We start from the raw sequence: 288,358 nt of genomic DNA, 5'->3' as shown, positions 1-288,358 counted from the left end.
TAATTGGATTGTTACAGTAAATGTATTATTAGGTGTATGTGGTGATAGGGTGGAAAAAAGTGTGAAGGTATTATGGTATTTAAATGAATTTTTTTTAGGAGTTCGGAGTTACATTGTGGATGGTGTTTGGATGGTGAAATTATTGGTGAAATTTGACTTGGAGTTGTTTATAATAGGTATTGAACTGTGTGTATTTGTTAGTAATGTAGTAGGTGAAATGTACACGATTGTAAAATATTACGTATAATGGTAAGAAAGGGGTTTAGAATGAAATGGGGTTGTTGGTATAGGGTGGATGTGTCTGTTTATTGGATTCAATGGTGGTATTTTTATGGTTAGAGAGAGGAGGTGAATGAGGTGGTGTTGATGGCACATGGTGGTAGATGTTTGTAGAGTGAACGTAATGGTGAAGTGTACGCCTTCGTAGCGTTATAAGCTGCCGTCCTCGGGGGCCCGGGTTCGATTCCCGGTACTGCCAGAAATTTAAAAGTGGCAGGAGGGCTGGTATGTGGTTGAAATGGTACATGCAGCTCACCTCCAACGGGGGTGTGCCTGAAAAAAGCTGCACCGCCTCGGGATGAGGACACGAATTTACCGTCCGACTCGGCTGAATGGTCAGCGTATTGGCCTTCGGTTCAGAGGGTCCCGGGTTCGATTCCCGACCGGGTCGGGGATTTTAACCTTCATTGGTTAATTCCAATGGCCCGGGGGATGGGTGTTTGTGCTGTCCCCAACATCCCTGCAACTCACACACCACACATAACACTATCCTCCACCACAATAACACGCAGTTACCTACCAATGGCAGATGCCCCCCACCCTCATCGGAGGGTCTGCCTTACAAGGGTTGCACTCGGCTAGAAATAGCCACACGAAATTATTATTATTATTATTATTATTATTATTATTATTATTATTATTATTATTATTATTATTATAATGGTGAAGTGTGTCTCGGAGGTATGTTTATAGTTAAGTTGGTATATGGTGATAAATATCTGTATAGTAAATTTAATCTTTAGTGTGGGGGTTGATTTAGCGTAGTGTTGTTTCGCAGATTATTTAGTTGAAGAGTTGGAATCGTTGGATTGCTATCTTATTGCGCAACTGAGTATGAAGTTGGAGCTCTAAGTAGTACATTGCATGTGTGGTAAAATAGATAGGACAGCTCAGCAGATTGAGTAAGTGTAGTGAAGACATTAAGTAATTTAAATGGTAGAGGACTGCCCTGTGTAAACAGAAAAGTCAGCGCACTCAACGGAAAAAGGTGATCTTGCCAGGGTTCGCTAGGATTGGCATTGTATTGCCAGACTGGCTTACTCGGGCAAGCAAATCTGGGACATGGTTTATGTTGCGTAACCCTAGCAGGTGCGTAACTTTTCCAAGTTAACAGGTTAGCACGAACCTTCAATCAGCGGTTTGCTCTGCTGGGAGGAGCTATTTCAATTGTCCTATTAGTCCATAATTCCCATAGTCTCGTGAACTTCTCCGCGAGTCCTGTCAATCACTGTACGTCTGGTCAGCACCAGATTCATGCACACGGTGGGCATCGCCTGGTGGTCCAATCCTGTTTCTGCGAGCAGCCTTGCGGTCTCAGGTCTTGCCGGGCGGTGGTCGCTGCTGAAAAGACCACTATTCTTATCATTGCCTGTTCAGTAGATCAGCTTCAGTTGCTTATTTCATTTTAGTTTGCCTTATTTCAGTTTAATTTTTTCATTTTAATTTGGTCTTTATCAACTGCGCATTTCATTTTAGTTTGCCTTATTTCATTTTATTTTGCCATTTTAATTTTGTCTTTTTTCATTTGTTCCACTAATTGTTGTACTAACCTGGCTATCGGTTCCCCGGGAGGGAATTGTCCGTGGGCCATTTGTCAGCAGGTGCCGAGTATTTTATGAGAATTTATTTTGTGTGCGTGTGTGTATGTTGGTATCTATATGAGCTTGTCTAGGTTAGGCATTATTATTTTTCTCCATTAACGGGTCAATAATGGTAGAAAATACTGTAGATCTGGAGGAAAATAAATAAAACTTCGTATTCAGTGATTTTAAAATCATATACATATCTAAACTTTCCCCTGAATGAGTATAGTGTAAATATGAAGGTTGGCTGAGATTTATCCAGCCGTTTCGCCGTGATGTTGGAATAAACAGGCAAACAACAGAGACAAAAGCTAAAAACCACTGATATGGTCTTGAGTTTTCCTAAAATGGATAAATATCTGAAAAATTGGCAAACAAAAGAACTTACAGACAGCTAACCTCCTACAACTTTATTTAAATAGATTAAGTGCCTATTCGGGCAAGTTCTGCTGTAGAATTATTGTAATTTCTAGTGAGTAAGTGAGTAAGACCAAAGCTGTATTATTCCGAGGTACTCGACCCAAATCGTCGATTTTACATCGGCTATCGTGATTGTTGTCTTATACAAGTATTTCATACTTAATTTAGGAAGCTGATGGGTTACGATATACTCTAAGGTTCAGCGTATTCACCCCTATCCAGGTTTCAACTGGTGCAGTATGCTGTACGGAAAATGTCAGAGTAACATAGACTTCCAGTGAGTTTCCACATTTACAACAAGGGCCTAACGACCAATTATTATAAAACCATTATTATGAATAAACAACTACAAGGACGACAACACCAATCATTGTTTCCTTTGAATGGGAAAAGCTGTTCATTAGGAGAATAGTTAACTTCCCTCCCTCCACCATCAATCGATTGCTGTCGTGTAGAAATAACACGGTCCCCGTGGTAACACGAAGTAAGGCACAGTACTTGCAATCGATAATCAAGTCTGACTGACCATTTGACACGTTTTCTTCAATAATGTGGGTGAAGTTACCGTATGCTCTGGCCCCTCCGTGATACTGACCCGCTACACACTGTTATTCAGGCGATTCGCTGAACGTTACAGTGTTGCAGGAAGTCTATATGTCTTAATTCAAGGAAGTCTGTAGTTTAAAAAGACGGATATTTCATTTTCATTATTCGCTGCGAATAAGAGGATAAAGAAGGTTTACCAGATAGAAATTAATTTCTCATATGATGCCAGGGGAATTACTTCTCACTCTTTACACAAAGTGCCATCAAGTAATTGAGACGTCTACAAGAGAACAGACATTTATATTAACTTCGGGGCGAAGAAATGTTGTTGTCAAAATGAAGGAAGTATTTTAAGTTACCAGGCCTGCAGGAAACATGCTAGCTTTCAAACAATAGGGAAAGTAAAATATTGTATCACCGTGAGTATAGAAGTCTGGTAGTTCTGTATCTTTTCATAAGTGTAATTTACTGATAAGGACGAAGGAAAAAGTAAATTCCCTCAGTTCATAAGTGGTTTTGAAACGTCGATTGCCGAAAAAGTGGCTTTGCGTTTTAGGGTCGCGTAGCTATCAGCTTGCATTCGGGAGGGATAGTGGGTTCGAACCCCACTGTCAGCAGTTCTGAAGATGGTTTTCTGTGGTTTCTCATTTTCACACCAGGAAAATGCTGGGGCTGTATCTTAATAAAGGCCACGGTCGCTTCCTGCCTATTCCTAGCCCTTTCCTATCCCATCGTCACCTTAAGGCCTATCTGTGCCGGTGCGACGTAAAGGATGTTATAAAAAAGATAAAAAATAAACGTCGATTGAGCTAGCAGCTATGGTTTCCAGGATTTGATTAGAAGCCTATGAGCAGATCCACTCTATTAATCGGCGGTCTATACGGCGTATCAAAATGCTATGTTCCCATTATCCTGTATCTTTACAGTTTGCTTTACATCGCACCGACACCGTCTTATGGCGACGATAGGATACGAAAGGGTGTGATGTGACCGATAGCTCGATAGCTGTAAGTGCGGCCAATATCCAGTATTCGGGAGATAGTGGGTTCGAACCCCACTGTAGGCAGCCCTGAAGATTGTTTTCCGTAGTTTTCCATTTTCACACCAGGCAAATGCTGGGGCTGTATCTTAATTAAAGCCACGGCCGCTTCCTTCCCAGTCCTAGCCCTTTTATGTCCCATCCTCGCCATAAGAACTATCTGTGTCGGTGCGACCTAAAGCCAATAGCAAAAAAATACCTGATGTGAAAATGGGAAACCGCATAAAACCATCTTCAGGGCTGTTGACGGTTGGATTCTAACCCACTATCACCCGGACGCAAACTCGCAGTTGCACGCCCTAACCACACGGTCAACTTGCCCGATACCCCATTATCTGTAACCTCGGCACAGTGGACCACACGGTGGCCCAAATTTATATATCCGATTTTTTAAATGGCCGAATATTTTTAGTATAATTTTAATGGAACAGAACGTATTTGAAGGACTGCTGCTGACAACAAGCATAGAGATGCTTCAAGGAACGTGGAAGTCTATTGAGCGAATCACGACCACCGACACACCACCCTTTACCGACCGGCTCTTTAATATTTACTTTCTGGTTGGATGGGATTATTATTCAATTTCTAATACAGTTGTAATTATTTTATAGGTTAGTTAAAAATATTTTCCAGTCACTCCAGATTGTATTACTTTACCTTGGTTCAGTGTAAGAGAAGGCTTCACAGTCTTAATTACGCCAAGCAAAACAAAGCAAATGAATGAATGAATGAATGAATGAATGAATGAATGAATGAATGAATGAATAAATATAGAGCGAGTAACTCCGCGGTTTGGGTCACGTAGTTGTCAGCTTGCATTCAGGAGATAGAGTGGGTTTGACCCCCAGTGTCGGAAGCCCTGGAAATGGTTTCCCATTGTCATCCTAGGTAAATGTTGGACTGTACGTTAAAGCCACGGCCGCTGCCTTATCAGTCCTATCCCTTTACCAGCATTGTGTGTTTGCGATGTATTTGCGCGGTGTTAAACCAGTTGTAAAGAAACCTCGCGATTTTTAACAGATTATTCCACAAAGGTTTGGCGTTAGGAAGGCCATCTGGACGTGTAACTAGGCCAAATCCACACGAACTGCCGACCCTTAGAAGTTAGAATACGGCTAGGCGGAAGACGTTCTCTTTTAATATTATTTAATATGATATTTGTTGTAGTAGCAATTCTCATCATAATTGATGAGGCATGTACACTGACTTGAAGGCAGATATATATCCGTATACCAGTGAGCGACACGTTGATCTGGAAAAGAGATAAATAAAACTATCTTATTTCCTTAGCCCAGAAGGGAAGAGAATTCCGGGAATCCATCATCTAGATGTAGTTTGAGGAAGGAAACATGCAAGTGTGCTGAATTACTGCACTGAGGGATGAGTGTTGGACTGTTCCTACATGCAACGATAAGGTGCTGTGCTCCCTCCTGCAAGTCTTGATGATAATAATTATTACCTCTGGCTGAGAGACGCTATTGAGATTATGTGCTTAACATAAAATATCCAGGTTATCAGTACGGCATTGTCTCAAAGCGCTTACAAGTATATCTTGTTGGTAGACTTATTGACCTGTTAAAGAGCACGCACACAATGGAATTTCCACTGCCAGACACGTGTGGAATTAGGAGAGAGGGGGTCAGCCCATAAAGAGCTTAACGTGGCTGCGAGGGTTGACAACCACCCAGGGATTAAATAATAAATTTTACATTTTTTCCACTTCTGCCAACGTCGATATTTTCATATTTCCTGTCCGACCTCCCTTGGTTGACCGCTGTTCTCTCCTGTCCCCAATGATGCTAGTTTGCAAGTGACTTATCCTTTTTCATTCTGATACCAAATTTCTTCGGATTATTGGACCTCTTCCGATAAGTTCTCCGAGAGAATGAGTATCCAGATGCAGGCCGGCATTGTCTTAAAACAATCCTAACTTATATCTGGTCAAATAAGCCACCGATATTTTTTGTTTGATTTCATTTCGTGTTTCGCGTTCGATGTCTTTCCTATCGCTTTAGCGTCTGACAGGTCGAAGTGGCGGAATTTGCTGACACGGATATGACAAAATTGAGCGTTCTCAAATTCCAAATGACTACACCAGGATTCAGTTTTAGAGCCTGAAACATAGGCGAGGACCACGTGATCAATCAATCAATCAATCAATCAATCAATCAATCAATCAATCAATCAATCAATCAATCAATCAATCAATCAATCAATCAATCAATCAATCAATCAATCAATCAATCAATCAATCAATCAATCAATCAATCAATCAATCAATCAATCAATCAATCAATCAATCAATCAATCAATCAATCAATCAATCAATCAATCAATCAACGAGTTGGCTACGTAGTTCGATCTGTGCAGCTGTTCGCTTCATACCTCACAATCGGTAGTCCTAAAGATTGTCTTCCATGGTTTCACATTTTCACGTCAGGCAATGTTGGCCTGTACCGTAATTAAGATCACGACCAGTTCCTTCTCAGTCCTAGACCTTTTCTACCCATTTGTTGCCATAAACCTATCTCAGTTGCTGTGCCCTTGGAACACTAGTGGAAACGTCAATGAATGAATAAATCAATCGACTGGCAAGGTGGAGCACTACTCGTCGTGCAACATTATTGAAATGCGTCAGTCTTGATTATTCGCGTCATTAAGAGATCGAGTGTAACGGCCAGTCAAGAACCACGAACGATGTCATTCACCAAGTTTCGTTGAAACGAAGAAATTTACATATACATTTTTATTCTCTTCAAGTCAAAATGGAAAACAAACAGGATAGTGCTAATCGGAGAGGAAAAACAATGTCCGAGCCTTTGAAGAATGACTCTATCGGCAAGGAGACAGAGAAGGGCTACCAAGGGCGTGAAAATAAAAGCTTTCCTAGGCTCACCATATTAAATGTGTGCATATAGAATTAGATATCAGTTCAGAAGTTCCAGTGACTATTAAAACCCAAAATTATCCAGCAATACAGCTATAATTTTAAGGAAGTGAGATTTTGTTTTGAATAGCTTCTTCGTTTTCAGTCCGTCAACAAAAATGCGTACTGTATATTCACATGAGTAATTAAGCAATAGTAACTCCAAAACAATGTGTATTGTTTTTTCTATTGCTTTCACTCCCCACCCCGAAGGGGTGATGTGGGCCACCCAAAGGGCAACATCCTCTCTCTGGCCAGGAGAGCGGGCTTGCAAAGGAGAAGAGAAAGATAGGTGAGGTGGATGGAAGGGTTTTTCTAATACATTAGAAGTAAGTTTTACTCTGTTTTGTGGATTTGGCAGGCCAGAACATGCCAATATGTCTGCTGTAACAGTGGACGAAATGATACACCAACTGGGACTTAGAGAAGCAAGTATGCACAGAATAATGAAACAACTGTCGGCATCATTGGAGTAAACGTGTATCAGGTACCATTTCATTGAGCATTGTCTACATCTCAGTTTGCTTTTGACCGGTGGACTCCCAAAAAAGATACAGTTATGGCCTCAGGAATGAATTCTGCTCATTGTCAGAGATGGACTTTCGTCTCTCTTAAAAAAAGTAACCTGATGTTACTCCAACATTTTGATCTCACCAGAATAGAATAATCATTTTCTAACACAATCAATGCCAAAGTTTCCAAAGGTATCTTTCCAAAACTCAGATAATCTTTGTTTGTACGCTGCCTTTGAAAATTCGTGATTCTTACTTCGCAGCCGCAAAGAGGATCGACAATAGAAGAACTATCTGAATTCTACCAGAATGGGGAAAATCAAGAGTACTGATAAATTTAAGCATCTCGGCGAATGGATTTAACCCAACTAATCAGAAAGAGCATCATTATCCATGAGAGTACAGAGGTTGGAACTGGTCTATCTACTAACAAAGAACACTTATAACAAAAATGCCTATGAAGCAATATGAAAGTTAATCACTACACTTCAGTGATATGACCAGAAGCTCTGTGTATCATGGAGTGTCTTTCATTGACTCGAATAGGTCTGATGGAGAAAATGGAAGTCAGAGAGAGGAGAATTCTCAGGAACGTCTTAGGTCCGGTAAAGGATGATGATGAAATGAAATGTCGTATGGCTTTTAGTGCCGGGATATCCTAGGACGGGTTCGGCTCGCCAGATGCAGGTCTTTCTATTTGACTCCCGTAGGCGACCTGCGCGTCGTGATGAGGATGAAATGATGATGAAGACAACATATACGCCCAGCCCCCGTGCCATTGGAATTAACCAAATAAGGTTAAAATCCCCGACCCGGCCGGGAATCGAACCCGGGACCCTCTGAACCGAAGGACAGTACGCTGACCGTTCAGCTGACGAGTCGGACAAGGATGATGATGAATTGCGTAGACGGCACAATTCCGAGCTGTACGAACTTACAGTGGGGTTCTCTGATTGTGCTAGGAAAAGGAGAGCAGCCTTCTATGGCCATATAGTAAGACTGCCTTCCAAAAGACTGCCCAATCGACTGTTCATCTTCCGGCAGAACAAGAAGATTCGTACCACTTGGCTGACAGAAACTGAGAAGGACGAGAACTGGGAATATCAGACGTTCAGGATGGACAGTCTGTACTACGTACCCTGAAGGAAGTCCATGGATTTCAGAAAAAAACAGGAAGAAAGGTACCCCTTGGCAGATGAAAGAAAGGAGTTACACGTGCAGAAAATGTGCCAATACTAGGCAAAGATCAAAGCCCAACAGTTGAACAAGCGTAGTCCAAAGTAGGCCTATGCGAACCAAGAAGAAGAAGAAGAACCATCTGAGTGTACCACTCTTATTCACAGTTTGAAGACAAAACAATTCCGGCTAAATAAAGAATGGACGAATTCTAGACATCATTCCTTTAACAACGTTTTGGTGATGTATCAACTTATCGATCCTACTTCATGTACATTCCATTGATTATCCACCAAGGAATGGACAGTATTAATACTAAAGCTCAGCTTTAGAGTCAACCTGTCTACTTTCGTTGTCTTGATCGTCCATGAATTCTTTATCACACGTTCCTAGAAACTGGTGTAGTTAGAAATCCACCTGGGCTACTTACTGTATAAACAACTTAAATTTAGTTAGCGTTAGGTAAAGGAAAAATCCCGTAAATGGATTGTAAACTCTGGAGTTATTTTAAAATCATGATATGCGTACAGAATGAAATGTCAAATCCTGTAACATCAAAGCCGCCTGTGAAGCAGTTAACTGCTTCCAAGCTGTAAACATAACAGAAAAGTTATAGTCGATGTACAAATATTTTTCTGCTGCTTGTATGACTTCAAAATTATGTCCTATTACAGAAATGAAAGAAACGACGTTGATGTTTTGAGCATCAGATATTTGGTTGGGGATACAGCTATGGAGGAGGACCAGCACTTCGCTCAGGCGGCCTCACCTGCTGTGCTGAACAGGAGCCTTGTGGGGGAATGGGAAGATTGGAAGGGATAGACAAGGAGAAGGAAAGGAAGCGGCCGTGGCCTTAAGTCAGGTACCATCCCGGCATTTACCTGGGGAAGAAGTGGGAAACCACGGAAAACAACTTCGAGGACGGCTGAGTTGCGAATCGAAACCCCCCACTCTACTCAGTTGAATTCCCGAGGCTGAGTGGACCCCATTCCAGTCCTCGTACCACGTTTCCAAATTTTTCGCACAGCCGGGAATCGAACCCGCGCCTGCGGAGGTGACAGCTAATCACAGTAACCACTACACCACAAACGCAGACTATAATAAACATTTTCTTATGAAGCGTGCTAATGTAATATTTTCTGTGTGTCAAGTTCGCTATATCTAATAAACCATCGCATCAGATGATTTAATATCTTCGTGTTTTGATTCATGTCAGGTTTATGACTCTATAAGAACTCCAAATATTCGAAATCTTTTCAAATATTGTCTGTTATATAGAAAAGAAAAGAATTGTAAATTGGAGTAGTAAAATTTACGAAGGGTTAGTGTTCTAGGATTAACCACATACCAGCCCTCTTGCCATTCTTAAGTCTATAGCAGTACCAGGAATAGAACCCAGGGCTACAACGATGGCAGCTGATACATTACGGAGGTGGACATTCAGGCACCTAACACGTAAGATCCACTTCCAGCCCGGCTATGTCGTTCTTGAAGAGACCTTGAGTGAACTTCACCCCGTAGCCTCTCCTATTCAACTGTCAGCTGTCTCATTAATATCGCACTTTAATTCTGCCGCCTCTCGTTGTGCGGAGGACCTTGTTCAGTACAAAACCTCTCTTGTTGTAGAAACTCACGGCTCTCAAACTGAAATAAACAATGGAATCTTGGCCTGTTTCTTGGATAGTCACTGATTAAGGGTCAATAACATATTCTTGTCACTTCCCCGAAATCAAACTGGAACACTCCGACTATCCGTGCCCAGTTCACGAAAAGGTGGAGCATGTGTCTGTAAACTGCCACCATAAAAATAACTAAGTCCGCCTCTGTGGTGCAGTGGTTAGTATGATTAGCTGCCACTCCTGGAGGCCAGTGTACAATACGCGGCCCTGCCACGCAGTTTGTATGGAACTGGGTCCGCTCAGCCTTGGGAAGTCAACTGAGAAGAGGAGGGTTTGACTCCCGCGTCAGCCACCCTCGAAGGGGTTTTCCGTGGTTTCCCACTTCTCCTCCAGGTAAATGTCGGGATGGTGCCTAACTTAAGTCCACGGTTGTTTCCTTCTCCTCCTTGATTATCCCTTCCAATCTGTCTAACACCCCGAAGGCCTCTGTTCAGCATAGCAGGTGAGTCCGCCAGGGCGAGGTATTGGCCTTCCTCCCCAGTTTTACCCCCAACCCAAAGTCTCACGCTCAACGACACTGCCCTTGAGGTGGTAGAGGCGGGATCCCTCACCGATCCGGGGGAAAAGCCAAACCTGGACGGTAAACGGACAAAGAAAGAAGAGAGAAAAGAGTACGGTAACTAATCTTAGCGTCAAGCTCGTCTTTCAGAAACGAATACAAAAAGTATTTAATTTCAGCTTAGGGAATTACAGTTAGTTACTGGAAGTGTTCAGATTGTACCGAGCTCGATAGCTGCAGTCGCTTAAGTGCGGCCAGTATCCATTAATCGGGAGATAGTGGGTTCGAACCCCACCGTCGGTAGCCCTGAAGGTTTACCGTGGTTTCCAATTTTCACACCAGGCAAATGCTGGGGCTGTACCTTAATTAAGGCCACGGCCGCTTCCTTCCATTCCTAGGCCTTACCTATCCCATCGGCGCCGTAAGACATATCTGTGTCGGTGCGACGTAAAGCAAATAGCAGATGTTCAGATTGTTATAAAATAATAATGTTATTCGAAGACGTTAACGAAAACCCCTGCGGAGCAAAATTCCTACAACCTGGGCGTTTCATAAGCTCCATATATGAAGCTTATTTCCAAAATGTATCAAATCCAAAATATTCAAAATTGAGGTGTTGATGGAAACCATAAGTTGTTAGGAAGCTCTATAACTTGAAAGGAAAAGAATACGCGGCCCTGCCACCCAGTTTGTATGGAACTGGGTCCACTCAGCCTTGGGAAGTCAACTGAGAAGAGGAGGGTTTGTCTCCCGCGTCAGCCACCCTCGAAGGGATTTTCCGTGGTTTCCCACATCTCCTCCAGGTAAATGCCGGGATGGTGCCTAACTTAAGTCCACGGTTGTTTGAAATCGCATTTGATGCCAAAAGTACCAAATCATACGAGGTCAATTGGCCAAAACTTTCCGTATCCGTACAGCCAATGAGGAGCCATTTCCGGAGCACGGGACCAGTAGTAACAGAACACTTTATTTAATTTACATTGTTGTGCTTGATGATGTCATTTAATATTATTTAACTAATCTGTGCCTTCACTGGAACTAACTTATTTTGGTCATTGTAATTTAAATACTGTCAATGCTCTGATGACTGCAGTGGAATTCATGACTCCCACTTTGAGTTTGTGCTAAAAAATACCAAATCCATCCTCTTTCCTTAAATATTTCCTAAACTGAAAAGGTTTCAACAGAAATATTTTCTTAATAACCATTTTACTATATCTGAACATAATAAAAGAGTTAAAATGAATTTTCACTTGAAATTTTACACTATGAACTTTTCCGCCAGAAAATTCTGAACCTGTTTTCCGTCATTTGACCGGAACATAAACGGAATGAATGAAGCCCCCATCTAGTGGCGAGGATAGGAATTGTGCCGGTCGCCAAAGCCTGTCGCACTCCTCTGGGGCAATGATTAATGACTGAAAGGTGAAGTGAAATTATATTGGAGAATGTTGCTGGAATGAAAGATGACAGGGAAAACCGAAGTACCCGGAGAAAACCTGTCCCGCCTCCGCTTTGTCCAGCACAAATATCACATGGAGTAATCAGGATTTCGTCTCTCCGGTAAAATTTTACTTTTGGACTTGGTACATTTCTAATATTAATAATAATGATAATATTTTTACGTTCCACTAACTACTTTTATGGTTTTCGGAGACACCGAAGTGTAGCAATTTTGTCTCGCAGGAGTTCTTTAACGCGCCACTAAATCTACCGACATGAGGCTGACGTACTTGAGTACCTTAAAATACCACCGGACTGAAGTAGTAAATGGCCTATTTAAAGCTATGAACAAGAAAGTTAAAGATTAAAGGCTTGTCAAACCAATGAAAACTAATTTACTTAATATGAAACACGTAAAATCCTGAATGAAGATGTCTTCGTATGCAGGTTGCTAAAGTAGTTCATTGCTAAGGATGAAACAGAAAGTTTCAAATGTGAAATAATCTTTTTAGGTTATCTGTGTCAACAATGTGTTGCATACACTCATACATTATTGAGCCGAAGCTCAGCAGGCGTGTGAGGGGCGGAGAGGAGGTGGTAGTCGATCGAAGTGACCAGCGCAAGGCCACACTGACCTCCTTGCTGGACTCTCTTGTTCGTCCTTAGCCAAGGAAGCCTCGTTATCTACAAAACAGTTTGGTGTAAAACATATTATAACTGCTTCACTCGTAGATAATTGGAATACGTTACCAAACCACATGGTGCAACAGTGCCGAAGGGCCATGGCATATCAAGCGACCGCTGCTCAGCCCGAAGGCCTGCAGATTATGGAGTGTCGTGTGGTCAGCACGACGAATCAACTCGGCCGTTACCCTTGGCTTCCAGACCAGGGCCGCCATTTCACCTTCAGATAAATCATCATTAACGCAGGCTGAGTGGACCTTGAACCAGCACTCAGATCCAGGAAAAGTTCCTACCTGTCCTGGAAACGAACGCGGTGCTTCCAGGTGAGAGGCAGTCACGCTATACATTACCCACAGCAGTCTTAGAGTCGTTACCGAAAAAATGTATATTCTTTAAGAAAAGGCTTCATTATCCTGATAATTTTGTATACATTTCTGTGATAGTGTTTTACTTACAGCGCTAACGGACACCTCTGAGTAGCGGACATCTCTAAATAACGGACATATTTAAATTCCGCGGCAGAAATACATGAGGTTTAGTGTCAATATTATTTGTGAGTAATGGACACAATAACAGACGCGGACAACTGAAAACTATCTCCCCAACGCAATTATTCTTAAAACGAGGCCTCAAAACGGAGGTTGGCGTTCCTGACCTTAACCATACAGCATAAAAAGCTCTTTCTTATGTACGTCTGTGCCATCTTCGAATGTCTTTTAGCCGTGAATTTCCCCGGCTACCAATGGGCCTTTTCCGTTGTATATTTCCTTCAATAATGAGCTGTAATAATGGGCACATTTTGCCTCTTATAATATTTTCTAGGTATTGCGTTTTACTTTGTTTTCTAATAAGCAGCAGTTCTTTGTTTCTTTTTCATTCGTTGAAGGACCTTGACATTTGAAATATTCAATATCCAAAGTCCTGTTTTCACATAAACATAGGAGAATATTTAACAATGGATCAAGGGATCGTGCGACGCAATAAGTTAAATTAAGTTAGCCACGAATCCGTCATATACCGGCACATAAAAGCACTCCTGCGGTACAAAATTCCGGTACCGTGGCGTGGTAGAAAACCGTAAAAACTGTTAGTTGGACGTAAAACCAATAATAATAATAATAATAATAATAATAATAATAATAATAATAATAATAATAATAATAATAATAATAATAATAATAATAATAATAATAATATTACAGGTACCATCCACCAAAAAGAACCAACAAGGAAGTCTATAACAACATCGAGAACATTATGGACACGATCCGTAAAAGACTGGGACGGTTTAGGGTGACCTCAAACGAATAGACGGAAACAGGTTAACCAAACAGATATATCACTTGTTTGATTTAAAACCTAATACCACGATGCCTTGATTTAAAAACACGAAAGAAGAACTTCAGGTGCTACAGATCAAACCGGAAGACACCTTTGATAGTGGTCTTTACCGAAAAAAAGGTCCGGCTGCATGGCTGAGTGGTTAGCGTGCTGGCCTTTGGTCTCAGGTGTCCCGGGTTCGATTCCCGGTCGGTTCGGGAATTTTAACCATAATTGGTTAATTTCAGTAGCACTTGGGCTGGGTGTATGTGTCGTCCTCATCATCATTTTATTCTCATCACGACGCGCAGGTCGCCTACGGGAGTCAAATCAAAAGACCTGCATCTGGCGAGCCGAACTTTGTCCTCGGACACTCCCGGCACTAAAAGCCAAACGCTATTCTTTTTTTACCCAAAAAAGGATAGAGACAATTGGACTAAACTGGGACGAAGAACGGGAAAGAAGACACGGTATCCCTTGGACAGCGAAACGCAAGCAGGCCCACTCAGAAAGAATGAGGGAAATTTGGGCTCAGAAGAAAGCCAGCTTCACTGCCAAATGTAATAAGACTTAACGTGATACTCGATGGCCCCAGCGAATAAATAATAATAATAATAATAATAATAATAATAATAATAATAATAATAATAATAATTTCAACTCTACGTCAACAGAAGAAACATATCTAATTCATTTAGCTCAATGCGCTAAAGAGAAATTATTTTTATTTTCACTGTAATTCACACAAATTTGTTCTGTTTAGTCTTATATTGATGTATTTAAGGCCACTGTTCATTCCATATGAAATTATCTAAATATTTAGAATTACATACTCTTGTGTACGATTATCCTGATAGTGTTCTAGTTAAAAGAAAAGAAAAACTTCGCAACTTGTACATTTTCTTTGCTATGCGGAAAAGCATACAACCATCGATATGGTTAGGGCCTTAAAAGATGAAAGAACGAATTCAGATTATTTTCTCGTTACCCTCTTTGTAGCCTTTTACCATCCACAGGAGAAATTAATAGTTCCAGTAAATCGAAAGAAAAATGAGTGTATGCATAAAGAATGGCAAGATTCATGAATTGTGACAAAAAGGAGGACATTCTAGACCTCATAAATGTAGTATTATTATTACTATTATTATTATTATTATTATTATTATTATTATTATTATTATGATTCCGGCCCCGTGGTGAAGGGATAGCGTGCCTGCCTCTTACGCGGAGGCCCCGGGTTCGATTCCCGGCCAGGTCAGGGATTTTTACCTGGATCTGAGGGCTGATTCGAGGTCCACTCAGCCTACGTGATTAGAATTGAGGAGCTATCTGACGGTAAGATGGCGGCACCGGTCTAGAAAGCCAAGAATAACGGCCGAGAGGATTCGTCGTGCTGACCACACGACACCTCGTAATCTGCAGGTCTTCGGGCTGAGCAGCGGTCGCTTGGTAGGCCAAGGCCCTTCAAGGGCTGTAGTGCCATGGGGTTTGGGTTTGGTTTGGGTTTATTATTATTATTATTATTATTATTATTATTATTATTATTATTATTATTATTATTATTATTATTATTATTATGGGGTTTACAGAGGTGTAAGAAGGTGTGGGCATGAATGGGTGGACAGAGAAAAGATAAAATTTTAATTTAAAATTCTAAAATTTGAAATTTTATTTCTTTCCTAGGTTTTTATGGTTTCTTTTCAAATCTTAAACTTTGTTAAACAATAACAAATAATACAACAAAGATGAGCTCGAGAAAAAATATTAGAAAAGACTGGAACAATCAGACAAGAACGATTTAACAAAATGGGTTTGAAGCTCTCAAGTTACAAATTTTACAAGAGCACTACTGCTCCCTTCAATAAATCCTCAAGGAGGCTGAGCTCCAAGATGTACTACATTCGCACGGAGCGTCTTTGCTTCACATACTTAAGTAGGAGACTATTCTCCAAAATTTACAAGTTTCAAGCCTTTCCAAGGCACAAACTAACTTTTACAAAAGCAGTATTCACTGTCTTAGCCGCTCAACTGTCTGATTTATATTTAACAAGGAACTGAATAACCGTAGTTTAACAGGGGTAATAAGTACCCATTCTACATGGCCTTACTGAAAGAAATGGTTAAAGGTACTGGCCGAAAATCAAAATGTTAGGAGGCGAACTCTTGCTCTCCTTTGAAATTCAGTAGGACATCGTTAAAACCCTATGTCGGCTTATGGTCAGAAGTTACAGGCCAACCCTATATTATGGAGGTTAATAGATGAAGAGAAAGTTTTAAATTACAAAATTAAGAGATAGACTTTAAAGTTTACAAAATCTTAGTCACCTCAATACCAAGTTTAGGAGAATAAATGAGGACACACACTCTTTATTCCTTAATCTAGAGTAAGGTCTTTAGACTTGTTGAAACGTTACATGTAAATATTACATTCAAATAGGATTTTGAAACCTTCCCCTCGAGTTAGCTTTCTGACACTATTACACAATTAAATGATGTCTGCTATTACCTTGAGCTGGTGGACCTCCTCTACGAACACACTCTACTTCTGGACTGGACCGATTAAAAGACAACATGGTCCAAAAGGTCCCACTTTTATAGCGGAGAGGAAGATTCCAGAAATCTCTGGGTCGAAGACCTGGACACACCCACAATTTTGATTGGTTGATTAAATAATTGTCAAACATCCCTTACTAAGTCGGCGGGAAGAGATAGAAGTCTTGATAATCTTAGAACACCAAAAACAATCTACAAACAATTCAGTTTAACCAACTAATGACTACAAAATTTATCTTGAAAATTAAATGTCCATCCTCTCACCAGAGGGAGCACCTAGGTTGATAGTAGAGACATCTGTCGATAAACGTTCAAACTTCTTCCGAAAAGTTTCACTGATCATATTGTAGATGGCCTTCTAAAAGGCGCTTAGTTTGTATGTACGGAGTTGGTATACCTCCGGTACAATTATTATTATTATTATTATTATTATTATTATTATTATTATTATTAGCCGGCCCTATGGTGTAGTGGTAACATTCCTGTCCCTTACTCCAAGGCCTTAGGTTCGTTTTCCAACCACTTCAAGGACTTTGATTCTGGACTGAGGAGTGGAACGATGTTTTGATACGAAATTTTCTCAAGCTCATAATTACAGGAAGAACGCGCACAGTGAGAGGATGAAACTAGTGACACAGAGGAAGTCTAGTTGCCATGGTTACGATAGTGTCAAGGAGTTTATGACTCTAATTTTAGATAGACCTAAAACATATCCATGTTTTAATGATCATTGTGGCTGTGTCCTCCACTGTCCTCACCTCACACTCTCATGGCCATTCCTCGTACAAATAGTCGCAGACAGGTTAAACGAAGTTCTAATAGGTTTTATGTCTCAGCTGACCACGTGACCACCATTTGGCTGTCATGTAGCACTAGAGAGACCATGTCTCTTCCTGTGACAGGAGATCAATGGCCACCGGTTAGGCACAATCTACTTATCAAAAATTTCAGACAGTGAAATTGGAAATGTTAATAATTCATCTCTAATGGATACGACAGCCACTGGCCATTGAGCAGTATCTGGAACCGACAACTATACGTTACGTAACAGATTAATGGTCAAGTGCACAAACCCTGTTTTGCGTGAGATTCTTCCTAAACATTGTTTAAATGAAGCTGCGGGGTATTATTCATGATTATTATAGAAATCGCTGATTATTATCGGTTAAGGGTAAATAATCGAGTTCGGGTGGTTACCAGACTTCAACAGTGATTAGCAGTAAACCTAAAATGGCTGCCATATTTGCAGATGAGTTTGAAGATGAACTGCTGTATCTGGAAAATTTCGACAGAATGGAAATGAGCGTAAAGGTTTAATAATGGAGAGAAGCGATCCTTTTGAAGTCCGACTCGTTGGCTGAATGGTCAGCGTACTGGCATTCGATTCAGAGGGTCCCGGCTTCGATTACCAGCCGGGTCGTGGATTTTAATCGCTTCTGATTAATTCTTCTGGCCCAGGGACTGGGTGTTTGTGATTGTTCCTACACTTTCTTCTACATATTCAGACAACACACTACACTAACAATGATTACAGAAACACGCAATATAGTGATTACATACCTCCGTATAGGTTTGGCGTCAGGAAGAGCATCCGGCCGTAAACCACTGCCAAATACACATGTGCGACGCAGTTTGCACCCACGACCCCACAGGTGTGGGGAAAAGCGGTAGGAAAATGAGAATAAGAAGAAGAAGGAAAAGGAAAAGAAGACGAAGACGCGATCCTTTTGAAGTGATGGAAAATTTGTGGAAAGGTTGCGTTTATATAAACAAACAGTTTAATTTCTTTTGAAAACGATGTAAAATAACCTACAACTTCCAAAGCAGATAAATCATCCTGTTTTTGCTATCAATCTGCGATTTTGTTCCATATTTATCCTTTCTATTTTATGGTAACTCAATGTGTGTTTTTATATTCAATGACGTCTTTGTGTCTGTTAACTAATCCTGCTACGATATCTGTTTCACAATCGTTCCCCATTTAAGGGCGGCTGCCCGGCCGGAATTACCGTGTGTTTTGACAGAGGCATTTAAATCACAATAGATGCAGCAACAAAAAATTTAACCTTTCAGAGTAAACAACGTATAAGTCAAACTGTCTATAAAGAAAGAAAGGCTGAAGAATAGAGAAGTAAGATATATAGTGTCGAGGCCAATCGGTATGCATGCCAGGTATTCAGACCAAAGGCTGGTTTGATCCTCCACAGCTCCGTCAACAGCTGTCATAGGTAGCCTAGGCGTCAATGAAGAGGCATACGAGGGAAATGAGCAGTGAGGTAGTTTCCCGTTGCTTTCCTCACCGAGCCAGAAGTTGCTATTACATATGAGTCTGCCAAGCCCACTGAAATTCATGCACCAACCGACCCTATGAGCGATATTTTCACACCATTCATACCAGGGACTGGCTGCATAAGGAATGGTATTACTAGCATCGCTCATACCTCGGTCATCTTCATATTGTCAAAGCCAAGGATGAGACAGAGACAGGTCAATGAAAGTAACAAATTTATTCTAGCCCATACCAGACGACTGTAAACACTACATATCACCAGCAAAGGCAGGGCTAATCGATATATATATATATATATATATATATATAAAGTAGCTTGTCCTGACTGACTGACTGACTGACTGACTGACTGACTGATTCATCATCGCCGAGCCAAAACTACTGGACATAAAGAAATGAAATTTTGGGGATATATTCATATTATAATGTAGGTGCTCGCTAAGAGAGGATTTTTGGATATTCCGTCCCTAAGGGGGTGAAAAGGGGGGTGAAATTTTAAAATGAGTGTGTCTATATCTCAAAACTTTAAAAGTTTACAGATGTGAAAATTGGTATTTAGAATCTTCTTTAAAAATAAGGAAACACGTATTTTTTTGTTTTCAGACAATCCCAATAGGAGGGGTGAAAAAGGGTGAAAAACGGGTTGAATACCTTTACTCAGGATACCGCTACTTATATCTCAGAAACTGAAGATATCACAGACCTCAATTTTGGTACTTTCGATCGCTGTCAAAAATAAAGAAACACATATTTTTTTGTTTTTGGAAAATCCAAGTAATGCGAGGGTGAAGGGGGGGTGAATTTTTAAAATGACTGCATCTATATCTCAAAAGTTTTAAAGTTTAGAGATGAAAAAATTGGTATTTAGAATCTTCATTAAAAATAAAGGAACACGTATTTTTTTGTTTTCGGAAAATCCCAATAGGAGGGTTAAAAAGGGGTGAAAAATGGGTTGAATGCCTTTAAAGAGATTACTTATATCTCAGAAACTGAAGATATTACAGACCTTAAAATTGGTACTTTTGATCGCTTTCAAAAATAAAGTAACACATATTTTTTTGTTTTTGGAAAATCCAATTAATGCGAGGGTGAAAAGGGGGGTGAATTTTTAGAATGAGTGCATCTATATCTCAAAAGTTTTAAAGTTTAGAGATGTAAAAATTGGTATTTAGAATCTTCATTATAAATCAAGGAACAGGTAGTTTTTTGTTTTCGGAAAATCCCAATAGGACGGGTGAAAAGGGAGTGACAATTGGGTTGAATGCCTTTAAAGAGAATACATATATCTTAGAAACTGGATATATTACAGACCTGAAAATTGGTATTTGGGATGTACTTTAAAAATAAAGAAACAGGTATTTTTTCGTTTTGGGAATATCCAAATAATGGGGGGTGAAAAGGGGGATGAATTTTTGTTAAATGAGTGTATCTATATCTCAAAACTTTTAAAGTTTATAGATGTAAAATTTGGTATTTAGAATCTCCTTTAAAAATAAAGAAACACGTATTTTTTGTTTTCGGAAAATCCAAATAGGAAAGGTGGAAAAGGGTGAAAAAGAGGTTGAATGCCTTTAATGAGGCTACTTATATTTCAGAACCAGAAGATATTACAGACCTGAAAATTGGTATTTGGGATCTACTTTAAAAATAAAGAAACAGGTATTTTTTCGTTTTTGGAAAATCCAAGTAATGCGGGGTGAAAAGGGGGGTGAATTTTTAAAATAAGTGTGTCTACATCTTAAAACTTTAAACGTTTACGGATGTAAAAATTGGTGTTTAGAATCTCCCTTAAAAATAAAGGAACACGTATTTCTTTGTTTTCTCTAAATCCCAATAGGAGGGGTGTAAAAGGGTGAATAATGGGTTGAATGCCTTTAATGAGGATACATATATCTCAGAAACTGAAGATATTACAGAACTGAAAATTTGTAAATGGGATCTCCTTTAAAAATAAAGAAACACGTATATTTTTGCTTTTGGAAAATTCAATTAATGGCGGTTAAACAGGAGTGGCAAATTGGGATGAATTTTTTGAAAGACTATATCTACAGAATATCTCAGAAGCGTAAAATGTTACAGACGTAATAAGTGGGTATTTGGAATCTCCTGTAAGTGAAAAGAAACATAGGTGATTTGTCTTTGGAAACTCCACTTAAGGGGAACTAAAAAGGGGTGAAATTTTAAAATGAGAATTTCTACAGTATATCTTAAAAAACTTAACATGTTACAGAAGTGAAAAATGGCAATTTTTTAATTCTATTAAAAATAAAGAAACGTGTATTTTTAGTTTTCGGAAATACCACTTGGGAAGTGGGGGGGGGGTAAAAGTGACTGAAAATGGTGTTGAATTCTTTTAATTAGGCTACTGATATCTCAAAAATGAAGATTTTACACACGTGAAATTTGATTTTTGGAATCTGCTTTAAACGTAAACAAACACGTATTCTCGGAAAATCCAATGAAGGGGGTTTGGGGGGTTAAAGGATTGAAAAAATTAATTGACTTAATTGTATGAGAATACATACATCTAATAAAAACTAAAGTTGTTACAGACGTGAAAATTGGTATTTTGATCTCTTTTAAAAACAAAGAAAAGCGCGTTTTGGGGGTGGGGAATAATCTTGGGGGGGGGGAGTGTAAAGGAGCTGAATTCCTTTCATGAGGACACATAAATCAAAAACTAAAGTGGTTAAGGTGGTGATAATTGGTATTTAGAAGATCCTTTACTATTAAAGGAACAAGTATTTTTTGCCTTAATATCACTTTGTGAGGGGGGGGGGGGAGTGTGAAAGGAAGTTAAAGAAGTGAATTATTTTTAAGGGGATACTTATATCTCAAAACTGAAGGTAATAAACGTGAACATTGGTATTTGGAATCTCCTTTAAACATAAAGAAACACACCTTCTTTTAATATTTTGGGGGGTGGGGTTAAATAAACTTAACGGCGGTGGGGTGTAAAAGGCGGTGAGACCAATTGATTTTACTGTTCATAATGTACTTATAAGGAGCCTCCGTTGCTCAGGCGGCAGAGCGCCGGCCTCTTACAGCTGGGTTCCGTGTTTCAAATCCCGGTCACTCCATGTGACATTCGTGCTGGACAAAATGGTGGCGGGACAGGTTTTTCTCTGGATACTCCGGCTTTCCCTGTCATCATTAATTCCAGCAACACTGTCCAATATTTCATTTCATTTTTCACTCATCGATCATTGCCCCAGAGGGGGGCTTCGGCAGCCGGCACAATTCATATTGTCGCCGCTAGATGGGGCTTTATTCATTCCATCCCTGATCCTGTCGAATGATAGGAAACAGGCTGTTGACTTTCGATGTACTTATTCTGATCATAAACCGATCATTTTTAATCTTTCCTGGGTTCTTTTTCAACAGCCATCTTTTCCTTCGGAGAACGTTCTTAGATTAGAGTAGATTCTCCTGGCATATAAATAAAAATTTAAACACATTTGAAATAAACGATAGGAATGATATTGACCGTCAAATTGTTCACCTCTATAATAAGGTCACTAATACACGGAGGTATGTCATTCGTATCGCCAGAAATCCCGCACACTTGCCTACGCGCGACAATGGTGCTGGCCACATTGTCAATAATGACAATGGCAGTTGATGTAATTTACCGCCAAGTAGCGGTCTTGCATATTGCTGTGGGGTTCAGAACATATAATAATACTGACAATAATAATAATAATAATAATAATAATAATAATAATAATAATAATAATAATAATAATAATAATAATAATAATATCAAAAAAGGCTTTCACGGCCGCAGATCTTATAATCACAGCAATAGAACCAGCTTTTGGGTGGTTAGGCCGTGTGCATTATGCAGAGTTTCGTCCAGACGTGCCATTTGGACTCATCAGCTGGAATAATAATAATAATAATAATAATAATAATAATAATAATAATAATAATAATAATAATAATAATAATAATAATAATAATAATGTTCTGGACCGTCGTCACATGTGCGGACCACGCTGGAAACGGGTCCTGGACGGCTAATGAGTAAGAATGCAGTCCGGCCGCGGGTTCAGTAGGCTACCGCCAAGGCACCCAAGACGACACCACGACAGATCCCCTGAAGGATTTGATTCATATTTAAAATGTTTATAGGAAAAGATGGCAAAGATTTAGGGACCCAACTAACTGGGTGAAATACCTGGACCTAGCCCGGGAAGTACGAAATCGTTTGCTGGAAAGAAAGATTGAAAAATGGGAGGAAACTTGCCGTAATCTATTAGAAAACGAGTCAGATCGCGAATTTTGGCGGATTCTCGCAGAAAACTGGTCAGATCGCGAATTTCGGCGGATTATATATCTAAAACAATAAGCATTCAATTATAAATTTCAGTATAATACCGTAGCGAAGCACGGGTATCTTGCTAGTATATATATAAGAATAGGAGACAAGGAGAGAAACACGATGAAAATCGCTGTTTGTTCTGTGGAGAGGCAATGGAAGAGGCTCATTTGTTGAACGTAGGGAGACTAACTCACTTTGTTAAATATCTGGCGAGTGAATATAAAACAAAAATGAAAAGAGAGAACGAATTCTATACAATTGTAAAATTATTAAATCAAGAGTGGATTGCCCCGAGAAGTAGAGCAATATTTCCTGAATTTTAACAAATATGTCTTGTTGATGATGACGATGTTGCTTGTTGTTTAAAGGGTGCCTTACGTCTAAGATCATCGGCGTCAAACATGTCTTATTCTTCTATTCTGACGCTTGTGCCACACCTGTGGGATCGCATATGCGAATTGTGCTGCACATGTGGATTTGGCTCTGTTTTACGGCTGGATGCCCTTCCCGACGCCAACAATGTGTTGAGGGATGTGATCACTATTGAGTGTTTCTGTGGTGGTTGGTAGTGTGAAAGGGGAGTGTTGGAAACAAACACCATATCCCCGAGCCAGAGGAATGAATCAAACGCGATTAAAATCCCCGATCCGGCCGTGAATCGAACCCGGGACCCTCTGAAGCGAAGGACTCAACGCTGACCATTCATCCATACATTAACAAGTATGTGGTAAAGGAAAATAAGCCTAACGAGGATAATGAAGGGTAGGATACATGTTTGCCCTAGAATACTGCAAAAAGAAAGAAAAAGAAACTGTGTGATAATGTGTAAACTTTATATAGACACTATTATTTTTAAGTATATTACAGGGTGATTTATACCGCTTGGTTTTCAAAACGACTTCATTTCTGTCTGGTAGCATTTAGAAAAATACGACTACGTTCCAAATGTGAATAAACGGTGAGTGATTTACTTACCATCACTGCAGATGTTGGAAATGCCCTTCTTCCTATAGACACAGCCGAACCCATCGCTCCATGCTTCTGGTAGTTCGCTGCAACATTTCCGAGTCTATTCCATTGATTTCAGTCCTGTTGCTGGTCTTCAAATCTTGAATTGATCGTGGTTGATTTCGATATACGTTACTTTGTCCTTGAGATAATATCACAGGAAACATCTGGTGATCTTGGCGGCCACAAATTCTCAGAAATTAGTCTGTCCTCAAAGTAGCCGCTGATCAGAGGGAGAGACTCAGTGAACGTGTGTCAAGTTCCAATTCGACTCTGAGCTAACTCAGAGTTATTTTATCACTATAGCGAGTATGGTGTCTCCTTTAGGAGGACAGTTCATACCATACTCTCTCGTGAACGCATTGCTAGGCTAAGATGGATTGTAAATAAAGGGTACAGATCTCTGCACATGGTTATGAGGGTGTTTAGGGGTTGTAGTAAAGATGTAAAGGAGAGGGCATATATGTCTCTGGTAAGACCCCAAGTAGAGTACTGTTCCAGTATATGGACCCTCACCAGGATTTCTTGATTCAAGAACTGGAAAAAATCCAAAGAAAGGCAGCTCGATTTGTTCTGGGGGATTTCCGACAAAAGAGTAGCGTTAAAAAAATGTTGCAAAGTTTGGGCTGGGAAGACTTGGGAGAAAGGAGACGAGCTGCTCGATTAAGTGGTATGATCCGAGCTGTCAGTGGAGAGATGGCGTGGTAGGAAATCAGTAGACGAATAAGTTTGAGTGGTGTCTTTAAAAGTAGGAAAGATCACAATATGAAGATAAAGTAGGAATTCAAGAGGACAAACTGGGGCAAATATTCGTTAACAAGAGGGGGAGTTAGGGATTGGAATAACTTACCAAGGGAGATGTTCAATAAATTTCCAATTTCTTTTAAATCATTTAAGAAAAATCTAGGAAAACAACAGAAAGGGAATCTGCCACCTTGGCGACTGCCCTAAATGCAGATCAGTATTGACTGATTGATTAATTGAAGATGGACTTCTTAATTCAAACATATTTCTCAAAAACAAGAACGGCAATGTGTACTGCATTTAGAACGTAGGCCTATGTACGTTAAAACAAACAAGCAAGCAAGAAGAAAAAAAATGAGGAAACAATTAACGCTTAACACAGAATAACTTGAGTATTGTTGACAAATATTGGAAATTGTATCTCCGACAGCTTCTTTGCATTTAGAAAGCAATCTAATCTTCCTATCTGCTATCAGACGGAAATGTAGACAAGTTTCAAAAAATCATTAGAATGGTTTATTTTAGAATTATTTTAGAATTTTAGACGTTGCTTGTTAATTGTTTTTAAAAAAAGAAACTGTTGTTAATTTTTCCAAAAAACTTCAAACAACATATCTCTGCAACCAAGTAAGTTAGAACCACAGATGTTTTGCTGTTCTGAAACTAAAACAGTAGTCTAGTGCCTGACATAGAGAATATTATGATTGATTTCGCTATTGTTTATTTGCATTTGTGTAAATATTGTAGTGATGGGCAGTCTGAGACGAGGTCTCGAGATTTCTCGGGATTTGTCGAGACTAGCGCAGGCACTATTTCTCGCGAGAAATTTCGACAGATCTCGAGAGCGTTGTCCTCGCATTGTGCGGCGAGCAGCGTGTCGTAGGCCTATAGGCTGAATGTTGTTTGTGTCGAGTATGCGAATAGCCAACCACGGGACTTCTCAATTTCGTAAATACGTGTCAACAAGAGACTAGGGCGTTGATTCCTACGGAGATCTATTTTGACACAGTATAACACAATTATAATGGATACGCATTATGGCATTGTATGCTCTGGTAGGTACACGAATGAGTCGTTTACGTACAGCACCTGACGGCTACTGTAGGTACACGTAACTGGATACTAGAGGCGTGCATTATTCGAACTCGAGACGAGGCAAGATACGCCTTGCTGCGTATGCAACTACCATTACGTATGAGTAGTACCACTATGTTAGGTACTTAATAGGTTTGTGATTAGTAGCAACCGTTTGTGAATCAGGATGGGTTTTACAGTGGCCGTGATTAGTACCATTATGTGAGAAACACCGTGGGTCTGGGCGTTGCCTGTGATTAGTATTACTATATGAGCGACGCCGTGGGTCTGCGTTGTCTATGATTAGTACCCACTATGTGAGGAACCCCACGGGATGGTACGAGTCCCTGTGATTAGTACACCTATGTGAGGAATACCATAGGTTTGCGTTGCCTGTAAGTGTCACCACAATGTGAGAAACACCATAGGTCTGTGTTACATGTGCGCATTACATTACCTGTGAGTAGTACCATAATGTGTTGAATACCGCGAGTCTACGCTACTTTTGATTAGTACCGCAACGTGAAAAATGCCATCGTTCTGCTTTACTAGCGATAAGTACCATTATGAAGGGCCGTTGACCTGGATTTTGAGCCCCTTTAGACAAAAAGCATCATCTCTTCAGGATTGTGCTTTAGAAACAGTGCTTTGGTAAGTAATACTATTGTTTTACGCTAGTTTCTGGGAAGGCGGGGCATTGCGGGTCGGATCCACTGATTGTTTTAAATTCATATTCATCTATTCATTCTTAGTCATCTTGTTTTGAATTCTGGTCAGTGAATGATTTTGGACTTTTAAATTGTCATTACATTTCGTCACATTTCGTACCATTAGGGGGCCGATGACCTAGATGTTAGGCCCCTTTAAGCAACGAGCGTCATTATCATCATCTAATGAATCGCAATAAATTAATGCTATCACCCCAGTTTCATATGATCAGGAACTAGGCGATGGGACTGTTCTATTCTGCTCTTTTCTACAAGTTTAGCGACTCTGGCTCAATCTTTTGGTAGAAACTGATACCATTATCATCACTATACTGGTTCAATTTCCCTACATATTATGTAGTCTTGTTATTATTAATTAGAAATTTTTCGTTATAGATTTCGAAAAGAGACAGGATGTTGGTGAAGCCGAATGAAGTCCAGTAGATTTAGATAAAGTTAATTTGTTTGAAGTTGGTTAGAGGCTATGGATCCACTTAGACACTGTTAGAAATGTGGGGTGATTATCCTGCTCAACTCGTATTCAAAGAGAAAATTTATTTTTCATGTGAATCAAAGCGTCTACATTTAAATTGCACACACAAAGAGAGAAAATATTCACTTACAAATGTACTACTAGATTTCCATCCAGTTGCCACAAGACACTGTAAACTAAAATCTTTCTGTTGTGAACACATTTATATTTTTAAAACATGGTAAATGATTTTCCCTTCTTATTTCTTCACATAAAAGTTTTAGTGATTAATGGCCGTGGAGTCAACTTGTGATCTTCACGTGAAATCTATATAAATAAAGTTGTAGGGTGTCCGCTGTCTGTAATTTCTTTTGTTTTGACAATTTTTCAGATATTTATCCGATTTAGGTCAACTCAAGACCGAATCGGTGGTTTTTACTTTTCGTGTCTGTTTGTTTGTCTGTTCCACCATCACATCGAAACGGCTGGAGAGATCTCACCCAAATTTCATATTTAGAGTATACTCATCCCAGGGGAGGTTTCGATATGCATATCATTTTCTTTGAAAAGACGGGGGTTTTATAGGGAAACCACAACGGTTTTCCTCCATTTTCTCTTATACTATTGATTTTCTGTAAACTCTGTGGACCATACGTGAAAAGTCTCTTCATTATAAACAACTTTCGTTATGTTCATAATTTACCTTACTCTTCAAATGACAGAGAAATTTACTATTTTCTGCCGATACCATGCTCTGCATTGAGTGACCGACAGACCGACAACGAATATATGGGTTACCATGGCTACGTCTCTGACTGCTTGCCAGCAGGGAAGTAACGTATTGCCATTTTCCTCACCATTCCTTTAAATTCGTGGTTGTTCCTTGGGTAGAAAGCAAGAGAGTCGTCAGTCGGCCATTCTCCGGGATATTGGCGGAATATCATTGGAGGTTATAACCGTCCTCGAATAGGTAAAGTAATAACAAAAATATTCATCTTCTTATCTGATTACCTAAGAATCCCTGCGCCTAAATTTCTCTCCGATTACCGCTTTCTAATATCCATAACTCACACCGGCATAATTTATTGAGGAGCATTTGATTTTCCAATACATTCACTTGGTATTTACATTTTTGTCGTCATCCTGATGTCCTCAGTTATAATCCATTTTCTAATTAATTTCAGCTTACTAAACTGTATTATTTTCTTCCTTAATTACCTCGTATGTATGCGAGTGCTAATCCCGAAAGCTGGACACTCTTTTCTTTGAGGAAATATTCTAAGCTATGCAAATGTAAAACTTTTGGCCCAGGAAAATTCCGAAATATGGATGCAATTTTAACGACGGTGCAGACCTTCGTTTCGGGGTAATTGGTGGCTAATCAGTAAGTCGTATCACAAGTCAGAAAGCAAATGGCGTTTCATTTTGGAGAGATCTGCAACTTTTGTCCTATGACTTTTCGTCGTATTTCTATCCCTAATACGTTAAATAGAGCTGGATTTCTCGATTTCAAGTTGATTTTGTACTTTTACACGTACATGTTATCATTTGGCACACTTATAGAGAAGGTAGAATCATGACATTCGGCACGCACATTGACATGACCAGTGGCCATGTGATAGCCAAATTTTATGACTCTAGCTGTCACATGAGTATCAAAAATATAAAGTAGTATGTGAAAACTGTACAAAATTTCACCCCATTCAATGACTAACTCAATCTAACCCATAAATATAGGAGATAGCAGAAGATGTCATAGGACTAACCATGTAGAGCACTGAAAGAGGCGTCTGATGGTGAAGTCCGCTTGTAGATACGTCGTACAGTTTCAAAGCAGTAACTATCAAAATAAAGGTATGCACTTCTAGAGTGTGTCTGTACACTGACTATTTTGGCGAAATTTCCGTACAGTTATCCGTTTAAGGTGTAATGCTGAGCATTTGCATATATTCAGTTTTGGTGTCTGTCTGCTTGTTTGTTTGTCTGTTTGTCTATAACTTGGAAACTACTAGATATATTTCCACCAAACTTGATATTTAGAATCCACCTGTCCTTGGGTAGGTTTTAGGGCAAATATTGTATCTAAATCCCTGAATTGACTGGGTGATTATACGAAACCGAAGCCGTGATTTTGCACTCCCACAAAATATACACAACCAAACTTAATGTAAATTTACCTGCCTTAATGGAAATTAATTTCTAAGCCTTTTTCCTCACGTGCATCATTTCAATACGTGGATTAATAAGGGAGATATCCTTAACGGACCGTTTTCCGGTACAAGTCCCACCGGACTTCACTCAAGAGCGGGTGCGTGTAAAGCGTATTTTTACAACTTGAAAACTACTGAAGATATTTAAGTCAAACTTTACATTAACATCCACCTGTCCAACGGTAGGTGTTAATGGTCAATAACATTTCATGTTCCCGGAATGGCCTGGCGGTTTATAGGGAACCGAAATGGTGATTTTACTCTTACACGATATATACAGTACAAGACCAACCTGACTGGAAACCGACCAAACTGGATGGAAATCCATTTCTAAAACTTTTTTTCATGTGCATTTTTTCGACAGGAGGATTAATAAGGGAGATTTTATAAAAGGTCCGTTTTTCAGGTTAAGTCCAGCGGATATAGCCCAAAAGGTGCTTTTAGCCTGTAACGGACGGAAAACTTCCACGATTAAATTTTTCCCTTTTTATCCCCGAAGATTATCGAAATATGGAGGCAATTTTAATGATGGTGCAGACCTTCAGGAAGTATTATCACATAACGGATGGCACAATCCCCGTTCAAGTTGGAGTGATCTACAACCTTGGTCTTACGACTTTTCGTCGTATCTCTATCCCTTTTACGTTTGATTTTTCTCTATTTCTCGATGGTAAATTTGGACTTTTCACATACATAATTCATACTTTCCATCACTTATAGGAAAGATAGAATCATCAAACTCTACACGAAAATTGGTCCACCCAGTAGCCATATCTGAGCCAAATGCTATGTATGTAGCTGTCACTTGGTTATCCGAAAAGCAATGCAATGTGAGATAATCTTACACAAATTTTACCCTATTCCACGTTTCTAGCTCAATCTGACCCATGAATAGATGGGATATCATAAGACCAGCAATTTAGGCCGCTAAATCCGGCGTCTTATGGTACAATCCTTTCTCGATATGATGTACCGTTTAGCAGCAGTTAATCTGTAAATGAAGGTCTGCAATATTGTAAACAAGCACATACTTTCGTATGTCGATCTATATATATTCACTGATGTCGATTTTGTAGCGATCGAGAAAGGGTGTGTCTGCTATTGTAATCGGTACTCCCCACACCGACTTTGACTGGCAGTAGGAATGAGGTCCTTCTCCAATTCCTGTGTAACTGGCATTAATAAGGCTGGCCTACCATTGTAATGAATAATTCACTTTTCGATTTGACTTGCAGAAGGCAAGGGAGCATGCAGTTTTGTTCAAAACTCCCCTTACCCGATTGTGTTTGGCTGTACGCAAGCGTTCCCGCAATTATAAACAAACGTACCCATCCAAAATGTGACTGGCATTAGGCATAGTGGCCTGCTATTTTGATGGAAATTCACCAACTTGGTGTGACTGGCAGTAAGCTGGCTGGCAGTTGGAAAAGGGGCCTGTCATTATAATGATAACTGCACAACTCCATTTTGACTTGTTGTAGGGAAGTTTCCTGCCATTATAATAAAAACTCCTCAACTGTAATATGTCTGGAAGTAGGAAAGGTGGTCTGCCATTATAACGAAAACTCCCCAAATCAATTGTAACTGCGTAGTAAGCAATGGGGCCTGCAATTATAATGTAAACTTCCCAAACTCGATTGCGAATTGCAGTAGGCAAGTAAGCCTGCCGTTATCATCACAAATCTGTGACAAACAATTTGCACTGGAAACAACGTATGGGGACCTCTCCATATTGTTTCTCGGATAACGCTAAGTGACATGCAATTTTAAAACAATCTTATTTACTGCATGTACAGTATTTACTTCAATATTCGTATACAATGCAGAATACCGTAGCGAAGCACGGGTACATTTGCTAGTACCCAATATTTTGAAAGGATATTTTGAAAATTCCGCCGAAACCAACGGAAATTTTTGTAAAAACGTGACCTTGTGCATGAACATGTTTTAAATCCTATGGAAATTTTGGCAAAATTCAACAAAATCCAATCATCTTTTTTGAACTTTTGTTTTCAAATCATCACAAGGTACCTGAACATTTTTTAAATCCTATTAGAAATTTTGGAATTTGAATAGAAATCAAATATAATTTTGAAATTTTTAATCATCATCATCTGTTTACCCTCCAGGTTCGGTTTTTCCCTCGGACTTAGCGAGGGATCCCACCTCTACCGCCCCAAGGGCAGTGTCCTGGAGCTTCAGACTCTTGGTCAGGGGATACAACTGGGGAGTATGACCAGTACTTCGCCCAGGCGGCCTCACCTGCTATGCTGAACAGGGGCCTTGTGGAGGGATGGGAAGATTGGATGGGACAGGCAAGGAAGAGGGAAGGAAGCGGCCGTGGCCTTAAGTTAGGTACCATCCCGGCATTCGCCTGGAGGAGAAGTGGGAAACCACGGAAAACCACTTCCAGGATGGCTGAGGTGGGAATCGAACCCACCTCTACTCAGTTGACCTCCCGAGGCTGAGTGGACCCCGTTCCAGCCCTCGTACCACTTTTCAAATTTCGTGGCAGAGCCGGGAATCGAACCCGGGCCTCCGGGGGTGGCAGCTAATCACACTAACCACTACACCACAGAGGCGGACTGAAATTTTTAATGATTTTTAAAATTTATATTTAAATCACATCACGAGATGGGAGAAAAATTCTTGAAATCTATCGAGATTTTATGAAAAATTCCGAGTAAATCAATAATATATTTTGAATTTTTGTAAAAGAAACAAATATATTTTTGTATAAACGTGACGTGGTGCGCGAAATATCGAATTTGGGAAAAATGAGCAAAGTTCAATAATAATGTTTTGATCTTTTATGGTATATACGTCAAAATCGTTGATATTTTTTAATAATCACAACGTGCGTGATTTTTTTGAAATCCTATTAAAAATTCGGAATTTACGTAAAAATAAAAAATTACGGTACGTTTTGAAACATTTTTATAAGTTTTGAAAAATTTCGTCAAGAAGTTTTATAAAACTTGGGCCACGAAATAATGTTAAAGGAAAAGCATGCACCTGCACTTTTCGATACCAGATCAAATATTACTATACTCTTACTTTACTGAGTTATGAATGAGTAAGATAATTATTAAGTTAATGACTAAACCATGAAAAAGTAAACCTTGCATAATGTTGTGAAACTTGGGTGCATTGTGCCTTGGAGATCATTTACGTCACTACAATAAATATTTTGAGGAAAGTTTGGAGTAAACCGACCGATACGCATTCGAACAACACTAGAAGGGATATATGTAGCTACTCAATTGCGCTAATGACCCCGCCACCCAAGAAGGGAGAGAGGATATAGAATCTGACAATCAGTAGCGTCCGACTGAAGGTTAGATAACTAAATAAAAGTGTAAAGTTAATTTCCATGAGAACAAACAGTTAACAATTTAAAAGTCAGCGGGGTGAGTCCAGCCCACTCACTCAGACAAGTTCAAATAAACTATTGGAAACAACCAACAGCACGTGTCAGAGCCTCCTTTTTTCAGATCTCAGGGATAAATAAACAAAACTATGTGAATAGTTTCTCCGCATCACAGCAATGGCGAGCAATTTTCTCTCGTGCAGAAAAATACACCAGAGTAGTGAGTAAACGTGCTGCTTATTTTGTACATAACTTTAATTTATTTGCTTTCCAATTTATCGGCTTACGGTAGTATGAAATACACTCACCACCGATTTGATGACGATAATGCCATGATAAAATGAAATTGCATATGGCTTTTAGTGCCGGGAGTGTCCGAGGACATGTTCGGCTCGCCAGAAGCAGGCGATCTGCGCGTCGTGATGAGGATGAAATGATAATGAAGACGACACAAACACCCAGTCCGCGTGTCAGCGAAATTAACCAATTATGGTTAAAATTCCCGACCCCGCCGGGAATAGAACCCGCGACTCCTGTGACCAAAGGCCAGCACGCTAACCATTCAGCCATGGAGACGGACGATGCCATGCTAATTTTATACAACATGCGTACATGTTTATTATAGAATGTTATAATGTTATGCCTTTCAGCGATCAGTCTGCAAGCTTCTGTGAATTTACTAAAGGCCTCCAAAATCCTGGTTTTATAATCAGCTCTGTGGCCTCGTTCAGTTCTGTACCTCTTATCATTAAATCATTACAAACTCGAATCTAACTATCGTCGTCTTCGTCTCCCTCTAAATCTCTTACCTTCATAACAGAGTCCATTATTCTCCTAGGTAACCTATCCTCCTCCATTCGTCTCGCAAGACCGCACCACCGAAGCCGGTTTATGCGTACCGCTTCATCCATACAGTTTATTCCTAACTTAGCCTTTATCTCCTCATTTCGAGCACCCTCCTGTCATTGTTCCCACCTGATTGTACGAGCAATCATTCTCGCTACTTTCATGTCTGCCACTTCTAAGATACCCTGATTCCACCCAGCTTTCACTCCCATAAAACAAAGTTAGTCTGGAAACAGACCGGTGAAAAGACAGTTTCGTCCGGGAGATGACTTCCTTCTTAGAGAATACTGTTGTTCGAAACTGCGAGCTCACTGCACTAGCTTTACTGCACCTTGATTTAATCTCACTTACTCTACTATACTACCTGGGAGAACACACTTCTTAAATACTTGAAATGATCTACCTGTTCCAGTTTTGTATTCAGAACCTGACATTCGGTTTTCTTAGATTACTTCCCTATTAACATCATGTTAGTCTTGGAAAGGATAATTTTCACAACAAACCCATTTTGTAGATGATTTAAATTTATTTGCTTTCCAATTTATGGTTTGCTGTTACAATGAAATATACTCGCAACTGATTTGATGATGATGATGATGATGGTGGTGATGATGTTGCTATAAAATTAACTGGACATTTCTGACTATCAGTGCGTGATAAATCTACAGATTGGCAATGGTTTGGTGGTCAGTTTAAATAATGTGAGCAAAGCACCTGTTAGAAATAAAACACACACTTCATAACTTTCATTGTTCACAAATTGAAGAAAAAATTGGAATAAGAGACATTTCCACCTCTGTTGTGCACTGGTTAGTGTGATTAGCTGCCACATCTGGAGGCCCGGATTCGATTCTCGGCTCTGCCACGAAATTTAAAAACTGGTACGAGGACTTGAACGGGGTCCACTGAGACTCGGAATGTCAACTGAGTAGAAGGGGATTCGATTCCCTCCTCAGTCATCCTCGAAGCGGTTTTCCGTGGTTTCGCACTTCAAGCAAATGCCGGGATGGTACCTAATTTAAGGCCACGGTCGCTTCTTGCCCTCTTCCTTGTCTTCCTATTCCTACAAGGCTCCTGTTCAGCATAGAAGGTGAAGCCGCCTGGGCGAGGTATTGGTCCTCCTTCCCAGTTTTATCCCCCGACCGAACGTATCACGCACCAGGACACTGCCCTTGAGGCAATAGAGGTGGGATTCCCCGCTGAGTCCGAGGGAAAAACCAACCGTAGACGGTAAACGGTTTGAGAAAGGAAGAAGGAAAGGAAGGAAAAGAAAATAAGGTACATACTGTTGAAGAGTGTGAGGGGTGAATTAAATTACATAATCGTTGAATGGGAAAGAAGTGAGCGAATTCAGAAAAAAAAAATCTCCGCAACGTAGAAAAGATGAAATTCATGCTTAGAAAATGAGAGAACATATTGACAATTACGTGTCTTTCCTTATCGTGAGGGGGTCTTCACTAGATTACAGGAGTGTCGAGATTCTATCAAGTATTTTTCTCGAAGAAATGAGCTTGCGTTCTTATAACAATATCTACATAGTTATATGTACAAAATCCTTAATTGTCTCACTCACAATGATATTGAGAACACGAGAAGGTTTCAGCAGCTCAAATTGGTACCACTTATGTCTTCTTTGCAAGACAAATACAATGAACCCCTCACGACCATGAATTTTATACTTTTTGAAGAAAAAATACCTTTCTATCAGCGAAGTCGTTGTTACGTATTCACTATGATGACGTAGGTACACAGCTGTATCTATCGGCATCCGCAGATGCATAGATGTCACAGTACAACTCTGAGCTACAACTACACTCAATATGGTTTGTAAGAAAATACCAAAATACCTGTTTAGATTCCATTCGAATGCCGTATCAAATCTGGAAATTGTAACTTTTATTCATAAGATATATTAATTACCTTCGGTAATGTTACCGCGTGTAAGGGACTTCGCTGTGCCAGTCAGACAGTAAAAACTCGTTTAAAAACACAGCGCCGTTTGTACCCACTGTATATAGAAGGCAGTGTTCTGGCACACGGTAATAACGTGACAAAGATATAGTATAGACAGATGACGAACAATGGTTGCCATAGTTACCACGGTGTCGGATTTCTGCCCGCGCTAATTCAAGATAGAACTCCAGTCCTAAAACATTGTGGCATTGTGCCTGACCAAACCTCTATCTAAAATATTTCAGCTTAAAACTTTGGGCGGTCAGAGACGTTGAATAGAAAAAATCTAGAACAAAAGCACTAACAATTTCTTTCAACATGAATTGTCATCTAAGGTTGAATATTGTGCGATAAACTTCTTACAGTTCTCGCTCTTTATGATATAGTGCTGCAGGTCAGTATTTCTCCTACAAAAGATTCACATAGCGGCTTTTGCAGGCGCAATGGCGAAGATTATCCATAAAAATCCACAGGCTTTCTACAGATATTCGACCGGGTCAGGAATGGACTGAATGAAGCCCCCATCTAGCGGCGAGGGTAGGAATTGTGCCGCTACGAAAGCCTGTTGAACTCCTCTGCGACAATGATTAATGACTGACAGATGAAATGAAATGATATTGGAGAATGTTTCTGGAATGAAAGATGACGGGAAAAACCTGTCCCGCCTCCGGTTTGACCAGCACAAATCTCACATGTAGAGATCGGGAGTTGAACAGCGGAACCCAGAGGTGAGAGACTGGCGCGCTGCCGCCTGAGCCACAGAGGCTCTGCGTAATGATGATATCCAGGTTAAAACAATTCTTTTTATTCACATCGACAGGTCACTGAATTTACTTTCACAAATCACATTCAACACAGAACAGTGGCTGCAATGGAGATTCGCAATCTCAAATCCCTTTCACTTTTTTGTTTACAAGTTGCTTTAACGTCGCACCGACACAGATAGGTCTTATGGCGACTATGGGGCAGTAAAGGACTAAGAGTGGAAAGGAAGCGACCGTGACCTTCACTAAGATACAGCCCCAGCATTTTCCTGGCGTGAAAATGGGAAACCACGGAAAAGCTTCCTCAGGGCTGCCGACAGTGGGGTTTAAACCCACTATCTCCCGAATACTGGATACTGGCCGCATTTAAGCGACTGAAGCTATCGAGCTCGGTAATCCCTTTCACTATGAACAGCAATGTCATTATTCAAGGTGAAAGTCGCAGCAGTAGCATCATTGCTGTACCTTTCACACAAAAATCTGAAAACTTTACACAGGACTAAAGTCAGTTACATAAAAAGCACCCTGAATCTCAGTTTCACATACCGGGTGAGTTGGCCGTGCGGTGAGGAGCGCGCAGCTGTGAGTTCGCATCCGGGAGATAGTGGGTTCGAACCCCACTGTCGGCAGCCCTGAAGATGGTTTTGCGTGGTTTCCCATTTTCACACCAGGCAAATGTTGGGGCTGTACTTTAATTAAGGCCACGGCCGCTTCCTCCCCATTCCTAGGCCTTTGCTATCCCATCGTCGCCATAAGACCCACCTATGTCGGTCCAACGTAAAGCAAATAGAAAAAAAAACCCCACAAAGTTTTCACCAATTCGACTTGTATACCAGCTTGCAGGAACATGTTCCTTCCTAGAAGATATGATGGCAACTTATAATCTGACACCAACCCCAGCTACCAGACGTTCCTGGACGAACGACTCCAGAAAACAATGAAATAGACGCAGAATTCGTTAAGACTCCCGCCAAAAACAATGATGAATGAGCCAATTTTGAGCTACGTCACCTCTGCACCAGAGGGGTCGTGGCATTCATCACCGTATTTGTAATAAGAAATGTTTTCACCAATTATCCAGTGACTGAGTTCGTGAAATCTGTGGTTCACAATGTTCACCATACCCCCTGTACCGCTGCACACAAAGAACACTACCTTTTTCTCATTGTGCACAATATGAAACCTTGTACTGACGGTACACATTATCTATATTAAGAGTTTACTACGGACAGCTTTGGCAAATCCGTCCGTCTGTTCTACTGTAGAGATTTTTGTTTCATTCTCTCCGAAATTACCTGCCGGTGAATCACGTAACATTGATAGGTCTCTAAGTTCAGCCAACTTCGAGTAATAAAATCAAATCATTAAATGATCACTCCAATAATTGCAGGCGAAGGCTTACACTAACCCGCAATACATTCCGTACTTAGCAGGTTGCTAAGCGACTAACACTTTCATTAATATTCTGTATATATGATTTTCATCCTTAGTAATGTTACTGCATGCAGCCATGTTTGATTACTACCTGTCAAGCCAGAGAGTACACACTTCCTCTGATCACGGAATAATACTATTATTTCCTAGATACTGTTTGATTATCTAACCTTTCCCAGCTTCCAAATATATTCAACAGATGGCAGAGCGTTCCTATTAACTTACATGTTGCTAAGAAGAAAACGTCCACGTACAAACAGGCCCTATCATGTCATAGACATTATCTGGGAACACCTATTAAAGGATAACCTAGCTACACGAGAAGGAGAAAAGGCCATGAATCTTAAAAATGTTCTCTGCCTTGCAAAAAAACTCTTCTTCGAGACTAATCTATGAGCTCACAAGACAACCACTCTATATAGAAGAACTGCCTTCTACGACGCAATACGAAGCTTTCCATCAAGAACTGCAGGATCGTCCACTACTTCAGCTTCTCCAATTCGCAGACGACACTGCTGTCCTTGCTCTGCTTGCATAAGTCCAAGCCACCACCTGGTGCGACCGACGGTTCCTGTATCTTAACCCCACCAAAAGACAATCCATCCGCTCCGACCACGCCGAGGCAACCTTCCGGCCACCCGCAACCCTTACCACCTCAATCTCAATGTCCACAAGGCCCCTATCTGTCCTCAACGCACTCTCAAATAGCTAGGCATCACTATAGACCAGCACCTGACTTTCCGCCCCCAACCTCCTCAATACCGAAACCAAAGCCTCCCGCAGATCCCAGCTGCTTCGCCGCTGCAGCACCAGCTGGGGTCTCAACTCCAAATTACTACCCCTAACGTATAAAACCTTCATCCGATCTGCTGTCACCTACGGCCACCCTACCTGTGCAGCTGTTGCTCACTCCCGACCAAACTTTTACCGTCCTCTCTTGTCCATGGAACGCCACCTTGTTCGAATAGCCCTCCGTCTCCCTCCCATCTATCACACCAAGGACCTGTATGGAATCTTTCCCTTTCCCAAACTAGACACCTATATTTCCCTCCTTTTCCAGAGATTTTTAGACAAAGCCCTAAGTCCGAACAACCCGCTCACATCCCAACTCCTTACACTTCCCCTCAAAACCCCCCGACATACCCTTTCTCCTCTTCATTTCCATCGTAGCCTCAGTCAACCCACAGACCGGCCACCCCAATAATGTGGACTGTGACTGGGCAACCAATTCAACTCACTCACAACCTACTGTAGAGCCTAGTTGACTTTTACATTCAACTAGGCCAATTTAATATACTAGAAAATCAGACATGCGGGCCGCCCTCTCAGTCAATATGCACTCTTCTAATTATATCTTCGTGTTTCATTTATCCATTATTGTACTACATACATCATCCATTTGTAAGAATTATAACTCATATCACCATATATGAGATGTGTTTCCTACCTGTTCACATCCTTTACCACCTCCTTCTTCCCGCACATCTCCCCAACCCGCCCGTATCTCTTAGCCAGAGAGAGGGTATAACCCTCTATGCGGCCCGCCCCACCCCTTCAGGGTGGAAAATGAAAGCTTTGATAGGTAGATAGATAGAAATGCAGGATAAAAAGCGAATATGTGGATGATTTTTAACAAACAGACCACATGATGTCGTCAGAATGGATGAATTCTGACTACGAACTGTGACATACCATAACGCACTTATTATTAAATGTTCATAAAACCGTTGAAAATGGCAGCCAAAACAATATGACTAGGACAAGCTTATCAAGACGAGCAGTACGGGACCTCTAGTTATATATTAATCTACATTAGCCTATATTATATCATTTTTCTAAAATCATCTGTACACATTGTGTTTAATATTACAACAGTGGGGACGGTGGGGTAAAATAGGGCTATCACCGAAGAGAGATTGACCGTGGCCTTAATTAAGGTACAGTCCCAGTATTTGTCTGGTGAGAAAATAGGAAACCTCGGAAACCCATATGCAGGGCTGCCTACAGTGGGGTTCGAACCGACAGTTGCGTGACAAAGTCCGCCCGGCCACTTGTTTGGTCAAACTGCTGGTGTACATTAACCGTTGATATTATGATCATACCAAACCGACATCGAGTCTTACGTTGAATTTCAACTACGGGGACGTACATTTTCGTTCCAGAAATCCCGTGTACATTGGCCGCAGTCGAATAGATGTCGGTGTCAATCAGCATACGGAGATCAGAGCCGGGCTGAGTGGCTCAGCCTACTGACCCCAGCTTGGCAGATTCGATCCCGGCTCAGTCTGGTGGTAATTGAAGGTGCTCAAATACGTCAGCCTTGTGTCAGTAGGTTTACTGGAACGTGAAAGAACTCTGGAGTGACAAAAATCCGGTACCTCGGCGTCTCCGAAACCCGTCAAAATTAATTAGCGGAACGTAAAATCCAACAATATTATTACTATTGTACACATATGTCCGACTCCTTGCCTGAATGATCAGCGTTGAGGTCTTCGGTTCAGAGCGTCCCGGATTCGATTCCCGGCCGGGTCGTGGATATCAACCCCGTCAGATTAATTCTTCTTGTCCGTGGACTGGGTGTTTGTGTTTATACCAACACTTCTCTCTTCAAATTCAGACAAAACACTACACTACAAACCAACAGTGAAACACGCAATATTGATAACATCCCTCCATGCGGAGTTGGCGTGAGGAAGGGCATCCGACCGTAAAACAGGATCAAATCCACATGTGCGACACAGTTCGCTTTCACGACTCCATAAGGTGTGGGAAAAGCGGTAGAAGAAAAATAATTCCTGACCATTCTCCAACTAATTCGCGTGGGTACTATATCTATCTATCTATCTATCTATCTATCTATCTCTCTATTTAGCCAAGTTTTACTGTTGGATGCCCTTGCTGACAGTCCTATGTGGAGGGGAGTTTTCGCTACTGCTTACTTTTGTGGTGGTTTAATAATTTGACCTGTGTTGTGACACACATAAACCCACAGTCCCCAAGCTACAGGAATTAACCTCACACGGCTAATATCTCTGACCCGACCGTGAGTGAGCTGAACCCGGGATCCGCTGAGCAGAAGGTACCATTCACCATTCAGCCAAGAAAGCGGACTGTTATTATCTCCAGATCTCCTGTAAGCTCGTATACAATAACTACTTGCTTCATGGGTTTTCCCTAAATTTATTGGAGTCGCCAACTGATCTTAATTTCACTCAGTTTTACAGCTGGATGCCCTTCGCGACGCCAACCCAGTGTGGAGGGATGGATTCTCTATTGAGAGTCTCTGTGGTAATTGCATGTAGATGAGGATGAACACGAAAACTCCGTCCCGGAACACGATGAATTAACCACACCCAGTTAAAATAATCGGCCATGTCAGGGTCCTCGGAGCCGAAGACCATTCAACCAAAGATACTGGCAAAATAACAATATCATGAGCAAAATTCAGCGTTGTATTTTCCTCTCCTTGACATATAATTTCTTTCCGATGTTCCTGTCTTATCTCGTAGTAGTGGTGATTATTGTTTGAAGAGGAAGAACAACTAGGCAACCATCCTCTATTAACTCTAATCAGAGGGGAAAATGGAAGGGATCCAACACTTAGATAAATGAAGGTATCGGCCAAAGAAAGTCAAAGGCCATGAAGGGCGTGAAAATGAAAAGACTCCCTAGGACTCGGAAACGTAATACCGTCGGGGTCGGAAAAGAACCAGAGTTTACTAAGGGAGGTCGAATAGGATAGATGAAAGTGAGGAGCCTGGCACAAGTAAGTGGGAGCAGTGTCAGACTCAGCTAAGAGAACCATGGTCGCCAATCAACGCTGCGAAGTTTTTTTTTTTGCTAGTTGCTTTACGTCGCACCGACACAGATGTCTTATGGCGACGATGGGATAGAAAAGGGCTAGGTAAGGAAGGAAGCAGCCGTGGCCTTAATTAAGGTGTGAAAATGGGAAACCACGGTAAACCATCTTCAGGGCTGCCGACAGAGGGGTTCGAACCCACTATCTCCCGGATGCAAGCGCACAGCTGCGTGCCCCTAACCGCACGGCCAACTCGTCCGGTACGCTCCGAAGTTGAGAGCCAATGGTCCCCTCTTTAGTCTACTCATTTGGGAGGCAGGGGATACCGTACATGTTATTCTACTTCTCCCATTCATAGGGAATGTCTTTTCTCCTTTACCACCTGGTCTGTGTACTGAGAAATGTTTGGTGCTCTTATTCTAGGCCCTTCCTATTCACCCTCTCTGACCGTGTCTTGTGTCTCTACCCTTATTTACCTAGTGTTCTCCTAATGGAAAAAGGAATCAGGAGCCACTTAAACTAAACTTGTAGTCTTATTACTATGCGAGCTGACGTTTCCGTACAGACTCTTTATTGCTACTAATAATGAATGCCGCAATTGGCTTTCTAGAACGCGATATTGCAATTTGTCATTCTGTAACAGTAAAGAAGCAGGGCTTCCTGTTTAGCATTATTTGTCATATGTGACCCATTACAGGTCTATGACGTCCTTGAGGTGATAGAAAAACTGCACGTAAGCTAATGTAGCACAGTGAGTCCTTTACTACAAACTGTTAGACATTAGAGAACAAGATGAATAAACTATCACATTTCAATACTTTTAAATTTCAAGGGGAAAATAAATTTTACAATGATCATTTGTTTAGTGGACACATAATTAGTGAACTTGTTCCAATACTCGAATGTAATGGGCTGAGTGAATTCAAAGGAGAAGAATTGTTTATCATAAGAAGTATAACATCGGCACCATTCATTCTTAGTGGAGAAAACAGTATTTCGTAATTCGGAGGGTGTACGAGAAATGGTAAATGGGTCAGGACAATGAGGATAAACAAACTTAAAAAATACTTTTCCCTTTGAGATAATCAAATGCTCATAAATATGTCTCTCGGTCATGGTCATCCATCAACGGCTGCTAATTTCAGATGGCAACCAGCCATAAGACATAGTCTGCACGGTTGCTAGGTAACATTGTCAGACCATCCATCCATACCCTACATCACTGCCTGCACGGTTGCTAGGCAACATTGTCTGGCTATCTATCCATATCTTACATCACTGCCTGCACGGTTGCTAGGCAACATTGTCTGGCTATCTATCCATATCTTACATCACAGCCTGTGCGGTTGCTAGGCAACATTGTCTGGCTATCTATCCATACCTTACATCACAGCCTGCACGGTTGCAAGGCAACATTATCTGGCTATCCATCCATACTTTACACCATAGCCTGCACGGTTGCAAGGCAACATTATCTGGCTATCCATCCATACTTTACACCATAGCCTGCACGGTTGCTAGGTAACATTGTCTGGCCATCCTTCCATACTTGACATCATAGCCTTGCACGGTTGCTAGGTAACATTCACTGGCCATCCTTCCATACTTGACATCATAGCCTTGCACGGTTGCTAGGCAACATTGTCTGGCCATCCTTCCATACTTTACACAATAGCCTGCACGGTTGCTAGGTAACATTCACTGGCCATCCTTCCATACATGACACCATAGCCCTCACGGTTGCTAGGCAATATTGTCTGGCTATCCATCCATACTTGACACCTTAGCCTGCACGGTTGCTAGGTAATATTCACTGGCCATCCTTCCATACTTGACACCATAGCCCTCACGGTTGCTAGGCAATATTGTCTGGCTATCCATCCATACTTGACACCATAGCCTGCACGGTTGCTTGGTAACATTGTCTGGCTATCCATCCATACTTTACACCATAGCCTGCACCGTTGCTAGGTAACGTTGCCTGGCCATCCTTCCATACATGACACCATAGCCATCACAGTTGCTAGGTAACGTTGCCTGGCTATCCATCCATACTTTACACCATAGCCTGCACCGTTGCTAGGTAACGTTGCCTGGCCATTCTTCCATACATGACATCATAGCCATCACGGTTGCTAGGTAACGTTGCCTGGCAATCTTTCCATACATGACACCATAGCCATCACGGTTGCTAGGTAACGTTGCCTGGCTATCCATCCATACTTTACACCATAGCCTGCACCGTTGCTAGGTAACGTTGCCTGGCCATTCTTCCATACATGACATCATAGCCATCACGGTTGCTAGGTAACGTTGCCTGGCCATTCTTCCATACATGACACCATAGCCATCACGGTTGCTAGGTAACGTTGCCTGACAATCTTTCCATACATGACACCATAGCCATCACGGTTGCTAGGTAACGTTGCCTGGCAATCTTTCCATACATGACACCATAGCCATCACGGTTGCTAGGTATCGTTGCCTGGCAATCTTTCCATACATGACACCATAGCCATCACGGTTGCTAGGTAACGTTGCCTGGCAATCTTTCCATACATGACACCATAGTCTGCACGGTTGCTATGGTCACACTTCCGTCAATTATTTTGTTACGTCACGTTACACAAATTTGCCGGTAACCCCCAGCCATAACACATTTATGTCAAAATTGACATTTGGTCTTATTCGCCCATACATACAGTACAAAATACATCTTCATTATACAGTGGACTGTTATGTCTTTCACCGTTCAGTGTGCAATCCTCTATTCGTATTTTTCCTACAATGTTAATGAAGTATTTCTTTATTCAGTAGAATCTTTATCAGAACCACTTTTAACCGAAATTCTGTTTAACCAAAACGGCAACAAATATATATTTCCCGTCAAAACGAATTAAAAAAGTTATTTTTTCTTATGACAAAGGAGGCGAGTAACGGAATGCGTGGACTTAGACAATGACTGCCTCCTTACCTTATTTGTTGCCAACTCAGTTTGTTTTGGCTCCTTCATTAGTGCACTAGTAACTGTCCGTGCAGTAGTGATTGCACCTCTTTTGCGACGTGTTTTGTTGTGAATGTCAAAATAAAGCGGAAACGGTTCGTGATAACGATTGAAGAAAAAGTAGCAGCAGTTTAAGGGAAGTAATATTTTGAGTACTGTGGCAGCCGATTTTGGTGTTGGCATTTCCACTGTTTCTGACTAGATCAAAATGAAAAATAAGTTTGAAGAGTATGCTTCAAAAATGCCGAACAAGAAAACAGCGAAAGCCTGTCAAAATGATAAAGTAAATGAGGCTATGCTTTTATTAAAAGACTTTGTCATCTGTTTCGCATTTTCACATCAGGGTAATGCCGGGGATGCAGATTATTGACGTGGAATTAGAAAAGCAATTCATTGTATGACACTGAGGATGCCAAACATTAGCGGAAAATAATGATTATACCTCGGATTTTTAGGTGATAATAGGTTAGAATGTAAAGTAATTTGGTTTGTAGGAAGTGTGATGCAACCCGTTATACCACAATGTAGGAAGAGTAGTAGTATGGATTCAAGGAGTTCTATAGGCTGTACCCCTAATATCTATACAAATCTCATAGCATTACCATTGTACAGTGTAGGGTATACTTGTTACTGGCTTAAGTAAGTTTGCATTCTAACCAACCATTACCTAATAATCCGGACTCTAAAATAATACTTTGAGGTAGGATAGCCTGCAAGAGCTATCGTCATTTAAGAATGTTAGCAGGAGTTACGCTAGTTCAAGCCGTTTCAACTGAATTCTGAAAATGTACAATAGTGTCGTGGGTATTTTTAGTTAGAAATGTAACAAAATAGAGTACTGATGATGGAATACTTATTATATGTGTGCCTTGTTTTTTATGACTAATAGTATTTAATATTAAATCTATTAATATATTTAAAGACACAAAAAACAGAAAGTTGAAATTAAGTTGCGGGGTTAAGGGACGATCCAAAGAAAGAACCTCCTAAACCGTGGAACATTTCGGAGGAAGAATGGCTGAAAAGGATTGTGAGGTTGAAAATCCTTTGGCTACAATGTGTAAACAAAAAGATGTAAGTCTAAGAAAGAAAGGCCGGTAGTTTTTATAACCTTAGTACATAGCTGACTGTATCGATGTCAACAAATAAATAAATAATAATAATATGTTATATTTAAGAGGCTTATCTCCTCTGTGAGTGCAATCAAAAGATGTAACCCCTGCATGATTGTAAGAAGCTACTGAGTGGGGAACAACTCAGTACTTTTTCTCTCTTCTCCTAAGCGAAAAACCATATCCATGATTATATGTGTCTTTCGTATAGCGGAGAAAATCCACGAGCGCGTATTTTTGAACTACCATTTCTGAGGTACCGGCCTAACTAGACTTCTGGTTTAAATAAAGAATACTTATCTCTTCCTTCTGAACTTAGCTGTACTGTAGTCAGCTCTGAGGATGACTAAGGGGAGTCTACGAAATCGATAGAGTGCGGTCAGTTGCGGTCATGGGTCAGTCACCCCGTCCCAAACACGCTCACACTCATGCCGCGGTCTCATTATTATTATTATTATTGTTATTATTATTATTATTATTATTATTAGTAGTAGTAGTAGTAGTATACCTAGGATTTTTCGGTGTTAAGGATGTTATTTTACGTACCTAAAATAGGCTCTCCATTATTATAAAAGTAGCTTCTACAAATATATTTTAGTAGCTTCAATTTTACGTATTTGAATACGCATCATTTAATTTTTCTAAATTGATAATAACTATTTAGGCGAAATATAAAATAAATTTCATTGAAAAAAAGGAAATGGCGTATGGCGTTTAGTGCCGGGAGTGTCCGAGGACAAGTTCGGCTTGCCAGGTGCAGATCTTGTGAATTGACTTCCGTAGGTGACTTGCGTGTCCTGATGAGGATCAAATGATGATGAAGACGACACATACACCCAGCCCCGTGCCAGCGGAATTTAACCAATTATGGTTAAAATTCCTGGCCTTGCAGGGAATCGAACCCGGGACACCTGTAACCAAAGGCCAGCTCGCCAACCATTTAGCTACAGCGCCGGACACAAATTTCACTCACTTCTTTGCTTTAGGCTCACATAATATAATTTAACCATCCGATATAAAATGCGGAAACTCCTGTAACCTCTGTTTAATTAAAGACGACACGGAAGGCGACACTTTCAGCTTAATACACAAACTGAACAAACGGAGACGCTGAAATATTTTCACAGAATGAAATGAAGAGTTTTTTTTCCAGCAGGTCAATGGATACTCTCTTTCGTTTCCTGACACACAGACCACGGGCTTGTTTACTACGGGATGATATTAAAGAGTTCCGGGGAGTGTGGTTTACAGTTTCCCGATTTTAAAATTTTCTTTGTAAAGTATTTCAATAATATATTGGCCAAGATACTGAAAACGAGTCACCAAATAATTCATTTTCCTGGAAGAAATTAAAAACATTTATAATCTGTTTAGGAGTAAAAACAGGGATTATAGGGATATAGGCAAATAAAGGTTTTAACGTCAATGTAGGCATTCTTAGATACTATAAGATCACCGTTTCTAAACTTGTAAATAGACGAAACGTGTAAATACAACTTAACTTTTAGTTATCTCTTTAGGAACAATATAGATTCAGATGTTTTCGGGTTTGTTTGCCGGCTGGGTCGAGGATTTTAATCACGTTCGATTAATTTTAACTCGAGGACTGGGTGTTTCCAACACTTTCTTCTTCATATTCAGACAAAACAATACACAACCTACTACCACTGAAACATGCAATAGTGATTACATCCCGCCATATAGGGTCAGGAATGTCATCCGGCCGAAAAATAGGGCCAAATCCACATGCGCGACACAATTCGCACCAGCGACCTCACAGATGTGGTAAAAGTGGTAGAATAATAATAATAATAATAATAATAGCAATAGTAATAATAATAATAATAATAATAATAATAATAATAATAATAATAATAATAATAATAATAATTGTACCAGGCGGTACATCTCCGCGCCGCTAATTCAAACTTTGCGCCAGTTGAAACTCCTCTATTGGAGGAAGCCTGAACTCTAATAACCATGTTAATTCTAAAGGTTATCAGAAGATGTCGCTATCTGTAAATTTTGAAGAGTTCTGAACTGTGTCTTTTTCGATTTATTTTTGTTTTCTCTGTAGTGAGAAGTGTGAACATTCTCTTCTAGATGGCACTACTGAAGAAACACAACGGTGCACCCTAGTGCAAAGTGAAAGACCTTTTTTTTTTTTTTTTTTTTTTGAAGAATTTTAGTATGCATAAGTTTGTTCTTTGTTAAATTTCTTTCAGTCATTGTTTAGGTTGGCTGTATAACCCTTCTCTTTCCGCCAGTTTTGAATTCGACCAATGAGTAATTTTTGTAATTAATTTTCCACCAATCCTAGATGTCTTCTTCAGTTTTGACTTGTAATCTTTGGGTCGTCCAATAAAATGCTTGTGGGCGGGTTTTATCATTCATGAAAGGTCTCGAATGTTCCGCGAGGGTATATAAACTGCTGATTTTCGGGTCCCTGCGCCACTTCAGTAACTTCTATCATTGTGTAAATTATGTAGCAGGGGGCGGGAAGCGCCTCTTTCGTCGGGCAGCGGTTCATCAATAAGGTAATGGCCTTTTAATAACTCCTTTTCTTGCTAGCTCAGCAGTTTAACTCTCGGGGCAGGTTCGATACCTTTTATCATGTAACTTTCCTCTAAAATGTAATAGACTCTTGGTACAAATTCTATCTCTTTAAACTACAAACTGGGATAGAGAGTGCCTAAACCTCTCGAGCTCCCTTTCATATTGTTTTTGAGGTGACTACGTTTTCGCAACCATTTTTCTTCGTTTCGTAATGTAATAAGTTTTCCTATCGTGTCACCTCTTTAGTATGGGTTTAGCACTTGCATATGCGGCCTAGTGCCAAATAGGTTTTAAATAAAGAGTGTATTAGACGTGCAAGTTTCGCCTCCTCTCAAGTTGGTATTTTGGGGCCATGTTATTGTCCTGTTTCTTTAATGAATTGGCCTCAGTAGGTTGGGTAATTTTACCCCCGTTCTTGTGTGCTTGGAGGTCAGCTTGAAGGTGGAGTTTGGTGTGGCCTTTGATAGGCTTGAACTTTAAGAGCGGGTTGCTCTTTCTTAACATTTTGATTTCTGTGTGCCTCGAGCAGGCTTTACTGAGTAATAGGGAGCTAGAGCTCCTGGGCATGATTGGGGTTTTCTGCCCCTTTGTCAAACCTGGTATCTGGCTAAAGTTGGGCTAATTGCTCAAGAATTATGTGTCTGGCTCTCGGAGCCCAAAACCTGTAACACTGTAATTGTACATTCTCGATTTGTGGCTAGGCTACTGTGTACCTGTTGTTGTTGTTTGAGTCATCAGTCCATAGACTGGTTTGATGCACCTCTCCATGCCACCCTATCCTGTGCTAACCTTTTCATTTCTACGTAACTATTGCATCCTACATCTGCTCTAATCTGTTTGTCATATTCATACCTTGGTCTACCCCTACCGTTCTTGCCACCTACACTTCCTTCAAAAACCAACTGAACAAGTCCTGGGTGTCTTAAGATGTGTCCTATCATTCTATCTCTTCTTCTCGTCAAATTTAGCCAAATCGATCTCCTCTCACCAATTCGATTCAGTATCTCTTCATTCGTGATTCGATCTATCCATCTCACCTTCAGCATTCTTCTATAACACCACATTTCAAAAGCTTCTATTCTCTTTCTTTCTGAGCTAGTTATCGTCCATGTTTCACTTCCATACGATGCCACGCTCCACACAAAAGTCTTCAAAAACATCTTTCTAATTCCGATATCAATGTTTGAAGTGAGCAAATTTCTTTTCTTAAGAAAGCTCTTCCTTGCTTGTGCTAGTCTGCATTTTATGTCCTCCTTACTTCTGCCATCGTTGGTTATTTTACTACCCAAGTAACAATATTCATCTACTTCCTTTAAGACTTCGTTTCCTAATCTAATATTTCCTATATCACCTGCCTTCGTTCGACTGCACTCCATTACTTTTGTTTTGGACTTATTTATTTTCATCTTGTACTCCTTACCTAAGACTTCATCCATACCATTCAGCAACTTCTCGAGATCTTCTGCAGTCTCAGATAAAATAACAATATCATCGGCAAATCTCAAGGTTTTGATTTCCTCTCCTTGGACTGTGATTCCCTTTCCAAATTTCTCTTTGATTTCCTTTACTGCCTGTTCTATGTAAACATTGAAAAGGAGAGGGGACAAACTGCAGCCTTGCCTCACTCCTTTCTGGATTGCTGCTTCTTTTTCAAAGCCCTCGATTCTTATCACTGCAGACTGATTTTTATACAGGTTGTAGATAATTCTTCGTTCTCGGTATCTGATCCCTATCATCTTCAGAATCATAAATAGCCTGGTCCAATCAACATTATCGAATGCCTTTTCTAGATCTACGAATGCCATGTACGTGGGCTTGTCCTTCTTGATTCGATCCTCTAAGATCAGACGTAAAGTCAGGATTGCTTCACGTGTTCCTACATTTCTTCTGAAGCCAAATTGATCTCCCCCAACTCAGCTTCAACTTGTTTTTCAATTCTTCTGTAAATAATACGTGTTAAAATTTTGCAGGCATGAGATACTAAACTAATAGTGCGGTAGTTTTCACACCTGTCAGCACCGGCTTTCTTGGGAATAAGTATAACAACATTCTGCCGAAAATCGGATGGGACTTCTCCTGTCTCATACATCTTGCACACTAAATGAAATAACCTTACCATGCTGGTTTCTCCTAAGGCAGTCAGTAATTAAGAGGGAATATGATCAATTCCAGGTGCCTTGTTCCTATTTAGGTCACTCACAGCTCTGTCAAACTCTGACCTCAAAATTGGGTCTCCCATTTCATCAGTATCAACAGCCTCTTCATGTTCCAGAACGAAATTATCTACACCGTTACCTTGATACAACTGTTGGATATGCTCCTGCCATCTTTCTGCTTTGTCTTCTTTCCCTAGAAGTGGCTTTCCATCTGAGCTCTTAATATTCATGCACCTAGATTTCCTTTCTCCAAAGGTTTCCTTGATTTTCCTGTATGCAGCATCTACCTTTCCCAGGACCATACAGCCTTCGACATCCTTGCACTTCTCCTTCAGCCATTCTTCCTTAGCTACCTTGCACTTTCTATCCACTTGATTCTTTAATCGCCTGTATTCTTTTCTGCCCTCTTCATTTCTAGCATTCTTGTATTTTCGTCGTTCATCAATCAGGTCTAGTATCTCCTGAGTTATCCACTGATTCTTAGTTGATCTTTTCTTCCTTCCTAACATTTCTTCAGCAGCCCTACTGACTTCATTTTTCATGACTCTCCACTCTTCCTCTACTGTGTTTCTTTCGGCCTTTTCATTTAGTCCTTGTGCAACATGTTCCTTGAAACGATCCATCACACTCTTTTCTTTCAACTTGTCTAGATCCCATCTTTTTGCATTCTTTCCTTTCTTCAATTTCTTCAACTTCAGATGGCATTTCATGACCAACAAGTTGTGGTCAGAGTCCACGTCTGCTCCTGGGAAAGTTTTGCAATCCAACACCTGGTTTCTGAATCTCTGCCTAATCATAATGAAGTCTATTTGATACCTTCCAGTGTCTCCAGGTCTCGTCCACGTATACAGCCGTCGTTTGTGGTGTTTGAACCAAGTATTGGCGAGGACTAAATTATGGTCGGTGCAGAATTCAACCAGCCGACTTCCTCTTTCGTTCCTTTGTCCCAATCCAAATTCTCCTACTGTGCTACCTTCTCTTCCTTGGCCTACCACTGCGTTCCAGTCTCCCATCACAATTAGATTCTCGTCACCTTTGACATATTGTATTAAATCTTCTATCTCCTCATATATTCTTTCAATTTCTTCATCATCCGCTGAACTAGTAGGTATATAGACCTGCACTATTGTGGTGGGCATTGGTTTGGTGTCTATCTTGGCGACAATAATTCTTTCACTATGCTGGTCGTAGTAGCTTATCCGCTGCCCTATTTTCTTATTCATTATTAAACCAACTCCTGCATTTCCCCTGTTTGATTTCGTGTTGATAATTCGGTAGTCGCCTGACCAAAAATCCTGTTCTTCCTGCCAACGTACTTCACTTATACCAACTACATCTAACTTTAGCCTATCCATCTCCCTTTTCAGATTCTCTAACCTACCACAACGATTCAAACTCCTAACATTCCACGCTCCGACTCGCAGAATGTCAGTATCCATCTTCCTGATGATCGCCCCGTCTCGTGTAGTCCCCTCCCGGAGATCCGAATGGGGGACTAGTTTACCTCCGGAATATTTTACCCGGGAGGAAGCCATCATCAGTACATCTTTCATACAGAGAGAGCTGCATGTCCTCGGGAGGTGGATACGGCTGTAGTTTCCCGTTGCTTTCAGCCGTGTAGCAGTATCAACACAGCTAAGCCATGTTGAGTATTATTACAAGGCCGTATCAGTCAATCATCTAAACTGCCGCCCTTGCAACAACCGAAAGGCTGCTACCCCCCTTTCGATGAACCATTCGTTAGTCTGGTCTCTCAACAGATACCCATCCGATATGGTTGCACCTGCGGCTCGGCTATCTGCATCATTGGGACACGCAAGCCTCCCCACCGCGGCAAGGTCACATGGTTCGCAGAGGAGGGTGTACCTGTTATATTTGTTATTTTTTGATCTTAAAAAGAAAATATAACCTTGTTAAATTTTAAATTAACTTTAATTTCGTAAGTTGAGACCTGTTCATCCCAGCACCTTCTTTCACCTCTGCTAATCCACCAAACCACGGTAATAATAATAATAATAATAATAATAATAATAATAATAATAATAATAATAATAATAATAATAATATATTCCAGGCTGGTGAAGTGTGAGACGCTACGGTAACGGATGGGATTTTTATGGTGGGTACTTGTACAGTCAATATTACCAAACTCATTTTTGAATACTTATACCACCGAGTGAGTTGACTGCACGATTCGTGAGAGGATGTGCTCGAACCCAACGGTTCTTGAAGATTGTTTTCCATGGTTACCCATTTTCACACGAAGCAAATTCTGGGGCTGTATCTTAACTAAGCCCACGGTCGCTTCCTTCCCCCTGCTAGCACTTTCCATCCCATTGTCGCCATAAGATCTATCTGTGCCAGTGTGCCGTAAAGAAAAGAAAGGAAAATAATTAATTTTGCTGTACCGGCATATAACACAACTCTTAGCCTTACTCTTTTAGTGGGAGCTGGCGTAGGGTAGTCTGTCCTACACATTTCCATGGTCTATTTTGTATTTAAGCACGTTTCCTCAAACCATACATTCTCAGATTTACCATGCGGAGAATGTAAACAGGAGAGTTGGCTACCAGGTTTCGAGATCGTGCCTCATAGATACAAATCCACGTGAATGGCAGCTTGAAACTTGGTGAAAGTGTGTCTCCCCAACCATAACCAATAGACAGCACCGAGATTTCAGTTAAAAAGTTAGTGTTCAGATCATTATAGAATGAATGGGTGCAAGCCATCTTTAGTGCTCCTTCACTCTCAAATAATATAGGAATATAACTGTGGTCTGTTTATCGACACATATTACATATTCCCAAAGTGATAGGTCGCTATGACTGGAACTCTCACTTAGCCATTAAACCATGATAATTACGTAGTGATTATTAGAATATTGATTTTGATGGTAAACTGGATTGAACGCGTTTGACTGATTTTGATTGGTCGTCCTCAGCAACTTACCTTCAGACTGGAGAGGAATTTATTTACAGTCAAGAACAATAGTAATACCGGTATCACCTTCGTCTACGTAATGAACATTCTGTGTATTTATCTGAAACAGCTACAACAGTCATCAGTACTTATAGTAAACCATTTAGCCACAAATTGAAGACCTTGCCGCAGTAAGAATGTAACCAACAATTTTTTTTGAAAAGTAAGGTTTCGGTGGTAATAAAGTGTGTCATCACACTGCGGTGTCATCAAATGTCTTACGTTTGAACTTCAAGCTGGTTTACAGCCAGCAGAACTTTGTCCTCCGTGGTGTGAGGATGGAGCATCAGTCATGATAGTGGACAGTGCTTGTGTTGGTTCATTTAAATAAAGGCCATAGACGAAACCATATCTACATTTTGAAATATATTCTTGACTTTATAGGGTTATTGTTTTATTTCTTCTTCCCGATGAAGGTTGCTAAGGACCACGTGCCAGTTTCAATTCAGTTCTTCATACTTTGCCAACGGCCGTAGCCGTGTTGAAACACCGGATCACGTGAGATCTCAGAAGTTAAGCAATATTGGGCATGGTCAGCAGTTGGATGGGTTGCCACGCGCTGTTGGTGGGGTTAAGGGAATGGAGGAGCGGAAAGGAACTGGCCACCCCACCGCACGTAAACTCCGGCTCAGGAACACCTCTGCGGAGATTCGGACCTGCCTTCGGGCAGAATAACCCTTACCTTACCTTACCTTCATACTTTGTTGTTTTCCGTTCATTCCAATATTAATTATTTTCATCCTTTCACTATGTTGTTTCTTTCTGTCCCCGAACCACTTCGCACCAGGCTTCTTGTCCAACCTTCGTTGGAATCCTTCCATAGTTTCTTCTTTTCTTATATTGTTTCTTTCTAAATCTTTCTTTACTTCTTGAATCCAGCTAGTTGTTACCTTTTTGTCCCAAAGGTACTTGAAAATCCTTTTTGTTAATCTGGAATCACCCATTCTGTAAATATGTCCAAAAATTGCGATCTCCTTTTTCTTATGGTTTCTGTTATGTTCTCTATGTTCCCGTATATTCCATAATTTGATATTAATTTCCATACTTCTACTGTTTTCACAGAGTCTAAGATTTTTTTCTCAAGATACTCCTTTCTAGTACCTCAAGTGTATCTAATCTATAGTTTACTACCAGGCATTCACTTTCATATAGGCATTCCGGTTTCACCACTGTAGTGTAGTGCCTTATTTTAAGATATTTAGATAAACACTTTTTGTTATAAAAATTATTTGTGATGCCATATACAGTACTCTTTGCATTTTGTTCACCCTTTCTTCTACTGCAGATTTGTCTAAACCATTTTCTTGAATTATTTCTCCCAGATATTTGAATTTCGTTACTCTTTCCACTGGACCAATATCTGTTGCCTAACATTTTGGAACGTTCGTGATGTTTGTAATAAATTTTGTTATGTTTATTATTACACTAATATTATTTGCTATTATTCTTGTTCCAAGTGCATGTACAGGATTTCTCTTTTGTTATATACAAACGTAAGGCATACTTGAAGAATATTTTCAACTGTATCACTTCCAATTCATACATTATCTTTAAGACCTTAAGTTATAACAATAACACATTGTTTTTAATAGATGATCTCAAGTACATTTGTATATGCAATTAGTTCAAGTAGTGCATGCAATGAAATCTACCAAACTAATGATATTCCTCTCTCCTGAAAAATAACTGATTTGTTGCTTACCTGCACCCTTATTCCGGGGATGTGTTCAATTTACGATGCCATATTTCGTGCTGTTTTAAGGCTCACTGTTAGTGAAACTCAATTAAACATAATTGCTTTGGGGATAAAGAAGTATTTTCCAAAGAATAAATTGTTCCAAATTGATTTGAACTCAAAATCTACTTCTAACATCCATCTTTTTTCAGGCAGGACGGCTATGAGACTGCTGGTGGTGTTCACTCTTGCCCTCACCGGGGCTCGAGCCAACTTCCCTCTATTCGACCTCTCCACCCTAATGCGCATCCTGCTGGTGCCTGCTGATGCTAAGGTCGGCTCTGCTCTCTACCGCTTCAAGGCCTCGGATTCCGACTTCGACTTCCCTCTGCATTTCGACGTGGCGAGTAAGTATCCTTCACCTATACTTATCTTTGAGTTAGTGCTCTTGTCCATGATAATCTCAAAAAGTACTGGAAGGATTTTGATGAAACTCTCACCGAATTCTTGCTTATGGTTTGATCCCGGATGTCTAAGACATATAATTTTTTCTTTATATTATTTCCATGGAAAGTACAACTTAAGCATGATTTTATTTACGGTGACTAAAATTAGGCAAATTTCACGGGTCATATGAAGTCATATTTTGGTTTTTAACGTTTCTGCCATTTTCCTGTAGTTTTTCATGTTGTGGCCATATTTCCTCGTGAATTTCAGCATGTTTATCATATTTTATCTTGTTTATTCTATTTTAACGGCCGTAGCCGTGTTGAAACACCGGATCCCGTGAGATCTCCGAAGTTAAGCAACATTGGGCGTGGTCAGGAGTTGGATGGGTTGCCACGCGCTGTTGGTGGAGGGTAAGGGAATGGAGGAGCGGAAAGGAACTGGCCATCCTACCGCACGTAAACTCCGGCTCAGGAGCACCTCTGCGGAGGTTCGGACCTGCCTTCGGGCAGAATAACCCTTACCTTACCATTCTATTTTTTCGAATACCTGCTTGCAGTCGTCTAAAAGACGGGTTTTTCACATCTCCTAACTGTTGTCTGTAATTTCTTACAATTATGTTTCTTAGAAATAAATGTGTGTGTGAATTAGGAGGGTAATCTTTAAACAAAGAGACAGATGCATAGCAAGAGACAGAAAAGTGAGCCTCAATTTTGAACTCTAATGATATGACTTACTTCAAATATGCCCCAATAACATCCTGCGATGTTGAGCCGTCTTTTTCCCGTTACAACTCAATGTTACGTGAAAATAGTAGAGTTCCGACTTGAAAACTTTAAAATGCACCTATGTAATTTGCTATTGTAATTATTTCAGATCGCCCATCAAAAATGTGCCATTTATTTCATTCTGTGCAGAGTCGAGAGATACCTCTGGACTGAGGTATTAAATAAATTCAAAAACTCGTATAATAATAACTGCGAGCTTGCATCCGGGAGATCGTGGGTTCGAGCCCCACTGTCGGCAGCCCTGAAGATGGTTTTCCGTGGTTTCCCATTTTCACACCAGGCAAATGCTGGGGCTGTACCTTAATGAAGGCCACGGCCGCTTCCTTCCAACTCCTAGGCCTTTCCTCTCCCATCGTCGCCATAAGACCTATTTGTGTCGGTGCGACGTAAAGCAAATAGCAATATATATATTATTACTTATTCTCATGAAAATTAAATTAGTTAAATATACATTGTTGCTGTTTAAGTTATCAGCCCACAGACTGGTTTGATGCAGCACTCCATGCCACCCTATCCTCTGCTAAACTTTTCATTTCTACATAACTACTACATCCTACATTTGCTTGCTATATTCCTACTTTGGTCTAGTCCTACCGTTCTTACCGCCTATACTTTGTAATTGCCTCAAAAGCCAACTGAGCAAGTGCTGGGTGTCGTAACATGTGTCCTATCATTCTGTCTCTTCTTCTCGTCAAATTTCGCCTCTAACCAATTAGATTAATTATCTCCTCATGTCATCTTCAGCATTCTTCTATAGGTATATCGTCCATGTTTCACTCCCGTACAATGCCACACTCCAGGTGAAAGTCTTCAAAAACATCTTTCTAATTCATATATCAATGTTCGAAGTAGCTGCCTCTGTGGATCCGTGGTAGAGTGTCGGCCTCCGGATCCCAAGATAGCGGGTTCAAACCCGGCAGAGGTAGTCGGATTTTTGAAGGGCGGAAAGAATTCCATTCGACACTCCATGTCGTACGATGTCGGCATGTAAAAGATCTCTGGTGATACATTTGGTATTTACCCGACAAAATTAATTAAATCTCAGCCATAGACGCCCAAGAGAGATCCGGTTTACTCTGTCTGCCATCTAACGGACCTAGAGTAAAATGGAACGTCGAAATTGACGAGCAGACAGCCAGATGGCGTCAAATCGAAATGTCTGCACACGGTAGCTGAGGCCATACGATTATTATTATTATTATTATTATTATTATTATTATTATTATTATTATTATTAATGTCCGAAGTGAGCAGATATATTTCTCTTCATTTCCTAATCTAGTATTTTCCTGCATCGCCTGTTGTTCGACCGCTCTCCATTACTTTTGTTTTGGTCTTATTTCTATTTTCATCTAGTATTCCTTCTCCAAGAGTCTGTCCGTATCATTCAGCAATTTCTCCAGATCTTCTGAAAACCCATATCTTAGTTTTGATTTCCTCTCCTTGGATTGTGATTCCCTTTCAAAATTCCTAGTCTTACTCTATGTACATTATGGTATAATAATCCTGGACCAGTTTGAGTAGCTCGGAGGGTAGACGTCCGGGTGTCAGAGCTAAAGTTGATGAGATCAGTCTAGACTCGGACTGGTGCTCAAATATAGTACCTTCATGTTGGTATATTTACCGCCACGTCAAGTAACTGCTACAGGATAACATTTCGGCTGCTCGGCGTCTCCGAAAACTATAGGAAGGTAAGATGGTTGCACCCAAAGCCAGTAACAATATCAATAATCGTGAAATGGATTTCGCCAGCCACGCGGTGCAGGGGGTAGTGAGCCTATCTCTTGGTCAAGCGCCGGGGGTGCCATTCCTGGCTATGACATAGATTTTTACTTCAATCTGAGGAGTGGTTCAAGGTTCACTTACCCTACGTGAGAACAATTGAGGAGCTAACTAGCGGCTCCAACATAGAAAAACAAAAAAGATTGCCGAGAGGATTCGTTACGCTTACCACACATTACTTCGTGCTGTGCAGGTCTTAGGGATGAGCAAACTTTGCAGACAATTTATGAAGTCCACGTCCATTCCTGGCGTATAGTGTGTTTGAAGTGGCTCGGAAATAGCTCTGAACTGAGGTGTTTACTAGAAGCAGTACTGAGAAGAGTGGTAGAAAGTACTTTCTTCATCTTATCCCATATATGAAGCCTATCGGGCTCATTTTTGATCTGAGTTTAAGTCTGGATGCCCTTCCAGACACCACATGATATTTCTATCGGGATTCGAACCTCAGCCGTCCTGATATAAATCCAACAGCCCCCCAGAGAAATATGATAGAGCTTTTTTTTTTACACTTTGTTTTACGTCGCACCGACACAGATAGGTCTTATGGCGACGATGGGATAGGAAAGGGCTAGGAGTGGGAAGGAATCGGTCGTGGCATTAAGGTACAGCCCCAGCATTTGCCTGGTGTGAAAATGGGAAACTACGGAAAACTATCCTCAGGTCTACCTACAGTGGGGCTTGAACCCGCAGCTCACAGTTGCGCGCCCCTAACCGCACGGCCAACTCGCTCGGTGTGATAGAACACTTCATGTATTCAGGGAGAGGGGTAGCCTAAACAAAGTAACCATCGATTGTCGCAGGTTCACAACAACATACGATATTGATGTCCCACGTGACCTGATTATATTCTCGTCGCCAGCAACACGGAACGCCCCAATTTGTGAGCAATAAGGGCCAAGTTCAACCAAGTTGACAAAGTGTTCTAAACTCTAACAACACAGTAGTCAGTAGCTCGATAGATATGTACGTCTTGGAAAAGTTAGGACCGCATTCTCTTTCTAAAAAGCAACCAGTGTCCATCTCTGTGGTGTAATGGTTAGTGTGATAAGATACCACCCCCGCCCCCGGAGGCCCGAGTTTGATCCCCGGCTCTGCCACGAAATTTAAAAAAGTGGTAAGTGGACTGGAACGTGGTCCAGTCAGCCTCTGGAAGTCAATTGAGTAGAGGCGGGTTCGATTCCAACCTCAGCTCTCCTCGAAGTAATTTTCCGTGATTTTCCACTTCTCAACGGCCGTAGCCGTGTTGAAACATCGGATCCCGTGAGATCTCCGAAGTTAAGCAACATTGGGCGTGGTCAGGAATTGGATGGGTTGCCACGCGCTGTTGGTGGGGGGGGGGTAAGGGAATGGAGGAGCGGAAAGGAACTGGCCACCCTACCGCATGTAAACTCCGGCTCAGGAACACCTCGATGGAGGTTCGGACCTGCCTTCGGGCAGAACAACCCTTACCTTACCTTCCACTTCCCCTCCGGGCAAATGCTGGGATGCACCTAACTTAAGGCCACGGCCGCTTCCGTCCCTTCTCCTCGTCTAACCCTTCCAATCTCCCCATATCCCACGAGGCCCCTGTTCAGATGAGGCCGCCTGAGCGATATACAGGTCCTCCTTCCCAGTTGTATCCCCAACCAAACGCCCTTGAGGCGGTGAGTGCGGGGGAGAAACCAAGCCTTGAGGGTAAACAAATTAAGAAAGGAAACAACCAGTCCCAATGAACTGCTCTATTACTGTACTAGAAATAGGGAATACTTAGCCGAGGTTGTAGAGACGTACTTGCTGCACCAATAACGGCATAGGTTCGATTCCCGCCTCTGCCACGAAATTTGAAAATTGGTATGAGGGCTGGAACGGGGTCCACTCAGCCTCGGGAGGTCAAATAAGTACAGGGGGTTCGATTACCACCTCAGCCATCCTCGAAGTGGTTTTCCGTGGTTTCCCACTTCTCCTCCAGGCACATGCCGCGATGGTACTTAACTTAAGGTCACGGCGGCTTCCTTCCCTCTTCCTTGTCTATCCCTTCCAATCTTCCCGTCCCCCCACAAGGCCCCTGTTCAGAATAGCAGGTGAGACCGCCTGGGTAAGGTACTGGTCCTCCTTCCCAGTTGTATCCAGACTCAGTCTCACACTCCAGTACACTGCCCTTGAGGCGATAGAAGTGGGATCCTCACTGAATCCGAGGGAGAAACCAACCCTGGAGGGTAAGCAGATTGAGAAAGAAAGAAAGAAAGAAAGAAAGAAAGAAAGAAAGAAAGAAAAGTTTAAAGGATACATACAGGCTGGTCGGAAACAACGCGAACCGGGTACATGAGCTTTAAAGGGTTGGTCATACTGATAAATAATTTGAAATAATAATTCGATGTCTCGCGCCTTGTCATTTTATCAGCAGCTGAAGTTAGCCAATCAGATCGTTTAGCGGGCGAATTTAAATAGGCTTTACGAGGCGATGGTACCAAATGTTCACATGGTATAAGAAAGGCTTAGCCGGTCCGGTGGTGTAGGGGTAGCATGCCTGCCTCTTACCCGGAAGCCCTGGGGTCGATTCCGGACCAGGCAGGGGATTTTACTTAGATCTGAGGACTGGTTCGAGGTCCACTCACTCTATGTGATTACAATTGAGGAGCTATCTGACGGTGAGATAGCGGCCCCGGTCTCGAGTGCCAAGAATAACGGCCGAGAGGATTCGTCGTGCTGACCACATGACACCTCGTAATCTGCAGTGCAGCGGTCGCTTGGTAGGCCAAGGTTCTTCAAGGGCCTGTTGCGCCAAGGGCTTTGGGATAAGACAGGCATGAGAACACCAGTCGAAGGAAGACAACTTTGCCAAGAGAGAGATTTGAACACGGAGCTCCAAGATGACAGGATCGCGCTACGGTGACACTGGCTGAAACTCACGGTGTGTTTGTGTTGGATGCTGGTTTCGCGGCATGACTCTGAAGCCCCTATTATGACCACGTGCAAATTTAGCAAGTCCATTTGCAGCTGCCCACAAAGCGACCTAAGAGGAGAAACAGGACGTGGCAGAGATGAAGATGTTGAGGTGATATGTACTGTTAGGTGGATGGACCGGGTAAAAGTTCAGAAATCAGAGGATGTGTAAAGGTGGTAGAGGTAAAAAAAATACAAGAAAGACAGCTGCAGTGGCGTGGTAACATTTTAAGACAATCAAGGTTATATTGGGAGGAATGTGTTTGAATGGATATGGACGGGGATAGGGGGAGAGGAAGTCCAAAGAGACAGTGGACTAAGTAAGAGGAGAGATACGACGAAACAGATTGAAGGAAGTTAATATTTGGGAATAGTAACGGGAAAAGTTGGATGAAATGAATGTTTTATTGTTAGCGTTGATGCTTTCACGACCCGTACTTGTTGACATGATGTAGGTTTATGCCGTTTCAAGAAAACGAGGTGAAAATTCTTTACGTTTCGCAGAGAACTTTGCTCTGCGTCTTCAGAAGAAAATCTCGACTGTTCCCGAGGAAGTCTTCTACACTAATAACAATAGTGAAAATAGAGTTAATTTTTATACCAGCTCATGTATGTGATGGAAAGGAAACATTTTATGATGACAGGTGATTTATGCATGTTCAACTAGTCACAAGGGAACAGTCGAGATTTTCTTCTGAAGACGCAGAGCAATGTTCTCTGCGATACGTAAAGAATTTTCACCTCATTTTCTTGACATGGCATAAGTCCGAATGTATTGTTTATTTAGTTATTTGTTTACTTATTTATGATTCATCATTAGGGCCACTTAGGATCGCGGGATCTCAACTGTTTGTCTTCTTGCGGGCCCGCCAGGTTTCTATCCTTTCGGACTGTGCTTTCTTCCATGCATTAGAAGGGACATGTTTCAGTCGAGTAGGGACTTCTTCTTGGTGAACCTGTCTTTGTGTCTGAGTTGTGCTCCCAGATGAATGTCTGTTTCTGAGATTTTACACTTTAAAAGATCCTTATTGATCTCCACCAACCAAGGAAGGATCGTTTTGAGACTTCTGAAATAGGATAACAAACGTTTACAGATTTATTCAGCTGGAAATTTGAAGAGATGAGCGTAGAATGTTAACCTTCTTTTCCGGATTACGCTTGATATCTTTTCGGTGTGGGTATATACAGTACTTCTAAGTTGTCCCGAAGCCTGTAAACATCATCTTTGTGGTTAGGACCAAAATTTTTTCGGATAATCCCCCTTTCGTTAATTATTATTAAAATTATTATTTTGTCTTGCAGGTGGACCAAACAGCGATGTGATCCGTCTGGAGGACTTACCCTGCAGGCGAAACGAGAGCCACTGTGAAGCTAACGTGATCCTAGCTAAACCGCTGCAGAAAGGGCGAGTGTACGAGCTGAAGGTGTTCGTAAGGGACACTAGAGGAGACACCACCACCATCAACTGCACCATCAAGACCACCAACGCCTCCACCCCTATGGACACCATCTTCCCGCACATGCCTTCTCTCATCATGGTCCCAGAGGTAAGCACTACATCACCTAACGTGTTAAAAGGTTCTTTCCAGACCAGCTCATGTATGTGATGGAAAGAAATCATTTTATCATCGAGAGTGACTTATGCGTCTCCAACTTGTGAGGATGGTTTCAGAAAAATATTTCTTTTAATGCTGAAAAAATATTTCTCAGCAAAGTAGGGGTCCCCATACTACGAAAAACGTAAAAGTAAGATTTCCTCAATTGCGCCGAAAGTTGAAAGGCTAAAGGTCCCATAAAGGTTTTAAATTGTGAGTCTTGGACAGCTATATAAACCTATCAAAAACGAATTTCGAAAATCACTTCCGGCCTAAATGCAGTTCAGGAAAAAACATTCTAAAATCGATTGTTTCTTTACTCGTTTTCCTTTTTATTCAAATCCTAGCAAAATTAATTAATCTGCAAAATTCTTTCTGTAATGTGTCCCTTGGTTCAATACCCTGAGGCTCTTTTTGATTTTTTGAAAAATGTCCACACCGATTGTAGTTATAAGGACTTAAGTGAAACAATGCATTCAAGGTCATCCATAATCTCGGTCAATTTGGATATTTGTTTTCAACCATTCGCAACTTCATTCCGACTTGGGCTGAGCTACGACTTAATTGGCATCCGGAGTGTGATACCTCTTCTCAGCGAACCCGAAAAGTGTGGATTCGACACTCATATCCGTCGTTTTCGATTCCTTTTACTATTCGCCATCTTTACTAGCAGTGCTGGGGGTGTTGTACCCACACAGTAATTTTGTCAGATAGTAAGTCATATGTGCACCAAGTTTCGTTGAAAGCTATGCTGGAACTTACACACATTCATTTGTAATCTCGGTTATTTTCGACAATTTCTGTTTTCACCCCTTCTCACCCCTCCGCCGATGGGGCTGAACTTGGACTTAAGTGAGATTTGAACTGCCACTTTTCATTTCAGTGACTCCGAAAACTATGGGTTCGACACTAATATCGGCCGTTTTCTGTTATTCTTTTTTACATTTCACCCCCTTCGCTTCGTGTGCTAAGGGTGTCTTACCCCACAGTATTTTTTGCCGAGTGTAAGTCATATGTGTACCAAGTTTGGTTGAAAGCTATGATGGAGCATACTCATGTACATCCGTAATCTGGGTCATTTTGGACATTGTTTTTCACCTCTTCTCACTCCCCACCCCGATAGGGGTTGAACTTGGACTTAAGCGACATTCGGAGCGTCGCTATTCATCTCAACGACCCCACAAAAGTATGGATTCGACATTATTTCTGATTATTTTCATATGCCACCCAGTCCCCAACCCCACTCCTGTATCACATACACATTGTCACGGCTAAATGAACATTCCCGTTCCAGGACGCGGAGCGAGGGACTGTTTTGGACTACGTGATCGCCACCAACCACCCGAAGCTGAACCGCCACGCCATGCTCCAGCTCACGGTGAGTACCACTTTACTTCAAGGTTACTAACACCATCACTACAAGGACAAGACATTAAGTAAAATACCTTACTTCTGAGAAGAAAAAAAGGGGTTTGAAAGATTTCATTCTTCCTTTAGCAATATCTGCTCTTAGACAAATAGGGCCGATTGCAGAAATGGTGTTTAGACGTCGTCTACGGTTAAACAATGCCTAAGTATGGCTGCCGCATTGCAGAGACGTTATTTATCACTTAGACACTGTCTAAAACCGATGTTGAACCGGTCATATTTAAACACTGCCGAGAGCACTGTTTAACCTCGAATGAGAGGAGTGAATAACAATCAGAGGTTATGCCCCATGAAACATGTAATTTGTATTATCATGTTGAGACGATTCCGGGAAGAAAGCTTAGTCCGACGGCCTCTCTCTGGGTCGCCCGCTGCTAAATCGCAGCAATTCATTTGACATGTACGGGGAGATAGATCTTAAAATAAGGTTTCGCTTTTCGAGAGACTTGTTTCTTGAGACTGACAAAGTGACAGTCCGGTAACTGTCAACTTGAATACACTTCATAGCAGCCGATATATTTTACATTGAGTAATTTCCATGGAATTATAGGTCACTTCCACTATCAGAACAACTTGTCCCAATCGTCAGAGGGCTGTCACATACATCAATTAGGAGGGATTCACTTATATTTACTGCCAAGTAAACACACATAATAGTGAAAACTAAAAAGTAGGTTGTATGGGTACAAGTTTTCGGCAACTATCAGATAGGAAAAAGCAAGTGGTGGTAATGGTGGTGATTACAGTTTCAAGAGGAGGACAGGGAAAGAAGAGCCGTGTCCATAATAACAGCCCTAGTATTTGCCTGGTGTAAAAATAGGGAAACTACGGTAAACAATCTTCAGAGCTGCCGATGATGCGTTTCGAACCTACGATCTCCAGAATTCAAGCTTCAACACACTCGGTTACACATTACCATTGCTTCATCTTCCCTTCGTCGAAGCTACCGCATTTATGAGTAAATTACCACTCACTGTAACAACGCCATAATCAAAGCCACACTTCCCCGTACGGTGGCGTGTCGCTTTAGTGTCGATAATATTATGAGATTTAATTTCCACTGAAAGTGATACTCTTATCTGTGGGCAAGTCATGTTCATGATTAGCCATATTTGACTGATGTGTAGGAAGGCAAACAGGTGACTGGCGTTCGGCGCGCGCAACGACGAATTTCATTGGTTGCGACAGGCAAAGAGTTGCATGAAAGATACTTCTATCTCCATTTTCAAACCAATATTGAAACTTTAAGCGATGTCTAGTTAAACATCGGCTGAACATTGTTTATGTGATGGAAGATCGTGCTCAATTTAGATGTTGTTTAGGTAGACGTTGTCTAAGACTTAAAACTAGTCATCGTTTCTGCAATCGACCCATAATGTTCGGCTGAATGATGAGTATACTGGCCTTCAGTTCACAAGTTTCATGTTCGATTCTCGCCCGGGTTGAAGATTTTAACTTCAGTTAATGCCCCTAACTCGGGGACTGAATTGTGTGTGTGTGTCACCTTCAGCATTGGAATTCATCATAGTTAGAGCCCCATCTTGACAGACGCACAGGTCGCGTATAAGACATCAACTCCAAAGAACTGCACCAGGCCTCTCGTAAGGTCATACATTATTATTATTATTATTATAATTATTATTATTATTATTATTATTATTATTGTTGTTGTTGTTGTTGTTGTTACGGAGCTACCCGTGGACCAGCAGAGGTGAAAGAAGGTGCCGGGGTGAATGGGTCTAACTACTAAGTCAAGAAAGAAATTAAACTGAAGTGGAAGGTTATATTTTCAAAAAGCAACAAGTTAACAAATTCAGGTGCCTTTGCTGGCAGGACCTAGTGTTTGCAGTGCACTATGTCTTCTGGTATGGGCTAGAGCAATTTTGTTACTTTCATTGATCTGTCTCAGCTTTATCGTTGGCTTTGACAATATGAAAGTGACTGAGGTATGAGTGATGCTAGTAATACCATTCCTTCTGCAGCCAGTCCCTGCTATGAATGGTGTGAAAATATTGCTCATAGGGTCAGTTGGTGCTTGCATTTCAGTGGGCTTGGCAGACTGATATGTAATAGCAACTTCTGACTCGGTGAGGGAAGCAACGGGAAACTACCTCACTCCTCATCTTCAGTGATGCCTAGGCCATCTATGACAGCTTATGGCGGAACTGTTGAGGATCCAACCAGCCTTCGGGCTGACGACTAAACATACAAACATACATACACTTAGTGAGATAACAATGACATATCAGGTACCATGACAAAGTTTAGACAAAACAAGAAAATCCAAAATTTAGTGACTGTTTAGTAATCAGGGCTTCCAGCCCATCGCTTCACAATTCTTGAGCACTCGGCTCAAATTTACAAAAGGGCACAATTTTACAAGGGCAGAAAAAACCTAGTACAATGGAGCACTAGCTCCGTAATTTACAATATCATGCCTCCTAGAGGCACTTTTACAACACTTGAAAAAGAGCTAATGTGCTCTCCGTTTTCCAAGCCTATTCAAGGCGATATCAGAAAATTACAATCACTTGCCATCAAGGCACAACTTACAAATTTGAAACAGGAGTATCTAGTACCCAACCTATTGGGCCGTAGCGAAAAAGAACAGGTTAAGAAAATGGCCCGAAACACAAATTGAATGGAGGCGTGTACTTGCACTCCTAAATATGCATTCTAAAATCCTAAGGGGCACTAGGCCGATGAAATAGGGGCTATTCCCAAACTATGGAGGTGACTCGTATCCGAAAGAAAATTTAAGACATTAAGGAAAGTTACAAAACGTAGTCACCTCAAACCAATATGAAAGGGAGCTCGAGAGGGTACATTACTCTCTATCCCCGATTTACAGTTAAAGTTTTATGAAGTTATAACAAAAGCCGGCAGAAGTTACATTTACAGGAAAGTAGGTTACGTAGTTAAGGTTTCGGACCTCTCCCTCGGGTTAAACTGCAGAGCTAGCAAGAAATAAAGATGTTAATTGGCCATTACCTTGCTGAATAACTGCTGCCTGATGAAAGAGGCGCTTCACGCCTCCCGCTTGACACACACACTAAGTTAGATGACGATTAAATGGCCAAGAGACGTGAAAATCCGCAGTTCATAAACCCTCGGGGAAAGTTCGAGATCATTCATGAATAAACCAGCCACACCCTCTCAATTTAATTGGTCAATTCAAAGTTACACTACAGGATCGAACAGGAAGCCTGTGATAGGTGGAAAATTAATTACAGAAATTCGTGATTGGCTAAATTCAAAACTTGCGGAAGGAAAAGATCAATATTGCCAACCCAAAATTGAATGAACATAATTTAGTAAAAAAAAAAAAAAAAAAAAAAAAAAACACTTATGAATACAAAACTTCTTCAAATCAAAGTTCTTCCACTTCGCACCAGGGTGCATGATCATAGTTTTTTAGCAGTGACCTCTGTTGAAGAAAGTCCCAACTTCTTGATAAATGGTAAACAAAACACGTAGAGTTTCATACAGTACATGGAACTTCAAACTAAACAAAATTTCATTAGATTTCTGTAGTGACATCTTCTGAGTAACGGTTTAAGTAGGTGTAGTTTCCAGTTCAAGATTTCTCCAGAAGAGGAGGTCTTTGTGGCGAAAGATTTAAATGTGCGGCGTAGAGGTGTACCTCCCGGTACAATTATTATTATTATTATTATTATTATTATTATTATTATTATTATTATTATTATTATTATTATTATTATTATTATTTTGCGCGAAGGGGTCACTTCGGACCACGCAGAATAAACATTTGTTGAGCTTTTGTCCTTACCCAGCAGTTATTCATTTTAATCGATTGTTGTGATTTCTGTTCCTCCGACCAGTACGTAGTGTTGGTTTCTTCTCGTCTTCCTCAAATGCCCATGTGTGAACAATTTTCCTGATAGCATTTCTATCCTACAGACTTGGTGATCGTAATTCAGTGAGGTCTTTCTCTACTTGCTTATACTATTTTGATCTCGTACGTTTGATTTTGTGTGTTTGATTAGTAAGTCTGTTGTTATTCATTCTTTCCAAATGGCTTAAAAATTGAATCCATCGCAGTTTCATTGTATCGGTAAGTTTCGATATTTTGAAATATGTTTTCGAGTTGGTTTTGGGGTAATGTATTCCATTTTTAATTCTTGGCCTCAAGATTTTTTTCATGATTTTCCTTTCTTTAATATTTTCTTTCTTAATTATTTATTTCTTCTTCTTTCGTTATGGCAGACTAGTATAGTATAGTATAGTATAGTATAGTATAGTATAGTGTAGTAATTCGTTGAACATTACAGGCTTTTCGCCGAGATACATGTTAACGATGCGAACAATTATAATCAGAACTAAAAACACACCGACTAAAACTACTAAGCGGCCCCTTACATGGGCGGATGACCAGTCCACATGTAATGACCAACCCTACAACCCTATAATCTTACAACTAACTTGGTGGCCCTCCACACGGCCGGGATACCAGTCTCCATGCAAGGCACTACCCCTAAACTAAATCTACTAAGCTGCCACTGACATCGGCGGATGACCAGTCCACATGTTGGGGCACCCCTACATCTAAATTAACCCTATAATCCTAAAATTAACTTGCTGACCCCAACCAGTCCACGTGCAAGGCGCCACTCCTACAACTACTGTCCGGCCGTGTCAATCTCCCCCCCCCTCCCCCCTGGTGAGAAAAGGAACCGCCCTCCCAGGGATGACAGGTTATGGCCGACTATCTACCACGTTAATTCGAATTCAGTTCTCCTTCATCCTTTCACTCTGCAATCTCCTCCTTTCTTCTGTCCATGGCGCTTGGGTACGGGATCTAACTTTTCCTTGGTGGCCTTGATCATCGATCTGTAAGCATCCCTGCTGCTGATTTCCGTTCCTTGTATAATGCTTTTATTTATTTATTGATATCGATACAGCTAACTATGGACTACTCTTACACAAACGACCTGCCACTATTTCTTAGGCTTACACCTTTTTGTTTACATAGTAACCAAAGGTTTTGCAACCTTGCGCTCCATTTCAGCCGATCTTCCATCGAGATGTTTCACGGTTTAGCAGGTTCTTTCTCTGGATCACCCCTCAACCCCGCCACATTCATCGTAAACATAGTCCTCTCCATGGTCTTATATCTTTTAACCGCATGTCTTTGTGCACCCCTTTCAGTCAGCGGGAATGAGATTTCCATTTGTCCTGTAAAGTGAGCAATTTATGCGCCAATCTCTGCGGATTCATTCTCTTCAGGTGACCAAAAAGGTTAACCTTCCTTTCTTCATAACGATGGTGATCTTTCCGATTCTCGCACACAGTTCCTTGTTTGACCTCAGATGAAAGACTAAACCCTCGGACTCTTTCTTACCAATTTCTCAATTAATTATTATTATTGATGGCTTTGAAAACCAAACCATCATACGGTTAGCACGAGGAGCTAATTCAGCAGATTGTTTGAGAAACCACGTTAGTCTACTATTAGTAGCCTTGAGGAAATTACTACTTTTCAGCTCACGATTTTTCATCTTTTGTTCTTAGTGACTTAGTTATATTTCTAAACATTTTTCAAAAATCGTACTGGAAGTGTACGCCTCTTTGGTGTAATGGTTAGTGTGATTACCTCCCACCCCCGGAGGCCCAGGTTCGATTCCCGGCTCTGCCACGAAATTTGAAAAGTGGTACAAGGGCTGGAACGGGGTCCACTCAGCCTCGGGAGGTCAACTGAGTAGAGGGGGTTCGATTCCCTTCTCAGCCATCCTCGAAGTGGTTTTCCGAAGTTTCCCACTTCTTCTCTAGGAAAATGCCGGGATGGTACCTAAGTTAAGGCCACGGCCGCATCCTTCCATTTCCTTGTCTATCCCTCCCAATCTTCAGCATACCAGGTGAGGCCGCTTGGGCGAGTTACTGGTCTTCCTTCCCAGTTGTATCCCCTGACCAATAGTCTCACGTTCCAGGACACTGCCCTTGAGGTGGGCTCCCTCGCTGTGTCCGAGAGAACAACCAACCCTGGAGGGTAAATGGATTAAGAAAGAAAGAAAGAAAGAAAGAAATAAAGGTACTGGAAGTTCCTGGACACGTGTTGTTCTCCAATTTAAAAATTATTATTTCTAAAAATGCATAAGTATTTTTTTTAAATTTATATCTAATTCTTAAAAATAATATACACTGACTGACAGAGCAAATGCAACACCAAGAAGGAGTGGTTCGAAAGGGATGAAAGTTGGGGAAAAAACAGAGACGGCACGGACGAATAATTGATGTTTATTTCAAACCGATATGCAGGTTACACAATGCGCACGGCATCGACTCAGTAGGATGTAGGACCACCGCGAGCGGCGATGCACGCAGAAACACGTCGAGGTACAGAGTCAATAAGAGTGCGGATGGTGTCCTGAGGGATGGTTCTCCATTTTCGGTCAACCATTTGCCACAGTTGGTCGTCCGTACGAGGCTGGGGCAGAGTTTGCAAACGGCGTCCAATGAGATCCCACACGTGTTCGATTGGTGAGAGATCCGGAGAGTACGCTGGCCACGGAAGCATCTGTACACCTCGTAGAGCCTGTTGGGAGATGCGAGCAGTGTGTGGGCGGGCATTATCCTGCTGAAACAGAGCATTGGGCAGCCCCTGAAGGTACGGGAGTGCCACCGGCCGCAGCACATGCTGCACGTAGCGGTGGACATTTAACGTGCCTTGAATACGCACTAGAGGTGACGTGGAATCATACGCAATAGAGCCCCAAACCTTGATGCCGCGTTGTCTAGCGGTAGGGCGCTCCACAGTTACTGCCGGATTTGACCTTTCTCCACGCCGACGCCACACTCGTCTGCGGTGACTATCACTGACAGAACAGAAGCGTGACTCATCGGAGAACACGACGTTCTGCCATTCCCTCATCCAAGTCGCTCTAGCCCGGCACCATGCCAGGCGTGCACGTCTATGCTGTGGAGTCAATGGTAGTCTTCTGAGCGGACGCCGGGAGTGCAGGCCTCCTTCAACCAATCGACGGGAAATTGTTCTGGTCGATATTGGAACAGCCAGGGTGTCTTGCACATGCTGAAGAATGGCGGTTGACGTGGCGTGCGGGGCTGCCACTGCTTGGCGGCGGATGCGCCGATCCTCGCGTGCTGACGTCACTCGGGCTGCGCCTGGACCCCTCGCACGTGCCACATGTCCCTGCGCCAACCATCTTCGCCACAGGCGCTGCACCGTGAACACATCCCTATGGGTATCGGCTGCGATTTGACGAAGCGACCAACCTGCCCTTCTCAGCCCGATCACCATACCCCTCGTAATATCGTCTGTCTGCTGGAAATGCCTCCGTTGACGGCGGCCTGGCATTCTTAGCTATACACGTGTCCTGTGGCACACGACAACACGTTCTACAATGACTGTCGGCTGAGAAATCACGGTACGAAGTGGGCCATTCGCCAAAGCCGTGTCCCATTTACCGTTCGCTACGTGCGCAGCACAGCGGCGCATTTCACATCATGAGCATACCTCAGTGACATCAGTCTACCCTGCAATTGGCATAAAGTTCTGACCACTCCTTCTTGGTGTTGCATTTGCTCTGTCAGTCAGTGTAGAAGTACTGTACAGTGTCACGAATAAATGCGGGAGTTAGGTTATGTTTAAATCTCTACATAACAAAATTAAGGTAAAAATTCTGAGTAAATTATAATAATTTTTTATCTTAACGAAGTATCTTATTAAAATTTCATCATAGGTGCAACATCTCTGTTAATTGTCGATCAGGAGAATCTTATGTTGTTCTTTGTTCCAGGGTTCGTCCATTTTCACGTTCGGTAATTTGGTGCTGGCGTCACCTACCACAGTGAATGTCTCCATCATCCTGAGTGGCTCGTTGGACTTCGAGACGCAGATTACCTACCAGCTCACAGTTTATGCCACGGTAGGTTTCACACGAGGAGAATATTGATCAGGCATGTCAAGGCCATGAGGTGACTGACAGCTCTGCGTGCATGAGAAACAGCTGCTACGAGCGCTACGTTATCAGATAGCGCAAGCCTGGCGGGGTCACCTTCATAACTACGGGACTCCGTGCAATACATGTATATATTCTTTCATATAAGGACGTACATAGTTAAACGTGCTCAACAAAGCGTTCGCTTTGTAATCACTATGTACTACGAAAATTACTTAAATGGTTATCATAAAATATGAAGTACAAAATAAAAGGCATTTTTTGAGGGGGAAGGCTGTAATATGCTCTTCTGGTTCACCTCTGTATTGTAGTGATTAGTGTGATTAGCTGCTATCCCCGGAGGCCCGGGTTCCAGTCCCGGCTCTGCCACGAGATTTGAAAAGTGGTGCGAGGGCTGGAACTGGTCCACTCAGCCTCGGGAAGTCAACTGAGTAGAGGAGGGTTCGATTCCCACCTCAACCATCCTCGAAGTAGTTTGCCTTGCTTTCCCCACTTCTTCTCCATGCAAATGCCGGGATGGTACCTAACTTACGGCCACGATCGCTTCCTTCCCTCTTCCTTATCTATCCGTTCCAATCTTACCATACCCACCTCAAGGCCCCTATTCAGCATAACAGGTGAGACTGCCTGGGCGAGGTACTGGACCTCTTCCCCAGTTGTATTCGCCCGACCCAAATTCTCACGTTCCAGGACACTGCCTTTGAGGTGGTAGAGGTGGGGATCCCTCGCTGAGTCCGAGGTAAAAGCCAGCCCTGGAGGGTAAATGGATTAATAAAGAAAGAAAATATGCTCTTCTATGAACATGCTCAGTTCTTCTTCTTCTTCTTCTTCTTCTTCTTCTTCTTCTAGTTCTTCTTCTCTAGCCTATTTCAATCCACTGCTGGATATAGGCCTCTTCCATATGCCTCCATCGTCTTCGGTCTAGAGTCACTTGGAACTAGCGTGTTCCAGCCAACAGCTTTATGTCATCGAACCACGTTCGGGGCGGCTGAATCACAGCTCACCAACACGTCTGGCAAGCGCGGTGTTTTATTGCCGAACGCCTTCCATATACTCCTATGACCTCATGCTCAATTATGAAGCAGAATTATGCCGAATACTTTGCAGTTTCTGTATGGCTTCTGTAGTAAAACGTCACGTCATACAAACACACTCTGTTAAACCTTATGCCATAATCTATGTAGCTGTATCCTTCAATCGCTACTTGTCGACCAAAACAGGTAACAGGAGCCTGTCACCGATAGGCGTGAACAGCCCTGAGCCAGCAACGTGAGGAAGTACAAACCGACTGAGGTGAAGAGTTTGTGACCGCTTCCACAGGTATTTTAGCTCGGGCACTGCGCTTACGGCGGGAAAGGTTCGTCACCCATGAAATGAAATGAAATGGCGTATGGGTTTTAGTGCCGGGAGTGTCCGAGGACATGTTCGGCTCGCCAGGTGCAGGTCTTTCGATTTGACACCCGTAGGCAACCTGCGCGTCGTAATGAGGATGAAATGATGATGAAGACGACACATACACCCAGCCCCCATGCCAGCGAAATTAACCAATGATGGTTAAAATTCCCGACCCTGCCGGGAATCGAACCCGGGATCCCTGTGACCAAAGGCCAGCACGCTAACCATTTAGCCATAGAGCTGGACGTCACCCATGATATAAATGATGAAGTTATAAAGGGTAATTGTGGAAAGAACACATGGAATGAAGTTCCCTGCAATACTCTTGGATGGTGTGATCGTTAAAAGGGGGTTGGACTGTCAGCAAATACTTGGTATTTTATGTCCTTTTCTACTGAAATGCAAGTTCTTTGAACATTTTTCACAAACTACTGCTTAGACCCTTGTACTGTATACATTTTTTCAGTTAGGCTAACACAGACTTCACTGTCTGGATGTTTTTCTCTGCCATATAAAATTCATTGATTTTCCTTCGTACAGCGCACATATAAACATAATTTAATCCAATGCACGGGCGCTTTTTTCTTTGTTCTTGCGAGGTGTACTGTATGATGCCAATGTTGCTGCCTGGACCTGTAGCATTTGTTATTTCACGAAGCTATTTCCGAGTGGATTACACTCACCGTAACAATGCTATAATCAAAGCTTCACTTCCCCGTACAGTGGCGTGTTGCTTTAGTGTCGGTTATATTATGAGATTAATTTCCACAGAAAGCGATATTCTTATCTGTAGGCAAGTCATGCTCATGCATAGCCATATTTGAGTAATATGTACAGGAAGACAAACAGCTGACTGGAGTTCGGCGCGCGCACCGACGAATTTCATTGGTTGCTACAAGCAAAGAGTTGCATGAAAGATACTTCTATCTCCATTTTCAAACCAATATTGAAACTTTAAACGATGTCTAGTTAAACACCGACTGAACCTTGTTTATGCATTGGAAGAACATGCTCGATTTAGACGTTGTTTAGGTATACGTTGTCTAAGGCTTAAAACTAGTCGTCGCTTCTGCTATCGGCCCCAGGTAACATTGTCTGACCATCCATACCTTACATCACTGCCTGTGCCGTTGCTAGGTAACATTGCCTGGTCATCCATCCATACCTTACATCACTGCCTGCACCGTTGCTAAGCTACATTGTCCGGCCATCCAAACTTTACATCACTGCCTGTGCCGTTGCTAGGTAACATTGCCTGGTCATCCATCCATACCTTACATCATTGCCTGCACCGTTGATAGGTAACACTGTCTGGTTATCCATCCAAACCTTACATCAGAGCCTTCACGGTTGCTAAGTAACGTTGTCTGACCATCCATCCATACCTTACATAAATGCCTGCTCGGTCGCTACGTAACATTATCTGACCATCCATCCATACCTTACATCACAGCCTGCACGGTTACTATGGTTACACTTCCGTGACTCATTTTGTCGCGTTACGTTACGCAAATTATTGGATGACCCCCCAGCCATAAGACATATTTATGTAAAAAATGTGATCCGGCCATGAAGTCAAATTCTGTAATGGTTTTCAATGGTAATAATTAATAATCTCGTGTGGCTATTTCTAGCCGAGTGCAGCCCTTGTAAGGCAGACCCTCCGATCAGGGTGGGCGGCATCTGCCATGTGTAGGTAACTGCGTGTTATTGTGGTGGAGGATAGTGTTGTGTGTGGTGTGTGAGTTGCAGGAATGTTGGGGACAGCACAAACACTCAGCCCCCGGGCCACTGGAATTAACCAATTAAGGTTAAAATCCCCGACCCGGCCGGGAATCGAAACCGGGACCCTCTGAACCGAAGGTCAGTACGCTGACCATTCAGCCAACGAGTCGGACTTTTCAATGGTGCAAAGAAAGCTGTTGACTGTTCTGACCGCATGTGGGCATACTACATTCCGCCAAGGAAAATATTATTCTGGCACAAGAAGGTGCTCTAGAGGTTCTCCTTGGAACCTATAAATTATCTACTACACTATACAGTAGTGCATGCCTCTGCGGCTCGGGCGGCAGCGCGTCGGCCTCTCACCACTGGGTTCCATGGTTCAAATCCCGGTCAGTCCATGTGAGATTTGTACAAAGTGGAGGCGGGACAGGTTTTCCTCCGGGTGCTCCGGTTTTCCCTGTCAACTTTCATTCCAGAAACACTGTCCAATATGATTTCATTTCATCTGTCAGTCATTAATCATTTCCCCAGAGGAGTGCGACAGGCTTCGACGAAAACAGGATGCAGGTTTTCATACAATAGTGCAGGAGAATGGTAAACCACGGAAAGCACTTCTCAGAACAATCGATGTTGAGGAACAGCCCTTCCGCCTACAGAGTGTAGAGCTTCAAATCTATTAATTTTTACAATCTACCTTAAATAAGGTACTGTACATCCCCAACATTTGCCTGACGTGAAAACAGAAAACTACGGAAAACCATTTTCAGTGTTGCTGGCAGTGGTATTCGAATGCACTATGTCCGTAATGCAAGCTCACTCCCGCGCGCTCTTAACCGCACGGCCAAGTTCCTTGGTTCAAAGTTGTTAAGTAGAAGCCTACGCTGCTCAGCGTGCGTCTTGTATTTGCGACTTGTGTTCTAAAATTGTATCTCGTAATACGCCTACTCGGAGCTGAAGACATATTGTAACTTTGTTGAGAGCAGAAGTCACACCAGTCAGACTGGCCAAGGTTTGCTTACATGGAAAGAAAATAGAACATCTGTCCAAGTTTCATTAACAAGCTAGTATCTTATAAACAGTGGTGGAAGGTAACAAACCAACTAACTGAAAACAGCATGTCTTTGTGTTTGAAGGTAGAATAATATAAACGCTTCTGGTGATTTTCTCGTCATAGCTGCAGCTATATAACGTGAGATTGTTAACGATTAGCTTGTTTTTTTGTTTTTTTTTGCTAGGGGCTTTACGTCGCGCCGACACAGATAGGTCTTATGGCGACGATGGGATAGGAAGGGCCTAGGAGTTGGAAGGAAGCGGCCGTGGCCTTAATTAAGGTACAGCCCCAGCATTTGCCTGGTGTGAAAATGGGAAACCACGGAAAACCATTTTCAGGGCTGCCGATAGTGGGATTCGAACCTACTATCTCCCGGATGCAAGCTCACAGCCGCGCGCCTCTACGCGCACGGCCAACTCGCCCGGTGATTAGCTTGTTAAGACCTGGCCTCGTGGTCTAGGGATACCCCTTGAATGTGTCAGTTTATTTTGAAAGAGTGGACGATTTGTGCCCTTCAGTATTTTATGTAGACTCTTCTGACATCACAAGGAACATACCTTGCAAGATATCTCATTTTATTAACGGGGGCTTCAGGTAACTTGTGGTGATTCTACAGTTCTAATTTACGGGACCTCATCAATCTGTATGACGTGTACGGTGTACCAAAGCGTGTTGACGTATTCAACAGCAGAGGTCAAATTGACTGTATCGCTATTGACCTATCGAAGGCTATTGATAGAGTAGATCATGGGACACTCCTGACGAAAATAAGGGCTATTGAACTAGACAAAATAATGGTTGATTGGGTGACAAAATTTCTAGAAAACAGAACTCAGAGAATTAGGGTTGATGAAGCATTACCTGATCCTGTAGCATTTAATAGGGGAGAGCGGGAATCCCGTAGGGCACTATTATTGGACATTTTTTCTTATATATAAAATGATATGACTAAAGAACTGGAATGACAGATAAGGCTATTTGTAGACGATGTTATACTGTATGGAATAGACGATAGTGGGGGACTACCTGGCGAGCTGGCCGTGCGGTTAGGAGTGCGCAGCTGTGAGCTGGCATCCGGAAGATAGTGGGTTCTAACCTCACTGTCGGCAGCCCTGAGGATAGTTTTCCGTGTTTTCCCATTTTCACACCAGGCAAATGCCTTAATTAAGACCACTACCGTTTCCTTCCCACTCCTAGGCCTTTCCTATCCCATCATCGCCACAAGACCTATCTGTGTCTGTGCGACGTAAAACAAATTGTAAAGAAAAAAGATTGTGAGGGACTACAAAAATATCTATCTATCTATCTATCTATCTATCTATCTATCTATCTATCTATCTATCTATCTATCTATCTATCTATCTATCTATCTATCCTGATCTGCATTTAGGGCAGTCGCCCAGGTGGCAGATTCCCTATATGTTGTTTTCCTAACCTTCCATGAATGATTTCAAAGACATTGGAAATTTATTGAACATTTCCCTCCGTAAATTATTCCAATACCTAACTTCTCTTCCTATAAACGAAGATTTGCCCTAATTTGTCCTCTTGAATTCCAACTTTATCTTCATATTGTGATGTTTCCTGCTTTTAAAGACATCACTCAAACTTATTCGTCAACTAATGTCATTCCACGCCATCTCTCCACTGACAGCTGGGAACATACCACTTAGTCGAGCAGCTCGTCTTCTTTCTCCCAAGTCTTCCCAGCCCGAAACCTTGCAAATCCAAAGGAAAGCAGCTCGATTTGTTCTGGGTTATTTACGACAAAAGAATAGTGTTACGAAAATATTGCAAACTTTGAGGTTGAAAAATTTGTAGGTAAGGAGACGAGCTGCTCTACTAAGCGGTATGTTACGAGCTGTCAAGGGGAGAGATGGTGTGGAATCACATTAGTAGGTGAATAAGCTTGAGAAGAGCTTTTATAAGTAGAAAAGATAATAATATGAAGGCAAATTTGGAATTGAAGAGGAAGAATTTGGGCAAATATTAATTTATAGGACGGGGAGTAACAGATTCGAACAATTTATCCTGGGAAATGTTCCATAAAATTTCAAGTAGTTTTAAGACAATTAAGAAAAGCCTAGGTTCATAACTGATAGGGAATCTACCACCTGGGTGACTGCCCTAAATGAAGATCATTGGTGACTAATTGTGAAGCATATCTTAGACTGTTTTCTTTTTTCATAATGAAAATCCACAGCCTGTTTCCAGTCATTCGACCGGGTCAGGAATGGAATGAATGAAGCCTCCATCTAGCGGCGAGGATAGGATTTGTGCCGGCTGCAGAAGCCTGTCGCAGTCCTGTGGGGGCAAACTATTATTTCATAACCCTTTGCCTTATGTACTGTGCAGCTCAGCACGAGGACTCCCCGTTATTATGTGACAGAGCGGAGTTTTGTGTTCCTTGTTGTGTTTCAGGACGCGTACGCCGAGCCGGAGAACGATACACGTAACCTGATGAGCTTCTCTGTAGCTGTGGTGGTCACCGACGTTCAGGACATGCCACCGGTATTCACTACCTTCCCTCCTGTCACTAGGATGAGCAGTTCATTGCAGACGGTGAGTTCCTCTTATATTAATCAAGTTTCCACGTAAAACTCTACGTCCTTACACATTTGTTTGTCTCGTTGCTTATTTTCTCTATTACTTACGTTCTTTGTTCTTCTGTATTTGCTTTTCGTTGTCTGTTTGTAATTCTCTATTAGTTAGTATTAGGTGATCAAGAGATGCTGCACTTTGAACCATGAGACTACCTTGATTAGCACCATCACGCGAGGAACGCCATAAATCGACTTTTCTTGCGATTAGTACCACTGTGTGAAGAATACCATGGGTCTGTGGATGGATCACTATGGGTTTACAGTACCCCTGTTGTAACCGTCCAGACTTCCCCAGCCCTACTAATTTAATATAATATCATGTTACGCGATATCATTTGATATCAAGTTTATCCGCCATCGGCAATTATTTGTAATAACATATTTATTCAACGTCAATCATTTGTAATCAAGGCTTTTTGGAAGCATATTGTATATATGATAACATTGTTTTATTATTTAAATTATTATATTATGTAGGATAAGAATTCATTATGTTGTAAATACGGTCAATGTTGAGACATAGTTGTTTTCATTTCATCTCATGTTTGTGTATACGGAGGGTTATTCTTGAAGCTTGGGATTTTGTGTTAGTCATGGGTTTATTTTATGACCAAGGCTAGTAAACAGCGACCCGTGCGCGAGGCTTGCAAGCTAGTCAGCAATATTATCGCCACGCCTTCTGGACTTGTCGAGATGAAGAGAAGGGGAGTTGATGCTTCGATCTATCGAATCAGATACTTCGTTGTATATGAGTTTTGAGATTGAACTGTTACCAAGAGTGGGGGTGAGCCCGGATATATAGTGATTCTCACCACGAGAACGACTCCTAACTAAGTACAACTTCTGCTGTGAAGCGAACATCCTAACGAGATACTCCATCACTAGTACTTCTACTGTGAACATCTACTTTGAACGACGTGATTTGATTTTGAAACGGTGTGTGGTCGCTCCGCGACATAGTTACTTTTGTACAATGTGTTGTCGCTGCGGTAATGTTATTGGATCTACGAGAAACGAAACAAGCTTATGGCTTATGTGATATTCAGTAAATATTGTGGACGAAGAACTATGTTTAGTTCAAGTCTACGGAATTTGGTACAAGTCTGTACCGTATAAATAGTATAGCTCAGTTGGATTGAGATTTCTACTAATATGGAAAAATTCATATCTCTGAATTTTCTCCTCTTACGATCAAAGCTGATCAGTTTTTACAAGTATAGGGCCAATGTCTAATTTAAATACTAGGCATGTAGGGAGTGTTAGTCCAGATAGCCCGTACCATGTCAGAGAAGGAAGGAAAGATGTCCATGCAGCAGAGTCTACATCGAGAAGAAGAGAACGAGTAACCACGGAAACCAGATGACGTCAACGAAAGCTGTAATTGGTGAGCTTCAATTAGATAAAGCAAGCAATAGTAAATTCAGTAAATTCAAAATCCCTCCACGCTTTAAGGAAACTTTTCCGATTCATCTCATTTTTTTGTATAATAAATTCATTTGTATTTAATATTGCGTTAATTTTCTTTCTTAAGCGATACTTAATGGTTAATTATTTAAAATCCTACCCCTGTGATTTAAGTATAAGTCTCTATGCTAGTAAATATAAATTTTGGTTTACAGTTTTATTAATAAAACTGTAACCATGGCGCCCAAACATTATATAGAGAAATGGGGAACCATGTAATGTTAATTGTTTCTATTTGAGTGGCAATTTGCGGGCAAGCCACAAATAGTTTATTTAATATTCATGTGTCCCATAGATAATAACTTTCATCTCCTCAAGTGTTATGACGAGGTGGAACAGTTACACTGTATAGTAGCCACCACTATGACGGATGTTCCCCTCTATCTAGGCTCGGTTGGAACACCTCAAGGAGAGAAAAGAGGCTCTCCTCTCTGGGGTGTTTCATCATCTGGTTGTGGGTCTGCGTTTCGAGGAACACCACGGGTCTGGGCGTTGACTGCAATTAATCTCACCCTATGAGCGACACCGTGGGTCTACGTTATATGTGATTAATACCGCTACATGGGAAATGCTATGGTTCTACTTTCCTAGCGGTAATTACCATTTTGAGAGGTCATTGACCTGGAGTTTGGACCCCTTTAGACAACAAGTATCATCGATGCAGGATTGTACTTTGGAAGCAGTCCCTTGGTCAGTATACACCATTGTTTTAAGTTAGTTTCTGGGACGGTAGGGCATTGCGGGTCGGATTCACTAATTGTTTTAAGTTGATAATCATTGTTAATCGTCCTCTTTTTTGAATTCTAGTCAGTGAAATTTTTTGGAATTATTTTTAACTTTGAATATTGTGAGTTACATCTACTGATTATTTTACGTTCATATTCATCCAGTCAGCCTTCATCATGAAGTTCTGAATTCTGGCCAGTGGACGAATTTTGGAATTTTAAGTTGTCATTACATTGCGTCTCATTTCGTACCATTAGGGGCCAATTCTGTGGATCAGTGGTAGAGTGTCGGACTCCAGATCCCAGGATAGCGGGTTCAAACCCGGCAGAGGTAGTGGGATTTTTGAAGGGCGGAAAAAAATCCATTCGGCACTCCATGTCGTACGATGTCGGCATGTAAAAGATCTCTGGTGTACATTTGGTGTTTACTAGACAAAATTAGTTAAATCTCAACGACAGACGCCCGAAAGAGTTTTGGTTTACTCAGTCTGCCATCTAGTGGGCCTAGAGTGAAACAGAACGTCGAAATTGACGAGCAGACAGCCAGATGGCGTCAAATTGAAATGTCTGCACACGGTAGCTGAGGCCATAGATGATGATGATGATGATTATTATTATTATTATTATTATTGTTGTTGTTGTTGTTTTATTGTTAGGGGCCAACGGCCTAGATGTAAGGCCCCTTTAAACAAGCGTTATCATCATCATCATCATCATCATCATCATCATCATCATCATCATCATGTCATGTTGTGGTAGCAAGTGGAAACACAGGTTAACTCAATATGTGCTCGTGCTCCGACCCAAATACATTCAGAATTACGAAGGACCATGTGTGTTTATAGTTTTTGATGATAAATTAAATGGTATTAAAATATTAACAACGTGGTGAAAACTAAGTACAAAATAACAAATAAATACATTAACTAGCAAATACCGTAAATATTTAAAAATAAAGACATTTCAGTGTCTGTGCACCTGACACCAAAGTATGCTTTTTTTTTTGCTTTACGTCGCACCGACACAGATAGGTCTTATGGCGACGATGGGACAGGGAAGTGCTAGGAGTGGGAAGGAAGCGGCCGTGGCCTTAATTAAGGTACAGCCCCAGCATTTGCCTGGTGTGAAAATGGGAAACCACGGAAAACCATTTTCAGGGCTGCCGACAGTGGGGTTCGAACCTACTATCTCCCGAATACTGGATACTGGACACACTTAAGCGACTGCAGACATGACGGGAAATTAAAAGGTGCATGTTACTGTAGCCACGGCCGATACAGAAATACCGTTTTTTTCAAATTCTGAGCAATATACAGACTAAACTCTTACTTTATATATACGCTATAGACCATGTTTGGTGAATGCTTCACTCGTGAAAACTAGGTGTCGCAAGACATCATACTACAAACCATCACAGAAACACGCAATAGTGAGTACATTCCTCCACATAAGATTGACGTCCATTAGTACCAATTCAAGATTATTGAGATAATGGCAGAAGAAGAAGAATAATAAAAAGAAGAAAATGATAAGCAAACACTTGATGTCATACACCGCACAGTTTTAATTGTGTGTTTTCATGTGACTGAATTCCTTCCTTACCGTTGTTCTACAATCACGCATGGATGATTCATTCTTAAGAAAATTCTCGATAACCGTACTTTATTCTTGTTCGTGGGATGTTAAATGTCAGGGACATTCTTAAGGTCAGAGCTCATTTCCATATCCTTCAACTGAGGGCGTTGATTGATAGCAAGTTGCAGTGGTAATTTTAGTGACCGCTATGATGAAAAGGATGGAAGACTTTGGTGAGAACAAAGGGTAATTGAGAAACTTATATATTCCAGGGAGACGTTGTGGTTGAAGTGCACGCCGAAGATGGCGACAAGGGATTTCCCCGCCCCATCCGCTACGGGCTGGTCTCGGAGAACAACCCCTTCGCTACGTATTTCAGCATCAACGAGATTACAGGTAAGGAGAAACTGAAACCTAATACAGAACTATCAATAACCGTAGAGGGGCAAAACGAGCCTGCATGGCAAAATAAAAATTCGGCTCTCCTCAAATAAAACGTAAAACCTATAATTAATTATACATTCAATTTCAGCAGGGAGAAGTAATGCAATATGTTGTCAAGTTATACAAAGGGGCTATTCATTATTGACAATCTCAACTTCCCCATATCGTCACACATGACGTGACACAGGCGCTGAGTTCGTGCCGGCGGGTCCTGGACTTATACCACTTTAATTGGTTTCGTTTTTCACTTACTACAGAACTCTACTCTGTAGGCGATACGAAAGTGTCGGTTATAATAATTTTACTCGGTCAGAACACCAAAATATATACGAACAAAATTAAATTAAAAATCTACAGTTCTTGCCCTTCAGGCAAGCAACTCAATGCTAAAAACATCCTAGGGATACTATGAATTTTAGATAGATATAATAAAGTATGAGAATATATTATTTATTTATTCCTAAAAATGATTATTATCTCTGCAATGTGTTCTTTGGTTCGGTAGGCTTTTTTTATTTTAAAAAAATGTCCACACCGAATGTAGTTATAAGCGCTTGTTATCCGGTTGATGAGATTAACAGTTTGTCTTTTTCTACCACTACGAGCGCTAATGTGAGTCAATGCAGAGTTTCACTTAAGCGCTTATAACTACATTCAGTGTGGACATTTTTAAAAAATAAAGAAAAGCCTACCGAACCAAAGAACACATTACAGAGATAATAATGTAAATAAGTTAAATTTGGCTAGAATTTGAGTCAAAAAGAAAACGAGTAAAGAAACTCGCGATTTTAGGCTGTTTTTCCGGAACTGCATTTAGGCCGGAAGTGATTTTCGAAATTTGATTATTTTTTTTCATAGAGCTATTCAAGACTCACAATTTGAAACCTTTCCGGGCACTTGAGCCCTTCAGATTTCGCCACAATTGAGGAAATTGCTTAATTTTAGGTTTTTTTGTAGTATGGGAACACCTACTTTATCTGCTTAGGAATGTTTTCAACATTAAAACTGTTCAAGTAAAGTTCGAAAAATATCAAACCGCACAAGTGATACGCGTTGTCTATTATTATTATTATTATTATTATTATTATTATTATTATTATTATTATTATTATTATTATTATTATTAATTTTGTGCAGAGAGATCTCGTTTGAAAATGAGTTAACTAGTTTATTATTGGCATTACACGTTGTTGTCGAATAAATGTGTGACAAAAGTTAAATGTTCAGCAAAATTTGTGCATAATACGATCTCTGGTGCACAACATACCATGTAAGTATCATTTTCTAACTAAAATATGATATTTTCGTATCAATTGTCATTGCTCTAAATTATGATATTTTAGAATAATTTGGTGCAGGTCTTCTGTGAGGAGGTATCGCGGTGTTTTCCTGACCATTTCAGTGCAGTGACATTGGCTAGATATATTAAACATTTGTTAGCAAAGTAGTGGTCCCCAAACTAACCAAAACGTAAAATTAAACTCTATCCTTAACTGTACCGAAAGTTGAAGGCCTAAAGTGCCCGGAAAGGTTTCAAACTGTGAGTCTTGGATAGCTCTATCAAACTAAAAAATCAAATTTAGAAAATCACTTCCTGCCTAAATACAGTACCGGAAAAAACAGGCTAAAATCTTTCTTTAATGTGTTCCTTGGTTGAAAACACTCAGCTTTTTTAATTTTTGAAATATGTCCACACTGAATATAGTTATCAGGGCATAAGCGAAACTCTGCATTGACTCACATTAGCGCTGGTAGTGGTGCTGAGGTGAAACTCTACATTGACTCACATTAGCGCTAGTAGTGGTGCTTAAGTGAAACAATGCATTGACTCACATTAGCGCTAGTAGTGGTGCTGAGGTGAAACAATGCATTGACTCACATTAGCGCTGGTAGTGGTGCTTAAGTGAAACAATGCATTGACTCACATTAGCGCTAGTAGTGGTGCTGAGGTGAAACAATGCATTGACTCACATTAGCGCTGGTAGTGGTGCTGAGGTGAAACAATGCATTGACTCACATTAGCGCTGGTAGTGGTGCTTAAGTGAAACAATGCATTGACTCACATTAGCGCTCGTAGTGGTGCTTAAGTGAAACAATGCATTGACTCACATTAGCGCTAGTAGTGGTGCTTAAGTGAAACAATGCATTGACTCACATTAGCGCTGGTAGTGGTGCTGAGGTGAAACAATGCATTGACTCACATTAGCGCTGGTAGTGGTGCTGAGGTGAAACAATGCATTGACTCACATTAGCGCTAGTAGTGGTGCTGAGGTGAAACAATACATTGACTCACATTAGCGCTAGTAGTGGTGCTTAAGTGAAACAATGCATTGACTCACATTAGCGCTAGTAGTGGTGCTTAAGTGAAACAATGCATTGACTCACATTAGCGCTAGTAGTGGTGCTTAAGTGAAACAATACATTGACTCACATTAGCGCTAGTAGTGGTGCTTAAGTGAAACAATGCATTGACTCACATTAGCGCTAGTAGTGGTGCTTAAGTGAAACAATACATTGACTCACATTAGCGCTAGTAGTGGTGCTTAAGTGAAACAATGCATTGACTCACATTAGCGCTAGTAGTGGTGCTGAGGTGAAACAATGCATTGACTCACATTAGCGCTAGTAGTGGTGCTTAAGTGAAACAATGCATTAACTCACATTAGCGCTAGTAGTGGTGCTGAGGTGAAACAATGCATTGACTCACATTAGCGCTGGTAGTGGTGCTGAGGTGAAACAATGCATTGACTCACATTAGCGCTCATAGTGGTGCTGAGGTGAAACAATGCATTGACTCACATTAGCGCTAGTAGTGGTGCTAAGGTGAAACAATACATTGACTCACATTAGCGCTGGTAGTCATGCTTAAGTGAAACAATACATTGACTCACATTAGCGCTAGTAGTGGTGCTTAAGTGAAACAATGCATTGACTCACATTAGCGCTGGTAGTGGTGCTGAGGTGAAACAATGCATTGACTCACATTAGCGCTAGTAGTGGTGCTGAGGTGAAACAATACATTGACTCACATTAGCGCTGGTAGTGGTGCTGTGGTCAAACAATACATTGACTCACATTAGCGCTCGTAGTGGTGCTGAGGTGAAACAATGCATTGACTCACATTAGCGCCGGTAGTGGTGCTGTGGTCAAACAATACATTGACTCACATTAGCGCTCGTAGTGGTGCTGAGGTGAAACAATGCATTGACTCGCATTAGCGCTCGTAGTGGTGCTGAGGTGAAACAATGCATTGACTCACATTAGCGCTCGTAGTGGTAGAAAAAGACAAACTGGTAATATAATCATTCGGATAACGATGATTAAGAAAAGGATTTTTAGGAATAAATAAATAATATATTCTCATACTTATATTTTATTTACCTAAAATTCGTAGCTCATATCCCTCCGTATTCAAAACTAAATATTTAAGGAAATTAAATTTGTAGCAAATTCGAAATTATTGAAATAGGTAAAAATTGGTTTAAATTAAGATGGCAGTGGTTGCACTGGTGTGTAGTATGTATAAGGATACTTAGATCGCGGCCCTCTTGACTGTTGTTTTTCCTCTTTATGCGCAAGAACCTCGCGGATCCGCAAAACATTCTGCTGCCACCTCTACACATCAAATTAGGCCTATGGAAACTGTTCGTGAAAGCCTTACTCAATGATGGAAAATGTATGTATCTTTGCGAGAAGTTTCTTCATTTATCAGTCGCAAAGTTGAACCAAGGTGTGTTTGTTGGACCTTATATCCGAAAAATTATGTTCGATTCCAAACAAGAATGAAAGTCAATGAGATAGAGGCTTGGATATCATTCAAGCAGGTTGTTACCAAGTTCATGGGGAATAAAAATGACCCACGTTATATTTCCACTCTAGCCAACACGCTGGATTAATTTTTTGAATAGTTACCTTGATTTTTTCCCGGACAAATTGGGGTATGTGAGTGAGGAACAGGGTGAGTGTTTCCATCAAGATATCAAAGTGATGAAAAGAAGGTACTAGGGCCGCTGGAATACCAATATGGTGGGAGACTACTGCCGGTCACTTCACTGAGAAGTTCAGCAAGCGACTCACAGGAGAATAAACTATACCAGAAGCTTCAAGTAGAACCGGGAAGGAAGTATAAGTCGATGTAATAGAGATATTACCATGTTTAGACTTAAATAAAATCTTTGGTTTAATCCGTATAGTATGTTCCATTATTTTCTAGTTTATAATGAAGTAACATTATGACGAAATCGTGGGTGATAGAAAACAATTCAGGTCAAATCTGGAATCAGTATCGTAAAAACAAAATCATAAGATTCACTTATTAATGTTTAAAATGTTTTTAAAAAGTGTTCAATTTATTTCAGTGTGATGGGAAGTATGGGGAAAACCTAATGAAATCCTCCGAAAAAGAAAATAATTGTTCCATCAGTGAAACATTCAGGTGATCACGTTCTTGTTTCGGGTTGCATGTCTAGTGCTGGGGTAGCAAATTTGCTATTCATTGGAAGCAAAGTGGATAAAGAGAATCATATTGATATATTAAAAATCTGAAAGAGTTTGCTGAAAAACCTGACCTAGGAAATGACTGTGTCTTTCAACATGACAATGACTCTAATCATACCACTGTAATAGGGAAAGAATGGCTGCTTTACAATGTTCTCTAGCAATTTTATTCACCTCCCCAGTCTTCCGACATTAACCATTCTCGACATCTTTGGAAGACCTCCATGGGAGGATTAATACTTAATTAAGAGGAAGCATGATTTAAAACTTGCCATAAGAAGAGAATGGAATAACATTTCTTCAGATGTCACCAGAAACCTACTAGAATCGATTCGTCGGCGTTTGGAAGCAGTGATAGCTGCAAAAGGTGAGACACAAACTACTGAACCTACAGTGGGACCACGATATCTCGAATCACCTCGGGAGCTAAATTTTATTTCGAGTTATCGAAATTTCGAGATATAGGGAATACCGTTTTTTGCTAGTTGCTTTACATCGCACCGACACAGATAGGTTTTATGGCAACGATGGGATAGGAAAGGCCTAGGAGTTGGAAGGAAGCGGCCGTGGCCTTAAGGTACAGCCCCAGCATTTGACTGGTTTGAAAATGGGAAACACCATCTTCGGGCCTGCCGACAGTGGGATTCGAACCTACTATCTCCCGGATGCAAGCTCACAGCCACGCGCCCCTAACCGCACGGTCAACTCGCCCGGTAATATCGTTTTTGAGCATGTATAGCACATAACTGAGTCATATGTATCTACGGGCTTACACTGAATACATTATTTTTAACAGTATTTAAAATTATACAAACAAACTCTATTTTACGACATCACTTTAATTATAACTCTTTATTATCGTAACCTTTTTGGAAGACGGGATACAGTGCATACGGTAGTGGAACAAGAAACATACCTTCGGTTAATACCTCTGGAAAAAATTCGTTAGTCTCTTCTGTTTGTTACGGTTAACCTTTCCTCTCTTCGCGATGAAACTTCTCGTTAATACCATGCTCCAGAGATTCGTAAATGGAGCTCTTCATCCGCAACTTCGAGGGCTGCTTTTGTACGTGACCGGTAACCAATTCACATCCGAGAAACAGCGAGGCTTCGCCGACTTCCCGATATTTAGAAGTTTTAGTTTTTCGGTTCCCGGCATATTAGCTCCCAGCATCACTGTAACTTTTACCTTACTTGTTATTTGTTCCTCACAAACCTCAAATGCCGTATTGCACGGTTTATGTTCCGCAAAACTCGAGTTAGTTTTTTTTTTGCTTGAAGGGAGGAAATATTTGCTTCGATAAATCGAGAAATTCGTATAACCGTATTGCGAGTAATAAAGAAATAAATACACGTGAAGTATAGGACAAACGGCCGGGAAATTTAAGTTACTTCAAGATACTGAAAATTCAAGAAATGGAGGTTCGAGATATCGTGATTCGACTGTAATATGTGTGTGCGTATGTTCACATTTGTTGCTGAAAATTTGTTTCGTTTCAGAAGTGAACGATGCAAAGGGCACTAGGAAAGTTGTTCACTGTGAGTGAACGCTTTAGACCTTTTCAAAATAATTTCCACCACACTCAGTACACTTCTCCATACGTCGAAACCAGTCACTGAACCAACTCTGCCACTTTTCTTCGGTTACATTTTCACACTCTTGATCCCATCCCGCCAGATGCTCCTCGTCGGATGCAAAACGCTGCCCTTTCAGCTTCATTTTCACTTCTGGGAAGAGTGCGAAGTCACATAGGGCAAGATCAGGACTGTATGGAGGGTGATCCAGCACAGTCAACCCTGATCTGGCAAGAAAACCATTGTTATATTAGCACGATGTGCTGGAGCATTGTCGTGATGCAAGAGCCAAGTGTTGAGCCAAGTGTTGAGCCGTGACCTTGGACGGAACTGCTTGAGAGCCTGGGTGACCTGAGGCAGACAAGTCTCCCTTTACCACTTCGCAGTAACTGTCCTTTGTGTTTCTAGCACAACCCGAGTCAGGATGCCCCGTTTAGTGACGAATACTGCAATCATCCTTTCCTTCAATGATCTTGACTTTCGCACAGTCACAGGAGTACCCTCATCTTCAAACAGCCACACCTTGTTCTGGGATTTTGTTGTGACATCGTAATAATAAAGCCAAGTTTCGTCACCTGTAACGATGCTACTGATGTTACGGTGAAGTCCCATTTTCAAACTATTTTAGCATTATCCAGCACCATTTCACTCGATGTGCCCTTTGTTCCTCTGAAAGTGAATGGGGGCACCCAAAGGGAACAAACCTTTCTAACATGGAGATGGTCGTGTAGAATTGAATGAATGAATATGTCAACCGCCTCTCCTCTTGCTGCAACATTTTCCTCACAACTTCAATTCTTTCCTCACTCACTGATCCAGACGGTCGCCCAGAACGAGGATCGTCTTCAACCCCAAAATTTCCCTTCTGGAACTCTTTGTACCAGCGGAAAATTGTTGTCCGATGTGGACAGTCTTTTCCCAGCACAGGAGTCATTTCCTGCAGGCACTGGTCAACAGTTAATCCACGAGCAAAACTGTAGCGGATAATTGCGCGATATTCACCTTTAGACAACACTGATATCTTAACTTGCTTTCAATACCACTGCTTGGTAACAACTGGTGTGAAAGTCGCGCCTTGCTGTCTTCTAGACCGGTTTTCATCCCTCTTTTCATCCCTCACGATAACACGGGTGTCCAGCCAACCGTTTTTTCGTATTGCAAAACTTTCCTAGTGCTTTTTGTACATCAATGATTTTTCGTTCTAAGTGACATATGTGTTGCGGGTCAGTATTTCTCCCCTGAACATTACCACATTGTTATATTTCGAGGCGCAACGACGAAATTGCCTTGAATTCTACATTTACTTAATAATACATTATTGCATCTACCAGTTTATCGTTTTATTTTGTAAGTGAAGGTAAGTGAAACGTCTTGTTTTATTTACATTTACATGGAATTGTGAGGTGTATGTAGACTTCAGTTTCGGACTGTACACTGTATTCGACCTTGTTCTAGTACATCCTTTGCAGGCAACTTATACATATATTGGGACTGACATGAGATCAATTTGCCAGCAGATGTTAGTTATGTTGGGGCACGTCACATTTTTTTTGCGAGCACCTCCTCCAGTTCGCGTGCTGCTCGGCTGATCTCAAGAGCTGATAAGGCAAGACGCGGCCTCGACCACCGGAAGTGCGACTGGGGCTGATAACATGGGCTCGCTCAATACTTGCACGGTACTGCCCACCACAAGGCCACTTGCTAATTCTAGAACTCTCGGTTCTAATTGCCACTGTCCAGCTCGTCTTTTGTCACCTTCATCCACTCCATGAGACCGGCGGGTCCACCCCCATTGGACCATCTGTTCTGTGTACTAGTTCACTCTGTTTTATCTTAATTTTCCAGGTACTTCAGAACACGAAAAACAATGAAAAAACTCTCCGGTTATCTCTTAAAATGCTATAAATCGACGTCGCGAACGATCGAGCTCATGGGGAGGACAATGATGTTGGTGAAATTAGGTTTGGGGAAGTGGAAAGGATGGTAAACTCCATTGACATAAAGCAGCAGGAATAAGTGAAATTATATCTGAAATGGTCAAATATAGTGTAAAGGTAGGGGTGAAAAGACTTCACTAAATAATATTTGTATGGAATGTTAGTAAGGTACCTTCTGATTAGAAGAAAGCAGTAATTGCAAGGGTACATAGAGGATTGTAACAACTATCGAGGTATTTCATCGATCAGTACACCAGGAAATGTGTTCACTGGCATCAGTGCGATCAGTGATTGAGACAAAGCTGGATGAAAACCAGTGCGGTTTCAGACCACAGAGGGCCTGTAAGGAACAGATTTTCAGTATGTGCCAGGTAATTGAAAAACTACGAGACGAATAGACAATTATGTTTATGTTTCGTAGATCTGGAGAAGGCATATGTCAGTGTACCGAGGGAAAATATATTAGCCGTACTGGGGGACTAAAAGTAGATTTTTAACATCAATCAAACGCATTTTTGTTAACAATTGGCCTGCGGTGAGAACTGATCGTAGAATGAGTTCTTCGTTAAAGGTACTTACAGGTTTTTCACTTTTTTGTTCTTAGCTTACATGAGTCGTCTGCTAAAAGGTATTAAGTGACAGGGAGGGAGTCAGTTAGGTGAAAATATAGTAAGCAGTCTGGCCCATGCCAATGACTTGGTCTTAAAGACAGACTGTCCCTAAAGCCAATAGTCTAATATCTTAGAACTTGAAAATAGGTGCAATGAGTATGATAATGAAAATTAGCCTATCATTGTCAATAGGTAAGAAATCTAAGACAACTGAACGTCAGGGTGGGAATACAAAGTTGGAACAGGTTAATCATTTCAAGTAATTAGCATGTATATTCTCCCATTGTGGTAGTAAAGTAAGCGAGATTGAATCAAGGAGCAGCAGAGCTAATGCAGTGAGTTCGCAGGTGCGATCAGAAGTACTCTGTAAGAGAGAAGTCAGCTCCAGTAAAAACTACACTGGTCTGTTTTTAGATCAACTTTACTGCACGAGCTATATGTATCAGGCAACTGTTACATCCTCCACTCGCCCTGACACGTCTCAGAGAATAATCGGCAACTCTAGTCGTCTCTTTCGACAGGCAGGGGTTACCAGGGGTGTTATTGTACCTCCTTCACCCACAGGGGTTAGGGGCACTTTCATGCAAACTTGCTGCTTGTTATCCATTCTTTGGGCAGAGGAACCTAATTGGTTATTTCAAGTTAAGAGTATTTGCTCGATCAGAATCTAGCAACATGCGTGACGAATGCATGTTGAATGTGGCTAGCCTCCTTCTATGGGGTAGCAGCCACAAGTAGCGAGCACCATGAAGTGTGCGCGCTAGCTGTACTGACCACTGTGAACAGGTCATTGACCTGCTGGTCATGCACCCCTCGGTCGATAGCCATAAACCGGCGTTATCAGATCTGCAGCAAACATGTTGCTATTACCGCAAAGACTCGCCTCATAGTTGGCGTCCTCATAATTATGTCGTACGACACATTAAGTCTGCCGCCTCAAAGGACGATTTACCTTGGAAATGCTTCCATTAATGTTATGACTCTCTGTAAAAACCCTCCACACTGTACCAATAGTTTAGTCTACTGGTATCGATTCTCCTCAGTCCATATCAAGAAGTCAAACATGTAACGAATGGTTGTAGCCATGTGAGCAATTCAACTGAATGAGCTGGAGCTGAAAAATATTAAGTCAATTTTCACTACATTTCAGGGTAGAGAAAAATGTAATTACTCGAATAGAACTTAACAAGCACACTATATCAATTGTCAAGCAACTTCTGGGGTTATATTTTTACTAATGAATGGCCAATTTTAATTTAATAAAAGATGTTTAAAATTAATTTTGGGAAATTGACTTAATGCCATTCAGATCCGTGGTCAGTTTAATCTGGCGAAATAGCCGTGAGGTTAGGGGCACGCGGCTGTGAGTTTGCATTCGTGAGATAGTGGGTCCGAATCCCACTGTCGGCAGGTAGTATGGATTAGTTGAAATCTATAACTTTCATACTATATCTGGACTGATTATGCTCTTTCCCTCTCTTAATGTGTTATTTAAAAATGTATATTAATAATGTAATTAAATTTGAAATATCAGTATTTACCAGCTGGAAGCAGAGTTAGTACAAATTACAGTAGTTAATTTTTATCTAGTACTGCAAACATTGGTTAAATTTATTTAATATTCGTATTATTGGTAATTTTACATTTTTAGTTATTTTAATGAAGTTAATATATTTCGAATCATTATTTTGTAGGTAGTTCCTTCATTGGTATTCAATTTCTTTAAGATTTTTGTGATAAGTTGTTGTTCTTTGTATTTAAGTTTTAATAGGATTTTTGGTATTTTAAGTAATACTATTTATGTAGTTAAGCGTAAGAGAGGGCCGGAAGCGCAGCCTTGCAACGGACAAAGGTTTCTATCTATCAACATATCTATCTAGAAGGAAAAATCAATAATGGGTGTGGAAGCTAGAATTGTAAATAAATGCCTATTTGGACTACAGTAATTGACAAGAAGGGTGGATGAGGTCGATATAGGTATAATAATACCGTACAGTTTAAATACAGTTTAAATACGGAACTTCACGAAAGTTTTCACGGAAAAAGCATTCTTAAATACTGTAGAAACCTTACCTTCCACCGACTCACTATTGATATTTAACGTGTTCTCATTGTCCCTCCTGTTGCCATTCATCTCCACTAGATGGCATCGCAGGTGCAATTCTATTAAATGTCTGAGGCATTCTGCGACGTATAGCTACATAATGTTGTTAAAAATTCTCTCAGATGTCACTGGGACTAATAGACAGCCTCATAGTGACTGGATATAATAGACGCCTCACCCACGAGGAGCCTCATTAATACAGCAGGTTGCTAGGACACGTTACTTCAATGACAGAATTATCAATATGCATCCGCTTTGTCACTCAGCTCTGTTGTTGGTAAACTGTGTCATGTTTCTTTTATGTCATTTCCTTCCGTCCTCAATCCTTTACATTTCCTTCAGTTTAAATAGTTTAAACTGTTGTTTCCCCTAGACTGCGTGTTAGCCACTACAGAAGAGTTCAACGATCTGTTAACAAGACAGTTTTGTCCCAACAATCACGTATGCGGAATTCAACGCGACGGCGAGTTGATCCATATATCGATGTTAACGGAGGATATTTGGAACATTTCCTCTGGTATTCTGGTACTTTCTGTTCCTGTGTGCTTCCTATGAATAATGTACTATGTAGAGTTGTAGAAAATGAGTTCATACGTGGAAATAAAGCGTTTCTTGGCCCATGTCCATGTACAGTCGGACCTCGATATCTCGAACCCCCATTACTCGAATTTTCAGTATCTCGAAGTAACTTACATTTCCAGGCCGTTTTTCATTTTTTTTTTGCTATTTGCTTTAAGTCGCACCGACACAGATATGTCTTACGGCGACGATGGGATAGGAAAGGCCTAGAAATTGGAAGGAAGCGGCCGTGGCCTTAATTAAGGTACAGCCCCGGCATTTGCCTGGTGTGAAAATCGGAAACCACGGAAAACCATCTTCGGGGCTACCGACAGTGGGGCTCGAACCCAGTATCTCCCGATTACTGGATACTGGCCGCACTTAAGCGACTGCAGCTATCGAGCTCGGTGCCGTTTTTCCTATTCTTCGCGTATATTTATTTCTCTTTTTACGCGAAATATAATAACTTATTATGCTGTAGATAATATTATATAAGATAATATAATGCTGGAGGGTGTACAATTGGAAACAGTAAACCAGTATCAATACCTTCGATGCATAATATAAAGTGACAACAGAATACAGTTTGAATTAAATAACTATATTCATAAATCCAGTCAATTCTATCAGCAAGTTCGATATCTGCTCCGGGATGAACAAGTGCCACTAAGATCAAAACAAACTCTGTTTCGAACATACTTTGTCCCTATATTGACTTATCGGTTGGAAACATGCACAACTGCCAAAAAAATATGACAGAATACTTCAGGCTTCAGAAATGAAATTTCTAAGAAGCATGATTCAAAAGACTAGGGAAGACAAAATAAGAAATGAGAAGATTAGAGAACAAACTGGAATAAATCAGTTTCTGAAGGAGACCAAAACTAGGGCACGTTTGCGATGCTTTGGTCACTTCAAACGTATGACAGAAAGAAGAATTGCAAAACAATGTTTGCATACTGAGATTACAGGAAAGAAGACCTAGGAGGAGATGGACTAAGTGAAAGGAGATATCACATCCAAAGGAATCAACTGGGATGAAGTCTTGAAGGAGCAGTGGTACATGAATAGACTAAAATGGAGAGCGCTCGTAAACCACACCCGGGAAACTGGAGTGGAAATTTGATGATGATGATGATGATGATAATGATGATTTATTTGAAATTCAGTTTCAAGAATTTCTCGATTTCTCGAACTGTTAACAAGTAAAGGAGTTACAGTGATGCTGGGAGCTAACATGACGGGAACCGAAAAACTAAAACTTTTAGTGATGGGAAAATCGGCGAAGCCTCGCTGTTTCTCGGGTCTGAATTAATTACCGGTCACGTACAAAAGCAACCCCCGAAGTCGCGGATGACAAGCTCCATTTAAGAATCTCGGCTGCGTGGTATTGACGAGAAGTTTCAACGTGAAGGGAGGAAAGGATAACGGTAACAAAGAGAAGAGATTAAGAGATTTCTTTTCAAAGGCATTAACGGAAATATGTTTCTTGTTTCACTACTGTATGAACTGTATCCTGTATTCTAAAAAGTTACTGTGATAAGGGTTATAATTAAAGTGATGCCGTAAAAGAGAGTTTGTTTGTATATTTTAAAATACTGTTAATAATAATGTATTCACTATTAGCCCGCAGATACATATGATTCAATTATGTGCTATAAATGCTCTAAAATGGTATTCTATATATCTCGAAATTTCGATAAATCGAAATAAAATTTACCTCTCGAGGTGATTCGAGATATCGAGGTTCCACCGTAATATATTTTCTTGTTCTACGTTTGAAAAGGGTGCCCTGAATGATTTGGATTTAAGTTATTGTTACACTCTGTATACTAAGTAAAACTTCCATAGTAATGAAAGTTATAAGATAGTTTTCATATTAAAAACACTGAAAAACTAATGGCCACAGATATTTAAAGCTTCGATGCGAATGTAAAAAGTGCATTTCATTAATCCTGTCTGATAATAAGAAAACTCCATCCATGGCGAGAGCTGACGTGGAAGGTAATAACACTGAATATTGACTGCACAGAATACTTGTTTGAATGTTTCGTGCTTATACAATCATTGAAGTCTCCTGTTTGTCTCTCTGTTTTTTCCTTCAGGGGCAGTTAGTTTTACGAGGACTCTAAAAGAGCTGGTGCATATCACTCGATCCTATCAGCCCATCTTGCTGACGATCGTGGCAGATGAAGTGCGAGCCAGTTTACAGGAACCTCCCAGTATGTCTACTACTGTTCAAGTGGCGCTCATGTTGGACTCTCTGGGGAACAGCCCTCCATACTTCGAGAGTACGAAGTGAGTTGATTACTCTAGATCTATTCTGCTAAAGTGTATAATTGATGAGTTCTGGTAAAAAATAATGTATAAGGCAAGACAGATTAGTGTATTGCCTAAATGTGTACTGATCTAGAAATTTATTCCTGTGGGATGGAAGCGAATTCTAGGAGGGAACGAATTACATTAATTGAGGAAGGCGAGAGAAGTATATTCCATTAACATCCGGAAAAACGTTTCATTGAGAGAATCAGTGTTTTCTTCCGATTAGAGGGCAAGAGATTATACTAATGAAAAGAGATGAAATTGTGTTCTATTGAGAAGGGTGTGTACGTAGGGTATTCAGTCCGATGGTTGATTGGATCATCAATAGCTTCATTATCAGCTATCATAGATGTCTTCGCAGTCACTGAAGAGGCTTGCTAGGAAAGTGACGAGTGCGGTAGTTTTTCATTGTTTTCCTCTTCGTGTCAGAAATTTTTATTACATATTGGTCTGTCAAGTGCATCGAAATGCAGGCACCAGCTGACCCTATGAGTGACATTTCCACGTCATTAATAACAGGGACTGGCTGTAAATTATAATGTAACAATATTCGCTCACCTGTATTCCGCCAGCAATTCACCCAGCTTGGAATGGCATTACTAACATAGCTCACACTTCATTCTCTTTCATATTATAAAATCCAAGTATGAGACTGAGACAAGGTAATGAAAGTACCTGACAAGTTTGTTCTGTCCCATGACAGACGATATAGTTCACTATATACACTTGGTCTCGCCAGCATTAAATACTCCACCGATGGAAGATAAAACGTATATTACAATGGAGGAAAAAACTGTATTGCATTCAGAAGAATGAGAATCATATTCTATTGTAAAAGTTACAAAATGTCATAATGTATGTTACTGAAGTAAGGTCGAATGCGAACAATCCATCTGGCTGTATTTTTGTGCCATTATTTAACAACAAAGTGGTCTTTAAATTTTCTCGTGAAATAAGGATTAATGGCACAAATTACTGGACGTGTATCTGTTTATGTTTGACGTAGAACTACCTCCAAAATTGTGAACGAAATAGGCGACCTATTAGCTACGGTTTCCCCTTGTATGTAGAGAGCGAAGTATATTTTATTGAGATCTGTATTCACCAACGAGAGTAAGAGCTTTTATCTTCGTTTAAAGTTAAGGAAACCAAGATAACAGTTAAATTTGTATTTACTAACAACATTATCTCGGAGATAGGTTGGCCGGTCAAATACAAAATCTAAGATAATAGCCTTTCAAGAAGGCAGGTCATAGAAGACTAGAAGAGAAAGTCACGGCGACGAGGAATATAATCAAGATTATGCAATAAAACGCCCTGGCTGGAGAAAAAGAACGCACTACATACTTTGAAGAATACGATGATGTTGATTTTCAAACACATTTGACTGTAGCTTATCTAAAGCTACGACATTGTCCGTCTTGTCCAAGATCGAACATAACATCGAAATAGGTAGATCTAAGATAAATTCTCTATTTTAGCTTATACCTTACATCAGGGCCTCTCAAACGCCCAAAATCTCACGCGTGCAAATTGGGATGCAGAGGTTTTGTGCGCAGTGCATCGATTCCACTCGGTTCGGCTCGGACCACCGCTTCGTCTCTGGGCTACTCGGATAAGTTCGGCTCAACTCAGCTCGGATTTGGAGCGCTACGGAGCAAATGAGGAAGAGGGAGACAGGCGGAGCGAGCGAGACAGGCGTAGGGAAAGAGAGAGACAGCGCTATTGCTACAAATCGAGGAGTGGGGGGTCTGCACTCTGGTCAACCAAGCGAAGTCGTCTTTTGCACCGTGCACAGTGCATGCACCAGGCGCATGCACCCTGAGAGGCCTTGCCTTACATGGTACATGATTGGGTGTGACATTTTAATGAAGAACTAAGGAACATTGCGTTATTTTTGAATGAAATATACAATGTGTACGATATACAGTAATTTGTTTCGTTATTCTACATGATCTTATTACTTTTTCCCATAAAAATCAATAACAATCCCTTGTCTTGGAGCGTCATATTAGGCTTCTTTCTTCATCTCTGGTCAATAGCGGACATAATTTATGATAAATTGTTTGCAAATGCTTCAATGTAATTAAAAGCCTGTTTATATTTCGATCATGACTAGCATGTAGTCGTTTGTTTTTCATACGCCAGTATGAAAAATTTTAAATTCAAATTCAGATTGAAACGAAAACTTAGTTTTGGTAAACCGAGATAATAAAGTGAGCTTTATCCGAGATAATGTTATTATGCAAGTTTTAGAAATATAAGATAACAGAAAAAGCTGACATTGGTGAATGTGGGGAAGACTGGACAAACAAAACAAACACGAGGTCACAACAGCCCCGAATGGCCTTGGCCTACCAGGCAGCTACTGTTCAGCTCAAAGGCCTGTAGAATACGAGAGGGTCGAATCGCTCGCTCAGCTCGGCTTTCTAGACCGGAGCCGCTGTCTCGCCGTCAGACAGCTCTTATCACGTAGGCTGATTGGATTTTGAACCAGGCCTCATATTACCTGGTCGGTAATCGAACGCGCGGTCTCCGAGTAAGGCTCAGAGATGTCACCCCTACACCACAGGGCCGGGTCATTGAGAAAGAAGTTATTTAAGTAGATGGGGAATGGAAAGAATTTTACTGAGGGGGAAGCAAGTACCATTCCACTAGAAATGTATAATATTCCAGGAACTGACGAGAAGCATACGTGAAAGTAACAAGAACTAATTCTAGTCGGGTCGTCGTGAACTACACATTTAATTTGTATTCACATTATACACAAAACCAATATCAGTGTCTTATGCTCCTCCTCTCTGCTGACAGGTTGGTGGCCCACATTGATGAAAATAGCCCTCAAGGTACAGCCGTCTCCTTCCCGGATCCTTACGTCACCCAAATAAAGGATGACGACATGGTGAGTAGGACCTCGAGTTGTGAAGTATCATTAGAAAGTTAGATTTTGCAGATTTATAGACATTCCCTCGTTGAATAAATAACCACAGATCTGCATTTAGGGCAGTCGCCCAGGTAACAGTTTTTACACCTGCTGTTTACGTAGTCTTTTTTAAAGTAATTACAATGAATTAACATAAAGAAATAAAGAAATAAAGAAATAAATGAACTGGATTAAAGTCACTATATATATATTTATTAATAATAAAGCCAAGCTTTCAGCCAAATTGCATTGGCCTTCATCAGGGCATGTGAAGTTTTGCCTCCGACAGTGAGCAAAGAAATTATCTGAAGGAACATGGAAGTCATGCCCGTACTATCAACTGTCGGAGGCAAAACTTCACATGCCCTGATGAAGGCCAATGCAATTTGGCTGAAAGCTTGGCTTTATTATTAATAAATATATATATAGTGGCTTTAATCCAGTTCATTTATTTCTTTATTTCTTTATGTTAATACAATGAGCCACGAAAACTTACGTTCATTAATTGCAATTAATTTGGAAATTTTTAGAACATCTACTTTGTTAATTATTCCAGTCCCTATCTCTTCTTCCCATAAAAGAATATTTACCCCAGTTTGTCCTCTTGAAGAAATCCAACTTTGCCTTTATATTGTGATCTTTCCTTTAAATGATTTTTCGCGAATTGCATTACTTTTATTATTGGATTTACGTTCCGCTAATTACTTTCACTTTTTTCTGAGATGCCAGTACCACCGGGCAGAGCCGGGGCACTAGGGACCCCTTGTATATCGAGATGGAGAGAGATATGCACAAAGAATAAATCGCCCTCTTCTCAAGTGCTACCACTCGAGCAGTGCACTTTGAACTCTGCACGGACACAACAACATGTCGCTTCAGCGATTCGCTTGAAGACGTGGCCTACCGCACAAGATATTATACCGACAACGCTAAAACATTGCACGAAACAAACTTAGAACTCGTGGAACTTTGGAAGGTTCTAACCAATACCAAAGAGTATAAACTATTCCATTGGCTAAACGACAGTTTTGCTATGAGATCTTCACAGATATTTGGTATACGACCTGTCACAACCCTGGTAGTTTTGCAGCAATCCTTACACAACTGTAAATCTGCCAAGATGATACTTTATACTTCTTTTCTTTCTAACATATTACTGCATTAAATTATTGCCCCGGTCGGTCGGTCGTTCGGTCGGTTAGCAGATTACCTATCTGTTGTTTTCCTAGCATTTTCTTAAATTATTGCTAAGAAATTGGAAATTTATTGAACATTTCTCTTGGTACGTTATCCCAATCCGTAACTCCTCTCCCTATAAACGAATATTTGCCCCAGTTTGTCCATTTGAATTCCAACTTTATCTATATATTGTGATCTTTACTACTTTTAAAGGCACCACTCAATCTTATTCGTCTACTGATGTCATTCCACTGACAGTTCGGAACATACCACTTAGTCGATCAGCTCATCTCCTTTCTCCTAAGTCTTCCCAGCCCAAACTTTGCAACAATTTTGTAACGCTACTCTTTTGTCGGAAATCACAGTAAAGAAAGTACAGAAAGAAATGTAGTCTTTTCAGAAATACAATATTCTGTGTTTGTAAAACTGATTAATCATTTGTTAACATTTTAAAATCTCATTATTAAATATTTTGTCATAATTAGGCAGGACTAAAATAAATCATGTGTTGGGTAGGGATGATATCGTAAAATGGTAGCAGATGATTTCTTGAAGCTGATGTTAGTAACAGATGGTTAAACAATTCTTTATGAAATTAAATGAATGAAATTGGAAAGGCATGGGGAGTTGCACAGCGCCTAATTATTATTATCGTGATATATTCTGTATGACCTCTTAAGGACACTTTTGAATACCAACATCACCTAAGTTTGGTACGTACGCGCATTGAAATTCTTCCTCCAGTCAGTTTTATTTGCATTATTTACCGATCTGAAGTTATGTCAAAGCGCCATGTCTGTTCCAGGGCCAATTAGGCGTGTTCTCCATCTCTCTGACTGACAACGGGACTTTCGAGGTGTCACCGTCAGTAGGTGAGAAGACTGTAGACTTCTTGCTGCAAGTGCGCAACCCCGCCATGTTGGACTACGAGACTCAACGTATGCTGGAGTTTAACGTGAGTTCTGTACCCTCTTACATCGAATGTAAACATATGTTGTCAGCTTAAATATGGTTCTGAACCTGTTGTAAAGTGACTTGCCTCGGATTACATATTCTGAGCGAAGTGGTCCTCAAGTCTCGTATAGACTGCTCATCCGGGAGAGAATCTCATGTTCTGAACAGCGTTCTGTACTTACCTCAGTTTCAGATCTCATTGTGGGCAGTTTCTAGTTATTAACTAGTCCCACCTATTTACCATTAAACGTCTTCGTTCTAGAGATGGTGATGGATACTGTTGAGGCAAATCTCTGGTTGTCCATCCTGACTACATGACCGCAGAAGATCAGTCTTTATCATAACTGTTGTAATGCTCTTTAATTCTTGGTGGAGTTCCTTGTTGTGTCTCATTCTGCATTCACCTTCCTCTTGGATGAGGCCAATGATATTCTTCAAGATGTTTCGATCCTTCGGTTCGAGTTTCCTGAGTTGTCCCTTTCTGAACATGTTCCTGCATTTTGACACTGATGGTCCCACTACAGTGTTCTAGTATCTGAGTTTGAACTTAATGGAGAGGGATTTAGATATCTACTTTTTCTTACGTAGATTCTAGACTCTTTTCAGATTTCATGCACCTGCTGTTCCTGGCCAGGTTTTTGTCGATGTTATGAACTCTGTTTCGCTGATGGCAATAATAATTAACCCTTCCTTAGCTCCTGTGCGGATGAAGGAGGATAGTTGGTGTGTAGATCCTAACACGCTAGGTACGATGAATGTGAAGTCACATGCCAAGGCCGGGCAGTTGATTGTTAGCTTGACCCTTTAATAACAATTTATTCCCATCCCAGAGTCGTCTGTTAGTGTGTTTGTTCATTCACATATGACCTTCTCCAGAAGACAGTTGAAGAAGCCTGGGCATGTGCCATATAACACCTGTTCTAATCTCGAAGATCTTCGATAGTTCCACTCTAAATTCTACTTTGGATATTGTGCTGGTTACAGACGTTTTCGTAAGGTTCAGGATCTTGTTGTCTTGTCGCATTTCAGCGAGTTTCTGGAAAACGGACTGCGTGTCTGCTGAGTCATAGGCTTTCTTGTAGATCTCTCCATAGCTGTTAAGGTCTGACTTGTCCCCTCTTCTTGTGTAGCGGGCAGTTGATAAATTTGTAGCTTTCTTATCACTCAGATGTCGGATATAATCTCTTGAATTCTTTGAATTGATGTTTTCACAGTTCTGCGATGATGCGATCTTCACCCATCACTCTGTTAGATTTAGGTTCTGAAATGATTTTCCGCATCACATCGTCATTTGACGCAGGGAGTCCCGGTTAATAGCGTTCTTTGGCTCGAAGTGTACTTTCTCCTAGTTTTCCTTTGGGTGAAGGCGATAGTTAAAATACTCTGCTATGGCTGTGGTGCAATCCTTGTTCTTCACTTACAATTTCCAGTCTGGTCTCCGGAGGTGAAGTGCCCGGTCTGAGTAGGCGTTATCTGGGATTTGAAAGTTTTGGCAGAGATCTCTGGTGTAGTACCGCTAGAAGTCTCTCTCTGCTTGATAGATGCTGTACTTGTTGTGCTTCCTGCTGGGGTTTCTGATAGTTCTGTGGTTTTTCTTGGTTAAGGAGAATTTGTGCTTAACCGTATTGTTATTATAATTCCATTTGTACGATGCTTGCCTTCTCTCTTCAGTTAAACTTGTCATATGCTGCTGGTTCCTTCTGGTTGTCGGTATGGCTACTGTCACTGTACTACCAGTGCCCCCTGTAATTGTATTCATTTTTGTCCTTGTTAGCTGTGGTCCTGAAGAAGTAGTTATTGTCCCTCAGCTTGGCCGGGTTCATTCTCATAGCTCTAGACCTGTTGCAGTTCTTGCAACAGGTTCTTCAGCCTTCACTCTTTCCCACTTTGAGCATGAAAGTCCTCCATTTGGATAGTTATGTTGTGTTTTGAGATCCTCTCTATTCTCTCTTTCAGTTCTCTCCAGAAAATGTCTACGCTTTCAATATTGGAAAATGCATGAAAATCAACGACTGTGTACCTCTTGTTGAGAGTTTGATGGATATGTTGAGTATAGTGCTGCTATCAGGATGTTTTCTAGTAGGGCATGTTCCAATTACCCTGTCTTTAGGAGACAGTTGGGGTTGGTGGTGGCCAAATAATGAATGTTTTTTCCTTTTAAATGAAGATGCAGCCTCGCAAGAATACAATGACCTTCTTGAGCCGTCATAAGTGAGGTCGGCTGATTACCACCTTAGGTAGTTATTTTTCTGCAGTCATTAGTTCCATGTTACTGTCTGACTCTTTGGATGAATAGTCGGCGTCGATTCCCTCAATTCAGAGGGTCGCGGGTTCGATTCCCGGCCGGGTCGGGGACTTTAAACCCAGAAATACGAAGCTCTTTTCAAACCGCAAGCAATCAGCGACGGGATGTTTTGTGACCACCAGAATAAATTTATTTTGTGTGATTTATATTACTCTTTTATCAACATATCATATATCTTGAACCTCAAAGAGACCAGGTGAGTTGGCCATGCGGTCCCTTGGAATGGCATGCCTTGGTGCAAAGGTGGGAATGCCCTCTTCCACCGTTAGTTTTCTAGGCTTCCGCTGTCTGATTTAATTTACAACCAAATAGCTCTTGCAGTGGCCAAAATTACTGACTCCCGCAGTGCTTCAGTAATTTGAACATGCTCTTCAATGCAGAGTTTGATAAGTTGAACAGCCAATTGTCGTAAATACAGTCTTCGCTTATTGAGCTTTTATTTTCTCCAGTCCGTGAAATTCAGCAAAAATTGTGTGAAACCATTGAATGTCGCAATGTCTAAAATACTGTAAAAAGCTGATTGTGGCCAACTTCAAGTGCCGCTTTTAGAGCAATATTTCCGCACCATCTTATCCACGGTGTCCACTCCGAACTTTGTCTCATTGTAATACACATGAACTGCCAAAGAAGGGGGTCTTCTGTGCCCAACAAAAGAAACTTGTTAAAATATTTTACTAGAATTAAAAGTTTTAAAAAGTAGGTATGTGGTTATGTAACCGGATTTAAAAGAGATAATAGATTTCCGTATAGTAAATGTGGAATTAATGCCATGATTAAACAGTAAACAATTGAAGTGGTGGGCAGAAAATAATTCCCATTGGTATTGCTAAGGTTAATCTCGTCTGATTAATTATTCTGGCTCGGGGACTGGATATTTGTGTTTGTCCCAACACTTTCCTCTTCTATTCAGACACCACACTAGGCTATCAACCACCACAGGAAAACGCAATAGTGATTACATCCCTCCTTATAGGGTTGGCTTCAGTAAGGGCATCCTGCCGTAAAACAGGATGAAATTCACATGTGCAACACAGATGTGGGAAAAGCGGTAGAAGAATAAGTTAGCTCCCTGTTGCCGGTGTTGCTAGAACTGGCTTGCTCAGGTTAACATGGGCACCTCTTGTAGGTTACCTGCTGGACTTGGAATGAAAAAGTCTGGCTGAATTCAATTTCTGCATCCAATAGTTCCTGCTGCAGATTACTGGCAACGATTCATTTCACGCTCATTTTCCAGAGCCGCAAAAGCTCCTCCCAGGTTATTTATTATTTGTTTGTCAGTTCAATGTAGGAACTTCGGTTACTTGGAATTTATTTGACACTTCCAAGCAAATGGTTGATCTTTGTTGAAAGATTTACCAGGCCCTAAACTAATTTACTGAAAATTGGCTCTGACATTTCGTAGAATGAAAGAAACGCCTATTAAAAAGGGAATGAACGTATAACGGTGGTAGTGATCACTGATTTACGGGGAAGAACAACCAGATTAAGGAGTACCGGTATAATTTAGGAAACAGAGTCCGATATGATTTAGAAAACTTCGTCATTGTGTTTGTCAGATCCTCGAAGCCTTACTCTTGTCGATAGCTCCGTGATGATGATGATAATAATAATAAATAATAATAATAATAATAATAATAATAATAATAATAATAATAATAATAATAATAATAATAATAATAATAATCGTTTGCCCTCAGCTACAGTGTGCAAGCAATTTAATTTGTCACCAGCTGGCTGCTTGCTCGTCAATTTCGACATTCCGCTTTACTCTAGGCCTACTAGATGGCAGAGTGAATCGAATCTCTCTTGGGCGTCTATGGCTGAGATTTTACGAATTTTGTCGGGCGAACAGCAAATGTGTGTTACCAGGGATCTTTTACATGCCGACAATGTACGATATGGAGTTTCAAATGGACTATCTTCCGCCATTCGAAAATCCGACTATCTCTGCTGGGTTTGTATCCGCTCTCTTGGTATCTGGAGGTCGATACTCTACCATTGATCCATAGATGCAGCTTACGTGAGAATTAGGAGAGATAGTAATGAAGTGTCAAGTCGGTTCTTTTTCAACTTATATTTCGGACGTTCTCATCCTCGCTACGTGATGAGAAAGTTACACTGCAGTGATGAAAAGAAAACTTTCAATCATCAATACGCAACAAATACCATCATAACATTGCCCGGTCATCAAATGACTTCCGTAGTGGTATACTTGACAATGTTTACGCTAGATGACGTAAGATTTACAGATGTGGTACAATTTAAGCACTGGTAAAAATTACTCAACAGCAAAGGAAGTGAGGATATGGCAAAGTTGGTCTTGAAATGCTTTGGAGAGTTGTCCGATGGTATCTTTACTGAGTGCATGATGACACGTCCGATTGCTGGACTTCTACCTTTGGAGACGGGTAAAGTGTATTTGACTGCTGTTGATGATGAACTAACTCTTGGTGCGCGCATTGTGGTAGCCTGTCGAACTACAGCAGGCATTTTCGATATTGTTCAGCACTCATTGCTAAGACGACCGTAGATCTGTATTCAGGCAGGAGGTCACTTTGAACATTTTGTATGATACGCGAAGAAAGTGGTCGAGTTGGTGTTACAGACATGTTCCGTGTAAAGGCTAGTACACACCAAGCGACAAAGTTGCGGAACACGTGTATCGCGACAAGTGTCCGTGTTTGGGACTGTCGCGATACAAAAGTTGCATGCCGCAGGTCTCCCATTCGAAATGGGTACATGATACAAATGTTGCGCAACATGATGTAGTTTGGACATGTCGCGAGACAAAGTCCTGGGACACGCCGTTGCCAGTGTGCAGATAGCCGCCACGTGTTGGTGTTGTGTTTCGTGTTCTGTTGTTTTGCGATGGAAACTACTCTAAAAATCATTGAGGATTTACACACCCTCCCTTGTCTTTGGGTTGTTATGTCTTCTTTTCTTCTTCATGTGCCATGTCCTCGCAGAACGTTGGCGATCAGTAGCATGATCTGTTGTTTGTTCATAGCTGTTCTGAACAGAGTAAGCTTCGTCACCCCAAACCACTGGCTCAAGTTGCCGAGCCATGATGTCCTACTTCTCCCCGGACCACGTTTTCCATTAATTTTCCCTTGGAGTATTACTTGCAGAAGGTGGTATTTAGAGTTCCGCATCATATGACCAAAGTATTCTAGTTTCCCTCTCTTGATGGTAGTGAGAATTTCTGGTTCTTTGTTCAAAACGTCTATATTGGTCATTTTAGCTGTCCAAGGTATCTTCAGCATCCTTCGGTACGTCCACATTTCAAATGCTTGCAATCTCTTGCACATGGTCTCAGTTAGTGTCCATGCCTCAACGCCGTATAAAAGAATGCTGAAAACAAAGCACCGGAGTAGTCGTGTCCGTAGTGAAATGGAAAGGTCACGGCTTGTCAAAAGTTTCCTAAGTCTCTGAAAAGAAGTTCTGGCCTGCTCAATTCTGCATCGGATCTCGTGAGTAACGACCCAGTCATCATTGATGTGACATTCCAGGTATTTAAATGTTGCCACTCTCGCGATCTGTTCCTTCGCTGTTGTGAGATTACCTCGAATGCCATCTTCTTTCCTACTTATAACCATCCACTTGGTCTTCTTTATATTAAGCTTCAAGCCCATTGCGCTGCTGGCTTCAGTGACAGCATTAAGTAGTTCCTGTAGATCCTGGAGATTGGTTGCAAGTAGCACAGTGTCATCGGCGTACCTGATGTTATGTCTACCGAGTATAAAAGGAGAGACAAAAGGAGGGAAGCAATGGAGTCTCTGGCTAAAAGTTCACTATGTCCATTCACGAGATGGGGAAAAATATTCACAACATTAAAAGCACATAAAGCAATTTCATTTCGCCATTTCGCGCCGATTCCTTTAGTGCAACTGGCTCTATAAATGTGAACGCGGAACATTGTATCGCAACAGTCTAGGGACAGTGTCTCGCAACTGTCCCCATACAATGTCCCGCGACTTTGTCGCTAGGTGTGTACTAGCCTTAACAGTGCTTGAGTGTTGGCAGTGTCGAATTTCATAAACCCTACTGAACGGTCGGATAATTCGGCAAGTGCAGGCTTATTTCCAAAGTGACGCAACTTCACCTTTCTCGGATTTCACTACACTACTACAACAGTCACTACTGATCTCCATTTAGGACAGTCATCCAGGTTGCAGATTCCCTATCTACTGTTTTCCTAGCCTTTTCTTAAATGATTGCAAGGAAATTGGAAAGTGATTGAACATCTCCCTTGGTAAGTTATTCCAATCCCTAACTACCCTTCCTATACACGAATATTTCCTCCAATTTTTCCTCTTGAATTCCACCTTTATCTTTCCTACTTTTAAAGACAACACTCAAACTTATTCGTCTACTGATGTAATTCCACGCCATCTCTCTACTGACAGCTCAAAACATACCACTTAGATGAGCAGCTCGTTTTCTTTCTCCCATGTCTTCCCATCCAAAATTTTGCAACATTTTTTAACGATATTCTTTTGTCAGAAATCACCCAGAACAAATCGAGCTGCTTTTCTTTTGATTTTTTCCAGTTCTCGAATCAAGTAATCCTGGTGAGGGTCCCATATACTGAAACCATACTCTATTTGGGGTCTTACCAGAGACCGATATGCCCTCTCCTTTACATCCTTACTACAACCCCTAAACACCGTCATAACCATGTGCAGAGATCTGTACCCTTTATTAACAATCATACTTATGTCATTACCCCAATGAAGATCTTTCCTTATATTAACACCTAGGTACTTACAATGATCCCCAGAAGGAACTTCCACCCCATTAATGCATTAATTAAAACTGTGAGGACTCTTCCTATTTGTGAAATTCACAACCTGACTTTTAACCCCGTTTACCATGATACCATTGCCCACCGTCCATCTCACAACATTATCGAGGTCATTTTTCCGTTACTCACACAAGCTGAACGTGCAGATATATTTCCAAAATATTACTTTATTACGTGGAAATGTATTTACTTCCAAAGTGAAGTATATCGTTGTTAAAATTGCATCTAAAAGTTGTTCTTATTTCCTAAGTGCCACAATAGCCCGGCGCGCTCATATCACGTGACCGTATATCGGTTGTGACGGGACTCAGTTCTTTCGCCTGTGGTTTTGCTCTGCGCAAACGCAGCCTGTTGAAAAGAGGTAGGAAATGGTCGTTTTTTTAAAGTGGATCAAGAACCATTGGGCAATGTACTGAAAGAAGACAGAGGCAAGGATGTTACGAGATGATTTCTTCTACGTCAAATGCTGAATATTGAAACCTACAATGAAAAATATGTGTACTTCAATTCGATTAATACAATGATTGTTCTTTAATTTTATTTTGTGATTTTAACTTGTGAAATGTATGGACCAACAGGTCCTTCCAGATATCTCCCTCGCCTCCCCCCCCCCCCACCAAATTTGCGGGTTCAAAAATACGAGATATATAACTCGAGACAATCAACTCTATGTTTGTTTCCAGAAATATATATGCGATTTTTCTTTGTTAATCCGTTCAATGTCCAGGGTTGCTTTTTCATTCTGACTCAGTGAGGGATTCAATCTCTACCGCCTCAATGGCAGTGTCCTGGAGCGTGAGACATTGGGTCGGAGATACAACTGGGAGGACGACCAATATCTCGCCCAGGCGGCCTCATCTGCTAAGCTGAACAGGGGCCTTGGTGGGGGATGGGAAGATTGGAAGGGATAGACAAGGAAGAGGAAAGCGGTCGTGGCCTTAAGTTAGGTACCATCTCAGTATTAGCTTGGAGAAGAAGTGGGAAATCACGGAAACCAACTTCGAGGGTGGCTGAGATGTAAATCAAATTCCCTCTGCTCAATTGACCTCCCGGGCCTGGGTGGACCCTTTTCTAGCCCTCGCACTACTTTTCAGATTTTTTGGCAGAGTCGGGAATCGAACCCGGGCCTCCGCGGTTGGCACATAATCACAGCAACCACTACGCCACACAGGCGAACATGTTAGGTTTTGCTTGATTAAATTTATGTATTTGTATTGTAAGCACTTTTATTTTCTATTCGTAGGCTATTAGTCTATATGTATTTTGAATTTCTTAAATTGTGAATAAATACAGCACTTGTGAAATATTTGGTTAAATTTATCTTTAAGCACTAGATATGAAAGTTTGAGCGCCTACTAAGTAAACTAGCCTACACCGTTCTGCATAATTCACATTTCTAAGTATTGTTGAATTCCAAAGTGACGTAAACACAACCCCTCCCTCCTATTTTTATACCTTTCTTTGCACTAGGATTTTAATTGCCATGGAAAGCAGATTTTGCTTGAAGTGATGTGGTTACATAGAAAAAATTAAGTCTCTATCTTATTAGGAAATCAATTTATTAAAAGCTGGTGTGCCCTGAAAATTTGAGTTTCTGGAAGATGCGTTACTTCGGAAATAATGATTGTTGATGATTGATGTTTATTGTTTAAAGGGGCTTAACATCGAGGTCATCGGTCCACTTTGGAAATAAGCTCTTGAATGATGGGTTTTTTGGACCCATGCTGTCATATGTTTTCTTCTCTCTGTAAAAGAAATCGATTCTCAAAGTTTTGTTCCAGACTGTAATAAGTCGAAAGTAACGATGAGATGTTTACAGGTGGTAGCCCATGAACTCAGTCCTGAAGGAGGTCTCTCCAGCACCGCCCAGGTCCAGGTCTACATCGACGACGTGAACGATAACCCTCCTGTGTTCGAGCAGTCGCTCTATGAGGCTGTCCTCCCCGAGAACGTGACGGCCGGTGTGGTGGTGGTCAGGGTTCAAGCCCACGACGTGGACACGGGCAAGTTCGGCGCCATCCACTACACCAGGATCCTGGGACCCCTCAACAACTCACTACTGCTAGACCCCATCTCCGGCACAGTGACCGTCGCTACCAACAGCCACCACTTTGACCGCGAACAAGCTCCAGGTGAGATGAACCTCGCCTGTATTGTTACTGTTGTTCGAATTACCACACATCTGCAAATAACTTTTTATTTTATTTTTACAATTTGCTTTACGTCGCATCGACACAGATAGGTATTATGGCCACGATGGAAGGAAAGGGCTAGAAGTGGCGTTAAGTTAGGTACCATCACGGCATTTGCCTGGAGGAGAAGTGGGAAACCACGGAAAACCACTTCGAGAATGGCTGAGGTGGGAATATAACCCCCTTCCTCCACTCAGTTGACCTCCCGAAGCTGAGTGGGCCCCATTCCAGTCCTCGTAACCCATTTGAAATTTCGTGGCAGAGCCGGGAATCGAACCCGGGCTCCGGTGATGGCAGCTAATCACACTAACGACCACACCACCATCTTAATAAACACATTGGCTAATAAAACACATAGAGGGAAAGGAGGAGGTGGTGGTGGTGGTGGTGGTAGTGGAAAAAATGGAACGAGACCGACACTTCGAAAAATAAAGGTAACGGCCAAACAAATACAAGGGCCACGAAGGGCGTGAAAATGAAAGGCTCCTTAGTATCGCAACCTTATACTGTCGGGGTCAGAAAAGAAAGAGTTGACCAAGGGAGGTCGGATAAGAGAGGTGAAAGACAGAAACCTGGTATAAGTACATAAGTGGAATCAATGCCAGGACTCATCTAAGGGCCTCTGATTGTCAACTCACGCTCCCACGTTTAGAGCCCCTGGTGTTAGACAGTGAGGCATGGACGACCAGAAATAAGCAGATTTCCTGAATTACAGCATGTGAAATGACGAACAGCAGGTTATACAAAATGGGATCGTAAAAGAAATGAATGTGTGCTTAAGGAATTTAATATGAAAGCAATAATCAATTAGGCCTAGGTTTGTGACTACCAATAAAACTAAAAACGTCGCATTCAAAGAATGGGATTTTGAAGACTAGCAAAGAAGATCGTATGGGAAATATCTATGCAGAAGTATAACCCGCGATCACTCGCGCCGTTAGAAAAATCAAAAAATGGTATATTTCTAGCATTGTAGATCTCGGAGAATTAGAGTAGTCGAAGCTTTATCTGACCCTGTAATAATTAAGAGGGGAATTCCTCAAGGCAGTATTATTGGACCTTCATGTTTTCTTATGAGTAAAGGAGTAGAATCAGAGGTAAGGCTTTCTGCGGAGGATGTTATTCTATATAAAGTAATAAATGAGTTAGGCCTACAAGATTGCGAGCAACTGCAACGTGACCGCGATAATGTTGCGAGATGGACATCAGGCAATGGTATGTTGATAACCGGGGTTAAGTCAGGTTGTGAGTTTCACAAATAGGAAAAGTCCTCTCAGTTTTAATTACTGTGTTGATGGGATGAAAGTTCCTTTTGGGGATCATTGTAAGTATCTGGGTGTTAATATAAGGAAGGATCTTAATTGCGTAATCACGTAAATGAGATTGTAAATAAAGGGTACAGATCTCTGAACATGGTTGTGAGGGTGTTTAGAGGTTGTAATAAAGATGTAAAGGAGAGTGCATGTAAGTCTCTGGTAATACCCCAATTAGAGTATGGTTCCAGTGTATGGGACCCTCACCAGGATTACTTGATTCAAGAACTGAAAAAAATCCAAAGATAAGCAGCTCGATTTGTTCTGGATGATTTCCAACAAAAGAGTAGTGTTACAAAAATATTGCAAAGTTTGGGCTGGGAAGAACTGGGAGAAGGAAGACGAGCTGCTCGACTAAGTGGTATGTTCCGAGCTGCCAGCGGAGAAATGGCGTAGAATGACATTAGTAGACGAATAAGTTTGAGTGGCGTCTTTAAAAGTAGGAATGATCACAATATGAAGGTAAAGTTGGAATTCAAGAGGACAAATTGGGGAAAATATTAATTTATAGGAAGGGGAGTTAGGGATTGGAATAACTTACCAAGGGAGATGTTCAATAAACTTCCGATGTCATTGAAATCGTTTAAGAAAAGCCTGGGAAAACAACAGATAGGGAATCTGCCACCTGGGCAACTGCCCTAATTGCAGATCAGGATTGATTGATTGATTGATTGATTGATTGATTGATTGATTGATTGATTTATTAAAATACCTCATTTAGTGAAAACCCAGCTGTTCAGGCTCCGGTCCAGTTTCTTGTTAGTGTCGCAGGTTATTTCAAACAACACATTATCACGATAGTCAAATATAAATAGTATCTTAGGGCGAATTAGTGGTACTTTAAGTCGAACAGACAATACATTAGAGAACCGTTTCATTGGATAAAACAATTTATGTACTTTATTACATGTGCTTATCACCTGTTGAGTCCAATTTAGGCTCTCAGCCATAATAATTCTTACGTTAGTCACTGAAGTACAGTAGGGTATAATTTTATTTAATTATTGGGGAGATATCCTGATGCTTGAGGAAATATAGATTTTAAATGGTACCGATAATAATAACTTGAGTATTATTTGGGTTTATTAATAAACTGTTTTTATTTGCATAATCACAGCTTTAACTTCATTCGAGCTGACATTTCTAAAAGAGAATTGCTCATTTATTTTAGTAATTGCAATATCGATATCACTCGGTTTTGAATGATAATAAATCTGTACATCATCTTCGTACACTTGCAATTTGCAGAATTTAAGAGCTTTTGATATATAATTAATTTGGATGATAAATAACAATGGTCCCAGGACCGACCCCTGAGGGACACCAAGAGTCTTCTTTGCAATCCTGAAGTCACATTTACAACTGTCACACGTTGCTGGCGATTTTCAAGGCGAGAGGAAAAAAACCGAAGTGACACACTATTGAAATTTAACTCTCGAAGTTTCTGCAGTAGTAACTGAGTGTTGACAGTGTCGAAGGCACTACTGAGATCTAATAATATCAGTACAGTCACGTCCCATTGGTCCATTGTACGTCTGATAACATCTGTCACTCCTAGTTAAGCTGTCGCAGTGCTATGTCCTTTCCTGAAGCCAGATTGAAAAGGGTTGAGGAGGGAATGCTTGGTAAGGCATTCAGTAACTTGTGTATGAACTAGACGTTCAAGCACCTTGGATAAGGGTTGCAGGATAAACACTGGACGATAATCTGAAGGAGAATGTAATTTGGAGTTCTTCGGTATGGGTGAATTAGTGCATCTTTGCAAACATCCGGGAACACTCCGTTTGTCGTGCAGTAGTTAAATATATGGGTTAGTCTTGGCAGAACAGCTTCTAATATATAGGCTACTTAATCAGCGATATAGGAATATCATCATTACCTGTGGCATTAGATGTAATTAAGTATATCACAGCTTTAACTTCATTCGAGCTGACATTTCTAAAAGAGAATTGCTCATACACAGACTGCTGTTGAAACAAGGTTAGTGAATGTTTAGAGAAGTAGGTAGAGGCTATTCTTGGCCGTGCGAAATTATCATTTAAAACCTCCATTGATATGCTTGGCACATGTTGCTCTACGGCTTTACCTATACATAACGTATGCAATTTACTCCATTCTTGTCGCGGGCTGTTATTGTTTATCAGTTCCTGAAAGTATTTATATTTAGAATTCCTAATTAATTGCTTGGTTCTGTTTCTCAGAATCTTGTGCCACTCAAAATCATCTGCGCTATGCGTCTGTCTGTATTGTCTGTACAGTTTGTCACGACTGGCCATAACATATCTTTTCTCGGCCGTTATCCACGTGGAAGAATGGCGGGTGATTCTTACCTGTTTCTTAGGTGTGTGTTTGTCAAATATTTCCAGTACAAATGAATTGAATTTGTTTACTTTAGAGTTAATGTTCTGAGAATAACGTATACTATCCCAAGGCAAATTGTATGCATTGTGGCGCAGTTTATTCCGGTCCATATGTCGTTAGTCTTATATTGCAATGTAGCGTGGTTTGTACTTGTGTATTCGTGTAGAATAACACATGTACAATAGGTCATGTGAAGAGATGCCAGGAGCAGGGATATAACCGTGCTTAATTACTTTATAAGGTTGATTTTTCACAAGAAGATCAATTAAGGTATGACTTGTGCGGCCAGAGTAATGAACGTGATTAGCAGCGTTGAGGGATAAAATTTTCATATTTGTAGCGAGAGGAAATACATTCAGTGGATTGTTCGCGTCACTAGTCTGCTTTAAAAGTTCAGTGTTGAAGTCACCCATGATTTTAATGTCATCGTATGACAAGATAAGATTTTCCTAATGCCTCCTCAAAATCATCAGTCTGTCTTATTTTAGACGGCTTGTATACAATCGCTATTAATATCGTTTTATGGCAGTCTAATTCTACAAACATAAATTCCGGTCGCAGTGTAATTCTTGGGTCAGAAGTGGAAATTATCTGATATTTTAGGTCATTTTTGTAATAAAGCAGAAGCCCACCACCTATTTTGTCAATGCGGTCATGGCGTAATATTGAGAATCCGTCAAGGTTAGCTGCCGATGACAGCAGGTATTTACGCATGCAGCTTTCACTGATTCCAATAATATGTACACTGTTCACTTCAAAAATAGGCTGCACCTCTTCGAGTTGAGCTAATAATGACTGGCAATTTAGGTTGGCAACATCGTAACGACCGCTGATGGCTACTGAGCTGCTCTTGCAACACAAGTCCTATTGAAGGTGGTAAGGACGAATGTGATGGGAAGGGCGAGGGCTGTGGAGAGGAATGCAAGTCAATGGTATTACCGCTGTACTGGTCAGGAAACATGTCGTACTGTGCAGTAGGAGAACAAATTAAGTAAAATGTAAAATGAGCGCACCCGAGCAACCTGGTGGGTAGATCCACTAACTTTCACAAGCACACAGTTACACACACAGATATAAACTAACACACACAATTTCTTTCTCTATTCGCGTGCTCAACCTACACCCTGCAATGATTTTTAACTATTCCATCGTGCATATTTGAGTTTTGCTTCCATTTCCTCTTAAAATACAAATGCGTCCATCATGAGTCCAGCATTTCTGCAGTCCCCATTAATCCCTTGCCTGATTAAGGATGTTTTCATCACACTTGTGAGGGACTCAGTTAGCATGAGCCCACTACCCTTCAAAGCTTGTTTTGCGTGCCACAGTCGATCACGATCATGGCACCGAAGGAACTTGGTAATGATCGGTCGATTTCCTTGTGAGACCACTTCAGCAGACGTTCGATTTCGGCAACCCAGCTGTGGCAGCGATCCACATCAAGAATTGAAAGTTCTACTGAGAGTTTATTCTTTAGTTTCTCTAGCATTTTAATGTAGACGTCCTCGGACGGCTGTTCCGGGACATCGTGCAATAATAGGCAGTTCCGGCGACTGTACTGTTCGGCCTCGTCCAATACGTCGCCTTGTTTCTGGAGCCGATCTTCCAGAGACTTCAACTCCCCTTTAAGCATGGAGATATCTTCGCTGGCCTGTTTCTTGAATGCCTGGAACTCTCCACCAAGCGCTTGGAGCACGTTCGGTGGGTTGGCGGCACTGACTGCTGAGTCTAGGCGAGCTTGAAAGTCTTTCATGCAATATTCGAAAGCCGGTATCTTCTTCGCTACTTCCTTCACAGACATAGCGGTTACCTTTCAAAGAAAAGGGCACTTAAATATATAACTTCGTTGACACGGATTCTCTCCTTCAGCTAGTTAACTTGCAATTTAAACAGGGTGCAGCAAGAGCAACTTTACTCTATCGTCTCACTTGCCGCCGTGACACTAGTTCCCTGAATAATCTCCTAAAGTTTGTCGGCGGAGTTCGGCTTCATCTCCACGCATTTGTTCATCTCACTTCAACAAAAATAATTTCGATCAGAGTATGTTAGATAAAATCTACCACGGGAGCGATGGCGTGACAAAAATACACGTGAGTGATCGCGGGGCCAATAATTAGAGAGTAGGTCCTTCTTACCAGTGCTGACCTTGTTCTATTCCAAAGTCACCATAAAACCTGTCTCTTTCGGTGCGACTCAAAGCAAATAAACGATAATTGAGTATTAATATTTTCAATATATTTCCTTCCAGAGTACCGGTTCTATGTGGAGGCACGAGACATGGATGGAGATCCCGTCGGGATCAGCTCCACGGTCCCTTTGGTCATCAAACTGCTAGATGTGAACGACAATACTCCAGAGTTCGACAAGCAGACTTACGAGTTTATTCTGGCCCCTGATATGAGTAACTTCACCACCAGGGCGTTCATTAAGGTACTGTGTTTCCTATCTACTGTATAACCTGCTCCCTCTTCATAGAACATGTAGGCCACCCCCTGCTCCCTCTAACTTCCGTCAAGCCGCGCACTCAATCACTTGAGCAAATTCGACAAGGTGACCCTAAAGCGTTCGCCTTAAATGTGTCCGCAGGGGCAAGTTCTAGAATATATTACAATCTAGAGCGCTGATTGGCTCAATTTCCATTTAATAACCTGAGTTCTGATTGGTTAGAGAACTTATTTACAGGCATGTGATAGGCAGATTACATTAAGGAAGGAACCAGGTGAAGTGTTGACAACTTCGGCACATTAAAAAACGGTTTACCTACTGTACCGGGCGGTACACCTCTACACCGTTTATTTAAAAGTTGCGCCAGTTGAAACTCCTCTTCTGGAGGAAGGTTGAACTTTATCTACTCTATTAATTCTCTACTTTCTCAGAAGATGTCACCACGTGGAAAATTTTGAGTTTTTGAACTGTGTCACTTTTGATGTGTTTTTGTTTCGCTTGAAGTAAGAAGTGTGAACTTTCTCTTCTAGAGGACACTACTGAAGATCAACAATAGCGCACCCTAGTGCGGAGTCAAAGAACTATTTTGTTGGAGAAATTTTTATTTCAAAAGTTTGTTTCTTGTTAAATTTCTTTCTGTTATTGTTTAAGTTGGCTGTATACCCCTCTTTTTCCCCTTGTTTTAGATTTATCCAATCCCGAATTTCTTTTAGTAATTTCTGACCAATCTGGTGTATCTTCCCCCAACTTGTATCTGTTGCGGGGTCCTATCCAATAAAAACATTGTGGGCGGGTGTTTTCATTCCCCTAACGCCTAGAAACTTCCGCGAGAGTATATAAACTGCTGATTTTAGGGTCTCCGGGCCACTTCTGTTCCATCTTTCAGTGTATTAAGTACATTGCAGGAGGCGGGAAGCGCCTCTTTCCTCGGCGGCGGTCAACAATAAGGTAATGGCCGATTAATAAATTCTTTCTTTTCTTGCTCAGCAGTTTAACTTTCGGGGCGGGTTCTAAGCGTTCAACCATGTAACCTTTTCCTAAAATGTAAAAACAACTGGTATCTATTCTATTTTAAAACGACATATCGGGATAGAGAGTGCTTAACCCTCTCGAGCTCCCACTCACATCGTCTTGAGGTGAACTTATTCTCTCAACCAATTCTTCCGTAATGTAATGTAAATTGCTATTACGTCACCTCTGTAGTATGGGATTAGCCCTTGCATCAGTGGCCTAAGAGCCAAAGTAGGTCTTAAAAACCAAGTGTATTAGGAGTGCAAGTTCGCCTCCTCTCAAATTGTTTTAGAGGTCATTTAATTAACCTGCTTTTCATTTAATAGACCTCAGTAGATTGGGTATTTTACCCCTGTGTTTATGTCCGTTGAGGACAACTTGAAGGTGGAGTTTGGTGTGGCCTAGGAGAGGCTTAAATTAAAGAGCGTGTGGCTCTTTTGGAAACGGAGTGTTGTATGCCTCGAGGAGGTTTTACTGTGTAATTTGGAGCAAGGGCTCCAGGGTTTGATTGGGGTCTTCTGCCCCTTTGTTAAAATTTGTATATCGGAAAGTTGGGCTAGTTGCTCAAAAATTGTGAACTCAGGGCTCGAAGCCCAAACTCTGTAATCCCTGTAATTGTACATTTCAAATTGTGTTTCGGCTACTAAGTACCTGTTCTTTGTTATTACTTAATATTGAAAAGGAAATATAACCTTGTTAACTTTTACATTAACTTTGATTCCGTAGTTTGAGACCCATTCACGCCCGCACCTTCTTACCCCTCTACCTACCACCAAAACACGGTAACACCTACTATAAGAGATTAAATTTCTTTAGTGATTAACTGGGTCTTAGCCCACCAGAGATGGCTAGAAAATAGACCGGGCAAGTTAGCCGTGCGGATAGGGCCCGCAGATGTGAGCTTGCATCCGACAGATGGTGGGTTCGAACCCCACTGTCGGCAGCCCTGAAGATGGTTTTCCGTTGTTTCCCCATTTTCACACCAGGCAAATTCTGGGTCTCTTCCTTAATTAAGGCCACGGCCAATTCCTTCCCACTCCTAGGCCTATCTATCCCATCGTCGCCATAAGACCTAACTGTGTCGGTGCGACGTAAAGCAGATAGTATAAAGAAAAGCTAGAAAATAGATGCCAGAGCCATCTAACCATCGGATAAGAAAGTTTTAGAAAGTCTTAAAAGTTCTTAATCAGTGTCAGAGATGGCCATAGTGGAGAAAGCTCCCAGTTTTAAATACCTGGGAAGGGTGTACCCTTGGTACAAGAACAACAATAATAGCAATCAAAAATAATAATTTCAGACACTACCGCACAGTCATTGAACCGGAGGCCCTCTATGGAGCGGGGTGCCTTGCAATGAACAAAAAAGGCCTTATTGAGAAACTTGAGATTAAATAAAGAACGAAACATTTTGAGGAAAATCTTGGGCCCCATCAAAGACAAAGGTGAATATAGAAAACTGCACAACCACGAGCTTTATTACCACGTAGAAAAGATAACCGTTACTATGCGGAAGAGAAGGATTGCTTTCTAAGGTCACGTGACAAGAATTAGCCCACAGAGGCGGACAGTAGTATTCTTTATGAACAAATTATTTTTGTTCATGATATAATTATTTGCTATACGGTATTACTAAACAAGCAATAATATACCTACCTAGAAAAAATAATCATTTCTCATGCATACTAAATAGTAGGACAGTGGGGATTCTAAATACGTAGAGACGTCATTTTTTGCTGCGTCAGAACCGAGGTCATTGACCCCTACTAGTGTGCCTAGACCGGTTCCGACTCCGAGGTCATTGACCCCTAGTATAGTAGTAGGGCAATGGCGATTTGCGGATTTGACATTAGAGAGCAAGCCTAACCTCACATCCGCCATTTTGTATGGACTATTCTTACTTTTGCGGCAAGGTGCCTTCTCCGACGCCAGTTGCACAAGATGGCGGCTATACACAGCTCCTTATGAGACGGCCTAGGGGCGCTTGCGCAAGATCACGGCTATACACGCCTTCTTATGGAGAGAGATGCCGGCGTTGAGGGCTTGCGCAAGATGGCGACTGCTCTTATGAGACGGCTTAAGGGCGCTCGCGCAAGATGGCGACTGCTCTTATGAGACGGCTTAAGGACGCTCGCGCAAGATGGCGGTTATACACAGCTTCTTATGGAGAAAGTTGCCGGCCATGGGCACTTGCGCAAGGTAGCGGCTATACACGGCCTCTTATGGTGAAACATGCCGGCCATGCACGCTTGCGCAAGATGGCGGCTAACCGTATGAGACGGCCTAGGGGCGCTTGTGCAAGACGGCGGCTATACATTGCTTCTTATAAAGAAAGATGCCGGCTATGGGCGATTGTACAAGATGGCGGCCATACATGGACTCCTATAGAGGAAGATGACGGCTATGGGCGATTGGGCAAGATGGCAGCTATACATAGGCCCTTATAGAAAAAGATGCCGACCATGGGTGATTGCACAAGATGGCGGTTATACATAGGTTCTTATGGAGATAGGCGACGGCCATGGACGATTCCGTAAGATGGCGGCTATACATAGGCTCTTATGGAGAAATATGCCGGCCATCGGCGATTGCAGAAGATGGGCTATACATGGGCTCTTACGGAGAAAGATGACGGCCGTGCGCGCTTGTGCAATATGGCGGCTGTACACAAGCTTATATGGAGAAAGCTAGCTTAGAGGCTACTGCGCTGGATGACGGCTGCTCTTATAAGACGGCTTAAGGGCGCTTGCGCAAGATGGCGGCTATACATAGGCTCTTATGGAGAAAACTGGCTGAGGGAGATTACTGCGTAGGATGGTGGCTATACACAGGTTCTTATGAAGAATGCTAGCTTAGAGGCTACTGCACAAGTTGGCGGCCATATATAGGCGGTTATGACTTCATCCTCCTCCTCCTCCTCTGTCAAGGCATAGTTTTATATCTCTATCGAACAAGTTTAAACATGCATTACTATAACGACGCGATCTTATGCTTAAGGCACGTGCTATTATTCTGTTTGTAACCTGCAGCGATGACGTCATCATGGTTATGCATGTTTAGTCTTGTTCGTTATCAAGGTTACTCACTCAAGCTTTTATAAATAAAATGAGTAGGTGTAAGGAGGCAAATGAATGTAATAAGTACGACATTGTGAATGCAATGAAATATTTATTTACAAAATTAAAACAATGTACTACAACAGGTTTCGTTTTGCTGCTGACAAGGTTGCTATGATCCTTAACAGCTTTCTCCGAAGAGGTAGCATGCTTCCGAAATTGTAATGCCTCCTGCAAAATTCAAATTAAACAAAAATTTTCGTGTTTATAAAATATATTATACTAGGTATGTTATGCTTTACAAAGAAGATAATGCAGTTCTTACCTTGTTGTTATTCATGTGGTTTGTTCCTTTTCTGAATCATTGTCATCGTGTACTGAAATGAATGGAAAAAGTTCATCAATACACTGTGTACAGTGTTCAATCCTCGGATTTGGTCCATCCCAATCATCATCACGATTTTCGCCTCGATGCTTTTAATGACGTTGACAGGTTATGCATAAAACTACATCGATTGTTATCTTACTGTGTAGAGGAAGGATGTGCCAGAAAACATTTACGTAAGGGGCAGCGTACGTAGATAAAAATCTTGGCAGTAAATATTGAATGAGATATTTTGGCATCTCATATAAGGTTCTATGTTGATAGAACATCTTTATAGCCTCACTTACTCGTGTGAGATAAATAAGATTTTGCGTATCAGCATGCGAACAGCATGTACATTTACAGTTTTGGTTGTTATTAAACGTATACTCTCTCTGTTCCATAGCGTACGATATCGAAGCACACACTAATGTTGATGATAAAGGGTTATCCTTATTCATAGTCTTGTAACAATATTCGTTAGCGGATGGTAACATCACTCATATGAATAATAAGACAATAGGATGTTGTGTTAGCAGGAATGTTTTCGGATGTCTCAAATTCTAAACGAATGTCAACAGGAGATTCTTTATAGATCCTTCGTGATAAGAGCAGTCTATAACTACAATCGGTGCTTTACTTTTAAATTCTTGAGGCGTAAATAGCGGACGATCTTCTTTCTGATAATACGATGATTGGAATTTACAAAACATGTCATAGTGCATCCCAAATTTATTTTTCTCAAAATTAATGTCCATGTTTTCGTAGGGATACGAAATTCCGTTGAGATATAGTCTAACATTTGTTAATTTACAGTGATCAAACTGTGAGCTATTTCTTTTGATTGAATTTACGATGGATTTGAAATCACGAGTTTCTACTGTATTCATAATGTCTAGCATTTCCTCCATTTTGTTGTAGTAGCGTATAACCTAAATCTTGTCCGACTCGTTGGCTGAACGGTCGGCGTACTGGCCTTCGGTTCAGAAGGTCCCGGGTGTGATTCCAGGCCGATTCGGGGATTTTAAGCTTTTGCATTGATTATAATACGTGTAAAGTCTTCTGCGAAGCCAAGAATACTTTTCAATGATAACATACGTGTGAAAGTTCCGTCCTCATTAATCATCCAGTTGTTAGTAGCTTTTGGACACCATCCTGCCATCCGCAAAGGATTACTTTCTTCATCACAAAAAAGAAGGGTAGAGTTTCATTGCACTTGTAATACCAGCATTCTTTGTTCTATCTGTTTCGACATTCTTTACTTCATATCGCGCTTCAGAAAAGAGAAAAGCTAGAGCATGGTTGTTTAGTTGCGATGTGTTTGGTCCACTTCCATCTGACTTATCTAGTCGTCCTTCAATGTAGAGGTAACTTTCGTGTGGTAGGGTGTATACATCTTGCTGATTAATAATAAAGCGAATTTCATCATCGTTATTTAATCCAAACATAAAAGGTTGATAAGAATGAAGCTCAGTTCGTACTGCACCTTCACGAGTTTCTACTGTATTCATAATGTCTAGCATTTCCTCCATTTTGTTGTAGTAGCGTATAACCTAAATCTTGGAGTATCTGCTTATGTTTATCTGTTAACTCGATGAGTCTTCGCGAACATGAACTATGTCTTCGGAATGTACACCATGTTTTATAGATGTTTTTAATACTGGTATAAGATGAAGTTTGTAAACTACGTACGTGTGCGGATGTAAATTAATAAGATAATTATGTTTATTTACAAGCCTAAGAGTGATGTTACTAATGTGTTTTACAGACACAGGATGATAAAGAACTACTGCTGGTTTCTCACGAATAGTATATCCACGTTCCTTAGTAATAATAAAGTCGTGCAGAACGTGCGAAGTTTGTTGATTACAATTCAAGTCTGTAATAATATTGCATGTAATGTTCACATGATAATCATCGAAGATTGTTATAGGTGGATCATACTCGCGCAACGTACGTTCGGTAGGAACTCCCTTGGTGAAAATCCAAGCAATGGACTAATCGAATCAGGTTGTGATTTGAAGTCAATCTTAAATAATGATTCAATAACAAATGTATGTGTAATGTCGCTTACAGTAATTGAGAACTTACAAATATGATTACTAACACTCGCTTCTCTAAACTGACCAATTAACGCACATTCAATGTAGTCATGAATATCGTCTACTGAATAACTGCCTGAGGGTAGCGTTATCACATACTCATCGTAACAGAACTTGTTTACACCACCACGCACGTTCTAGATTTTATTGTAGCTTTCAAACGATTCTAGTCTAAGACTATGTAGCTGATATCCAAGTTCGATCGATGGATTAAAATAGACGGTTGTTTTACGTCCTTCTCCACGTACAGCGAACGTTCTTTCACTGTTATTCATCACGTGCACACTAATGCTCTTTCTCTACTGTCTGGTTTGATATAAGAACATAAGACGTAATCGTCCGCACATGCGTGTTTTTAATTTCTGCACACGGTTTTTATTGTAAACAATGCCTACACTGCTTCCAAAATAACGTATGAGCTCAAATGAAGGAAGTAAGTCTCCATAGCTATCAAAATACCATACTTTAGATTTACTTTTTAAATAGGCAACGTTATGAGTTCCAGGGTCGCGATTATTGTCTAAGTTAATTACAGCACCTTCACGTTCACGCGGGCATGTTGGTAGTTGATCGCGCATATACACACCTAGAAAATAATGAATTCCTAGTTGTTTAGCCAACGTAAAAACTTCTTCGTACGTTAGGGCTCGATGTGGCAATTCATTCAGTAGACGTTTTTTTGAGATATGTAGATTCCAAGCCCTTTTTTGTATGGCGCTAGCTTCATGTATACGCTTTTGCCACGTAATTCAATTGCCTCCATCGTCTTGTTATGATGTTCACTCTCTTTTAACTGTTGTTTTGCTTCTTCTACAGCCTTAACAGTTCTTGCTACAGCACTAGCACCACCCAGCAATGACCCTAAAGCTGCTAGTCCAGCAAAGAGCGCAGGAAGATATCGTCCTCGTTTTGGTACATGAATAATTCGTGCACGTTTACTAAACATTGCCCTGCACTTTGGAGAAATTCTTGCTCTTACTGCGCGTAGTGCCTTAGTAATAGCTACACGCGGATCGTATTCCCCTCGAATAGCTTTTTGTGCAGCCTTTATAACATCTTTCCATCCAGGTTTTTGCTTTTTTCTTCTTCATATCGTTTGGATATCGTTGTTTCACCTTTCTGTACACGACTTTACTCGTCAAGAGCAAATTATAAACTAACCGTTACCTCTTGTTTCGTTTAACATATAGTACTATTGCCTACTTTATTATTCAGTTATCATTAAGATAATAAAGCAGCAAGACACTACCTGTTAGTGACATTGTGCCACATCTCTTACCTAGTTCTAGTACAACTACAGAAAAACGTCATGGAACGTTGTTGCCTTTTACTGTTCGATGGATTATATCAGGACCATCGGGATGTCGCTGGCAAGCAGACTTAGTAGAAATGATTCTATATGCCTCTAGCAATAAGGAGTATAAGTATCTACTTACTGTTATCGATGTGTACACGAAGTTTGCTTTTGCACAACCTGTGCGTTCTAAAACAGCAGCTCAAGTCAAAGACGCATTTAACATATTATTGAAGAATCGAAACGCTGCCCAAGGCTCCTTCAAACCGATCCAGGTAAAGAGTTTTACAACAAGGATTTTTCTTCTTACCTCAAGTTACTTGGCATTCATCACTACTCTACGTTCAGCAATCTCAAGGCAAGTGTTGTAGAAAACTTTAATCGTACACTCAAAACAATGATATGGCGAGAATTTAGAGCACAAGGTTCATATAGTTGGGTTGATCTGCTACCTAGACTTGTCTACCTACAACGATACACCTCATCGCACTATCGGGACAAAACCACGTCTTGTTACAAGGAATACACCACACCTAGATGCTATTCATCTTGTAATTAAAACAGTTGATCCGCGCCGCCATCGCTTTAAAGAAGGTGATTTTGTTCGCATCCGCAAACACAAGTCTATCTTTGCAAAAGGATACACCCCCAACTGGAGCACTGAATTTTTTTTAAAATATGGAGTGATGTATGTATGTATGTATGTATGTATGTATGTATGTATGTATGTATGTATGTATGTATGTATGTATGTTTAGTCCTCAGCCCGAAGGCTGGTTGGATCCTCAACAGCTCCGCCATCAGCTGTCATAGATGGCCTAGGCATCACTGAAGAGGCGTACTAGGGAAATGAGGAGTGAGGTAGTTTCCCGTTGCTTACCTCACTGAGCCAGAAGTTGCTATTACATATCATTCTGCTAAGCCCACTGAAATGCATGCACCAACCGACCCTATGAGCAATATTTTCACACCATTCATAGCAGGGACTGGCTGCAGAAGGAATGGCATTACTAGCATCACTCATACCTCAGTCACTTTCATTTTGTCAAAGCCAAGGATAAAGCTGAGACAGATCAATGAAAGTAACAAGATTGCTCTAGCCCATACCAGAAGACATAGGCAAAGGCTTAAGCTTACTAAATCAGTTACGTATTTAATCGCGATCTCAGAGTTTTCTTTAAACACAAATTTGCTGCCGTTTTCTTTAAAGCCTTGTTCACCAACTATTGGTGTTTCAGCTCCCTCGATGCGGTTACCGACATAAATAGTAATTAACATGCTGTAAGAGAGATAAAATTAAAACCGAGTGAGTGGCTGTAAGGCTTGGATTACGTAGCTGTCGGCCTGCATTAGGGAGATCATTTGCAGCTCTGAAGATGGTTTTCCGTGGTTTTCCAGTTTCACACCAGGCAAACGGTGGGATGGTGCCTTTAATATTGTTACTTATTTTTACGTCCCACTAACTACTTTTACGGTTTTCTGAGACGACTAGGTGCTGAAATTTAGTCCCGCAGAAGTTCTTTCAGTTGCCAGTAAATCTACCGACACGAGGCTGACATATTTGAAAATGAAAATCCACAGCCTGTTTCCAGTCATTCGACCGGGTCAGGAATGGAAGGCATGAAGCCCCATTTAGCGTCGAGGAAAGAATTGTGCCGGCTGCTGAAGGCTACTGCACTCCTCTGTGGCAATAATTAATGATAGATGAAATGAAATTATATTGGAGAGTGTTCCTGGAATAAATGATGACAGGGAAAACCAGTGTACCTGGCGGAAATCCCATCCCGCCTCCACTTTCTCCAGCACGAATCACATATGGAGTGCCCGGGATTTGAACCACGGAATCCAGCAGTGAGAGGCCGGCGCGCTACCGCCTGAGCCACGGAGAATCTGACGTATTTGGGCATCTTTAAATACCACCGGACTGAGTCAGGATTGAACCTGCCAAGTTGTTGGTAAGATTACTAAAACAATATTATTTAATTAATTAATTAATTAATTAAACTAACCACGTACTACGAGTATTTAACATTTTCATTACATTCCATAAATGAAATGGGACGGGAAGAGACGGTCTGTTAATCGGTGGTTGGAAGATATCCGTTCTGTTTTCTGTTGTCAATCACAACAATCTGAGTAGAATAACTTGCTAATCACTGACAAACATGTGTATCTAGTGAAGGATTCTATTTCGAATAGAAAATGTATCTCTCTTTCACTGCTTTTTATCTCCTCAACGACCTGGCTTTTTCAATGAAGATGTCCAAGAAGAATTACATTCACTCTTCACAAAGACGAACTGATTGCTATTGATCGTCCCTCAGCGGTACATCTTTTTATGTCAATGACAAGCCACTTAAACAACAATGAATTATAGCCAAGTTAAGACGTCTTGTACATTCTATGGACACATTTGTAGGAGAGGAAGGTAAAAATTTTCACTATTCGTTACTTATTTTTTATTTTCGTTTATTGTTTCTTTTTTCAGGTATTTCGTAAGATAACCGGAGAAAAATAGTCACCCTAGTACACACACCTGAAATGGCGCAGCGAACGAGCCCGTGCTTGTCGTATCCTAAGTATAGGCAAAGATAAATTCTCACTTATATTCTAAGACCCTTGATTATACATATATATATACAATCACACTTCTGACACCATGTACTGACACCATTAACTACTGAATCCTCTCTTTTAATTTCAGATCTTTCAGTCTTTCAAGTCTTTATATTATACAAGAATGTATATGTTCACTGGTTGAATACTTAACTACGGGATGGAGCCGATCTCCGTACAGCTGAGGTCTTCTCTCTATTTTTCTTCTTTCTTCTGCGCTGGGGTCTCTGGAACCCGTTACTTTGACGCCGAGGTGAAACTTCCCCAAATAAGAATAATAGCTGGTTTATATTGATTAAATTCCAACACCTAATTGACTACTGGCGTGGGAAACACTGTGATCGTTCACTAACGAATCACACTTCGTCTGAGAGCCTAATATTACCCGAAATTGCTAACACACTTGCGGTTCTACTCAAAATCTACCAGCACTATGAAAAGTTCTCCCTGGCGGTCTAAATATCTGTTCGCGGAGCGACAGGGCCTTCGGCCAACACAGTCAAAAGCTGAGAGTCAAAAAGCGTTGTTGTTTACGAGATATCAGTTTATATATTTTCTCCCATTCATTCGAGAACAATCTTCTGCCCAACGCACCACCACCACTAGTCGCTCGTACATGACACAGTACCACTGCTCTTTGATTGGTTCCTTAATATGGAACCTCTCTGTCGCGTTGTAATTACACACGACGTTCTGAAACATTTTGGAAGCCTTCCGTATGTCCCTTACACGTGGCATCCACAAGAAATACGCAGTTCGCTTGCACAAGTATCTTTCGTAATATTGAGTCACCACTCCTGCCTACAAGTTTCAAATGTTCTGATTCTTTCTTTGAAATATTCTTTCTGTCATTCCCATTATTATTTTTATTATTATGAATTATACAGACTCTCCTGTAATTTCCCTTCATATTTACATGTGTTCATATACCTGTTACTCCTCATATCATAGGCTTTATACCCTGGAGGTCGCGGATTCGAATCCGTTCAAGTCCGTTCGTTCACTCTGTTATACGCGAGAGGCGCGTCGCGAACCCCGTTCACGACATGCTCAACGGCTCGCGCACTGCCTCTAAGTGAGCATAAGGCAGTGAGCCATTGATGTTTCCAGCGGACAATGTACATCAACACAGGTAGATGTAACAATGTGACAGCGTGGCAAAAAAGGGTCAATCGTGTTTGGCCGTGCTCATGGCGTGAAGTTGCTGGATTTGTTAGTGTTTTGCAACGGAATGTTCAAACTGTCTACAAGCAGTGGTCACGTGGTCACGAAACACGACGTCAGAATTGTGATCAGATAAAGATCCTAAGTGAGAGGGACCGGAGACGCGTTTCACGGCTTGTGAATCAATATCACTTCCAAACCGGACATGAATTGCTGCAGTCAGTGAATGAAGCTTCATCCCAACCTGTTAGCGAGAGAACGTGCGACGGAAACGGCATGCATTGAACATTTGGAGTCGGTCCTCTCGCAAGAGGCCATTGCTCACACAGGGAAATAAAGCTGCGTGTCTTCAATGGGCTAGAATTCGTTTAACGTGGACAGTAGCTGACTGGCGGAACGTAATATGGTCTGACGAGTCGCCTTTTTTTTGCCTGTATTCCAAAAATTCACGTCGTCGAGTGGGCCGAAGGCCAAATGAAGCACTTCATCTCAGATATGTCCAAGGTCACGTTCAAGCGTAGGTGGGTCTGTGATAATTGCGGGGGTGTTTTTCGTATCATGGATTCAGCCCCCTCATTGATGTGACCACTAAAATGAACTAGCATGTTTATTTTAAAATTCTGGATGATCAGGTGTTGCCTTTCAATCAACATCTGCATGATGAGTATGTTATTGATACCCCGATTTTCAAGATGACAACAACAAAGTTCATTGTGCAGGACGAATATGTGACTGATTTTATGAAAAACCTTACCCTATTACATATCGATTGGCCTCCAAAATCACCTGACTTGAACCTCATTGAAAATCTGTGGGACATGTTGGAACAGCGGGTAAAACGCCGACATAAGCAATTTGGTGGAACTGCGCGGTCACATCTTCAGCGAGTGACTTAAACTGGATAGACCTACCTGCACAACCTTGTGGACTCACTTCCTAACCGAAGTCCAAAGGCGGAGTTACACGGTACTAAATAACGCTTGTAACGATTTCCCCAGAGACTGATTAATTCGTTGTCCGGAGAGATTGCATTTGTTTACTTAAAGTTAGATTTGGCAGACTGAAGTAACTAACACTCATAAAATTCGTAACTTAGTCACTAACTGGAACAGAGTGGTTAGGTACCTGCGCAGCCAAACGTTCCGCCAGGAATTAACTTACTGTTCATTCCTGTTGTAGTTTGAACGAACACCAGAGCTATGAATAAGCAGAAGTTCGTTTCTAAATTTATCAACTGCCTGAGAACATATTATTATTATTATTATTATTTTGCGGGGATGCCCGTGGAACAGAAAGAGGTTAAAGAAGGTGTAGGGATGAATGGGTCTATCTACAATATCAAAATTAATTTAAAACTTGAACTGAGGTTATATTTCTTCAAAAAACAACTACTTAACAAATTTTCACCTAATGAACATAACAACATGTCAGGTATAAAAGCAATCTTGAAAACAGACTAAGAAAATCCAAGATTAGTGAATTTTACAGATTCTGGGCTTCAAACCTCTAGTTTTACAATTCCTCAGATACCGGATCCAGTTTACAACTCTAATTCAAAACAAGGATTCATTTAGTCAAGAGCAGAAATCCCCTCATTCAAGAGCACTTGCTCCCATAATACAATATCTAGCCTTCCAGAGGCACTCGTTACTCTTACAAAACTTTGAAAAATAGCTAACAGGCTCTCAGTTTCTTACGGCTCACTCAAGGCAACATGACATCGAAATTTACATTCTCTGGCCCCTCAAGGCACAATTAAGAATTTGAATTGGTTTTTACACAGGGGTATCTAGTACCCAACATACAGGGCCTTTCCGAAAAAGAACAGGTTAAATAAACGGCCTGAACACAAAGTGAATGGAGGCGTACACTGCGATCCCAGATAATGAAAAATTAAAACCTACAGGGCTCTTGGCCGATGAAACAGGGGCTAATCCCCAGCTACTTGAGGTGGCGCGCATGGATATAACTGTAACACATTACAGAAGAAAAAGGTTGCAAAATTACAGACACCTCAAACCAAGATGAAGGCGAGCTCGAGAGGGTAGCTCACTCTCTATCCCCGATTTACAATTCAAGATTTTATGAAGTTTTTACATTAGCTGAAAGTAGGTTACATAGTTAAAGATTCGGACCTTTCCCTCAGATAAAGTAGCGGAGACAGCAAGAAAGATGGAATTTTATGTGGCCATTACCTTATAGATGTTCTGGCTGCCGACACACACGTTTAGAAAGACGACGATCAATTGGCCAGGAAACACGAAAAGCCGCAACTTATATATCCTCAGGGAAGATTCAAGAGAATTCAAGACTAAACCGGCCACACGCTCTCAATTTAATTGGTTAATCTCAAAAGAAACACTCAGTATCGAACAAGAAGCCTGTGATAGGTTGAAAATTAATTACATAAATTCCTGATTTTCTAGATTCAAAACAGGCGGAAAGGAAAAGGAGTGTTGCCAACCCCAAAATAAATGAATATAGAGTCAGTTATGGACAACCTTGAAATACAAAACTTATTTAAGTTATAAGTTCTTTCACCTTGCACCTGAGTGCATGATCAGACTTTTTTGGTAGCGTCATCTGTGGAAAAATGTCCAAACAAAACAAGGAGAAATTCAATCAGTTCAGGAAACTACACGGTAACAAAATTACTTAATATTTCAGTAGTGACATCTTCTGATTAAAGTTCCAAGTTCATGTTGTATCAGTTTCCACTTTTGATTGATAGAGGAGTTTATTAAGGCGCTAATTTTGAATGAGCGGAGTAGAGGTGTACCTCCCGGTCCAATTATTATTATTATTATTATTATTATTATTATTATTATTATTATTATTATTATTATTATTATTATTATTATTATTATATACTTCTTCATTTTAGACTTTAAGCGTTAAGTCTGCAAGCCTCTGTGAATTTGCTAAACCCCTATACAATCCTCTATTCACCAGGCAAATTCTGGGGCTGTAACTTATCAAAGGCCACAGCCGATTCCTTCCCACTCCTAGCCCTTTCCTATCTCATCGTCGCCATAACACCTATCTGTGTCGGTGCGACGTAAAGCAGATTGTTAATCTTCTATTTGTAACTTTCTCTTTGGTCTCGTTTAGTGGCCTACCTCTGATCTTTAAATCATTAGAAACTGAGTCTAACCATCATCGTCTTGGTGTTCCTCTACTTCTCTTACCCTCTATAACAGAATCTATTATTCTCCTACCTCCTCCATTCACCTCACATGACTCCACCACCGAGGCCGGTTAATGTGTAGCACTTCATCCGTTGAGTCCATCCCTAACTTAGTCTTTATCTCCACGTTCTCAGTACCCTCCTGCTATTGTTCGCATCTGTTTGTACCAGCTATCATCCTCGCTAATTTCGCGTTGGTTATTTCTAGTTTATAAAGTAGATGTCCGGATTCCACACAGATTTCAGTCCCATACAGGGAATTTGGTCTGAAAACAGACCGATGTAAAGATAGTTTTGTGCGGGACTTCTTTCTTACATAATACTGTTAACTGTGAACTCACTGCATTAGCTTTGTTGCACCTTGATTCAATCTCACTTGCTATCCTAAATACTAGAAATTATCTACCTGCGCCAGCTTTGTATCACCAATCTGACATTTAGTTCTCTTAGATTTTTTACCTACTGACAGTATTTCAGTCTTTGAAAGGCTAATTTTCATATAAAACTCATTGTACCTATTTTCAAGTTCCAAGATATTAGATCGCAGGTTTTCGGCACAGTCTGCCATTATGAACAAGTCTTTGGCATAGGCCAAACTGCTTATTACATTTCCACCTAACTGAATCACTTCCTGCCACTAAATACCTTTCAGTAGATGATCCATGTAAACTATGAATGACAAAGGTGAAAAATTACAGCCTTGTCTAACCCCTGTAAGTACCTTCAACCAAGAAATTATTCTACCATCAATTCTCACCGCAGCTGAATTGTCAACACAAATGCCTCCGATTGCTTTTGACAATCTGCTCTTTATTCCATAGTCAACCAGTACGGCGGACATATTTTCCCTCGCCAATCTGTCATATCGTAAAGCGCTGTAGGAATGTATGTTTGCATGATGTACTTACGCACTTCTACAGTATAAGGTATTTGAGTTTCATTTTCCTTTACACATTAGCAACACCCAACGAAAATTGTACCGAAGCACTGCGTATCCATATTGCACCCATAAGGCGATTCGCCTTATGGGTGCAATATATACCTGGGAGGCGTGACCAGTCTTAAGGAAAATAACGGACAGAAAGAGCATTGCGAGATACGAGGTTTTGATGTAACAACGACGATGTACGAAACATAGACATAATTGTCTCTTCCCCAACATTTTTCAATTACCTGGTGCATACTGAAATTCTGATCCTGACAGCCACTCTGTGGTCTGAAACCATACTGGTTTTCATCCAACTTACTATCAAGCACAAGTTGCTTGACTAAGTGGTATGTTCCGAGCTGTCAGCGGAGAGATGGCGTGGAATGACATTAGTAGACGAATAAGTTTGAGTGGCGTTTACAAAAGTAGGAAAGATCACAATGTATGAAGATAAAGTTGGAATTCAAGAGGACAAACTGGGGCAAATATTCATTTATAGGAAGGGGAGTTAGGGATTGGAATAACTTACCAAGGGAGACGTTCAATAAATTTCCAATTTCTTTGAAATCATTTAGGAAAAGGCTAGGAAAGCAACAGATAGGGAATCTGCCACCTGGGCGACTACCCTAAATGCAGATCAGTATTGATTGATTGATTGATTGATTGATTAACAATGATGATGATGATGATGATGATGATGGCGACGACGATTATTATTATTATTATTATTATTATTATTATTATTATTATTATTATTATTATCATCATCGTTAATATTATTACATCCTCAAGACATATAAAATGTACTGTACCCTATCCAATAATGATGATTGATGTGGCCATGTACTATGAACCCTGTTTCAGGCTATGGATAAAGACGCGGAGGCACCAAACAATGTGGTCCAGTACGAATTCACCAACGGTCAACTTGCCAACAAGTTCAACTTGAACAAGGATACAGGTAAGTTGTTTTTATCTGGCCCTCAGTAGCAATTCACGCATTTCATTTGTAGTAACTTATTATTATTATTATTATTATTATTATTATTATTATTATTATTATTATCATCTATGTATTAAGAGTTTACTAAAACAGATTTATCAAATCCGTCCGTCCGTTCTACTGGACCGATTAACTTCATTTTTATTTTATTCTCTCCGAAATTACCTGCCGGTGAATCATGAGACATTGATATTTGTCTACCGGGCGAGTTGGCCGTGCGCGTAGAGGCGCGCGGCTGTGAGCTTGCATCCGGGAGATGGTAGGTTCGAATCCCACCATCGGCAGCCCTGAAAATGGTTTTCCGTGGTTTCCCATTTTCACACCAGGCAAATACCGGGGCTGTACCTTAATTAAGGCCACGGCCGCTTCCTTCCAACTCCCAAGCCTTTCCTATCCCATCGTCGCCATAAGACCTATCTGTGTCGGTGCGACGTAAAGCCCCTAGCAAGAAGATATTTGTCTAAGTTCAGCCAACTTTGAGTAATCTTAAAATAAATTCATTAAATGACCACTCCAATAATTGCAGGCGAAGGCTTACCCTAACCCGCATTACATTCTGTACTTAGGAGGTTACTAAGCGACTAACATTTCTTTTAATATTCTGATATATGTGATTTTCATTCTTACTAACGTCATTACACGCAGCCATGTTTGATTACTGTCTGTCAAGCCAGAGTGTAAACACTTCCTCTGATCACGGAAGAATACTATTCTCTGCTAGATACTCTTTGATTCTCTGACCTTTTCCAGCTTCCAAATATATTCAACAGATGGAGGAGCGTTCCTAATAACTTACATGCTGCTAAGAGAAAAAAGTCTACGTACGAACAGACCCCATCATGGCATACGCCTTAGACATAAACTGGGAACACCTATCAAAGGATAGCTTAGCTACGTTAGGAAGAGTGGAGACCATGTATCTTAAAAAAGTTCTCTGTCTGGCAAAAACGCGCCTTCGAGACTAACATATAAGCTCACAAGACAACCGTTCTGTATAGAAGAACTATCACTGAAAGTACCATTGCCTTCTACGACACAATACCAAGCTTTACATCAAGAATTGCAGGATAAAGAAGCGAATGTATGGATAGATTTTTTTTTTTACCAAACAGACGGCACGATGACGTATGAATGGATTAATTCTGACTACGAACGGCGGCATACCATAACGCGCTTCTTATTGAATATTCATAACACCATTGAATAGGGCAGGCAAAATAATATGACTACGACAGGCAAGGAAGACGAGTTATCTGACCTATTTATAACTAATGTTGCGGAGGAGCATAGGTCCTCTAATTATTATTATTATTATTATCATCATCATCATCATCATCATCATCATCATCATCATCATCATCATCATTGTTGTTACCGAGTTTTTGCGGTAGTTAGAGGTGAAAGAAGGTGCGGGTGTGAACGGGTCTCAAGCTAAAAAATTAGAGTGCATGTAAAATTAACAAGGTTATATTTTCTTTTCAAAATAAAGAAATAACAAGCATGGCAGGTACAGAGTAGCAAGGCAACAAAATGTAGTTACAATATTTACCGGATTTGGGCTTCGCGCCCCGACTTCACAATTCTTGGGCAATCAGCCCAACCTTACTCCAAAATAAGTTTTAACAGAGGGGCAGAAAACCCCATTCATGCTCAGGAGCACTTGCTCCAAATTACACAGAAAAGCCTCCTCGAGGCATACAACACTCAATTTTCAAGAAAGAGCCACTCGCTCTCAAACTTTAAGCCTCTCAAAGGCCACACCAAACTCCACCTTCAAGTTGTCCTCTCAGGACATAGACACAGGGGTAAACTACCCAACCTACTGAGGTCTATTAAGTGAGAAAAAGATTAATTACATGACCTCTAAAATAACAATTTGAGAGGAGGCGAACTTGCGCTCCTAATACACTTGTATTAAAACCTACTTGGCACTAGGCCATTAATGCAGGGGCTAATCCCATACTAAAGAGGTGACTTAGGAAGGAAACGATTTACATTACGTTAAAGAAGAATAGGTTGAGAAAAAATAAGTTCACCTCAAAACAATATGAGTGGGAACTCGAGAGGGTTAAGCACTCTCTATCCCGATATGCAGTTTAAAGATAGAATAGATACCAAGGGTCTTTACATTTTAAGGAAGGTTACATTATGGAAAAACTTCGGACCCGCCCCGAGAGTTAAACTGCTGAGCTAGCAAAGAAAGAAGTTATTAATCGGCCATTACCTTGTTGTTGACCGCTGCCGAAGAAAGAGGCGCTTCCCGCCCCCTGCTATGTACTTTACACACAGAAAGATGGAACAGAAGTGGCGCAGAGACCCAAAAATCAGCAGTTTATATACTCTCGCGGAAAGTTCGAGGCGTTTTAGGGAAGAGAACACCCGCCCACAATCACTTTATTGGTTAGGGAAAAGCAGCATATTCAAGTTGGGGGAAGATTTATCAGATTGGTCAGAAATTAATTAAACAAATTCGGGATTGGCTAAATACAAAACAAGGGGAAAGAGAGGGGTATACGGCCAACTTAAACAATAACAGAAAAAAATTTAACAAGAAACAAACTTTTGAAATAAAAATTTCTCCAAAAAACAGTTCTTTCACATCGCACTAGGGTGCACCATTGTAGTTTTCAGTAGTGTCCTCTAGAAGAGAAAGTTCACACTTCTTACTACCGGTAAAACAAAAATACATCAAAAGTGGCACAGTTCAAAAACTCCAATCTTTCCAAGTAGTGACATCTTCTGAGAAACTTGAAAATTAATACCGTCAATAAAGTTCAGACTTCCTCCAGCAGAGGAGTTTCAACTGGCGCACATTTTAAATTAGCGGCGTGGAGGTGTACCGCCCGGTACAATTATTATTATTATTATTATTATTATTATTATTATTATTAATATACTTCTCTCGATAGCTGAGACCATCAATGGGAATTCAAATCACGCTTGAACCGTGGCAATGCGGCAATCCTTTCCTAACCGCATCTATGACGAGAGCAGCATTTACTGTAGAAGTAAGCAGTCTGGCGTCGGTAAAGATGGGCAATGTTATCAGTCAGTTCCTGTTCCAGAGTCCTGTTGGCGTTGTATGGTACACAAACGAGAATATAGATAAGTGCGTTGTTAGAATTAAGAAGACTACATGCGAGGAAGAAACGACGAATACACCACGAAATGAAGCAGAAACATCAATATAGTGCGTTTCTGAAAGTGAAGGCCAGTAGAGGAGCTGTGATAGTTCTAAATAGGAACCAATCAGAGGCCGCGGAGCGAGTCACGTGACTGCTGACTCAGCAGTGCGGGAAATTTGGATTCGACGCGCGAAATTTGAATTTCACATGCTTTTATTTGTAAACAAAACCACGTGCTCATGTTTGCAAACAAATCCACGTGCTTTTTTGACAGCTGTCAGCTGCCATCTTTAAACATGACAGCATCGCCAACTTCAGTGCTGCCATCTTTACGGCACTAATCCTCATTGCTGCTACATTATACACGTGTTAGCGGGCAATTTGAAAGTCCACGTGCATTCTTGACAGCTGTCAAGGTGACAGCTGCTATTTTTAAACATTATACTATCGGTAACTTTCGTGCTGGCATCTTGAAGGGGCTAAAACTTCGTGGCTGCTACCTTATGCACGCGGCCGTCCGAAATTTGAAATTCCATTTTTTTCTTAGCAGCTGTTAAGGTGACAGCTGCTATCTTTAAACAGCAGACTATCGCTAACTTCAGTGCTAGCATCTTGACGGGGCTAACTCTTTATGGCTACTACCTTATGCATGTGCTAGCAGGCAATTTCGAATTCTACGTGGCGCGAGATTTTTAAACATGCTATTCTTAGTGTTGCTATCTTGACAGATCTAACCTTACTGCTGCTACTGTATGCTGCAATGTTAACAATGTTACATAAAACAGGTGTTCAGAACATTGATTGTTGTGTTCAGAACACTAAATAACTAAAACATGTTTACTGTTTAGCAGGGGATACTTTGACGTAAGAAGATGGATTTTATGGGAATTGAACAGAGAAAAAAAATATCGCCTACTGCAATGGTAACAAGACTAGAATTCTGAATAGCTTGCGCAAGATAGCGGCTATACATAGGCTGTTATGACCACCTCTTCCTCCTCCTCCTCTTCCCGCTCTGTCCAGGCATAGCTTTATGTTTCCATCGATCAAGTTTAAACATGCATTACTATAACGATACGATCTTATGCTTAAGGCTAGAGTGAGCACGTGATATTATTCTGTTTATAACCTGCAGCGATGACGTCATCGTAGTTCATCGTAGTTGAATAACAAACATAGTGTGCCCTTTCTGTTGTTCGCAAGTAAGAATCAATGCTACTAATTTACCGCCGGATGCCCTTCCTGACGGCAACGCTAAAATGTAATTACTAGAAACTAGGTCTATCAAGTAACAGAGAACAGAAACAAACAAAAGAATCAAACTCTCTGTTTTACGGCCGGGTACCCTTCCTAACGCCAACGCTAAGATGTAATTGCTAGGTCTATCAAGTAACAGGACATTAAGTCACCGGGATTTGAACCGCAGTATCCAGCATTTTATTTCAAATTAAATGAATGTCTTACTTGTCTATGTCTGAACCAGGTCATGAGTATTTTGCTGCGTTGTCAACTGACTTCCGTTAACGTTTGCAAGCAATAGCAGAATCTCAAAGTACTGTTCAAAAGTCTCGTAAACATAGCAGCGGTAAGAATGGCCATGTTAAAAAATCTCGCGGCACGTTGAATTTCAAATTGCCCGCCACTACATGCATAAGGTAGCAGCCATAAAGATTTAGCCCCGTCAAGATGCCAGCACGAATGTTAGCAATAGTCTGTTGTTTAAAGATGGCAGCTGTCACCTTGACAGCTTTCAAAAAAGCACGTGGACTTTCAAATTGCCCGCTAACACGTATATAAGGTAGCAGCTATGAGGTTTAGTGCCGTAAAGATTGCAGCACTGAGGTTGGCGATGCTATCTTGTTTAAAGAAGGCAGCTGGCAGCTGTTAAAAAGCATGTGGCTTTGTTTACAAACAAGAGCACGTGGCTTTGTTTACAAACAAAAGCACGTGGAATTCAAATTTCACGCGTCGAATTCAAATTTCCCGCGCTGCAGAGTCAGCAGTCACGAGACCCACTCCGCGGCCTCTAATTGGCTCGTATTTATAACTATCACAGCTCCTCTACTAAGGCCAGTGATACAAATAAGGATGTACTTTCAAATCAACCACTGTTCAAAAATTTAAACGACGAGCCACCCTCAGTTTCAGGTTTCGTGGTTTAAGGACTTCAAGTGCTTAAGTGTTGAACAAACTTAAATGGAATAGTATGTCTCTACAGAAAACGGCAGTGTCATTTAAATCCAGACACACTATTTGTAAAGAAAATGGAAAAATCCTTCAGTATTGAGAGCTTCAAGAGTTGGGAGGAGCAAGGTTTCGTTCTCACAAAATGTATTATTCTAATAAGCAAGAAGTGTTCTAAAAATGTTTAGTCCTATTCGATTTTTAGATAGAACAGGCTTGGCTGTCAAAGGCCACCTGTCAGATAGTGCTTATTAAAACTGCGATCGGAGGATGATCCTACTCTGCATGACTGTCTGACCAAGCGAAGGGTAACGTTTATTTTTCGGACAATTCAGAATTAGGGGCTTGGTATGATTGTAAATGAAACTGTAAAGTGTATGTTTGGTCACAAGATATGTATCGGATTTACTTTAATAAATTAACAAAGCATTGACATATCGTGAACTACAATTGCGTGGATAAATTATCATTTAAATCACTTCCTTTGATACCATCCCTTCCCGCGAAACGTTTTACGTGGCATAGACGCCCATGGAAGTCCCATAGATGTATGCAAACACTATGAGCACTATCCGCACTATAAATGTACAGCTTGTTCTGTACCCTGAAGTCCTGCTCGACAAGGACGTTTTAAGTTGACGACCAAAGGCGGCACTAGCACATCTAGGTGGTACTGCATTTCGGTGTTCATATAAGCATTTGTCAACCAGGGTAATAAAAATATTCAACACTGTGCAGGACCATTCATTGATATTTAAGGAGCTGCCAGGCTTGAGGTTTGTCTCAGGTAAATAAAGAATGTGTTGTCCGTTAATACTATATTCTAACCAGATACTAGTGTTGTATGTCCGTCGCTCCCTTCTCGATCCGCCAGCCAGCTACACGCGTGCCAGTGTGTTATTCTTCGAGCCTCGACGCGCAGCTCTCAGTGCGCGTGCCTGGAACGTCGTGTGTGCTATAAAAAGGAGCTCCTAGTCTGTCCAGACGCCCACTGACCCTGGTGTCCAGCTCCAGAATACACCCTACGTCGAGCACGGAGTCTACACCTCTTGAAAATGTGCTTCGGCCAGGTGGACTGAATTTCTGGCAGTAAGAGGTCTCACCTCGGGTCACCGCTCCTCTTGTCTATTCCGCTGTCCATGTCCAGTCTTACCATTATATGCCACTATCATTCCCTAGCTAATGCAAGCTCCCATTATCAACTTAGTTTTGCTAAGTAGGAACTCTTCAGTCATTGAACTTACGTTAATGAACTCAGACACTTCAACAAGGAAGGACTCTCTGAGATATTTACGTCAGTGCTTCTGATAGTTTTCGACTATCAAGAACTTTTCATGTCACAAGGACTATCTTTCCGAAATAGTAGTGAACGTGAATACTCCAACGTGTATATAGTGTACAAAGACAGACTCTTTTTCCAAATTCATGGTTCAATTGCTTCGAGATAACTTTCAGTTTTGTTAGTATAAATATTGTAATTTTACATGTGAAGTAAATAAAGAAGTTGTGTTTTTGTAAACCCAACCTTGTTTACAACAACTAGCATATATATTTTAAGTGTGTTATAACAGATTGTAAAACATCCTCTGTATTGGCTATAAAACTACCCTTGTCTTCATGTAGGATAACTGATGTTGACGATACTTCACTCTTGGCTGGCAGTTTGGTAAGATCAAAAATAGTTTGAAATTAGGAGTGTTCTAACTCCTGTGAAGTAGATTACCTACATCACTATCAGGTACTTTGTTGTGCTTACCCCCACAGGAGAGCTGACATTGAAAGAGCCCTTGACGTCCAGCAAGTCCCCACCTCGCTACAAACGAGATTCAGCCACCGCCCAGTACGAAGCTGTTCCCGCCAAACATAGCAACCAACTGAATGTAGATAAGGTCATCGAGCTTGTCGTCAGAGCATACGACTTGGGTGAGTGAATAGAAACCAAAATCAAAAGAATGCCATAATTTAAGAACCATAGCAAAATTAGTTCGACATCGAAATTCATTATTAGTTGTATATGAAAAAAAATATATATATTCCAACTTTGTTCTAGCGACATCTGTTCCAAAGACATCTCGAATGTAGTGTCACGTGTATCTTCTTCATAATGAAAGTTGATTTCAGCGTTGATCAATACGATAAATGTACATCTAATCTCGTTTATAAAGTCGTTTTAAACCTCACGTTAGATTAGGTTTTTCGCTATGATGGAATTTTGTTAATTGAGGAAATAAATATCTCCGAAGATCAAGATGGTATCGATGACGGAAATAATAATTTACTGTTTCTTTAATTTTACTATTTGTTTAGGTCGCACCGACACGGACAGTTCTTATGGCGACGATGGGATAGAAAAGGGATAGGAGTAGAAAGTAAGCGGCCGTGGCCTTAATTAAGGTACAGTCCCAGCATTTGCATGGTGCAAAAAAGGGAAACCACACAGAATACCATCTTCAGTGGTGTTAGAACCCACTATTCCCGAATGCAAACCCCCAGCTGCGTGCCCCTAACCGCACGGCCAACACGCTCGGTTAATTTACAGTTATCTGAACTGCTATGACCGTCGGAGTTCCTAGTCATTAGTCCGCAAGGTGGCTGGATCCTTAAAGAGCACCACTTAAAGTTATTTAATTTTTTTTTTTTGCTAGGGGCTTTACGTCGCTAAAGTTATTTAAAAAAAGGGGCAACAAAAGCCTATGACGGTGCTATTATGAGGCGTACTAGATAAAATTTGATTTGGTTTGTCATTGCTTACCTCAATGGACCAAACATCCAGACAGGCCATCCTTACTCACCTCCACAGATACCTCACAGAAAAGTTACCCCTCACGCAGATTACAGTTGCAATTCAGTTGCGAGTTACGTGGACGGGATTGGCGTGTACATAGGTATAATGTGACATCGTCAATCATATTGTACTTTACTAACATGTGCACTATTTTACCAAATATCACGATTGTAGTTTACTTTTTACGTACATGCTGTGGGTCGTAGCTGTAAAAATATTACTCGTGTCACATGAGTAGTTTCCGACAGCTTGGAGTGAATTTGCAGTCTTAAAAAACACCGGAAGGCAGGAACTGTCTTCAAATACAACCCAAGACGCATAACCAATAACTAATAAGCTAACAATCTACAATGTTCATTGATTTATTTAATCGTATGGCGATCATAACTACAAATTTATAAGTCCAGGTCCAAGTGTTTTCAGCCACTTTACAGCACTTTCTGAAAGATGAAACAGGTCGCTGGGGCTTCCGGAGTAGGCATGAAGAGGGCTGCGCAGGATGACATGGCCCATGGTCTGCTCCTCTTCACTGCATTCACACATTGGAGAATCCATCCAACCCAACTTATGGCGTAAGAAATTGCAGCGTCCATGCCCAGTTCTCAGTCTGTTGAGGCGACACCATAGATTTCTTGGGAGTTCGAATCCCTTCATTTTCTGGGTTCGATTTAGGTCATGGGCATTTGTTCCAAATGTTGAAATTGACTACTCCTCCAAGATTTTCTGCTCGACTTTGCAAAGTCCATGTCTTTCACTGTTGCTTCCCACTTTTCTCTCCTATTCTTCTCTAATGACCGTAGAAGCTACTACATGTTCATTTATTGCACATGATCATTTCTTCCACCTAGAGTGATGGCAAAAATTGATTTCCCACTACTTCACTGTGGTCTTCACAGAAAGGTGTCCTTAAGTGAGACATTCGGCATTCCAGAAAAAAAATTGACCAAAAAGTGGAAATTAAGGAATTCATCCCCATGTTGCACTTGAACAGCGTATCTTTGGTGAACTTTGCGGTTTCTTGAAGTGCAGTCGCTTAAGTGCGGCCAGTATCCAGCATTCGAGAGATAGTGGGTACGAACCCCACTGTCAGCAGCCGTGAAGATGTTTTTCCGTGGTTTCCGATTTTAACACTATGCAAACGCTGAGGCTGTATCTTAATTAAGGCCACGGCCGCTTCCTTCCCACTCCTAGGCCTTCCTTATCCCATCGTCGCCATAAGACCTACGAGGGCGAATCAAAAAATAAGTTACACTTCCAAGTTATGGTCATTTATGAAACCACCTACACGTAGACAACACGGCTATGAAAATACACAATGCAAGTTCACTTCTCCACATAGTCCCCAATAGAGTGTACACATTTCTCGGAACTGTCAACCAACTCTTCGATTCCGGATACGTAGAAATCACCTCCAGCCCCATATAACCATCTGGAGACAACTGCTTTCACTTCCTCACCCTTTTTCAGCTTACCGAACACATGATAATCGCATAGTAAATTGCACGATAACGCAACACCTCACATGGTCCGCCACACGTCCGAACTGCTGCATTGATTCAAGTGGAAGTGGCAACATCCTCCATATTCTCCAGACTTAGCACCATGCGATTATCATGTGTTCAGTAAGCTGAAAAATTATCTCCATGGACGACGATTCCAAAACAATGAGAAGGTGGAAGCAGCTGCCTCCAGGTGGTTATAGAACTTGAAATATGAATTTCATTTTTTAGTTCAAACAACAGTGGAAATCCTAATCTTGTTCGAGAGTGACCCGTCAACCAAGATTATAGTACAATATAATTATGAATATGTTACAGGTGTTCCTCACCGGTCGTCGTTCGCCTCAGTGCGAGTGTATCCTCCTGGAACTCGTTCCCGCACCATGTGGTTTATCGTCCCTGGCACTAACCTAGACATGGCCAAGACCACGGAGATGCTGGTCGCCATCACCGGTGGTCAAGTCAAAATAACCAGCGTGACTCCATACGGGGACAATGACGCGGCCCCGTCCAAGAAAGAGCGGGAGAATTTGGAGCCCATGGCACGGGAGACTGCTGCTGACAAGTAAGTAACGGATAGCGCATTCTATCGAGACACTATCCTGCAACATCACCTTATGGGCTAAGAACGGAGAGAAGTCCATCTGGAATAGAAAAAGTTCTGTAACCTCTGAGGAAAATATTTTCAAAAAGGTATCAAATCCAAAAAAACTGAGAGGATGATGGAAAACGTTTTTTTTACAGCTAGCTTTACGTCGCACCGACACAGATAGGTCTTATGGCGATAATAGGACAGGAAAGGCCTAGGAGTAGGAAGGAGGTGACTGTGGCCTGAATTAAGGTACAGCCCCAGCATTTGCCTGGTGTGAAAATGGGAAACCACGGAAAACCATTTTAGGGCTGCCGACAGTGGGGTTCGAACCCAATATCTCCCGGGTGCAGGCTCACAGATGGGAAAACGTTCTTTGGCAGGGAAGTTACATAACATGATAGAAAAATAAATCGTCATAACTGCCCATATCCATGTGAAACAGGGATTGAAAATAATGTTTGATGCCAATAAGTACAGGGCGGAGATCTAGCATGAACCAAACAGGCGTACAGGGGAAGGTACTTGCTTCCTCGCCTGTCCGCACTCATTCTGGCTCGACCTTGAAGATGTGCTACGCCTGTATTATTAAAAGAAGCGTAATCCTTTCTCCTTTCCTTCACTCGCGGCTCACTTGTTCCTTCGTCCAGGCCTCTGTGTTCTGTTGTAGGCGTACGTAACTCAGAATTGAGAGGTTTGGCAACTCCGAACAACACGAGCTGGCCAGCAGGCTTATCACCACGGCAACCGAAGTGGGCCCGCCCTCGTTTCCATGGCAACCATACCCCCTACTCCCTTCTCCCCCACCCAAACAGGTAGTAAACGGACCTCCGTCGAAAAACTGTCAGAACGCATCTTTCAGTAGCATAACTATAGAGAGGGATAAGATGGGAGAGGAATCACTCAACTTGTTAACATGACTGGTACACATTCAGCATGTGGTTTCCACACAAGAGGTCCGTCAACACTCCCCTACTCACTGTGTCCCTGAGTTACTGCGCATCTCTTTGTTTGGTTCTTGCTACATCTCCCGGCCAGTACGAAATCCCAGGAATTGAATTGGCCATAATATAAGGGGCAATCAAATGAAAAATTACATCCTCCGCAACACAAATTTCTCGTGAAAGTTGGCAACACTATTGTTACGTATCGATACTGCCATCGATGTGGTCGGAGAACTGCATAATGACAACGCACAAGTGCGCGCAGTTTTAGGATTATGTCTTTGTTGGTGCGCGGACTGGTTTATTGTATTCGTGCAGTTGTAGAAATGGAGGCAAGCAAAGAAGAGCAGAGAAGTGTGGTTTGTTTTCTGGTGTCTGAGAGTGCCGAACTACGCGGAATTCATCGTCACATGTCTGCTGTGTATGGCGAACACTGCATGTCCATGACGGTTGGCACAGGATATTCCGAGAAGGGCGCACATTACTGCAGATGATGCGGGCCCAGGACAGGTCCATAGAGCCATTACTCCCGATGTGATAGGGCGGACTGATGGCCTTATCCGGGAAAACCGACGAATCACTGAGAAAGAAAGACATTCGTGGGCGTCGGTTTCATTCGGACAAGAAGTGCAAGAGTGGGTGCGGTTGAGGATCCGTTAGCGACCTACCTTTTTTCTGCAAAACTGGAATTGAACGTCTCGTCTCCCAGTGGGATAAGTGTATTAACGATTTTGGTGATTACTTTTGAATAAAACCATTCCATGATCGCCTTGTAGAGGGTATTAGGTTTTCATTTGATTTCCCCTTATATAACGTATCCATGCAGCCAATGAGGAGCCCGTGGCCAGCTGCAACAGAACACTTCGTTTAATTTACTGTATTGTGTTCGATGATTTATTTGAACTAATCTGTACCTTCACTGTAAGTAACTTAATTTTGTTCATTGTATTTTTATATACAGTTAGCTTCCTATGATTGCAGTAAAATGTATGACCTTTAGATGAAAGTAATTAAGAGTCTCAGTACAAAAAGTACAAAATCCATCTTTTTTTTCTTTTACATGAATACTCCTTAAGTTGCAAAATTATTAATTGAAATACTTCGTAAAATAATTTATCCTATCTGAATTTAATAGAAGTGTTTCTGATGAAATTTTATACTCGGAGCGCTTCCCCACCTTCCTGTGAAAAGTCTCCTTTCTTTCTTCTTCTTTCTTTCTTTCTTTCTTTCTTTCTTTCTTTCTTTCTTTCTTAATCCGTTTAACCTCCAGAGTTGGCTTTCCCCTACGACCCACCTAGGCATCTCACCTCTACCGCCTCTAGGACAGTGTCCTGGACTGCGAGACTTTGGGTCGGGGATACAACTGCGGAGAAGGACCAGTGCTCCACCCATGTGCCCGCACCTGCTATGCTCAACAGGGGCCTTGTGGGGGGATGGAAAGATTTAAAGGGACGAAGGAGGAAGGAACGGAGTGTCCGTGGCATTTGCATGGAGGAGAAGTGGGGAAACCACGGAAAACCACTTCGAGGATGGCTGAGGTGGGAATCGAGCCCCCACCCACCCACCCACCCACCCTCTCTACTCAGAAGACATCTGGAGGCTGAGTGGACCCTGTTCCAGCCCTCGTACCACTTTTCAAATTTCGTGGCAAAGCAGGGAATCGAATCTGACCATTCGGGGGTAACAGCTAATCACATTAACCACTACATCACAGAGGCGGACCGTGACATGACTAATAGGTGAAATTAAAGAAATATCATGTGGTCATCCTAAATGAAAAAAAAAAAACGCTTTTATTTTGTTGCATATTTTGCTTAGAGGCTGAGTTTTCTAATGTTTGAATTATTACTGTGTTTCGTATAGTGTGTGCCGTCCTTCCACCTCTCCTTCGGGGCTCGTTCTCAGCCCTGAAAACACTTGGAAAGGCCTGAGTTAAACTGCTGTGTACTACCGACGTATTTCAGTGCTAATGCTGGATGGCAGCTGCACGGGGAACGTGGTGGCCGTGTAGTATCGTCACTGGCAGTCCGAAGTTCGAATCTGGCCAATCTTATTCTTGTGCCGCTTTTCCCACACCTGTTTGGTCGTGGGAGTGAACTATGTCGCATTTGCGAGTTTCGCCCTGTTTTACGGCTGGATGCAATTCCTGACGCTAACCCTATATGGAGGGATGTAATCACTACAGCGTGTTTCTGTGATGGTTTGTAGTGCAGTATGTTATCTGAATATGAATAGGAAGGTATTGGGACAAACACAAACATCCAGTCACCGAGCCAGAAGAATTAATTTAAAGCGATTAATATCCCCTACCCGGCCTGGAATCGAACCCGCGGCGCTCTAAACTGAAGGCCTCAGGTTCGAATCCTGGTCAATGCAGTTGAGATTTTGAAAGGAAATATCAGGTCTGTGTGATTCCGACTCCACGTTAAACTAGAGGTAAAGCTTGGACGTAAAGATGTATTTATTTGCTGAACGTAACAAGCTCCCGCCCAAATACATTTTCCCATTCAAACCAAATAATAAATTAAAATAAAATAAAATTATGAATCTATGTGGACACTCGCATGGACGGAAAACCGTGCCTAATGTGAGCTCCACCCCTTAAACTCTAAATATCTTAACATACGAGGGATGTACCCCAGCTCGAACGGCTAAAACTGACTGGAAGTGCGCGTAACATATGAAGATATGTCTGTTCTACTACCCATCAAGGGCATTCATCTGTAAAACCCCACATGAGTGTAAAATCAATCTTTGGAAGTTACGGCGTACAAAGAGTGCAGAAGCACAATTTGCAGCAGAAACTACCGTGCACAGGCACTTCGGACCATTACAGTAACAAGAAACAGTTGCGGTTCAGTATCATCTGGCAAAAGATTGAACACGTGCTTGCAACAAGAACTCTTAACACATGCAGTACCGTGTTGACATAGTCATCCTTCCCACAATAGAAGATACTGTGTTGTCCTTTATTCGACGTCGAAGTGTAAATGTGGACTTTCAATGAAGTGATTAAAACACAGCGAAATGGAACAGTATGCACACTTAACGAGGGGAACATGTAGACATACTACATTATTTACAATGTTCCCACATTGCAATAGTCCAAACTCAAATGCTTCGGTAATCACATTATCAAACGAAGCAAAAGAAACATCCACATCATAACCTACTCTTTGCCATGCGTATGTTAACATAGGTCTGTATCTCGGTGCAGATAGTTTGTTGTAGATGACGGAGTGAAGACGGATGATGAAGTATCGATCATGTAACGTGGTCTGCATGGTATCTATTTGCAAACGTACAAAATCAACAAGACGTCTGACATAGAGCTTGTATTACCTAAAAAAATATACATCCTGAGGTTGACAGTATTTGGTTCTCAATATCTTTAATGTGATATCTTTATTTGGAAAACATTCTTCAATGACGCTGTAGTCCTTGTGTCCTAACCAGGAATCGCAAAGTAATAGACCTCTCTCACCAACACGTTCAGCGAGGACGGAATTAAAGAAGCTCTTCATATGTGCTTTAATCGTCTTTCCACTTTTACTCGCTTCAGCATGGATGTTCCATGGACACATTGCTGTCAGTTTCTTTGCAACCTGCGGACCAAATGTTCCATCCTTTTCCTGCAGACAAATGTAAAGCTTTTTCGCTAATTTGCCATTCATGGACACAGTTACATCAATTGTGTAACTATGCGTAGAATTATGTACAGACTGTACCAGACCAACTGTTGATTGTTCTCCTCTGTTTGAAAGTGTTGCAGAAGACGTTATTTCATAAAAAAAATTGGCTCTGATCACTATTCCACACGCATTTCTTCATTATATTCCCGTCTTGTATAAACATGTTCACGTCTGCCACAAATGTTTCTGCTGTTTGTATAATTACATGCTCTTCTTCAATCTCTTTGCGAGCCATGTCTGGATGAAATGTTATATTCGTCTTTGAAGGCCCTGACAAAATGCAACGAAGCTTTAAAATTGTAGAGAGAAACTGCTCTAGCGGCCTCCAGAGCCCACGCTTGAATGTGCATGTGCCAGTAGTGGACCACTGATCCATTATCTCCAGCTCTGTCAAATTGTGCTTTTACAGACTCTTTTAAAACCCTTCAATTTTAACACGTTCACTACCGGCTCCTCAGTGGGTGTTTTAAACCTCCAGCCCAGCCTTTATAAATCCCTTCAGCTCTATAGCGCACTTACATTAAATGTTCTATCGGCAGCCCTGAAGATGGTTTTCCGTGGTTTCCCATTTTCACACCAGGCAAATGCTGGGGCTGTACCTTAATCAAGGCCACGGCCGCCTCCTTCCAACTCCTAGGCCTTTCCTATCCCATCGTCGCCATAAGACCTATCTGTGTCGGTGCGACGTAAAGCCCCTAGCAAAAAAAAACCATTAAATGTTACTATAAGAAAACTATCGTAAATACAATATTGAAATTTTCAACATACCTTTAGGATGATAACTAGCAGTTCTTCCCTCATAATGACTGCTGTCGCTAAAGTGCAAGAACCACAAAATGTTTTCGAACCGGGTTCGTGCCATTGTTTTCGAAAAAATCGGCGACACGAAAATAGTGTCCTCTGTCCAGTACATTTTCAAATCTGGTTTTTGAATTATTCCCGTTACAAACATTAGTCCTAAAAACTTTTCATCTCATTTACGTCGACCGGTTTCCACGTCTGAAATATAGAACGTTTAGTGAAAGGACGCGGCGCTGCACTAATAACTTGTTCCGCGTAAAGGAAATCGTCATTTACAAATAAATGACGAAAGACATAATTTCGTTGCTATCTTCGATCTCAACATTTAATCCTACCCGGCCACTGAAATTGATTGGAGGTGGGCAATAAAACGGATGCGTATCGGTTATTTGAATGTGCTGAATTTCACTTTACCGGGCGAGTTGGCCGTGCGCGTAGAGGCGCGCGGCTGTGAGCTTGCATCCGGGAGATCGTGGGTTCGAGCCCCACTGTCGGCAGCCCTGAAGATGGTTTTCCGTGGTTTCCCATTTTCACACCAGGCAAATGCTGGGGCTGTACCTTAATTAAGGCCACGGCCGCTTCCTTCCAACTCCTAGGCCTTTCCCATCCCATCGTCGCCACAAGACCTATCTGTGTCGGTGCGACGTAAAGCAACAAGCAAAAAAAAAAAAAAAAAAAAATCACTTTGCCTATAGTCTGGTATGTCATCATTGGAATTGCTATCGCTATCACTGAAATCAGGGGATGAGTTCATCACCGAAATCATCGTTCAGTAGTATGTCTTCAATTTCCTCACTTCGAATACTGTCTTTGTAACTCGTCATCTTGTCGCGCCACAAAAACTCACTTCACTACAAACCCTCACGAGAATATCACGACTGGCTTGGGTCGGTGTTTACTCAAAGAAGAAAAGAAGGAAAGCATTGGAATGTATCCTCTGGTCAGGTAGTCAGGGCGAGGGACTGGTCATTTATATGCCATCTATAGTTTTCACCACGAACTACGATTTCATGCGAATTTTGCGCTAAATTCAAACGACGTTTACATCGCGCGGCCTTAAACGCCTTAACTCGGATACGGTCCCGCACATAGGTAGCTTTTAAACGCCGTAAGGCGTCTACGGGAGTGAATGTGTTAATGTTTTGTTTCCCTTGAACAGACCTGAGTCTTGCCTCTTGCGCGTCACATAATCTAAAATTACCTTGCAGTTTGATTTCGACCTAATGCAGCTTCATTAGTTTCTGATAAGAATTGTAACCGCGATTATAATAATCCTCATACATGTTGTCCAATGTTCGGTCATCAATACTCCGTATCACACTTGTTCGTACACGTTTTGGGAGTGAAGGAGCGAAATCACTTTCACGTGTAGTTCCTTCCGTTGCTGGATTGTCGGTACGGTTGGAACCCTCATACTCGTGTGCTGTTACTTCTACGCCGTCCGCCTCACAGTCACCATTACTCTCCAGTGTAGTTCTGTTACAGATCCATTGTATTTCTGCGTTATGATATCATATAACATGCATGCAAATGGCCCATCCTCCACTCAACTTGCAGTACATCTTCACTATCCAGTGTGTAGCGTCGGCGTTCCTTTTCGCTCAGCAACTTCACACCATTCACAGGGTTGATTGGCTTCCAGCTACTCATGTCGGACGTTTGTGTGTGCATTATACTACGACACACTGCAACTGACTAACAGCCATTGCGTGTACAGCTCCAATGCAACGCGGCCTGTGCGCTGATTGTCAGATGGCGCTGGTGACCGAACACGTATTTTTACAGATTAATGGCCTTGATAGCTATTGACATAGGTACAACTGTATACTTTAAGCCCACTTTCTGTCGGTTTTAGCTGTTCGAGCCGGGGTACTTTCCTCGTTAGTCTTGTGACCCCTCGCACAGGTGGTAACCAATCCACATGAGAGTCGCCATACCTACAGCTACTGACCGGGCGTGCTGTTCCACCCTGGTGAGGAAAAAAAAAAAGGAACCACCGTCCGGCTCCCCATACAGTTGACAAAGTTAGGTCCTCACCATTCCGTTTGGCGGCAGGTCACACGGGTGCTGGCGCCCAGCCTCACATGTATCCTGCCTCTCTCTCACTCTCTTTTCTCAACCTCTATCTATTAACATTTTAAACTAGAGGTACCGTAGCTATGCTCACGATATCAACTATAAAAGTCAGATGATGCAGGAAATATTAGATTGTAAAATGAAGTCTTAAAGAAATTGGATGAATATTGTTACTTGGGTTGCACAATAACTAACGGTGGCACAAGTAATGAGGACATAAAAAGCAGACTACCACAAGCAAGGAGGGTATTTCATAACAAAAGACATTTGCTCACTTCGAACACTGACATAAGAATTAGAAAGATGTTTTTGAAGACATTTGTCTAGAGCAGGGATGAAAAACCTTTTCCGACTAGTGTGTCAATTAAGGTCTTGTTTATTACTTTCTACTGTCTAGTGTGCAATCGGTTGTTTTCCTTTGAAATCATCATGGCATCCCTCATTTACTACATTTAGATTTTATTAGATATAAATCCATTAGACTGAATATTTCATGAATTTCTTACATATAAACCGGCTCAACTGAATGTTTCAAGAATGTCTTACATATAAATCCATTAGACTGAATGTTTCATGAATTTCTTACATATAAATCCATTGGACTGAATGTTTCATGAATTTCTTACATGTAAATCCATTAGACTGAATGTTTTATGAATTTCTTACATATAAATCGGCTCAACTGAATGTTTCATGATTTTATTACATATAAATCCATTGGACTGAATGTTTCATGAATTTCTTACATATAAATCCATTAGACTGAATGTTTCATGAATTTCTTACATATAAATCCATTAGACTGAATGTTTCATGAATTTCTTACATATAAATCCATTAGACTGAATGTTTCATGAATTTCTTACATGTAAATCCATTAGATTGAATGTTTTATGAATTTCTTACATATAAATCGGCTCAACTGAATGTTTCATGATTTTATTACATATAAATCCATTGGACTGAATGTTTCATGAATTTCTTACATATAAATCCGTTCAACTGAATGTTTCATGAATTTCTTACATATAAATCCGTTCAACTGAATGTTTCATGAATTTCTTACATATAAATCCGTTTAACTGAATGTTTCGTGATTTTATTACGTATAAATACCTTCGACTGAATGTTTCGTGATTTTATTACGTATAAATACCTTCGACTGAATGTTTCATTATTGTATTCTGCAAACATCACTGAAAATTACATTTTAAGAACAGGTAATTTTTAAGAATAAGGCATGGTTTTGCTTTAACCTACTACATTTAAAAAAAAGTATGGCCGTAGCATTAACTGGACATACTTCTTTAAAAAGGTGTAATGTTCAAGTATGCTCTGTTGCTAGATTTTCGGCCTACTTATTACATGTTCCAAGACATTAAAATATGTTAGTATATTGTCTGACGTGCAACAAAAAGCGACACGCGAGTCGCAGGTTTGCCATCCCTGTATTACAGTAACTTCCACACTTGTAACATACCAGGTGTAGAATATGCATAAGTCTTTTCCGGTTTCACTAAGAGTACGCAGCGTATGAATTTGACACATACGTCAGTTTGTTCGTCTGATATTAACCTACCAACATACACAAGTTGAGTCCGCCGAACACTAGCGTCTGTGTTGTATCGTTCAGTGATCATGTCGACGTTTGTGCCTGAAAGGGAACATTTTGCGACACGTATTTCTTTTCTTATTTAAGCAAAAGAAAAAGTCTATGGAAAGTCATCGATTAGAACATATGAGACATGGTTTCGACCATTTAAACGTGGTGATTCCAATGTGAAAAACAGTGCGCGCTCTGGTAGACGACAACAGTGCAAAGACTCTTGAAGCCCGGCGAATGCACAATACTATCGCCAACAAATGATGAATTTAAATCACGCATTGATCGAAAGACGGCCGGAATAGGCAAGAAGACATGGCAAAGTGATTTTGTTACACGACAATGCGCCATCTCACACAGAAAAACCAGTGAAAAACAACTTGAAATTGCTTGAATGGGACATCCTTCCGCACCCGCCGTACTGCCCCGACCTGGCTCCAATCTGACCTCTTCGCATCAATGGGGCAGCAGCACTTCAGCAATTTCGAGGAAGTCAGAAAATGGCTCGCCGAATGGTTTGTGGCAAAAGCAAGCAGTTTTTCTGGCATGGTATTCATAACTTACCTGAAAGATGGGCGCAGTAAGTTGAAACCGATGGCCAATATTTTGAATAACCAAAAACTGAATTTCCCCAGAAAATTACGTGTATGCTTTAGCACAAAAATCGGAAAAAATCTTATGCATACACCTGGTAGCTCAGGAAGAAAGAATAGAAATTTTTGAAATGTGGTGTTACAGAAGAATGCCGAAGGTGAGATGGATAGACCGAATCGCGTATAAAGAGATACTGAATCGAATTGGTGAGAGAGAACGATTTGGTGGAATTTGAAGTGAAGAGGGGAGGGCACATCTTAAGACGCACAGAATTTGTTCAGTTAGTTCTTGAGCGAAGTGTAGGAGGTAAAAACGACACGTATAGACGAAGGTATATGAGTAGGGCCAACTGGTTAGAGCAGATGTAGGATTTAGTAATATAGAAATGCAAAGGTTCCCACACTGTAAGCTTGATTGCTCTGTATAGCGAATACTGTACTGTTTGCTGAAATACCTTCAAATGTTCTATCATAGATGCTTTATCTGTACAGGACTATGATAGAGGCTGAGGTCTCTTATGATGAAAACTCCGTGGTGGACCTGACTGTACTCCAGAACAACTTGAAGAACGGGACAATAATCGTTGCCGCAGCTCCGGTGGTAAGTGTCTCATGTCCTTTTCTTCCTAGGCTCTAGCATAGGGTGACCAGATACATATAGATAAAAAATAAGACAAAACTATTTGAAAACGGGGAAAATGCCAGAAAAAAATGAGGACACAAAAATTCTCCATTGAGAGTGTGAATTCAGACATGTATTCTAATATATCCTAATTTTTACATACATGTATCCATTTCCATATTAACCAGTAAATTCGTACAAAATTTAACCAACGAAACTAATTTACACGCCTTGCTGGTACTTTTCTGAAGATACAATTGCCTAGGACTTTTGGATCGTCTAACATATACTTATAAAAAATATTCACATGTAAATTCCTTGAAATACTTTGCCCATTTCTGACCACAAGGTAACTTGTTATATTCAGGGCAATTCAGAAATTGATTGAAATTGCAGAAATGGTCAAAAGATTTCATATCGTCAGTTTAAAATGATTTACACATCTTATAAATACAAAGAAAGTTGCAACATTGCAATATCCCATACCACTTTTCAGCGCCATCCATTTAAGACAGACCACGGGCAATTGTTTAAAGTATTCGTGACATGATTGATACAAAAACATAGCTTCCTCCACATAAACACTAACTTCTTTTATCAAAACCTTTTTTTTCCTAGCATTTTGTAATTCTCTTTAACTTTGAGGCAAATGAACTTCCCCTGCAATCTGCAATTTTTCATGTTTCGTACAGGTCGACTAAGGCCACGATATTCAACTGTTGCGTTTTGGGTGGGTTTTGATGTTTGCCCTGTAATCGCGCATCCTCTGGCTGAGTTGTTCTTTCCTCTCCTTTGTCCAGAGGTACCTGTCTTCTTTCTTCGTGGTTTGTTCTGGAACTTCTTTTGTTTAAGCATCCTTCTGAAAGATGTCCGGTCTTTTAAGTCTTTCACCGAGCTCGATAGCTGCAGTCGCTTAAGTGCGGCCAGTATCCAGTTCGGGAGATAGTGGGTTGGAATCCCGCTGTCGGCAGCCCTTAAGATGGTTTCCCGTGGTTTCCCATTTTCACACCAGGCAAATGCTGGGGCTGTACCTTAATTAAGGCCACGGACGCTTCCTTCACACTCCTAGCCCCTTCCTATCCCATCGTCGCCATATGACCCATCTGTGTCGGTGCGACGTAAAGCAACTTCCTCCCAGTTGCTGCACATCTTTGTTTATTTCCATCAACCATGGTGACATGCTTCCTCTTTTGCCAGTAAACGAGAAGCTGTTTGGTCAGTCTGGAATGATGCATCCTGTAGACATTTCTATAAAATGCTAGGCGTCTCTTCCTGGCCACGTCCTTGATTTTCTTCTTAATGTGCTTACCCTCCAGGGTTGGTTTTTCCCTCGGACTCAGCAAGGGATCCCACCTCTACCCCCTCAAGGGCAGTGTCCTGGAGCTTGAGACTCTGGGTCGGGGATTAAACTATAGAAGACGACCAGTACCTCGCCCGGGCGGCCTCACCTGCTATGCTGAACAGGGGCCTTGTGAAGGGATGGGAAGATTGGAAAGGATAGACAAGGAAGAGGGAAGGAAGCGGGCGTGGCCGTAAGTTATGTACCATCCCGGCATTTGCCTGGAGGAGAAGTGAGAAACCACGGAAAACCACTTCGAGGATGGTTGAGGTGGGAATCGAACACCCCCTCTACTCAGTTGTCCTCCCGAAGCTGAGTAGGCCCCGTTCCAGCCCTCGTATCACTTTTCAAATTTCGTGGCAGAGCCGGGAATCGAACCCGGGTCTCCAGGGATGGCAGCTAATCACACTAACCACTACACCACAGAGGCGGACGTCCTTGCTTTTGTCACAGTATTTTTAGAACTCGTGGTTGGATCGCTTTTTGTATTCGTTACCTTCCTTGACTGTTCCTAATATCTTCCTAAGTATTTTTCTCTCCTCGATTTCGAGCTTGTCCGCGAGTCTCCTTCTGCTGAATATTAGACATTCTGAAGCATATAAGGCTTCAGGGCAGATGACTGTCTGGTAGTGCTTCATTTTAGTGTTTCGAGAGAGACATTTTTTATTGTAGGTGTTCTTGGTTAGTTGGTATGCCAGTTCTAGTGTATTGACTCGGGTTGATTATGCAATTATTGTTCTTTTTTCTATCTTTTTTCCCACACCTGTGGGGTCACGGGTGCGAATTGCGTCGCACATGTGGATTTGGCTCTGTTTACGGCCGGATGCCCTTCCTGACACCAACCCTATATGGAAGGATGTAAACACTATTGCGTGTTTCTGTGGTGGTTGGTGGTATGGTGTGTTGTATGAATATGAAGAGGAGGGTGTTGGTACAGACAAAAACACCCAGACCCCGTGCCAGAAGAATGAATCTAAAGCGATTAAAATCCCCGACCCGGCCAGGAATCGAACACGGGACCCCCTGGACTGAAGGACAGCACGCTGACCATTCAGCCAGCGAGTCGGACTGATAATGCAATAATTATTAATATTAAAAAGTTATTAATTTTCTTCCTTTCCTATTTGCATGATATGTGCGTGAAATACGATCATCAATTAATTTAAATGCCATAAGTAGGCCTCGTTCGCCTCTGTGGTGTAGTGGTTAGTGTGATTAGCTGCCACTCCCGGAGGCCTGGGTTCGATTTGCGGCTCTGCCACGAAATTTGAAAAGTGGTACGAGGGCTGGAACGCATTCCACTCAGCCTCGGGAGGACAACTGAGTAAAGGGAGGTTCGATTCCCTCCTCAGCCATCCTCGAAGTGTTTTTCCGTGGTTTCTCATTTCTCCTCCAGGCAAATGCCGGGATGGTACCTAACTTAAGGCCACGGCCACTTCCTTCCCTCTTCCTTGTCTATCCCTTCCAATCTTCCCATCCCTTCACAAGGCCCTGTTCAGCATAGCAGGTGAGGCCGCCTGGGCGAGGTACTGGTCATGCTCCCCAGTTGTATCCCCGACCCAAAGTCTCAAGCTCCAGGACACTGCCCATGAGGCGGTAGAGGTGGGATCCCTCGCTGAGTGCGAGAGAAAAACCAACCCTGGAGGGTAAGCAGATTAAGAAAGATTAAGAAGTAGGCTTCAGCTAATCTATTTTCAAAAACTTAACGAGTATCATAGGTGACTTACATGCAGTTTAGAAATAATGCCATGTACTCTAAATCCATAACCACATTTCTACACGATATCAATGATGCCGATGCGTAATGAAGCACATTGTAAAACGAAGTAGTAAAATAGATTACCCCAAAATAGGCCTAAGCATATTCACTAAAAAAGGAGGATATTTCGGATTTTTCAAAATCGATCCGGAGCCCGGACAAAGGTCTAAATAATGAGGTCATATCCGGGCAAATGATGTGTGGTCACCCTACGACAGCCACATTTATAATTTGAAGCATAATTTTACAGATTTGTTTCGTTAATGACTCACAGACCTGAACATATTTTGCCGTGCTCATACTATTGCTAGCCCTCTACAAGCACCTCGGCCGGTATTTCCCGGAAGTGGACGAGTGATTCAGATCGAACTAGAACGTTCCTATTTTGACTGCATTCCAAATAAACTAGAACGTCGCCAGGTATATAAAAGCAAGCTCGCCGCGAACAAGAGCAGTTTTAGAACTGTTTAGTTTTGTTGTCGGGGGATATTTGTTGAGTAGTTCAGTGTGTGGAGTAGTCCCGTGAGTTTCGGTCTTGTCTAGAGTCGAGCCAAGTGAATTGCAGGCGTGCAGCATGGTAGTCAACGTACGTTTATTCGAACCTGACTGCATCGAGCTGCTGTGTGAAGTGATTGGTGCTTGCAGAACCAAGTAAAAGTTGAAACCTGCCAATCAAGATTACGGAAGGATCGCTGTGAGGACATGAGAATTTTTAAATAGCCACTAATTCATCACATATTGTCATTCATTGTCACTTATAATTGTTTGTTTCCACTAACTAGGTCATTCTCGATTAAATATGGTAAATAAAAGAATTAGCGTTTTATTCGTAACAAAAGTTGTGTCAAAAAGGGGTATGATTAGCACAGTGGCTTAGCAGCTGTTTTCCCACCCGGATGACTGCGGTTCGTATCCCGGTCGGTTCTGGGTTGAGATTTTTATCTCAAGAATCACGTGGCGTCGGGATGAACACCCGTCATTAAGCCCCCTGGCCCAATCCAAAATGAGCCTGGGTGGTTCCAGTGACCCCAGAAATAACTGGGATAAGATGAAGAAAGTTTTTAAAGTGGTGTCAGAAGACAGAATAGGTAGGTAAATAAATAGTGAAAGAGGTTTGAAGAGCATTTCAATCTTTCATTGTAAATATTGTTACGATTGAAACAGCTTCTGTTTATTTCATTATGACCCAATACATGCACACACACACACACACACACACACACACACACATAAGTACATAATTGTGAATGAGACCTCGATGAATAAGGCGCAAAATATATTTATAAGTCTAAAACATTAGATTTGGAAATGAATAAAATCTCCAATGACAATCAACACAAACAAATTATACAGAAAACGTTGCAAATAGTCACGCTGTGGCTTCGGGTACTAAAGAAATATTAACATGGATAATAATATAATCTTCCTATTTATGACAGCACATCGTTAGATAAGCTGAACCGAGTTGGCCATAAGCCTCGATGAGTATCGTCTGTCTGTCTGTTAGGTCATCAGCCCAGAGGGTTGGATCCTCAAATAGCACCACCAAAAGTTATGCGGTTATAAGGAAACCGCAAAAACCAATGGCAGCACCAAAATGAGGCGTACTAGGCAAGACGAGGAGTGAGGTAGTTTGCCATTGCTTTCCTCACTGGGTCAGAAAGTGCTATTGCAGCACGACTGACCCTATGAGCAACACCTTTCATAACACTCAGATGCACTAGACGTGCTCTGAATGTCATTACTCAGCACCACCCATACCCCAGCAGCTTCCATATTGTCACAGCCATGGATGAGACTGGGACTTCGGTGGAAGCTACACTTTACTCTGGCCTGTGCTAAGAGATGGATACAAAAGTACTGTATCCATCAAGAAATGGCAGCAGGCAGTGAGTATCGTCTAGTTACATGAAATTGCAAATAGAAAGATTCTCACTAAATGGGTAAGCTAAGTTACTCCCAAAAATCGGGACACAAGAAATTACACAAACAGGCCTATTACTAGTTTGTTAATGGCCCTACATTCCCATAAAATGACACAAATGACACACATTCTAACATGGGGTCCGACCCATGACCACTTGGGATGAGAAACAGAACCTTTCGTTCCTGAATAGTCTGGAGGTTAATATCTCTTATCAATCACAACATAATGACATCACTATTACTACTACTACTACTACTACTACTACTACTACTACTAAACGTTTTCATTCCTCCCCTGAAGGGGGAGGCGGGCCTCTTAGACGGTGCCGCCGTCGCTCAGGCCGGGAGATTTGTTACGGTGAAGGAGATATGCGGAGAAGGTGAGGGGGTTGGTGGCCGTGGCCTTAGTGCAGGAGAATGGAAAACTAGGGAAAACCATACTAGGACAGCCGACGGTTGGGGCCAGCCGTGAGGTCCCGCTCTGTCCCGTCTCCCGAATGCAGAAGCGTAGAGCCACGGTAGAGCCGTGGCCACTTAAGGGACGAAACCCAAGGGCAGAAACCCACTCTGGATCTACCGACCGAATGACATCACACAAAAACAAGACATAAGAGCAATAAAAACACTACACACATAAAGCACAATACCTGTAAAAGAAATGAATACAACGCGAGCTCTCATGTGTCGCCTTGACACAAGTAAACCTCATTACATGCACACAAACTATATAGCTCTAGATAACAAGTTACCCTCATATCCAACCAACCCTAGGACTGGCAACTGTCGAACATTCGGCACTTTGGTCCCTGCTGTAGTGGTACTGTCGAATATTCCACATGTTCGTAATTCTTCTCGTAGTTTCCTCATTTCTTCAACAGATGTCATAACAGTATACTTCTTGTCGTTCTCGATGTCCACAGCAGCCGCGAATTCAGTCTCATTCATATTTACAACCACTTTGGGCGCAATTTCACAGAAATAAATGAGTGCAGTTGTCCGACCATCTGTTTGAGCGCCTTTCTGTAGTGTTTGTAAACAAACCTTCCGCTATGCTATTCTATTTCATTTTATTTCGTAGTTTTTTTTTTTTTTTTTTAATATTTGCTTTACGTCGCACCGACACAGATAGGTCTTATGGCGACGATGGGATAGGCCTAGGAGTTGGAAGGAAGCGGCCGTGGCCTTAGTTAAGGTACAGCCCAGCATTTGCCTCGTGTGAAAATGGGAAACCACGGAAAACCATTTTCAGGGCTGCCGATAATGGGATTCGAACCTACTATCTCCCGGATGCAAACTCACAGCCGCGCGCCTCTATGCGCACGGCCAACTCGCCCGGTTTTCGTAGTTTTGATCATAATAATAATATTGGCATTTGCTTTACGTCCCACTAACTACTTTTACGGTGTTCGGAGACGCCGTATTGCCGGAATTTAGTCCCACAGGAGTTATTTTACGTGCCAGTAAATCTACCGACACGAGGTTGACGTCTTTGAGCACCTTCAAATACCACTGGACTGAGCCAGGATCGAACCTGCCAGATTGAGGTCGGAAGGCCAGCGCCTCAACCGTCTGAGTCAATCAGCCCGGCTCGTAGTTTTCCGTGCGAGTTATTTACTTCTGTATATATTATTATTTGATTGATTATATACACTTTTAGTACAGTGCATGCTTAAATATGGCATCTTCACTTCATTACGGGTTAATTAGTGATGGAGAATGGCGAAATTTGTTGGAGGATGAGAGTGACGGATCTGACTTTGAGATTATTGAGAATGAACCGACAGATTCAGAGTCAGATTTGAAATGTTTGTCAGCTATTTCTTCGCATCAGTACCAGAAAGTGAAAGTGATGACGAAACTCCCATAAAGCAACCTATCATAACAACGTGTTCTAAGATCACGTCTCCAAATGATTGCATGCCAATACATTGCACCCGTCCACCTCCCGAGTCCCAGACTAGCATTTATCTCAGGGGTGTCGGTTCATTATTTTAAGTCCACGAATATATAAATATAGAGGCATAATAGAACACGGGAATGAACGGGGCAATTAAAATTAAAATGGGGAAAGCTCGATTGTAAACTTGAATTTAAGGACTCCATGATAGGACTAGGAAGTTGCAGTTAACTTTATAAAGGGTATCATCTAACTACAATAAAAAGATTATGAGAATGGTTTCCTTTGAAATAATTGCCAGAAGGAGCAGTTTATTACGCCATCCGACGTACGAAACTTTGATACATTTGGCAATGATATTTAAATTTCCACACATATTACATAAACAAATCACTTGCTATACCGCAAGTGGTATCAATATGTTGCTGGGTTGCTTCTGAAAGAAATTACAATTGGAGTATAATTTATGGATCGATTCCATTTGAATCGAACCGTTGTTCAAGGATATAGCTTCCTTCTATCGGGAGCCCGAGCATAACCCATGTTACGGTTGGCTTCTCGATTTAACTAAGATGACGTACCCCGGCTATATACATTTTTCCGAGACCGGTACTCGGACTGGGTAATGTTTCTCGTGAATTACGAAAAATGGATTACACGGACAGTTCCTATCTTACGATGTCCAGCTGATGCCATACCACTGAATTAGCGTTTATATTTTATTTACACATGATCTGAGATGTTACAAAGTAGCCTCAGTAGACTACTGCCACAGATGAGATAACGAGAAGCGGTGGGAAATACCGTGCCGATGACCTCCCCTCGCATCACAAGCGAAGTAAACAAACACACTAAGTATTACCGTCACCTGTCCCGTGCGGAAACCGTACAATAACGAGGTAACAAATGACTATAATATTTATGATTCTTATTATTCAAACATACGAGTAGAGGGATGTTGTCACCAATTAATTAATTCACTATCGTCAGAATATTCATTCATCCCCGAAATTATCATCCTTGAAATTATTATTATTATTATTATTATTATTATTATTATTATTATTATTATTATTATTATTATTATTCTCAACGGTTCCTGGCACTGTCACGTTTGATTAATATCATCATTATTATGCGGGACGCAAACACAAAATGGTTATTACTGTTATTATTGTTAGTATATCCCTCTTGTGGTTATTATTATTATTATTAATAATGAATAGGTGAGTCAAGATATTATCATTATTATTAATGTCACTCAAGATTTATTATTATTACTGAACCGGTCACTTCCGCCAAAAATGCATTAGGATATCGGTCGCGATTACCATTATTCAATGATCAACCAAAAGACGTCATTACTATTATTATTAATCTGACCGCGATGATTTATCATCGTCCTAACGTTGTTATTATTATTATCGGTTGCATATTATCATTTAGATTCCCGTTTAACATCTTTATCAACGCTCATTTAATCAAGGCGGTCCAATCCTTTATCTGCAATATTTATTATTATCATCACGCCATCATGATTGTCATCACTCGTCATTACAATGATTACAATATACGATCATTTATGTGGAATCTGAACTCTCATTATCCTTAGATCCGTAGTATCTCGACGAATAGCCGTGCAGTCTATTTATTTCGTACATGCTATCACGGATTCGAATTCTACCCGCTACGTAACTCAGTATTTCTCTGTGACACTGCCCGTACATTTTACACTCATTTCAATATCCTAAGTGTCTCTCGTACGGAATTTATATCCCTTTCTATCTCAATATTCCTTGATTCATTTATTTCTCACAGAATTATCAACTGACTTATTTATTCCACTTCTGACGTCGTACGACCTTTTATTATCTGACTGCAGGTTCTTTAACATTTTTCTATCTCATTTTGATCTACGCCTTAATTCATTCTCCACAAAGAATCGTAACATCTTGAAATTATATTTACCAAAATTTGACAATCATGGTTTCGTAATATTAGTCCTACGTGTTCCGACTACTGAATTGCAAATTTAAGACACGACATTTATACGTAAAAAATATTGGACCGTAATTTAAACCACACGTTCATTAACATGTACGGATTATTAGCACCGATCTACATTTCAATATTATTAATTTATCAAGTTAAATTACCACACACTTTAATTCCGAATTAAAAACGACCTCCCGTCATTAAATGATTCCCGACAAACTCAACACCTGATCACTTAAATTTTATTATTACGCACTGCTCACTAAAATTTCTAATATCTCACGAATCATTATTATTATTATTAATATCGCTTCTCACAAATTTAACAACTTCACTTTGAAAATATGAACACACTAATCAACAACAAAACACAACTGGTATGACAAGGCTGGACTTTCCTTCAATGTCATTACATAACTCGTTAAAATGACAAACAGAAAAGCACATATCGGGTCTATTAGACTATGATAACAAAATCAAATGTTAAAAAAAATATTCATGACTACAAAGAAAATATGAATGCATGCATGACTTAACGTACTACCCTATATCTACAAAATTTACATCTACAACAAACTGAATACATAAAAAGACCCGATTATTTACATTGTTATTATTTAATACCGTCCGTGCTACAAATTTAGGATGGGGTCGTTAAGCGACTCATCTTGTTACAGAAGGTAACCAAGTCTAATCAAATTATTCCCATTTTTCCAATCACGCTAACATTTCCCAAATATTATCTACATTTTAGTACTCATCTTAGTTATTGGTAATCCATTGCAGCTTGGCAGATGAGAGGCTCCTTTCGGCCCCTATCCGCCGTATTACTCCTCCATTCTTGATGGCGTAGTTCCACAAATGATTTCCTGGCACATTACCATTTTTACACTAATACCTTAATTATCACAATACTTCACCATTGACAATGTTAACACTGAAAACTTTACTTTTATAAAACAAATTAATACCCCAGACCCAAAAATTTAATATTTTACACTGTTTTAAGCTTCGTCCAATTACCGCACACATGGACATGGACACGTACGATGGTGTGTCGAATTTTACGCCCGTCGCGATTTATGTCGTCCGACGCGATACGCCTGTTTCATACGGCCCTCTTGAAATGTTCACGATAGCGGTGCGATATTCCAAAGTACAGGCTATTATTCCCTCAAAGTACTGTTCGTCACACAGTATGTTATTTACGAACTTATTGCGGTGCATTTTATATTACTCACTCTTACAATGCAATTAATTGCCTTCACTATGATATTTATAACTGGCAAACACTGTCCTAAGTTAACTACTTTCAGTTCATGTTGCTTGAGCGCGATCACATTTTATAAGTACTGGCGGATGCTCGCGCCATTAAATGTTGAGTTACTGTACGCCCGACGGATTTGAAGTCAGCTGCGAACGACGGTTCAGCTCCAGAGATTCATTTCAAGTGTGTTGGCGAGTATCCCTTGCGCCCGTATATATGGATGAAGCTTTCCCTCGCGGATTCATTGACGTCATACCCATGAGGGAGGGGGTGGATTTTTAATATCGGCACTTGCACTCCGAACGGACGTTAAAATTTATATCAAATTAATCCACTCCTCTAGCTTATTTGCTGGATTAAATATGAACTCCTGACGATCATAGATTTAGGAGATACGGGTGGATTTAGCTCCTCACATTTCGCGCCTTTGGGAAGCGTCCCTTACAACGTGGTTTTCGTCCAGCCAATGACATTCAAGCTGTCTGGTTTCCAAGAAATCCAGCCTTCAATTTATTTAATTCACCAATAATTAGCGATTATTTTTCTATACGTGACATCTAATAAGTTCATTACATCGATCCGTGTACTCACAATAATTTATTACTGATTACTTTTGAAGTTACGAGAATATCTCATCCATCATCCCTTAAGATGGTATCCGTGAGTCTCCATCAAAATTTTCGTGATTGGCCTGCAAGTGGTCACGTGATTTAAGTTTCCACCTGTGATAACCTAGGCTAGCGAATGTCCTCGCAACCACTGTACTTTTCCATTCAACCTTTCCTGGAATTCATGACGTCGCGGAAGTTTCCGTCCGCCAAAAATATCCCAGCGCACTACTCATGTTGCAAGCTTCCTTTGTGTCAAACTACCCCCTTCTCTTTCTGACCAAGACTTATTTGTGGACTTGTATTTTTCTGGTCGCCAACTAATAGGCTCCCCTGCTGTGAAGCAGCTAAATGTTGTTGTGTCGAGCTAATCCGTCAGGCTCCAGTCTGTCGTGTTCCTTAGCTCATATTTCAACACTACACAGATGAAATACTGTATTTTCAACTACACTTCTGTATTTCAATAAATGTACTATTTCCCTTCATAAATTAAATCATGATTGACTTTGGGCCTAAGTCACTCGGGTTCAACATATTACCTAATATTTTTAAGAGCTTATATCTCAGAGCGATGAAACTTTTGCTAGTGCATTACAGATACGTTATTGACAGTCTGTTTGTGACAAGTTTCAGTTTTGTGTACATATGGTCAAAAAGTATTTTGAATTTATGAATTACCCTTTTGAAGACACTGTACAATTTTAGTATAAAGACGAAAATACACAGTGTATTAGTTTTCTGTAGATATACAGGGTGAAGCGAAATTTGCGCAGTCGGGCGTCGCAGCGCGACTGCTCACATGCCAGCAATAAAAAAATATCTCTCACAAAAGTTCGTCCTGCGAGTATATCCGGCAGAAAAAGAAAGTTGAAGATGGCAATCTGGCAACACTGTAACCACATGTAGGGTAACTACCTCTGTCAGCACATATTATTCCTGCTGTACAGTTAGTGCAGTGGATAGAGTTTTGGGTTAGCATGCAGGAGGTCGAGGGGTCAATCCTGGGTTGAAGCGTATGTTTTTTTATTTCGTAAATGTAGTCCAGGTCCGCCTCTGTGGTGTAGTGGTTAGCGTGATTAGCTGCCACTCCCGGAGGCCAGGGTTCGATTCCCGGCTCTGCCACGAAATTTGAAACGTGGTACGAGGGCTGGAACGGGGTCCACTCAGCCTCGGGAGGTCAACTAAGTAGAGGTGGGTTCGATTCCCAGCTCAGCAATCCTGGAAGTAGTTTTCCGTGGTTTCCCACTTCTCCTCCAGGCGAATGCCGGGATGGTACCTAACTTAAGGCCACGGCCGCTTCCTTCCCTCTTCCTTGCCTATCCCTCCCAATCTTCCCATCCCTCCACAAGGCCCCTGTTCAGCATAGCTGGTGAGGCCGCCTGGGCGAGGTGCTGGTCATACTCCCCAGTTGTATCCCCGACCAAGAGTCTGAAGCTCCAGGACACTGCCCTTGAGGCGGTAGAGGTGGGATCCCTCGCTCAGTCCGAGGGAAAAACCGAACCTGGAGGGTAAACAGATGATGATGATGATGAACTGTAGTCCAGGTGGTATGGTATCTGGCATCTTAATCGTCAACAGCGATTGCAGCGGGTCCTCTAGAAACCATTTACACTTACATACTATGATTCTAGAAATGGACGAACAATCGTTTTCATTGGTCAGCTTTGAAAGAGGCCCTTTCCACTTCGTGGGCGAGAATTTATTCGCACCACTTTATATACTAGATGCGAAACCTGTTTTATTTGTACCCTCCTCCAATGGTTTCATAGATTAGCAGCAACTATTATTCTTGCCTTGTTCAGATCCATTATATTTCGTTAGGGCCTTACGTTACCAGTAGACCTAGCAAAGTATTTGTTACGTTCAGCGTTACAAAAAATTGTAATTGTAGGATACATGTGACCTAAGGTACGGTGTCTTACTGTATTACAGTACGTAATGTCCTATGGAAATTAGCAAATTAAAAAATGCGCCTCAAACCAGGATCGAACCCTCGACCTCCTGCAAGCTAATCTAAAACTATATCCACTGCACAGCACGGATAGTACTTGCTGACAGAGGTACTTACCGTACATGTGGTTACAGTGTTGCCAGATTGCCACTCTTCAACGTCCTTTTTCTGTCTGATATACTCGCAGGACGAACTTTTGTGAGAGACTTTTTTTTTTTATTGCTGGCATGTGAGCGAGTCGCACTGCCACGCCCGAGTGCGCGAATTTCGCTTCACCATGTATAAAACTTCGCACTTTTTTCATATCTTGCGGATATTTTGTATTTTGTTTAGACAAGTAAAACCACAGGATTTTACATTGCCAGTTCTAGGGCTAAATTAGCCAACTCTAACACACATATAAAAGCATTCACTCAGCTCCAAACATATTTACAGGAAATAAAGCAACTTGCCTCACGGGCTTAATATACTTCTACTACATTACAAAATACCCTAGTACGAATCTTCTGCTCTCAAGTCATGCACAAATTAGTTCAACTTATCTGGTTACTCCGTCTACCTTAGCGCCCCATCTAGGCCTATATACAGCTTAGCATGGCATCCTGCTACGGGATTCCATGGTTGAACACTGCTGATTAATTCCGTCCTTGTCCATCGACAGCTATAATCCTTATATTCACTTTTCCAAGTCCAGTCACCTCATACAGCAGCTGTGTGTAGACCATTCGATTTGAACACGTTGGTACTGGCTACACGACATACGATGACTATTCCTTGGTTCGACTCCGCAGACCGTCCAGTAATTCACACAGTCGCATGTGGTGAACAAGTAAACAGCAACATCTTAACAGTATTTAACAGAAGGACGATACTCACAACAGCGAGCATTAACACAGGTCCAATTACCCACACACTCACGATAACGGCTTCGGTCGTTGACTCATGGTGGTCCTCCGTCTACAGAAGTACACACAAACACAGTACTCTCAGGTAGTACACCGGTACACCGTCTTCCGTTCCGCACGCCCTCTTCAGTGCAGGCACTCTCTCGACGCTCCAATACAACAAGAACAGCTCCTCGTTCAAACCTCGGTGGGACACTAGCGACAGCTAACACCTCTGTCGCCATCAGCACAGCTACACACTGTGTCTCACACTGACTCCATCACGGAGTCCAACACTGACCCCGAATCCAACACTGACTCAGAGTCCAGCAACAAGTGACTTTCAGCGGCTAGTCTCTCTTTTTATAGCTCGGATGATGTGCACCAGAATATTCGCGATGTGGCCAGAGAAGGAATATTCTCGTTGCATCTCCAAGAAACTCACAGGTAAGCCGTTGTGTTCGGCTATGAATCGCGGTTCTGCACTATCCCGCATGAACATCGTGAGCGAGTATTTTGGTGACCTGAGGAAGGTCCATTCTTTTGGAGAGGAACATCGGTTTTACTCGTAGCGTCATTGTTTTGTATTATTGGCGATCTTGACTTGATCTCTTCTTTCCTGTATGAAAGAAAGCCAAGTATCGAGTTCCGATATTGTAGACCTTCACATCTAGTTTTCTTTTGACTGTGACATTAGGGCATCCCGTCCTTTCAGTACGCTAATGTGTAAAGGAAAATGAACCTTAAATACATTATACTGTAGGAGTTGCTTATAGGAGACCATCCTCTGTGCAAGATGTCGGGCACAAAGGGCACGGAAGCATGTGGTTCGTGGTTTGTTTTTGTCCACATTCACAACTTGTATCACTTATACTGAATCCCCATTCCTTCAAATTATCCCTGGACCTTCCCACTCATGATCGTAGCCTCTTAAACACCCAGCCAGCTTTCATTATGTCGAGGTGGTAACTGCTCAGCTGCTGGCATCCATCCGCGGAGGTGAGGGGTACTCTTCCTCCACAGCTCCAGCCTTGCCTTCTCTGGTGGGACAGTAAGCACCTCAGATGTCCTACAAGAGAGTCCGAGTGCATTAGACATGTGTAATATGGTCTCACATTTTATGTTTTGTATACTTCAAACTAACTTGTACATTAACTGTTGTATGTTTTAGGCTCGAGAATAATACTGTAGTAGTGCATAAATACGTCATGCAAACCAACATTCCTACAGCTTGGTGCGGTAAGGTTCAATTTCCTCTACGGATAACCATAGACAAATGAACAGAAAGGACCTTGTTCTGATTGATTACATATCCATATGTGGATGGGAGGAGTGACTGGGGAGGTATGACTGAAATTTCTGCAGTTTTCAAGGTAATGTAATGGAATTTGTCACATACAAGGCCCTTAATACTAAGCCGTTTACTAAATTTCATTCGTTTAAGTCGTTTGATTTTGAAGTTATTCTTTTTATACAATTTCTTGACGCGCAATAAAAGCCGCTCCTCGTGACACAATTTTGTGAAAAATGAAACCAAATTTAGTAAAAATATATCTTATGAATGTACAAATAAAGGTTGCTATACATGTTAAAATTCTATAAAGATCATTGCAGTCAAGAGATTCTTTAATTCTTAAGAACTTGAATTTTATCAGTTTGAAGGGCTTGGGCCTAATACAATTTGAAACATAAGCCTGTTGTTAACACTGGATATAAAAAATCAATAGCAAGTGTTATTCCCGACATGTAACACAGCTTGCAGATAAATTTTGTGCAGGTTATGAGGAAGACTCCGTCACGAGAAGCATTTTGTACACAGCAACAACTGCGTAAGTGTGAAACTGAGGAAACAACACTTAGAAAAAGAGACAACCATGTAATCACCTCAGAACTGTCCTGTTATGGCTGTTATTAGCATTATCGTTGTCATACTGCACACTAATTAATTATTTTTCTGGTGTAGCAAGGACTGAGCTATATTATTATGAATAAAGAATGATATTTTTCGCCAAAATCCTTCAAATTTCAGTCATACCTGCATTAGGAGATTCGGGGTTTTGCTGCAAGAGCAACGATAGGTTTCATCGGTATTAGAGGAATGTATTTTAGGCTCGTACTTAACTGTTGCAGGAGAAACGTCGGGCTGACAGCATGGCGCTCTTCTGGATCCTCATCGTCTTGGCCATCCTCATTGTCATCGCTATAATTATTCTCATCTTGTGCTGTATCTGCCCTGGATGGCCGCTGTACATCAGCCCCAGGTCAGTGTACGTTTGAAATATTGACTTAATTGAGCACTGCATTACCACTACAGAACCTAAGCTAAAGACGGTAAACTCAGTCCCTGAGCTTGACCGGTAAGCAAGTGAGCTCTCTAACGAGACAGGGTCTCACAGTTTTCAACGATAATCGTAATAAATCTTTCAGTATAGAATGAAATGAATCGAAAATAACATGTTCAAATTAGAGATGGGCAAAGTAACACTGCTGACTGTTTCGAAGCAATCGATACGGTACAGCGAAGGAGTGAGTCGGCACACGGCGCACTTCCTTCTCGGACTGTGTTTGGCGATGGCATGGTAAAACATGAACCACGTTTCATAGCTAAGTTCATTTCAGTGAATATACTGTTCGATGTTCTGATAACGATAAAATATGAGATTCTTGTACAGAATACAGTATGATAAATAGATGTTATACAGTATAATATTATCGGTATATAGTAATAAACTTCGTTTGCTTCTTCACTAAGCACTTACAATGTTACTAAAAGGGATCAGTTTTATAATTAAAAGCACACTAAATAATTTTAAAATGATAATAAGAGTTCAAAATACGTTTTTTATGTGCAGTAATAAACTTAACCCAATCCAGTTACAAAAGTATAGTAAAATAGTAGTCTAGTAAATGAACTACGTTGAATAATTATAAAATGAGTAATGAAATCTAAGGTCAGTTCGGTTCGAAATCGAAATTTTACGTACATTAACAAACAACCTAAACTAGTAACGAAAGCTATATTTCTAGAAAATAGAACTCAGAGAATTAGAGTAGGCGAAGCTTTATCTGACTCTGTAATAATTAAGAGGGGAATTCCTGAAGGCAGTATTATTGGACCTTTATGTTTTCTTATATATATCAATGATATGTGTAAAGAGGTAGAATCAGAGATAAGACTGTTTGCAGATAATGTTATTCTGTACACAGTAATAAATAAGTTACAAGATTGTGAGCAACTGCAAAATGACCTCGATAGTGTTGTGAGATGGACAGTAGGCAATAGTATGATGATAAACGGGGATAAAAGTCAGGTTGTGAGTTTCACAAATAGGAAAAGTCCTCTCAGTTTTAATTACTGCGTTGATGGGGTGAAAGTTCCTTTTGGGGATCATTGTAAGTACCTAGGTATTAATATACGAAAATACCTTCATTGGGGTAATCACATAAATATGATTGTTAATAAAGGGTACAGATCTCTGCACATGGTTATGAGGGTATTTAGGAGTTGTAGTAAGAATGTAAAGGAGAGGGCGTATAAGTCTCTGGTAAGACCCCAACTAGAGTATAGTTCCAGTGTATGGGACCCTCACCAGGATTACTTGATTCAAGAACTAGAAAAAATCCAAAGAAAAGCAGCTCGATTTGTTCTGGGTGATTTCCGAGAAAAGAGTAGCGTTACAAAAATGCTGCAATGTTTAGGCTGGGAAGACTTGGGAGAAAGGAGACGAGCTGCTCGATTAAGTGGTATGTTCCGAGCTGTCAGTGGAGAGATGGCGTGGTAGGATATCAGTAGACGAATAAGTTTGAGTAGTGTCTTTAAAAGTAGGAAAGATCACAATATGAAGATAAAGTAGGAATTGAAGAGGACAAATTAGGACAAATATTCGTTTATAAGAAGGGGAGTTAGGGATTGGAATAACTTACCAAGGGAGATATTCAATAATTTTCCAATTTCTTTACGATCATTTTAAAGCTAGGAAAACAACAGATAGGGAATCTGCCACCTGGGCGACTGCCCTAAATGCAGATCAGTAGTGATTGATTGAAAGCATAGTAAGATAGTTAACAATTTAGTGAAGTAATTTAAATGATTATAAAGTGGGTAATTAAATCTAAGAACAGACCAAATTCGGTATTAAACGTACAGTGTAACAGACTTGACCTAATCCAGTTTAAAATTTATTTCAAATTGAAATTTAAAAACATGATTTTCGAAACTTTTGCATTTGACAAACGGGGGCGTCTGAATCCGTTTACACTCCAGGGTTGGTTTCTCCCTCGGACTCAGCGAGGGATCCCACCTCTACCACCTCAAGAGCAGCTTCCTGGAGCGTGAGACTTTGGATCGGGGATACAACTGGGAAGGAGGACCAGTACATCGCCCAGGTGGTCTCCCTGCTATGCTGAACAGGGACCTTGTGGGCGGGGGGATGGGAAGATTGGACGGGATGGACAAGGACGAGCCTTAAGTTAGGTACCACCCCGGCATTTGCCTGGAGGAGAAGTAGGAAACCACGGTAAACCACTTCGAGGAAGGCTGAGGTGTGAATAGAAACCCCTCTACTCAGTTGATCTCCCGAGGCCGAGTGGACCCCGGCAGAGGCCTGAATCGAACCCGGGCGTCCAGGGGCTGGGGGGGGGGGGAGGCAGCTAATCACGCTAACCACTACACCGCAGAGGCGGACTACTTTGAAAATAATGTATTTTTCCTGTGTAAAACAAAGACCTTACATTGCAGAGTACAATGTTCTTTCAGTAATTTGACTCGCGGTTCGGAATATGAAGCACCGGGCGAGTTGGCCGTGCGGTTAGGGGCGCGTGGCTGTGAGTTTGCGTATGGGAGATAGTGGATTCGAACCCCACTGTCGGCAGTCCTAAACATAGTTTTCCGTGGTTTCCCATTTTCAGACCACGCAAATGCTGGGGCTGTACCTTAATTAAGGACACGGCCGCTTTCTTCCCATTCCTAGGCCTTTCCTATTCCATCGTCGCCATAAGACCTATCTGTATCAGTGCGACGGAAAGCCAATTTTGTAAAACAGGAGGTTTTAATTGTAATGATTAATTCCCCTGGCCTGGGGACTGGGTGTTTGTGTCGTCCTTAACGTTCCTGTCCTCAAATTCAACACATTACACTTCTACCATTACATAATACATGCATTTTCCTCACATATGGTTCCAGTAGGGGCAAAAGATCTACAGAGGTCGACGCACTGAACAAATAGCATTTTAAAAAACACATGAATAATTAGTGAAAACAGGTCTTTACCTGTAAAATATTTATCTAACAATAAGCCTATATTAAAAATTTCAGATCTCTGCGTGTCGTAGATTTGCCTGGGCATCGCACACATACACACAGACAAACATTTCCGGATATTACGTACTGAATGTGGCTCTTCGTATCTGGGTCCAAAAAAATGACTTTCTACTTGTATTACCTATATTATTTACGTTGCCTAGCGACAGTGAATCTATACATTTAATCTTGGTGACAGCACGTTGGATTGTCTTATCCAACACACGTTTTCCGACGGTTTTTAGTTCATAACTCACCACCAAAAGCGAAAATGAAAAATCGGCTTCGAGGTGCATTCGGACCCCCTTCTATCTACCTATGTTAAACATTTCAGATCTCTGCGTGCCTTAGATTTGGCTGAGCAGACACATGCACAGACAGACGAACACTTCCTTTTATTATTGTTACGGAGTTATCCGTGGTAGGTAGAGGTGAAAGAAGGTCCTGGGATGAATAGGTCTCAATCTACGAAATTAAAGTTAATTTAAAATTTAACAAGGTTATATTTTCTTTTCAAGATCAAGAAATAACAAATATAACAACCAAAACGAGAATGTACAATTACAGTGTTACAGGATTTGGGCTCCGAGAGCCAGACACACAATTCTTGAGCAGTAAGCCCAACTTTATCCGTATACAAAATTCAACCAAGGGGCAGAAGACCCCAATCATGCTCAAGAGCACTTGCTCCCAATTACATAGCAAAAGCCTCCTCGAGGCACACAGAAACAATTTTCTTTGGAAGAGCAACCCGCTCTCAAAGTTCCAGCCTATCAAAGGCCTCACCAAACTCCACCTTCAAGTTGTCCTCTAAGGACATAACCACAGGGGTAAAAATACCCAACCTACTGAGGCCGATTTAGTAAATAAACAGGAAAATTACAAGGCCCCAAAATACAAACTTGAGTGGAGGCGAAACTGGCACTCCGAATATACTTTATTAAAACCTAATTTGGCCCTAGGTCACTTACGCAAGGGCTAATCCCATTCTACGGAGGTGACACGATAGAAAACTTTATGACATTACGAGTAGAAGGGAAACTGTTAAGAAAACGTAGTCACCTCAAAACAAAATACATGGGAGCTCGAGAGGGTTAGGCACTCTCTATCCCAATTTGTAAATTAAAAAGACAGAATTTATACCAAGAGTCTTTTACATTTTAGAGGAAGGTTACATGGCAAAAGGTATCGAACCTGCCCCGAGAGTTAAACTGCTGAGCTAGCAAGAAAATAAGTTATTAAAAGGCCATTACCTTATTGAAGAACTGCTGCCCGAAGAAAGAGGCGCTACCCGCCCCCTGCTACATAATTTACACACTGATAGATGTTACTGAAGTGGGGCAGAGACCCGAAAATCGGCAGTTTATATACCCTCGCGGAACATTCGAGACCTTTCATGAATGAGAACACCCGCCCACAAGCCTTTTATTGGACGACCGAAAGATTACATGTCAGAATTGAAGAAGAAAATCCGGATTGGTGGAAAATTAATTACAGAAATTTATGATTGGCCAATTTCAAAACTGGTAGAAAGAAAGGGTTAACGTTGCCAACTTAAACACAAGCTGAAAGAAATTTAATAAAGAACAAACTTATAAATACTAAATTTCTCCAAAAACACAGTTCTTTCACTTCGCACTAGGGTGCATAATTGTAGTCCTTCAGTAGTGCCATCTAGAAGAGAATGTTCACACTTCTTACTACAGGCAAAACAAAAGTACATCGAAAACGACACAGTTCAGAACACTTCAAATTTTACAAGTAGGGACATCTTCTGAGAAACTTGAGAATTAACACTGTAGTTAAAGTTCAGGCTTCCTCCAGTAGAGGAGTTTCAACTGACGCAATGTTTGAATTAGCGGAGCGGAGGTGTACCGCCCGGTACAATTATTATTACGTAGATTACCTACTTCAGCTTAATTAGACACATTATTTTATGGTTTAATGCACAAAACGCATTAGTTCCATGTTATGTCAATCCCCGGTTTCACCAACTCTGGGTTACATTTTACTTAACAAGTGTTAACGAACAATTGTTATTAATTTGACACTGGGGTCAAACGTCCCTAGTGTCACGAACACAGATCTCGATAGCTGCAGTCGCTTAAGTGCGGCCAGTATCCAGTATTCGGGAGATAGGTTCGAACCTTACTGTCGGCAGCCCTGATTTTCCGTGGTTTCCCATTTTCACACCAGGCAAATGCTGGGGCTGTACCTTAATTAAGGCCATGGCCAATTCCTTCCCACTCTTAACCCTTCCCTGTTCCATCGTCGCCATAAAACCTATCTGTGTCGGTGCGACGTAAAGCAACTAGCAAAAAAAGGTGTCTCGAACACATTTCCTACATTTGCTACAAAACAACAGCCAAATTAACACGGTTCCATGTGATTTCTGAACGCGTTTGTCAGGGAGCGTCTTTTGTTTCTTTACATACAAAGCTCAAAGCGGCATATTGGAATAATATTTTGTCAAACATGACTGGCATTATTATAGGTTATGGTTAACGGAGACTACTAAGACGTAAACATGTGCAGTAAGAGGCAAGAAAAGCGGTAATAAAATGAACAAGACGCATACATTATTGTATATTATTAACCTGAAAGTATGAGAATGTGCTTGAAAAATAAAAGAACGGACGTTTATATCACAACATCCAATTATGTATTTGTCGTATCAGAAATACTAATCTATATAAATAAAGTTGTAGGTGGTCCTCTGCCTGTAATTTCGTTTGTTTTGCTAATTTTTCAGATAATTATCCGTTTTAGGTCAACTCAAGACCGTGTCAGTGGTTTTCATTTTTCGTGTCTGTTTGTCTGTCTGTTCCACTCTTACAATGAAATGGCTGGATAGATTTCGACCTAACTTCATATTTAGAATATGCTCATCCTGGTGAAAGTTTTGATATGCATAGGATTTTAAAATATCTGAATAGACGGGGGTTAATAGGAAAATCAGAAGAGTGTTCTTCAATGTTTTCTTATACTATTGATCTTCTGTAAAATCCATGAGCTATATGCGAAACGTCATCTCATTATAAACAACTTTGTTATGTACATAATTTCGCTTACTCTTCAAATGGCGGAGAAAATTACTATCATCTGCGGGTCTCATGCTCTGTATTGAGTGACCGACAGACCGACAACGAACCTACGGGTTACCATGGCAATGTCCCTGACTTCTTGCCAGCACGGAAATAACGTAGCCTATTGTCATTTTCCTCATCATTCCTGTAAACTTGTGGTTGTTCTTTGGGTAGAAAGCAAAAGATACGTCAATTGGCCATTCTGCGGAATACCGTTGGAGGTTACAATCGTCCTCGAATAGCACTAAAAAGCGTTGTTAATATTTGAACAGTACCGCGGAGTATAGCCCATTATTTCGTACCGTAAGGTGTTCTCAGGTATTTGCTATAATTTTTAGTGTATTTCTATTCTACTTTTGTTTTCTGCTTTAATTTATTGCCTCTGCCTTGCCTCTTCTGGCTTAAGTAATAACACCATAAGCCATCTTCTTCTCTGTTTACCTAAGAATACCTGTACCTAAATTTCTCCTCTGTTACCGCCTTCTTATACCCGTAACGCATACCATCAGAATTTATTGAGGGGTATTTTGTCAAATACATCTATTTTGTATTTAAATATTTGCCAGATTCTGTTATTTTCAATTATAATCCTATTTTCTATTAATTTCAACTTCCTTAACTGTATTAGTTTCACCCTTAATTACTCCGTATGTAGGCGAATGCTAATCCCGAAACTTGGACACTCTATTCTTTGAGGAAAACTTCCAAGCTGTTCAAATGTATGACTTTTGTTCTCGGAAAATATCGAAATATGGATGCATTTTAAGGACGGTGCAGAACTTCGTTGGTGGCTAAACGGTAAGTCGTATTACCAAACAGATAACACAATTGCCGTTCAATTCGGAGAGATCTATAACATTGGTCCTATGACTTATTGTCCCGTCTGCATTTTTGATACGGTAGATAGCGCTGCATTTCTCGATTATAATCAAATCTCTCTAGCTCGATTGTGACTGGCATTAGGAAAAGTGGCCTGTCTTTATAATGATAACTGTCCATCTCTACTGTGAATAGCAGTTGCCAAGTGAGTTTGCCGTTATAGTAGAATCTCCCGAACTCGATTATGATTGGCAGTAGGAAATGTGGCCTGCCTTTATCAACAAAACTTCCCCAATGCTTACCTTACATCGGAAACAACGTATGGTGTCCTCCCTGTTTTGTTTCTCGGATAGCGCTAAGAGACACGCAATTTAATGAAATGTTACTCACTGCCTTTACAGTAATTTATGGAGAAGTCCGTATACAATGTAGAACACCGTAGCGAAGCAGGAGTTTTTTTGCTAGTTTGAAATATAGGACATATAATACAATATTTCCACATCAATTGACTAAAATTTTAATTTTATCTCATTGAAAATACACTGAGTGGCCAAATTTCATCGGAGGACATTGAATGTGATGTAAATAACGAGTTGCTCCTCCGCAAGCCCTCCAAACGGCACAAATAAGGCGAGGCACTGACTCTACGAGGTGTTGGAATCGTTCATGAGGGATCTGGACCAATGCATATTGCACTGCTACCCGCGATTGGTCTTATGTTGTTGATGCAGGGTTCATGGAGCGTACACCAGCATGGACAGCGTCCCATGAAATCCTCGGTTGGATTAAGATCGGGGGATCTGGAGGGCCAATCCATAGCCGTAAATTCACTGGACTACTCCTCCAACCGTCTGCGTGTCACCAAAGAGCGGTGATATGGTACATTGTCCTGTTGAAACACGGCATCTTCATCAGGGTACTCTTGGTCCAGAAAGCGATGCAGAGGGTCTGAAAGAGTGTCCACATAACGTGCGACTGTCAGCGCTCTCTGCCACCGGACAATGGGGCCTAATTGCGACCATGAGAACGTCGCCCAACCTTCCGCTTGGGAACAACCTTGTAGAGACATAGGATCCATAGCTTCATGGAGGATACGCCACACTCTCCGGTGCCCATCAGCTCGATACTACTGGAACCGGAAATCATCGGACCATACCACACGCCGCCACTATTTCATAATCCATTGCCGATGTTCACGGGCCCTTCAGCGTCGTTGAGCTCTGTGTCGAGGTGTCAGCAAAAGGACTCGAGCTGGTCGTCGGCTAGTGAAGCCTAGAGTCCTGGTAGAAAAGGGATCCTGACTCCCAACATTAAACTGGACAGTGACCTGACTCACAGTATCCCGTCGAGTCCCCAATATGGTTCTGCGGAGGCAAAGTGATATCCGTTAGTTAAACACCTATGGTCTTCCCGTGTGGCGGTTTCCTCAGGTGGTAACATTCTTTCTGCGATACCAAGGATCCACCCTCGATACCGCTGACCTCGGAAACCCGAATTCGCGTGTAATCTTTGCAATGCTATGACCCATGTGCCGTGCGCCGATGATCATCGCACGTTCAAAGTTGGTTATCTCGCGACGAGTTGCCATCTTCAAGACACTGGTGTCTGTGACAGACTGCTCAGCTACGTCGCAGCTAGCCACAACACGTAGGGGTCATACACGGCACATTTTCTAATAAGACACGCCTTCCCGTGACGCTCCGGCCACTCATTGTATATGTCAATAATATCAGTCCTAACAATGAGAAGAATTTTCTTATGGGCAGAATCGGTTGTCCAGAATTGTTCGGTCTCATCCCTTCTCATGTTCCACGTGTAGGCTCACGTCAGCACAGATCGAGAACTGTGAATTACACGATACTAAAAGTGTTTCTATTTTAACCCTTTATAAGGCAGTACTCAATAAAACACTTTCCTTTCTAACTAACTTTATTTACAGGCTCTATAAGTGCTAAATAATACACATTGGCAGAAAAAAACAATCCAGTGCTCAGGAGGTCAGTAATAAGATGGGAACATACTTCCCACCGCCTGCTGTCTGCCATTCAGAAGTGGGAACATATTTCCCACCTACGGATACAATTTGAGTTCAGTTAGTTCACTTTTAATTTAGTAAAAATATTTCGGACACCTATGTGGGCTAGGGGAAGCATATTCCCACATACAGTGTGAAAGAAATTTATATCTCAGAACTCTTCAGTTGGTAAAAGGAAGTAAATAATCTCATACCAAATGAGAAAAATGCACAATAAACAAAGAAAATTCATGTAAATAGTATATAGACTTATAAAATGTTGATTTTTACCCTATTTTCACTTCATAAATCTTGTTCACATGAGGCGTTGCGCTGGCACAATATCGCTTTTCAGATGTTTTCCAAAGAAGCTAAAGATTCCAAGGAGATCAGAATAGTTTCACAGATATTCCCAAGAGTGCAGCACACATCAATACATGGGAAATAAACTCCCAGCGCCCAGAAATGGCAAAAAACCGAGGTGGGAAAATAATTCCCACCGCCTTATAAAGGGTTAAGGTTTAATCTGCGGTACGGTGAATTTATTCTCAAGCCTTGGCACATTCAGTGAGAATAGAAAGACGTATGTTTGTAAATTATATGAAATGATTTCTTCTTTTTGGGTATTTGGAACTTCATTTACTCAGGGGCTTTCAGCTTGAGAGCCTGGTTTGGTGAACATAGTTCCCCTAGCCGGATCTTGTGCCGGGGTCCTCGCCTATCTTTCCTATTCAACCTCCCATGGCTGACAATTGTTATTTTGCCACCCCGACATATTAAGTCACGAGGCCCAGGAAGCCTTTCATGTCTTCACTCTTCGTGTCCCATCACTTTTTCTTTGCCGATACTTTCATTTTTTAAGGGGTCGGACTTCTACGTTTCTTTTGCCGGACTGAGTGGCTCAGACGGTAGAGGCACTGGCTTTCTGACCCCAACTTGGCAGGTTCGATCATGGCTCAGTCCGGTGGAAGTGGCGGTTCGTGCATGAAGGGCTTTTGGACACCGCCCCACCGCCTTTTCAAAAACATTGAACGTTATTTCAGTCTGTAATTGAATACATGAAGAGACGGGCAAATGTAGCGAAGTCGAATTTGGTGGTGTGCTATTCAATTATACAATATTATCTTTATTACTTCGGCTGTAAACATTTCGCTTTTCTATTTTCAAGGACATGGCAAAGGCATGATGTTTTCTCTTTCGTCGTGAGGCGCTCGGACTGTGGCAGCAGAGCCGTGAGTAGGTCCCCGAGATTTAGTAAGTTTGCGGGGTGCGAGAGGATCCTGGAAGTACAAGATGGACTTGACAGGGGAAGGAAGAGTGCAGGCGGGTGTATGGTCTGTCCGGCAGAGCCCTCAGTAGGTCCCAAGAGTCAGCAAGAGTGCGGGGTGCAGGAGGAGCCAGGAAGGACAAGATGGACTTGACAAGGGAAGGAAGAGGGCAGGCGGGTGTGAGCGCTGAACAGCGGAGTCCTCACCAACAATGCCAACCACTTTACAATGTACCTAGCCTTTACCCCCCCCCCCCACATCTCACATTAATTGTTGTTAGAGATTAATTCCAAAATAATGTATTACAGTATACTGACTATTTAAACAATTCAGTTCTATAAAATAAGCTACGATAATGATTCAAAATGTAACCGTAATGTGACGGCGCTATTTGCATGATGGTCAAATTGTTAAATATGTTTTCATCCTTTGAAATTTGAGCAAGGAGAGAAAAATTCGGATGCACTATTTGTTTCCATGAATGCCGTTATTATCACTTGTGATTGTGATCTGTGAAACAGTGCAGTGCCATAACAGTCGGGATTGCACTAGCTGTTAACCTGTTAATGTGTATGCATAAATGCCATTTTAGTGTAGATAGTTCATTCATTCATTAATGTGGTTAGTGCAAGCAGATTTCTATTCAACCAGTGTCATCGGATTATTATTAATACCGGTAATAATTTAAAAGTATAGTGGTGCTGGTCAATAAAATCTGTACTGATTGAGAAGGGGGAAGAGAAGGTGGCATACAGCAATAAAATGGCATGAACCGCTACTGTCCGGTGGTATTTTAATCGGATACGTCAGCCTCATGACGGTAGATATACAGGCTTATCTTTTTTTTTTTTTTTTTTGCTATTTACTTCGCGTCGCACTGATACAGACATATCTTATGGCGACGATGTGGGCAGGAAGCGGCCATGGACTAAATTAGGTACAGTCCCAGCATTTGCATGGTGTAAACATGGGAAACCACGGAAAGCCACCTTCAGGGCTGCCGAGAGTGGGGTTCGAACCTACTATCTCCCGAATACTCGATACTGGCCGCAATTAAGTGATTGCATCTATCGCTATCGAGCTCGGTACAGATACTTAAAACAAATCCCACGGGACTAAATTCCGACACTTGAGTGTCTCCGCAAACCATAAAAGTAGTTAGTGAGAAGTAAACACCAATACATTATTATAATAATCTTTCCTCCCCTTCTGGTTAGTGTTAAGAGAGGCATACCGTTATGGCCTGCAAGGCCTGTAATGTAATGTAATAAATAAATAAATAAATAAATAAATAAATAAATAAATAAATAAATAAATAAATAAATAAATAAATAAATAAAATCGTAACGATAGTGTGTCTGCGAATTTAATATTTTGGCAACATTATCGTACAGTTATCCGTTTCGGGTCCAATAGTGACAACATGCAAATTTTTTTGCTCTGCTGTCCGCGAGTTTTACCTGTTTGTCTCTCCAAGTTCCTATAATTCAATACTATTGGATATATGTCTAATATTTAGAAACCACCTGTGCTTGATAGGTTTCAGGGACAATATTATACTATTTTGAACAGACCGCGTCACTTAGGCAGGTCGAAACAGTGATTTTACACTCCCCCCAAATAAATACGTGAACAACCTTAATGGAAATACAATAAAACTTTCTTCTCACGTGCACTTTCGATTGGAGAATTAGTAAAGCAGATATCATTAACGGACGGTTTTGCAGTCCAAGTGCCAGAGGACGTAGTCCAAAAGCGGGTGAACTATTGTAATCTACTCGTTCAGAATTCTGTCATCAGGTGCATGTAACGTCGAGCTATCGCATTTAGCGTTTATAGTAAGATAACTCCCAATTAAATTCGTTAAATTAGATCTGTCAATGTGTTATCTCAGTTATTCTATGCCGTATACCTGTTTATCTTAGGACGGATAAAAAAATTTGGACTTTTGCCGTGGAGCGCTTGGTGCATGTCTCTTCAATTGATTCAGACGTTCGCGAGACTCGGTCGCAGATTGAACCTCGAAAGAAAGGGAGCCCGGAAAACACTCTCCTGAAGAACAGTCCTTGACGATGTTCCGAGTGCGACTGTCACCTCGAGGATATTACCAAGTACAGCGAGGGCTTCCTTATTAACAAACGCAGGAAGCTTTCGTAGAAGTGACGGCCCCTACCCGCCGTCACCCGTGGCGGCCAGCCAAAGAGTTGGTGCGCTTTGCCGCCCCCGGAATCCTTTCGGACGCGCACCTTATATTTTACCTCGTGTATATACTAACATCTCCGAAGATCCAGTCGTTGCCGAGACTCGGTCGCAGATTGAACCTCGAAAGAGAGGGAACCCGGAAAACCCTCTCTTGAAGAACAGTCCTTGACGTTGTCCCGACTGCGACTGTCACCCCGAGGATATTACTAAGTACAACGAGGGCTTCCTGCTACCTTAACCTTATTAACTAACGCAGGAAGCTTTCGTAGAAGTGACGGCCCCTCACCGCCGTCACCCGTGGCGGCCAGCCAAAGAGTTGGTGCGCTTTGCCGCCCCCGGAATCCTTTCGGACGCGCACCTTATATTTTACCTCGTGTATATACTAACATCTCCGAAGATCCAGTCGTTGTGGAGACTCGGTCGCAGATTGAACCTCGAAAGAGAGGGAACCCGGAAAACCCTCTCCTGAAGAACAGTCCTTGACGATGTTCCGAGTGCGACTGTCACCCCGAGGATATTACCAAGTACAGCGAGGGCTTCCTGCTGCCTTAACCTTATTAACTAACGCAGGAAGCTTTCGTAGAAGTGACGGCCCCTCCCCGCCGTCACCCGTGGCGGCCAGCCAAAGAGTTGGTGCGCTTTGCCGCCCCCGGAATCCTTTCGGACGCGCACCTTATATTTTACCTCGTGTATATACTAACATCTCCGAAGATCCAGTCGTTGCCGAGACTCGGTCGCAGATTGAACCTCGAAAGAGAGGGAACCCGGAAAACCCTCTCTTGAAGAACAGTCCTTGACGTTGTCCCGACTGCGACTGTCACCCCGAGGATATTACTAAGTATAACGAGGGCTTCCTGCTGCCTTAACCTTATTAACTAACGCAGGAAGCTTTCGTAGAAGTGACGGCCCCTCCCCGCCGTCACCCGTGGCGGCCAGCCAAAGAGTTGGTGCGCTTTACCGCCCCCGGAATCCTTTCGGACGCGCACCTTATATTTTACCTCGTGTATATACTAACATCTCCGAAGATCCATTCGTTGCCGAGACTCGGTCGCAGATTGAACCTCGAAAGAGAGGGAACCCGGAAAAACCCTCTCTTGAAGAACAGTCCTTGACGTTGCCCCGACTGCGACTGTCACCCCGAGGATATTACCAAGTACAGCGAGGGCTTCCTGCTACCTTAACCTTATTAACTAACGCAGGAAGCTTTCGTAGAAGTGACGGCCCCTCCCCGCCGTCACCCGTGGCGGCCAGCCAAAGAGTTGGTGCGCTTTGCCGCCCCCGGAATCCTTTCGGACGCGCACCTTATATTTTACCTCGTGTATATACTAACATCTCCGAAGATCCAGTCGTTGCCGAGACTCGGTCGCAGATTGAACCTCGAAAGAGAGGGAACCCGGAATACCCTCTCTTGAAGAACAGTCCTTGACGTTGTCCCGACTGCGACTGTCACCCCGAGGATATTACCAAGTACAGCGAGGGCTTCCTGCTGCCTTGACCTTATTAACTAACGCAGGAAGCTTTCGTAGAAGTGACGGCCCCTCCCCGCCGTCACCCGTGGCGGCCAGCCAAAGAGTTGGTGCGCTTTGCCGCCCCCGGAATCCTTTCGGACGCGCACCTTATATTTTACCTCGTGTATATACTAACATCTCCGAAGATCCAGTCGTTGCCGAGACTCGGTCGCAGATTGAACCTCGAAAGAGAGGGAACTCGGAAAACCCTCTCCTGAAGAACAGTCCTTAACGATGTTCCGAGTGCGACTGTCACCCCGAGGATATTACCAAGTACAACGAGGGCTTCCTGCTGCCTCAACCTTATTAACTAACGCAGGAAGCTTTCGTAGAAGTGACGGCCCCTCCCCGCCGTCACACGTGGCGGCCAGCCAAGGAGTTGGTGCGCTTTGCCGCCCCCGGAATCCTTTCGGACGCGCACCTTATATTTTACCTCGTGTATATACTAACATCTCCGAAGATCCAGTCGTTGCCGAGACTCGGTCGCAGATTGAACCTCGAAAGAGAGGGAACCCGGAAAACCCTCTCTTGAAGAACAGTCCTTGACGTTGTCCCGACTGCGACTGTCACCCCGAGGATATTACTAAGTACAACGAGGGCTTCCTGCTGCCTTAACCTTATTAACTAACGCAGGAAGCTTTCGTAGAAGTGACGGCCCCTCCCCGCCGTCACCCGTGGCGGCCAGCCAAAAGAGTTGGTGCGCTTTGCCGCCCCCGGAATCCTTTCGGACGCGCACCTTATATTTTACCTCGTGTATATACGAACATCTCCGAAGATCCAGTCGTTGCCGAGACTCGGTCGCAGATTGAACCTCGAAAGAGAGGGAACCCGGAAAACCCTCTCTTGAAGAACAGTCCTTGACGTTGTCCCGACTGCGACTGTCACCCCGAGGATATTACTAAGTACAACGAGGGCTTCCTGCTGCCTTAACCTTATTAACTAACGCAGGAAGCTTTCGTAGAAGTGACGGCCCCTCCCCGCCGTCACCCGTGGCGGCCAGCCAAAGAGTTGGTGCGCTTTGCCGCCCCCGGAATCCTTTCGGACGCGCACCTTATATTTTACCTCGTGTATATACTAACATCTCCGAAGATCCAGTCGTTGCGGAGACTCGGTCGCAGATTGAACCTCGAAAGAGAGGGAACCCGGAAAACCCTCTCTTGAAGAACAGTCCTTGACGTTGTCCCGACTGCGACTGTCACCCCGAGGATATTACCAAGTACAGCGAGGGCTTCCTGCTACCTTAACCTTATTAACTAACGCAGGAAGCTTTCGTAGAAGTGACGGCCCCTCCCCGCCGTCACCCGTGGCGGCCAGCCAAAGAGTTGGTGCGCATTGCCGCCCCTGGAATCCTTTCGGACGCGCACCTTATATTTTACCTCGTGTATATACTAACATCTCCGAAGATCCAGTCGTTGCGGAGACTCGGTCGCAGATTGAACCTCGAAAGAGAGGGAACCCGGAAAACCCTCTCCTGAAGAACAGTCCTTGACGATATTCCGAGTGCGACTGTCACCCCGAGGATATTACCAAGTACAACGAGGGCTTCCTGCTGCCTTAACCTTATTAACTAACGCAGGAAGCTTTCGTAGAAGTGACGGCCCCTCCCCGCCGTCACCCGTGGCGGCCAGCCAAAGAGTTGGTGCGCTTTGCCGCCCCCGGAATCCTTTCGGACGCGCACCTTATATTTTACCTCGTGTATATACTAACATCTCCGAAGATCCAGTCGTTGCCGAGACTCGGTCGCAGATTGAACCTCGAAAGAGAGGGAACCCGGAAAACCCTCTCCTGAAGAACAGTCCTTGACGATATTCCGAGTGCGACTGTCACCCCGAGGATATTACCAAGTACAACGAGGGCTTCCTGCTGCCTTAACCTTATTAACTAACGCAGGAAGCTTTCGTAGAAGTGACGGCCCCTCCCCGCCGTCACCCGTGGCGGCCAGCCAAAGAGTTGGTGCGCTTTGCCGCCCCCGGAATCCTTTCGGACGCGCACCTTATATTTTACCTCGTGTATATACTAACATCTCCGAAGATCCAGTCGTTGCGGAGACTCGGTCGCAGATTGAACCTCGAAAGAGAGGGAACTCGGAAAACCCCCTCTTGAAAAACAGTCCTTGACGTTGTCCCGAGTGCGACTGTCACCCCGAGGATATTACCAAGTACAGCGAGTGCTTCCTGCTGCCTTAACCTTATCAACTAACGCAGGAAGCTTTCGTAGAAGTGACGGCCCCTCACCGCCGTCACCCGTGGCGGCCTGCCAAAGAGTTGGTGCGCTTTGCCGCCCCCGGAATCCTTTCGGACGCGCACCTTATATTTTACCTCGTGTATATACTAACATCTCCGAAGATCCAGTCGTTCCCGAGACTCGGTCGCAGATTGAACGTCGAAAGAGAGGGAACCCGGAAAACCCTCTCCTGAAGAACAGTCCTTGACGATGTTCCGAGTGCGACTGTCACCCCGAGGATATTACCAAGTACAACGAGGGCTTCCTGCTGCCTTAACCTTATTAACTAACGCAGGAAGCTTTCGTAGAAGTGACGGCCCCTCCCCGCCGTCACCCGTGGCGGCCAGCCAAAGAGTTGGTGCGCTTTGCCGCCCCCGGAATCCTTTCGGACGCGCACCTTATATTTTACCTCGTGTATATACTAACATCTCCGAAGATCCAGTCGTTGCCGAGACTCGGTCGCAGATTGAACCTCGAAAGAGAGGGAACCCGGAAAAACCCTCTCTTGAAGAACAGTCCTTGACGTTGTCCCGACTGCGACTGTCACCCCGAGGATATTACCAAGTAAAACGAGGGCTTCCTGCTGCCTTACCCTTATTAACTAACGCAGGAAGCTTTCGTAGAAGTGACGGCCCCTCCCCGCCGTCACCCGTGGCGGCCAGCCAAAGAGTTGGTGCGCTTTGCCGCCCCCGGAATCCTTTCGGACGCGCACCTTATATTTTACCTCGTGTATATACTAACATCTCCGAAGATCCAGTCGTTGCCGAGACTCGGTCGCAGATTGAACCTCGAAAGAGAGGGAACCCGGAAAACCTTCTCTTGAAGAACAGTCCTTCACGTCCCGACTGCGACTGTCACCCCGAGGATATTACTAAGTACAGCGAGGACTTCCTGCTGCCTTAACCTTATTAACTAACGCAGGAAGCTTTCGTAGAAGTGACGGCCCCTCCCCGCCGTCACCCGTGGCGGCCAGCCAAAGAGTTGGTGCGCTTTGCCGCCCCCGGAATCCTTTCGGACGCGCACCTTATATTTTACCTCGTGTATATACTAACATCTCCGAAGATCCAGTCGTTGCGGAGACTCGGTCGCAGATTGAACCTCGAAAGAGAGGGAACCCGGAAAACCCTCTCTTGAAGAACAGTCCTTGACGTTGTCCCGTCTGCGTCTGTCACCCCGAGGATATTACCAAGTACAACGAGGGCTTCCTGCTGCCTTAACCTTATTAACTAACGCAGGAAGCTTTCGTAGAAGTGACGGCCCCTCCCCGCCGTCACCCGTGGCGGCCAGCCAAAGAGTTGGTGCGCTTTGCCGCCCCCGGAATCCTTTCGGACGCGCACCTTATATTTTACCTCGTGTATATACTAACATCTCCGAAGATTCAGTCGTTCCCGAGACTCGGTCGCAGATTGAACCTCGAAAGAGAGGGAACCCGGAGGACCCTCTCCTGAAGATCAGTCCTTGACATTGTCCCGAGTTTGACCATCACCCCGAGGATGTAACCAAGTACAACGAGTGCTTCCTGCTGCCTTATGAACTATTGCCCAAATGTGGTCAATGGGAATGATGAAAGTGAGGAGCCTGACACAAGTTAGTGGAAGCAATGCCAGACTCAGCTAGGGGAACCGTGGTCGCCAACCCACGCTCTCAAGGTGAGAGCCCCTGGACCGCTTTGAGTAAGGAGCTTTATTAACACACTGTGCACAAGAAAATAAAATTAAACAAAGGCTAGGGGGATCCACGTTTTGCGTTCCTTATCGCAGGCAAATCTTGTAATGGATGGCCGTTGTTGTGTACCGATGGCGAAGTTCCACACTCCGGTAGTCATGGCTGCTGCTACGTAGAAAACTATCTGTATTTCATTCGTTTTTCTCGTATTTTCCTCTGCGAGTGTCCGACGTGCTGAAGGTTGTGTGACTACATCGTCTCTTCAATGAATGACGCTTTCGGTCTTGAGTTAAGTTGTTCCGCTTGGCCCAAATTCCCAGTCGGTCTCTCTCTGGTCTCCCTTTTAGTAACGTTTTACGACAGACAGGGGATATCATGTATTTACTCTAATTCCCGCAACCACAGTTGATCTTATATTAACCGAATGCGGACTGCACTGTAAATGGCACTTTCAACAATGAATCTGTCTTCTCTTAATGTTGACAATGGGACACCGAATGCATTGTGACTTTAGCGCGTATTTCTTTCTAAATGCTTTTGTTTCCAACCGGCCTTATATTAGGCTACTCTGAGGATGAAATCGTAAGATCCAACGACTGAAATTTTCTATTAGGGATTATCGACTTGCGCAGTAAAGTTCTCTCCATTAGCATTCCATCCCTGATATATGTATTATTCAAGAATATATTACTGCAGCTGAGTCACTATGACATCATGTTCAATGAACCATGGTTACAATATGTCGCAAGTACTACAAGACGTTTCGTTTCCCCACACAATAATAAACTCAGTGGCGGTAATAGGTTCGTACGTTTCCTTAGAAACAGTTCCATCGTGTCAGGCTTGGTGAAAAACAGAAAATGAACCGTAATTATTTTCACTTATTCAGAGTCTTGCGTTCTTAATGTACAGGCCGTATTGTAGCTTTCACAACATACATTTGTCCCATATAATAAAAATACTCCCCAATAGCAACAGGATGTATTCTCATCTTGTAATCGCAAGCAATCGTACAGAATGTAACCACAGCGGGTCTGAAAAACCCGTTTGTTTATATCATTGCACACCTTTAATACTTTTAGAAGTGGAATACAGATTCATCCATATAAATTAGGTTGGTAACTCTCTGTGCTCTACAATGAATACTTCCAATCTTTCAGGTGCAATGGGTATTGTTGAGTTTGTAACATATTTGAAATTAAATGTAATATGATGGGGTTGGCAGTAGAGAGAGATGTCTGGGTTGGAGAGTGTGTGTGGGTGTTGAAAAAAAATGTGAATGGCTGACATAGAGAAGTGCTTGTTTTTTTCTTCTGAATAAAAAGTAAAATATATGACTTCGGCGGGGTGTTTTCTGATTTTTAATTGGTGAACCTAACATTTATTGGCGACCGTGACAGGACATCATTAATAAAGGAAGACCCCGTGAAAATAAAAAAGATGGAAAACCTCACGAAAGCAAGGACCGTAAAGCGGCGGTTATTTACACGAGTATACAACGAGGTTATGTCGTCGTTACAAGACGGTGAACCAGACACAGAAGAAATTCAGGTACAACTAGAAATCCTTCAAGAAAGGTATGATACTATCGCTAATTTAGATGGATTGGTATTTCAACAGATGATAGATGATAATTGTGAGGTTGATCAAATAGCAGATGAGGAAGAATCAGCTGATGAATATAGACGTAAATTCTTGAGCTGTAGGGCTAAAGCAACAAGATTTTTGAATACCACTGTGCCGGCTTCCTCTACCCAAAGTGTAGTAAATGAAAATATAGCTGAAAGAAAGAAATACAGACTTCCAAAAATAGAATTGAAGAAGTTTTCTGGGGAAATAATTGACTGGTTATATTTTTGGAGTCAGTTCCGTAAAATACACGAAGATGAGGACATGGGGGAGGAAGATAAATTCCAGTATCTCATTCAAGCTATGATAGAAGGTTCTAGAGCGTACGAGTTAGTCACAAGTTTCCCTCCGACTGCCGACAATTATCATAAAGCGATAGACAGTCTTCAAGCTCGATTTGGTAGGGAGGACTTACAGGTAGAAGTTTACGTTCGTGAACTACTGAAGCTAGTTTTAACCAATGCAGTAAATTCTACAGAAAAACCAACACTTAGTAGCTTATATGATAAATTAGAATCACATCTCAGGTCTCTGGAAAGTTTAGGAGTTACTACAGAAAAGTGTACTGCAATGCTATACCCCTTAATTGAATCATCCTTGCCAGAAGACTTACTAAGGGCCTGGCAAAGGAATACTTCTTTCAGATGTGATTCTGTCTCCAAAGATCGTTTGAAACAGCTCATGGCTTTTCTCCAAAGTGAAGTTGTTAGTGAGGAAAGAATTTCATTAGCAATGAAAGGGTTCAACATTAATACATCCCAAGGGCTCAAGATTAAGGGAGGCAAAAAACCAAGGGAAGCTGCTGAACCAAATATCCCCACTGCTTCTGCCTTGTTATCTACTGATATTTCTAAAAGACAGGAGTGTGTATTTTGTCTTAAACTTCATTCAAGTTCAGAATGCATTAAAGCTCAACAAATGACTGTGGAGGAAAGAAGGAAAATCTTGAGTAACAAGCACTGTTGTTTTAATTGTTTAAAGAGAGGTCATCAAAGTAAAGCTTGTAAATCCATTATTAGATGTATTGTTTGTGGTGGGAAGCATGTGGTACTAATGTGTTATAAACTTGGTAACAAAGACAAAGAAAGCGTTTCAAAAAATAATTTTGAGGGAGAAAGAAAGTCGATTAGTGAGGATGCCACTCATGTAGATAAGTCTATGGCTAACGTCTCTTGTTCTCCTGAGGTATATTTACAAACTCTGGCGGTTGTTGTTATGGGTAAGAGTAAACAAAAAACAGTGCGAGCGATCATTGATACCGGGTCTACTAAATCTTACATTGTGCGTGGCTTAGCTGAACAAATGGGGTACCAGTCAGTCGGAAAGGAAACTCTAATACACTCTTTGTTTGGGGGAGTACGTTCCCAAGAGGTAAAGCATGATTGTTACAACATAAGTTTAAGAAGATTAGAGGGAAACTATTCCAAGGAACTGCAAGTTTTGAGCCAAGAAATAATTTGTGAAGATGTTCCATATGTTAGAAATGGTGCTTGGAGTAATGAGATAAAGGATCTGAAGATTTGTTTAACAGACGTACAAGACCGAGGACCCATACAGATTCTACTGGGGGCAGATGTCGCAGGTGAATTGCTTACTGGAAAGACACATCAACTAAAGTGTGGTCTAGTTCTAGTAGAGACTGTTCTAGGGTGGACACTAATGGGAAAAATTATAAGTAATAAACCTAGAAGGGATGCAGCGTCACTGTTGGTGACATCATTGTTTTCAAAACAAACAAAAATTTGTGATCTCTGGGACTTAGAAATTCTTGGAATTACTGATCCTGCAGAAAAGGAATCTACCGTCGAGAAGAATGAACGAGTTAGGAAGAATTTCCTTGAGACTGTGAGGCTGAATGAAGACAACAGATATGAAGTGTGTCTACCTTGGAGCGAGCAACATCCACCTCTTCCGGACAATAGCGAAATAGCTCAGCGCAGATTGGAGACAGTCACAATGAAACTACAAACTGAGCAACATTATGGAGGATACGATGGTGTCTTACGAGATTGGATGGGGCAAGGAATTATTGCAATGGTATCCGAAGAAGAGCTGGCGAATGGCGGACACTATTTACCACATCGACCTGTCTTGAAAGAGAACAGCACCACCAAGATAAGACCTGTATTTGACGCCTCTGCGAAACAGAGGAACGCTCCTTCTCTAAATGATTGTATTGAAAAGGGACCTAACCTTATAGAGTTGATTCCTAGTTCATTACTCAAGTTCAGAGAAAATGATATTGGAGTCATCGCAGACATAGAAAAGGCATTTCTCCAAATAAGCGTCCATCCTAGAGACCGTGACTTTCTAAGATTTTTTTGGTGGGATAAGGAAAGTACAGAAAAGATGAAAGTGTTTCGTCATAATAGAGTTGTTTTCGGTCTTGCATGTTCTCCTTTCTTGCTGTCGGCAACAATAGAATTCCATTTGAACAAGATGAAGAGAGAAGCAGTTGATAACAATCCCTACTTGGTTCCGACAATAGAAAGACTGAAAGAATGTTTCTACGTAGATAATTGTACTACAAGTGTTAACAATGAAGCTGAGCTCAATTCATTCATGAAAGAGGCAAAAATAATTATGGAGAAGGCATCTTTCAACCTGCGAGGGTGGGAGTATTCTCACGACAAAACAACTGAAAACCTATCACAAGTGTTGGGACTCGTTTGGAATAAAGAAAACGATACTATGGAGTTGAATCTGGCACATGTCATTGATATCATACCTGATGTAATAACAAAGAGGACAATACTAAGAGCTGCTCATAGATTATTTGATCCTATTGGTTTTTCATGTCCTGTATCTCTCTGCCCTAAATTAATTCTGCAGGAACTTTGGGCTTCTGAGCTGGACTGGGACACTGAGGTAAATGAATCGACAAAGAAAAGGTTTCTGAAATGGTTGGCAGAACTACCTCTCCTGGCTGAGATTAAGATTCACAGATGTCTGATTGGAAGGCTGCAATCGGTTGAAGATATCTCTATACATATATTCTGCGATGCTAGTCAAACCGCATATGCAGCAGTTATATTCTTGCGAGTACAGAGGATTGATAACGTGGATCTACGGCTTGTACAAGCAAAGGCACGAGTGGCACCCAAGAAGAAGATCACCATACCACGTCTGGAATTATTAGCAGCTACCATAGGTGTTAGACTTGCCACATCAGTGTTACCATCATTAAGGTCAAAGGAAATTATTGTTCATTATTGGAGTGACTCATCGACAGTGTTATCCTGGATAAAATTAGACGAACCTTGGGGAACATTCGTATGGAATAGAGTTCAAGAAATCCGAAGATTATCCAGAACTGAACAGTGGCGACATGTTCCTGGAACCATGAATCCAGCTGACCTGGCATCAAGAGGATGTGATCCAAAGCATTTACTGGAACAGAGATGGTGGGAGGGTCCGAAATGGCTGAAACAATCCCCTACTCAATGGCCCTGCTCCGAAGTTACAAGAAACGATGAAGAAGTGTTCGAAGAAAAAAGAAGAAAAGTCAACACTATGACCGCAATAGAAAATAAGTCAAATACGCAAGAGTGGCACCTCGACTATTTCTCGAGTTTTCGGAAAACAGTTCGCATGATGGGGTGGATCTTGAGATTTCTGCACAATTGTCGACAACAAAAATTAACTAGGATATACGCAGAACTATCAGTTGAGGAGACGACCAGAGCGGAGAAAATTGTGATGAAGTTCATACAAAAGGAGTGTTTTGTAGATGTAAAGGACGAGAGATTTAGCACACTCTGTGTTTTCACTGATGACGAGGGAGTGATGAGACTGAAAACAAAGATAATAGCACGTCGGGATGATTACGCTTTCCGCTGTCCTATTATCCTTCCTGCAAAACATGCTTTAGTTCGTGCTCTCATTAGGGAAAAACACAAAGAGTTATGTCATGCTGGTACACAGATTCTGCTCAGCGGGCTCCGACAGAAATACTGGATCCTCGGTGGAAGAAGAACTGTGAAGAGTGCAATTGCATCATGTGTTGTCTGCCGAAGATACCATGGAAAACATCTTGAAGCGGAACAGGCTCATCTACCCGTTGACAGAGTGAGAGAGGCTTCGGTTTTTGAGATATCAGGGGTAGACTTTGCAGGACCTTTGATTTTGAGAGGAGGAGAGAAAGCCTGGGTCTGTTTGTTCACGTGTGCTGTTTTTCGTGCGGTCCATCTGGAGCTTGTGACATCTTTGGCTACCTCAACATTCCTAGAAGCCTTTCGACGCTTTGTATCCAGACGTGGAAGGCCAGCGATAGTCTACAGTGATAATGGGACGAATTTTCATGGCGTCTGTAATGCCTTGGAGACGATTCAGTGGGATAAAATTATTGAATATAGTTCTGCAAATGAAATTGAATGGAAATTTAATCCTCCCGCTGCACCATGGTGGGGAGGTTGGTGGGAGAGATTGATTGGTGTTCTCAAACAAATGCTCAGGAAAGTTCTGGGAAATTCGTGCTTGTCGTACCAAGAAATGATGACAGTCTTGTGTGACATCGAAGCTGTGATGAATTCTCGGCCGCTTACCTACCTGTCCAATGATGGAAGTGACCTGATGGCAATAACCCCTGCAATGTTTCTGCAAGAGGTCAAGGAGGTTGGAATGCCCGATATCGACATGATAGAAAATGTAAGATTCGACAAAAGATACAGATATAGACAGAAAATAAAAGAAACTTTAAGGTTGAGGTTTAGGAATGAGTATCTTGGACAACTAATTCAGAAGAACCACCATACAAAAAGTCAGTACAAACCCTTCGTGGATGAAGTAGTACTAGTAGACAATGACAACCCCAAGAGACTGAATTGGCCGTTGGCAAGAGTGATGGAAGTTATCCCTGGCAAAGGTGGTGTTGTGAGACTTGTTCGTCTGAAGACTGAAAGAGGGGTACTCGTGAGACCGGTGCAGAAGGTATACCCACTCGAAGTGACATCTGCAGAAGACCATGTCTTCAGACAATTTAAGCTGTGTGAAAAGAAAGAAAGTGACCGAAGGACAATTAAATCATCGACCGATAGCTCCAAACTGAAAACTAGTAGTGGGAGACTGGTGATTAAACCCAAAAGATTTGAGGATTGAGTGATATTTTTTCACAAGTGTTCATTTATTCTATGTGATATTTATCTCAAGTGTTTTTATTTATTTTGAGTTCCAAAAGAGACAAGAAAAGGGGAGAGGTGATCTTGCTGTTTTGTATTGTGTATAGTAAATTCAGTTTTGTATTGTTATGTGGATAAATGATGTGTTGAGTTGTTCCCACAACTCAAGGTGGGAGGATGTTGAGTTTGTAACATATTTGAAATTAAATGTAATATGATGGGGTTGGCAGTAGAGAGAGATGTCTGGGTTGGAGAGTGTGTGTGGGTGTTGAAAAAAAATGTGAATGGCTGACATAGAGAAGTGCTTGTTTTTTTCTTCTGAATAAAAAGTAAAATATATGACTTCGGCGGGGTGTTTTCTGATTTTTAATTGGTGAACCTAACAGGTATTCTGATAACACAAACAAATACAGAGCAAGGTCCCAGAAACCTCAGCGTGATATTCACGGTTGAATTTTCCTTGTGCGTGAGTAATTTCCTCCTGCAAGATCTACCAACCTTGATGGAAATTAGTTTCTAAAACGTTTTGGTCATGTATACCTTTTCGATAGGTGGATTAATAAGGGAGCTATAATTAATGAAATGTTTTACAGTCTAAGTTCTAATGGTCACAGCCCGAAAGCGTTTGCACGTAGAGCAGATTGCTTATCTATATAAAAAATTCATAATGACCGAATGTCTGTACATTGATTATCTTGACGAAATTTTCTTGTAGTTGAACGTTTCAGGTGTAATAGGCCTAATGACCATCACATATTTTTAGCTCTGGTGTCTGTTTAGCTGTTTGTCTGTTTGAGTTCTTAAAATTGAAAACTACTGGATATATTTCAACAAATCTTCATATTTAGAATCCACTAGGACAAGTTCTCCACCAGCCGCATTGTGCATTTCAGCTAGAACATCTACGTTGAATCACAGAAGATAGTGGTTTCTGAAACCTGCAGTATTTTGGGGAAAGTGATGAACAGTGAGTGATTTGAAGGATACATAAGGGAAGAAAATCAAAGGAAGCATGTTATTTCACTACTCTTAGATATTAATCCCACCTAATGTTACTGGCGGAAAGCAACGGGAAACTACCACACACCTCATTTCCCTAGTACGCCTCTTCAGTGATGCCTAGGCCATTTATGACAGCTGATGGCAGAGCTGTTGAGGCTCCAACAAGCCTTAGGTCTGAAGACTGAACACACATAATATAACTGAACACCGAGGAAATATGACAATAATAATCATCATGATCTACATACAAAAAATCGTAACGCTCGCGTCTCTGTACAATCATTAAATAAGCAAAATTTCCTGACAATGATTTGTTTCATACGTGATGACGATGATCTAAATATCTTTTCCCCTTTGGTGTCAGCCTGTCTGTCTGGTTACCTATCCGTTTGTGTTCCTAAAACTGGAAAACTGCTGGACATATTTAAACCAAACTACGTATTTGGAATCTACTCATTCAGGATAGTGTTATGAGGTACATATGACGTCAAGATATCACTTGGAGTTAGGGTTTATAGGAAGATTATTCCCTAATATCTTCGTTAAATTCGGCCTATCCAAAGGTTGTAGGCTATATATCAAACGTTTAAGAATATGTTATTTCCGATATTTTACGCCGTGTAAGTATTTATCTTAAGAGGAATAATGACGGATAGGCTTACGAAGAATTGAATCTTTGGTCCAAGTTTCGTGGAACACTTGGTGCAAGTCACTTCAAGGTGGATTAATGGGAAGAGTTAAAGAGCAACTCTACTCTTTTCAATAGAGTAAATAATAAGGGAGGTATGTGTTGTATGTCCGGCGCTCCCTTCTCGCTCCGCCAGCCAGCTACACGCGCGCCAAGTGTCATTCTTCTAGCCTCGACGCGCAGCCCTCAGTGCGCGTGCCTGAACAGTCGTGTGTGTACTATAAAGAGGAACCCCAGCCTGTCCAGATGCCCACTTGCCCCGGTGTCCAGCTCCAGAATACACCCTACGTCGAGCACGGAGGCTACTCCTCTTGAAAATGTGCTTCGACCAGGTGGACTGAATTTCTGGCAGTACGAGGTCTCACCTCTGGTCACCGCTCCTCTTCCGCTGCCCATATCCAGTCATACTATTACATACCGTTATATTTCCCTAATTAATGCAAGCTCCCTTGGTTTCGCCAAGTAAGAATTCTTCCAACATTGAACTTGCCTTTATGAACTCAACAAGGAAGGACTTTCCAAAACATTTATGTCAGTACTTCGGATAGTTTTCGACTATCGACTTTTCTTATCACAAGGACTATCTTTTCGAGATAGAAGTGGATGTAAATACTGTAAACTTGTATATAGTGTACAAAAGATAGACTCTTTCTCAAGATTCCTAATTCATTTGCTTCAAGTTAAATTTCATTTTATTTGTGTAAATAGTGTATTTTGCATTTGAAGCGAATAATAAAGTTGTGTTTTGTAAATCTCAACCTTGGTTACAACAGTATCATCAACGATGGGTTTCATAGGACTTCAGTCACAGCGCCACTCCACTGTAACGGAGAAGCAGAGATTTCTTCGCACAATTTCGGACCGGGAACTGTACTGTAGAATAAATATATTAAAATCGTCCTCACTCTGTCTCGCCTTTATCATACTTCACGTTACCGCCTCGTGCTTTCGGAGAAAAAGTTCAGTTTAACATGCCGTATTGAACGTGTGTATAGAGGCATGTAAATTTGCATAAATTCATTAAAGAAATATGTAATCCATTTCAAATTCCCGTGCGAAGAACGGGTTCAAATGCTAGTCTTATAAATAAAATTCTAAGAGGTCTGTTTTCTGTAATGTCATTTATTTCGCCAAATTTTTATATAATTTTCCGTTTCAGGTTAATTGAAGATCGTACCAGTAGTTTTTAGCTTCCGTGTCTGTCTGTCTGTCTGTTTGTTTGTTCCACTATCACGGATAAACGGCTGAATAGATCTTGACTAAACATCATGCTTAGAGTTTACTTATCCAGGATCAGTCGATATAAATATCACTTAAAAATCACTGAATAGACTGTGGTTTATAGGAAGGATATTTTTTTTATTAATTTACACTATTAAATATATATCTCGACGTATTTACTGCACGACAGATAATAACGCAGATGGTTTTGGAAAATTGGATTTTTAGTCCCGTGAAACATGTCGTGCATGTCACTTCAAGGTGGACAAAGGGAAAAACTAAAGAGCCATCTTACTCTTTTCGATAGGACAAATATTAAGGGAGGTATCACAATGTCAGACCGCCACGCCAGTAGTCAGAGATACAATATGCAACCTGAGAACTATGGAGAATTTCACACAATCTGGGACTAAGAAATGTACCTTACAATAAATTCGAAAATTGTCCTCATTCTCCCTCCACCTTGTTCAGTTTCATCATTTTTCACATTACTCTCGCGCGCTTTCGTATGAAAATATCATCTTAACCTGGCGCATTAAATTTGTGAATAGAGCCATGTTACTTCGCATAAATTCCCGTGGCTGCCTCCATTTCCGTAAACGCGATGAATTTGTTTCCTTGGATGACCTGTTCGACCCGGGCATTGTTGGCTGGTGTTGACACTGTCACATTCTTTCCAGAATGGGTTCCTTTGTCCACCGATGTGTGCCCTGATTTCCAACCTTCTACCCAGTTGTAAACTATTTCCCGTGACGGCGCATTTTCTCCACAGACAGCCACCAAGCGCTGATGAATTTCTGCAGTGGTCACACCTTCATTCCATAGGAACCAAGTCGTATAGCGCTGTCCGTGACGGTCGCTTTCCATGTTTTCTGCTCCTACACTGACAGAGTTGTTATGAAATGGCTATGACGAGTGCATTCGATGGCCCCTGTACGCGTGCTGCTACCAAACGGTGGAACAAGACACTAGTTACACGTCACCACCTTCAAAAGTGAAATGCGAACCATACCCGGACGTACAAAAAATAAAGTGAAAAACAATATAGTACGCCCCTCGTACAAACTGTACAACCAAAAGACAAATATATAACAACAACAGTCATAACATAATAGGAAAAAATATAAAGGTGTCAATATGAAAGATTTGGACTCTATAAATGACTTCCTGTCGAGCACGTTGCTTGGAATAGTAGATGCTGCGTTGTCAGAAGAACAAACTTATAAGGTTGCTGACCAATAGTTTGCCACTTTCAGGGATTAAGGTGTTGGTTGCCTGGGGTCTTCCATAGTACATGAAGTTGGATACAGTTTGCATTGCAGAAGATGAGACGTTGTCTGGGGAGAACCGCAATCTCATAATGGCAGGTCTAGGTGAAAACCCCTCTTCAACTCTTATGAGTGCAATCTAAGGCTGCACAACACCGAAAAACATGTGACATGTCTTGAATGATTTTCGGGCATTCTTTTACTGCGGGGAAGATAATGCAATGCCTTGCCAATACTTCAGTGGTAGCGGATAAACTTACCCTTTGCACAATTATACACACTCCTGTACCTTGTTCATTATGGCTTTGCTAATTAGGCATTTGTGTAGAAAACTTTCTTCTAGCAACTCTAAAAAGTTTTTCTTTTCTTAGTATGTGTCGTCCTTTTCATTCTTCGGTTTATAGATAGTCTTTATACAGCAGGAAAACTTCAAACATATGTCTTCTAGATATTACTATTTTCAAAGTTTGACAGCTTTTCAGAGGTTTAACACAGTGCTGGTGCCACGTTAATTTAACAGAAGTATTAACAATTTGTCAGTGTTAACAATTATTGACCGACCTCGATAGCTGCAGTCGCTTAAGTGCGGCCAGTATCCAGTATTCGGGAGATAGCGGGTTCGAACCCCACTGTCGGCAGCCCGGAAGGTGGTTTTCCGTGGTTTCCCATTTTCACACCAGGCAAATGCTGGGGCTGTACCTTAATTAAGGCCACGGCCGCTTCCTTCCCAGTCCTAGCCCTTTCCTGTCAAATCGTCGCCATAAGACCTATCTGTGTCGGTGCGACGTAAAGCCATTAGAAAAAAAACAATTCTTGATGAGACCGTGATTTTCTTAAATTGTATGTTAAGTCTACTTAACAGCAGTGTTAAAACTTATCATTCATTGAAGAAATTGGGCTTAAGTATAACATAAATGGCCTCGTCTTGGTTTCCTACATTGAATGCAACAGACAGATGACGAGGATTGCTGTATTTCAGTAGTGATATGTTGATTTATCTGTTCACTGAATTACTCTTTCCGGCGTGAGGTGGAATTTTCTATCATAATCATTTGTGAACAAAATGTTTCTTCTCCTTCACGCGGCCAGGAAGCGCGCCCGCGTACATTCCGAGGAGAATGTGCAGCTGGTGTACAAGGAGCAAGGAGCAGGAGAAGCTACAGAAAGCAAGGCTGTCCAAGGTGAGTAGTACACACCACGTACTTGCACTGCTTCTTAAAACTCTCTTCAATTTTCCGTAATTTCTTTACTTCTCTTTAATTTCCTTTCATTTATTTTTTAGCGCAAAGTGCACATAGTAGAGAAACATGGAACATGCAGTACTGCAGGGAAGTATCTTCTCATGCAAAATTGATGTTATGTTCTGTGGCTTGTCATATTCTAAGATTTTTGTCGTCAACATCAGTCAGTTTAGCGCCGGTATTATAATGAGGGTTTAAACTGAAGATTGAGTTAAACTGTAACTTGAGTTTAAACCGAAGTTGAGTCTTATAATGGCCGGCCTAAGTTAAACTGAGGTGAAGAAGGAAATATACGATCTGGGTAGCAGCGACTTGCAAGAAAAGATGACTATCGATAGTGTTTTGTTTACTTCTTGTAGGTAAAATAGCAGATAAAAGCAATAAACGTTGTCGTAATTTTACTTGTAAGGAAATAGAATTGCTTGTGCAATTAGTACAGAAGTATTCATATAGTCCCTGTAACAGTGGTCTTATGAATTCCTCCGAAATCTCCCATTTTAATAAACATACTACTGGAGGCACAAAACCGCCATGCTGGCTGAGGGGTTCTACAGCATGATTTCTGAAATTGAAGGAAGTTACTTTATTTTCTAATATTTACACTTTTGACATTCAAACAGTACAAAAAGTCATTTTTACATACTTACTTTTTCGTTGCATTTGCTGAAATAGGGTTATGACAGTCTGTTTTGTAAGCCTAAACCTATTGAAAAACTATTTTTCACTCCATATATGAAAGTGACGTTCCCTTGCTCGGAAAACTCGTAGTGCCCGTGGTCGTTCAATAATTTGAACCACTTAATTGTCATCGCTTAGTATTTTTTCAAACACCTCAAAATTATCTTCGAGATCCATTCGTTCTGCCATGTCGTAAGGTTATGTATTCTTTAACTTCAGTTTAAACGGTAGATGACTGGCAATACAATTAATCTCTAGTTAAACTTAAGATTAAGTTTTATAATACACGACTAACAGATAAACCTAAGTTTAAACTGAACCAACAGTTTAAACCTTTATTATAATACCGGCCCTTAAATCAGCCAGTTCCCTAAAGTTTCATAATCATGTCTTCCCTAGCATCATCTTCCCAAGTTCTTCTACGCCTTCCTCTTCCCCTTCCTTCTAATGGCATCCATTCTAACATTTCCTTAGACCAACATTCTTCATTCATACTTTGCCCATGACCAACCCACCTTAAGGTCACCTGGACGTAGGTCCTTACTGTAGTTTCATATCTAACAAGGGACGATTCAGTGATATCTCATCGTAGTCTGTCTGAAATTTCGTTGACAGAATGCATATCGTGTAGGAACTTCCCGCACCAAAACTCAGCTACAAGTTTTAAGTGGAAGATCCCTCAACTGAGACTGGAAATACCACGTGACACCGTGCTTTGGCAGCAGCAATGGACATCCATATCAGTTTGGTGACTGTAGACGGTGCGGCGGAGGAAACTGTTAGCAGTCAGTTTGAACTCTGCTGGGTGCTCTCAGTTGATTCTTCAGGAAAGAGAGGACAAAGAGCTGACGAACACGGTGATCCATGCAGCACATAAGAGCTGCTCAGACGGGCTGATACAAATGTATATTTCTTACCCCGCATTTATCTACATATTGTGATGGCGATTTCAGAAACTTCCAGTTGAAACTCGAAGTTAAAATTTTGTAGATGACCATTTCCTATCAATGTAGATTATCTCTTCGAAATTTCAGGTAAGTTTCGATATGATCTCACCAAAGTTTTCCTTATAAACTAGGGAAAAGTACTTGTATAATCAGTGATGGGGAAAGTAAAAGGAGAAAGTAATTACAGTTACCTCAGAAATAAATATATATATTTTGTTCGTTATGGCCTACTAGGGACCACGGAGCTTGTCTTAACTCTTAGCTAAGGTCTTGTGCTTTTTCTTCGCCCAGTACGCTTTCGTTTGCTGGCTGTGTGCCTGCTTCCTTCCAACCGTCCACTTAGGTCTGGTGGTCCCGGTACTAGTTTTGCTTGTGAGGGACAGTGGGAAGACTCCCTGTAGGATGGCCAGTCTGTACTGAGATTGGTTCTCTGTGGTCTCTAATATTACATTTTATTTTATTTTTAATTTTATTTTATTTTTATTTTTTATCTTTTTTATTTTTTATTTTTTATTTTTATTTTTGTTACCGTGTTTTGGTGGTAGTTATGCATGAAAGAAGGTGCGGGGTGGTGAACGGGTCTCAAGCTACTAAAGTGAAATTAATATTAAAATTTAACAAGGTTATATTTTCTTTTCAAAATTAGGTAACAACAAATAGAACAGGTATTTAGTAGCCGGAACACGATTGAGAAATACATTTACATAGGTACCCCATTTGGGGCTTCAAAAGTCAGAAACATAATTCTTGAGCAATGAGCCCAACCTTACAATGAACACCATACAACAAAGGGGCCGAAAACCCCCAAACATGCCAGAACCATCTGCTTCCAATTACATCCAAAAGCCTCCTTGAGGCAGAAACACAATTTTCAAAAAAGGGCAACTTCCCCCTAAAATACAAGCCTATCATAGGCCACTCCGAACTCCACCTTTAAGCCGTCCTCAAAGGACATATACACAGGGACAAAATACCCAACCTACTGAGGTCTGTTAAATGACAAGAAGATTAATACATGACCTCTAAAATATAATTTGAGAGGAGGCGAACTTGCACTCCTATTACACTTTGCTTAAGACCTACTTGGCCTTAGGCCGTTAGTGCAAGGGCTAATCCCATACTACAGAGGTGACTTAAGAAAATAACTATTTACATTACATTACGGAAGAATTGGTTGAGAAAATAAGTTCACCTCAAGACAATGTGAGTGGGAGCTCGAGAGGGTTAGCACTCTCTATCCCAATATGTCGTTTTACAAGAGAATAGATGAAAAGAGAAGTTACATTTTAGGAAAAGGTTACATGGTTGAACGCTTAGAACCCGCCCCGAAAGTTAAACTGCTGAGCTAGCAAAGAAAGAAGTTATTAATCGGCCATTACCTTGTTGTTGACCGCTGCCGAAGAAAGAGGCGCTTCCCGTCCCCTGCTATGTACTTAACACACTGAAAGATGGAACACAAGTGGCCCGGAGACCCGAAAATCAGCAGTTTATATCCTCTCGCGGAAGTTTCTAGGCGTTAGGGGAATGAAAACACCCTCCCACAAACACTTTATTGGGTAGGACCCCGCAACAGATTCAAATTGGGGGAAGATACATCTGATTGGATAGAAATTAATTGAAGAAATTCGGGATTGGATACATTCATAACAAGGGGAAGAAAGGGGTAAATATTGCCAACTTAAACAATGATAGAAAGAAATTTAACAAAGAACAAACTCTTGAAATTAAATTTTCTCCAAAAAAATAGTTCTTTGACTCCGCACTAGGTTGCACTATTGTAGATCTTCAGTAGTGTCCTCTAGAAGAGAAAGTTCACACTTCTTACTTCAAGCGAAACAAAAACACATCAAAAATGACACAGTTCAAAGACTCAAAATTTTCCACGTGGTGACATCTTCTGAGACGGTAGAAAATTAATACTGTCAATAAAGTTCAGACTTCCTCCAGCAGAGGAGTTTCAACAGGCGCACATTTTAAATTAGCGGAGTGGAGGTGTACCGCCCGGTACAATTTTTATTTTTTATTTTTAAGTTTAATTTTTTATTTCTAATTTTTTGTTTTTATTTATTATTTTTTATTGTTTTTCAATTTTTGCAATTTTTTCAATTTATAATTTTAATTCGTATTTTTATTTTATTATTGTTTTTACGTCCCACTAACTACTTTTGACAGTTTTCGGAGACGCCGGGATGCCGGAATTTTGTCCCGCAGGAGTTCTTTTACGTGCCAGTAAAGCCACCGGCATGAGGCTGACGTATTTGAGTATCTTCAAATACCACCAGACTGAGCCAAGATCGAACCTACCAGCTTGGGGTCATATGGCCAGCGCCTTGACCGTCTGAGCCACTCAGCCCGGCTGTAATACTTGATTCAATTACAATTACAAATTACTTCTTCAACAAGTAATGAATAAAATTGCAATTACTTCACTGATCGCCAGTTTTAAGGAAATCACTGACGTTTTCCTCGCATGGGCTGGAATAATACCAAAGTTTGCAGAGCGTGTCAGAGCGTTGATACAATACAAATATACATAAACTAAACATACACGTTACATTACATAAAATACACAGAACGTTACAGATATAATTCGTGCAGTCACACTGAGTCCATCCAATAATCAGCGATAGCAGTTCCTTCTTTGGTCGCTTGAACGCGGTGTTGAAGTGTTCATTGGATAGGCAATATTTAACAGTTCTACATGTGTGAGGTATAGTTGGGCCGATCAGAGTTGAAGTCTGACGTTCAGCGCCACCGGCGAGAAAAAGTTGACTAACGCTGCTCGAAAATGGTCTGTTGCTGTCTCAACGATAACAGAGATGCCACATTTAAGGAAGCTATCGCCACGTGGGTTGACTTGCTCTCAGTCACTTTTGTGATATTATTCGGAGTCGTACTGTGTTAGCTGTGTTAGTTGTTGCTGCTTTATGTAATAATCTAAGAGTTTGTTTCCTGAATATTATCTTCGTTGTTAGTTTATTTTTAAAGTTAATCAGTGGCGAGTTGTACAGTTCCATTCTCTGTTTAACATGATTTTTTTTTTCTGCTAGTGGCTTTACGTCGCGCTGACACAGACATGTCTTATGGCGACGATGGGATAGGAAAAGGCCTAGGAGTTGGAAGGAAGCGGCCGTGGTCTTAATTAAGGTACAGCCCCCAGCATTTGCCTGGTGTGAAAATGGGAAACCACGGAAAACCATCTTCAGGGCTGCCGACAGTGGGGTTCGAACCTACTATCTCCCGATTACTGGATACTGGCCGCACTTAAGCGACTGCAGCTATCGAGCTAGGTGTGTTTAACATGTGCATTTGTTGAAGTTATTGTCAGTTTAGTGGATATGAAATCTCGTGTCTGTCTGTTAGGTCATCAGCCCAGAGGCTCGTTGGATCCTCAAATAGCACCACGAAAGGCTATGCAGTTATAGGGAAACCGCAAAAACCAATGGCAGAGCCCAAATGAGGCGTACTAGGCAAGATGAGGAGTGAGGTAGTTTGCCATTGCTTTCCTCAATGGGCCACCCGGTGCTACTGCAACACGACTGATCCTATGAGCAACACCTTTGATAACACTCAGACACTAGTTGTGCTCCAAATGCCATTACTCACCGAGCTCGATAGCTGCAGTCGCTTAACTGAGGCCAGTATCCAGTAATCGGGAGATAGTGGGTTCGAGTCCCACTGTCGGCAGCCCTGAAGATTGTTTTCTGTGGTTTTCCCATTTTCACACCAGGCAAATGCCGGGGCTGTACCTTAATTAAGGCCACGACCGATTCCTTCCACTTCCTAGGCTTTTCCTATCCCATCGTCGCTGTAAGACATATCTGTGTCGGTGCGACGTAAAGCAAATAGCAATGTCATTACTCAGCACCACCCATACCCCAACAGCATCCATATTGTCACAGCCATGGATGAGACTGGGACTTCGGTGGAAGCTACACTTTGCTCAGGCCTGTGCCAGCAGACGGATACAAAAAAACTGCGTTCATCAAGAAATGGCAACAGGCGGATGAAATCTCATATTTATCGGCAATGGCGTGTTCTGTCTTAAATGCCGGAATTATTAGCACGAGCTGGGTAATGGGTCACAGTTTATTGAATTGCATTAATCCAATATAGTGGATTAAGCACTCAGCCTCTATGAAAGAGTGATATGCTTCAGATGGAGTTAACTATGAGAACGCACCGTAATTCTTAGTTACTGCTTTCGCCGATCAAATGTCAGACTTCAACTATCGTGGGCCTACCTGCAGATTGCTTTTCCCCACAAACACAAAGTACTGTGTGTTTTCCTATATAAGAACTTACAGTAACATTCCTCAAACGATTATGTAACCCAGCTGAGCTAAAGCTCGGGAGGTACTATCCACTCAAAAGGTGCCCGTTGAGGCTAGCCCAGTGCGGCCGGGCTCGCCTGACATAAATGCGGGCGGCTTATGTAGCATGCATTCATCACAGTGAAGCGAGAAAGCGAACACACTACGAAGGTCTCCTACACTACTTAGCGAAATGTTGATTCGGGTACAGTATTTAAAAAAAACACCCTATAATCGCGAGAAAACCGACATTTACAACACATTCCGGTTTGAATTATACTGCGCTTGATATAAACAGTGAATTTTATTTTCTTATATTTATACATTTAAAAAAAACTGACACGTTTACAAAGATGCAGGGTTTAAGCGTACAGGCTACGATTTACAATCCTTAGGATGAGAATGACAGTATTTCCATTTTAAAAAGTTGAAACCTTGATTTTGCACAACGTTATAGTATTATGTGACTTTCCTTGTTCACTGAATTTCTGAAAATAATACTGTATTTAAAACTGATCAGGCGTCCGATAACAATAGCTAGCCTCTAAATGGCGGGGGAGTTTCATCACGAGTGAGGACATAGATATTTACTAGCCAAGATGAATGTACAAGAACAATTTAAATGCGTCTGCCAAATAGATACACAGTATACCTTCAAATAAATAATCTAACTAATGTTATTCCCGCTAAGCATAATTGCATTGTTGATCAGTTTATCAGATAATTTAAACCCAAACAACCACAAGCTACAGCCTATCCACCTTAACTCCGTATTATATTAGAAATATTTCTAAAGCACTCCTTAAAATGTATTAAAAATTGTAATCCATTGCGCACAGAACAAAAATATTTGAGGTTGTTGGCCTAGTTCTTTATTGTATCCGGTCAAAATACATAAACTTATTTCCTACAAAGTAAATTTAAAATGACGTGCATTTCTGCCCTCTTTTTTTGATCAGTTCAAATTCTGGCATCGCCGCAGCGATCGAGACAGACTGGGGGAACTTCACTCAATCTGTGATGTAATCATGTCGCTGTATCTGAATAGCACACGCCCTTCTCCCCACCCGCTTACAGTGCTGTGTGCCCACGGGAAGAAAAGCCTAGTGGGAGCACCTCTGGTCTGCACGTTCCTCATAAACCACTTCTAGCAATGCTTCTTCATAGACCATTCCCACGAACCTACTACGCTGGCGTAGCAGGGGGAGAGGTGATACTCCCACGTGGCGCGTCCCAGGTGGCGGATAGGGGGGTCCTAACCGGCTTGCTGGCGGACTTGAAGGAAATAAAACTGCTCTCGCGGACAAAACACACAACCCCCTGTGGGTAGGGGACGCAGACGAAGATTACACCCACGCTATCCCCTGCCTGTCGTAAGAGACGACTAAAAGTGGCGACCAAGGGATGATCGAATTAGAACCATGAGACTATTTGTAATTAGTACCACCACGCGGGGAACACCATGGGTCACTTTTACTTGCGCATAGTACCACTACGTTAGGTACACAATAGGTTTGTGATTAGTAGCAACAGTGTGTGCTTTCGGCGTTTACAGTACCTGTGATTAGTACTACTCTGTGAGTGACACCGTGGGTCTGCCTTGCCTATGATTAGCACCCACTATGTGAGGAACACCACGGGATAGTACGAGTCCCTGTGATTGGTAAACGGTATGAGGAACAACATAGGTTTGCGTTTTCTGTAAATGGCACCGCAAAGTGAGAAACACCATAGGTCTGTGTTATATGTGCGCAGTACATTACTTGGGAGTAGTACCATAATGTGTGGAATGCTGCGAGTCTACGCTACTTTTGATTTGTACCGCAACATGCCAAATACCATGGTTCTATTTTCCTGGCGATAAGTACCATTATGAGGGACAGATGACTTGAATTTTGGACCCCTTTAGACTACAAGCATCATCGATTTAGTACTGTGCTTTAGAAGCAGTCCCTTGGTTGTAAAACTATTGTTTCACGCTAGTTTCTGTGCATGTGAGGCACTGTGGGTCGGATCCACTGATTGTTTTAAATTCATATCCATCCATTCATTCTTCGTCCTCACGTTTTGAATTTTGGTCAGTGGAGGATTTTGGACTTTTAAATTGTCATTACATTTCGTACCATTAGTGGCCTATGACCTAGATGTTAGGCCCCTTTAAACAACAAGCATCATCACCATCATCGCCATAGATCATTCATTCACTATTCGCTAGATTTTTACCGTTTAGTGTTGCCTTCAGCTTGCCAATTTAGCATAAGCTTGAAAATTTTGTCGCCTAACTCACGTACACGAATCATTTTACCCTTCTTTCTACAGTAACTTCCAACACCTCCATGTTTCCTCTGATTTTAGTGTCTCTTACTTTACCCAGTCTTGACTTTCTAGCCCAAGGGTTTACAATTTGTAAGTGCTCGAGGGCCACATTGGACACCTTAGGCATGATCGCGGGCCGCACATTAATAATAGGCCAATTTTCGTAAAACTCCACAAACAGAACGGCGATACCAGTGTGAAATAATATGCATAGTTCAATTGAAATGAAAGTAATTTTAATTGCTTAAAACGCTATGTTACAATTGCAAAAAGAGTGAAATTTAAAGTAAGCACTATTATACCCAGGACAATCGAATTCAGAAGAACACCAAACAATGTTATTTCCTTTCAATTGTTTGAAAATCAACAAAATGTAAAAAAAGTCCTAGACAAACTGAAATTGATAAAGCAACAAATTAATTTAAAAACCACCTAATCGATTCTTTACTTTCTTTGCCTTGGGCAAAATTTAAAATACATTATCACACACAGAACATGTTTCGACCACTTAGTGTGTATAAAGATAGCTTAGATAAAAACATTTGGACAGTAAGCACATTAAACCTTACTACTATTGCTCTAGGTGCTCTAAAAGAAGGGAAGGGGGGTTTTGGGGGGAGGTTCGGGGGTAAGATAATATGTGTGGATGATACTTAAATTACAATTCGCGTCTACAATTGTGTTTAAAAAACTTATTAAGTAATATACATATTTAAAATATTTAAAAGCGTCTGTGGTGATACACTTTTCGTAATAACACTAGGTGGCATGAATAAAAAAGTCAATGTTTGTAACAGTCTTCAGGCATTTGTGAGAAGGATACTTAAATTAAAATTCGCGTCTACATGATGTTAAAAACTTATTTACTAATAAACATATTTGAAAAATATCTTCAAGCGTCTATGGTGAGGCACTTTTTAAAAACATTTGATCTTGAATAAAAAGTCTATGTACAGTATATTTCAGTCTTCGGGTTTTGTTGTTTGTATTTTGTGTTGAGTATCTTCCTTAAATGTTACTCTTTAGGTTATGGTAAAAGGTCGTTTTGACTGTTTGACTTGCTAATATTGCTCTTTAGATTGTGGTAAAAGGATTTGTTGATTGTTAAATTGCAAAGGTCCTTTGGTAGGTCCTCTGTTATATAAAATGGCGGTCTTCTGATTAGGGCAGCTTGCCCCTCGATCTTATCTGGAGAGATGTTTATCCCACGCTACCTTGGGGAACTGTCTCTGTGCACGACGTAGTGTAGTACAGTAGCGACCAAATGTTTTTAAAAAGTGCCTCACCATAGACGCTTGAAGATATTTTTCAAATATGTTTATTAGTAAATAAGTTTTGTAACATCATGTAGACACGAATTTTAATTTAAGTATCATCCACACATATTACCTTACACCCCAACCTCCCCCATCCCTTCTTTTAGAGCACCTAGAGCAATAGTTTTTACGATCACATGGGACATAGTTTTAAGGTTTAATGTGCTTACTGTCCAAATGTTTTCATCTAAGCTATCTTTATACAACTGAAGATGACCACTAAGTGGTCGAAACATGTTCTGTGTGTGCTAATGTATGTTTAATTTTGCCCAAGGCAAAAAAAATCTACAGTTTCGATTAGGTGGTTTTTAAATTAATTTGTTGATTGTACTTATCGATACGTGTCATGAAGTGGACGGCTTGCAATTGATAAAGCAGTCAAAACAAACTTAAATAAGGACAATTTAATGTGAAGAGAACAATGATACACAGTCGCAAGAGTCTAAAATTCCAGCAGCGTACTTTCCGGAGTACTTTCCTGAAAATTTCGAGTATGCAGCATTGTTTACCATCCAGTACTACCAATGAGAGAACGAAGAATTGAAACCGCTTCTTACACCAGTGGCAATTAAAGTATTTCTTGGTATTCGCTGCATGCTACTCTGCATAAAATGTCCACAGTGAGATAGGCATGGAGTTCAAGAATTGGTATGGATCCCATAGCCATTTGTATAATGGCACATTTGTGATGGCACATTTTGCCCCGAAGTTTGGATTGTGATTTTTTAAATAAAAAATAACCTATTCATACCAAGTGAATACTCAAAAATAGGAAATGGTATTAAAGAATTAATTATTTCTGACTTAGGTACGTAAAGGGTATGCAAATTAATACATTTTTGAACGAGCTATGATAAATATCATGTAAATTTTCTTCACATTTCTCAAAATATTTTTAAAACCCTCGCGGGCTGCCATTCGGAGACCTCTGGTCTAGCTGCTTTTCTTTAGAAATCCATCTGTGTCTGTTAGATCATCAGCCCTGAGGCTGGTTGGATCCTCAAATAGCACCACCAAAGGTTATGTGGTTATAACGAAACCGCAAAAACCAATGGCAGCACCAAAATGAGGCGTACTAGGCAAGACGAGGAGTGAGGTAGTTTGCCATTGCTTTCCTCACTGGGCCAGAAAGTGATATTGCAGCACGACTGACCCTATGAGCATCCCCTTTCATAACACTCAGATGCACTAGTCAGCACCACCCATACTCCAGCAGCTTCCATATTGTCACAGCCATGGATGAGACTGGGACTTCGGTGGAAGCTACACTTTACTCTGGCCTGTGCCAAGAGATGGATACAAAAGTACTGTATCCATCAAGAAATGGCAGCAGGCAAAAATCCATCTGTATAGTTAATACAAATCTTGATTGTTATGGACACTCTGGACGCTATGCATTAAGAATCAACACATTTTAAAAACGAAATTCTGTGTGTGCTTTCTCCTCAGCTCAACGGAGATACTTCATACCCGCTTTAAAATAAACTGTATTTTATGTTTCAGCGGAATGGGGGAGTCGAAGCCGGGGGATGCGTGAAGCTTGGAGTGCAGACCACAAGCAACGCTATTGGCGCTTCAACCGGAGGAACCAACCGGCTAAGGAAGAGGGCGCCGCGTTTTCTGCAGGGCTAGCTCCAGCCGCGGCCGAACACCATCACTCCTTTAGAAGTCTTCCTGGAGGACCCAGCGTGATCTACAGCCGAGAGCTGCAGGCCTTGAACCAGAAGCCAGTCCATGGCACACCCGAACATACCTTGAGGGCAAGCGAGCACAGGCGTGACGTCTTCCTGGAGGATGTGGAGGGAGGACAGCTGGTGGATCCTCGCGAGACACGTGTGCACCACGCTTCCCGCACCATTGCGCACGAGGAAGATGTGGACTCGATAAGACGTCACGAAGCTGAACGGGGATCTGATGTCGTGATCGGTCGCCGTGGAAACCCACCTGCTGAGTACCGTCTTATTCTGGAGAGAGCCACTCCTGGTTACGAGCAAGAGGAAGAAGATCAAGGAGCCACAATGCGTCGGGAACAGTTCTACATCCGAGAAGGTAACGCTGAGATTCTTCGTCTTGTCACCAGAGGGCGATCAGACGAAGAACAGCAGACGGCAGATTCCAGCACCCAACAACAACAGAACAGACCGATGACGTTCATGCCAGGGCCACATCAACGGGGTAAGGAGATCATAATGCAACGTTTTATGGAAGATCAGAGACACACGAACTCCCTTGAAAGTACTCAGACTCAACAAGATACACTGATAAGGCAAGCAGCACAAGATCTCGATATGAGTCAACAACTGCAACAACAGCAGCAGCAACAACAACAGCAACAGGATATGTTGCTCTCTCGTATACTGCAAGAGGAAGAAGCTCGCATAATGCTGTCTAGGTTGCAGCAAGAACAGCAGCAGCGAGATGAGCACCAGCAGCAACATCAGTTAGAGACCCAATCGTTACCAGGACAGATGTGTATGGCCACACAGACTGACGTGGACAACAGCACGCAGACAGAACCACTGCACCTCCTCAGACCGCCCCGTCGGCAAGTCAAAAGCGACAACGACGAATCCTTCACGGATGACGAGTTAGCAACCTCTGCATCCACGTACCGTCTACGGCTGATCAGGGACGTCTCGACACCGCCTAAGGGAGAAAGATGGCTGCGACGTAACTTGAACAGGAGGAAACGTCACCATGGCGAGCAGCGACTGAAAAGAGTTGAATCGAAACGTCATAAAATAAAGACCCCGATAATTGAGGAGACAGAGAGCGCTTTGGAGGCGGCCGTCAAAGAACCAGTGTCTGTGCCCACCAACTATATGGAAAACAAGTCTAGTATGCTACGACGTCGGAAAGTCAAAAGTAATTTGGTGAAAACTGCGTCAGGAGACATGGAGGTGAGCAAAGCTGAAGAGAAGAGAAAAGTCACGCAAAGTGAGGAAGACGACGAAGAAACCCCGTCAGATTCCCTAGACGAGCAGTCTCCTCAAAGGAAGGAAAGGAAGAGAAGAAGGAAGAAAAAGGAGGTATCAGAGGAAGAAGCCAGCGAAAACGAGAAAAGTCATCGCAAGAAGCAATACGACGCTCAAACACATCTGGCATCCCCTCTGGAGGAACAAATAGAAAGTCGTCGAAAACAAACGTCGAAGAAGAAAGTCGAGGAGACTGAGATTCATACGAGGAGTAGGACTTCGTCACGTAGCAAGAGAGATTCTTCCGGCGAAGACACTGATCAACATGATTATAGACATTCATCTAGGCGTGACCGGTGGGAGACGGATGGAAAGGAAAGGTCTTCTTCTACGAGACAAAGAGCAGATGAAGATAAAGATGACGACGATAATCACAGAAGTCATTCCAGAAGAAGAAAAAATTCGGTTGACGACCATAGAAGGGAGAGGAGACTTCATTCGCGCCATGGGAGGGAATCCACTGACGAATCAGAAGATGATGTGAAGGACCAGAGAATTCCATCCAGGCGGAAACAATTAGAAGAAGATGGATATGAAGATCAATCGCCGAAAAAGACGTCGTCATCTCGTCGTAGAATTGAGTTTGACGCTGATGTACGATATTATTTCCAAAGAGATTCAAGCTCAGTACAAAGCAGTCCTGAGCGCAGAACAAGTCCAAAGAAGACCAGACAGCAGAGACCACGAAGTCGATCCCTATCTGCTGAACGAAGACACCGAAGAACACTAGAGACTAAACAACCGAAGTTGACTTCCCAAGGACGTGGACAAGAAGAACAAGCAGTACCTGGCCTAAAGACAAGACCACCTAAATTGAGTAAAAGTAGCTCTAAAAGTTCTACTGAGAAAAGCGCAAGTGAGCAGGAAAAGAAAACGTCCACTGTGCAGAAGAAAGCACAGCCAGCCACGGCTGGGAAGAAACCTGACACAAAGAAGAAAGTAGTGGGTTCAGGACGATCCAAGTCGGTAATGGAGAAAGGCACCCCACCTGAGGTACCTCCTTCAAGGAGGGCTAGTGTAAGTAGCTCAGCAGGTAAACCCGTCTCGAGGTATATGGAGTGGTACAAGACCAAGAGAGAGGAGAGAGAACGCAAGAAGCGTGAAGAGGAAGAAGAGAGGAGGAAATTGGAAACTGGCAAGGGAAGGAGTAAGGGCAAAGTGCGGGGAAAGACACCACCAGCTGCAGTGAGTTCCCCAGAGGAGAAGACACCTCAAGAGGAGAAGAAAGAGGAGATGAAAGAGCCAGTGGTAGTGTCCGAGGCGAAAGTGGAGGAACAGCAGGTGCTCAAAGTGGCAGCACTGGAAGACGATCAGGACTCTGGCATCGCCATGTCTTCTCTTCTGGGCGCCAAGCGTCGCAAGCATCACCAGCTGCTCGAGAAGAAGAGCGTGTTCACGATCGCGTACGATGACGTGCAGACCAAACAAATACGGCCCGACAGTAGTTCACCGCCTTACTGAGGCTCACGATTTGCTTCACCATGACGACTGTAAGTGAGAGCAATGATGGGAGTGGAATTCTCAAGAGAAGGGAGTCGAAGTGTCATTGCAACCTAACCTATCAGTTGCTATCCCTTTAGTGAATCGATAGATTCTTCCCAATCCTGTTTTAAAAGGAATGAAGTGATGAGGCAGTGGCGGACAAGTAATCTTTGTTTTGACATAAATATATCTTAAGACTGGGGGTCATCTGGAAATGTGTGTCCTGAAATTAGCGATACAAAATCAGCCAGTCATCGATGATCTGCATTTGTTTACCTATACCAATACATTACTTCACGTCCTATTAATTAATAATTGCCCCAATTTTGTCATCTTGAATTTCAACTTCATCTTCATGTTGTGATCTTTTCTACTTCAAAAATCTCTACTCAAACTTATTCGTCTACTAACGTCATTCCACGCTATCTCTCCATTTACAGCTCGGAACATGCCGCTTAGTCGAGTCGCTCGTCTCCTTACTCTCAAAGTCTTCCCAGCCCAAAATTTGCAACATTTTCGTAATACTACTCCTTTGTCGGAAATCAGAACAAATCGTGCTGCTTTCCTTTTTAGGTTTTTCGGTTCTCTAATTGAGATGACACGATGCTACCTAGCAACCGTGCGGACTGTGATGTGAAGTATTGATAGATGGCCAGGGCTCTTTCATCAAAGAGGCCTCATATCATCACACTATAGGAACTAAATTCGCGGCAGTTTCGTAGGCCGTGGGTAGTTTTCCCCTCTTCAGTATACTGAATCCTACACTTGTCAACTCCATATCCCATATACATGTCTCTCGAAAACGATTTGTCAGATGCAAGTAAGTGAATATTTATCAATTTGAATTTCATTTACTGAAAGACTTATTTATGATCATTTTATTTTCCCGACACCATGTTTTACTAGCGGTTTACCGTCGCGCTAACTCAGATTGATTTCCCGTGACGATGGATAGTAATGGGAAGGAAGTAGCTGTGGCCTTAAGGTACAGTTCCAGTATTTGCCTGGTTTAAAAATGGGGAAACCACAGAAAATTATCGTCAGGGCTGCCAATGGTAGCGTTGAAAACCCCCGTCTATCGAATGCAAGCTTACAACTTCCCGATTCTTTTATCAATTCTAACAGTTCCTTAGACTTGGAAAATCATATTTCTCCTCCTTTCAGCGGTATTCTGCATTCGTCGGCGCTCATTACAACATGCAACGAAATACAGACAGGTGCTCCGTGCGCTACGTGATGCTCACTTCACGGAATGGGTCTGGCTTAGCGTTGTTTTTATATTGCATGCCACGAAGCGTTGAAGGGTAATTAAAATAACATTAATTGATATTTATTTTTAAAAAAAGCATTTCCGTGAGGGTGTTTGGAGGGGTGGAAGATAAAGGCTTCCACTATCCACTATCGGCACCTGGTGGGGTAGAGTTGTTAGTTCAATACCCGACCGCCTATACCACAAAGAAATAACCTGGTACTCACTTATATTGCAGACTGAATGAACCTCAAAGGCATGTGCTTCTGCGGAAGTGGAAACCTAATTTCTTAAATATCTGACTTCCTGACGGGGAATCTAACCCACGTCATTCCGGATAAACCGAGATCGCCTTTGCCACCTCGGCCAGGCAGACACTAAAAATCGCTCACACCGGCATTCGAACCTTACCTCTTTTGGTAAGCATGAATTTTATAGCCTACAGTTGACCCACTGCGCTACGACGGAGCGTATTTTGAGAACGGAAGATGAGAAAAATATTTAACAGCTGAAGAATAGTTATTTCACAGGGAATTTGTTATCTTACGCCTTACAAAAAAAGATTTGAGTTATTAATGAGAAACTTGAGCTTGTCATGTCCTATGTACAAGAGTTCAAATGTTGTAAAAATGAAAACAAACACACACGTGTTCCCTATTCCACGGAGAGACGTTTCTCACAGTGCTACACCCTCGCTGCTTTCACGACACTTAAACTTGAAACTGGTTCCTTCTGTTACTGTCCTCGAACTCCAACTTGCCAGGTTCGACCCTGGCTCAGTCTGGTAGTATTTGAAGGTGCTCAAATACGTCAGCCTCGTGTGGGTAGATTTAGTGGCACGTAAAACACTCCTGCAGGGCTAAATTCCGGCACCTCGGAATCCCTGAAAACCGTAAATGTATTGGGACGTAAAAACAATAACATTATTATTATTATTATTATTATTATTATTATTATTGTTATTATTATTATTATTATTATTATTATTATTATTATTATTCCAACCATATTCAACATTTCTCCTTTTAATCAGAAAATCGGATTTGTATAGCAAATTACAATAATAATAACAATAATAATAATATCCGGACGCTTGGCTGAATAGTTAGCGTACTGGCTTTCGGTACAGAGGGTCCAGGGTTTGATTCCCAGTCGGAATGCGAATTTTAACAGCGTACGGTTAATTCCTCTTATTCGGAAACTGGATGCTTGTGTTTTGTCCGAACAGTCATTTTTTCATCTACGTACAGCACACCTTAAAACCAACCACCACAGAAACACGCAATAGTGAATAAATCTCTCCACATAGGATATCCGTCAGGAAGGGCATCCGGCCGTAAAACTACACAAAATCCACATGAAGTGGTGATCCCTGTAAACTGGGAAAATGTCAGGAATAATAATAATAATAATAATAATAATAATAATAATAATAATAATAATAATAATAACCACAGAACTTCGACAAGGAGATGGCTTATCCTTGTTATTGTTCAATCTTGTGGATGAAGAAGTTATCAGGACACGGGAAAATAACACAAGGGAATAACTATTGGTCGACTACTCAGAAATAAAATTAATCTGCAGTGTTTTGCCTTCGCAAATGATCTAGCTATTCTTTCTAACAACAGACAAGGAGCAGTTCAAGTCCTTGAAAACGTTCATGAAATTGCTGCTGAGACTGGGCTCCAAATATCGTTTGAAAACGCAGTACATGGAAGGATTTGCTCGTTATCTAGATGGGGAAACCTGCAAAGACTAAATTCGGCAAAATTAATCAAGTCAATAAGTTCAAGTACTTAGGAGAAATAATTCAGCCATCAGGTTTGCATCATGAAGCAAATAAGGCGAGGATCTCAAAATTACAGAAGGCCTATAGACTCACCTGGAACAGATATAACAAAACATCAAAATCCAGGAAAGCAAAATGAAGACATTACTACTTAGTTATCAAACCTGAAACACTATACGCTTCGGAAACCTTGATCATTGGAGGCAGAGCACTTATGAAAGACATAGAGAAACAGAAGAGGGAAATATGGAGGAAATCTTTAGTCCAGTCTACTCAGAGGGAATCTGGATTAAACGGAAGTCTCAGGAGATTTATCAGTATTTATCAGATCACCGACACCATCAGGAAAAGGTGATTCAAGTTCTATGGCCATATTCTCAGAATGAACAATGGCAGGCTGACCAAAAGGATTCTCAACCTTGCTCTCTCACTGAAAGTCAAGAACAACTGGATTAGTGCAAAAGAAATAGACCTTCAGGAAACTGGTATCCCACAGGACACTATTCAAAATTGACTCCAGTTCCAGAAAGCAACCAACAACTATCATTTTGCTAAGAAAATTAATACCATGATCAATAAATCATGGACTGAAGAATGGAGGAAAATGTTCAGTGCCCAGAATGAAAAGATTTTGGGAGAAAAAAATCAACATCAGCTAAATAATAATAATAATAATAATAATAATAATAATAATAATAATAATAATAATAATAATAATAATAATGTATGGTTTCCAGAGAGGTCAGATCTTTCGAGTCGACGCCTAAAAGTAAACATGCCTTTCTGCAACGATGGGGTCCTATACATAAGATAATTTCTAATGCCAAAGACAGCACAAAAGCCAGCCCCTCCTCCCAGCCAGAGGAATTATCAAGGTCAAATACACCGATCTGGCTCGGAATCGAACTCGGGACCCTTAAGACCAAAAGTCAGCATCTTAACCAGTTAGCCACGGAGCCAAACAATAATATGTACAACACTTACGCCTAGCTGCAGGCTTCCCGCTCAGAAGGCTGAGTTCGAATCCCTGTAGAACCTGGGTTGAGATTAACATCTCAAACATGGCACTACCTTAATCCCCCGGCCAAAACCAAAATGAACATGAGTGGTTCCAACAGCCCAAAAAGTAGCTGGGATAAGCTGCAGAAAGTGTTGATGTGTACAACATGTACCACACTGAAGACCCCCAAAACATACCAGACCACCGAGCAAGGCTGTGAGCTTGGATTCGGGAGATAGTGGGTTCGAATCGCACCGTCGCCAGCCATGAAGATCATTTCCCGTGGTTTCCCATTTTCACACCAAGCAAATATTGGGACTGTACCTTAATTAAGGCCAGGGCCATTGCCTTCAAATCCTAGCTTTTACCTGTCCTTGCGTCGCGTGCGACGTCAATCAATCAATCAATCAATCAATCAATCAATCAATCAATCAATCAATCAATCAATCAATCAATCAATCAATCAATCAATCAATCACCACTTATCTTAATTTCGGTGGCAGATTCCCTATCTGTTGTTTACCTAGTATTTTCTTAAATAATTGCAAAAGAATTTGGAAATTTATCGAACATCTTCCTTGGTAAGTTATTCCAATCCCTAATTCCTCTTCCTATAAACGAGTATTTACCCCAATTTGCCGTCTTGAATTCCAACTTTATCTTCATATTGTGATCCTTCCTACATTTAAAGACACCATCAAACTTATTCGTCTACTAATGTCATTCCATGCCATCTCTCCACTGACAGCTCGGAACCTATCACTTAGTCGAGCAACTTGTCTCCTATCTTCCAAGTTTTCCCAGCCCAAACTTTGCAAAATATTCATAAAGAATCTTTTTTGCCGGAAATCACCCAGAACAAATCGAGCTGCTTTTCTTTCTTTCTTTCTTTCTTTCTTTCTTTCTTTCTTTCTTTCTTTCTTTCTTAATCTGCTTACCATCCAGGGTCGGCTTTTCCCTCGGACTCGGCGAGGGATCCTACCTCTACCGCCTCAAGGGCGGAGCTTCAGACTCTGGGTCGGGGGATACAACTGGGGAGGAGGACAACTACCTCGCCCAGGCGGCCTCACCTGCTATGCTGAACAGGGACCTTGAGGGGAATGGGAAGATTCGAACGGATAGACAAGGAAGAAGGAAGGAAGCGGCCGTGGCCTTAAGTTAGGGATCATCCCGGCATTTGCCTGGAGGAGAAGTGGGAAACCACGGAAAACCACTTCCAGGATGGCTGAGGTGGGAATCGAACTCACCTCTACTCAGTTGACCTCCCGAGGCTGAGTGGACCCCGTTCCAGCCCTCGTACCACTTTTCAAATTTCGTGGCAGAGCCGGGAATCGAGCCCGGGCCTCCGGGGGTGGCAGCTAATCACACTAACCACTAGACCACAGAGGCGGACGAGCTGCTTTCCTTGGAATTTTTTTCCAGTTCTCGAATCAAGTAATCCTGATGACGGTCCCATACACTGCAGCCATACTCTAGTTGGGCTTTTACCACTGACTTATACGCCCTCTCCTTTACATCCATACTACAAATCCTGAATACCCTCATAACCATGTGCAGAGATATGTACGCTTTATTCATGATCCAGTTTTTGTGGTTACACCAATGAAGATCTTTCCACCGAGCTCGATAGCTGCAGTCGCTTAAGTGCGGCCAGTATCCACTACTCGGGAGGTAATGGGATCCAACTCCACTGTCGACAGCCCTGAATATGGTTTTCCATGGTTTGCCATTTTTATACCAGGCAAATGCTGGGGTTGTACCTTAATTAATGTCATGGCCGCTTCCTTCCCACTCCTAGCACTTTCCTGTCCCATCGTCGCCATAGGACCAATCAGTGTCAGTGCGACGTAAAGCAACTTGTAAAAAAATCATTCCTTATAAAGTATTAAAACCTAGGTACTTAAAATGATCTCCATAAGGAACTTTCATCCCATCAACGCAGTAATTAAAACTGAGAGGACTTGCCCTATTAGTGAAACTCACAACCTGACTTTTATCCCTGTTTACCATCATACCACTGTTTGCTGTCGTCTCACAACGTTGTCGAGGACTTTTTGTATTGATTCACAATCTTTAACTTATTTATTACTCTATCAGTAGAACTTCATCCGCAAAAAGCCATATGTCTGATTCCAGTCCGTTACTCATATCATTTATAACTTACATACAGTATAAGAAATAATACTTCCTTGAGGAATTCCCCTCTTAATGATTAAAGGATCAATGATGATTCACGAACTCTAATTCTCTGTGTTAAAACCACTAGCAAAAACAAGCAAACAAAAAACCTATCATATCACAGAAAAGAGGACTTTACGACAACAAACAACTGCCGAGGGCAGGCTGTGTGCCTTCCGCATTGTTGCCAAATCTCTCATTAGCATATCGTGAGCAATAACTGATTGCGAACTACTGCTTTAAAGTATGAAATCCACAGCCTGTTTCCAGTCATTTGTTCTGATCAGGAATAGAATGTATGAAGCCCCCATCTAGCGGCAAGGTTAGGAATTGTGCCGACCGCCGAAGCCTGTCGCACTCTCCTGGAGCAATGATAAATGAATGACAGATGAAATGAAATTATATTGGAGAGTGTTGCTGGAATGAAATATGACAGGAAAAAGCCTCTCCCACCTCCGCTTCGTCGCTTTGTCCAGCACAAATCTCACATGGAGTGACCGAGATTTGAACCACGGAACCCTGCGGTGAGAGGCCGACGCGCTGCCGCCTGAGCCACGGAGGTTCTACTGCTTTAAAGTATGAATTAACAAATGTATAATATTGCTATCTTAAGAGCAATTCGTTTGCTTATTCCATCCCGTCATTGCTTTGTGGTGATAGTTTGTGTATCCCTTTTAACTCGTGTGTTTGTACCGGTATTCATTACCCTAAATCCTTTCAATGAATGATCTTGAAACATAAACATTTCCGCAGTTAAAAATATACTGTTTAGTTGTGAAGTGCATAAGCAATATTTTCAGTTGGGACCAAAGAAGACTGCTATACAGTATCCATCGTTGAAAATTTGACAAGGTATTTTGTACGACATAGAATTCAACATGCCATTAATATCGCTCCAGTAGGGAGTATTATTCTTCCATGAACAGCAAGTGTTGTGTAGACTTTGACAGTACTGCAGGGCCTCTCAAACGCCTCTAGCCTCGGGCGTGCAAACCGAGGTGCAGAGGTGCTGTGCACCGTGCATAGGTCCGACTCGGCTCAGCTCGGGCCAGAGTTTTGTCTCGGAAAGACTCGGCTAAGCTCGGGTCAACTCTGCTCGGATGGTGGAACGCTACAGAGCTAGTGAGGAAGTGGGAGACAGGAGGAGTGAGCGAGACAGGCATTGGGAAAGAGAGAGACAGCGCTATTGCTCAGAATCGAGGAGTGGGGGATCTGCACTCTGGTCAACCTAGCAAAGTCGTCTTTTGCACTTTGCGCCGCGAAATGCACTGGTGCATGCACCCTGAGAGACCCTGCAGTACTGTATATCCTCCCTGAGTGATAGAATATCGGCCTTAGGATCCATGGATAATAGTGCATATTTGGCAGGAATTATTGCCATCTTACATTCCGTCCTCTTGCAGATAAATTTAAGATGAATCAAAACAAAACCACTGAAGCGATATCTTAACAAAGAAATGCTTGTACAAGACACTGAACTCTCCTAGTGTTACCAGTGTGAAAACTCTTGCCCTCATCCATGTGATATTATTGTATTCTGCACGGTTGAATTAGTTAAAAAATCGTGGTGTACTGTATATTTAATTAATATGATTTATATTACTCGCAGAGCATGGACCAGAGAAATGATTTCATGTTGGTGCTACTGTTTTTGATATGTTGTGTAACTTGTAGAGAACGTCTTGGAGGAGTTCTAGGAATGGTTGGTTTTCAGCAATCTTCTTCAGATGACTTATATAACAATAACACTGAGGTCAAAATTGAGTTATTTAAACGTCGGTACCATTATTCCGTCCACTAGAAGTATAGTAGCCCGAAATGCAATTTGGCATTCCGCAGAATGAGAGGTTGTTCCACTAATGACAATGGTCTTCCACTGTTACGCAAAAAATCAGAACGTAGATTGCATGAACAGCTGAAGTTCGAGCACTTTATACCAGGGAGTTTAATCAGTTCATATGGAGAGCGTGTTTAGAGCAGTGGCTCACCTCCTGCTTCAAATACCGGAGAATCCTAGAACTAAATTTTTAAACAGTTCCCAGACGTTCTGTACGAGTAAATAAGTAACAAGTTTTCGCAAATGTACCTGTAAGGATTGTATCATGTTCTTTTGTGGTATCATTCATGCAACAGGCTGTCAACATTTATATTTTCTGAAAAAGAAGAACTTCTTACATTTGCTATTATTATTATTATTATTATTATTATTATTATTATTATTATTATTATTATTATTATTATTATTAACAATTGAATCGTAGTTGGGAAATATCCCAGTGGCAATAGTCACTTACAATAGTGTGATAATAAAGTAAAGTTAAAACATAATAACCCAACAACTCCAACTAAAACAACAAGTGTACAACAAGCAATTCCATGCAAAGAAAATTTTACAAGAAATACTACTAGTTTAACATTACAAACCCACCATAACGGTCGTATTATTTTTTAATGTTTCCAACAACTTTTCACCGGTACTGCGGGTTTCCCTGTCACCTTTCATTCCAGCAACACTCTCCAATACCATTTAATTAATCATTCATTAATCATTGCCCCAGAGGAGGGCGACAGGCTTCGGCAGCCGGCAAGTTTCCTATCCTCGCCGCTAGATTCATTCATTCCAATCCTGACCCGGTCGAATGACTGGAAACAGGCTGTGGATTTTCATTTCATTTCCAACAACTGTGTTTGAACTGTAAGTGACAATCATGTGAAAAATCAGAATGGAAGCAGAAGAATCACACTTGAAATAGAACCTAAGAACCTGCCCTAATCTGTATTCGCTACATTGCCGCAATTATTTAATATAATTTTACAATAAATAATCAAATTAAATTTGTGTTACATGCTTAGAGAGATGGATTACTGTTTGAATTAATTTTGAACTACAATACAGTCCCTAAATGTCTTTCAAAAATTAGCTTTTGTAAATGTGTTTCCTGTCTTGTTCTTCTTATCTCTTAATTTTCATCTCTGTAAACTGTAGAAGATTGTAGAAGACTTCAGCCTGGAAATGAAATGGCGTATGGCTTTTAGTGACGAGAGTGTCCGAGGACAAGTTCGGCTCGCCACGTGTAAGTCTTTTGATTTGACTCCCGCGGGCGAACTGCGTTTCATGATGAGGATGAAATGATGATGAAGGCGACACATACACCCAGCCTCCTTGTCAGCGAAATTAACCAATGCTGGTTAAATTTCCCGATCCTGCCGGGAATAGAATCCGGGGCCCCTGTCACCAAAGGCCAACACACAAACCATTTAGTCATGGAGCCGGACTTCAGTATGGAAGTCGTCTTAGAAGAAAATTTCTTTTTTGCTAGTTACTTTACGTCGCACCGACACAGATAGGTCTTATGGCGACGATGAGACAGGGAAGGGCTAGGAGTGGGAAGGAAGCGGCCGTGGCCTTAATTAAGGTACAGCCCCAGCATTTGCTTGGTGTGAAAAAGGGAAACCACGAAAAACCATCTTCAGGGCTGCCGACAGTGGGGTTCGAACCTACTATCTCCCGAATACTGGATACTGGCTGCACTTAAGCGACTGCAGCTATCGAGCTCGGTAAAAAAATCTAATCTTCTGCTAGGAATAATGTCATGAATGTATTTGACGAGCCAGGATCATTTTAAAATTAAAGACATTTTCCCTAGTAATTTGATCAAATAATTGTATTAGTGGACTCGGTTGTTTAACGTTAGGACATAATGATTATCCGTTCAAAGTTGTAGCTTATTTGTATTTAGCTATCATGTAATTGTAACATTAGGATCTGAATACCAAAGGGCTGTCCAGCCCAGGCGGTAAAGACGTGCTCGATTTTCCAGGAAGTACATTGGTTCGATTACCCGTCAGTAAAATATTTAGAAACGAGATTTCCTATTCTAGAGAGGCACATAGCCTGCTCAAGTACTCAAAATATCCTTAAAATGAATTCTGGCCATGTAGGTGGCCCGCTGCACCCGATCAGGGTGAGGAATGAAAACTGACTCGCTCGTTTGCTGAAAAATAAGAACCAGGGTAATTCCTGGGGGCCAGGCATAGAGCTAACCGCTCAATTTCACCCAGTGGCGAAGTTACGGATTTACTCATATTAGGCAGGAAAGTAGAAGGATACTCCTGTAAGACTCTTCATAGGCTGCATGAGGCCCCATTGTGGATCAGAGGTAGAGTGGCGGCCTCCGGATCCAAAGATCGTGGATTCAAAGCCAGCGTAGGTACATTAGAATTTTTCAAGAGCAGAGAAGTATCCATTCGACACTCCAAGTGGTTGATATCGGCATGTGAAATATCTCTGGCATCACGTTTGGTGTTCACCCGACAAAATTCATTAAAACTGAGCCCCTGATCACCCAACAAAGAAGTGTTTCTCTGTCATCTGGTACAATAAAATGGAATGTGGAAATTGAAATGCATGGTGCCCATATGTTGCCAAATCTAAATTCCCGAACAAGTAGATGAGGCCGTAAGATGTTTATTATTATTATTATTATTATTATTATTATTATTATTATTATTATTATTATTATTATTATTATTATTATTATTACCACCTTCGTAGTGTAACGGTTAGCACTATTAGCTGCCATCCTCGGATGCCTGCGTTCCATTTCCGGTACTGCCAGAGATTTAAGAATGCCAGGAGCGCCGGTATGTGTCTAAAATGGCACATGTAGCTACCTCCGTTAGGTGTGTGCCTGAAAAGAGCTGCACCACCTCGGGACGAGGACACGAGTCTAATTATTATTATTATTATTATTATTATTATTATTATTATTATTATTATTATTATTATTATTATTATTATTATTATTATTATTATTATTATTATTATTATTAAAATGCAAGCCTATTTTTTTTCCATTTGTTAATGAATACTTACCAAAGTCCCTCATATTTTCATCTGAAAAGTCTGAAGAAGTTTAGTAGAAATGCGCCGCCTTCATTGCTGCTCAAGGCTGAATCAGACGTCGTTGAGCTCGAAAGGAATAATACTGTGACAGCTTGTTGCAAGAGATAGTATAATATATTATTGTACATATTTGTATAAAGTGTTTTCTTCAGATTCTCTGTTACCTATTTGAAAGATGTGTAAGTGTGCCTTTCTCGTTGTTTAGTCATGATCTTTGTTTATATATCTGTAGATCAATTTAGGGCAATCAATAAAACGTGTTGTATAGAAGCTGTTTTATTTTATTAAACCTTTATACTGTTCCCCGCGTACAATTGCAGTGGAAGTGTCTTTCCGTAAAGACTTCAGTGACGTTGCTAATTAGATGCTGGGACCTATCACTTAGATGTAAGATCTCTTGAAACAACTAGTTGTTACAGGATGTTAGTTTCATTACGTATTGACGGTTTACACTTTAGAATACAAAAGCCAAACATGTTTCAGCTCATATTTGAGTCATCTTCAGTGAAATACATTAAAAAGTTCTTTCTTTCTTTCTTTCTTTTTTTCTTTCTTTCTTTCTTTCTTTCTTTCTTAATCTGTTTTCCCTTCAGGGTTGGCCTTTTCCTCGGACTCTGCGAGAAATCCCACCTCTACCGCCTTAAGGCCAGTGTCCTGGAGCGGGAGACATTGGGTCGGGAGGATACAACTGGGGAGGATGACCAGTACCCCACCTCACCTGCGATTGCTTTTAGCAGAAATACGTATATATCATTATTTATATTTATTAATGCAAGCATCAACACATTATTGGCAAATACGTAGTTCAAATTAAAAGCAAAACAGCTACCTAAAATCTTCATTTACATGGTTACCACAATTAATCACTAAACTTCAAAATTTCGGTGGCGGGAAATTTATCGCCCCAATCACCCCTCTGCGTACGCCCTTGGCTGCAGTCTAATACCTTGAAACTTGAAAATAGGTACAATGGGAATGATATGAATATTAGCCTTTCCAAGACTAAAGTGACGTCAGCAAAGAAAAAACCTAAGAGAACTGAATGTAAGGTTGGGAATACAAAACTGGAATAGTTAGATCATTTCAAGTTCCGGTATTTAGGATGTGTGTTCTCCCAGAATGGTAGTATAGTAAGGGAGATTGAATCAAGGTGCAGCAAAGTTAATGCAGTGACCAAGCAGTTGCGATCAACAGTATTCTAAAAGAAATAATTTATCTCCCCGACGACAGTAAATTTCCAAATGAAGTTCGCAATTCTAACCTTACAAAAAATGGAACCCAACATTTCTAGAGAAGAATTGTTGGCCGAAACACATTTGAATGAGGAAAATTTACTGGCGGACTTTAATTTAGAATACCAGTCCTCAAGAATAAGAGATACACTTTCAGAATCTACCAAGGCGGTCATGGGTTCATCATCAACCTCCACCTTGATAAATGGAACGAAATTACAAGTATCACACGATATCTTTATACACTCTTTTCAACTAAGGAATAAACGGAATTCACTATCGAGGTACGAATTTTCTACACTATGGCACTTAGACTCAATATTAGATGGCAGATTTTCACCAATACCTTAAAAAGATGTACTACACTTAGGCCTACTCTTTTTTTTTTGCTAGTTGCTTTACGTCGCACCGACACAGATAGGTCTTATGGCGACGATGGGACAGGGAAGGGCTAGGAGTGGGAAGGAAGCGGCCGTGGCCTTAATTAAGGTACAGCCCCAGCATTTGCCTGGTATGAAAATGGGAAACCACGGAAAACCATTTTCAGGGCAGGCCTACTCTTGGCTGGGTCAGTAAAAGAAGAAGAAGAAGACTCTGCCTGGTGGTTTAGTCACATATTGCTACTACTAGGGTTAGAGTTGCATGAAGAAGGAGGCTTAGAAACATTACAGTTCTTAGCCAAATGTTAGAAAGAGCCGCGCTTAAAACCGTCTACAGAGGCAGAAATTCCTCCTTTTGAAGCATTTGAAAGGACTAAGGACACCTGTTCCTTAGATGACTGCTGACCTACAAGCATAACACTAACGAGGGCTGAAAGTTCTGGGCGAGGGCGGCCGAGATACAGAAGAACAAGAGGGAGAAGAGGAAGAAGAAGAAGGTGGATCACGCACTATACGTAAGGTATCAGCATATTTGACTCCCTCTGTAGCGACAGACATCGCCTCAAGTTCGCTGAAAGTCTAGAACCAGCAAGCGAAACGAAGATAAGAACGGTAGGGATGTGAAATTCCTTCAATAATGGTCCCAACCATCTGCCTATCGGAGTAGTGAAGTGCAGAGAACCAGGCATAAAATCTGTTATCTTGCAAGAAGTCGACCAGATTTTCATCCAGTCTTTGGACTCTCAAATAAAATTTCTGGACTAGGGATAACGAGCTATTGAAGGAATGAAGTGTGCCGCCAGAAGAGCGTGCAAAGTTTCAACAGTACTCCTGTCAGAGACGAGAAACCGAAATAACACGCCGTTGCAATTGGATGGGCATGTTATACGGAGAGTGAATACCTTTTGCTACCTAGGAAGCATTGTAACGGTGAACGGAGGAGCAGATGAAAATGTGACCAGCCATTTGAACAAAGCTAACGGTGCGTTCGCAACACTCCGTCCCATATGCAGGTCTAAATAACTCGGTATGAGAACAAAACTGCTTATCTTCAATAGAAATGTTAAATCTGTGCGGCTTTATGCAAGTGAAACCTGGAAAGTGACCAAATCTTTGACATGGAAGATGCGGACATTTGTGAACAAATGTCTTAGAAACATATTAGGGATATGCTGGCCAGAAGTGGGGTCAAATGAGGAACTTGGAAGAGAACGCACCAATTACCGATTGAACAGCAGATTAAGAAAAGAAAGAGGCAGTGGATTGGCCATACAATGCGTAGACCTGGCGACAGCATAGCAAAACAAGCTCTCGAGTGGAATCCCCAGAGGCAGAGGAGGAGAGGAAGGCCTCGATTTCTGACAAAGACTTTCCATTTTTCCCCCTGGTAATCCACGCAATTACTGTAGTAGAATCGCTCCAGAACAAGAGTTCACATTTTTCCATCCTAATCCGTCCAGAACTGACTTCGCAAGCCTTGCTCCTATAGTTGCAGCCATAAGCTCCAAACGAGGCAGAGAAATCTTCTTTATAGGAGACACTCGTGTCTTAGCCGCCAACAAATTAAGTTGAACATTGTCGCTTGTCTCTACCCTGAGGAAAACTATGCCTTTTGGCTGGCATCACAAAAGGTGTGTAAACCACATTCCTCTATATTCACAGGTTTCTGTATCCATCGGGGGATGCCAATTTCTTCTAATTGAGGGAGTTCTTCATACCACAACAGAAGCTGTTTCTTGATAGTATCGTCAACTTCTGTATCCCAATCAAGTTCCATCCTACGCATTTTCTGCAGGAGCAATTTAGGACACAACATAACAGGGCAACTAAAACCTATAGGGTCAAACACTTTGTGAGAAATCGGCAGGATTGTTCTCTTGGTAATGGTGTCAAAATGGAAATCTCTAATCCAACTGATGTTAACTTTGAGTTCATCACTTTCTCGATTCAACAACAAACCCAGTACTGAAGAATAAGAGTTATCATGAGCACTCTGACACTTTTCACTTGTCCATTCCCAATTACTAAGCTCGAATTTGGCCTTTGCCATGACTTTGACTGATTCTGACATGAATGCATTGAGTTCAGCTTCAGTGTCCACACTAGAAACATTATCAACATAAAAACTGTGCAGTAACTTTTCTTTAAGAGAATGATTTGAATCCTCTTCTCTCAATAAGTGGTGTTTTATTACAGATCCTAAGAGGAAAGGACTACACTTTACACCAAAAACCACTCTTGCATGCAGGAATACCCTAACCTCCAGTTTTTCATAACAGTTCCACCATAAAAAGCACAGATAGTTCCTGTCTTCAGTGTGAATACCAATCTGTAAAAATGCACGTTTAATATCAGCACACTCCTATCTTCTTTTCTCTAAATCTTAACAGAACATTTGGGATGAGTTCAATCAGATTTGGACCAGTTTCAAGACATTGATTTAAAGATGGAGAACTGCCTAGTTTTACCCAAGCATCAAAAAGAGGTCTGATTCTTGTAGTTGCACTGTTTTCCTTTACAATTTGTCTCTGCGGTAAATAGTGACAACAATGAACACGTTCAGATTCAGGCACCTCTTCTATAATTCCCTCAGTCAACCAATCTTCAAACTCTTCATTGTAATCTCGAAAAAAGTTTTCAGATAATTTCTTCTTCATTGAACCCAGTCTTCTTTCAGCAAGATACAGGTTTGATGGCAAGACGGCATGCCCCTCAGTCCAAGGTAGCCGAACTTGATATCGACATTCTTCAGTGCGATAAACACTTTGGATGAAATGATCTTTCATTGCGATTTCTCGTTCCCTCTTCGTAACTTTCTCTACAGGATCCTAAATACCTATTACATCCAACCTCCACAAATCAGTAATACTTGCCTCTTTAATAAACATGGAAGTTACAAGCAAGCCTTCATTTTCTTCACTTCTCTTGGTATTAGGAATCTTTCCCATCAAAGTCCAGCCTAACAATGTCTCTACTGCAACTAAACCACACGACAGCAATTCTCTTCTTCCTGTTAGAAGTTTGCCAGCCATGTCTGCCCCAATAACTATTTCTGTAGGCCCCAAACTTTCCTCATTATCGGTGATATCTATCTTCAATTTCTTCAGCTCGTTCATCCATTCCCCTTCCGTAACATGTGAAATGTCTCCACAGATCACTTCTTCGTCTAAAGCCTCAAAATTACACCGAAATTCATCGTTCAAGTTCCCTACACGCACCCTGTAAACTTCATGCTCATTCCGTTGTGTTGTCACACCACCAAAAAGAGCATGTGAGATGATTTCCTTTCGCAGTGGAGTGTAACCCATCTTTAAAGCCATCTTTCGCAAAATGTATGACTTCTGGGAGCCCGTATCCACTAAAGCACAAACACATTCAGTCTTTTTATCAGATCTTATATTTATACGAAGAGTTTGTAACAGCACCTTGGGCGAAGTGGACAAATTTGCCAATGTGACTTTCTGAGTTGCATTTTCTTCACTGTTGCTAACTTCTTTGCGGACAGCACATTGTTTCCTAACAACTGTCTGCACATTAAAACAACATGCTTCCCACCACAAATTATACATTTTATGTTTTTTGCCTTATAATTTTTTCATATGCCCTGACTTCAGACACATATAACAACACCCCCTTTCCCTTAACAGTTTCTATTTACTTTACATTGACATTTTTCTAGCGGAGAAGCAATCTGCACTGTTATGATAACCCTCACAAAACACACATTTGCCATCCTTAAGTTGATTTGATGTTAATAGCCCCATAGCTGTAGGAATGTTGTCCTCTGAATCCTTCCCTGTGTGCTTCAGTTTTTCTTTTGCCCCTTCACAGTTTAAGTCAAACCCAGATGTAGCAAGGTTGATTCTCTGTTCACCCTCCACATCCGACTTCAGGAATTTCATTAACCCCTCCAGACGGTCTTTTGCATCTGTAGCAGAGGTGAATGGAATACTGCGTTGCCAAATTTTTAATAAGTCTTCGAGGAGGAACGATTCAATAAGGGGAAATAACATAGATGCACACTTATCCGTTGTGACACCAAGTGATTCTAGTGAGCTTAACTGGGTTTCTAACTGATCATTAAGTTGAGACAATGCAATTCTGGATTAGGATTGTGAGGCCTTGTGTAAAACATGATGATGATGATGATGCTTGTTTTTTTAACCCTAGAACTGCCAAACGTCGCGCTTGCGACTCAATAGAGTGTCACTAGAATGCCAAAGTCGCACGTGCGACGCATAGTACATGCATTCGCTTAATTAGTCATAACATCTTTTATCGTTCACTTACGATATTTTAATAAGTATGTCATTGAAGAGGAAGCTACAAGTCTTCCATCACACATTCCTTACTAGCCGGAAATGACTCAGTCAAGGTCAGGGTAAGTATAAATTCAGCTACTCTTTCCTCATCTCCCTGCCGTCTCAGTTGCTACGTAACTTCGCGCTCGCTCGCTGTTTCTGTGAGTTTCTGTGAATATCTTTCGTTATCTTTCAACAGATTGAGTTTATTCTTAAATTGTTTCTTTTGAAGTGTAAACTTTCATCATGGGTAATGAGCTACGTGATTCAATGATATTCACAAAGTTCTTGAAGGTGATTGGGATGCTTCCTCTTCCAGCGACATATTTTCTTTAGCTGGTGATTCTTCTGAGAGCGGAGAATATATTACAGAATATGAAGTTGAAACTGATTCCGATGAAGGGAGCAGGCCAACCGACGTTTCATGGATGATACTGTTTCCGTAACACCAAAGTGGTGCAAGGTTTATCCACCCGAACCGGAGTTCGATGTTTCCGGGAAGTTCCGCGTAAGGGTTCCCGGCAGTTTGATCTGTTCGCCCCGAAACAGTCCACCTATTATGTATTTCTACTTGTTATTTACGGATTTGATTTGGAAGCTCTTGGTGAAAGAAAGTAATGACTATGCGGCGAAAAAAAAAGCCAAACTAAAAGGTATTCTGGAGAAATGAAGGCCTATCCTCGTTTGTGAACCTGGTTTGATGTGATTGTCTCTGAAATGAAAACTTAAATTGCCAATCTAATAAATATCGGGTGCACCGTGAATGCTATCATAAATTGCAGCATTTCTGAAGGCCTGTGAGTCACGGCGGGAAAAGAAATCTCTCCGAGGATGACTCCCAGTAGTGCTCGGCGGCTGACGGTACTGTGTGCAGCTCGGAAATTTTAGTTCTTTTGCGATTTTATTGTTTTTACTTTTCACAACTTAATATTTTTAAAATCTAGAAGAAATTTCGCGTGTTTTGTATATAGTGAATTTTTGAAATGAGTGGTTATTTATTACTAATGGTGAACTTGAAAATATGAAAAACACTTTCTTTTAGTTTCCCAAATTTTTGATCCCCTGATACGCACCAGATAAGCAAGTAAATGATCTAATACTTATACAAGCAACTTAAATAAAGCCTTCTGAGTAATATGGTGTGCTGCATGCCTAACTTTTCTGCACTAAACGTGCTTAAATTTGTTAAAAACGTAAATGTGTAGTACATGCGAAAATGGCCTGGCATTTAGGGAAAAACACTCGGCACTTCTAGGGTTAAGGGGCCTAACATCGAAGGTCATCGGCCCTTTGTGTAAAACTAACCTCAACAGCTCACGTACATAAATCTCCACAAGACCTTCTTGGCCAAAACGAGAATGTAGGCTTTCAATTGCTTTGCTGTAATTTATTTGTGTTGGGGGGGGGGGGGAACTCTCAACCACCTGCCTAGCACGTGATCCTTTTTTGTCTGTATTAAATATTGAAATTTATCCTCCAGAGCTATTTCGGAATCTTCGTCTATTTTTTGAGAACTGACTCCAGAATGGTAACCACTGCTTTAAATCCCCTCCAAAAGTGCGGAATTCTAACTTCGGCAACTTGAATTTCTTGGTTTGTTGGTTGCTAGACCTACTACCAATACTACCCGCTTCATATTCGGTTTATTGAACCTGTATTCCCGAAATACGCAATTTAAGGTCCAGATACTTTTTCTGATACTCATCAGCCCCTTCTATTTCCTTGTCAATATCAGCCTCGTCATCATCTAATAACAAATCGAGCACTTTCGAACCTATTTCGTTCAAAATCGCTAGGGTACCTATGTTACTTTCTAACAAAGTGGATAATGATTGGAGTTCCGTAATATTAACATTTTCCTCTTCACTCAAATCACTAACCTGTTCAGCAATTTTCGTAAACGAAGTCCTTGTAGCTCTCCTTTGCTTCAGTAATTTATCGAGGCTTTCGTGCTCCATATTCCACGTGGGTACAATGATTCTTCCTTCTTCAAGTCGTAAATGTCCTGTCGCGGCCGCACCACTAAATGTTGTGTAATACCATTACACGCAGGAACATATTTAAAAGAAGTCTTACAATTGGTCTGCACTCAATTTAATGTTAAAACCAAAACACTTCTATATACAACTTACATCACATCAATAGGTACCGGTACTGTACAAAAACAAAGCGGCCATTGCTACTTTCAACTGTTTTTTTTCTTAAGTGTCCAGCAGGTGGCACTGCCGGCAAATGGCTGATAGTGTCGACAGCAAAGTCTGATGTAACAGTAAGTAAATTATTTTACATTATATTTTAATTATATGCCATGCCTTTTTTTTACTTAGTCCCTTTTATAAATATCCGACCTGTATGTTTATTTAAATTCAATTAAGTTATATTAATAACTGGTCTTACAATGTACTCTCGAATTTATGGTACTGTACCAGTAGCACGATCGTGGTAGGCTAGTTAGGTTTAATTTAAGTTTATGGCAACTTCTTTTGTCAATACAGCTGTCAATATTATTACTTCAAAAAATGGGCCTTGTATTTTTAAATATTAAATGCTAGTTGTGTACTAATATATGATTTATTATACCATATGTCTGTAGAGCTAACTGAGGATAAATTATGTACTTCAGTTAGGCCTACTGGATGAATCCTACATTGGTGAGCTGTCCAGTGAAGATGAATTATTACTCCGAAACTTTTAGTGACAGCTGAACTCCCTAGCGCTGAATCGGTAGACCTCGGCAATCTTCGAGATACGTATTGGCAACCTTTGAACACAAACTCGGAATCGCCATGAGACATCTGGGATACCGGTACACTTTATGTACCGTACCTACTAGTACTGTTGTTTACACAGCAAAGCCAAAATACAGAATGCATGCTAGGAACAAGATTTGCATCGAGAAATGATATATAATGTGCGTGTCACACAGTTGTTGGCTTAAGATAATAAAGGTTTGGAAAATTCCTATCAATCGATCATATGCCTACTATTGATTCAATTCAGATTTCATTTCCATTCAGTTGGCAGTATTATCGGAACTGGGCTAGCTCCCTCCTTAATCCGCACCCCCATACAAAGAAGTATCACTAAAAGTTTCAAAAGTAATAGTGGCCACTGTCTCATTCTCCAATTCAGTACTCGGTGATGACACGTTAGATGACGATGTAAGAGAACAGAGGATGGACTACCAGCAGAAAATGAGCCAGTTAGACCTGTACCAACAGAAAGTGAGTCAACTACACCTGTACAACAACAGGCACACAAGTTGTTTTCCAGAGAAAGGGCATTCAGCAAGAAGCCACATCCTGCACCAAAAGACTATGAAGCTACTCAGGTACGTGGTTCTGGTGTTAATTATTAGATCTGTGTACAATTGTAGTCTGTTTCAGATGCTCTGCTTTATATTCCTTCCTACTTTCTGCTGTGGCATTTTTGTGTACATGGTGCAGAATTTAATTATAATTATTTTCTCTCCTCCTAGAACCCATCACCTGTGAGAACACCACTGCAGTATTTAAGGGACTACTTCACAGATGATTTATTAGAATTAGGATCACAATACACCAACATGTATTCTGTAACAAAAACTGGTAAATCCTTAGAAACTGATCCACAGATTTAAAGAAGTTTATTGGGATGAATTCACTAATGGTGTGCATTCCCTATCCAAGGTTACCAATGTATTGGAAACAGGGTATATCTCTGAAACTCATTTCAGAGTGCATGCCTAGAGATAGGTTTCAGTGGGTTCGAGCCCCATTGTCGGCAGCCCTGAAAATGATTTTTCATGGTTTTTCATTTTCACACCAGGCAAATGCTGGGGTTGTACCTTAATCAAGGACATGGCTGCTTCCTTCCCACTCCTAGACCTTTACTATCCCATCGTCGCCATAAGACCTACCTATGTTGGTGCAACATAAAACAAATTGAAAAATAAAATTAATGCATTGAGAGATGCTTGGGAAAATTTGCCAAGGAACTTTGGTTATTACTCCATTGATGAGCAGATGATCCCTCTCATGGGATGCTGTAAACCAAGACAGTATGTGAAAAATAAGGCAAGACCAGTAAGGTTTTACATTTTTTTGTAGTGACCTCAGCATTTGGTATTGTTTTAGATTATGAGATTTACCGAGGTGCTAGTACTCCACTTCTTGAGAAAAAGAAACTAGGTTTAGGGCCTGCAGTTGTCAGCCTTTGGTTGTAGCATCATATACAACCATTAACCCGGCTCAAGGGAGTCAGGGCCACCTTCCCTGTTCTCCACTTGAGTAATTCTTGCCTGGCACGTCCACATCATGGGGTTGTGCATCCTACACTACAGTAGGCTGGAGTGATAGGATGGCTGAGTTCAGACATTGACCCAGTCCTGTGGGGTATATCACGGAACCCGTGCCCAGGGTTATGGGTGAAGACCTCAACGGCAGTGAAGACAGATATGATGATTTGGTACGTCACAGCTGGCGGAAGAGGCAACCCATCCTCTGGGGCAGTACAATGGAACCCACTGCCTTGTGGGATGAGGAGTGATCCTCAAAGGCTAAGGGGGTAAACGCTAAAAGAAAATCCTTCTTTATGTTAGGCCCAGCGAGCCAGTAAAGAAGTGATTCCTTGATTGCTTTCAATGTACGGACAGGCCTCGGATTGAACATACCAGAAAAAAATTACTCCACTTCTGGCACTTCAGAAACTAATGATTACCCTAAGAAGGTTGATGCTTATCCTGAAAATGCAAGAAGATATACCGATCAAATACATAATAAACGGAATAGACCTTACGAAGAAACCAAACTGAGAGTAGAAATCCTGAATATAATTTCACTGACCAACAAGTGTGGAGAGATAGTCGACCTGATGGAAAGGAGGAAGATTCATATATTAGGAATGAGTGAGACAAAATGGAAGGGGATGAAATCAAAGAAACTGAGTGTAGATTACGAGCTATAATGACATGGTAACAAAAAGGAAACAAAGAATGGACTTGGATTTGTTCTACATAAAGATATTGAAGCCATAACAGATATAGTAACAGTCTCACAAAAATGTAATGATAAAGAAATGCAAGAATTCCTTGATAAATTGGAAGACCATGTACAAGAGGATATTATTATGATAATAGGGGATCCAAATGCCCAAGATGGAGTAGATAGAACAGGCTATGAAGAGGTAATGGGTCCCTTTGGATATGGGGGAAGGAATGCTGAAGGCGAGAATGTCCTAGATTTCTGTGCCAGAAATAACATGATAATAAAAAACACCTTCATCAAGAAACAAGACAGCCATAAAATAACCAGATACAGCTGGGACGGAAGAAATAAAAAAGTCATTGATTATGTAATAAGAGATAGAAAAAGTGGAGAAGGCGTGAGAGATGTGAAAGTTATTCCCAGTGAATGTTTAGACAGTGATCACAGGGTACTAATAGCTATAAGATTGTGCTAATACCAAATACACAGAAAATACCAAGAATAAAAAATTGGAAACTGAAAGATGAGGCAAATAAAAAAGCTTTTCAAGAGTTAGTAATGGAAAATATCAAAGAATGAAACACAAAGTGCACAGGAGGAATGGAACCTGTTTAAAACAACATTAGTGAGTTGTGCAGCAGAAGTATGTGGCAAAACAAGAGGAGGAAGAAAGGAGAAAGAGAACAGTTGGTGGAGTAAAAAAGTAAGAGAAGGTATTAAAAAGCAAAATATGGCAATGAGACATAAAGATGTTGAGAAGCAAAAACAAATGCAAGGTGTCTTACCACAAGATAACCAAAAAATAGCCGACCTCGAACAAATACATAGAGATGAGAAATTATTAGTGTAGAGAAGTGTGAAGGAAGAGAAGGATAAGAGTTGGGAGATGTTCACACAAAAACTAGAGGAGAACTCAAAAGGGAATCAAAAGTTGAATGGAATATTGAAGAGTGAGAGATCAGACAAAGAGGATATTAATTGAAACAGAGGATGGAATCCTAATCTGGAATATAGAAAATATCAGGAAAGAAATGATGGAAACTATTTTGACAAGTTGTTAAATGGCAATGAAGAAAAAAGAAAAGAAAGCTAGGGGCTTTACGTCGCACCGACACAGATAGGTCTTATGGCGACGATGTGATAGGAAAGGCCTAGGAGTTGGAAGGAAGTGGACGTGGCCTTAATTAAGGTACAGCCCCAGGATTTGCCTGGTGTGAAAATGGGAAACCACGGAAAACCATCTTCAGGGCTGCCGATAGTGGGATTCGAACCTACTATCTCCCGGATGCAAACTCATAGCCGCGCGCCTCTACGCGCACGGCCAACTCGCCCGGTAAATGGCAATGAAGAAGAGAAGCATGAAAACCATGAACCTATCAAACATGGAGAAGAAGAAAGACCAATTATGTGGTCAGAAACAGAAAATATAAGTTATCTGCAGATAAAAGTGGCAAGCGTACAAGGTCTTCAGTGGCTACATTGAACACTAGGAGTAATCTGGAGAGAAAATAAGATACCAGTTGAATGGAAAAAAGGATTGATTATACCAGTATTCAAGAAAGGAAGCAGAAAAAAGTGGACGAACTAGAGAGGAATTACCCTGCTACCACATTGCCTCAAGATATTGGAAAAGATCATAGCGAAGAGATTAAGAACAAAGATAGAACATCAGTTTGAAGAAGAGCAACACAGCTTCAGAAGACAGAAGAATAATAGACCTAATTTTTGTTGTTAGACAACTACTGGAAAATTACTGGGGAAAAAGGGAAAGATCTGATAGTAGTGGTCCTAGATATAGAAAAAGCCTATGACAGTGTTCCAAGGAGCAAAATGTGAGAATGTCTGCAAAAACTAAGGGCTCAAAGTTCTCTAATTCATACGATCCAATTGCTATATGAAAACTGTGGAAGTAGTGTTCAAATAGGGAATCGTAGATCTGAATTGTTCCAAACAAAGAGAGGTGTACAACAAGGCAGTGCACTATCATCACTACTTTTCTTTGCACTCGTCAATGTAAGCTGCAGAACCTGGAGACTGAACAAACTATATTATGTTTCTTTATACTAAAAATCTCACCATGGGTGTAGTTTCGCAGCTTGAGCCAGTGTTTCATACTCCCTGCAGTGGTTTGTGCTCCTAGACTGATCAGGTAGTGATCTTACTGGTGCCAACATAGCCATCATTTTTCATATTTTTCATGTCCCTCTATTCACATGGTGATGAATTTCCTTTGTTTATTATCCACAAATTAGCTTGTAAGTAAACTGCGACTCTGCGAGGCTTGCTGTCTCATTGCCTTTAAATTCTGACAATGTTAACATGCTGGTTGTTTGTATTTTACAGCTTGTTATATTTATGTTTGACTGATACAGAAATATCTCCCACATAGCCTTCATAACTGCAAGCCCTTTGTATTTATGTGGTATATATATCATATCATTAGATGTGTTGCCTAGGATTTCCTTCACTGCGCTCCTAGTCAATTTATCTGCCTTATTGAGGAAGAGTTTTGAGATACTTTGTATTTGATATATTTGAAAAGGATATATTAATGTTGGTCCAATGAATTGGTTAATCACAGTGAGCTTTAAATCTGCTTGAAGAAGATGTGAGGAACACAACTTGTCTAGATTTTTTCAGAGATTATCCAACACTTCCTTCTCATTAAAAATAAAGCAATAATTAACAGTGACATCCGAGTATTTTATTCAGTCTTCCTGTCCAGTAGTTTTCATTGGCCCAATTACTGTGTCAAGTGTATCATATTGCTGGATGATGATTGCATTGGATATTTGAGTAATCACTTATAAACCTATTTCCTGAAGAGGACGCATAGTTGATATACTGTAGTAAGGGAAGTTACAAATTCCTTATTTTGACCTACTATCACAAGCACATCAATAAGAAATTAAACTGAAGGTCCACCTATTCAGTACAATTTAATGATGTCACAACAATTGCTTATACATTGGTACCAGTTGCGACCCCATTATGGGTCACCTTCAGCCATTTATAGACTAAAATTGACATTATATAGTGCAAACGTCCAACTAAATACGATCAAATTAACACTAAAAAATATTTTGTACTTTAATATAAATTATTTAGCATATTCGGCAAAAAATCTCTTGGTTTGTGATGCTATAATTACCGTAAGTGAATTTAAAGTCCACTAGTCAAATTTTGTCATGTGTCATTACAGATCATGATGAAGTTTATATCATATGCCACTATCACAAGAACAGCAAACCCGAGAATCATAATGGGATCCGTCTCTTCTGACAGATGAAAACAATGTGATTCTGCAATATTTCTATCATCTCATTCAGAACAGTAATGGTGACGACAAATTTTCCTGCACAACTTCACAACTTTTATTAGCATTTTTTTCTGTTGTGTTATTTGTTAAGATTCTTTAATTGTTGTTTGTACATTGGCAGATCTTTTAGGCCAATATAGCAATTGAAACTTTCACGGCTGGCGTTACAAATCATATCAGTGTTTTCCGGGCTTGTAGGCCATGGTCTAGGAGCATGTGATGGTCCCGACATTTCACCGAAGCTCGTGAAAGAATTGTCTCATAGAAGTCCACCTTTTCAATACAATTTGTGGTTTATTAAAAATCAAAATCGAAGTTACATGTTAAAATATCAGGACATGTTTCACCTATAATATAATAGGCATCATTAGCCTTATTGTCCTTAACATTAAAATTAAAATTGAAGTGGTAGGCTATACTTATGACTAAACTAGAGAGGATATAATAGGATAGAGATGAAAGTCAATAGTTCCAAGACAGATGGCCCCTTGTAGTTTCAGTCCAAATCAGAGATTGCGCTGCAATGCACATTGTTTGCAATACCTTACTATTATTATCAACAGATAGTGCAGAGAAGTGACTTCCGCCGTAATGACGCTCATCCGGTTATGCTCACCACAACCCCTCCCTCCATCTTCAATCGTATTTTCCCCCTCCTTCACCCCTCCTAACTCTCCTCCCTCCCCCATATATGAAGGTTATAATACAGTTTTACTATTTCTATACCCAATACATTATAATTCATATATTTTTATTTTCAAGTACTTGCTATGTCCTTCGCTATGTCCTAAATAATGATGTGATACCTCTAGTTACCAGGTGAGTTGGCCGTGTGGTTAGGGGCGTGTGGCTATGAGCTTGCATCCAGGAGATAGTGGGTTCGAATCCCACTGTCGGCAGCCCTGAAGATGGTTTCCCCATTTTCACACCAGCAAATGCTGGGACTGTACCTTAATTAAGACCACGGCCGCTTCCTTCCAACTCCTAGCCCTTTTCCATCCCATCATCGCCATAAGACCTATCTGTGTCGGTGCGACGTAAAGCCACTAGCAAAAAAAAAAAAAATACCCCTAGTTCATACGGCATACTATGTTATTGAGAGCATAACCTCACAGCACAAAGTAGAGGATGGTTGGCCAGTTGTACTTCCTCTTGAAACAATAATCACCACCACTACTACCACCAAAAAGTAGCTTTACCTTGAAATGAATGATTGATACATTACCACAAAGATGATATTATGACAAATAATAAATCACTTATAAAGCCAGACAGCAGAGCACAGCATACGCAAGATATGGGTATCATATCAGTATCCAAGTACCACATGAGAATAAAAATAACAGAATTAAGTGCACTGAGACAGAAAATCTACAGGGTGTACCAAAACTCGACGGCAAGAATTTAGGAAACGATTCCTCACATTGAGAGAAGAAAAGAAGTTTATGACAACATGGGTCCGGAAACGTATACTTACAGATTTATTCAAACTTTTGTACATTTACATCGTACGTCTGTAATGGCAGACTTCGAGCAAATATCAGAGGAAATTTTCAAATTAACGACCCAAAGTTTGAATACAAGCCTCCACTCGTCGTCACATGGAGTTATGTATGCCATCAAAAATGCCTGGTGTAGTGCGTACTGCCTAACAAGTTGTCACAATATGCTCACATAAAATGCTTCATCAGGAATAGGAGCCACATACACAAGAGACTTAACATGTCCTCATAGGTAAAAGTCCAAGGGGTTCAAGTCAGGAGAGCATGGTTGGCAAGCAATCGGTCCTCCTCTGCCTAACCAATTCTAAGGAAAATGGGCATATCACTGTCCTCAAAGCCCTCATGTACTCATTAAGTTTTTGAAATCTTTCTTGGAAATACAAAATTATTCCTTCTAAAGACATTCCCAGCAAGAATCTTCATTATGGCCTTCCTCCATTGCTAATAGTATTCAAATTGTGCCATTTGACAGTGAAATATGCAATCTTTTGTTTCTTTCTTTTTCTTTTTTTAGGATTAGAGCATTGACCTAGCTGTTTGTTGTTTCTCAGTCTCCCACTTTTCCTAGCTTCAGTGTACTTCATATATATATATATATATATATATATATATATTTGTCCAGGAAGTATATTAGGTGCTTTTGAGATGAATTTAAGAAATTCTGATGCATTTGTGTAAAGTGACATCATCAGAATTCATGTCAAAGTCCTTTGTCCATTTCTTAAGAGTTTTGTCAAATAATGATGGCGAATTAGGTCTGTTTACTGTATATTCTGTTATAGGGGAGGAGACTTGGTCACTAGTATTACAAGTTTGTTTTTGAAAGGATGTGACTTGACCGCAATAATGGAACGAAGAAAATGATGTCTGGTTATCACCTACTGATACGTCTGCCTCCGTAGCATAACGGCTAGTGTTATTAACTGCCATCCTCGGGGGCCCGGGTTCAATTCTCAGTACTGCCGGAAATATTAAACTGCCAGGAGGGCTGGTATGTTGTTGAAATGGTACATAGAGTTCACCTCCATTGGGGGTGTGCCTGAAAAGAGCTGCACCACCTCGGGATGAGGACACGAGTTTACTTTTACTTACTGATACATCAATATCATTTAGTTGGGTGCTATCTGACCTATCACAAAAATCACTGCTATTATTAACAGGAACTTTGCCATCTCTTTCACTGGTTGAGAATGTGCACTGTGGCCAAAAGTATATTTTTAGCAAAGACTGTATGCCTGTATCACCTGTTGAAGTGGTCAGAGTTGATAGGGGAGGTGACTAATACTAAAGAAGTATTACACTTTACCTATGATAACACCATTTACAATAAGATACAAAAGCTGAAAACTAGAAAAGTGGCTGGAATTGACAAGATTTTGGGGCATATACTAAAGACAGTGAGTTGGGAAGTAGTACTATGTCTGAAGTACCTATGTGATTATTGTTTGCATGGAAGAGCTATAACAAATGAATGGAGAGTTGCTATAGTAGTGCCTGTGTATAAAGGAAAGAGTGATAGACATAAAGCTAAAAATTACAGGTGAGTCAGTTTGATATGCATTGCATGTAAGCTTTGGGAAAGCGTTCTTTCTGATTATATTGGACATGTTTAAAAAATTAATGACTCCGATAGAAGGCATTTCGGGTTTAGGAATGGTTATTCCACTGAAGATCAACTTGTAGGGTTCCAGCAAGATATAGCAGATATCTTGGATTCAGGAGGTCAAATGGACTGTATCTCGATTGATCTATCTAAGGCATTTGATAGGGTAGATCATGGGAGACTACTGGCAAAAATGATTCCAATTGGACTAGACAAAAGAGTGACTGAATGGGTTGCTCTGTTTCTAGAAAATAGAACTCAGAGAATTAGAGTTGGCAAAGTTTTATCTGTTCCTGTAATAATTATGAGAGGAATTCCTCAAGTCAGTATTATTGGACCTTTATGTTTTCTTATATATATCAATGACATGTGTAAAGAAGTGGAATCAGAGATAAGGCTTTTTGCAGATGATGTGATTCCGATTGTGAGCAACTGAAAAATGACCTTGATAATGTGAGATTGACAGTAGGCAATGGTATGATGATAAACGGGGTTAAAAGTCAGGTTGTGAGTTTCACAAATAGGAAAAGTCCTCTCAGTTTTAATTACTGCATTGATGGGGTGAAAGTTCCCCTTGGGGATCATTGTAAATACCTAGATCTTAATATAAGGAAAGATCTTCATTGGGGGTAATCACATGAATATGATTGTAAATAAAGGGTACAGATCTCTGCACATGGTTACAAGGGTATTTAGGGATTATAGTAAGGATGTAATGGAGAGGGCATATAAGTCTCTGGTAAGACCCCAACTAGAGTATGCTTCCAAGTTATGGGACTCTCACCAGGATTATTTGATTCGTGAACTGGAAAAATCCAAAGAAAAGCAGCCCAGTTTGTTCTGGTTGATTTCCGATAAAAGAGTAGCGTTTCAAAAATGTTGCAAAGTTTGGACTGGGAAGACTTAAGAGAAAGGAAACAAGCTGCTCGACTAAGTGGTATGTTTTGAGCTGTCAGTGGAGAGATGCTTTGGAATGAGATCTGCAGACGAATAATTTTGAGTGGTGTGCTTACAAGTGGGAAAGATCGCAATATAAAGATAAAGTTGGAGTTCAAGAGGACAAATTGGGGCAAAAATATTCATTTGTAGGAAGGGGAGTTAGGGATTGGAATAACTTACCAACGAAGATGTTCAATAAATTTCCAATTTCTTTGCAATCATTTAAGAAAAGGCTAAGAAAACAACAGAGAGAGAATCTGCCTCCTGGGTGACTGCCCTAAATGCAGATCAGTAGTGATTGATTTGATTTGCCTTGATCTGGCTTGACTACTGCTGCTACTTTGATCATCACCAACATTTTTTTTTAATTTTTTAAAAATTAGTTTTGTTTTAAACATAAGAAAGGTAATACTTCCAGATGGTTTTCTGAGAAGAAGAAAATTCTCTGTAATTTCACCTAAGCAGTGTAATGCAGCTGAAGATATTCCTAAGGAATTTCCCAAATGTGTCTAATACAATCTGAAAGAATACCTTCCCAGAGCATGCAAACACCATATGTAAAGCTGACTGTCCCATAATTATCTGCTTTATGTTCATCACCCTTTCCCTTGTATACTGGTCTACTATCACAATTATAAACTTAGATTTTCCACCTTATCAATACTTGATTTATTTTTGATGTATTTAATACTGTACCGGGCGGTACACCTCCACGCCGCTAATTCAAACATTGCGCCAGTTGAAACTCCTCTACTGGAGAAAGCCTGAACTTTAACAACCATATTAATTCTAAGGTTTCTCAGAAGATGTCTCTACGGTAAATTTTGAAGTGTTCTGAACTATGCCTGTTTCGATTGGTATTTGTTTGCTCTGTGGTAAGAAGTGTGAACATTCTCTTCTAGATGGCACTACGTAAGAACTACAATTGTGCACCCTAGTGCGAAGTGAAGGAACTCTTTTTTGAAGAAATTTGGTATTCATAAGTTTGTTCTTTGTTAAATTTCTTTCAGTCATTGTTTGGGTTGGCAGTATAACCCTTCTCTTTCCGCCAGTTTGAATTTGACCAATGAATAATTTCTGTAATTAATTTTCCACCAATCCTAGATGTCTTCTTCAGTTTTGACTTGTAATCTTTAGCCGACCAATAAAATTTTGTGGGCGGGTTGTAATCATTCATGAAACGTCTCGAATTTTCCGGGAGGGTATATAAACTGCTGATTTTCTGGTCTCGGGGCCACTTCAGTAACATCTCTCCTAGTGTGATTATGTAGCAGGGGGCGGGAAGCACCTCTTTCTTCGGGCAGCAGTTCATCCATAAGGTAATGGCCGTTTAATAACTTCATTTCTCGCTAGCTCAGCAGTTTAACCCTCGGGGCAGGTTCGAAAACTTTTCTCAAGTAACCTATCGTTAAAATGTAATAGACACTTGGTAAAACTTCGACTCTTTAACTATAAATTGGGATAGAGAGTGCTAAACCCTCTCGAGCTCCCACTCCTATTGTTTTGAGGTGACTTTGTTTTCACAACCGTTTCTTCCTTTCTTAATGTAATAAAGTCTTCTTATACAAGTCACCTCTTTAGTATGGGATTAGCCCTTGTGTATACAACCTAGTGCCAAATAGGTTTTAAAAGTGTATTAGGAGTGCAAGTTACGCCTCCAGTCAAGTTGGAATTTTGGGCCATGTAATTAACCTGTTTTTTTACTGAATAGGCCTCAGTAGGTTGGGTATTATTACTCCTGTTCTTGTGTGCCTGGAGGGCAGATTGAAGGTGGAGTTTGGTGTGTCCTTTGAATAGGCTTGAACTTTGAGAGCGGGTTTGCTCTTTCTTAAAAGTGGTTTTCTGTGTGCCTCGAGGAGGCTTTACTGGGTAATTGGGAGCAAGTGCTCCTTGGCATGATTGGGGTTTTCTTCCCCTTTGTTGAACTGTTTACATAGGTGAAGTTGGGCTCATTGCTCAAGGATTGTGAGTCTGGGGCTTGAAGCCCAAATCCAGTAACAAACCGTAATTGTACTTTCTTAATTTGTTGATATGCTACTGTGTACCTGTTGTACTTGTTAATTCTTGATCTTGAAAAGAAAATATAACCTTTGTTAAATTTTAAATTAACTTTAATTTCGTAGTTGAGACCTATTCCACCAGCACCTTCTTTCACCTCTGCTGGTCCACGGGTAACTCTGGAACAAATACATTTAGCAGTACCAGTTTCTGCTTCTATTTGAGCCCATCTTCAGCTGCTGAAGATCCTTAATTTGATAAAACAACATACAATCATGTTGAAACACTACTTACTTCTAAGTTTAAATAATACAATTTGCATTAAAACTTGTGTCAAACTGGAGTTATAAAGGTCTAAAGTTATGTCTAAAAGTTTATTTGTGAAGTGTCACTGGTATGGCCTTGATGCTCCATTCACAAACACTTGATGAATTGCACATTTCTATACTAAAACAAGTACCGTATGTATTTTGGCATGTTTTGAAGGATGCAAACTTTGGTAAAACTGAGTAAAATGAGTTAAAATCTTCTTATCACTAAAACTGGGTGCTTGTCGACCTGAGATTTGTCTTGTGGGTTTAATTGTTCATTGTTTAAAAGTAAAATGGAGAGAACATCCCTTAGATTTTGTTTGCGTAAATTGTGATCTTAAGCTGACAATGAGTTGTATTGGAATATTCTCCTGTTGTATCCCATATTCTCCTGTTGTATCCTTCAAAACACCAAAAGGACCTTTTAGATGTTACAGCCATGCCTGAAGAAGCCTTTGGTGAAGATCATAGAGTTGTGATAGGAAAATGGAAAGTGGGAAAGATTGAAAAAAAACCCATTAAGAAGAGAGAAAAGAATTAAAGTATGGAAGTTGAAGGAGAAAAGCATACAAGAAGAATTTCAAAGGGAAATAATACCCTTGGTACCTAGGATGGAGATGGGGAATGTTTAAGATGAATGGAAAAGATTTAAGGAAGCACTGGTTGGATGTGCAGAAAAGGTATGTTGTAGAACATCAGGAAATGTGAAAGACAAAGAGACACACTGGTGGAATGATAGGGTAAAGATTAACGTGAAGGAAAAGAAAATGGCATGGAAAGCATGGAAAACATCTAAGACTGCAGAAAGTAGAAGAAAATATGTGGAGGCAAAGAATTTGACCAAGAAAGTAGTGGAGGAAGAAAAGAGGAAAAGCTTGGCCTTATTCACACAGAAATTGAGAGATGATATGCAGTGCAGCAAGAAATTACTGTGTGGTATTTTAAGAAACAAAAAGAGAGATCAAGTAAACACCAGATTTGTGAAGGATGAAGGTGGCATAATATTAACAAAGCCAGAAGAAATAAGAAATAGATAGAGAGAGTATTTTCAGAAGTTGCTGAACATGAGAACTGATGAGAGTCATTCAATGGATGACCAGGAAAGGCAATTAGTTGATGAAGAAATAGATAAAGAAATTACAATGAATGAAATTAAAATGGCAGTAAGAAAGATAAAGAATGGAAAAACTGCTGGAATAGATGAAATTTCAGTGGAGATGATGAAGGCAGCTGGAGCTGTAGGCCTGCAGTGGACATATTGAGTTCTCAGGATTGTCTGGGAAAATAAGGAAGTCCCTGAGGATTGGCAAAAAGGAATAATCATCCCAATTTTCAAGAAAGGCAATAAGAAAGTATTGAAGAACAACAGGGGAATTACTCTGATATCCCATGTTCCTAAGATAATTGAGAGGATATTGGAAAGTAGGATAAGACTGAGGGTTGAAAATCAGTTTGGTTTCAGAAGTGGAAGGTCAACAATAGAGCCCATTTTCATTTTTAAACAACTAATGGAAAAGCAGCAATGGGATTATGGGAATGATATGGTGATGACATTCATTGACATTGAAAAGGCATATGACAGTGTCCTCCAGACTAAAGTTTGGGACAGTCTGGTGCAAAAAGGAATTGGACAGGCATTATTAAAAATGATAATGGCTATGTACAAGGAATGTTGTAGTTACATGCAAACACAAGTTGGCAGGACAAGTTGGTTCAAAATCACAAGTGGGCTGAGACAGAGAAGTGTTCTGTCGCTAATCCTATTTACAATAGTAATGGATGACATCATGAGAACAGCAAAAACAACATATGGAAGAAGAGAAAGGAACATGTTATTTGCAGATTATATTGTGATTTGGGGAGACGAGGACATGAAGGTTCAATAACAGTTGGATGTTGCGAATGGGAAGATCAAAGAATGTGGACTGAAAATAAGTGTAGAAAAGGCAAAACTCTTGTTATAACTAGAGGGGAGAAGGGAAAGGTCAGATTAGAATTACTGACAAGCCCCTGGAAGTAGTGGAGACATTCGAATACCTGCGGAGTGAATTAATGGAAAATGCTCAACTGGATGCTGAAATTAGTAAGAGGATTCAAGCTGGAAGCTGTTTCTATCATAGTGTAAGAAACATGTTATGGGACAAAAATGTGCCAATGGAAGCAAAGGAAACTACATATGCACAAGATGTATTACGTACCCATAACAACTTATGAAGCAGAAACTTGGACAATGACAAAGAAGGATGAGAGTCGAATACAGGCAGCTGAAATGAAGTTCTAGAGGAGTATGATACAGAAGAGACAAAATAAGGAACAACAAAATCCGGAAATAAATCGGAGTGTAAAAAATGAATGATAGAATAGAGAAGAGCCAACTCAGATGGTTTGGGCACATAAAGTGAATGAGTGATGAAAGAATGCCAAAAAAGGTGGTGGAAATGCAAATCCAAGGAAAGAGAGGCCTCAGAAGACCCTGATTGAGATGCAAGGACACAATCCAATGCATTATTAGAGAAAGAAACCTGGACTGGGATACAGTGCTGGAGGAGGGGTTGCGGAAAGATCGAAGAAAATGGAGAGGAATCATGTTTGCCCCTAGCCGGCTACAGCTGGATAAAGGGATAAAGGCTTGTGTGGTTGACGGGAGCGTGTGTGTACTCGACAGATCACAATTTATGCAAACAAAATCAAAGGGATGTTCTCAACATTTTACTTCCAAACATTGGACAATTAAACCCACAAGACAAATCTCAGGTCGACAAACACCCAGTTTTAGTGATAAGAAGATTTTAACTCATTTTACTCAGTTTTACCAAAGTTTGCATCCTTCAAAACATGCCAAAATACATACTTGTTTTAATATAGAAATGTGCAATATTCATCAAGTGTTTGTGAATGGAGCATCAAGGCCATACCAGTGACACTTCACAAATGAACTTTTAGACATAACTTTAGACCAGGGCCTCTCAGAGTGCATGCACTGTGCACGGTGCAAAAGACGACTTCGCTTGGTTGACCAGATTTGGAGCAATAGCACTGTTTCACTCGCTCTGCATGTCTCCCTCTTCCTCACTTGCTCCCTAGCGCTCCACATCCAAGCCGAGTTGAGCCGAGCTTAGCCGAGTAGCCCAGAGACAAAGCGTTGGTCCGAGGTGAACCGAGCGGGACCGATGCACAGTGCACGGAGCTCTTGCGCCTCAATTTCCACACGTGAGATTTTGGGCGTTTGAGAGGCCCTGCTTTAGACCTTGATAACTCCAGTTTGACACAAGTTTTAATACAAATTGTATTATTTAAAGTTAGAAATAAGTAGTGTTTCAACATTATTGTTTGTTTTATCAAACTGAGGTTCTTCAGCAGCTGAGGATAGCCTCAAATATAGGTACTACTAAATGTATTAAATAGATCAAAAATAAATCAAGTATTCATTAGGTGGAAAATCAAAGTTCAATCAATCATCAATCAATCGATACTGATCTGCATGTAGGGCAGTTGTCCAGGTGGCAGATCCCCTATCTGTTGTTTTCCTAGCCTTCCCTTAAATGATTTCAAAGAAACTGAAGAAATGTTGTTTGTTTTAATTTTATAAAAGTGTCTCTTGAATTCAATTAATTCAGGATCCCTGAAGCTGATTGCTATCTTACTATTATTGAAAGAGCTTCCCCGAAATCTATTATTGAAAGAGCTTCCCTGACAGATTTCACCTTGGAAGGAGCTAATGAAGTGAACATCCTTGTAAAATATAGAACAGTTACAAAGGAAAATTATTTTTCAAAAACTTTTTATTAGTAGACAAGCAGAATATCATATATCATAGTGAAAAGTGCTGGAAACAAAATCATTTTTTATAACGGCTGTTCCAATGAATAGACATAGTTTTGAAATCGGCTAAATCCACTTTCCTCCCATTTCACCACCCCAGTCAACCATCCCCATAGATTTTAAATTATTTCATTTTTTTAAAATTCACATACATTTTAAGTAAAACAAGGTACTTATTAAGATGTTCTTAACCCAGTCGCATCATTTGACGACCCTAGCTCGCAAAAGTTATTCGTGGAATATGAATCCAATGACGAGCTCAGCTCGTGGCAATGCACTGTTGTATATCAATACATTTAGTTCAGTTACTACCTTACAGATGCCACTCGTATGCATTCTAGGTTGAAGTTTAGACGTGTGGCTTCAGTTATTCCCCATGCTCCAGGTTATCACACACTTCTGGAACAAGAGATAAAATAATCTTTGCTCATATTATTTTGTTCACGTCAGTTGCAATCTGAAATCTAATAGATAGTGTTTTAGAGAGTGATTACGAAGACAGTGATGTTTGTGATGACGAAATAGACCCTGAAGGTCTTAGTTCGAGTTCAAGTGATGCGTGTAGTAGTGCTGATGACACGGAAAGTGATACAAATGATGACGGTGGGCAAGTCTATGGCGAGACCATGTGACCTCCCGAGAGGCCATAGTTTTATGTAGGCTGTGGATATGTCATTGAAGATCTACGTGCTTTTAACTCCTAAAGGGGTAAGACCCTTCACTGTGTTTTTGTGGTGCCGACTTCACCATGGCCACATCCTCACAGTTTGTGCGGTAGTGCAGGATTTAAATGGGTTTTCTCAGTGAACTGCTATGGTATTTAAATAGGGTTAGAATGGGTTAAGAAGATAAATACTTTGTAATTTCACCTAAGCATTGTAATACAGCTGAAGATGTTCCAAATGGAATGAAACATGTACTTTATATGACTGATAGATTTGCTAAATGCAAATATAAATATCAAAAAGGTGGAAATTTATTGTTATTGATTAATTGTACACCAGTGGAATACCGAATGGCAATGCAGTTCGCTTACCATTCACCTATTGCCATAACTGCTCTATACAGGTTCTACAAGCATTATATGGTGCCCATGGCTTGTTTTGGTCTCCAAGTTTCAATCCAAAGTAAGCATAGTAGGCCTTTCTCCCGAACTTGGTTATATTGCGCCGCTGTCTCATCGGCACGAACTTCCACATACATAGCAGAATGTATCTGAATTGTTCTTGCAGCCACGTCATGGCATGTTGATAGATGTAAGTTAAATAAAAATATTAACACAGTATGTCACCCACATATGAAGACAAAAATCTCTTTTCACTAGCAAGCGAAACACAACTCAGACTGTCGCGGACGAAGCACAATGAGAAAATGACGCCACTCAGCCAAAACCGTGCGTTGCCGGCTATGTTATACATAGTTGCTGGCTCTACACTCTGAGCGTGATAATACAGGACTACAAGATGACTGGAGGACGTCGAATTAAAAAATAATAAAATCTATATATATAAAGTAGCTTGTCCTGACTGACTGACTGACTGACTGACTGATTCATCATCGCCGAGCCAAAACTACTGGATATAAAGAAATGAAATTTTGGAGATATATTCATATTAAGATGTAGGTGCTCGCTAAGAGAGGATTTTTGGATATTCTGTCGCTAAGGGAGTGAAAAGGGGAGTGAAATTTTAAAATGAGTGTGTCTATATCTCAAAACTTTAAAAGTTTACAGATGTGAAAATTGGTATTTAGAATCTTCTTTAAAAATAAGGAAACACGTATTTTTTTGTTTTGGGGAAATCCAATTAATGGGAGGGTGAAAAGGGGGTGAATTTTTAAAATGGGTGCATCTATATCTCAAAACTTTTAAAGTTTACAGATGTAAAAATTCGTACATAGAATCTTCATTAAAAACAAAGAAACATGTTTTTTTTTTGTTTTTGGAAAATCCCAATAGGAGGGGTGAAAAGGGGTGAAAACGTGGTTGAATGACTTTAATGAGGATACTTATATCTCAGAAACTGAAGATATTACAGACCTGAAAATTGGTGTTTAGGATCTCCTTTAAAAATAAAGAAATACATATTTTTTGTTTTTGGAAAATCCAATTAATGGGGGTGTGAAAAGGGGGTGAATTTTTAAAATGAGTCTATTTATATCTCAAAACTTTTAAAGTTTAAAGATGTAAAAATTGGCATTTAGAATCTCCTTTAAAAATAAAGAAACACATATTTCTTAGTTTTCGGAAAATCCTAATTGGAAGGGTGGAAAAGGGTGAAAAAGCGGTTGAATGCCTTTAATGAGGCTACTTATATTTCAGAACCTGAAGATATTACAGACCTGAAAATTGCTGTTTGGAATCTCCTTTAAAAAAGAAACACGTATTTTTTTGTTTTTGGAAAATCCAATTAATTGGGGGGGGGGTTGATAAGGGGGTGATTTTTTAAAATTAATGTATCTATATCTCAAAACTTTTAAAGTTTATAGATGTAAAAATTGGTATTTAGAATCTCCTTTAAAAATAAAGAAACACGTATTCTTTTGTTTTCGGAAAATCCCAATAGGAAGGGTGTAAAAGGGTGAATAATGGCTTGAATGCTTTTAACGAGGCTACTTATATTTCAGAACCTGAAGATATTACAGACCTGAAAATTGGTATTTGGGATCTACTTTAAAAGTAAAGAAACACGTATTTTTTAGTTTTAGGAAAATCCAATTAATGGCGCTTAAACAGGAGTGACAAATTGGGGTGAATTTTTTGAAAGACTATATCTACAGAATATCTTGGAAACGTAAAATGTTACAGACGTAAAAAGTGGGTGTTTGGAATCTTCTGTAAATGTAAAGAAACATAGGCGATTTGTTTTTGGAAACTCCACTTAAGGGGAACTCCAAAGGGGTGAAATTTTAAAATGAGAATTTTTACAGTATATCTAAAAAACTTAACATGTTACAGAAGTGAAAAATGGTATTTTTTATCTCTATTAAACATAAAGAAACGTGTATTTTTAGTTTTCGGAAATATCACTTGGGTGGAGGGGGGGGCGTAAAAGTGACTGAAAATGGTGTTGAATTCTTTTAATTAGGCTACTGATATATCAAAAATGAAGGTGTTACAAACGTTAAATTTGATATTTTCAATCTGCTTTAAAAGTAAAGAAACACGTATTCTCTTAAAATGCAATGAAGCGGGGGGTGGGGGTGAAAGAATTGAAAAATTAATTGGCTTAATTGTATGAAAATACATACATCTAATAAAAACTAAGGTTGTTACAGACGTGAAAATTCGTATTTGGATCTCCTTTAAAAACAAAGAAAAACGTGTTTTGGGCGGGAAACCATCTTGGAGGGCGGGAGTGTAAAGGAGTTGAATTCCTTTCATGAGGACACATAAATCAAAAACTGAAGAAGTTAGAGTCGTGATAATTGGTATTTAGAAGATCCTTTACTATTAAAGAAACAAGTATTTTTTTCGGGAAAGTTCACTTAGGTGGGGGGGGGGGGGCGGGGAAGTAGTGTGAAATGAAGTGAAAAAAGTAAATTTCTTTTATGGGGATACTTATATCTCAAAACTGAAGGTAATAGACGTGAACATTGGTGTTTGGAATCTCCCTTAAACATAAAGAAACAAGCCTTCTTTTAATTTTTTTTTGGGGGGGGGGTTGGCGGTAAATAAACTTAACGGCGGTGGGGTGTAGAAGGAGGTGAGACCAATTGATTTTACTGTTATTAATGTACTTATAAGGATCCTCCGTTGCTCAGGCGGCAGCGCGCCGGCCTCTCACAGCTGGGTTCCGTGGTTCAAATCCCGGTCACTCCATGTGACATTCGTGCTGGACAAAACGGAGGCGGGACAGGCTTTTCTCCGGTTACTCCGGTTTTCCCTGTCATCAGCCATTCCAGCAACACATAATAATAATAATAATAATAATAATAATAATAATAATAATAATAATAATAATAATAATAATAATAATAACAATAATAATGTTCCGGACCGTCGTCAAATGTGCGGACCGCGCTGGTAACGGCTCCTGGACGGGTAATGACTAAGAATGCAGTCCGGCCGCGGGTTCAGTGCCGCCAAGGCACCCAATATGACACCACGCCGGATCTCCTGAAGTATTTTATCCATATAAAAAATGATTAAAGGAAAAGATGGCAAAGATTTACGGACCCAACTGACCAGGAGGAATACCTGAGCCTAGCCCGGGAAGTACGAAATCGATTGCTGGAAAGGAAGATTGCAGTATGGGAGGAAACGTGCTGTAAAATAATAGAAAACGAGTCAGATCGGGAATTTTGGTGGATTCTCACAGAACACGAGTCAGATCGCGAATTTCGGCGGATTATGTATCTAAAACAATAAGCATTTAATTATAAATTTAAGTATAATACCGTAGCGAAGCACGGGTATCTTGCTAGTTAATTAATAAAAGAATATGGAAATCTAAATTAAAACAACACTCTTCTTAACAACGTAAGAAGTGTATTAGTGCATGTGATGAAATAAACGTAATATAGGATTTTTGAGAAAATGTGATGTGATGAGAAAAATTAACATTGGATCCTGATTCAGGATGCAGAAGTCATCCTAAAAAGCAATACAGGATGGCGGCAGTGAAACCATCGCAGGACAGTGTTATCATGGGTCAACACAGAGAACCCACTATCTCCTGGATGCAAGTTCACAGCTGCGCGCTCCTAACCGCACGACCAACTCGCCCAGTCACAGAGAACTTATACTATACCATGCTCTGATTCTTTTCTTGAGTGACTGTACATTCTGCTAGTGGAAAGTGAGCGTACTCATATTAATATTTAACGCTGCTTATTTAGCAGTGAATACCGTGAAAATGCATGTAGAGAGGCGTTGATCAGGTAAGGTTGAGAGGGATGAGTCACAGGCATAGAGCTGACCAAATGAGGCAGACAAATTTGGAGTAGCATTAGGATGAACAGATGTCCTGCTTTATGTAAGATAATCCTATTTCTAACCACCTGGGAATTGGAATATTGATTGGTTGGAACAGTGAGGCTGCAGTGTCCAGAAGCTGATTGCTGGGCTCGGACTGAGTGGTGCTTAATTGATTGTATGCAAGACAGCATCCACAGCGTAAGGGCTGAGGTGGGTGGCGGGGGCCTTGGATGGTTCCACTCGATAATGATGTTTGTTAAAAGCAGGAGTATCAACCTTTAATATAACCGCATCAGCCATGGGAGGGCAGGAGACGTGAAGCAGGAAGGTCAGCCCAGACTCGGTCCTAGGAAGACTTTTCATGCTGGGATGTTTTCTGCATTGACCTCACAGAGGATTATAATCAGTGAATTCTGGATAGAGCCTTGTTTTTTATTCAACTCATCCTCTTCATTGCCAAGGTTCTCATGCTCAAATTCAACACTTCATGCTATATTCTCTGCTTTGTCTTCACTTTCTTTCTCTGGTATATCTTCTTTACTAACCAGTTATTCTGTTACCTTGCTATCAGGTTGCTCATTATTATTTTCAACAGCCTGCCTTAATTTTTTGTCTTTCAGCCAGTCACTGTAGTTAGTCTTTACTTTCCTAGTTGCCAAATTCAACAACTCAACAGAATGCTGAAAAAGATTCTCAATTGCATTAAGTTCCCATCACAGTCTTTTCCATTGGTCAATTTAATTATGGTTCACTTCTTTTGTGTCCAACTTACGAGATTCTGATGACGTGAATTCTGAGACATTGAAGATGTCCCTACAAGCTCTGTGCAGAAAAGTGTGAGCTTTCTTTGCACCCTTCTGATCAGTCATAAAACTATCTTCAGGGGAATCATGTTGAACGTTTAGTGTGGGTGTCTGACCAAGATCAGTGATGGCGGGCGTAGAGATGGTAATTGTATGGCTGGTTTGGCAATAGAGGCTGAGAAAGAAAGTACACCAATTCTGAGGAATTCGGAGAGGTAGTATTGGGATGGTTCTGGAGGCAGTGGAATTTAGGCAGGAGTCGTGGTTTGTGGGGTGTGTAAAGGGAGGTGGAAATATGGGCATTGGAAGCAGAGATTATTTTAGTATGGATAAACTGTGCTACGATTTCTGTGGATTGGGCGTCATTGGGGGGAGGAGCAGGAGGTGGTTGGGTGAGGAATGTGTGCAAATATGAGGGGCCGGTGATGTTGCGCAGAGCAAGAATAAGTAAGGGGACAATATATTCTGTGGAGTGGGGAACAACCTTTGAGTCGGTCAGAGGGGTGGAGGGTCAATGGTTCTGATGGGAGTGTGAAGCTCAGGACGGTTTACAGGAGGAGAACAGTGAGCGTTACATAGGAGTGAGTAGGTGGGGTGAGGTTGACCACAGGTTTTACAGATAGGTAGAGTCTGGTTGTAAGAATATTGATTGGCTGGGAGAGGTAGGTTGTAGTGCCTAGAGGCAGGTTGTGGGGCTCAGCATTGAGCGGTGCTCTATTGATAGTATGAAGACAGCATTGTCAGCGTATCAGCTGAGGTGGGTGGCAAGGGCTAGGTTGGGATGTTTGTTAAATGCAGGAGTATCAATTTTTAATCTATCTGCATCAGCCATGGGAGGGCAGGGGACGCAAAGCAGGAAGGTAGGCCCAGACTCGTTCCTTGGATGACTTTTCATGCTGAGATGCTCTCTGAATTAAGCTCATAGAGGATTATAATCAGTGAGTTCTGGATCGACCCTCCTTTTTATTCAAGTCATCCTCTTCACAGTCTCAGTTCTCATGCTCAACTTCACCATTTCGTACTATATTCTCTGCTTTGACTTCACTTTCTTTTTCTGGTTTATCTTCTTCACTGACTAGGTCTTCTGTTACTTTTCTATCAGGTTATGCATTATTTTGAGCAGACTGCCTCAATATTTCTTCACTCGGTGAGAGATTGTATTGCAGCTTTATATTTTAAACTCTTATTTCTTTGGTTTATCTTCTTTACTGACCAAGTATTCTGTTACCTTGATATCAGGTTGCTCATTATTTCTAGCAGCCTGCCTTAATTTTTGTCTCTCAGCCAGTCACTGTAGTTAGTCTTTACCTTATTAGCTGCCAAATTGAAGAACTGAATGGAACGATGAACAAGATTTTCAGTTGTATTAAGGTCCGGTCACAATATTTTACAATTTTTTACATTGATCAGTTTAATAATGGTTGACTTCTTTTGTGTCCAACTTATGAAATTCTGATGACATGAATTTCTAGACAGTGAAGATATAAAGCATGAGCTTCCTTTACACCCTTCTGATCAGTCATTAAATTATCTTCAGGGAAGGTATGTTGAGCATTTAAGGAAGTGTGTGTGTCTGACCAAGATCAATGATGGTGTGCGTGGAGATAGTTGCAATGGTATGGCTTGTGGGGTGTGTAAAGGGAGGTGAGAACATGGGCATCAGATGGTGAGATTATCATAGTATGGATAAACTGTGCTACAGTTTCTGCAAATTGGGTGACAGTGGGTGGGGGTGAAGAAGGAGATGGTTAGGTGAGGAAGGTGTGTGAGTACGAGGGAGCAGTGATGTTGTGGAGAGATAGAGTAAGGAAGGGAACAATATCTTTTGTGGAGTAGGGAGCAAACTGAGAGGCGGTTAGAGGGGGGTGTTGGTGGGGTCGATGGTTGTGATGGGAGTATGAAGTTCAGGACAGTTTTCAGAAGGAGGAGGGGGAGCATTACATAGACTTGAGTAGATGGGATTTGATTGACCATAGGCATAGGAGAAGCCTGGGTGTTGGAATATTGATTGATAAGGAGAGAATGGTTGCAGTGCCCACAGGCTGATTGTGGTGCTCAGCACTGAGTGGTGGTGCTCTGTTGATAGTATTGAAGACAATGTTCTCAGCATATGGGCTGAGTTAGGTGGTGGGGAGGGCCTTGGATGGTTCCACTCGGATAATGTTGTTTGTTAAATGCAGGAGTATCAATCTTTAATCTATCTATATCAGACATGGTAGGACGAGGTACCTGAAGCAGAAAAGCCAGTCTAGACTCATTCCTAGGAAGACTTTTCGTGCTGGGACATCTTCTGCAATGAATTCATAGAGGATTATATATTCAGTGAGTTCCGGTTCGACCCTCCTCCTTATTCAGCTTATTCTCTTCACTGCTAAGTTTCTCGAGCTCAACTTCAGCAGTTTGTGCTATATTCTCTGCTTTGTCTTCACTTTCTTTCTCTGATTTATCTTCTTCACTGAGCAGGTCTTCTGTTACCTTCCTGTCGACTTCTTTTTTGTCCAACTTACGAGATTCATGACAGTGTGAATTCCGAGACACTGAAGATGTCCCTACAAGCTCTGTGCAGAAAAGCATGAGCTTCCTTGGCACCCTTCTGATCAGTCAATAAATTATCTTCAGTAGAGGTATGTTGAGCATTTAGGGAAGTGTGGTTGTCTGACCAAGATCAATGATAGGGGGCATGGAGATGGTTGGTAATTGTACGGCTGGGTTGGCGATGGAGGCTGAGAAAGTAAGTACACCAATTCTGGAGAATTTGGAGAGGTAGTATTGGGATGGTTTCTGGAGATAGTAGAATTTTGGCAAGAATCATGGTTTGTGGGGTGGGTAAAGGGAGGTGGGAATATGGGCATCAGAGGCTGAAATTATTGTAGCATGGATAAACTGTGCTACGGTTTCTGCGTATTGGGCATCAGTGAGGGGAGGAACAGGAGGTGGTTGGCTAAGGAAGTGGACAATATCTTCTGCATACTGGGGAACAAACTGTGAGTCCGTTGGAGGGGTGGGGGGGTCGATAGTTCTGATGGGAGTATAAAGTTCGGGATTGTTTTCAGGAGGAGGAGGGCGAGCTTTACTTTAAGTGTGAGTAGGTGGGATGATATTGACCACAGGTTTTACAGATAGCTGGAGCCTCGGTGTTGCAGTATTGATTTGTTGGGAGAGGTATGTTGCAGTGCCCTCAGGTCGGTTGTGGGGTTTGGCATTGAACAGTGCTCTATTGAGTGTATGTAAGACAGCATTCACAGCATATAGTGTGCGATGGGTGCCTTGGATACTTTAACACAATTTAATTTATCTCACTTTGTCTTTTCTCTTAAACTTATAAGGCAGGTTTTCTTAGTCAGTCTTAGGACTTTGCCTATTCATCCCTAATGGGGATTTTGGAAAATGTAAAGCCACACAGTGTGTACCCTCATGCACTTCTTCTAATTGCCTTTGGGTGACCAAGTCTTCTATTTTCCAATTTCTGCTAGACTTTTTTTACTTCACTTTTGCTTTCCTTAGTCACCTAGTAGAATGGCTTATCCTCTTCTTCATGTGGCCTTATGCCTTATTAAATTTTTCCTTAAATTTAAATTTTGGAGAGCTTAAGTGCTTCAGCCTCCATTTCACTTTTATTCTTGGCCTTTCTTGCGTAACAGATTTTTTTTTTTTTTTCTGTTCATGGCTGCATAGTGTGGGCTTCAGTCTCTGTTTCCTTTCTGGATCTTTGATCCTTCTTGTGTGTGCCTTCCCTATTCGTAAGCATAGCAAAGGTATTTCTTTACCAATTTTTTAAAACAGAGTGTATTTGCTGCTTCAGGTGTCTGTGATGGCTGACAATTAGCATGAATGTAAGGATATTTGTAAGGTGTAACGTAAATTGAGATCCAGGTTTTGAGACCTGTCATCTGTAATGGCTTCTTTCTCTTTACTGTTTTCTCTCTCTGTTATGCAAGTGCTAGCCTACCTTTGGTAATATGTAAATTAATTAACACCCAACATTCGGAGGGCCACTGCTCACAGACATGTCACCAAAGGAAGAACTAGCTCCTGGTGCCGACATACCTTAACCTGTATTGAGGTCCCTCGACCACTTAAGGGTGGGCGTCCCTCGATGCACGACCAACCTGAAGAAATGGGCGATCCTTCCAGCAAAGGCAGACACCTCGTGTGAATGTGGTGCTGAACAGGACCCAAGCTACCTACTTATCTGCCCCTCCTGGACAACCCATGCACATCACAAGATGTTTTTAGAGGAAACAACAAGGCCATCGCAGCTGCAGTTTTTTGGAAATGCTGACCGACATGGAAATAAAATGAAGGAATGACCCACAGGTCTGATGTCTCTGACTGACGAATTTGAGATGGGTGTTCTTCTCTCGATATTGTACATTTTCTGATCTTATGAGCTCCTCTATTGTAAATTTTCTGTGCTCATTACCTCTCCTATTGTGAATTTTACTAGCTTCTAAGGTCCTTTTGTAATATTTATCCTTGGTTTAATGTATATAATATAAACAAAATTGTCTGCAGTTAGTGATAATTTTTAAACTTTGGTTCATGCTTTGTCCAGCCATTCAATCCTCATGTTTCTTCCTCACTCTGAAACATGGAAATCAACAGTGCAAGAAGAAGAAGAAGAAGAAGGAGGAGAAGAAGAAGAAGAAGAAGAAGAAGAAGAAGAAGAAGAAAAGGAGAAGAATAAGGTAAAAAACATGGAATGCGAGCTACTTTATCTGAGATTGTTTTGTAAGACTAGCAAAAATTGTAAATGAATTATCACCTGATAAATGAGCGACTTTTTGCACTACGAGTACTGCTGAGTGTCGTCGTGCATTGCTCATATAGTCGACATCCATAAGAGTGTACAGTACTCAGCACATAAATCTACTGTATACACTAAAAAGTAAATATTGCCACCCTATTCTATTTTTTAATGGCTCATCACTGCTGCAAACTTTGCTATTTACATATTAAAATCACCCGGCATAATGATAACAAACTAACTTCAATATAAATAATGGAAGTTCCCTTACCCAAGTGTAAATGATAAAAGTTAGGATGAAAGAAATCAAGATATTCATAATTAACACATTGAAGACTGAGCAAGTGAAGTTAGATCTTAAACTGTGGACTGACCATATCAGTGCGTTTTCACATTTTTATACAAAAAATACTGATAACCTTACTTGCAGTCACAAACCTATTTAGGATTGATCAATATTTGAGCTACACATGCATACCTTGCTATTCAAAATTGGAGCAAAACCACTAACTTTTTTAAATAAATTAAAAACCCTTTTCTTCAACTTTCAGAATTTTTAATTTTTACAATGCATATTAAAAACATGAAAAGTTATGTAGTCATGCACACCATGATGCATTTATGAAACACAACATACATACTAATCATTGAGAAATGAAATAATTACGTTAATTGTGGAAACTGGCTCTAGTCATCAGCTGCACGAGATCGTGTGGCTATCAAGCTGCCTCGGTAGTACCAAATTAGTATCATAATAGAATTAGGTTCTGATGTTATGCTGCTATGTCATATTTTTTAATGAAGTACCAGCACTGTGGAAACATGTTCCAGCACTCTGCTAATGTTCGTAGTATGTTGAAGCAGATATGTATGCACTAGAACTCAATGCTGTGTAGCGTACATAGCTTGTCTTCCATGGAGCATTACAAATAACGTATGGTGTAGGTAGTGTTAAGTCTGTTTTCAAGCTCAATAAGGAATTATGGAATTAAACACACTTGTTCGCCCTCACTCAATTTAATGTTATATATATTTCTGCCTTTGTTTTAATATACACATTACTATAACAGTATTCTTGAAAGAGGGATAAGTGTTGAACAATGCAATTTATTTAATAAATCTTTGTAGTGTGATTTTTGAAAATTCTAGAAATTACTTAATGTCTTTCCTTTCTTTTGCTTGAGGGTTTCCTTCTCTCTTCAATATGCAGTAAAGGAGAGAGATTATTGAACATACACTGAAGAAAATGGAAATCGCAACACCCAGAAGGAGTAGTGCTACATTGCTGCAATTGAACATGCAGGACAAGTGTTTAGTTATGATTTGATGATTACACTTTCAGGTCCCTCTGACCACAAGTTTGGACAACAATCAATACAGGATGTGCCCATCACCAACCGCAATACATTGATGAATTCATCGAGGTATGGAGTCAATAAGGCCCTGAATTGCTTCCTGAGGAATTGTGGCCCATGCTTGCTGCACTGCACGGGTCAGTTGTTCCAGAGTTGTGGGTGGCTGAGGACGGTTGGCCAGTTGTCGACCCATCATGTCCCACACATGCTCAATAGGACTGAGGTCCGGGGATCTGGCGTGCCATTCTAAGGTTCTGATGTCGTGGAGAGCTTCTCTGGAGATGCGTGCAGTGTGAACCCGGGCATTGTCCTGCTGAAACATCCCATTAGCAATGTTCGCCATCATAGGGACAACCACTGGATTGAGTACCCTATCAATGTACTGTTGAGCAGTCATAGTGCCCTCAACAAGCACTAATTGTGATTTCACATTAAAGCCAATAGCTCCCCAGACCATAATGCTTGGTGTTGGCCCTGTGTTCCTTCCGACAATAAGATCTGGGCGGCCCTTCTTCCCGGTACATCGGCGCATACAATTCCGGCGATCACTGCAGGCAAGACAAGCATAATTCATAACTAAAGATGACCCTATGCCATTCATCGACCCACGTCGATCTTTCTCGACACCAGGCCAGCCTTACACGTCGCTGTTGTAGGGTCAATGGAGTACCTTCTGCAGGGACATGGGCTCGTAAGCCAGCTGCACGCAGGCAATTACCAACTGTTTGTTGTGTAACGTGGGGTGCCACAGCTGCTCGAATTTGCGCTGCTGTTGCATGGGGTTCCATCCGCGCCATCCGAATGATGCGGCGATCCTCTCTCACAGTCGTCTGTCGCGCTGGGCCTGTACCCGGTCTACGAGTGTGGGCAGCTTCATTTGACCACTGCTACCATACACATTGTACCGTAGATGCCTGTCGGCCAACATGTGCAGCGACAGTCCTTAGCGATAATCCAGCCTCACACAGCCCAATTATCCGACCCCTCTCAAACGGCAACAGTTGTTGATAGCGTGCTCTTCTCTGTCGTCGAGGCATGTTTGACGGGGAACAGTTCACTCTACAGACTGCAAGTCAACTACGCTACACCAGAGTCCGTATACTGGAGTTGATTCCTCCGCGACCAATCACGTGGGGAGACCAGTAGCAACAATCCAATGGGTCTGAAACTTTGATCATTTAGATACCTACATGGCATCGTTCCATATCTTGAAAATCAACACAAAAATGACCGATGCGCTTGATGGTGTTGCAATTTCCATTTTCTTAAGTGTATTTTCAGCTTGCAGGTTGGTTATATCTTAAAGCTTATCCAGGAAACTTATAGCAGCACTAATGTGCCAAGCTATGTGAACAGAAATTAGGTCCACTTTCAAGTTCGCTGAGGAATCAAAAATAACATTATTGGTTTAACGTCCCACCAACTAGTGGTGGGCAATGTTTACTCTCGAGACTAACATCACAGATCGCTAGACTCTTGCAAGAATCTCAAGACCCAAGGTCTGTCTAGGGAGGCCAAGATATGAATGTTACTTATGGAGTAGCTATATTGAGTCTTTAAGTGAGCATAACCAAAGGCAACTGTATTTGAATTTAGAGGATTTAGGTACCAAATACTGAAATAAAAACAAACAACTATTTTTCATGTAGAATTTAACTGGGCATATATTTTTCATCCATATATAGCTGTATAACACTTAAATGACATGAATACACCCACAAATATTTGAACAGCAAGACAATAACAAAACCTGAATATCATGTTTTGAGAAACAAGGATCAGCGGAAGTGCTCATGAATACTATTTTATTTCCTTACAACTTCAAATAAATAAATCAATCAATACTGATCTGCATTTAGGGCAGTCACCCAGGTGGCAGATTCCCTATCTGTTGTTTTCATATACTTTTTTAAATGATTTCAAAGAAATTGGAAATTAATTGAACATCTCCCTTGGTAAGTTATTCCGATCCCTAACTCCCCTTCCTTGGTCGTACTCTGTTTCTTATAAATATCATCTCTCATCTGTTGAACTACATAATCAATTTGCAGAAACATAGGAATCTGCATGGTCCCTCTGTTATATTATTATTACATGTGAAAAAGGATTAATTTTATTTTGAGAATATAAACAACTGTCATAGTCTTCCATCTTGATACATACAGAATATATTTTGTTTTCTTACCTATGTCGAACATATCAACAATGAAGCAATAACATTTCTCAAATAAAAACAGCATTTCTCTAACATGCTGCCCCACCAAATGGCATTGCCTTTTGTATGAGAAAAGTTAAATATAACAATTCAAGAGCAATTACTTCTGCATACATAAGCAATATCATGAATGAATGAATTGGTGACAATATAATTAGTTGTAGGAGGTTAATAATAACATATTGTCATCTCTAAAATGAATGTCATTACTAATAATAATATATTTATTGCAGCCAAATAGCCATACAGAAAGAGAGAAATAATACATTTATGTACACTGTACTCGCGCGCTTGCACTTTGGATTGCATATTCTTTAATTGTTTTTGTTCTTTTGACCCAGAGTTCTACGTGGTAACATTCACACATGTATCCACATAGTTTGCACTTACATGTCTCTGTCGGTTCATGGTATGAGGTGTTGGTACAAATTAGATGGTGGAAACCATGTAGTGACAGTCTTGTGAACACGTGCCTCATCTCGAAGTTGGATATTGTCCATGTCCGGTCTATCAAGGCCCCAGTTCCAAAGAATTCTGAAGGGATGTTTTCTCGTTTTTTTTTTTAGTGTTGCTAGGAGATTTTCTGATGCTCTGGTGTTGGGTAGGGTCAGGTGTGTTCTGAAGTCTTCAATGAGGAAGGATTCTCACGCTAGGAGTTAGATGAGTCTTGATCTTGTTATCTTGGATACTCCGATCGCTCTTTTTATGTATAGAGCTTTAACTCATTCTAGAAAGGACAGGTTCTTTTGTATGAGGTACGGCCATATGATTTCTATCCCATATGTCATTACTAATACAACACATTTTACATAATTACTACATCACAAATTATTCATGTTTAGGAAGAATACACAGCTTTCTGATAGGTCTCTTGATCATAACTGATTCAGTTCTGACACCAGCTACTCTTGCCAGTTCATCGTCACCAGGATGAATTCCCTATCACTCTCTTTTGCCAATGCATAGGGGGTAAATCATCATTGTTTAAAATACAAGATCACCAGGCCAGGGATTTGGATATTCCTTGATCCATTTGTAATGCTGTTGAAGTATGTTCAGGTATTCTTTATGTCATCTCTGTCAGAAGTCCTGAGTCATCTTTTGAATATGTTGCCATCGCGACAGCCAGTTGAGGCTGGAATGGGCAAATTTGTAATGAGGAACTGCTGTGTGATGTTCCCCAACAAGGAATTGAGGAGGAGTTAGATAGGATGAATCAGAAGGATCTTCATTGAGTCTTGAGAGAGGATGAGAATTTAGACTATCTTCTAGTTGGGCTGATAGGGTTGTTGATCCCTCAAAGGTGAGAACTGTGTTTCCCATGGTTCTTCTACCAGGGGTAGAAAAAAAATAGAAATAATTCAGTAACCAGCCCCTTTTTATCAGGAGCTAGCACATTTTTTGCAAATAAAGATTATGAAAACTACAGGTTAGACTAATATAATAGGATTTGAGGGATGTTCCACCATTCAACACAGTATAAAATATATTTGGAAATTTATTAAGAGAAGACCAGTTTCGACTCCCTTGGAGTCATCATCAGTTCTTGCAGAATAATTAAATTAAAGGGAATCTGGTAACAATCATCATGAGAATTACCTAAATACATCTCAATAGGTTGACATAAAACATAATGACAAATTACGGTATATATATAATGACATGAAATGCTTGGCACTTTAAAAAAGTTCTTGGATCTGGGTTAAAAATACTGCCGTGTGTTTGTAGAACATGGAACAGACTTGTTGGTCTTGTTTCAATCAACTTGAAAATATGTGAACTAGTTGAAATAAAAATCAATCAATCAATCATTACTGATCTGCATTTAGGGCAGTTGCCCAGGTGGTAGATTCCCTATCTGTTGTTTTCCTAGCCTTTTCTTAAATGATTTCAAAGAAATAAGAAATGTATTGGACATCTTCCTTGGTAAGTTATTCCAATCCCTAACTCCCCTTCCTATAAATGAATATTTGCCCCAATTTGTTCTCTTGAATTCCAACTTTAACTTCATATAGGTAATGGGACCAGTAGATGACACTTTAAGGGAAATTTCAGACACAAATATTCATATTGAATTTCATGCAGGGTGAACTTTTAAATTTATTATTGATTTGTTTACTTCAGTAATTCTTTTACATAAAAATATAATGAAAGTACGGTAATAAATGAGTTCTTTCCCAAATATAAAATCGAACAAGAAAAACAGTTATGACAAGTTACCAGTATATGGCATTTGTCTTTAGCCATTGCACCAGTAGTTGACACATCATGACACCAGTTGTTGACAGTTTGTTTATAAAAAGTTACAAACCCACAAACTTTTGATTATTCATGTATAGAAAACTTTAAATAAAGGAAATACAAAGCAATACTGAAACAGTGTTATATCAGTGAACCAGATATCTTAAAATGTGCAATATATATTAATTTCTGGTACTCAATAGTGTCCTCTGTTAGTGTACAATTTGGGACTTGAAATCACTTCTTTTATATCTTCCTTATCATACCAACACACATCGTCAGTTTTTGGCCACTTCCATGCATTAATTCCTGCCACGGCCATTACTTTGATATATGCCTGATTTGTATCTAACTTCAAAATAATTCCAGGATAATATTCACCCTCATAATCACATATCACATAAACTCCCTTACATAAATTCATTGGGGCACTTGTCAAAACATGTTCTTCTGATTCACTGTCATTTTCTGGAATTTCAGTCAACTTAAGCCTCTTCTTGGCTTTTTTTATTTCTAATTCAGCACATTTTTCTTCATACTTTCTTCTCTTCACCTTGCTCTTTCTTCTTTTAATCTCTCTGCTTCATCTTTTGGTTTTTGCTTCCTTTCCTGGAATAACTGCCAATCTTTTGATACCACAACACTTGGAATTTTTTCCTTCTTTCTTTCTGGCATTGTTGAAGGTAGTTCTTTAGGGTAAAATAATGCTCATTTGAAGGGAGAAGCAACATTGCTTGTGGAACATTCTACACCAGTAGCATTGGTATGATGATACATATTGTCCTCAAATGAAGGTTGCATTGTTGGAGTGATCAAAATATTTTCAGTTGGATTTAGATTCTGTGTTGATGTTGAGGGGATGGGCTGAAAATCTGATGCTGATCCTTGAATTGGTGACTGAGTTGTGGAAGGAGAAACCTCTGACAATGACAGTTCATTTTGAGGCATATGTGCTGTGTTTTCATTTGCAACTGCCAGAATAGTAACTTGATTCATGACAGTAGGTGTGGCATCAAGCGCACGTATGTCCTTATCGATTATTAATGGGCTGTTCATCGTGGGAGGTGAGCGGACTTCAAAAATTTCCACCAACTTCCTCCACAATAAAAATAAGTTTCTGTCCTCTTCTTAAATGTCTTCTATCCAGTTGCCACAGTTTTGTTTCTGCTTGAAGTATTCAATTTTACTTCCACCAATTTTGTTTTCCATTACTTCTATGGCTACTTGGTATTCATGCCACATGCTGCTGGGTTGCCCACAAACTGGGACTTCTTCCTTCCCCTCAGTCGAAAGAATCTTTGAAAAATCAACGGCGTTTGGATCCCATGGTGACAGCCCACACTTTCTAAATCCACTTTTGACTACTTGTGGTGTCACAGAAGCTATTATAGCCTCCTTGAGGAGAGGGGCAAATTGTCTCTTCTTGCCTGTTATGTCCAAATTCATTGTTCTTCTCTCGTCAAGCAATCTTCAATGTCCTAAACACAGCTACGTCCATCGGTTGTATAAGATGTGTTGCATTAGGAAACAGAGCAACCAAGATAATACCATTTTCCCCACAGAACTTGCTCAGGTGCAGGGACATGTGTTATTTATGTCCATCTACAAAAAACAAAATTGGGAGGGGTATCTTCTCCTTCAGAAGCCAAGGATGAAACACATTTGTAACATACTCAAAAAATGTTTCGCATGTCATCCAGTCATTGCTTGATCTTCCAATTGCTCAATCCTCAGGGACACTTCCAGAGACATCCCAAGGTATCCTTTCATATGCATACAGTACGATCGGTGGTGCAATTTTACCCTCTGCATTTGCATTTAAGAGCACAGTTAGACATTCTTTCTCGTCTGTGTTCACAACACTGTACACATTACGTTTGCCCTTTGGAAAAAGCACTTTAGAGACTTTGGGGTTCAAGAAGAATGCTGCCTTATCAGCATTGAAAATTCTGTTCAGATGGTTGAGAATGGACTCGCACTTTGCACTAATTAAAAACTGAAGGACTTTGGTAAACCAATTTTGAAACTGTTCTTTGGTTACCTTTGCTCGAGACATTGCTAAATTTTGAAGAGTTCGTATGCTTAATTCATGGTGTCCCTTCATGAATGATGTGTACCAGGATTTGCTAGGTTTACCATCAGTAAACGGATTGTCATGCTTTAATTCATGCACTAATCATTGCACGCTCACTAAGAGTTCGTTTTTTGTTATTGGGAAACCAGCTTTTCCCATTTTCACTATCCAGTCACACAGCATATATTCTTCTTCTTCATTTAGAACACTTGGTGGGCCTATGTTTCTTCTGCAAGGCATTTGCTCACTCTTGCATTTTTTGCAAATGTTCATCAATGTTGCACGTGGAACACCAAATCTAGTAGCTGCAGTGGCATATGGTGTGCCCTTCTTAACTGCTTCGATGGCATTTTGCACTGACTCCAAGGAGTATTTAAAAAGAGATCCTTTCCCCCTGGCAGGTGTGATAAGATAGATACAGGACTCTGAAAATAATAACAAAAGCAATGTTTAGCTCAGAGCATAACCTGCAAATTGAACATACCTTCAACAAACTGTAGTAACTGAGCTATAATATTACTTTATCAGAAATGTATATGTGGAATATACTTAAACACACATGTACTTAAATTTGATAATGTTTAACAAATTCTGTTAATTCTGACTGAAGTTAAATAAATCAAAACAGGCCTGTCGTAAGTATGCTTCTTCTAACCGTGTCATGATTTATAGCGTACATAGACTGGTACTTATCATTAATGTAATATTCCATCACCGTTAAGTGTTCCTTTCCTTCCTACAATATCATTTACCAATTAGAGATTGATATGAACTACTGTATTCACCAAAATTTGCTATCGCATTGAAGTATACACATTCAGGCTGCCATGTCAACTACTAGACCCATGAGGTCTGATGGACGGGTTGAGAAGATGATATACCCTGCCAACTACTAGTCTACTAGCTATGTTAGGGATCAATAGATGACACTAACAATATATTTCTTCAGTCAAAGTTATAACTTCTGAATATGCTAATATTACCCTCCCCAAAGAATATATTTGGTAAAAATTAATCAAATGACCAAGGTACAACAAAACCCTGCCCAGCAACATACCTGTATTATTACCTCCTCATTAACACTAACTTTAAACAGACACCATTTTTACATCTAATGCTCACATGGCTCTTTATAAAACCTCTTTGGAAATATGGAGAAGGTACTACTATATTTCACTTTATTTCATATGCTGCACTCTGGATTCATAGAAGGGAACTATTGACTGAAAACGATTATAATTTCCCTTACAAGCTTAAGAATTGGTTTAACATCTGTAAGTATCTACTGGTCCACTGTCATCTACTGGTCCTTTTACCTAGTGATCTTTCCTACTTTTAAAGACACCGCTCAAACTTCTTTGTCTACTGATGTCATTCCACGCCATCTCTCTGCTGACAACTCGGAACATACCACTTATAAGACCAATATAAATGGTCCGTTATTGGACATTACAAATCCTCCAGCCAACTCATTCCTGGTTGCCACCGTTTCACCCCAGTGTGCTAAGTTGTGTTCATCAGCACTAGGAATGAGTTAGCTGGAAAATTAACAATGTCCAATAACACACCATTCATATTGGTATTATAAATTTACTCATTTGGGACAAATATTTCAGGTTCCCTATTGGAACATCTACATACCACTTAGTCGAGCAGCTCGTCTTCTTTCTCCCAAGTCTTTGCGGCCCAAACTTTGCAACTTTTTTGTAACACTACTCTTCTGTTGGAAATCACCCAGAACAAATCGAGCTGCTTTTCTTTGGATTTTTAACAGTTCTTGAATCAAGTAATCCTGGAGAGGGTCCCATACCCTGGAACCATATCATACTTGGGGTCTTACCATAGACTTATATGCCCTCTCCTTTACATCCTTACTACAACCCCTAAATACCCTCATAACCAAGTGCCCTTTATTTATTCTCCCATTTATGGGATGTGATTACCCCAGTGAAGATCTTTCCTTATACTAACACCTACAGGTAGGTACTTACAGTGATCCCCATAACGAACTTTCACCCACATCAATGCAGTAATTAAAACTGAGAGGACTTTTCCTATTTGTAAAACTCACAACCTGACTTTTAAGCCCGTTTATCAACATACCATTGCCTACTGTCCATCTCACAACATTATTGAGGTCATTTTGCAGTTGCTCACAATCTTGTAACTTATTTATTACTCTATACAGAATCACATCATCTGCAAAAGGCTTTATCTCTGATTCTACTTTTTACTGATATCATTTATATATATGAGAAAATATAAAAGTCCAATAATACTGCCTTGAGGAATTCCCCTCTTAATTATTACAGGGTCAGATAAAGCTTCGCCTACGGTACTCTAATTCTCTGAGATCTATTTTCTAGAAATATAGCAACCCATTCAGTCACTCTCTTGTCTAGTCCAACTGCACTCATTTTTGCCAGAAGTCTCCCATGATTCAACCTATCAAGTGCTTTAGACAGGTCAATCGCAATACAGTCCATTTGACCTCCTGAATCCAAGATATCTGCTATATCTTGCTGGAACCCTACAAGTTGAGCTTCAGTGGAATAACACATTTGACAATGAAACCTATGACAAATATAGAAATTGCTTTGCTCTAGATCACATAATCTTGCAGTGCTTTTGTACAGTATGGATCAAACTTGTCAGTCTTGTGGGGAGCTGATGTTAAGAATAATTGGTAGTTGAAATTAGCTGAGGGGTTTGGGGACCATCCTTCATTATGGAACATCTGCTTTTGAAGTTAAAACTGTTGTCTTAACATCAGCTCTCCACAAGACAAATTTTATTAAGTCTGGCATAGTCTACCCCTACATTCAAAAATGGTTCTGGCAGGTGTTATTCTGTAGTGTGGAAGATTTCCTATTTCCTGTTTGTTACATATTGCCTTCATTTTTAATCAAGTCAAACATGAATTGATATATTTCTTCACAATCTGGCAAATTCTTGGGACCCAGTACCTTTCTCTAAGGGAGGATATAAGCAATTGAGATCCTGCATGGAATAATCTGAAATGCTCATTTAGGATGATAAGTTTGGTGAAATGATGTCCAGGAGGCAATATGAGTTGATGTTTAGCTTCATATGGTATGAGTGCATTTTGCAGTCATCCATCAACTCAAAGATAGCCATTCTGATCTAGTACAGGGCTCAAGCTCTTTAATTCGCTAGTCGTGTACGTTTCCTTCTGCGACTTGAGATATTCTGTCTTTTTATGGTAGCAGGTATATTGCACAACTCCAGTACATCTGTTGATACCCTGGGACCGCAGCAGTGAAGTATCTCGTTCGTTGCACCCTTTCTTGCAGTTGGAGATGAATCTGAAACAGTAACTGGCTATCCTCAGCAGCCTGTTTAGTAGGAGAAATTCTTTAGAAATGGGTCGTCAGGTTTGGTGACGTTAAGTAGCGTCATGACTCTTTGTTCTGGGATGTTGACAGAGTTGTTAGTAGTCATTCCAGTTGGCCAGTATGAAGGGTCCAGTTTCAGCCAATTAGGTCCATGCTACCAAAGTTTGGAATCCCAGAGTAGTGTCGATCGCATACATCGAGACCCGAGATCAGCGGGATTATCATGTGAATGAATGTGATGCCAATGGGTTGTTGGAACTATTTCCTGTATTTCTCAAACTCTATTTGCCACAAATTTTTTTCCACTTTGTAGATTATACCTTTAGCCATTGGTCCAGAGTTTTACTCTGGTCTACTCTATAGAACGCTAATTGTTTTTCTGATTAGGTGTGCCAGCACTAGAGCACCACACAGATCAAGGCGTGGAACTGACACTTGCTTCAATGGCGTCACTCTTGACTTTGCACACCGTAGGCATGTAAATACCTTGCCTTCATGATTTGTAGATCTCACATAGATGCAAGACCCATAAGCAGTTTTAGAGGCATTGCAAAATCCATGTATTTCAATTGATGTGATGTTCCCTTCACAAAGAACATATCACGGTACTCTGAATTTTTTAGCAAAGGGATCTTCTTGTACAACTTTAACCATATTGAATGCAGACTTTCTGACAAACGATCGTCCCATCCAGTCCCTTCTTACCACAAACTCTGCACTGATGTCTTAAAAAGAATTAATACAGGACTAATCAACATGAGGGATTCGAATATAGATGATATTGTAGACAGCACCATTCGTTTAGTGTAGAATTTGTTTCCATTTTCAGTCTGATGTGAAATTTTCCTTTTTTTTTTTTTTTTTGCTAGTTGCTTTACATTGCACCGACACATATAGATCTTACGGTGACTGTTCGGGTTTTTTCGTGGAATGCAGAGGTGAAAGAAGGTGCTGGGGTGAATGGGTCTAACTACAATTTGAAGAATTGAATTTAAAACTTAAACTGAAGGTTATATTCTCAGAACTTCACACACAACAAGATTTTCATGACAATATTGCAGGTACAAGTAGCAATAATTGAACAAGATTGGGAAAGAATCCAAGATTCAGAACCTTAACACCTTAGGCTTTAAGCCCCAAGCTTTACATTTCCTGAGCTACAAGCTCAAATTTACAAAGAGCACAAATTCACTCAAGGGCTGAAATCCCCCTAATTCATGGAGCACTTGCTCCCAAAATACAATGTCTAGCCTTCCAGAGGCACACTTTACAATCACAATATTAGAAAAGGAGCTAACAGGCTCTCAGTTTCTTCTAGCCTATTCAAGGCAATATCAGAAAATTACAATCACTCGCCATCGAGGCACAACTTGCAAAATGAAAGGTAATGTTATACAGGGGTATCTAGTACCCAACCTACAGGGCCTTTTGCGGAAAAGAACAGGTTAAGTAAATGGCCCGAAACACAAGTTGAATGGAGGCGTATACTTGCACTCCTAGATATGAACACTAAAAGAACCTAAGGGGCTCTAGGCCGACGAAACAGGGGCTATTCCCAAACTACTGAGGTGACTCGTATAGGAATTACATTACCCAATTACAGAATGAAAAACAGTTATGAAATGCAGTCACCTCAAACCAAGAAGAAGGGGAGCTCAAGAAGGTACATCACTCTCTATCCCCGATTTACAATTGAAGATTGATGAAGTTTTAATATTAGCTGGCAGAAAGTTACATTTTTAGAAAGGCGGGTTACATAGTTAATGATTCGGACCTTTCCTTCAGGTTAAACTGCGGAGTAAGCAAGTAAGAAAGATGTTATGTGGCCATTACCTTGTAGATGTACTGCTGACCGATTAAAGAGGCCGCCCGCCTCCTGCTTTGACACACACACTCAATAAGATGACGATCAATTGGCCAAGAGACGTGAAAAGCCGCAGTTTATAAACCCTCAGGGAAGGTACGAGGTCATTCAAGACGAAACCAGCCACACCCTCTCATTTTTATTGGTCACTTTCAAAGTTACACTCAGAATCGAAGAAGCCGGTGATAGGTGGAAAATTAATTACAGAAATTAGGGATTGGCTAGATTCAAAACTGGTGGAAATAAAAAGGAATAATTGCGAACACAAAAATAAATGAACATCAATCAGTAAAAAAAAAAAAAAAACTTATGAATACAAAACTTATTTGAATTATAAGTTCTTATACCTCGCACCAGGGTGCATGATCATAGTTTTTAGTAGTGTCATCTGTGGAAGAATGTCCAAACTTCTTGATGGATAGCAAAAAAAAAAAAAAAAAAAAAAAAAAAAAAAAAAAAAAAAAAACTAGTAGAAATACAGTCAGTTCAGGAAACTTCACAATAACAAAATTACATCTTATTTCTGTGGTGGCATCTTCTGAGTAAATTTCTAAATTGGTGTAGTTTCAGTTTCATTGTTTCACCAATAGAGGAGTTCATTTAGGCGCTAGTTTTGAATGCGCGACGTTGAGGTGTACCTCCCGGTACAGTGACGATGGGACAGGAAATGCCTAGGAGTTGGAAGGAAGCAGCCGTGGCCTTAATTAAGGTACAGCCCCAGCATTTGCTTGGTGTGAAAGTGGGGAAACCACAGAAATCCATCTTCAGGGCTGCCGACAGCAGGTTTCGCATGCTGCTGACCGCATGGCCAAGTCGCCCGGTTATCGATGTGAATTTTAGACAACAGTAGATTTGAAATTCATCTGCAGAAGTGTTCCAGGCTAGTTCTAAAGTATGGAAATCCTCAGGATCACTGTTGTTTAGAGAGTGGTTTATTTCTCTCAAGCCTTCTGGAACAGATTCTAAAAGTGCAGAATTGTTCATTTACCATTTCCGTAAATGGAATCTACCATGCTGGAGAAGACTTTGTAGATCTGATCACAGCTTCTTATAGGCTGTCTTCCCCTCAAAGACAATTATCTATGTAAATACCATGTTTGAGGACAGAAGCAGCTATAGAGAAATTGGTTTCTTCATTTTGCACAAGCTGATGAAGATATTTTGTTGCCAAATATGGAGCTGAAGACGTTCTGTATATGACAGTCTTCTTGAATTTCTCTCCGTAAGATGCATTGTAAGGGTTGGTGCTTAGGGTGTACCCTTACCTGATGGTACAACTTCTCACTGTATGCGATGAAAGCTATTCTGTGTGTTCGGAACCGTATGTTCAGTGAGCAGAGATCTTCTTGTACTGTGTGTCCAGTCATTAATTTATCATTTAGAGAAACCTCATTATCACTTTATGCTGAAGGATCAAAAACTACTCTCAGTTCGGTTGTGCTGCTTGATTATGAATAGCATGATGAGGGATGTAGTATTCTGCCTTTCAAAGCGAAGGGTTTTTAGCTCCATATTGTGCCTAAGAGACTGGAAATGTAGCCTCTATGAAACTTTTCATTTTCTTGCAGTTTTCATTCCAGTAAGTTAAAACGTTGAGTGGCAATGTCCGCCGAATTTCCTAGACTTAGCTCTGTCCTTAGAGGCAGTTCAACAATGAAATCCCCATTTTTATCTCTTTTAGTAGTTTTGTTGAAGTAATTTTCACACTCTCACTGCTATGGGGATAGTGGTATATCAGCTCCTTCTTCAAGGCTCCAAAAATTTGAATCTGAGCTTCTAAATATTCCTTTGATCTGATCTTCGTCTCCTGCTCGTGGATCACTGGCTTGTGGAATCCTTTGTGGATATTCCCCATTGAATATTTTACTCTGTGTGAGTTATAATTGAATTTCTTCCTCAGTTGACCCTAATATTGTAGAATGTTCTAGAACCTGTTTAATGTATTCTGCTGCTATTAGTTTTGGAGAACGGTATCTGTTAACAAGAATGTTATAGGCCACTAGATATAGTTATATCTCTAATAGCATTCTTTGCTTCTCATTTAAGAGAAGAGAGCAGATAGCAAAATATTTCAATGTTTAAAAGGTCATTGTTATTAACGACTAGGTTTTTGAAGGTATCTTTAAAATGCAACGAAGTAGTTAATATTCTATCAAAAGTAGGAAGGTTGGTTTTAGGGAGTTTTGTATTTCTAGCAAGACTATGTGATGACTGAGATGCTACTTCATCAATCACCCGCAAACCATTTGTATTGGTGGCACTTCAGAGCTTCGATTCTTATAAGTCAATAGTATCTTCAAATTCTTGCCATTTTTGTCAATTTATTGGGATGGTAATTTACTGTAATAATATTTCTTTCTTTCTTTCTTTCTTTCTTAATCCATTTACCGTCCGGGGTTGTTTTCTCCCTCGGACTCAGCGAGGGATCCCACCTCTACCACCTCAAGGGCAATGTCCTGGAGCGTGAGACTTTGGATCGGGGATACAACTGGAGAAGCGGACCAGTTCCTCACCCAGGTGGACTCACTTGCTATACTGAACAGGGGCCTTGTGGAGGATGGGAAGATTGGAAGGGATAGACAAGGAAGAGGGAAGGAAGCGGCCATTTTATGTTGCCTGGAGAAGTGGGAAACTACAGAAAACCATTTTGAGGATGGCTGAGGTGGGAATCGAACCTCCCTTTACCCAGTTGACCTCCCGAGGCTTAATGGACCCCATTCCAGCCCTCCTACTACTTTTCAATTTTCGTGCCAGAGCCGAAAATCGAACCCAGGTCTCCTGGGATGGCAGCTAATCACACTAACTACTACACCACAGAGGTAGACTATTGTGATAATTTTAATCTTCCTTTCTTCTTTCTTACTCTGTTTACCCTCCAGGGTTGGTTTTTCCCTCGGACTCAGCAAGGGATCCCACCTCTACCGCCTCAAGAACAGTGAAACATTGTGGCGGGGAATACAACTGGAGAGAAAGGACAGGACCTCACCGTGGCGGCCTTACCTGTAATGCTGAGCAGGAGCCTTGTGGCGGGGGGGGGGGGGATAGGAAGACCGAAAGGGATATACAAGGAGGGAAGGAAGCGGTCGTTGTCTTAAGTTAGGTACCATCCCGGCATTAACCTGGAGGAAAAGTGGGAAACCACAAAAACCCACTTCGAGGATGACTGAGGTGGGAATCGAACCCCTCTCTACTCAGTTGATCTCCCGATGCTGAGTGGACTCCGTTCCAGCCCTCGTGGCAGAGCCGGAAATTGAAGCCGGGACTCCGGGGGTAGCAGCTAATCACACTAACCACTACACCACAGAGGCCGACAATAATTTTAATAATTTAGACACGGTTTTCTTGGTAAAAGTAATATAAACTTTGCTTAACTTATTCATTTATTATATAAAATGTAGGCTATATCACTCTATTATAGCAACAAGCTCACGTCTTCATCCGAGGTGGTGCATCTACTTTTTTAAGCAGACCCACAATGGAGAGCTGTATATACCATTCCAACCATACCACACCTCCTGCCATTCTTAAATTTCTGTCAGTACCGAGAATCGAACCCGGGCCCCGAGGAAAGCAACTACGGTAATAACACTAACCGTTCCGCTACGCAGGCGGACACGCTGCTGTAATGTACCGCAATTTTCTAATAGTTGCATGTGTTTTCTGTTACTAGGAATGTAGCCTAAATTGCTGGCTGTAATATTTATTGTGATAATGTTATTTTAGGCCACCAAACGGGTTATCAACTGAGGTAAATTCCTATCGGCAGTTTTTTTTTTTTTTTTTTTTTTTGCTAGGGGCTTTACGTCGCATCGACACAGATAGGTCTTATAGCGACGATGGGATAGGAAAGGCCTAGGAGTTGGAAGGAAGCGGCCGTGGCCTTAATTAAGGTACAGCCCCAGCATTTGCCTGGTGTGAAAATGGGAAACCACGGAAAACCATCTTCAGGGCTGCCGATAGTGGGATTCGAACCTACTATCTCCCGGATGCAAGCTCACAGCGGCGCGCCTCTACGTGCACGGCCAACTCGCCCGGTATCGGCAGTTTACGGCCAGATCTCATACCCTTTTATTTCGGTTCCTCCCGCATACCTATGTGGTATTTATTTTTAACCGTGCACATTTTTGTGATCATTATAATACTTTGTTCATGCTCTGGTACCCTAAATTAAGTCCAGTAACTCAAAGAGTATAATAATGATAATTTGATCATTAGGTTTAGTTGTGTTGTAACCAAGGTTGAGATTTACAAAACACAACTTTATTATTCGCTTCAAATGCAAAATACACTATTTACACAAATAAAACTGAAATTTAACTTGAAGCAAAATGAATTAGGAATCTTGAGAAAGAGTCTATCTTTTGTACACTATACACAAGTTTGCAGTATTTACATCCACTACTATCTCGAAAAGATAGTCCTTGATATGAAAGTCGATAGTCGAAAACTATCAGAAGTACTGACATAAATGTTTTGGAAAGTCCTTCCTTGCTGAGTTCATAAAAGCAAGTTCAATGTTGGAAGAATTCTTACTTGGCGAAACCAAGGGAGCTTGCATTAATTAGGGAAATATAACGTATGTAATAGTACGACTGGATATGGGCAGCGGAATGGGAAAGAGGAGCGGTGACCAGAGGTGAGACCTCGTACTGCCAGAAATTCAGTCCACCTGGCCGAAGCACATTTTCAAGAGGAGTAGCCTCCGTGCTCGACGTAGGGTGTATTCTGGAGCTGGACACCGGGGCAAGTGGGCATCTGGACAGCTGCTGCTGCTGCAGAGCTTTCATTCCCCGCCCGAAGGACGGGGCGGGCCCCCTAGATCGTGTCGCGATCTCTCGGGCCGGGAGATGTGGAGAGAACAGTGGGATGTTTGAAATGAAGAAGAGGGAAAAACGGTGTGAAAATTTGGATGACTGGCTATACGGATTGAGATTTATACAGGAGTGTCGAGAAGGAAGTTTCGTGGAAGTGTAAGGTGGTAAAGTGTTGAAGCGATGTGATAGAGGACAGTTGTGAGGTGTCGGAGATGTTCAAGGGTCGGTGGTGGTGGGAGGGAGATAGTAGCAGAAGAAGGAGTTGGACGGACATAGATAGAGCGTTGGAAGGGAGGATGATCAGGCCGGGTATGGCGACGAGAGGTGGAGTGGTGATATCTAGGGCGGGGAGGTGAACGAGAGGGTTCGACAGGATGACGACGGCCGTAGAGAAGTGCTCCGCTGGAGATCAGGTGGGCGACGGCTGCTGCACTGGAAAGCTGAAGTCTGATTAAATACGTCGGACCGGTGGAGTTGTAGATACGGAATGCCCTCTTGACGGGTATGGCTTGAAGGCGAAGTTGTTCTTGAATGTCGGTTGCCGGGATGAGTGGGCTTACGCCGCGGACGACGCAACTGAAGACTTCGTTTGTGGCTGATGTGTCTGACGGTGTTGGAGGTTGATGAACGGCTACTGCTGTTACGACGGACAGTGGTGGTGGTGATGTCGTGGTCGGCAAGGCAGATGTAGACAGCATAGAAGGGCGGGTGAAGTAGCGGGGAGGAATACGTAATAGTCGAGGTGGATCAACAGGAGGTAGCGCGGGGAGAGAGGTGGATAGAAGCGGCGATGAATGGGACGACGTAACAGTTGTGATGGAAAGCGAGGAAAAGGTGTGAGCAGCGGTCGCAAAGGTAGTGGTGATGGTCGTGGTGGTGGTCGTCATGGTGGTTGGTGGTAGGGAGGCTGACATCCAACGAGGAGTCGGCCTATATGCTTTGTTGGCTCGGCGCGAGTGGAAGGTAAAGATGTGTAGCCACCCGGCCGATCAAAAGTAACAGGAGTGTCTTCTGCGACGAGTTGTGGAGTTCACTTGAGGTTTACCCAGATTTGAGATCCTGGAGAGAAGATCCCCATCTGGACAGGCTGGGAGTTCCTCTTTATAGTACACACACGACTGTTCAGGCACGCGCACTGAGGGCTGCGCGTCGAGGCTAGAAGAATGACACTTGGCGCGCGTGTAGCTGGCTGGCGGAGCGAGAAGGGAGCGCCGGACATACAACAGGTTTCCATTGCAATTGTTCACAATTTATGAACCCCGAGTTCTTATCGATAGCAAAATAGAGATGATATCATTATATCACAATTCGTAGGTTATGGGAAAGCTATTAATTGCATGCGGTGTAGTCGGAGGCTAATACATTTCAACAGCTTTTGTGTTCTTAAATACGTTTTTAAAATCCGAAACCTGCCTATATGCAACGTGGAAATATTGTAGGGAGCCGCAAAATGGCTGCTCGATAAGTAACATTCGTGTCTTGACCTATGTATAGTGCGCGAACTTTTTCTTGAGCCCTAGTTCCCATTCAGCACTATGGAGTTCAGGGCTCAAGAAAAAGTTCGCGTACTTTATATAGAACTTGTCAAGACCGAGTTTGCTGTGCTGCGATCTGTGTGACGTCCTGGTAACTACGAGTGCAAGTTTGTCAAACTTTTCTGGGAACATTTCGCTCGCTCAAGAGTCTGAAGACAAATAGCAAAAATCTGGAATCTTATAAAGAATCGCGAGAAAATAGCGCTGCATTGCGAGTGCGTTAGCGAATTACAACGAAATGTGAGTATTAGAACTTCCGTTCGGCTCCATGCCTACTGTAAGTGGTTAGCGTGCTGGTCTTTGGTCACAGGAGTCCCGGGTTGGATTCCCAGCAGGGTAGGGAATTTTAACCGTAATTGGTTAATTCCCCTAGCTCGGGGACTGGGTGGACGCGCAGGTCACCCATGGGAGTCAAATCAAAAGACCTTCACCAGGCCTCTCCGGAGGCCACACGGTATTCCATTTCATTAGAACTTCTTGCTCGAAGCGCGGCATACAGGTTATTTTAAACAACCGCATTTTTGGTTGATCTACTATCTAACACGAGGAATATTTGCTATGACATTAAATTTAAGTTCATACGAACACAACTGCGTATGTACAGTTTAGACGGCCTTTAAAAACGAATAAAAATGGAATCAAGCGGTAATTTCATTCCTAACCGTCGTTGAGGATTAGGCGGGCCACCAGCTAAACAAAATAGTTATTCGGCCGTGGAATAGTGAAACATTATTTTTAAGGACATAATGTTTATTATAACGTATGTCTAGTAAATACGCATGAAATGAAATAGTGTATGGCTTTTAGTGCCGGGAGTGTCCGAAGACATGTTCGGTTTGCCAGGTGCAGGTCTTTCGATTTGACGACAGACTGAGTAAATACATCCTTATAAATAAAATCGTAACGAACGTGTGTCTGTACATTGATTATTTTGGCGACATTTTCGTTTCCGTTTCCGTTTGATGACCATCATCTGCATACGTTTTAGCTTTGGTGTCTGTCTGTTAGTCTAAGTTCTTATAACTTGAAAACTATAGGATATACAGTATTTCTACCAAACTTCATATTTAGAACCCACCTCTCCTTGGGTAGGTTTTAGGGCCAATATTATTTCTACATCCCTGAATCGACTTTGGTTTATAGGAAGATGGAAATAGTGACTTTACACTCCCACAAAATATGCATGACCAACCTTAATGGAAATATATCAGCCTTAATGGAAATCAGTTTCTAAAACTTTTTTTCTCACGTGCACCTTTTTGATAAGAGGATTAATAAGGGAGATATCATTAACGGACTGATTTGCAGTCAAGTCCCAGCGGAATTAGCCCCAAAGCGGGTACAGTTTGTAATGCACGATTGTGTTATCAGGTGCATGTGACGTCAAGGTAACACTTGGAGTTAGTATTTATAGAAAGATTATTCCCAATATACATTTGTTAAATTGCGTCTATCAAAAGACTGTATATTTAAAAAAATGTAAGAATATGTTATTTCCGTTATTTTTTGCCGTGTACTGTACCAGAAAATACACCGACTTCGTGGTTGAAAAGCATGAGACGGACGCAAGGCATGTTCGGTGTGCTATCTTGGAGCAGGTACAGAGAATGAAAGGTTTGAACTTGAAATAATCTTCATAATCCTTTTGAACTGTTCTTTTTCTGAAAGGAAAGCAATTGTAACATCACCTCAGTACAGGTGGAGTAACTGAGCACAAGATCTCCTCGTACAGTTGAATGCGGTGTCAGTATCGAACCGTGGTCACCCTCGTTCAGGTCAGGAAATGTCCGACTCGTTGGCCGAATGGTCAGCGTACTGGCCTTCGGTTCAGAGGGTCCCGGGTTCGTTTCCCGGCATGGTCGAGGATTTTAACCTTCATTGGTTAATTCCAATGGCCCAAGGGCTGGGTGTTTGTGCTGTCCCCAACATCCCTGCAACTCACACACCACACATAATACTATCTTGCACCACAATAACACGCAGTTACCTACATATGGCAGATGCCGCCCACCCTCATCGGAGGATCTGCCTTACAAGGGCTGCGCTCGGCTAGAAATACCCACACGAAATTATATTATAGGTCAGGAAATAGCTGCCAGAACCATGAAAACCACGGACCACTCACTCGTTGGGCGATCTCGAAGGTCCAGAAGTTCTAGAATTTCCCCGACGTTCTAGAATATCTTGTAGCTCACGTACGGGTTGCACTAACTCGTGTCAATGAGGTGAGCACACGAATGATCCACTCGTGCTTGTGCTATGGCTGGGTGATAAAGTGCACTTTGTGTGATTTACGTTCACTAGTCCCATGAAGGGCTTAAAGAAATATCTTAAATGTTTGTAGAGTTTGAGGACAAAATAGATCGTAGAGTATTACAGCAATGTTATGCACAAGCATTCGGAGGGTCAGAGAGTTTATTCACGATGGAACACTGCTATTACCGAAGACAAATTATTAACAACTTTTTACAACACATACTTCGACTGCCTGCTTGAAGTTAAAATGTATAATGCGTGAAGTTAGTCCCGTTCACGATGTTTAAGTGCGAAAGTAATACGAAGTTATTTTATTTGAATATTATCACTGTCTAAGTATTACACAGTAGTTCACGAAATAGATAGATGTGGGTCTGGAGAGGTCCAGTTAATTGCGTTAGTTGAGAATAGGAATCATGCACAGGTCATACGCCTATTTCTCGCCGGTCTAGTTCTTCAGGGGATCAGTCCTTCTGGGCAGTGCCATGACTAGTGCGGGCCTTGCCGGTTGCCATGTGGTAATGGCCACTAGGGCCTATCGCACCACTCGGTCCCCTTGGGGTCCCTCGTATCCAGTTACCGATTCCGGAGAACGATGCAAAGCCCACCAAGACGTGGGCCTCTTGGATGGGGGTGGGACATGACGCCAGGCCTCCTTCGTCTCTGCCCGCGCCATGGCCCGATAAACAGGGCAACTACGATGAGAGGCTGGGTGGCCACCCACGCAGTTGGCGCACACTCGCGCCTCCTTAAGTGCTGCGCAGGCCGTGTAGTGGTGATCACTCCCCACAACGGTTGCACCCCACTAGGAACCCACACCTATCCTGACGGTGGCCCTACCTCAAGCAGCGGAAATACTGCAAGAGCTGCTGACCGGGGACGTTTTAATCTCACCTGACTGCCACTATCTGCTGATGAGGTCCTCTCCTGATTGACTCCTCGGTGGCCTGCTATCCTGGGAGCAGTCTTGGGCTGCAGCTGGGTGGCCCCTTCATGGTGGGCTGGGGTCTTCTTCTTCCTGGTCCAGGGGTGGCGTCTGCTTCCTGGTGGTGGCGGTTCCTTCTCGGCGGGGGGCGCACATCGATATATGCAACATGACAGACTCGCCGGCAGACCGGGCCTGTGTAGCAGCCTCCGAACACCAGGGGGCGTCCGCCTCTACTGCCATGGTGCCGTTCGCCGTTTGGAACGCCTTCCTGGATTGCGCTCTGGTAGTAGGTCCTTCTTGGTTGGCTTTGATCTGCGTCCACCTCGCAGAATTGGCCCTCGGGGAGCGGTCTGCGTTCACTTGAGAGAGCCGAGCTGCTCGGCCTAGTTCACGCATTCGCGGCGTGCTCTACCTCCGCGGTGGTGTCGCTGGTCTCCGACGTGGACGGGAGGACTAAGTCTGTATTAACCGCCTTATTCCTCAGCCCTGTAACCTTCCTGGGCGTCTGGGTGGCGACTGTGCTGGTCACGAGCTTCCACTGGTAGGCGCCGAACATCCCTGGTGCGTCGTCTCTCCCTGGTAGCCGGATAACCTGGTATAGGCCAGAGATCTCCCTCGCGATGTTGTCCAGGCGCTCCTGCCTGTGATCCCCGATGATTAAGCCTCCGGGGAGGAAGCTCTCGAAGTGCTGGGTAGGGGAGATTCTGTTCCCCTTGGATGAAATTAATACAGGACACAGTTCCTGGTTCAATTCGTTTTTATCGTACAACGGTAAATAATGGAGATGCTTACGAAATTTTGGATTTTTAGTCCAAGTCCCGTGGAACACATGGAGTATGTAATTTCAAGGTGGGTTAACGGGAATAACTACAGAGCCATTTTACTGTTTTCGATAGAACAGATAATAAGGGATATTATTTTCAACGATGGGTTTCATGAGTCTTCTGCAAAAGCGCCACTTCAGTGGTAGAGAATTAATAATATAAGTAACCGAGAAGCAAGGAGAATTTCGCACAACTTCAGACCAGGAACTGTGCTGTACAATAAACTCTGTAATCGTCCTCATTCCTTCTCGACTTTGTTCATCTTTATCCCTTGATCTTTATCGTAATTCACTTTACGTTCACGTTTAACATGCCGTGTAAAACGTTTGGATACTGGCATTTGAATTCAAATAAATTAATTAATAAAACGTGTATTCCATTACAAATTCCCGTTCGGTAAACGCGTTCATTCCCCCAGATCCCAAAAACAAAAAATAAAAGTACAGCCCCATCACGTTACCATTTCCAAATTAATATTCACGGCAGCATCATAAAAGCAGATTTTGAACAATGTACTTACAGTTTCACCCAGTGACGCATCGTAATTGTACAGTTATGATTTTAAGAGAAGTGTACTAGGACTTCATTTGTTTTTTTAACTTAAAATCTTAACGTAAACTAAGTGAGCGACGACAGACGTAGGAAAGTATTCCTCACGGCGAATAACACTGTTATATTCACGAAGGACGTCATACAGCTCGCCAAAACTTCCCCTGTAATACAAGAACAACACTACAAAGTTCACAGTCCGTACCACCATTACAGGCAAACCCACGGGTGTACAGCAACAAAATACAAAATGCTTGTACTTTGCGCTTGGCTGTTTTCATGCTGGGCAACCTAAATATTTTCTCAAGTATATTGAAAAGAATCCTCCACACGTGCCATCAATGAATAATCCCAAAAACTGTATACATGCCGAAATCTAAAAATAAAATATATACTTTTATTACAATTGACTTAAAAATAGCTCTATTTTTATTAAGTGGCTGTACTGTTAACATATTAATATTTTTCTTGTAGCTTCTGATGCGCGGCGCTGAACACTTCGAGTGTTAAGTATTACAGCTAACACACCTCACCCAAGCTAGCTGGTCTTTTGCCGTAAGACGCTGTGAATCTCGAGGAAGCTCCACGACCCATATCCCGGTTCTCCAGTACAAAGAGTCTTCAAGGGTATGCGTCAACATACGGACTTGAATTTCACTAAGGTGCCGGCAAAGATATCCAGCTCGCTAGAGAGTGCTGAACTATGTAGAGCGAGCGGATTGTCTAGTCAGCTGTACTTGGCTTGACTTATCTGTTTGCAGTTTTTAACTTTTATAAAAAGTGTTGTAAGAAACAATAAGAAAATATAAACACAAAATTCTTAGCCCCAGCAGTGCTGGGGTGGATGGGGTTCGGTGCACATTAAATGACCTCAAAGTAGCAAACATTGACATTAAGTATACACATACTAGGAAGTTGTTTAGGGACAAAATTCAAACAATGATTTTCAGGGACAACAAAAAGAGAAAAAAAGAAAGAAAAAAAAAGCAGCCATATAACACTGAACAGCTCCAAAGCAGAGATCAGAACATATGGAATAAATGTGGGTGGAGAGGAAAAAGGAACATAGCGAGAACTAGAGTGTTGATTTAACGTGCTCTGTAAAAGTGCTCTTCGATTAAATAAATAAATTCAATCAAAAGTAAAGTACTGTAATGTTGTAATGTATTACTTCTGTACTGTAAAAAAAAAACGTACATATAAACCGAAATTTAACCAGTATTTGTCTAAGAATCAGCAACCGTAGTTGTCTGTCTACGCCTCCATCCACAAGGTTTTTGCTGGCTTAACAGGTTGGTTATCAACTGATTGGGGGTTTGTCCGTACATGAGAACATTCTGACCGGGGATATCTAAGTACAAAACCTGGTCTGAGAAAATGTTTCCATAGTGCAGAACTGTCATTTAACCTTCCCGCTTGAGCGATGGTCAAGCGCAACAGCCACTAAGAGCATACAGACGGATTGTGTGGAGAGTCTATTGATCTACAGAGAGAAGTGCTGTAATGCGCATGGCCAGCTCACCACTAACCCTTATGAAAAGTACAGAATGAAAACGAATGGTGTCGCTGAAGCTATGACCGTCTTTAAGTCCTACCTTGGCGGTTGACACTCAGTGGTATTGATTGGAGTGCTTCATACAGTAAAGAACGTTACATTGAGAGACATTATTTCTTGAAAGTGTTCCGGGGTATTCGTGGACCAACAGAGGTGAAAGAAGGTGCCGGGATGAATGGGTCTACTTACAATGTCAAGAAAAAAATTTAAAACTTAAACTGAAGGTTATATTTTCTTAAATTCAACCTGAGCAAATTTTCATAACAATGAAACGTCAGGTACCATGACAAATTTTAGACAAGACAAGAAAATGCAAAATTTAGTGACAGTTTAAAAATCTGGGCTTCAAGCCCCTCGCTTTACAATTCTTGTGCTCCTAGCTCAAATTTACAAAGCTCACAAAATTTACACATGGGCAGAAATCCCCTGATACATGGAGCACTAGTTCCTTAATCTACAATATCAGGCCTCCCAGAGACACTTTTATAACACTTGAAAAAGAGCTAAGGTGCTCTCAGTATTCCAAGCCTACTCAAGGCAACACAACATGAAAATCTAATAATCTCAGGACTTACAAGGCACTATTTACAAATAGAAATCTTATTACACAGAGGTATCTAGTACCCAACCTACAGGGCCTTAGTGAACAGAACAGGTTAACTAAACGGTCCGAGTACAACTTGAATGGAGTCGAAGATTGAGCTCCAAGAAAATTTAAGACCTATAGGGCACTTGGCCGACGAAAGAGAGGCTAATCCCAAACTACTGGGGTAGCGCGGATGGAGATAACTTTAATACATTACAGAAACAAATGTGGCACCTCAAACCAAGATGAAGGGGAGCTCGAGAGGGTATATCACTCCATATCCCCTATTTACCATTAAAGTCTTATGAAATTTTTACATTAGCCGAAATGAGATTTACATTTTAGAGAAGTTGGTTACATAGTTAAAGTTTCGGACCTTTCCCTCGGGTTAAACTGCAGAGCTAGCAAGAAATAAAGATGTTAAGTGGCCATTACCTGGTAGACGTTCGAGCAGCTGACGAAGAGGCCTCCCGCCTCCTGCTTGACACACACTCTCACTAAGATGACGATGAATTGGCCAAGAGACGTAAAAATCCGTAGTTTATAAACCCTCGGGGAAAGTTCGAGACCTTTCGCGAATGACCCAGCTACACCCTCTCAATTTTATTGGTTAATTTAAAAGTTACACTCAAAATCGAAGAAGAAGACAGTGATTGGTAGAAAATTAATTACAGAAATTCTTGATTGGTTGGATTCAAAACTGGTGGAAAGAAAAGATCAATTTTGCCAACCCAAAAATTAATGAACAATTAGTAAAAAAACCTTATGAATACAAAATTTCTTTAAATCAAAAGTTTTTTCACTTCGCACCAGGGTGCATGATCATAGTTTTTTGGCAATGACATCTATGGAAGAATGTCCAAACTTCTTGATGAAGGGCAAACAAAACAAGTAGAAATTCACACAGTACAGGAAAATTCAAAATAACAAAATTCCATCAGATATTAGTGGTGATATCTTGTGAGTAAAGTTTTAAGTAGGTCTAGTTTCAAGTTCACGGTTTCTCCAGTAGAGGAGTTCTTTTAGGCGCAAGATTTAAATGCGCGGCGTTGGGGTGTACCTCCCGGTACAGAAAGTATACAGGGTACACAAAAATTCTTCTTATTCATCTTCCTTCTCCTCCTCACCACTGTTTCCTCCTGCTTCTCGTTGTCGGGCCTTCCAACCATCGTCATTACTCAGTTCTTTCCCATGCCAGTCAGTAACGGCGATTAGGGGTGGCGAGTTGTGTGTGTGTGTGGGGGGCGGCACTAGCCCCCCCCCCTTCCACTTTGTGGGGAAAACATTATATTTTTATTCCATTTTAGCCGCTTGAACCAGAAATTATTTTTTTAAGCTATTTTTACAAGCCGTGTTTTCTTATCAGGTAATTCGATCCTTTATTTTCTGTAATTATTAACAAACCCGGGTAGTTTTTACTATGTGTAAAAAAAATTGCTCCCCCCCCACTTCTAATTTCCAATCACCAGTACTGACGCCAGTTGCCTTGCTTCGTTTCGATCCTTCCTACTGCAATTTCTCCGACCATCAATCAAAACTTATTTACTGAACCTCTCCACACCAGCATGGTGCTCTCGTTCTCCTCGTTCCCTCAAAAACTTGTTTAGCTTTCCTTCTTTGCATTCACTCACTTGGACCAGTGGACACAACCTTTGAGTAACTTCTTATCAATGTCATCCACTACCTGAAATCAAAATACGGGGCAGATGTGCGATCGAGGAAATCAACGGGCTCGTGTTCTACTGGTTATTGTACGTTGTGAGTTCGTTAGTACACAAATCACTTATAACGAACCTGTGAAATATGTAATAACGATACTACAAGATATAGCAACACAGCGCGTTACTCCACGTGGAGTTGACAAGAAACTGTCATCCAGCATTCTCAGGTTTTCTTTCAATACCGCACGACTCTCACTGGTGCGGCTTGAGTCAAAAAATATTTCCCCTCCTAGTCTACTGAAGCTGTCATTGGTGCGGCACAAGGCAAGGAACATTAAAGGCGTATC

At 41.2% G+C, this 288,358-nt stretch overlaps 1 protein-coding gene across 1 annotated transcript; it reads left to right on the top strand.

The window, feature by feature from the left end:
• The first annotated feature begins 51,928 nt into the window (after positions 1–51,928).
• Positions 51,929–214,213, top strand: Cad86C (Cadherin 86C). Its single transcript, XM_068229096.1, has 20 exons — positions 51,929–51,939; positions 55,365–55,543; positions 62,378–62,622; positions 63,965–64,048; positions 71,874–72,002; positions 78,628–78,768; positions 82,846–82,969; positions 96,405–96,597; positions 99,433–99,523; positions 101,529–101,678; positions 110,606–110,918; positions 116,901–117,082; positions 133,680–133,776; positions 140,892–141,050; positions 143,730–143,976; positions 154,202–154,310; positions 170,088–170,218; positions 200,056–200,147; positions 211,281–211,503; positions 211,537–214,213. The coding sequence occupies exons 1-20, from the start codon at positions 51,929–51,931 to the stop codon at positions 214,211–214,213; spliced, it is 5,577 nt and encodes a 1,858-aa protein (XP_068085197.1).
• The last annotated feature ends 74,145 nt before the right edge of the window (positions 214,214–288,358 follow it).

The sequence above is a fragment of the Anabrus simplex genome, chromosome 8 (genome assembly GCF_040414725.1).
Source record: "Anabrus simplex isolate iqAnaSimp1 chromosome 8, ASM4041472v1, whole genome shotgun sequence".
Lineage (NCBI taxonomy): Eukaryota > Metazoa > Arthropoda > Insecta > Orthoptera > Tettigoniidae > Anabrus > Anabrus simplex.
The sequence above is the reverse complement of the archived record's forward strand: the minus strand, read 5'-3'. Positions and strand labels throughout refer to the sequence as shown.

What these genes read in the sequence shown, in the direction of transcription:
- Cad86C (XM_068229096.1), top strand. An exon ending in AGCTCACAGTTTATGCCACG is followed by an intron (nt 72,003 to 78,627) that starts GTAGGTTTCACA and finishes GTTGTGTTTCAG; the next exon opens with GACGCGTACGCCGAGCCGGA. An exon ending in AAATAAAGGATGACGACATG is followed by an intron (nt 99,524 to 101,528) that starts GTGAGTAGGACC and finishes TGTCTGTTCCAG; the next exon opens with GGCCAATTAGGCGTGTTCTC.